The sequence below is a fragment of the Barbus barbus genome (assembly GCF_936440315.1).
Source record: "Barbus barbus genome assembly, chromosome: 7".
Lineage (NCBI taxonomy): Eukaryota > Metazoa > Chordata > Actinopteri > Cypriniformes > Cyprinidae > Barbus > Barbus barbus.
The window spans coordinates 23,523,508-23,752,974 of NC_136735.1; the positions used below are offsets into that span (position 1 = coordinate 23,523,508).

Sequence of the window (229,467 nt, forward strand, 5' to 3'; positions counted from 1 at the left end):
TATGAATCCTTTGTATTATAAATATATTAGTATAGTAAATTTTTACTGTTGCATATGGGGAAATAAGGACTTACACCAAATGTGCACTTGTGGCACACTTCAGATCGTAAGAGTATATTTTTGAAAATATCTAAGTGTATTTATAGAGAGTCCTCTTTCTGTCAGTCCTGTGTCTTGTCCCCCCTCCCCCCCTCTCGTGTCTCTATTTGGCCCTCCTCGTTCCTGTCATCATTAGTTAATCAGTCCTGAGCCCTGTGTGATTAGTCCTCACCTGTTTCTGTTGATTTCCTAGTGTTTATAAGCCCTGTGTTTCCCAGCCCCTGTGTCCGGTCTGAACGTTGTATATGTTCGTCTCTCCCCAAGCTCCTCGTCTGTCTGTGGCTCTAAATAAAGGATTATTGGAATCCCCTTGTCTCCGCGCTCCTATGTCCCGAGAGGGAACTGACACTTTCATGTCTATATTTCTTAAACTTCTGTACACTTTTTAAAAGTGCACTTTGTATGATTGTACTTCATTATAATTTTAATTATAATTAATAAATAGTGTATCATTCATTATATTTAAAGGGTTACTCCACCCCAAAATTAAACTTTTGTCATTAATCACTTACCGCCATGTTGTTCCAAACCCGTAAAAGCCTTGTTTGTCTTCGGAACACAATTTAAGATCATTTGGATGAAAACTGGGAGGTTTGTGACTGCCCCATTGACTGCCAAGTAAATAACACTGTCAAGGCCCAGAAAAGTATGAAAGATATCGTCAAAATAGTCCATCTGCCATCAGTGGTTCAATATGTATGTTATGAAGCAACGAGAATAATTTTTGTACGCAAAGAAAATAAAAATTGTGACGTTATTCAACAATTTGTCTTCTCCGCGTCACCGTAGCACCATTTTGGAGAGTATCCACTGAACGCAAACTGCGTACTCTGTTCTGTGTCAGCTGCACCACACAGACTATTTTGACGATGTCTTTCATACTTTTCTGGGCCTTGACAGTGTTATTTACTTGGCAGTCAATGGGACAGTCCCAAGCCTCCCAGATTTCATCCAAAATATCTTGAATTGTGTTACAAAGACGAAGGAAGCTTTTACAGGTTTGGAATGACATGGGGTAAGTGATTAATGACAAAATTTTCATTTTGAAATATATTTAAATACATTACATAAAAACTTAATTGGAAATGGCATTGAAGTACATATTAGTCTATCTTAAATGTCAGAACATTTTACACTTTAACCGTATTTCAAAGACAACAGAATTAAGAAATTCTGTAATGATTTGAAAGTTCTGTTGCATACTAAATAGTGTTATAACTAATCAGAATCAGAATGAGCTTTATTGGCCAAGTATGTTTACACATACAAGGCATTTGTTGTAGTGACAGAAGCTCCACAGTGCAACAGAAAGACAGTAACAGGACAGGACACAGGTAATAAAAACAAAATAACAAGAAATAGCCAATAACCAATGTACAAAGCAGCAAAAAAAAAAATACACGATATATAATATATAATATAGACAACTATGTATGTACAGGTCAAGTATGTGCAAATTAGAAATGAAAAAATAAAATAAGTGAGTGTGGTGAATGGATAATGTATTAGTTGTGTGTTCCACGTTTATTATTGAGTGTTCATGAGATGTATTGCCTGAGGGAAGAAACTGTTCCTGTGCCTGGTCGTTCTGGTGCACAGAGCTCTGTAGCGTCGACCAGATGGTAACAGTTCAAAGAGGGAGTGTGCTGGATGTGAGGGGTCCAGAGTGATTTTGCCAGCCATTTTGCTCACTCTGGATAAGTACAGTTCTTGTAGAGTGGGGAGGGTTGTACCAATAATTCACTCAGCAGTCCGGACTACCCTCCGTAGTCTTCTGAGGTCAGATTTGGTAGCTGAGCTGAACCAAACAGTTATTGAGGTGCAGAGGATGGATTCGATGATGGCGGAGTAGAACTGTTAAAGTAAGTCCTGTGGCAGGTTGAACTTCCTCAGCTGGCGAAGAAAGTACAACCTCTGCTGGGCCTTCCTGACAATGGAGTCAATGTGAATGTCCCACTTCAGGTCCTGAGAGATGGTGGTGCCCAGGAATCTGAATGACTCCACTGCAGTCACAGTGCTGTTCGTGATGGTGAGTGGGGGGGAGAGCAGGGGGGTTTCTCCTGAAGTCCACAATCATCTCCACAGTTTTGAGCGTGTTAAGCTCCAGGTTGTTGAGACTGCACCAGACAGCCAGCTCCTTAACCTCCTGTCTGTAAGCAGACTCGTCACCGTCCTGGATGAGGCCGATCGGTGTGGTGTCGTCTGCGAACTTCAGGAGCTTGACAGAGGGGTCTTTAGATGTGCAGTCGTCGGTGTAGAGGGAGAAGAGCAGTGGGGAGAGTACGCTGCCCTGAGGAGCTCCAGTGCTGATGGTTTGAGTGCTGGATGTGAATTTACCAAGCATTACTAACTGCTGTCTGTCAGGAAGCTGTTGATCCACTGGCAGACGGAGGTGGGGACGGAGAGCTGAGTTAGATTTTTTATTTTATTTTTTATAATTCTCTTTATTGAGGTTTTTTTGCATATCAAATCCAGAAAAACAAAAACACATTAACAAACAACAGACATCAGAGGACATCATTGCCATTTCCATGCTAAGCCAATCAATCAAACATTCTCACCAAAGTAATCTATGAAAGTTTGCCACATTGAATAAAATATTTCAGACTTCCCCCTCAACAAGTATTTAATTTTTTCCAATTTCAAATGAACCATTATGTCTTTCATTAAGGCTGAGTGAGCAGGGGGCATTTTCTGTTTCCAACACAAGAGAATCAATCTCCGCGCTAACAAGGTCACAAAGCAAACCATGCTATTTTGGGTGTCCGAAAGTTGTACATTGACAGGTTTCACACCAAAAAGAGCCCAGATTGGTTCTGGCTTAAGCTGTATTTTCAAAATCTTGGAAAGGGTTTGAAATATAGTGTTCCAATAGGTCGTAATGTGAGGACAATTCCAAAACATATGTGCAAGGGAGGCTGGCCCTTGTAAACATCTATCACAAGAAGGACTAATGGAAGGAAACATCTTTGACAACTTTAATTTGGATAAATGCAATCTGTGTAGCACCTTGAACTGCAAAAGACCATGTCTAATACATACAGAGGTAGAATGAACATTTCTTTGGGCTTTTGACCATTGATTGTCTGTAATAGACACCCCTAAGTCATCTTGCCAGGCTCTTTTCAAATGGTCCAGTGTAGGTGTTGTTTCTTCCTGTGATAGCACATTGTGGATTTTAGCAATTAGCCCTCTATGAAATGGATTAGACAAAAACACTGTTTCCATTGCGGAGTTTGGGGGCTGATTAGGGAAAGACGGAAATGAGCCCTTAACAAAACTTCGGATCTGTAGGTATTTGAAGAAATCTTTACTTTCCAATCTATATTTGCTCTGTAATTGTTTGAATGTGGGAAATATATTTTCAATAAATAAATCTTTTATACATTGAATACCTTTATGTTCCCACTGAAGAGATGTTATATTTAAGACTGATGGAGGAAATGTGTGGTTATTTATCAATGGGCTTAAAGCTGACATACCCCTCCATCCGTAATGCATCCTAATCTGGGACCAGATTTTAACTGAATGAGAAACTACCGGATTCTCAAGTTTTTGCTTTGAAATAGGCAGAGCTGAATAAAGTAATGCTTTTAACGAGGAGGGATAACAGCTTTCATTCTCTATCCTACTCCAATCAGTCCCTTGAGTGGACAGCCAAAACGACATTGAGCGGATATTACATGACCAGTAGTAACGTCGGAAACAGGGTAATCCCATTCCTCCCCTACAAGTTGGTTTTTGCAAGAACATTTTCTTGATTCTTGGAGTTTTTCCATTCCATATAAAATATGACATGAGGGAATCTAGTTTATTAAAAAATGCCTTGCCTATCCAAATAGGAATACATTGGAACAAGAACAGAAACTTGGGCAGAACATTCATTCTAATAATATTTATTCGACCTGCTAATGAAAGTGGTAGATTCTTCCATGTATCTATATCCTTTTTCGTTTGATCATATAATTTCAAAAAGTTGTGCTTAAAGAGGCCGTTATAATCCTGCGTAATATTTATCCCAAGATATTTAAATTCAGTTGAGATTGAAAAGGAAAAGATATTAAACACCCTAGTATTCATACGGGCTTTCAAATTAATTGGAAATAACGTACTTTTTGATAAATTCAATTTGTAACCTGATATTGCTCCAAATTCCTTCAAAATTTCCAATATCACAGGAACAGATTTAACAGGGTTTGAAATATATAGTAACAGATCGTCCGCGTATAAAGAAACTTTATGTTCCGTTTTTCCCCTTTTAATCCCAATGAACTCCTCAGTTGCCCGTAATAAAAGGGCCAGGGGTTCAATGGCTATTGCAAAAAGTAATGGCGAGAGCGGGCAGCCCTGTCTAGTCGAGCGGCTGAGAGGGAAATAAGTTGAATGCACACTGTTTGTCTGCACTGAAGCATGGGGTTGGGCATATAATCATTTTACCAAAGATATAATTTTTGGGCCAAATCCGAACTTTGACAGGGTCGAAAAGAGATAATCCCATTCGACCCTATCAAAGGCTTTTTCCGCATCCAATGAGAGTAAAATTTCAGGATGTAGATTTTTTTTATCCTGAGTGTGAATTATATTTAGTAATCTTCTAATATTAAAAAACAACTGTCTGTTTTTGATAAACCCAGTTTGGTCCTGTGAAATGATTGTCGGCAAGATTGTTTCCAGTCGTGTAGCTACAATTTTTGCAAGTATTTTATTGTCTACGTTGAGTAAGCTCACCGGTCTATAAGATGCGGGGTCTAAGGGGTCCTTGTCTTTTTTGTGAATAAGAGAGATGCTTGCATGGTAAAATGTTGGAGGTAGAGAGCCCCTATGTAAGGCTTCATTGAATACATCTAACAGCAATATTGAGATCTGCTCTTTAAAGGCTTTGTAAAATTCTGAAGTATAGCCGTCTGGACCAGGTGCTTTAGAATTTTGCATACTGTTTATAGCTTGTTCAATTTCCTGCTTTGTTATGGGTTTTTCCAGTTGTTCTAGATTTTCTAAACTAATTGTTGGAATAGACATTTTATCAAAAAACATATCTATGAGTGTGGGGTTCTTCTTGGATTCTGAAGTGTATAGTTTTTTATAAAAATATTTAAATGTATCATTTATCTCCTGTAGGTCTCTTGTAACTTGGCCTGAATCCATGCGGATTTCCGTAATCATCCTTGATGCAGTTTGTTTTTTAATTTGTTGAGCCAAAATCTTGCCCATTCTTTCCCCTTGTTCATAATATCTATGCTTTGCTTTGCTCAACATTTTAACTGTTTTTGTAGTGTATACCAATTCCAGTTCTGTCTGCAGAGCCAGCTTTTTTTTTATGTAGAATTACTGAGGGACTAGATGAATGTTGTCTATCTGTTTCTGTTATTTCTTTTTTTTAGTTGCGTTTCTCTTTCCCTTTGTTGCTTATTTTTCAGGCTTTTCCATTAAATTACTTGGCCTCTAATGAATGCCTTTAGCGCTTCCCAGAGGGTGGATTTTGTGACATCTGGAGTGTCATTAAATGATAAATACAAATTTATGTGATTTTTTATTTCTTCTATTCCTTCTTTGCTTGATAGTACGCATCAAACCTCCAGATCCTCGATGTTTGATTATATCCGAAAGTTAAATGCAGAGTTAGAGGACTATGGTCTGACAACATTAGTGTTTCATAATTACAATGTTTCGTTTGTTGAAAGAGTTTACTATCTATTAAAAAGTAATCTATTCTGGTATAAGTCTGATGAACTGGGGAGTAATAAGAATATTGCCGTGTGTTGGGGTGCAGGGTTCTCCATGGATCTATTATTTTATAAGTATTCATAAATTTCTTAACACTTTTTGCCATTTTAGTCACAGTAACCGGTCTACGTGATGACCTATCCAGGTCAGAATCAAGCACTAAATTAAAATCTCCCCCAATTATCAGTTGATGAGAGTCCATGTCAGGTATTTTTGATAACAATGAGTTTATAAATTGTTCGTCATCAACGTTGGGCGCATATACATTTACTAAAGTGATCAAATTATCGTAAAGTTTACCAGTGACAATGATGAATCTGCCTTGAGAATCCGGTATAATCTTTGAAGCGATAAACGGTATTGTTTTTTTTATTAATATTGCTGTACCCCTACTCTTTGCACCGAAGTTAGAGTGAAATATCTGTCCAATCCATTTATTGCGTAATCTGTTGTGATCCTGATTTTTCAAGTGCGTTTCTTGTAGAAAGCAAATATCCATATCTAGTTTTTTCAAATGTGCTAAAATATTACACCGCTTTATGGTTCCATTAAGCCCTTTGCAATTTCAAGTTACAAATTTGACCAAGTTGTGCGGATATGTTTTAGCCAACACGGTGTTAACCTTGGTCATATTTAATTAATGCATGGCAGTGAAAACAATCTTGTGACATCCTCTGAAGTAGAACAAAGTGTGAACATATGAACTTTTTCAACATCCCTAAACTAAACGTGCTAGGGTAAAAACAAAGAACAAAAAAGATCTTCGTAAAGATCCCTAAGTCCCTAATCCCTAAGTCCGTGGACACTTGACTTACCACTTAACTCCTAAAGTTGTATACTATATACTCCTGGGTCAGATCACTTGTAGTTGAGGCCCACTCTTATTGAATAAAAGTAAACACAAATCAAATCTAGTATAGTAATTAAATTTCGACTCCTTACACCCTTCCCCAAACGTGAAATTTAAATCAGATTGTTGTCCAATATGCATAGAAAATAGATACATAGAAAATAAATAAATAATAAACAAAACTTTAAAGGGGTAGGAGAAAAATAAAATAAAAATAAAATACAGTAAAATAAATATACGTATGCATATACCTACATACACCCACGCTTATACACACACACTCACACCTCCAGCTATTCCACCCGTCTACACATATTTTTTCTTCCCCTCCTTATCTTTTTGTTAAATCAACCTTATTCCAATATCCTCTAAACCATGTGTTATAGGCAAAAGAGAAGTGTCTTTTAATATGTTTTCCTTGGTGGCATCACACTTGTATGTTGAAAGGAATACTCAACTACCTTTAATCCTCTACTCCCTGCGCAGATGGGGCCCGAGTTTTGATAAATTTTTCAGCTGCCCCTGGGTCAGTGAACGAATGTTTGGTGTTGTCCATCGTTATGATCAATTTTGCCGGGTAGTACAGACTGTAGGGTATTCCAGCGTTGCGTAGTTTCACCTTAACCGGGTTGAAAGAAGCTCGCAGCTTGCTGACCTCTGGACTCATATCCGGAAAAATATGCACAGGTGATCCTTTGTAAAATAAGTTGCCTTTGCTCCTGGATAGTTGCAGAATCTTCTCCCTGTCGGTGTAGTAATGTAGGCGAGCTATCATCGCTCTCGGACACTCTCCTGCTCGGGGCTTAGGGGCCAGGGGCCGGATTCACGAAAATCTTCTTAAGAAATAAGTTAAGAAATTTCTTAAGATAAATTATACGAAGTTCGTAAGAATGTTCTTAAGTGCAATTCTTGAAAACTTCTTAATAAGTTCTCAAATATATTCTTAAGAACATCTTAATTTTTTTCTTAAGAAGAAAATGACAGTCTAAACTCTTTATTGTCTTTTTGCACTTCCTTACCCTAATAATCATAGTAAGCACGCACACTTTTTTTGTCGCGATTTTGACTGGCGCTCAGCTTTACATTTTTAATGCGGCATGTTTTTGAACAGCCTGTCTCAAGCCGCAGCGATCTGTTTCATTCAGTTTTGTAATGCTGTGCTGTGTTTTTGCTCTCATCCGAGTGAACGCTTCCGGTATGTGTATCCGCGTTACACAGTCATATGCGCTGCATACTGCCAAAGATTATGTCGTATTTATAAGTTAAAATAATAGCGTCCAGTTAAAGTTACCTATCTTACTCGTTTTTGTAGAGTTGCTACTGAGTTTTGAAGTTAGCAAAAAGTAGTGTCACACACAGGCTAATCATGACCGATCATTGTTTACATTATCAGTCATCGCTGTCACTTCAGAAAACTCACGCACATCGCTATTAATAGTCATACTATGTATTAGGCTATATGTAGCTAACGTTGTTGTAATGCTTAAATATAACAATTATTTTGAAATAACCCAATAAATTCATTAAATAATTCTTACTGTTTTGGATTTAAGACAAGTCTGGGGCTGTCCTAAATTTAAGAAGTTATTTACGATGATTTTTAAGAAGATTCTTTTCAAGAATTTGAATTCTTCTTCATTTTTGTCTTAAGAACAATCTTAAGAAAAAATATAAGAATATTCTTAAGAAGAATGTTTGGGAATACAAAATATTCTTAACTTTTTTCTTAAGTTAAAAAATAAGAAGAAAATGGCAGTTAAGAAGAAATTTCTTCTTAAGAATGTTTCGTGAATCCGGCCCCAGGGTTCTATGAGCTCGATCTATTAGGATTGGTGATTCAAAGTTTTCTTCGCCGAGCACTTCTGAAAAAAACTCCGCTATAAAGCGGCTTGGGTTCCCTGCTTCTATATCTTCGCTAAGTCCCACCACGCGTAGGTTTTGCCTGCGACTTCTGTTCTCCAGGTCCATGTATTTTTCTTGCAGTTTATTGTAGTCTTTCTGTAAGGTTGCGTGTGCTTTGTCCATGGCGGTTATTTTGTCCGAAACATCACAGAGAGATCTTTCCATCTCTCTCTGTGTGTCTGCCGTTTCAGTGTGGGCCCTATGCAATGTTTCTATTTTCTGTGAAAGTTCGTTTCGGAGCGTGTTGATGTCTGCTTTAGCTTCCTCCCGTAGCGATGAGATGTCATTGCGTATATCTTGATGCATAATCTCGATTTCCGCTTTAATATCATTCTTTAAATTTTCGCGGTAGGCACGTAGTTCCCTTCGAAATATTCCCACAGAGAGAGGTGTTTCTTCTTCCGCCATTACGCCTTCATCTTGTGAGCAGACCAGAGCTTCACTAGCTGGAGCAGTGTTAGCCAGGGTTTTGTCAGTTTGTGCTGCAACAGCCTTCGCAGTATCGGCTGAGGTCTTGTTAGCAGAGACATCGTTAGCCGGAGCAGTGCCAACCGGTGCGGGTGTGGCTTGTAGAGTTTTTTGTGTGTATTTCCGAGTGCCCTTCATATCAAATATTGTCTTAACTTATTTTTATAGGTGAATTGCTGACAAAGGGCGATGTTCATTGACCCAGGATATTTAAATTGTTAAGACTTTTGCGGAGCTGCCTAACTTCGCTGCTCACTCCATTCGGCCGGAAGCGGAAGTCCGAGTTAGATTATTTTGAAGGGTTTCCATGATAATGGTGTTAAAAGCAGAGCTGAAGTCCACAAACAGGATCCTCACATAAGTCCCTGGTCTGTCCAGATGCTGCAGGATGAAGTGCAGTCCCATGTTGACTGCATCATCCACAGACCTGTTTGCTCTGTAGGCAAACTGCAGGGGGTCCAGTAAGGGTCCAGTGATGTCCTTCAGATAAGCCAAAACCAGTCTTTCAAATGATTTCATGGCTACAGACGTTAGGGCCACAGGTCTGTAGTCGTTAAGTCCAGTAATTTTGGGTTTCTTTGGGACGGGGATGATGGTGGAGCATTTGAAGCATGAGGGGACTTCACACAGCTCCAGTGATCTATTGAAGATCTGTGTGAAGATGGGGGCCAGCTGATCAGCACAGATTTTTAGGCAAGCTGGTGACACACCATCTGGACCAGGTGCTTTCCTTCTTTTGTTCTTCCTGAAGACCTGGCACACATCTTCTTCACTGATTTGAATTGTAGGTGTGGGGGAGAGAGGGGTTGCTGGAGGTGTGAATGGTTGTGTGGAGGGGTGTTCTGGGCGGGTGTGGGGTGATCATTCAAAACGACAAAAGAACTCGTTTAAGTCGCCTGCCAGGTGTTGATTCTCCAGAGTGCTGGGGGATGGTGTTTTGTAGCTGGTGATGTCCTTCATTCCTCTCCACACTGAAGCAGGATCACTGGAAGAGAATTTGTTCCTGAGCTTGTCAGAATAGTTCCTCTTTGCCACTCTGATCTCCTTTTTCAGTGTGTATTAGGCCTGTTTGTACAAGACTTTATCCCCCTTTCTGTGAGCATCTTCTTTGGCCTCACGGAGCTGTCTGAGTTTGGCAGTGAACCATGGTTTGTCATTGTTGTAGAATAGATGAGTCCTGGTAGGAATGCACATGTCCTCACAGAAACTGATATAAGATGTTACAGTCTCTGTGAGCTCATCCAGATTTGCAGCAGCTTCAAAAACAGTCCAATCAGTCAGGTCGAAACAGGCTTGTAAATCCAGCTCTGTTTCGTTAGTCCATCTTTTAACAGATCTTAATACAGGCTATGCAGACTTAAGTTTCTGCCTGTAGGATGGAATAAGATGAACCAAACAGTGATCAGAGAGTCCTAAAGCTGCTCGTGGAACCAAGTGATATGCGTCCTTTATTGTTGTATAACAGTGATCCAATATATTACTGTCTCTGGTGGAACATGTGATGTGCTGTCTGTATTTTGGCAGTTCGCGGGAGAGATTTGCTTTAGTAAAGTCCCCGAGAATGACTAAAACAGAGTCTGGGTATTGTTGCTCACTCTCTGTGATCATATCAGCGAGTTTCTGTAAAGCTGTGCTCAAGTGCGCTTGCGGTGGAATGTAAACACTCACGAGAATGAACGAGCAGAACTCCCGCGGCGAATAGAACGGCTTGCAGTTAATGAAGAGCGTTTCTAGATCTGAGCAGCACATCTTCTTTAACACAGTTACATCTGTACACCACCTCTCATTGATGTAAAAGCACGTCCCGTCGCCGCGCGATTTCCCCGTTGATTCCGTGTCCCGATCTGCTCTGATCAGCTGGTAATTAGGCAGATGAATCGCGCTGTCCGGTATGTCGCCATTCAGCCAGGTTTCCGTGAAACACAGAGCAGCAGAGTTAGAAAAGTCCTTGTTTGTCCGGGAGAGCAGAAGGAGTTCGTCCGTTTTGTTGGGTCGAGCGGAGATTCGCCAGATGGATGCTAGGTAACGCCGTTCGAAATCCGTGCTGACGAAGTTTCACGAGCGCACCGGCTCTCTTTCCCCGTCTGCGCCTCCTGTAGCGTTTGACCAGAGCTACGGCTCCACCAACTACAATGTCCAGCAAAATGTCCGAAAAATCAAAAACCGGTAGAAGATTTTGTGGTATGTTCAGCAGATCATCCCTGGTAAAACTGATCTTATTTGAAAAACAAAAAACAGGAAAAACAAACAAAAACAATACGAACACTGAAGAGCAATGCACAATAGCTGCCATCAGCGGCGCCATTTTGTTCTCTTTGTACCTAATAATAGCTATGTAACTCAAAGAGTCTCTTCCTTACTACTACTTTCTAAAAAAAAAAAGTTATAAAACTGTTACTGGGGCAGTTCCCTAAGGTACAAAAGATAAAAAGTACATATTTGTAAACATTTGTATGGTATATAATAGTATCTTAAAGGTACATATTAGTACATAAAAGTACACATTAGCAATATTAGTACTTTAAGCATACATACACCCTTTGAAATGGTACTGGCCCAGATGGGGAAGAGTAGTGTCACTTTTCCCCATCTGAAATATAATAGATTAACCAATACCAAAAATGAGACACATATGTCAAACTGACCACTGCTGAAGAGCAAATTTTTGGGGTCAGGCAACCAGTGGGGAGGTAAGTTTGGGAAGGTGGGGTATTTGGCTTTGAGGAGGCCCACAAACATTTATCACAGTCATTCTGTGCACAATGGAATTCCTAGACTGACCCATGTACTCCAACCTTTAGCAGTCAGAATGCATTTCAACCAGGGCAGTGGCAGGTCAAGGCCAGCAAGCTTTTGATTTACATCCCAGCAGTCTATGGTTCAAAAGACCTGCTGGGCTGAGCAGTATGCTGGAATGTGACTGACAAGGATAATGACTGCACCGGCCCACAATGCCTAAATTAGGCAGGAAACAATCCATATGTTATGTTCTACGGAGGGTCACAGACTCCATACAGTATAGGTCAAGTTGTTCCAGTTCTCCCATGGTGACTTCAGGAACCATTTGCCAGATCCCAATTGGGACCTGGTGCAGAATGAGGAACAAGTTTCATCTTCCAAACGCATGTGGAGGCATCAGACCGCAGCTGGGCCGGGATGAATCACTTATGCAAATGCATCATAGGAGTTTTGTTTGATGTACCATGTGCAATTTCAAGCAAAAAGCTGCATTTGAAAGCAAAGGCACAGTTATCGTAAGCAATTCATGGTGTACTTGATCATTAATAGCTTCTGACTTAAACAAAAAAAGAGGGTGAAACGAGGGCTTAATTTACCACATGCTCCAGAGCCCAACTATATGGACGGGAAGTTAATTTTTTGATTGGTTACACATGCACTGTTACATAAGCATGGCTTAGCGACCCCACACAGGAACCCAGATCTTTCTTTGTTCTTCAGTAACAAACTTCATATATTTCTTGACTGAATAAGTCGATTTAGCTACAGAAACCACTGTTCAACCAATAAATCTCGTGACAGCGAACGACTTTGATCATATATGAATTTGATTTGGTTCATAAACCAGGATTCCTGCTGTAAATTAATTTTCCATTAAGCAATGGAAAATCATTTTCATACTGAATGTGAACTCAGAATATTTATCAACATAAAACTGTTAGATTTATTAATGCAGAGATGCCATGAAGTTCGGCGCATGTTTACTACATTACTCTTCATTTCTGCACACATGAACAGCTCAAATTTAGTTATGCCTGGAATCAATAAAGCTACACAAAACATTCTGTAAAAAGACTTCAGTACTAAACAGAGTGTTGGAACATGTAGTCAGCTTTGGCACACATTACCGGTGGCCAGTGAACTTTGTGCTGCTATGGGATCACGTTTCAAACACCTCAGTTACACTGTACAGTTTTTATGATGTGATACCTTGGTGCAAACAAGCCCTCAGTGGATCCACTCCACACTGAGTTTTTATTCAAGCAGTGTTACTCTGTAACTAAACTAAAGTCTAAACTTACTCATATCTAAACTAAATTATCTAAAGTCTCTTATGTCACCAGGCTGCATTTATTGGATCAAAAATGCAGTTGAAATTAAAATTATCCAAAATAGTACTGCAATTTTAAAAAGCTGTTTTCTATTTTAATATATTTTAAATTGTACATTTTTTCCAGGATCCTTTGATTCATAAAAGTTGAAAAGAACAGCGTTTATTTGAAATAGATATTTCTTTGTAACAATATGAAAGTCTTTACTGTTACTTTTGATCAATTTACTGCATCTCTGCTGAATAAAATGATTAATTTCTTTAAGTATTAAGTTTACCAACCCCAAACATCTGAATGGTAGTATTTTTAGACTATAAGGTGATTTTGTGTACTGCTGGCTCACATGTTTCAGTCATTTCTCTTTCCCTTGAGATTTGCTATGTGTTCACAGTAGTTTTTCTTTCAGGCTGATATTCTTATTTTTTTAAGTTTGTTTATGTAACATCAAAGTTGTGCCAGGACTGGAACTTTTGTTGCCTTTAAAGGCAAATAGCTGTCAATGTTGCATTTAATTGAACTAATTTCCTAGAATCTAAGTAATAAGAGCAATATATATGAGCCTAAATCAACAAATGCTTTGAATTACACTGTAATTAGAAAGTGAATTTATCCTTCATACTACCTTAACCAAGTATCTGAACGGTTAAAGCCAGATGTCTAAAAGAGAAAAAACGAAATACTTGTTTTCTTTCGGTTTACAGGTATAATTTGTATTACATGTTTTGAATAAACAGCATTGACAACTGTATAGAAAGTATAGACTGCACCTGTGCCCATCCACTTTTTCAGCAGCCTTGGTTCTGGAAGTATTTTTTCAGACTGGGATTTTTAAAACGATTCACTAAAGAGTTTAAGCCATGAACTAAGCCAGCCAGCTATGAGGTGAATTACAACTTTACAAACTTTTATTTGAAGCAGAAAAGTATTTGAAAATCAGACAAAAAGTCAAAGGTACCAGACCATGTACATACAGATTTAGTGAAGTAGTGTAAGAACAATCCCATGAAGCACTGCGAATGGCATAATTAAATTAATTAAATATTTTATATTTTATCATTATTTTTTTAAGTTGTTGACTATAGCAACAATATATTTTAAGTGTATGAAGGTGGAAAGTTAGAGGTCTTTCCAACCATGAGATATTCCCCAATATTGCCACAAGAACCATTTCACCGTTTGTATCCCTCCACTTGCAGCGTTTATCACAGCAAGTGTCATGGTGGATGACCAAACCCACTATAATTTTCGAAATAATAATGTTGTTGTGTCACGGAATGTAGTTTTAAGAGTAGTTTTTAGGCAAGAATGTAGTTCATATACTTTGTTGTTTGAGAGTGCTTATTTGAACATTTGCTTCAACATTTTTGGAGCCATTCAGCGCTCATTAACCCACCGAGAGCAGCTTTACTTCAGCCAGATCTTCTGGAATTTGCCACTGCATGGCTCTGATGTCTCTATAGTGGTTAAACATGAGATATAATTTGTTGTAGGTATATCTAACAGGTGATCTTTTGTTCTTCTTAGTATATTATTTGTTCCAGAGCAAATAGTTTTGGCTGAAGGCAGTTTCATAACGTTATATTTTTATACAACTTTGACACCGTGTCCTAACTACATCACGCGATAAAAGGTAGGCTTATCTTTTCCGAATATATTTTAAAAATGGTTTCTATTTCTGCTATGTTGCGGCTGGAACAACAACATATGACAGTTATAATCTCAGGTACAGATTATGTGCTTTATTCAGTGTTAAAAGTGTCTAATGTGAGTTTAACTATTTATAGCCATACTTGAAGCAACAACAGACAGTTTACCTCAGATCTTGAAAATAAAATAGCAAATATGTAGGCTACATGAACTCACTGTGTATGTATTCCATAACAAAAATGGTATCAGTCACTCAGTGTGTACTTTTAATAATGTTAAAAAGGCTTCATATTTATGAATTAGATTATAAACATCCATTTCGTTGTGAGAGCAGTGTGCTTACAGATATAGAGCCCACCCACACGCTTTCTGATTGGCTGTGATATTTGATTGATTCTGTCACATCACGGTGTCGCGTCGCATATAATGTCTGATGTTTATTAAATATTATTGTTGAATAACTAATATTTGACATAAATAATAGTATTATTTAATTTAAAATAGTATTCAGTATTGAGAAGCGGTCTGTGTTGATGGTGATTTGTGATCACATTGAGCCTGATGAAGACCTGAGGGTCGAAACGTTGTTGTTAATAAATTCATTTGGAGCAGGTATTTTCAGTGTGCGGACTGATTTGTGAACACAGCCATGCTGATTTAAAGCAACATTAGCTACTGGGCATTCCCTGCAAGCTCTTTTGACATGATTTACTCTCTGATTAATGGGATTTTCTGCATGACAGGTAATGTAGTTTATTACCACACATTCTTCTGTTAAAAACATGATTATTTAAAAAAATAATTTGAAATAATACAAACAGATGGCTTCATCAAAGCATAAACCATCAATTAACAATATCAGACCACAATCCAACTGTTGCGCTCTGTTTGCTTGTTTCAATTCTATGATTGGTGGAAATTTCTTGCAGGATCATAGGTAATGCAGTTTTTAGTAATTCTCTTTTAATCACAATTATTTAAAAAATAAGTTGAAATAATGTGGGCTGATGACTTCACCAAAACACACACAATAAATGAACAATCTCATAGCTCACAGGAGGTCTGCAATTAACGGTTTATAAGTTATTGCTAAAAATCCTTTCTCATTGGAATTGCTGCCTTTTTCAGCAGCATACAGAGTGTTACATCTGTTTTGTTCCAGCCTACATTCAAATTCTGGTGGTGAACATGCCCTTTTTCTGCCAAAATTATAGAAAATCAAAGGTATCGAGCAAAACCGCAACTTAATAGTGCAAATACTGCCTTGTAACATTTGTTTCCAATGGTTTGATAAGCTGAAAAGAATGATATATAATTCAGACCTAAAAATCCTCTCCAAGTCACAGTTAGAGCAAAACCACAAGATATTTGTATTGTTTTTCTTCAGTCTTTACTATGCCTTACATATGACAGCATACAGTGTACTGTTGTAGACATGGGTCAGATAACATATTTGTCATGTCATCCTACACAGATCAGAGCATAATTTTTCTTTATCAACTCAGTCCAGCATGTTCAACCCATAATTCATTTTCACAAGTCAAACCAGAACATGTCCATGACAGACAGAAAGAGGCATTTCAGTCCAGACCACTTTTTATAACTCATTCAGGATATTTCTTGGCCATTAGCAATCGATTTATTTATTTAGCCTGAATTGACTGAAATGGAAAAAGTTAACTAGGACGAAGAGTCTCATAATAAAAATGTCTGATCTTTGCACAGTTTCTGGTGTCATGTACTGTTAAAACTGTATGTAAAAGTATAATTTCTCTGTAGTTGGTAGGTATGCATTAAATACATTTCGGATTATATCGTCATTTCAATATAATGTAGTCATAACAGTTTTAGAGTTTAATAAGAGTTTATTGTGTTTTCTTTAACAACTGTAAAGCATAAAACACATCTGGCTAGCCGGGAACTGCAGTGAGACAAGCCAACTTTCAATCAGACAGTGACATCATTAACCAAATACAGATCACACACACACACAGATACAAACACAAGCTCCCGGTCACGGTTACCTTTGAAAACGGCATTCTAACACTTTTACAAATATAGTATTTATATTTTAAATATATATTCAATAACGTGTAACTATATTTGTTTTTAGGTTTATCTTTTGTGAGTTTGTTACAATATAAACTACACTGAAAAGAGGTAACCTTCAGTTGTTAGCCTACCTTACAGAGCAATTTACCTGATTTAACTTAAAACATTTTGTTGGTATAAATCAGTGTATTTAGTGTATTTGCTAAGTAATACTTTTTAAGTGAATTTTTCAGTGTAGTTCAATTAGTTTTTTATTGTTGAAAGTGTACAAAAACTGTCACTGCTCTAATAGCATGCAGACTGTTAAGTACGGCAAATTATTATATCCATTTTAATTTTTGAAAAATATATAAATGAGAAGGTTACAGTTCCGTAGAGATGTTTAATAAAGTGATATAAAAAAGTGTTTATTTTTGAAGATTCTTCATAAGGTCTACTAAGAATGTTAATGGTTTCTTTCTTGCACCAACATTTCTTTGACCCTACTTTTGGTACTGATATAAATTTTGCTCCCCATATGTGACACTCTCCATTTAAAATAAAACAGCTTTTATTAATTTATTGATATGACAAGATTCATCATCTCATTCTCGAAAGTGCTATTAATTTTTATGCGCAAAGCTTTCTTTTAATTATTGTTAAGAAAAATGAATGTTGTGCATATTGCAGTAGTCCGTATTGCCTGAAAATCTTCCCCTGCCCCTCCCCTTTAAAGTAGTGTTGTATTTAAATGAACAGGTTTGATGTGAAGTTTTTGTGATACACAAAGTTGAAATATCTACTGTTGCTCACAATTAAGGGTAATTCAGATGAGATTTGAAGCAAAATGGCACTAGGGTGACATGGAGGAGACAAATTGTTGAATAAAGCCTTTTTTTTTCTTTTGTGCAAAAAAAGTATTCTTGTAGCTTCGTAAAATTACGGTTGAACCCCTGGGCCTGTAGTAATCTAAAGATTCTAAGAATCCTTTTAGAGAGCTCCTAATTTAGCTTAAAAATTTCTAACTAGGAGTCTTAGCTTAAAAGTGATTCAGGACCAATCTGAGAGCAACTCTGAGCGAGGAAAAGACAAAAGCTTTTATCTTAGTGAGGAGGCGGGGCTGACCCCGTTGCTAGCTATGACACATTCTTTTGAAGACTGTGATTGGTTGGTTGTCAAGAAGGAAATAAAAGAGCGCTTTTAAGAGTAGGGTATATTATAAGCCTTCACTTTGAAACAAATTTCACTTTGAAAACAGGCGTATTTTTTCCTGTTTTACCGTACTCGCTCTCTCTCTCTTTCTCACACACACACACACACATACATTATATATGTATATATATATTCTTTATTTTTTATTTACCATGCTGTCATACTTTTTTGCATATTTTTAGCGTGTTTTATAGGAAATGAACATAGCCTAATAAGTGCTGTAACAGACCCAAATCATCACTGCTGCATAGTTGCATTTTTCCAGTTGCCAAATATGTTAATGTAGTGATTACATCCATTTCTGGCGCTATGGCATTTCAGCGTGGTGTCGGAGTTGTTAGCGTGTCTCTAATAAGATTGGTCACAAACATGATCCCTGCACGATCTAATGTGTAGCGTCTTATTAACTCACTGTCATGCATTGTGTGCAACACATTTCCTCTCCCACTTCAGGTTTCGTCCATTTTCTCCACTGCTAAAGACACTCTTAAGCCCCTTAAAAGTCCTCGTCCGTACTCCTAACAATTTTGGACCTTTCTGAATGACTTTTTTCTTTACTAGGATCTTTTCTTTAATTCTAAGAGGAAACACCCACATTTCTAAGAATTTTCTTAGAATTTTGTTACTAGGAGTAACTCTTAGCACTAAAATGTTTCATGAATACGGGCCCTGATGTCATATGGTTTATTTTACTGATGTCCTTGCTACATTTCTGGACCTTGATCACGTAAGGATCATTGCTGTCTATGGCAGGGTCAGGGAGCTCTCAGAATTCATCAAAAATATCTTCATTTGTGTTCCGAAGATGAACGGGTCTTACGGGTTTGGAACGACATGAGGGTGAGTAATTAATGACGGAATTTTCATTTTCTGGGTGAACTAACCATTTAATACACAGAATAGCAACTTGATTTGAGTAATATTGAGTAATATGGATTTACTTCTAACTACTGGTCGCTTTTGTTGTATAAAACGAGTAGCTAAACATACTTCAAAGTATCTTTTGTCATTTAGAAAGCCAGATATTGAATGGCACAAGTAAATGTTAACAGAATTGTTATATAATTTTTATTATTTAGATCATAGATTTAGTTAAATATACATTTTAGTCATGTTTTTAATGTTGAGATTCCTTTGACAGGTCACAGAAGTTGCAGGTGCAACACGTTCCAAAAAGCTCAAAGTTTAGTGGGTTTCAACTTTTTTGTTGGATATATGCCCGTTGTAACAGTAGCATGTTCTTCTTTAGGTTAAGGAGGAATAATATTATCTGTCAATCCAAGCTGCTTAATACTGAATATATGTCATTGATATATAAAAAAGCAGGAGTCATAATGTAGTTGTCCTTGTAAGGTCAGTAAAGTAGACATTTTTACTGCTGTCTTTTATCATTTTGGATTGGAGAGAAAGTAGTAAATAGTATGTTGAAGTATGTTGAATGTTGAATTTAAAATGATTAAATGACAAGAGAGACATTTAATATTTCATGCATGAACCCTTTATATATGTAAAAAATATATGTAAAAAAATATCTAGACAAAAACATTAAAAAAAAATTCGACTGCCCATATGTACCAAGTTGCAGCCTTCTGGCTAAAGCAAAACAACAAAGAAATTACCCAGACTCCCATAAGCCTTCATGCCACTACAAAATCATTCATCATGCCTTGTCAAAATAATCAGACAGCCACTTTAGCTCAAACACTTCAACATGCAGCAGCAGCTTGATGAAAGCAAGTTTCATTATGTGCAACATTTGACTTGCAATGATACAGAAGAGGAAAAGGGTGACCTTGTGATAGCACTTAACATGAACATTGATTACAAAACACTGGACCCAAGATTAGAGGAAAATGTCCCCAGACCAAAAGTATTTTTACAAGTTCAGTCTGGCTCACGAGTTCTAAAACTGCAATGAACCTCGACGTCTTTAACACATCTTGTCACCCATTACAACTAAATTGATGACAGTGTGGATGGTATAGCAACGTAGGCTGCATTTTTCTGTTTGTTTAAAGTGGAGTCCATTCTTAAGTTTTTGCATGTGTCTTGCATTAAAAATAACAGTAGAAAAAATGTAAAAGCCTCTTTTTTGCTTTCCAAGATGTAAAACTATCCCCTTTTCAAACATTACAACATTTTTCTTGTATCTTCCTGTCTTTCATTTGTAGGGAATCGCTTATTTTCTAAATTTCTTTGATTACAATCTTGCCTGTTATTTCATGTTCCAGAGAGCGTGCAGCATTCCTATTTATTTGATACAGCTGGTTCCACATAGATTTCTATCTTGAGAGTTTTTGCCTCCACTTCTGTTAGTTAAAGATATTTTTCTGTAAATTGCTCATACTTTCACCCTTTAAAACAATATTATCTGGAGCATAATAGATTAAAAGCTTTGTCATTATATTAGTCTGATTAATGTAGTCCTACAAACCCCAGCAGCCCCGTTTAGAGAACAAAAACAGCAAAACCTGAAACCAAAATGCAATACACTGGTAATATTTTACAATAAAATTCCATTAATAACATTGGTTAATGCTTTAATTAACATTAACTAACAATGAGCATTACATTTGGTATCATATTTATTTATCTTTATTAAAGTTTGGTAATAAAATTGGTAAAAAAAAAAAAAAAACTCTTCATTGTTAGTTCATTTTAGCTCAGGTCTGATACAGATACACCCTAAAATGTACTAGTAAATGTTGAAATTAACATTAACAAAGATGAATAAATGCTTTAGAAGTATTTTTCACTGTTAGTTCATATGAACTATGCTACTGTCATATAATATAATGTAGCTTTTGTTTAAATGCATTACAGTCATTGAAAAAAAAAATGCAGTAGGAATAAATGTACGCACATGTGTGAGACAGTAGGTGGGGGTTACAGAGTGTCTGCTTTGCCTCATGTATCACCAGGTCATTTGGCTGATGCCTGTAAACCCTTTTTGCCACCAGGCAGACTCCTATGGATGCCAGGCTTTATTTACCCACAAATACATTCTCTGGAATGCCCCGGGTCACCTTGGGTCACATGGCAGCCCCTGTAACACTCTATATGCAGTGGATGATTTTGTTGAACTTTGACATTCACTATTCCATACTATTCTATGAAAAACTTGTAAGCGCATCACCTCAGGAAACAGATATAGGAAAGGGAGAAACAGCTATGAATCCTCCATTTAAATAGAGAACTCCTCAATTTCTTTTACATTGGTCTGAGAAGTTCAAATGTTTGTGTTTTTTTTAGTTACATTTCTGATTTACCTGATTTGAGCTAATCTCAAGTAAAATCTATGTTAAAGGGTTAGTTCACCCAAAAATGAAAATTAGCCCATGTTTTACTCACCATCAAAGCATCCTAGGTGTATGACTTTCTTCTTTCAGACAAATCCAATTGGAGTTATTTTAAAAATGATCCTTGCCCATCCGAACTTTAGAATGGGAGTAGGCGGGTGTTTTTGTTCAACAGTCCAAAAGTAGTCAAATAAAAGCACGTGCATCCATAGTAAAATGTGCCTCACATGGCTCCGAGTGTGAATAAAGGCCTCCTGTAGCGAATCAATGCGCTTTTGTTAAAAAAAAAATCTCCATATTTAAAATGTTATAAATACTTTTTTCTCACTTCTGTTGACTGTCGTACGCGGAAGCCGTTACGAGTGGATGACGTAGGATGTAAGCGTAGCGCCAGTGATTAGTGTCAAACACGGAAGCGGAGAGGAGAGTCAGCAAAACAAAATGCCGATCATGAATTAGAAGCACAAAACGAGGAATTGTAAAGAAAAATGTCAGAGGATTTCGATATAAGCCAAGAGGAGACTGGTTTTTCTTTGGTAAAGTAAGGAAACTTTGCTTCCTTTGCTCCTGTAAACAAACTCTCGAGACTAGCATATCTCATCCTATGTCATCCGCCTGGAACGGCTTGCATGTATGACAGTCAGCGGAAGTGACTGAAAAGTGTTTATAAAAAGGTAGCGGCTATTTGCACTAAGTGTAAATAGCAATAGACACCATTTACACTTAGTGCAAATAGCAATAGATGCTATTTACACTCGGTGTAAATAGCAATTAGATGCTATTTACACCAAGTGCAAATAGCATATTTTTTTAGTGACAGACGCTATTTACACTGTGCAAATAGCGATGGATTCTATTTACACCAAGTGCAAATAGCATATTTTTTTAGTGACAGATGCTATTTACACTAAGTGCAAATAGCAATGGATTCTATTTACACTATGTTAAAATAGCAAGATTTTCTGCTATTTATACTACTTGTTGCAAATAGTGGCAATTATCTGCACCTCAGTATTGTAGTACATTATAAAACAGTATGCAATAATAACGTACTGAGTGTAAATTATAATTTTAATTCAAATTTATTAAATGGATGCCACCTTATTGGGACAATAAAGCCCTCCCTACACCTACCCTAACCCTACCCGATACTTTATTTTCAACTTTTTGATTATTTCCTTAATTTTTATTGGAAATAAATGCCTTTCTGATGCGATATGAGATTTGAAAAGGGAGAAAAAAAATGTTTGGCAAAAGGTGGGCTCGAACTCGGGTCGCTCGCGTCAAAAAGCGTGCACCTTACCATCTACACCACTGAAACTGATGTTGAACTAACTTCTTTTTTAATGTTGACTAACCCAATCACACGTTAGTGGGCAGAGTTAGTGTAAATAGCCTTTGCCAACAAGATGGGCTATTTGCACTTAGTGTAAATAGACACTCCGTTATAAAAAACACCCACCTACTCCCATTCTAAAGCTTGGAAGAGCAAGGATCATTTTTAATATAACTCTGATTGCATTAATCTATAAGAAGAAAGTCACCTAGGATGCCTTGAGGGTGAATAAAACATGGGCTAATTTTCCATTTTGGGTGAACTAACAATCACCCATAATTAGTCAATCAGTTTTATAGCATTTGTTATTCTAGGTTAGAGTTAATTTCCTCATATACTAATACATTTTAAACAAGTTGTGTAACATATTTAACATTAATGTGTATAAAGTATCCTGTTAAATGCACAATTTAAAAAACACAGCACTGGTTATCAGAAATTCACAGTAAAAAAAAAAAGTGACAATGTTTCAGGCATTACTGGATATAATCACCGCATATAAGTTATATAATGTTAATATACCATGCTAACTACCAACATATGCTTTTATCCATAAAACATGGCCAAAACATAATCAGGGTAACAAACATGACACTAAAATAATGCAATAAAAAAGAATCTAAATGATAGAAAATGTAACACAAAACACCCTTCAACATTAATGATGACAATCATAAGAACAAATATAATTATTTTCTATAAAATATGAATTAACAATGAACAATGGCATATTTACATATGAATATTAAACTAGATTAATAATTGCTGAAACAATTTGTTCATTGTTAGTTCAAGATGACTAATGTTAATGAATCTTAATGTAAATGTTAACAGATGTTTTGTTTTTTGTTACTTTTTTGCTGTTGATATTACTGTATGGTATTTACACACTTGCAAACTACACTCTCAGAATAATTTGAAGGGAAGCTGAAAGTATGAGTATGTATCTGTGGGCCAAGAACAAATAGCTAGGCCTGGTACTACTTCTGGACTGTGAAAACATGTCTATAAGTCACTGTTTCTTTGAATGTTTACTTAATTTCATACTTCACTAACCAATGAACAACAGTGCATACACACTTTTTTCAGTATGGGCCAGACTTTGACTTAATTTACTAAATAAATCACAAGAACCTGATGCACGGAATTATGCTCATAGGCCTGCTTTTGAATTAAAAAACAGACACTTTCACTCACACATGCAGAAAAAGTCTTCCCACATTAGTCATTCAGTCTATACTGCCATTGGTTACATGCTGACTCATTTACCTCCCAGTTCTCTGTATGTGTTGGTAAGGGGTATTTTTGAATTACAGCATGTAAGCACAGTCTGTATAACTATATGGAACTTGAGTTACATTAACACATGTGCTGTGTGATTGAATTCTTCAGCTCAAGCTGTGCAGAGCTGGGACTGACACTAACAAGCTTGTTAGGGCTGCAGCTTATTTCTCTCTAAACTGCCCTTTTCCTTCCCAGCAGGGGAGACACAGTCCACATGAGCATTAATGCCCTCTTGCTGAATCTTTAGACTTCGTCCCCAGTTAATTCCCCACATTCCCTGAACAAATAAAAGTGTTCAAGGAAATGGATTTTAAAAAGAAATAAAATCTAGTTTAAAACATGTTCCACATTATTAGAAAAGCAATATTTGCATTTATGTTGGTTTCATATGGTTTTGAAAAACTTTTATACACAGTCATGAGGGTCTTAGGGATCCTCTTTGTGATATCATTTTCTGTTTAATTCTGTTTGTTTCTGCATGTTTCTTCATTCTAGTCACACTACATGACTATGATTTGGTAGACAAAAGTTGTTGTTTTTTATATTAAACAGTGAAGACATTTTTCTAAAATATGCGCATGTACTAATTGTATTTTTGAATAAATTAATAGATCCGGACAACAAAAACAACAACAACAAATGGAGCATCATGTCAATAACCCATGTATCTTCTTCTGGTCCTTGAAAAAAGTTTTTAAGATCTCTGACATTTATAGATATCAACTTACTGTGAATCTATTTTAGAAAAGTAAAATTTGTGCTTGTGCTGTCTAGTCTACAGAATTGTATTATCGGAAATTTAATTTGTTTTACCACACAGACCGAATATTAATTTCAAAGAAATAGTTATGAGAAAAATGTGCAATCATGAAAGTATGCTTGCTGTGTGTCCTTTGGGAAACAAAATATTCACCCTGTAATAACAACTGCTGTCTGCATTTACAGTTCGTGTGAGCCAACATACTTTCCTGTTATTTGACTTTCCTATTTGAAAAGAGAAAAGTACTTTAATGTAAAGAAATAAATGTGCTGAAGAACTGAACTTAGAAGACTGAACGCTAGAAGAGGTTTAACTATCAAAGGCCCCTTGTTCCTGCCAGAGAAAACATACATCCTCTAATTATTTATGGCAGTGGCCTGACCTGTGAATATTGATTAAACAAAATGTATTAGGGAAATAGTGAGGAGCAAGGGAGAGGTGGTTGAAGAAAGAGAGGGAGAGATGGGTTAGAGAGGTACAGATGTAAGATGCTGAACTCCTGCAAGCTGGCTCTCATTTTCTCATGGGCACATTAATGAGAACCTGCTGTCAGCTATGAAGGCTGAAGGTGAAGGTTATATCTCAAAACTGGTCTGATGACAGGTTTTAACCCTGCACTGACTCTTTGGAAAAACACAAGTGACCAGGGCCTAGAAAATACATACAATTCACACTACAAAACAAAATGTCTCGGGTTACACATTTAACCACGGTTCCCTAAGGGGAACAAGACACTGGGACAAAACACTATAGAAACACATCTGCATGACCATGAAGTGTGTGTGTAATCAGACCAATGTAGGAGCAAGACTTCAAGGGCGGGGTGACATAAGTGACCAGGAAGCATAAGAGTGCATCCAGAGCAGCACATGTAAGCTTCTGATAGCCTGAAGTAGCGCTGACAGGGAAGCAGAAAGTATGGCAGAGAGACACAGCCTCTCATTCCCCTTAGGGAACCATGGTGTCATGCGCAACCTGAGTTGTTCCCCATCAGGGAACTCAAGCTGCGTCAAAACACTATGGGAACAAGAATGCCCACTGTACCAGAACGACAAAGTCTCTGTCCAGTGTGTGTCAGGCGAACACAATTCAGGATATGAGGACTTGATAACTTGGGGAGGAAGCTTGGTCTGAATTGTAGAAGTTTTAGATTAGATTAGATTAGATTAGATTCAACTTTATTTTCACTGTGCAGAGTACAAGTACAGAGCCAATGAAATGCAGTTAGCATCTAACCAGAAGTGCAAATAACAGGTTTATAAATAGATATAAAAAAATGTGTATATACATTGTTTTATGACATATAGTGCAAGTTATGAGGTAGATGGGGAGACTAGCTCAGTGCAAATGACTGTACATACGATTTAGGTTGCAAGGAAATATAAACAGAAGGTGCATTATAAAGAGAGTTATGTAAGTAGCATATGTATGGCCAATGACCTTCACGGCATCCGGAGGTAGAAATGTGCAAGGGAATGTGCAAATATCAGGAATGTGCAAATAGCAGGAAATAAAAAACATTGTGAGTGAGGAGTGCAGACAGGTTGTTGAACAGTGCAGTTTTTTTTTTTTTTTTTTTTTTTTTTAAACCATTAGGTGGTCCATCTTGGGTGTAGTGTTCAGCGCCTGAGATTGGAGTTCAGTAGGCTGACAGCTGAGGGAAAGAAACTGTTCCTGAGTCTGTTGGTGCGACAGCGAAGACTCCTATAACGTCTCCCAGATGGGAGAGGAGTGAACAGTTTGTGACTGGGGTGAGAGGAGTCTTTGATGATACTTTTCGCTCTCCTTAGGCAGCGTTTGTGGTAAATGTCTTTGATGGAGGGTAGCACGACACCAGTGGTGTATTGGGCAGTTTTCACCACCCGCTGGAGGGCTTTCTGGTCCGAAACAGTGCAGTTGCCGTACCACACTGTGATGCAGTTTGTGAGTATGCTTTCAACAGTGCAACGGTAAAAGTTCAGCAGGATGTGGGGGGACAGGTGAGCTTCCCTTAATTTCCTAAGGAAGTAAAGGCGCTGTCGTGCCTTTTTGATCAGGGTGGAGGTATTGATCAAAAGTGGGCAAATGTGTGCAGAAAGGACCAGCCTGCCACATCACAGATGTCTGTCAGGGAAGTTCCCAGAGTAAAGGCCTTGGAGGCTGCCATACCTTGTGTTGAGTATGCCCTGACCTCCAGAGGTAATAGGCGGTAGGAGGCCTCGTAGGCAAGTGTGATGGTCTTGATCACCCACCTGCTCAGCTTCTGCTTGGTGCCCAGGGAACCTTTCTTGGGTGCACCAAAACAGAACAAACAGCTGATCTGACCTAGGGCACAGGGTAGCTCTGTGGAGGTAAGCATCTAGTGCTCTTACTGGGCACAGTAAGTTCAGCCTCTCCTGGTCAGGGTCAGGGGGAGAGAAGGCCTGCAGCAATATGGGCTTTAGCATGTTGGTGGGCACCTTAGGGACATACCCATGTCTATGGTGGAGGAAGGCTCTGACCATGCCAAGGGCAAATTCCAGGCAAGAAGGTAAGACTGAGAGCATCTAAAGGTGCCCTATACTCATAAGGAAGGACAAAGCAATGTGAAAAACTGTTTTTAATGTCAGGAACTTATCTGGCATTTCCTAAAATCGTTCAAAGGGGTCATTGCACAGGCCCCATAGAACTGCAGTCCAAGTCCCACGTTGGTATTTTAGAATGCTGTGCAGACCTCAGCCTCAGAGTACCACGGAGGAAATGAGTAATGAGTGGGTCTCTTCCCAATGACTGACCACCCAGAGAGGCATGGTAAGCAGCTATAGCTGCCACATACACTTTCAGAGTGGAGGGAGATAACCCTGCGGAGAAACCCTTCTGAGCTTCCACTTCAAAGCCTACTGTTTCCTCACTGAGGGAGTATAGACTGGGGTATGGTCTCAAAAATCTCAGTGGAGAGACCGGAAGCAATGAGCTGTGCCCTCTCAGAGGCTACCCCCACAGTTTCCATGACTCCGGGTGGGGTAAAGCATGGAGCCCCCCACTGAAAGAGGAGGTACCTCCTGATAAGAATCTCCAAGGGAGAGCTGTCAACAAGCACATAATGGCCCTACAGGTCTGGAAGGAACTGTTTCAATGCACAGAAACAGCCAGCATCTCCAGGCAATTTATGTGCTACATGAGATGACCCTGGGCAGAGCGTCTACTCATGCCTGCTCTCCAGCCTGTGAGGAAGGCGTCCATTGTTACAAAATGACAAGGAACCCCCAACACCAGGCCTTGAGAAAGTAACCAAGGTTTCCTCCACATGTCTAAGGAACAAAGCCATGGCCAGGTGATCGTGTGAAGTGGGTTGCTAAGGGAAAACCCCTTGGTCTTGATCCACCACTGAAAAGGTCTCATGTACAGCAGGCCAAAAGGTATCACATTAGATGCAGCTGCCATCAGAGCTAACAGTCTCTGAAACTGTTTGACAGTGACTGACTGGCTTTCTCTCACTCTCTTTATGGCTGTGAGAATCAATTCGATATGAGCGGGAGACAGATATGCCTGCATCATTATCGAATTCCACACCACGCCAAGATATGTGGTTCTCTGAGCTGGAGAAAGCACTCTTTTCCTGCCATTCAGCCTCAACCCCAGCTCTTTCATATGGGCGAGGATGGTATCATTGATGTAATTCAGTATGCGGATGCCCTGGAGTCACCGCGGAGTCAGAGCAGCATCCACACACTTGAGAAAATTGCGGGGTGAGAGTGATAGGCCGAAGAGAAGAACCCAATATTGTTATGCTTTGCCCCCAAAAGCAAAAGTCAGGAACTTCCTGTGTTGAGGAAGGTTGAGTATGCGTCCTTCAGATTTATCATGGCAAACCAGTCCTCAAAAGAGTTTGATAACGCAGTTCAACAGACAGATCTATGATCGGACACAACCCCCCATCCTTTTTCCGAATGATGAAGCAGAACCCAGAAACTCTTGAGAGAGGAGGAGGAACACATCTATGGCCTCCTTTCTCGAAAAAGTGTCTACTTCTTGTTCCGATACCGGAGCCTGCTTGGAGCCCACTGGTTTGAGGACAACCCCGTTGAAACGGGGTGGGTGAGTACCAAACTGGATTCTCTAGCCTCTTTCTACAGTCTGCGGGACCCCTTGTGAGACATTTGGCAGAAGTTTCCACACTGCCAAACAGTCTGCTAAGGGAACTAGCTTCTCAAGTCTGGCCTCTAGGGCAGCTAGTGTAGTCAATCCAGTGCCCTGAAGCGGATGACCGACAGAGAACAACCAGGCTGACAACTCTAGTGCCCCCGCTCGAGGTGATGAGCTTTCTCGTGCAGTACCATTACCATAAACAAGGGACTGTGGCGGCGAGTCCACGATCTCATCAGTATTGAAGCTCATCACGTCAACTTCCTCACAACAGTGACACACCCAATGAGAAACCTGATGAAAGTGCTCTAGTACTTGGCGATTCTATTGTACGGAATATGAAAATAGAGACACCAGCTACCATAGTCCAAGGTTTACCAGGAGCCAGAGCACCTGACATCTTTGCAAATTTAAAAGTGCTGGCTAATGCTAAACGTAAGTTCAGTAAGATTGTTATCCACGTCGGCGCTAATGATGTTCGACTTCGCCAGTCAGAGAACACTAAAAATAATGTTAAAGAGGTGTGTGAACTTGCAAGTACGATGTCAGACACTGTAATATGCTCTGGCCTGCTCCCTGCTTACCGGGGTGACGAGAGTCATAGCAGACAGCTGTCACTCAATGGCTCAAGTGGTGCCCGCAGAATAACATAGACTTTATAGGCAATTGGACGAGTTTTTGGGGCAGACCTGACCTGAAAAGAGATGGTGTTCATCCCTCCTGGGGTGGTGCCACTCTTCTCTCTAGAAATATGGCACATAGTCTTAGAGTACGTATTTGACTAACTGGGGCCCAGGTCAGGAAGCAGACAGATTGGCTAAACCGACCGTCTGCTAGCCGCCTCATGTCACAGAAGTCAGTTAAATCTAAGCACATAGAGACTCCTTCACTTAGATATCACACTATAGAGACTGTGTCTTTTCCCCGAACTAGAAAATACAGAAAACATCCAAACCAAATTAAGAGTAACAATTTAATTAACTCCCTGTTAACTCTATTGGGGTTATACAACACGTTTCAGGACCTACTCATTGTCGAAATCATACTCTAGATTTAATACTGTCACATGGAATTGATGTTAGTGGTGTTGAAATTCAGCAGCAAAGCGATGATATCTCAGATCATTATCTAGTCTTGTGTAAACTCCATATAGCTAAAACTGTAAATTCTACTACTCCTTGTTACAAGTATGGTAGAACCATCACTTCTACCACAAAAGACTGCTTTGTAAGTAATCTTCCTGATTTATCTCAATTCCTCGGCATATCCAACAGCACAGAAAAAACTTGATGATGTAACAGAAACTATGGACTCTCTCTTTTCTAGCACTTTAGATACAGTTGCTCCTTTACGCTTAAGGAAAATCAAAGAAAACAGTCTGACTCCGTGGTATAATGAGCACACTCGCACCTTAAAGAGAGCAGCCCAGAAAATGGAGCACAGATGGAGGTAAACAAAACTAGAGGTGTTTTGTATAGCTTGGCGGGAAAGTGCCCTATCCTACAGAAAAGCATTAAAAACTGCTAGATCTGATTACTTTTAGTCTCTTCTAGAAGAAAACAAACATAACCCCCGGTATTTATTCAATACAGTCACTAAATTAACGAAAAATAAAGTACCAACAGGTGTTGGCATTTCCCAAGAGCACAGCAGTAATGATTTTATGAACTACTTTACTTCCAAGATCGATACTATCAGAGATAAAATTGTAACCATGCAGCCATCAGCTACAGTATCGCATCAGATGCACTATAGATCCCCTGAGAAAAAATTCCACTCATTCTCTACTATAGGAGAGGAAGAATTGTATAAACTTGTTAAATCATCTAAACCAACAACATGTTAGACCCTATTCCATCTAAACTACTAAAAGAGCTCCTTCCAGAAGTCATAGATCCTCTTTTGGCTATTATTAATTCATCATTGTCATTAGAATATGTCCCCAAAACCTTGGCTGTTATTAAGCTTCTCGTTAAAAACACTACAACTTGACCCCAAGGATCTAGTTAATTACAGACCAATCTCAAAGCTCCCTTTTCTGTCAAAAATACTAAAAAAGGTAGTATCCTCACAATTACATTCCTTCTTAGAGAAAAATGGTATATGTGAGGAATTCCAGTCAGCATGCATCTGACCCCTGAAAGGGAGCTGTGGATCTAGTGTGAGAGGACCGAGAAAAGGACAAATTCATCTCAGATCCCTCTGCTAAATCCACCACACTTTCATCGAACAGGGTCAGGCAAAAGCGGAGCACACGCAGCGGGAGCTGCTCACACTGGGCACAGCTACCTCCCTCAAGATCTAGCCATGTGTGCTCCGCTCCCAAACAAGCAATGCACAGATCATGTGTGTCCTCGTTTTTAATACAGCTTTGGCATGGAAGAGCATACAGCATACAGCCTGAAGCCCCACTCGCTCATTGATTTTTGTTTACACTTTGGCATTTTGATAACTTACTAACAGAGGCAAAATGACTCGCAATAATGCTTGTGTAAACACTCCACAGACACAAACAACAACATGCTACCTGCTCCAGATGTGCTCTTATGCTTCTGTGTCACTTACGTCACCCTGCCCATGATGTCTCACTCCTCCATTGGACCGATTACACATGTGCTTCACAACGTGGTCACACAGAAGTGTTCCCATAGCGTTTCGATGCAGCTTAAGTTCCCTGATGGGGAACTGGATAGTGCTAGTAATATGCACGCTAATAAGCAACTAGTTAATAGTGAGAATTGGTCCATAACCTAAAGTGTTACCCAAATTTCAAACTTATCCATCATTCTCTCTGACTGTAAAGTCTAAACCGTTTGTTTACCTGCAAAGATAACCATACATGTTTTTTAATCAAATAAAACTCTCAAATGATTCTGTCAAGCCAACATTCAAATTTGTCTTGACAAACTGTAACGGGGCGAACAAGACGTGAGACGTGCGGATCCATGTGCAAGCTTTTATTAATCGAATTAATAAATTAATTTTGATTAAGAATCGAAACACTAGAAAACACACAAGGCAAGGCAAGACTAAGACAAAAAAGAGGGTTCCATATCGCAGCTAAAACTAGGAGAGTTCTAAATGCAGAAAAACACAGAATGGCACGATAAGGCAGCTAACACCAGGGGAGTGCTATACACAGAACAATACTCAGCAGAGAGAAAGCGGAAGTCCATGGTTTATGTAGGGTGTGTGATCAGTGCAACCAGCTGTGTGATCAGTGCAATCAGCTGTGTCTTCAGTGCAATGGATGATGGGAATTGTAGTCTGAGGTGGCGTGCAACAGCTAGTGTGGTGCAAGAGTCCATGTGGTGAGCGAGTGACCTCTGGTGGTGAGTTAACGGAAGTTCATAGACTAGATTCATGACACAAACTCTGTTTTTCTACTTACAGTTTATAATGAAAAGTTAATACTATTTATTTTAATTAATTTTATTTCTACTTACATTCAAATTCCATTTGCAATAGACCCTTCACAAGGAGTTTGATTGGCAAACGATCTGACCAATTATAATGCCGAATATGCCATTTTTGTCCGACAAGTAGATTAACTTCAGTGGATTTAAACTTGAAAAATCTTTCCGCACTTAAAACAAAATACCTTCTGATGTTTATTCATGTTTATTTCATGTTAAAACAGATAAAGTGGTAGAGTGCCGCTTGAACTGAGCCTCTACAAGGATCTGTCATGACACTTTAAATAGCCATAAAACGGAATGTTTGAATTGCTTAAAAAATTACCACATTTGAAAGCTGAGACTTTGTTACATATCTAAAGTAACCTACTCTGTCTTGTCTGTATACATTGTCAGCTTCCTCTTTGCTCCGTGATGTATTTTTCACTGCATGAGAATATGATGTGTGGCGTAAGAGCGACATGGCTTGTCAGACATAGCAACTGTAACGAAGGGGGCTAACTTATTTGCTACCCTGTACCTTGTTTGTTGTTGTACCCTGTTTGCTACCTCAATTTAATTCTGACATTATCAATTCTGTTCTGAATGGCTCAAAAGTTCCGAGCAAATCTGATAATTTACCATTATTAAATGGTTTTAAAACTGCATTCATGACTTTTCACCTTGATTATTGTAAACATGATGTAATTTTGGTGATAGTTGATTTAAGAAACCCAGCAATGCTGAGGTTAAGAGCTGTTTGACACAAGTTTAAGTTGATGTTAGATTGTTTAACAGTCAAACAGTTGATGTTAAATCAGTTGATGAACTGTTTTATTCATAGCTAAGTTTTCTTACTTGCCAATAACAACTTTGGTCAGAAGAATATTTTGGGGGCTAAAATAAATGAGCAAATTTGATTGCTGAATATTTATATAGTTGATCTGATTTATTTTTAATAGTTTTTTCCCTGAGATATTTTTATGTAACTAAGCAAAAGTAAAGAGACAAATCACAATTGTCTCTCATTCCCATAAAATGAGACTATGATTGATGCAAACTTTAGAGGTAACCATCTGGTTCCTAATCAGTATAATAATTCCTCCACTCTGGCTAGACAGAATATATTGACACATACACACAACATAAACACAACAAAGGGGCAAATGGAAGACACAGATCTCCTAGAGAGCAGAACTTGTCCTATCGTCCTAGAGACCAAGGGCTATCACTTTACAGCTAGAAACAAGACTTTAAATGACTACTTCTTCCCAGCAGGATCCCAAAGATGGGAAACCCCAGCAGCTAACCTGTATTTAATGGGGGCCTCTGAACCTCTGACCTTTAGAAGCCTTAGGGGAATTTCTCCATGAGGACTTGAGGAGAAGCTGTTACCCAGTAAACCCGGTGACAAGAAAGATCTAAAGAATTCACTATGTGCCTTAACATTGCTACATAAACACTCCTTTTATATATAATGTGTTGCTTGAACACTTATGAATACAGGTTCAAAATTTTCAATGTCCCATGGTAAGCTTTTTTAGGAGGATGAGGGGTCGGAGACTGTCTTGTGATGAAAAAGCGTTTGATTGTGTGTCCCATTCAGTGGCTTAAAACTGGACCCTACAGAGTGATGAATGATGCAGGAACCAGACCCACTCCAAGGAGTTCAGTTTCACTCAACACCTCTCTCTCACTCATTCTGCCTCACATTTTCTGCATCATTCTAAAATTTTCTCACTCTCACTTTACACACATGCATACATACACATGAAAAATGTGAGGCATATTGTATAAACTTATGAACTACTTCACATATTTTGCCTTGACAGATGACGGTGAGTGTGAAAAGGGTAAATAGCATCGCTCACCAAAGAATGAATTATGCAGCTGCCAAATGAAAGCCTTACTACACTTCATAAATCCATTAATCTCTTGGAAAAATAGAATGAATATCTTACATATATTACTATAAAAATTCTTATAGTAAGTGGAGTATGTAATAGATTTATTATCGTCAACATGTAAGGAATTTAAATATGTCTATGTAAATCTTTACAAACTACATTGATTGCACTTGAGAGTAATCTTAAAAATAAAGAATTGTTATTGTTATTTATGATTCCATGAAGAACCTTTAACATCCATGAAGTATTTCCATTGCACAAAAGATTCTTTATTGTGAAAAAAATTACTCCAAGAAAAAATTAAATGGTTCTTTTAAGAAATGTTCACTGAAACATTATTTGGGGAACCCAAAATGGTTCTTCTATGCCTGGCATCACTGCAACAACACCACCCACCCCCCACCCTTTTTGAGACCTTAATTTTTTAGAGTTATTTCTTATGAACTAGAAATGAAATATTTTTCAAGTTCATTTTACTAAGTGAACTTCAAAGTTCAAGTATATTTTCCAAGTACAATTTATGTAGTAAGAATACTAAAATCAATGCTATGTGCAATGTATAGGTTTAAGCATTTCAATACTTCTTGGGACTAAATTGGCACTTTTTTAATTCATAAAAGTATACTCTTAAGTGTACCTTCAGTTTAATAGTAGTAAACCTTGAGTACACAACTGATTAAGTTCCATTTTTCTTTTGTGTTTCAATTTAAATCTATATTGTGAACTTTAAGGCATATACTCTTACTCTCTTCGTTTTACTGTTTCTCTTTTGGAACAAGCATTAAATAATATAGTCCACGGGTAAAACAAAGTCTTCTTCAAATTCTTCTCAAAGTCAAATTGTCAACTGACCCAGCAGTCAACCAATTGAATGTAAAGGCTGAAATAAAAGCCTGTAGTTTAAGGGGGAAGCAAACAGAAAGAAAGGGACGTTTTTTTGTTTGTTTGTTTTTTGCAAAATCATTAGCAGGGTTTTAAACCTGTGTAACACGTAAAACTTTTCTTTTTAAATGTTTTGGTTTTTGTTTGACCTGACAGTACAAAATGTGTCTTGATATAATATAAAAAGTAAGTGTGGGTCAAGAAACACAATTTATTTCGCCGTTGGAACGTTCTATGACCAAAAATGCTGCAACTATGTTTTAAGACACAACCTATATACAGAAAACAGCAGAAACTTCAGCAGTGGATATCTGAGCGCCTTCTCTCGCTCCGCCCAGACTTCACTATGAGAACAGGTTGGTACAGAAGAGAATTCAGTTATCCATAACTCCGCGGTGTGTTCTGATTCCTCTCAACTGAAACAATGATGCTCGCGTATATGGCGCTGCTGGTTGCGCTTTCCTTGCCTGGATATCTGGATGCGCTTCATGGATTATACGCCTTCGACCAGCCCGAGCTCTTTCAGAAAAAGAGCAACTGCAAACCCATACCTGCAAACCTGCTCCTGTGCCATGACATCGAGTACACGGACATGCGTCTGCCTAACCTCCTCGGACACGAAACCATGAACGAGGTTCTGCAACAGGCTTCCTCCTGGACCCCTCTCGTGCAGAAACAGTGTCATCCGGACACCAAGAAGTTTCTCTGCTCTCTTTTCGCACCGGTGTGTCTGGATGATCTGGACGAGCCGATTCAGCCGTGCAGGTCGCTGTGTGAGAGCGTGAAGAGCGGCTGCGCTCCAGTCATGGCCGCGTTTGGGTTCCCTTGGCCGGACATGCTGGACTGCAATCGCTTCCCTCTCGATAATGACCTGTGCATACCACCTGCTGGCGCTGATGCTTTAGTGCCAGTCACCAAGGAAGGTAGAATTGTTTTTTGTTAGTTTTTTAAGTTAACTTTTTAAGTGCATGCACACCCTTTACTTTTACTGCTATGTTGATCTTTTTGCCCAGTTCCAAGAGTGTGTGATGCCTGCAAAGAAAAGCCTGAGAATGACAATGAAATTGTGGACAGCTTGTGCAAAAATGACTTTGGTAAGGCTAAATTTTGCTTGCTTTAAACATCTAAATAATGTATGGCACCTCTGCTTTACACTCTTAAAAATAAAGATCCATTATTTATAACCAAAAAAGTATATGCAGCCTAATGTCATATAAAATCATCTTTAAAGGGGTCACCCAAAAAATGAAGATCTTTTACTCACCGTCATACTGTTCTGTATGAAGTCCTTTCTTGTGCAGAACACAAATTAATATATTTTAATGAATGTTTCAACTGTTTTTGTCTATGCGGTGAAAGTCAGTGGGGTCCAGAACAGCACTGGAACCCATCGACTTTCTTTGCGTAGGCAAAAAAAAAAAAGATTTTCATATGTGAATATGATTATGCATTTCATAAATGCATACCGGTTTAGAACAACATGGGTATAAGTAAATGATGACAGAAATGTTATTTTGGGGGGAACTATCGCTTTAAATTCCACAAAAGACTTTTGCTGGGTCCCAGTGTGCCTACTTATACTACGCCCTTAAAGTATGTACTCTTTTGGTGAAGAAAAAGTACACACTTTTAAGTGTGTAGTAGAAGAGTATTCAAGCTTTGGGACGTCGTCACACAACCGCTGTGTCGCACCTGTTGCACGCTCCCTGTCACTGTAAACTGGCCTGTCAATCATCTTGTCACAGTTAACATACTCCACATTTCATTTAATTTAACTTCCTACCGTATTAGAGAGAAAAGAAGTTGCTCATTGATCTGCCAGTCGCAGAACTCTGCTCATATCTCCTGCATAATGATGCGTTTAAAAATTAACGTTTATAAAAGTTCACATTGCTGTTGCAGATGAAATATAACACGGATAACAATAAATAAATATTTTTTACCAGGTTAAATGTTGATTATTAGTAACTCAAACCCCTTTTTATAACCCTCTCTACCTAACCGTCGATCGCGCGCATCCGCCACGTTTGTAGTTTTGCTAACACGTTTGTAGTTCTGAACCGAATCCTTCGACAAAGCGCAATGGATTGTGGGCAATTTTAGCCATTAGAGTGTGCACTGATCCACACTTCAAAAATCGACCTGAAATAGTAGACCATCCGGGGACTTTTGGCATACTCTTTTCAACATATTATGCTTTGGGACACACTTATTGTAATCTCACATACTATTTAGGGTAGATAGTATGAACATTGGGGCGCAGGGTTAATTTTCTTGTTCTTTTGAAAACAGTTTGGTGTATGGTGGCCGAGAGAGCTCAACGCGCTGCAACTTCAGTAAACACATGCAAATAGAAAAAGCAACAGCAAATCAAGAAAACATCATCAGTTTGACAGCAGGTGCTGCAAATGCTGGGGCCCGTTTCAGAAAAGAGGTTAAGTGAAAACTCTGAGTATGTTAACCCTGAAATGAGGGAAACTCTGGGTTTTCCGTTTCAAAATGGGAGGTTTGTCAAACCCAGGAAAGCAGGGTAAGTCAACTCAGAGTTCAAGTTTAAACTCCGAGTTGGTTGAACCTCCTTATTGAAACGGCCCCAGGTGGTGCAAATGCTCACAACACAAACAAATAAAGAAACACATTGCAAATGCTCACAATACAACAAAATACATTTTATTTGCAGAGCGTTTCTTTGTTTGGTTGTGTTGTGAGCATTTGCAGCGTGTGCGTTGTAAAATTGAGGAAGTTGTTTTCTTAATTTGCAGGTGTTTTTTCTATTTCCAGCGCGTTGAGCTCTCTTGGTCACTGTAGGTTTTGTGCTTTAAAGAACCCTGATCTGAAGAAGTTGTAATGTAACATCAAGAAATGTTTTAATCTTCAAAGAATCATAAAAAAACCCTGCTTAAACCAGCCTAGGCTGGTTTACTGGTCTAAGCCAGGTTAGGATTATCCTGGCCAAGATGGTGTTTAGCTGGTATATTCTGTTGATTGAAAGGTGCACCTCAAAAAACAGCCAACAGACTAAAGGTTGGTTTATGTTTTTAAGAAAACCTAGAAAAGTATAGAACCCCACTGAGTGAATCTGCAAAGAGGTGGGGAACATTTATTTTTAAGAGTATAGAAAAAGCAAAAGTTATTCATATTTTTGGTCTACCTTAAATTCAAGCAGTTGTTTATATCCATTGTCCTCAACCTTCAATTGTATTTCCACACTAGCTTTAAAGATCAAAGTCAAGGAGATCTCCTACATGAATGGCGACACCAAGATCATTCCAGAAAGCAAGAGCAAGACTGTCTACAAGCTGAATGGTGGCGTAACTGATCGTGACTTCAGGAAGATGGTGCTTTGGCTGAAAGATGGTCTTCAGTGTGTGTGTGATGAAATGAATGACATCAATGCTGCTTATCTGGTGATGGGCCAGAAGATGGATGGAAATTTGGTCATCACCTCATTGAAGCGCTGGCAGAAGGGTCAGCGGGAGTTTAAGAGAATTTCTCGTAGTATTCGCAAGCTTCAGTGCTAGGATTGTCCACTGATCAGTGCACTCAATGGTCTTGAAAATTAAGACCTGTAACAATCACATCATATGTAAATGCAAAGGTTCATTTAAAACCCTAATGTCTGCTTTTCCTGGCCAGTCAGAGCTCAGGATTGGTGGATCTGTCACTTGTAACTGCCAAAACGCACCTAACCTAGATTCAGCACAGTTACAACTTTTCATTTTCCCTCATAAGTTTTGTCAGTTAATTGCACCTGTCATTTTTACTATTCACAAAACACATTCCTCTCTTCTAACATTTTTGACTACAGAGCCTCAAAACTGCCACAGAACAATTTTATGACAGATGTTTTAACATAAAATCTTCTAGCATAAAATTAATGTATGTGGACACCCCTTCTAGTCCCTTAAAGGGGTTTTTCATTTTTCCTTTTTTCACCCAAAAATGAAAATTTGATGTTTATCTGCTTACCCCAAGGGCATGCAAGATGTAGGTGACTTTGTTTCTTCAGTATAACACAAATTAAGATTTTTAACTCAAACCGTTGCAGTCTGTCAGTCATATAATGGCAGTCAATGGGACCCACGGCTTTGAGAGACAAAAAAACATACACAGACAAAACCAAATTAAACCCTGCCACTCATGACAATACATTGAGACGCGTCAACGTGCTCTGGCATAGTAGACACATGCGTGGAAGCGATGTGTCGTGCGTATACGTTACTCATTGTTTAGATCGCTTCCGCATTTATTTAGTTTCCGGGGGGACACTGGTATAGCAAATAGGATATAGAATACAGTTTTGGAAATCATTATTATAAATTAAAGGGGAAGGGGAAGAAGAGAGATGGAAGTCTCCCTTCTAGTTATAGTTTATCTCTGTCTACCATTGAAGTTGGATGCTAACCACCAATAAACATCAAGGAAGAAGAAGAAAAAGATCGCTTCCATACATACGTCTACTATGCCAGAGCACTTTGACGCATCACGTGCCGGATGTTGTGAACGCACTCAGGACAGTTGGACATTGCGGTAGATCAGAGGTAAAAAAAAAAAAGATATAAATACTGTTCAGTTTCTTGCACAGACTGATTGCTTCGTGTCTTAAGACCTCAATGTATCGTCATGAGCTGCAGGGTTTAATTTGGTTTTGTCTGTGTATGTTTTTTTGTCTCTCAAAGCCGTGGGTCCCATTGACTGCCATTATATGACTGACAGACTGCAACGGTTTGAGTTAAAAATCTTTGTTTGTGTTCTACTGAAGAAACAAAGTCACCTACATCTTGGATGCCCTTGGGGTAAGCAGATAAACATCAAATTTTCATTTTTTTGGGTGAACTATCCCTTTAACGAGTTCTGCCATTATTTCCAGTGAAAACTATTTTAAAAATGAACTCACCCAAAAATGAGAATTCTATTGTCATTTACTCGCCCTCATGTCATTCCAAATGCACAAAACTTGTTTCAAACACAAATTAAGACATTTTTCATGAAACATGAGAGATTTCTGTCCCTCTATTGAAAGTCCACGCCACCAAAACTTTGATGCTTACAAAAGTTCATAAAGACATCGTAAAAGAAATTCATATGAGTTGAACAGTTTAATCCAAGGCTTCTAAGAGACCCAATCACTTTATATGATGAACAGATTTAATTTAGGCATTTGTTCATATAAGCATTCATCAATGCATATACATAGAGGACATAAAATATGGTAAACTAAAGATTAAATAGTCCTGCTTGATTCACAGTGACTAATAAGGTTTGTTTTTGTGTGTCACACAAGCATGCTTGAGCTTTTGCAAGAACCAATGAGATTTGTTTTTGTACATCAAGCAAGTATAGTTTAGCTTCCGTGTTTACAATGCCTTATTAACTTTTTGAAGCAGCAAAGATTTGTTTGAATGGACTTTAAATGGAACAGATCAGTCAGGTTTCATTAAACATATCTTCATTTGTGTTTCAAAGGTGAAGAAAAGTCAGATTTGTAATGACATGAATTTTAAATTTTGGGTGAACCATCCCTTTAATGTTGTATTATACAATGTCATTGTAGAGAATTCTGTGCTTTGTTTCAGGAGTTTGGGAGGGTCCTTTTCTGTTTCTGAATGGCAATGCCCCCGTAAACAAAGCAACGTTAAAATATAACTGATTTACTGAGTCTGATGTGGAAGAATTTGACCGGCCTGCCCAAAACCCAGACATGAAACCTATTGAATATCTTTATGATGACCTCTGTTGCAACAAACAAGTTAAAATCACACAATTTTCTAGAATGCCATTGTATGCCATTACATTAATTGTCCTCACAGAAATTACTGGAATAATCAGACCCATTAATTAGAAAGGGGCATCATATATTTAGGAAATATTTGCATGTGAGAAGTTGAAATGGTAGGTATGAAAAATTTCAAGGAAGTAAGATGAAATGTCATTTCATATATAGTTCCTCTATCAAATTTGGATAGGAAACATGTTTTAGCAATGCATGGTCTATGTGGATTTGAATCTGCCACAGTAAATAAGTGAGAGTGCTTGTGTGAGTAGTTTTGCTTTAAGTACTTTTATCAGCACAATGAGATAGCTGGCTCTATTCTCAATGTTTAAAAATATCCCATGTGACACTAGCCTCTGAAAGATGATCATGTATGTTTATGTGAATATTTTCATTTCTACCCAGACAATGATGAGTAGGCCAACACATTTATGGTTTCTTTAGCCCAGGGTTTTTGTCTTCTTTCTACTTGAGCCTAAATACTGCACTGTTCCTGTATTATATACTTTAAATTACAATCATCAGTTTTATATAGTATTGGTTTATTTTCTTTCTGTGTCAGTTGTATTAACAATGTTGTACTGTATGGGTCTGTGTCTTGTTTTACTCGCAAAGTTGTTTGCTGTTTTCTTTTGTTTTGGCATATGAATACCCAGTATTAGAGTACAGTCACAATCTGGTAAAACCACAGAGACATGCTTCTCTATGTGCTGCGCCGTTAGAGCAATGTTGACTTATTGAGATTTATTGTGCAGTTGGTTAGTGAAAAAATATCTCAAGATAAAATCCAAACTTTTGTGATACTCTGTAAATATTCAAATTTGTATGCTTGTACATAATTTCAAAACCTGTTCCATTTCATTTGTTCGTCACAGGAGCAATATGTTGTCATTTCATTAGTGTTAAATGCATTTATTTACACCCACCACCATGTAATGTAATTTGATCATTGATGATTTGTATCATTTTTCTTCAGCCGGCACACAATACATAATAAGTGCAAATAAATTTCAAAAGAAAATCATAGGTGGTGTCTTTTTATTCAAAACATGTCTGTTTTTAACAATATGTATTCAAAGATTGTTTGACTTTGGATTACATTATAGTTTTCTATTGCTAACAAACAGTAAACAGACTGTCAGAAGGTTGCAGGTATTTGTGGTCTTTAGTTCCCCCTAGTGGATGGCTATGAATTCAGAAATGATCAAATGCATTTATCCACCGATATTATATTAAAATTTACATTTTAACAATGATAAAATAAAAATGAAATTTAACTCAAGTCAAAGGTCAATTCAAAGCTCGTCCCTGGCCAACTGGTTTGGCAAAGAACTGGTTTGGTGTTCTTTCCCCCAGAGTGTAGGCTGCTGTAAACATACTACTCCATCTAGTGTCTGAAATTTTTCATATGCATACTTGCAATCAAAGTACTGCAGAAATTCCAATCTAAAAATAAATAATTTGATAAGAAAAATAGTAGCCTAGGCTATCAGTCTACCAAGGTGCAGCAAATGTTACATTACAATACATACATTACAGTGATTTTTATTCTATGTTTTAGAAGTATCATTGAAAAGACCAAAGAGCTTATTTTTGGAGTAAATGTCAAGCTAAAGTACCCACTGTCTCTTCTGAAGACAGGTGTATAAGAGTTTGTGCACCGAGGAAAACAAATCTTTTTGATTATTATCCTATTATTCATGATTCAAAACTATTTCCATCAATTATTTAAAATTTGTATTTGAATCGTATTTACCTTTAATTGAATTACTGCATTTAAACTTAAGCGAAAATGAAAAATGCTGCCTTGTCAACAAACTGAAACTAAATAAGTTCTAAAAAAATATATAGCTAATAAAAACGACAGAAGCACATAACTAAATAACTAAAACGTAAAAAAAAGACAACATAAATTTGTAAAAACAAGCAAATACAAAATATTAATACATAGGCTAATATAATAATAAAACAAAACAACATTGGTTTTGATTTATCTTGTTGGTTCGTGTAGTTACTGTATGATGCTGTTTTATTGTTTATCGATGTGTATTGTTGGTTTGACCACTAGGAGACAGACATGCTGTGGCTCCATTATATCTACTGACACACACGTCCTCTTCCGGGTGTGTTTGAAAAGACTTTCACTGAGCTGTGGATCAAATGATACACACAGCAACTCAAATTCAAGCCAAGACCAATTTTATGAAAAGAGCTGTGCAACAAGAAAGAGAGCGGTTGTAATCTGTGTGCAGGTGAGTGCTGCTGAACAATCAACTGTTGCTTCGGTGTTCATGTATGTGTGATGGCAGGCATGATGGCTTCAGTATGCAGGGTTGATCCTCTGCCTCCCCTGCCGCTGGGAAAAGTGACTAAAGGACATTCATTCAGGCTGTCAGAATAACAGACTGTCGATTTACTGTCTATTCTGTTCAGATCGTTTCACGCCTTAGATGAAGAGAAGAATATTGGCAAAAAATCTGAATGTCACCCACTCACAATTTTGCTATCAATTGTGTTCATGCTTAATGAAGGGCGTATCATTAATATACAAGCGGTATAGAGCGTGAAATTGCAGGCTTTTTGCGTTTTGTAACGCATTACTCGACTGAAGAGCTTCAGGCAAAGGAAGTAACTCAATCGCAACTTTGTGACGTGCGGGCTCAACAATGAGAGATTGAATTCCAGGAAGGAATAAGACAATATAATTAAACAACAAAACTTTGTTTATAAAGCCGATGGTTTTTAATATACACTTTATATTGCTTTGGCTTTGTACGTGTTGTTCCGTTGCTTAACACTGAAGAGTTAAAAAAAAAAAAAAAAAACGTTTACGTGTCCATTGATGCGAATGAACGAATCCTACTATGGGAAAGGGATAGTTTATGAATATTAATTAGGTCATGTGACTGGGCGCTCCAATGAAGAGTACAAAGCGTGACCTAAGTACAGTATTCGAAGCCTTGGCCGTAATAGCTTTCATAATTTTATTGGCCTCTAATTTTTTTTAAAGGAAAAGTGTGCTTCTTCCTGCGATTGTCTATAGCCTGCATTTTCCCTCCTTCTATTAAAATCAAATAGGCTAAATCCATAAACTTTATGAATATTTTATTCCAGTTATTGACCGATGATTAAAGTATTACAACACACAATTTCCATGTACAAGATGGTTTAACAATCTTCAAAACTAGGATGCATTTTTATTACATGCAATAAACTTAGAATTTGACATAGTGTAAATATTACTAATGAGGCAGCATAATAAAAACATTGAGTTGCTTTTGACAATTTTTGGTATTGTTATTTGCTCTATATGAAAATGTGTAGAACTCAGTAATTAAATGACATTTGAGTCTTGGTTTGTAGAAAACATATCATCGTGTGTAACTGCAGCTTTATTATACAAACCTATAATCCCATTTTCTAGGTTAACTCAACTCTTACTGATACATGAACATCATGGGAGAGTCTCTGTGTGCAAAGACATAGATTTCATTATTCATAAAGCAGCATTGTAGCTCATCATAAAAGAGTTTGGCTAGTTCTTCTCGTTTGAGTTTAGTTTGCTTTATAAGTAACTATTTCCTTATTTAACCATAAACATTTTGAATGTGAGTAGTTTAGGTGGTGTAGATCGTGTAGACTGATGTACAAAGTGCTGCAAATTTAGTGAGCTGAACCATTTATTTCCTGTATAGGCCTGAATTTGAATTCCTTTGTGTAAAGGAATGCAGGATGCAGTCTAAACTTTATACGAAGGATTGTATATGATTTTCTGTCAAACAATATTAACTAAAAGGCAGTTAAAACTAACATTCGGTCTGAAAGAATGCGCCTGTGCTGATCTACCAGCCCATTTTTTGCAAGCTCTTTCGTTGAAAATTTCAGCTGTCATTGGTTCCTTGGTTCCTGGGGATTGACTTGTAACAATTACCGTTTTTTTGTACCATGATTATTAGATGTTTGTTCCATGATGTACAGCATAATGCTAGAATCCCTTCCTGAAACTTCAGCCTCGATGGAATTGAGTGACATGCATAAACATTTACTTGAATTCAGCACAAGAAGGAAAAAATCTTGGTCAGTTGCTCACATCTATGTTTACTTTCAGGAATGTCAGAAGCTAGTTTTGACTCTGAGAAGAATGCCTCACAGGATAATCAATCGGACCCTAATGAACAGGGCCCTCAAAATACTGCTAACTCTGTGAGTCAATCAAAGGCCAGAAAAAACAGCCTGGATGAAGCACACATGACTGAAATTGACATCAGTGAGGACAAGGAAGTTGGAAACCACAATTACACTCACAGTGAGGATGATGGTGATGAAGATGAGGATTCTCAGGCCCAGAGTAAAACTAGTGGAATAATTCGGGATAATGCTGATTCTGAAACAACAAGCAGTGTGGAAACAGAAGCTGATGTGAAGGTGACAGTAATTATATAGTGAGACCTGTAGCTTGGCTTATGCTTGATCTCGCTCATACATGTTGCTGTGATTTCAGCCATTCTTTCAGATTTTTATTTTAGGTAAATATAATCTGAATCAGCCAACTTACCTGTGAATTTAAAAGAGCTAGACCCCTGCCTGAATGCTCCAGCATTGAGGCACATATCTTTCATTCTGTCTTTGTGAGGTGTCCTTTATTTATTTATTTTTAAGGTGATGGTGCATTTCTTTAGCATATTCTGGTCAATTTTGCTTGGCTGTTGCTGTTATTACTGCATTTAAATAATTAACTTTTTTGTGCTCTTTAGCTTGCTGTCTTGTTATTGCTGTGCATGAGGCACATTGCCCAATTTTTGTATACAATTACATTATATATTTTTATTTTCCACTACATTATGCCATTTATTTTTATACAGTATATAGTATAGAATTTAAATAACAACCATTTATCGGTCATCAGCCATAACATGAAAATAATTATCAATTTCTTTTCAATTCTAATTACTTATCACTAATTATCTCAACAAAGTATACCGATAATTAGCTTGACCAGTATTTTTACCAGTCTTTTAGTATATAATGTATTTTTATTTGCTGCTGCGTCACTATTTTTTTCTAGTTCGTCATTGTAGTTTTTCACAAAAATGAATTTTTTCAAGTGCAAACACACCATGTAATTACTCTGCTCATATGGAACTATATGTATACCAATAATTTAAAAATAATGCAGCCGTTTTTTACACAACAGCACACTTCTAACACTGTATTACGTTTCTTGTCAGCTGTATGCACTTTTTGTCTTAGCTTGTCTTAACTCAGTACTGCACTTTTTTCTACAGTATTAGCATGATTCAAATTGTTCTACAGCCTGTCCTGATAAGGAAGTGTTTACTTGTTGCTTTATCTTGTTAAAAGTCTTTCCTTTTCTTCTGATAACTAAGAGGTTTATTTAAGAAGCTCATCTTTCGTTTTCTTTGCGCATTTATTAGATTCATGATTATAGCTCTTCAGAATGTCTGATTAGATTGCAGTTGTTTCTGTTGGTCTCTTCGTTAATGTCTCTAAGCAACTGAACTCTAGGGAACTCTTCTGCCGGGCTTGACCGAGGCACTGTTCATCAGTGCCGCTTTAATCATCAAATCTGGTGGTGACAGACAGTGAAGCATTTGGAAGTAAGGGCTTTTAGAGTTGTGCCTGCAAAAGATAAACCTGACCGTCATTGGAGGACAAACGAACTCACTTAAAACAGAATGTGATGCCAGATCTATCCAGATTTGAATCGCAGTGAGAACCACAATAGTCACTGACCTTCTGGCATGATGGCATCAGGTGGCTTTGAAAGATTCATGCACTGTTATTGGACACTGTGTGCTGTTTTCACCGGGCCAGACAAACAAGTTGCCTGTCTTGAAGATTCAAATCACTGAGCCGCTCAGCAGAACACAAACGTAAATAGCCTTTTTTGTAGTTACATATTAAGTCTCATGCAAGGGCACTATAAAGTCATACCACCTTGAAATAAGGAATTGTTGCTTAAATTGCAGCCTGAAACCAAATAGTGACAACAAACTGCTTGTGTCTTGCTTTCATTTGCATATATAACTGAGTATAAGGGATGTAAAGCTGTAATACAGTCAATATATATATATTTGAATATCAATTTGTGAATGCTCATTTTCACCCTTTTTTACTTTTTACCTTTGCTGTTATGTTGCACTCATACTCTTAATAATTTATTAACACTGTCAACACTTATTAATTATAATCTGTAGCAGAAGCTAACTTTTTTTTGTGCAATATAGAAACAATTATCAGTCATCAGCAATAAGTAAAAAAAAAATTATTGTCAACTTATAGGTAACAGAAATGTATGTCACTGGACAGGTCTGTACAATTCTCTGAATATAACAGTAATACATTTACAGTAGAAACCTACCACACAAGAGGAGTGTATGTAAAATATGCAAATATCACTCTGTTTTGAAAGTATAACCATAAGACTGAATTAGACCACACAGGCCCATCCTTTTAACCACATGCCATCTTTTCAAAATAGGCATAAGCCAGAAATTAGTTGTTGTTGCAGTTATTTTTACCTGCTTTTTGTAATATTGATGTTCACTGTTTTATGTTATTTTGAGATGTTCCTAATTTTCCACAGTACAAAATGATGCGGATCACTGTGTCCACTCTCACTCCTGCATATGGCTCTGTGTTCATTTGTTGGCTATGGCCGCTATACTGTAGCTCCTGGTTTGAGTGATCGGTTTGTTCTCCATCTCAAACGTCTTTTTTGTGTTGTCAGTGTAAATTGAAGTCTCACTTTGGTTGTGTCATTAAAACCACCTTTGGACTTACTGTAATGCAGTAGACATTTTATTGGCATGTTTAAAGACTGTCCACAAAGCTCATCAGCAGTCTTCTTAACCATCTGGCACACAACCTTCTGATGCAAAGTCACATATGCTTTATCTTGTTAATGACTTTTCATGTGCCATCGCTCTCACATTTTACTCTTGTCATTGTAAAGGTTTAGAAGTGAGGTTTGAATTTATTTATTTTTCAATTTTTTCCTTACAATGAACCCAAAGCCTGATATTATTTATTGAATTTTTTCAGCTTGTCATTGAAAGTGGTAGGAGCTGAATTGTCGAGGTTATCTTTGGATGTCTGATTAGCTTATGTTTAATTCCACCATCCGTTACATTGTGCTGTAGTCACTAGGCTGTTTTAGCCCTTAAAGGATTATTGATGAACTTGTGATCCCTTAATTCTTTGTGTGATTTTATGTAGATGAACAAAAAAAAGTTTCAGTGTTTCTTTAAACACAATCATTTAAAATGTATCAAAATTGTTAGTTATTATTAAATATTATCATAATCATTATTACTATTTATTTCTCAGATTTCTATGCTTTTTTTATTGATGTGACAGTTTGACGACAGGAAAGGAGGGGAAGCAAGAGAGGGTGTGGTTTTGGGACAAAGTTTAAGTGTATATTTCTCTCTTTCTTAAAAAAAAAAAAAAACCCTTTCCAAACTTTTAAACAGTAATGTTTATTAAAATTTGTTTATCAGTCCCTGATAAAAAATGATCACCAGATGACAGTGTAGTTAGACTTGGCTGTTCTCCCTGTACTTTGAGTTTTTGGTTTACTAATAGTTCAATTTCCCTGTTGCTGTTAAATAATTATTCTAAAACAGCAGCAGACCTGATCCATTTCGTTTTCTATAAATGCATTTTCTTTGCTTGTGGTGCTGCAGTTAAAACTTCACAAGTCTTGACAAGCTATGGTTGTGCAAAGCTTTCTGGTGGTGGTAGCACTCTGCATCTGAACTCTCAGTTTGACAGCTTTAACATTGATTTTTCCAAGTTCTCCGAGTTATTGACATTGTGTGTGTGTGTATTGAAGGTGGCTATGGCGGAGGAGGCCCACAGAAGCCCGGCTGCTCAAATCTCAGTCACCAGAAACGGAGAAGCAGACAAGAGTCATGAGGAAGTGTTTCACAGGGTAAGACATCCTACACAGAACAAACTACCCATCATGCACTACTGTTTTTAAACTGCTCTTGCCCTGAATCGAAGTCAACTAACAATGGTGCCATTTTGAACACAGAATGTTTGGATATGAATGTTTCCAAAGTGCTGTGTGCTGATGACACACAATGACAATCGTATAAGTGTTGATGTGTCTCATGACTGTAGTTATGTTCCTAATTATTTAAAATATTTGACAGACTATGATAGATAGATAGATAGATAGATAGATAGATAGATAGATAGATAGATAAGCCAGAGTTGCTATTATTGAATATATTGTTCTATGGATTATGTTGGTTTGCCCAGCCCTACCTCCATATATCCGGGTTGCCATTTATTCTTAGCTTGACTTCTCCTTATCTCACAAAAATGTTCCAGCATCTCAACCAGCCAGTGAGCTCATGGTTTAGTTTTAAACTAAAAGGCTGTCATGTCTATAGCAACCATATATATATATATATATATATATATATATATATATATATATATATATATATATATATATATATATATATATATCTGTACTACTTTTACTGACGTAACAACTGTTTTGCAGCAACAGCAAAACTAGCTTGATTAGCTTTCTACTACTAGTTGTAGTCTTTTTAACTTTGAGGAAATTGTCTTAAGTGTGGGCTTTCTTCACATTAAACAGAAGAACTAGGCAACATAAATCCCAAGGCATCTCTAAAATGTACCTGGTTAAAGAAATGTTTCACACAAATAATTGTAAACTATGTTTAGTGCTTCTTTTAACCCTTATTATACATTCATTTGGTGTTGCCAAATGTAAAACAATGGCGCTAGAATGATAAAGTGAGTTGTTTAGCAACAGACGACCAATCATAAATTAATTAGTGCTTACTGCATTAAATATTCATGAACCTTGTACAGTCACAGAAACTATCACTCACTGTATTTAGTTTCAGTGTCTGAGGGTAAAAAAGTTTTATAGTGAAGAAGAGAGGCTGTAATTTGTTTTATACGCATCTGCATCATTTGACTTAAACACACAGGGCAGAATTACTTTGCCACATTTTCATATATAATATGCTTGGTGCCTAATATGCTTTAACCCGTGCAATTACAGAGTTTAGACAGTTTTGCCACAGAATTGAACAAATTATGCTGTTTTGAAATGAATGATTAACGGCTAAAACTAAGAGGGAAAACAGTAGAAAACATTGCATTGTTATGCAAATTGCATTGTTATGATATCTTTCTTGAATGTCATTTCATTTTTATTCATGTTTCTTGTTCTCCATGTTTTTCTTTCAAGGATGTGCCACACAATGTCTCCTCTGGACCAAACACATCACACTCCCACAATTCACCTGAAAACTATGCAATGAATGAGGGAGTGGTCCAAGTAGGGCCATATACAGGTACAACACTAAGCATGCATTGAACCTGAATATAATTTGCCTTTGTCCTTCACACAAATGAATACAATGACTCCGCATGCTACAGTTACAAACGTGTGTGCTTACATAAGATTACATACAGATTCGCAATTTGCTCAGAGACAATGGTAAAATGTTTATCATTTAAAAACACTTTCTTTCATTGTAATGAGATGAGGCTAGGGTGTTTTTTTTTTTGTCATTTAGGTTAGTAGACTAGTTGAATGGCTTCAATATCCTCTCACTATCTGGTGCATCTAATGTGAACCCACATTTGTTTGTCTGTTTCTCTTTGAGTGTGTTGTGGAGAGAGGGAGAATTTGAATTTGAAAAGAAAGGTGTTCCTGTCTCATTACAGAGTCGTCTGTGATCTTTTTTTTTTTTTTTTTTTTTTTTACATCTGCTTCCCTTTCATTATTTCATCCTCGTCTACTGTGTGAATTAATTAGGACGGAAACATGGCAACCTGTCATTAGTTAGGTGTAATTGCTGACCACCCTTTTTATTATTCCTCTATATTTCCCTTGTCACTTGTTAGCTTAGGAGACTTTGGAGCGTATTTCATCAGTTTGCTGCAGCAAACCTACTGGCAATGAAATTTATTTGAAACTTTAATTTAAAGGTTAGATTTTTCAGATTTCCCTTGTGATGTTAACACTGTGTATTTAAGACTTGTGTATTTAAACAAGCCCTGTAATAATTGGAACCTGCACGTATGTTTAATATTTTGGAGTTGAATTTATTTAATTAAAAATGCAGCAGAAACTGTAATATCGTAAAATATTAATACAATTTAAATGCAACTTATTTCTGTGATGGCAAAGCTAAATAGCAGCCATTGCTCCAGTTTTCAGTGTCACATGATCATTCAGAAATCGTTCTTATATGCTCACGTTGACAAATTAACTGCTGAACATTTTTGTGGAAACATTGATGAAAAAACAGTTCAAAACAACTGCATTTATTTGAAATATAATTTTTAGTAAGAAGTATTTACAGTCACTTTAAATAATTAAATGCATCATTCCTGAATAAAATTATTAATTTATTTAAAGTCTTACTGGCCCCAAATTTTTGAATGGTAGTGTAATTTAGGTAAACATTTTAACGTAATAGGTTTGATACTGTAGCCACACTCTGATTGACCTGCTTTTTGCATTATAATACTTTCCATAAACAACATGGGTCAAGCAATAAATACATGTTGTGTGTAGTTTTTATTTATTTTGATTTTGATGGATGGATGGACACTTCCTCTGTGGCTGTAGTTTACAAAAAAATGTCAGACTCGGTGTAAAAATCATAAAAATTCATCACTGACCATTTTTAGGGTCGCCATTCCAGGCCACCGCACCTAAAGTTTTCCCCAGTCCTGCAGCAGCCAGCCGGCTAGCTCGCAGCATCAGCGATAGTCAGGTGGAGATGCAGAAAGGTACCGCATACCGTAACAGAAGACGTCACGCATGGATCTGCATTTCTTCATCTCTTCCTTTACCAGTTTCAGACCATCATAAAGACATTGTTTTTCTAGTAGATTGCAGTGATGTCTGTTAAAATCTTCAACAGATATAAAAATTGGCATCACTTTCCACTTTTGTGTAGTTATAGCGCATTAGATTGATAGGTTGTAACTTTATGATGGTGTTCTATTAAATTCCGCCAACTCAAGGCCTGTTTTCTTCCATCTTGTTGCTTCCCTCTTTAATGATTTTGGAGTTGGGGCTCATTTATTCGTCTTGGCTGACCATCCTGTAACCTTTTGCCTTCCTGACTGATCGCAAAATATAATATTTAGATTTATCAATAATTTTTTCCCTCAGAGGACTTTGATAATGCAAAACAAAATACTGCTTTTGTTGTTTCTGCCGCCGTCTGACGTTTTAAATGAGAAAAGCATGTTTCACCTAAGCTTATCTTTAGTCTAGAGTTACTCCTGTCCATGTTTCAGTGTTATTTTAATATTATCGTTTATTTTTAGTTTTCAATTTAATTTTAGCTTAAATTTTATCGTTCTTAATATTTTTTTTTTTCTTTATTTTGGTTAGTAATTATAGTATGTCAATTTAAACATATTTCAATTAGTTTTCAAGGCATCATTTCTAAAATCCATTTAGTTTAGGTTTCCTCTAAACCTAACAAAAATATTTTTCAATAGTTTTTGTTAATGATTTATAATCAGTAGAAACAGATGTGATTTGTCAAACATAATTATCTTGGATGTTAATATCCAAGGATGCTAATAGTTGTGAGTCTTAATGAGTAATATATCACAGTCCTCTCTCATGTCAGTTAACAGATATCATTCTGTCATCAGGTGCTTTGAGAGAGCAGCAGATGGAAGGAGCAGTGGTTCTTGCTGATGACATAAAGAGTCCTGCCATAGAGAAACTGGAGCTGGTGAGGAAGTGGAGCATCAACACTTACAAAGTGAGTGATTCCTGCCATAGTGGTTATGATGGCATCTGTGTTCATTAAAAAAGGTCTCAAGCATCCATGTCTCACAAAAGTCTGGGTTTGAGGTACTTGAAATGGAACAGAGCACAATGGTGAAAAAGCGTTGTGGTGTACAAATTTAGTCTGGTTTGTGACATTTTCCAGTCATTATCCTTTTGAAAAATTTTCCCCATAATTTCATATGTTCTCAGTAATATTGCTGGCAAAAAAAGAGGCCGGGTTCTATGTATCTTCTGTGCCCATCTCAAGCTTAAATATTCCTTATTTTCATTGTTTTTTTTTCCTCTTATTATTGCCCATTTTGTTAATGTTTTTGTATGTTATACTCCTCCCCACAGTGCACTAAGCAAATTCTGTCAGAGAAGTTAGGTCGTGGCTCCCGTACAGTTGATCTGGAGCTGGAGGCGCAGATCGAGGTTCTTCGTGACAACAAACGAAAGTATGAGCATGTTATCAAGCTGGCGCAGACGCTTTGCACTCAGCTGGCGCAAATGCTGCAGACACAGAGACAGCTGGGTGACGCGTTTGCCGACCTTAGTCTCAAGACACCCGAGCTACATGTAAGTACTCTAGATTTTATACAAAATCAGAATCAGTGTTTATTTAAAATGGATATTAAGTATCTTATATGCAGTTTTCCCCACATTTCAAAGTTTTTCTCTCTTCACTTATTCTCAGAACCAATCTCAGACCATCTCAAAAATCCTACATGTTTTTTAGGTTTTAAATGGCAAAAACAATACTGTTTAAAAATAACATCAGTACACACTTTCACATGTGCTTACCGATAGCCGATTATCCAGAATGATATCTGATGATACCGATGGCGATAGTTTGATAAATCTCTCCTAACCAATGCTGTACACTATACAGGGAACCCTCTCATTTGGTTCATTACCATAATATTAAAGGTTAAAATTAATAACAAAGCAATTATAATTAACTGCTATATATTTTCAGATACCATAATTACACTCAAATAAAAATTCTAATATCTGTATACAACTCAGTTGCACATAACAATCTTCATAGATACTTGTCTTAATGCCAGATTTATTCAAACGTATATAAGTACAGTTTTTTTTACTGTTAATGCATTAGTCACGTACATTTTTTTTATGGCAAATAGTGGGGGGGGGGTGATTTTTTTTGGTCGATAACGATTATTGGTATATTTTCACTATTTAGCTTTTCTTGCGTTTAGTCAGGTTCCTTGCATATCTGCCAGCTCAGAGAAGCTAAAAACAAAACATGCAGCCAGTTCATTATGGGCTGCCTCAGTCTGGAACTGTGTCATCCAGCGAGCTGTTTCAATTTGCAGCCAGTTTCTACGTAGATAGTTAGCTATTTGAAAAAGACCACCTCCGAGTTCACAATTTCCCCTGAAAATATATTTACGCGTCTTGTGTTGATGCCCCACCAAAGAGAGGAGTAGGGTAGTAGCTAATTATCATTTAAAGAAACATGCACCGAAATGGGTCGCTATAAACAGAGCTGTTCTTGACAAGGTAAAAAGGATGTTGTTCCCAAAGTACGTTACAGACATTTTATGAAACCTAAAGAATCATATTATATTTATGGAAAATGGGCATCCAATGTCCCCATTAAAAATATTTAATGTAGCATCCATTTTTTCCCTGGCATCCTTTGGCATGTGTTACAGTAGAATATATAGATACAGTAGGTGGCCAACCAAAGTGTTTTTTACCGCCGTAGGCACCGCCGCTATGCTTGTATGCTATCAAGCATAGTAAGATGCAAAAGAGAACTTAATTCGGTACTGGCATGCTGTCTGTGAAAAAGCTCTCTGAGAACACGGGCATCCAACACATGCATGCACAGAGAAAGTCACTTCAGACAGTGAGCCAGTAGACAAAATTATGTCAAAATGCCCATTTTTGGCGAGTGGCCAAAAATGACTGGAAATTTTTGGCAGAAAATCGTATGCGTGTCAGATTTGTGCCATATGCCATCCATCACCGACTGCTCTGCTCGCTGATTAACTTTTGTCGCTTGAATAAAGATGAATCTATATGCAGTTTATGCATATACAATTAATAGTTTGTGAAGATTGTTTTAAGTTCACTTAAATTAAAAGTTGTTATATTTTTCATGCCTATTAAATGTTAAAAATAATGGCTTGCAGTTATACTGTAATATTGAATGGCTATAATAAATGGATAAAATTGAGGGGAAAATGCATTATAAGGGTTAGTTCACCCAAAAATGAAAATTACCCCACGATTTACTCACTCTCAAGCCATCCTAGGTGTATATGACTTTCTTCTTTCAGACAAATACAATCGGAGTTATATTAAAAAATGTCCTGGCTCTTCTAAGCTTTTTAATGGCAGTGAATGGTGTGAAATGATTGAGATTTTGAAGTGAAACTGCATCCATCATAAAAAAGTGCTCCACTCGGCCCAGGGGTTAATTAACGCCTTCTGAAGCGAATGGATGTGTTTGTGTTTGGACGTTGCGTAAACTCCGGTGAGAATATTGTGGTCTTGCAAGAACCAAGTTTTGTTTACAGCAAAGGAAAACCACACTGTAAAAAAAAAAAAAAGTTGGGCAAACTTAAAAGTTTAAGGCAACCAGCTTCAGCAGATTTTTGAGTTTTCTCAACTTCTTGTTTTAAGTTTATACAATAAAAAGTTGAGAAGTTTCCTAAAAAATAAGTTGAGAGAACTCAAAAATCTGCTGAAGCTGTTCGCCTTAAAATTTTAAGTTGGCCCAACTTTTTTTTTTTTTTTTTTACAGTGCAGTCTCTTGGCTTATATCGAAATCCTTCAACATTTTTCTTTACAAACCCTTGTTTTGTACATCTCATTCATGACCGGTGTTTTGTTTTGCTCTCTCCTTCTCACTGGAGCGTATGCTACATCCTACGTTATCCGCTGGAACTCCACTCTCTCGTACATGTGTACGACAATAGGCAGAAGCTAGAGATTATGCTTTATGAAGTTTTAAATATGGATATTGTCTTTCACAAATGCATCAGTTCACTTTTTATGATGGATGGATGCACTTCTTTTTATTTTGCACTTCTTCAAGATGCCATTAAACAAATTTAAAATATACCCAAATTTGTTGTTTCTACATTCATTTGGAGATTCAGTGTGAAATTACGACAGTATAAATATATTAATATGCCATTAATCACAATTAATTACAGAAAACGTGTGATTAATTCTGTAATGTTTTTAATCGATTGACAGAACTTATATATTATAGCAGCTATTTTCTTGGATATATATGAAAATAGCCATAGAGGCTGGCAGCATTAAAAAAGTTATATATAAAATAAATACAGTAATATTTCACTCTAACCAACACATGCTTTTGTGAAGACTGCCTGGCATATATGGATTTTCAGCTGTTTCAGATCTGACAAAATAACTGGATGCCTTCCATACAGTATAATTTATTCATGGACTGTTTTGGATACACTTTGACATTGATGTTTCCAGAACCACCACGAATACTAAATACTTTATGACTGGACTATAACCAGAAAGTGAATTGTTCTCTTGGGGAGTAACATTTCATTTTAACTAATTTATATGCAGAGAGGGCAGAGTCTCAATGCAGTATTTGCTGTGTTTTGCTGCCTAGCTGTTTATCTATTTCTGTGTTGTTTCAGTAGAAGCAAACATAGGTGAAAACTCTGTTTATTTGTGTGTTTTAGGAGGAATTTGGCTACAATGCTGAAACCCAAAAACTCCTGGCGAAAAATGGAGAAACTCTGTTGGGAGCTATCAACTTCTTTATCGCCAATGTTAAAACTCTAGTCGATAAAACTATAGAAGACACCTTGATCAACATTAAGCAATATGAAGCAGCAAGGTCTGAATATATCTTTACAAACCACTGTATACTACTGTTCTATTAATTTATTGAGCAAAACAATTCTCATTCTCTAAGGTCTGTGCTCTTTTGGTAGGATTGAGTATGACGCATATCGCACAGATTTAGAGGAGCTCAATCTGGGTCCAAGGGACGCCAACACACTCCCTAAGATCGAGCTGTCTCAGCAACAGTTCCAGATCCACCGTGAAAAATATGAAAAGATGCGCAATGACGTCGCGGTCAAACTCAAGTTTCTGGAGGAAAACAAGGTAGGGGAATGTATCTTATAAATAAATAATTTGTCTTTTATACTTGCATAATAAAATTAGTTAAGTTAATATGTTGATATTTGGTACTTGTTCAAACGTAATTACTGAAATGATTAGCTTTCCCAAACACTACTGTTAACAGGTTTTATAGGTTAATCTGTACCTATAGTGCTAATTGTAGCTCTTACACCCTGAAATGTCATGCAGATGTTTCTTTAATATTTCGAAAAATATTAACTTGCTTCACCTCCGAAACAACTTTAATTTTTGGCTGATCCTAACCAAACTCTTGTTTTTCAACTTTTCTTGTTCAATATCCTGCTCACTTGGAAACAATGCATCACATTACAGAAGTAAAGATGTTGCAAAGGCCCTTTCAAGTTGACTAAGATATCCTGTTGGGGAAAAAAGATGAACTCAAACTGATTGAGGCATCTTTAATGTTCAAATGATGTATAATAAACATAAACATTGCTGGTTATCGCTTGTTGTTATATACTTTATAATTGATTTCTATGACGCAGCGCTGAATTTATCAGCCATTACTCCTGTCTTCAGTGTCACATGGTCCTTCAGAAATCATTCTAATATGCTGATTTATTATCAGAGTTGAAACTGTTGTGCTGCTTAAAGTTTTTTCTGGAACCTGTGACACTTTTTTTCTTTGATTCTTTGATGAATGAAATGTTAAAAAGAACAGCATTTATTCAAAATAGCAATCTTTTCTAAAAATGTAAGTCGTTTCAATCACTTTTCATCCATTTTAAAACATCCTTGCAGAATAAAAGTGTTCATTTCTTTAAAAAATAACGAAAGAAAAAACTTACTGACCCCAAACTTTTGAATAGTAGTGGATATTCTAACACAAAATTTCTATTTAAATTGAACACTGTTCTTTTTAACTTTTTGTTTATCAAAGAATCCTGAAAAAAATTATCACAGGTCCCAAAAAATATTAAGCAGCACAGCTGTTTCCAACATTAATTAAAAATCAGAATATTAGAATTATTTCTGAAGGATCATGTGACACTGAAGACTGGAGTAATGGCTGATGAAAGTTCAGTTTTGCCTCACAGGTATATATATATAATGCAATTGGGCATGTCATTTTTCGATATTTAACAGGAACACCCAGACAAAAAGTGTAAATTAGCTGGTAAAGTGTAAATTGAGTGAATAATAATAATTCCTTTTCCTTAGGTGAAGGTGTTACACAACCAGCTGATTATCTTCCATAACGCCATCGCAGCATACTTCGCAGGCAACCAACAGCAGCTGGAACAGACCCTTAAACAGTTCCACATCAAACTAAAGTTACCAGGAGGAGAAACCCCCTCTTGGCTAGAGGAGCACTGATTGAATCAGATGGTATAATCCAGAGCAGAGGGCAGAGCACACCACTCCACAAGGAAACCAAATCCATATAAAGCAAAAATGTCTCTCTATCACTCCTTTCCCTTTTTACAACTTTCAGGACACTAAAACCTGTCAATAAATGTATGACAGGAAACCATTTTGATAAAAGAGAAATAGTTAGCTCATCTCTTTGTCCTTGCTATGTCTGACTTTACACTTTTTAAATAAATGCTTTTTTCTTTTTTCTGAGAGTTTGCACTCTCTTGCGCAACAAAAACAATCGTGTTGCTTTTGAATGAAGTTGCCAGCACTTTAATGGTAGACGGAATACAGACAAATAAACAGGAAGCAGGAAAAAATGAGGAGCCTTATGAATGTTGTACAGACTTTAAAGTAGTTCTTTGAAAAAAGATGATTCGAATTAAATTGGTCTTGGACTAAAAAGCAGTCTGACACTTAATTCTACTTAAAATTAGCCTTTTCATCTTTTTCTAGACCTCAATGGTGTCAACCTCTCCTAACCTTTTTTTATGTAACTGCATTGTTATATTGTTATCAAATTCATTGACATAAATTTCCATATTGCTGCCTTAAAGGGCATATTTATCTGAAAGGTTGGCCATTTTAGTTCAAACTTGAAGTTTTGCTATGCTGCATTACTTTCACAAAAAGGGCAGGATAATCAGAGGTTATAAACTCTCAATTTCTGGCTTTTTTGCTATAAATTTTTTAAAGTGAACCTTTTGTAGATCCCATTGAAAGGGGATGGGGCTTCATTTCTGACTTGATGTGCCTTGCTCTTTGTCAATCATCAATTTTAATCATCTTCAGTGTTGTGAATTACATATACTCTCATTACCATCCTACAGACCACAGAATGGACCAATAAACACAGCCATATTTGTAGTACGGGATAATCAAACATGCATAGACCAGCAACCTCTATTTAACTTGATATTACAATGTCTTTTTTTCCCTTTTATTTTTAAACCTTTCTTTCCATTCCATTTCTTCAATAACTAAGCCAGGAAACTATTTTTACAAAATGTAAACCAAATTAATTTGACATGAAATCTCATGTCAGCTGCCTCGGCTTTATATATGTTTGGGTTTTGTTGTTCCTTCTCTGTGTATCTCTAATTTCATTACTTTTTAAATTTCATTATTACTTTTTTTGTTTTACATGTCAGAGGAAGAAGAGCTCTTCTAAATCACCCCTCTCTTATGTGTTCAATGAGTTCAACTCCTTAAATACAGAAGTGTAACATCAAATTTGATTGTATCAACTCAGATGATGAAATAATCATGCTAACCTGGAAAAGCTTTAGATTTGGGCATTTAAAAAAGCTTCTACCATGGCAATATATACATGGGGGGGGGGGGGGGAATAAAAAATGAATGTAGAACAAATTAATATAAAAATATGGATTTATGAAAATATGGAATGTTAAGATTTATATCTTGAATACAAAATAATGGAGTTGTTTATTCTTGGAGACTCTTGAAACATCTGCACTCCTGGTTCTCCTTGTCTTGCCTCTTTTCATTTGATGTACAATAACTACCTTTAGTTCTGTCTTGGCAGCAGACAGACACCAATGTACAGTAAATGTGTGAGAACTGACTGACATGCATAGTCACATCTATATATATTTGTAATATCTTGCATTTTACTTTGGGTATAAAAGAACTTTGCTGTGTGCTGCTTTTTTGAGGATTTGTTAATAAACGATGGATCAGGTGTTTAAGGGCAGAAAAGATCTGAATGTTGAATCATGGGAGAAAATAAAACTTTTCATCCTTAAGTCGTGTGTATACCTCTTTTTATTCAAATGTATTAAATCATTTCAGTGATAAGTATTTGTATAAGTATCTGACACTTTTTCTGGTGTAATTAAAACAGTCTTTGCCTTCTAATATTGTTTCATTTGACAGGATCTATTATTACCACTTACGCTTTCTTATACAGTCAAGACATAATTCTGCCTACAGAGGGCACTGGTGCCTTTCTTACTAGTTCACTGAGCGTTTTCACAGACTTTATGCTGAGATTACATAATCACTGAGTGGTTCTAAACTTTTTGGAATCCAAGCCACAAATTGTCCAATAAAATATTTAAAGTGAACTGATATGTACCTTTAGTAGGCCTACTTCAGCTGTAGTACAAATGAACTCAAAAATATAATGGCAGTTTAATGTTGTACATCTTTATTTTCTGACGGTTTTCATGTTAATATAACTAGATTTAAATACATAATTTTAAGACTTTTCTGGGCTCCCCTGGAAGTTTGTCCAGGTCTTCTAGTGGTCCTAGTATGCTTTTTTTTATAAGCTCATTTAGTCATCATTTAATGATAGCGCTGTGAAAGTGTAGATGGATTTTAAGTGAGGGAAATGGTGCCTCAAGGACTCATATAACCTGTCAAAGACTTTATGTAACTGGTCTGAGTACAGTGTGTCCAATAGTACACATGAGAATTAATCCTCGTAGGTCTGCCCATCTCTGCATAACACCATTTTACATATGAAATCATTTAAAATATTTAATAAACTCATTGTTTAACTCTAAAACATTTGATAGGCTATATTCTATATGTATGTGCCTTGCAGAACATTTCTTCCCACAGTCGCCTTGGGGACATTAATGGATGATTTTCTTCTGAAACATTTTGCATTGAGAAGAGAGTTACGCAAATACAATATATCTGTATCTAAAAATAAATCAATAAATTCTTCACAGGAATCGAAGACCCAAATACAGGAATAGATAAAAATGATTTTCACATGAAGAAATATGAGAATGTTTGACTCTAGTGCCTAAAAGCACCTTCATTTTGTTTCCCTAAAAAGCAAAATGCATGCAAATTACTACAGCCCAGCCACTGGATTTGGAAAAAAGGTTAATGAGATTCGTGCTCAGTATTGGAAAATAGAATAAATTTCAGTCAGTGGTTCTAAAATTACCCTTAAATTACTATTTGTATCTGGACAATGCTCCATCATCTCCATGGTTGCCAAATAGACCTGCTTATGTTTAATAAACAGCCAACGACGGTGTATGTTAATATTAATATTTGTGCCTGAGTGGTATTATGTTACACTCGTCACCAGCGGGTGACACAGCCTACGTCACACTCTCGGTCGGTCCCAAAGATTCACCTGAGCAAGTCAAAGCGCGCACTGCGCATGCGCTGTAGCTCAGCACACACCACACGCGCATGCGCAGTGTGTCCTCTGGCTGTAATGCACTGCATCTTTGAGCGTCGCTGCAGCGGTGATACCGACACACACCTATCCTCGGATACACGCACCTGCCGCAACAGAAAAAAACTAGTACATCTTTCCCTTAGATTCTACACGGTAAGTTCTTTAACCCAGTTTAAATTCCACGTTTAGTTCTATAAAATACGTTTAGGTTTTTACAATTATTTCTGCTGCTGAATGATTTTGTTTCTTCTAGCAATGTCCTGTACTACACCATGCATTCATTGACCGACTAAAAGAATAATCTTAATATTATCCCTGCGATTCTCGCATGGTCGCACATAATGATATTCCCGCTTTATAGGCTATATGTGTGTGTGTGTGTGTGTGTGTGTGTGTGTGTGCGTGTGTGCGTGCGTGTGTGTGTGTGTGTGTGTGTGTGTGTGTGTGTGTGCGTGTGTGTGTGTGTGTGTGTGTGTGTGTGGATTGACAGTTGTTACTGATTCTACAATTTCGCCCATCTTTCTCCCTTGTCTTTCCTTTGGGTATAATCGACCCATTCTGTGTTTCCGTTTCATTAACACTCGAGTTTTATTTCTGTAGACTTTAGTGTGATCGCTGTCACGCAATAGGACTCATACCTAAAGATTACGCTATTAACTTACTCGTGTAACCTCTCTACTCCTCTTTAATCTGAACATGTTGTATATAGAAAATTATAGAAAACTATAGCACGGTTCCTTCTCAAAAGCCTTCCGTGCCTCCTTTATTTAACTTTATTATATTGGACCTTGGTCTGTAAACATTACATCATCTGAAATCTGTCATAGTCACATTATCCTATAAATGTGAATGCACAGGAAAACTGTAAAGTACAAATGTATGCATTTGGTGGTTTCTGCGGCTGGCCAGCTCTTTCTAATGCCCCGTAGAGACCCTTAGGGCTGTTAGTGCTGCTTTGTCACTGACCGTGATGTGCTTTATTGTAATCCTCTGAAGCCAGCTTCTTTAGTAGCCCATCCCATTTCTCATGGTGAGATGAATTGGAGACAATCCATTCAGGAGTTCTGGAACAAAGCTTAGGGAAAAGTTTCCCTCAGGGTGAGGTCAATGGGGGAGGGTGGTTGTCTGTTGTCACACTGCCACGGTAACACACCCTAAAGTGGGGGAACTCAATTGGTGCAAGCGCCCCCAAAGTACTGACCTGATAGATTACCGTGGTAACACTATCTGAGCATGATTGTGAATTTGTGGATTGTTTCAAGTTCTGACAGTGTAGCTTTTTCCTTTTTTTTGGTAAATATTAGGGGGTGTTTATTAGTTATTCCTAACTGTACAAAGAATATTGCAGTGTACATTTGTAATTAATAACAAACACAGACACATTAAAGCTCCAATTTCTATTCACAAAAAATAACAGAAATATATCTTAACAGAAAACATTACATAGTGATGTTTTAGTATTATTTATATGGTCTACTAATATAGAATATTTAATATTTTTATATTTTCAGTTTTCATTTAAGTATTAGTCATTTGTTAGTTTTTTTTAAGACTTTTATTTTAGTTTTTTAGTTTCAACTTTTATTTTATTTCAGTTAGATCCTAGTGCAACATTTCTATTTTCACATTTTTAAGTCAAACTTTCTATCTAGATTTATAATATTTCATCAGTATTTCAATCATTTATTTTATTTTGTCTTTATTTCAGTTACCAAAAAATATTTTTTAATAGTTTTAGTTAAAAACAACAACACTGTCGTCATCACAGTTCCAGTTGTTGTTTTACTTAATCTGTCACAATGCTTCTAATAAGCTCTAAAGGGACTAAATTCACCAGTAAGCATCTAGCTCTCTCATTTGCGCACACGTAAACATCAGGTGTTTGGACTTCCCCTCCCACCTGCTTTCATCATCTTGACAACCAAAGTGTGTCCTACCGTCTGTGCCACTGGCTGATTCACTTCCCTGTAGCTCAAATAGTAGAGCATGGTGCTAGCAACGCCAAGGTCATGGGTTCGATTCCCAGGGAAAGCAAGAGCTAATAGAAATGTAAAAACTGTGACTTGAATGCAATGTAAGTCGCAGCGTCTGCTAAATGCATAAATGTATAAAATGGTTTGAAAAATAGGAAAGAAATCCTATTTTGTTCTATTGCATAGCCACTCTACATTAACTGAATGTAATTTTGCTACATATCAAGATGTATTATGATGGTTTCGGTTTTCTGAGAGGTTTGATTTACACCAGTGTGCTCTCTTTGTTTGCGCATGAGGCCATTTATATTTTATTGCGGTCATTTCACTGTCTACTATTCCTAGTTGTTCCTATGGGAATTGAACCACTTAGTGGAATTTGTAGTGACTGTGGGAGACAGAAAATCTTGTTTGTGGTGGAGAACAAGACAGAGCCATGTTTTGGCTGTTGGGAGTGACTGCAATATGAGCATGTGTGAGTTTGTGTATTTTACTAGTTATCATCTTGGGTCCATTTTAGCACATGTATGTGACTAAACACTCATTCAGTTCACATTAAAGTGAAGCATGTGTAGAATTAGAATAAATGCCCACAAGCCAATATGCAGCTTCAGTGATTGACAGTGAAGGCCGGTTACATTAGTGCAGTATCTCAGTCAGTGCACTTTTCAAGCTACGTTGAGTCCTGGTCCCATGTGGACATGATTATCTTTATGGCTCAAAAATCTTTAAAGATGAACCCTCATGGGTTTCCCAGAAACTTAAAGGACACATTCAGATTTCCTTCTCGTATTGCATTTGTTCTGCCTAATGCTTTAGAATAGATCATGCTTCTGTGTGTGATGGACAGAAATTGTTGTACTTTATGAATTAGATAATCCTGGAACTTTGCTTCTTTGAGCTCTAGAATTAGTTTGTCTTCTAAAGAATTCTTGAAGATTTCCCTGAGTTCTGTTTGATTACTGTGTAGTTGCGTTCAGCGGTCTTTGTTCCTGCTTTATTTACCTTCTCTAATGGCCCTTTGTGATCAATAGAGATCACTAGCAAGCTTTCCTCCCAGCAACACTGGTTTAGTTAAAACGTCTTTACATGAATACAATTATACATACATTTATAAATTGTAACATTATTACACAGATGACTGGATGCCTTGTTTTAGTGTTATATTCTCATGAAGTTCTCTTGAATGCGTGTCCAGATGTTTTATATCTGATATCTTTATATCTTTATATCTTTGTATCTTATCTCTTCACTGTAATACCATCCTCGCACTCTGTATTTGGGTCAAGCCTCACCCTGCCCCCCAGCTGTGGTTAAATTTGGTAAGCAGAAGATTCATTATAGCCGTCAGTGGAGAAATCATTGTGCTATGAAAAACCTTTAACATGTTACATGTTACATTATTCATTTTAAGATCTTTTCCACATTTTGTGAATGAAAGCAGGAGGATGAGTAAATATCTCCATAGCTTTTGTTCAGAACACTTTGATGCAGTCAAACCAGCACGTGCACAAACAGACCAACACCTCACATATAAAATAAGAAGTTCTGTGGTGTCCTTATGAAAAGAGTCATATCAGGGCATAACAACAAAGATATTTTTGACTAGCTGTTTTTATATGCCAGAAATGCTGATAAAAATATACTATATAAATATATAATGCAAATATAAAATATTTATATTTTTCATTAAATGTCAAAGGACTAGTTCACCCAAAAATGAAAATTTGCTGAAAACGTACTTCCGTACCCCAGGCCATCAAAGAGTTTGTTTCTTCCTCAGAACAGATTTGAAAAAAAATTAGCATTACATCACTTGTTGACCAATGGCCTGAGGGTATAAGTACATTTTCAGATTTTTTTTGTTTTAAACTATTCTTTTAAGTTTTTGTTACAAAAAGTGATATTTGTAATTCACAATAATATCTGAAAATTAAGCGGCTATAGAGTAAATGAAAGCAATATTTATAAACTATTTTCTTGAAAAAAGACTACTTTTTATCAGCACAATTTACAACAATAATATTCCATTTTAAATAATTTCTGTTTTTAGAGTAGTAGATAAGTGTGGCCTCAGTTACTGACTGGTAGAGTACTTTAATGGCGTCAATGTTTTACACATACACAATATATACTACAGTGTGATTATAATGACCTAAAGGTACAGTATACAGGAAATTAAAGCAAACTGTATTTCCCCTTTGCAAGGTCTAAAATGTGACAGCTAGCACTGTAGATGATAAAAGGCCACACATTCACTATAATATTTGCTAAACAAAAAATTTAGATGGTCAGCCTTTCCTGGATGTTTCCTTCCCCTAACATAGAAAATTGCTGTATGCATTTGCCAGTTACTGAGTCACAACACAAGACTCACACACTTTCTCAGAGAGCCAGCACCTGCTGATCACGTTATGGCTGCAACAGATGATGATTCCCCTTTAATTAGACTTTTTAAATCATTAACAGCTTTAAACCATCATCATCAACCAACATCACACTTGGCAATAAATTAATGTTTGATACAGAAACGGCCTCATGATTTGAATTGTAGATGATGTCATACCGTGGGCAATGTATGGGTCAGTATGTCTGGGTCTTAAACAAAACCAGTGGCTTCTATCACTGTTCTTTTAGATCATTTAGCTTGCCAGTCTTTCCTGCGATTATGAAAGCAGCTTAATCTTCTAAAGACCCTGTGGGTGTTTGGACTTTGATATATGGCTGCCTTACAGAGACACTTGCACCAAATGCTGAATCCAAAGCACAAGCACCATTAAGACATTAATGCTTGAATCTGATGAAGTATTTCTTAATCTCTGTGTGTTTCCTCAAAGGTTCTTTGTCTTGGTGTTGTTCATTGCACCCAAATATTCCACTGAAGGTATTAGATATCCATGTGGGTTATTGCCTCAGGTCTCATTTACCAGACGTACTGGAAATAAATCTACGAGCAGAGCGTTACAAAGTGCGGTATCAATTGAAGCGGGTAACAGGCCAAGACTTTGTCTGAAGGGTTGTGGTAGGGTAGATGTACGATTGTCTGTGTTTGTGTGGGAAAACGTTTCTTTATGTGTGTGTTTGTGCATAGACAAACCCAAGGGCAAGCAAGTCTAATGTTATGTTAGTTGAAAATGAATACACTTTTGTACCTTCTCCTGCCTCTTGAGGGTCTTCTGAAGAATCACTGCCAGATATCATCTTTCAGTTCTACACTGTTGTTTACTTCGCTGGACAAAAAAGTTGTAATTTAAAGATATTGCATGTAGTAACATCTAAATGCATGTTCTTTATGTCAACAAAGCTAAATGTAAGGGGTAGATCAGATAGAAATATTGAAGTTTTACAGTGTTGAACAGAGCTTTTGAAATAGAATAAATGAGTATTATTTCTGGGAAATTTGTTTTTTAAGACCAAATTTAAGCATTTGACCTACACACCATCTTTAAGTGAGTGAGTGATCTACTTTATTAGATGATTTTGTGCTGACATCTTTTCTAAACAAAAGGACTAATCGCTAACAAACAAACAATGAGAAATTTTAGGAGATTTTCTCCTAAGGAGGATTAATTTGCTAGGCAGCCAAGCAATGTGAACAGATGTCTAATGGTCTGGGTACAGCATACCAGTGTTTATTAATTCTGTCCCATTCTTTCCAAATATGCTCAAAAATCCATCAACTATACTTAACAATGTCTGTAGCAATCAGATTTGTGACAAGGTAGATTTTAGTTCAGCTGCAGTTCTGAATTAGAAAGAGGCTTAGCTGGAAAAACAGCCTATTTTTTATAGTAAACGCAAGTATTCTACTATCTGCATCATGTAATGCGTCATAGCCATCTGAATTATTTATGTATTTTAAAATAATTCAACATGGAAACATGGACATGATTTATTGTTTTAACAATCTCAAAAAAAAAAACAATTGTGAAATTGTACCACTCCATTGAGCCATTCTCACACATTTGATGAGCTCTATGTACTGTATGTATGTTGATCAATGTTTATAAATTAATAAAAGCCTAAATTAAATCTGTATGTATAAAGTGATCATGTCTCTTCAGAACACCATTGAATTAATTTGGATTACTTTTACAATGTTTTTTTTTGTACTCTTTGATTCATTAACGTTTTGGTTGTGTAGATTTTCAATTGATGGACAAAAAACGATGAGAGAATATAAAAAATTTCTGTTCAAGATGAAGAGTTTGGAATGATATGAGGATGCATGAATGATGACATAATTTTTATTCCTGGGTGAACTATCCCGTCGTCGTTTCCTTCATCCACATTTGTCTTTCTCACGAGTGACCAATTGAATGTCTAGTGCCCTTTAGATTTGCTGGATTTGAAGTGTTTGTGTTTAATCACATTATTATAGTGTCTGATTCATCCTAAAATAATGTTGCTTTAATATTCCCTCAAATGGGTTTCCAGCATTCTGTAACGTTTGTAAATATGATGTTGGTTATAATCATGAACAGATTTGGTGCTGTGGATCTGGGTGTGTTGCTGTACACTGTAGCTGACATTGCAGCAAAGACACCACTGAGGTGAGATAGAATGTGTTACAGAGTGTTAACCCTTTACTCTCTTTTCTAGCCAACACAGTGCATGTACATTTAGGATCTTAACACACATACATATTTATTTTCCAATTTTTTGTAAAAAAATAAACAAAACAAAACAAAAACCGTTAAAACATCATACAGCATAACCCTTCTGAAGAAGATGACTTTAAAAGGAAAAATCCTACTTTTCCACCTACTTTTACATATGAATAAATTATACATAGTTGCTTGCACTTAACTCAGCTGAACCAGCACGGAAACAGAGTCTTCCTGTGACGTCAATTGTCTTTTAATAAGTAAAAACCTAGAGGATCGAATGGGACCCTGTTGCAGTATGATGAGCTCTGGTTTACAGCACTTGGTGTCTTGTATTATCTGTTTCCAGAACATCCTTTCACCCCAATCAGCTTTGTCAGTAAAAAGTAACATGTTGTACTAACACACTAACTTTGAACTTTTGTGTGTACACTGATCAATCCCTGCATTAAAGATACCTCACAAGTATCAATGCCGCAACAATGTTTTTGCTTTTTCCCTGAAATTAGACTTTTATGGCCCTCAGCCTCTCTGTGAAATACACGTTACATAACAGAATCTGTTAAGTCGGATCCAAAAGTGCTGTGGCCTCTCCCAGCAGACGGCAGTATGTCATTCCTGACAGTAGTACATAAGATAAAACCCAGTGCCATGTACTGCTGTCTCTGCTCTCTCGGTGTCTGAGATACAAAGACACCTGCATGACAAACCCTGAGCCATACTGATAATGAGCTGACCAGTGAATGCTGCTTACAAGGCCCTTGTACATTATATATCTCAAAATATTAGAAATTAAGCAAGTTATTTTTTTTTAACAGCTTTGGTTGGATGTCTTTGCCAGTTTTTATGTGAAATAGCTGCTTTTTTGCGGATTGGTTGTTGGCTGGTCTCCTTGACAACCTCACTGTACTTTGAAGGCTGTTTGATGTCGGCTGCTTTGCATATTCAAATAACATATGTGGCACGAGTGAATCACCAGTATGAAAACTATTCTAATTATGTAATTCTGCATTAAAGTTACACTTATAGTGAGTTTTAAGTCTACACAATAATTCATTCCCTTAATTTATCTTTAAAGGTGACATATGAAGATCTACATTTTCTACAGTTTAAGTGCTATAATTGGGTACCTGGAGCATTTACCAACACAGAAAACGTGAAAAAGAACAACCCAGTAAACATTTTTTAGTAAACCTTTCTCTGCATGCTTGTGACAAAACATAGAAAGGGGATCTTATTATAATATTACAGTGGAGAAGTGGATTTATTGATTTATTTACTGTATATTACGCTGCTGCCACACAGATCTAATATAAACATGCAATTTCTTTCCCATCTGTTTACCTTCACAGACATAACTGACTGTTTATGCAACCTGATCTCATGACAAAAACTTACCTGTGGAAATTTTTCTCAAAATGGGAAATAAGTAAAAAAAAGTCGTGACGTATTGTCAAGTATGGTGACCCATACTCGAAATTGGTGCTCTGCGTTTAACCCATCCAAGTGCACACACACAGCAGTGAGTAGTGAACAAATGCACACACACACACACACACCGTGAACACACACCCGGAGCAGTGGGCAGCCATGCTGCGGCGCCCGGGGAGCAATTGGGGGTTCGGTGCCTTGCTCAAGGGCACCTCAGTCGTGGTATTGAGGGTGGAGAGAGCGCTGTACATTCACTCCCCCCACCTACAATCCCTGCCGGCCGGGGACTCGAACCCGCAACCTTTGGATTAGAAGTCCGACTCTCTAACCATTAGGCCACGACTTCCCCCAACTACACATACCGCCATGCAAATTACATGACATATTGGATGTGAAATGTCCACTTAGCTGAAGATGCTGGATGCATAATATGAACAAAAGAGAATGTGACGTAAAAACACAATGCAAACATGCATCTTTCATTGCGAGTTATGTTTTGACGGGATTCGTACCCAAGGAATCCACATCCTAAGTCCAATTCCATGCCGGCTACTGAGCAAGCTTGTTATGTCTGGAAATCAAAACATATGGACCTGTAACCATAACTGTGTAGGAAAATGATTACAAGTGCTCTCTGTTTTAACGCCTGTAGTGTTAATTTGTGTTGGAAACTGCAGTGATATGGACTTGGTATGTATTTTGTGTCTTGCGAAAAAGTTCCCACGGGTACATTTTCGTCATGGGATCAGGTAATAGACTTGTGTGTATTTGACAGATTAAGACATGAAAGAGAACTTAGTTCAGGACTCGCACGCTGTGTGACAACTGCTTTCTGTGCACGTGCTTCGGATGTGTGTGCTCAGAAAACCGTATATCAGAAGTTTAAACTAATATGGTTTAAAATGCTTGATTTCAGCACGGAGCAGCAGCTCATTTGCATTTGAAGAGACATGCATGAAAATAGCATGTTTCTTCTCCCACTCAAAATAGGCATTTTTAAATTTATGTAATAAATGATCTGTGGGTTGTTTTGAGCTGAAACTTCACAGACACACTCTGGGGACATCTGAGACTTAAAGTATATGTGACCCTGGACTGGACCACAAAACCAGTCATAAGTAGCATGGGTATATTTGTAGCAATAGTCAAAAATACATTGTATGGGTCAAAATTATAAATCTTTCCTTTATGACAAAAATCATTAGAATATTAAGTAAAGATCGTGTTCCATGAAGATATTTGGTAAATTTCCGACCATAAATATATCAAAACTTAATTTTTGATTAGTAATATGCATTGCTAAGGAATTCATTTGGACAACTTTAAAGGAGATTTTCTCAATATTTAGATTTATTTGCACCCTCAGATTCCATATTTTCAAATAGTTGTATCTCGGCCAAATATTGTCATATCCTAACAAACTATACATCGATGGAAAGCTTATTGATTAAATCTCAATTTAAAAAAAAATTATACTTGTGACTGGTTTGTGGTCCAGGGTCACATATTACATTTTTTTTAAAAGGGGGCATAATAGGTCTCCTTTAATGTCTTATTGAAACTCATGTAATTTCAACTTGGCGAAAAACATTGGTGATCTGAACTATAATAAAAACACTTTTTATAATAAATTAGTATTATTATATACAGTATGAGTGTACACCATTTAGATGATTCTTCACAAAAATGCAAAAAAAATAAAAAATTCTTAATATACAACTTTTTTTAAATTCGCACCAAACTGAATGAATAACTACATGTTATGTAACTACAGTATGTTATGTAAAGGTCATTTGTGATAAGTTGCCATTTTTTTTGCCATGACGTACAAATCCCTTGGAAGTTCCCTGTGTGAGTTTTCATTAGTGAAGATTTGATTCATCTGTCAAGATCATTTTTACACATAGCAGGCTGGCCCCAATGAACAATAGCATTTGGCGTTTTCCTACTGGGCCTTTCCTTGAGTGTGCAACCACATCTCTTTTGATGTCTGTTACTTTCTCATTTCCTCTGTTTTTAGGTTCCAAGTTTCTTCGCCTGACTGAACCTCAGTAATTTTGATTTTGTATGTGTGTGTGTCTTTTGTCCTTCTTGCAGTTCCAAGGGTTTGACCTCTGACCACACCGCAGTGGGCAAAATCTTGGAAGCAACAGCTCTGCATTATGGGACTAGGTAGAAGAAGTGAAGACAAAATATGTGAGAATGTCAAAACATTGGCCTAAAGGGATTGTGAAATTATTGCTTTATTGCTAGAGCCATGAGTCAGTTGACAGTTTGGTGAAAGCATTCAATTCTAAATTCAAAGAATGATCTCCGCACATATTCTGCTAGAGGCAAGACTTATTATTTACCCAGCTGTCAGTTGTATAAGCGACTATGAGTGAGAAAGACATTGGGACTTCAACAGACACCACCTAGAATCAAGCAAAGAGGCTGTCCCAGTTTGTTAGGTGTTGTGGGAAACAGGGCAAAATTTCCCCTCACAGCCTGGCCCTCCAGGACTGGTGTAATTGCTAATGTAATGCTTGTCATGGCAAGTGTGACTGCTGTGGAGTCGTCGGCAAGCGACCGTACCACACCAGTAGTAAATCGACTGCCATTTGAACCCTCTACAACCTCCTCAAATGACCGTAGTCATGAACATGACAGCACTTCCTGCCCTCCAGCAGTACCTCCACCACCGCCTCCACCTCCTCCACCACCACCTCAAGCACCAGGCCATCCTCATGCTTCACGCAAGAAACGACGGGTACGGAGCTTCTTCTGGAAAACCATTCCTGAGGAGAAGGTTCGGGGAAAACCGAATATTTGGACTCTAGCAGTGAGACAGCAGCAGTATCAAATTGACGTGAGGACAGTGGAGGAGCTCTTCGGCCAGCAAGAGGAGGTTCGAACCCAGACAAGCAGTGAACATCCTCGTGCTGGAAGATCCAGAGGTTCATTTAAAGAGAGCAAGGGTGAGGTAAGTCAAACTAAATAGAACTGAATCATCGCTTGGAATATCTGCAGTTAATGCTTGTAAGACTTAATTTATTTTGTCTCTACATGGTAGGTGAATGTTTTGCACTCCCAGTAGTCTTGAGACTGCCTATTTCAGTTGAATTGATTTTTAAAAATGACACAACTTTTGTTAGGATTCCCCAAGACTGAATTTTAGCCAATACTGCCAGATATTAGGGATGCACCAATGTGAAAAGTCAATACCGATAAAAATCTTATTCTACAATCATGTATCAAATACAGTGAACCATTGGCATAGAGAATGATAAATATAACTTTCTCAGATATAGCAAAAAATACATTAATAAATAAATCATGGATGATTAAAAAAGCAAGCTGTAAGTGCAAGCTAAAAAAAACTTGATATTGCTTTACTATTTGCTTTGTTTATAATTTAGCTAAGATTGCTTTCCTTTCTGATATCTATCTAGTCACTTTCCCAGATACTGTGGGACATCTTTAAATTCAACATGATTTTATTAGTAATTGTAAGTATTTGATAGTATTTGTTAGTAAGTGTGGTTCTAGCACACATACATTTGTATAAGTTTGCACAGACACTGAAACATTTATTTTTAATGTATTTAGAACATATTTAACAACATATAAAGAGTAAGCATTTTCTTTGCAGTATGGGCAACTTTAGAAATCAACTGAAATCAATATAAAATAATCTTTTTAAGTTCAAACAATAATTAATGGAATGCACAGGTTGTTTTTATTGTATTTAATCTATAATTGAATGTGTTCAGATGCATCAAATTTGAATGCGTTTACCTGATTTGTTATTATAACAGTTTATAACACTTCTGCTTTTGTTATTGCAAAGAAACCTTTAGGTTCAACATAGTTGTGAAAAAATATATAACAGTAAAATGTTATAATATAAAAAAAATTATAAAGGTTTTTTTTTTACATTTCAAAAGCTGTGCATACATACTGTAAAAGCTTTTATATTTTAGTTGCTGTAAATATTTCCAAATTGTTCGTTTCAGTTTATATCCAGTGTGAACATCATATACAAATACCTAACAAACAAAGTGGTTTATTTGATAAAATTGTTATTTGCATATATTGTATGCTAACAATTGCCTATAAATGTACAATGCATGTACCTATCACATACGAAACATTTACTATCATGTACAAAACATCTTTTTCGTTAGCTTATAAGAAGGATTATTAGGTGTGTGCAACTCTGTTTTCCAACTCAACATAAAGCAAACATGTCCCTATTACCCAAAACATATGCTCCCGTGAGCTCGTCGTTTTGTGTCTAAGCGACCAGCTGTGTTTTTGTGTTGTTTTGTGTGGTTGCTGCTGGTCTGAGTAGCTTTGTAATTATCCACGAAGGCACCAAGTGTACCTGTGCAGATCTAATGAAGCTATGTATTGTTTGTCTGAGGTGGCATGGACCATGCATGTGGTCTCGTTTGTAATTTCAGACACCGCCCAGCTACTCCTTTGAGTTTGTGAAGTGGCACAAATGACACGTATCGATGGGTCACACATGGGTCACGTAAATGTGTGTGCTAGAGAGAGAGTGACAGATTGTGTGTCTGTTTAGTTGTCACTAAAATGGCTATGTTAAGTTAGTTAGTTAATAATCCCACGGGCACAAAGTCACTACCACCAAGGGTTTCCTGATGCTGATGTTAATGAGAAAAACAACTACTGTATAGCATCGTGTTATTTTAATGGATAGTTCAGCCAAAAACTACAATTCTGTCATCAATTACTCACCTTCATGTTGTTTCAAACCCATAAGACTTTCTTCCATCTTCGAAACACAAATGAAGATGGTTTTAATGAAACTTGAGAGATTTCTGACCATCCATGTAAAGTCCATTGCTCCAAAAACTCAGATGCTTCAAAAAGTTCATAAAGACACTGTTAAAGTAAACCATATGAATATAAAAGTTTCATACAAGTCTTCTGAAGAAACATTGTTTTAGTGAAGTGACATTCAGCCAAGTATGGTGACCCATACTCGGAATTCGTGCTCTGCATTTAACCCATCCAACGTGCACACACACACAGCAGTGAACACACACACACCGTGAACATACACCCGGAGCAGTGGGCAGCCATTTATGATGCGGCGCCCGGGGAGCAGTTGGGGGTTCGGTGCCTTGCTCAAGGGCACCTCAGTCATGGTATTGAGGGTGGGGAGAGCGCTGGACATTCACTCCCCCCACCTACAATTCCTGCCGGCCGGGGACTCGAACCCGCAACCTTTGGATTACAAGTCCGACTCTAACCATTAGGCCACGACTTCCCATGAATGATGAACCATGTATTATATGATGAACCAATATAATCTAGGCTTTAATTCACAGATAAACATCATTGCTTGACACATGAGAACCAGTAAGGTTTGTCCTTCAATGTCAAGCAGGTACACATGGGCATAAATTTCAGGGGGGGGCACAAATAATACAGCCAAAATTGTACTATGGGGACTACTTATTTGGCATTTTGGTGCACTTAAAAACTGATCTTATGTTTGTTCTTCTTTTCTCTGTCATTTTATCTGCACAGCGACACAAAGCGATAGTTGTTTAAATACGAATTAGTTTCATGGGTTCAACACGCGGCCATTTTATAATTGTTAAGTTATCTTGCGTCCTCCACATAGTATTTTAGGTTTCGTCTGGGACAAAGAATATCTATTCTGGGTAGCTGGTAGCTGGGTAGTAACTGATTACTTGTAATCTGGATTACGTAATCAGATTCCAAAAATCTATGTAATTAGAGTAAATTACATTTTAAAATACTTGTAATCAGTTACTACAGTTACTTTTTTATTGATTACATGTTATTCACACAATAGCAATAAATTATTCATCATTTATTGATTTTCTGACTTTTTTATCTTTTAAATTTTCCTTTCTAAAATAGTCTACCGCTTATATACACTCAGAATTAAAATTTCGTGGCATAGTCTGAGAAAAATATTTTACACACTGTTTTACACCGTTTTTGTGGTGACATTTCCACGCCCCTAAACATGATGCGGCACGAAACGAAACATGATTGGTTGCGTTACCTGTCAGTCATATGACCTCTTGAGCGGGCCTTGGCCATTCAAAGCAGCCAAAGTTCCCAGACCTTCAGCCATCAATCTGAAGGTCTGGCTACACGAGACTATTATTGTGGCGACATTTCCACGCCCCGAAACGTGACTCTGAATGAAACGAACTGTGATTGGTTGTCGGTCAAACGGCCTCGTGGGTGGGCCTTGGCCGATGAAAGCTGCCATGGATTCCATACCTTCAGCCGTCAGTCTGAAGGTTTGGCTACGCAAGACTAACAATATTACGGTATTAAACTAAACAAGCTAATATTATTATTGCCAAAATAGCGGACTCATGAAAAAATACATCATACATCTTTTTTTTTTTTTTTCACTAATTTATTAATGACTCGGCATCATCTGTCTTAAAGAGAAAAGAATCACTTCATCCAATGAATAAAATAGCCTAGACAGCCTGCTTACTGCAGTTCCATAACTACTGAAGAACTTTGTAGGTGAGGTAGAGGGGGAAAGCAGGCAGTGGACTAAAGCGCTGTGAGGCAAGGGAGGGGGGACTCAAAACGTTTCTAAGCTTAATACTTTTTTAGTCCCATTTGTGTTTGTTTACCACTACTGCTAAATACTTACACAGTTCTTTTACCTATATATCATTATACAATACACAATGTGGTTTTTAATTATATTTTAGGGGGGGACAACCCTCAGTCCCCCCCCCACACACAATTTACATATGCAAACATCATACGTTTCATCAAACATTTGAATTGTGAGCATTTTGGGGAAATTACATTTCAGTGGAGGGACAAAAATTTCTCAGGGTTTATTACAAATATCTTCATTGTGTTTTGAATATGGATGATGGATGTTTTATGGATTTGGAACAATATGAGGGTGGATTTGGAACCGATGATGACTGAATTTTCACTGTTGGGTGAGCTATCCCTTTAAGATTAATTTTAGATAAAAATTCATAACATTTCTAGAAAAAATATATATATTCTAAAAAGACAGAAAGATATTCATTCCTATTTAATTTAGTTGCATTGATGTGCAGCAAATTTGTAAAGCACTTTATATTAATCTAAGAAACTGTCTGTTTTTCTGATACATTTTATTATGATGTATATTTCTTTTGTAAGTTGTTCACTTTCATGTTGCATTCCAGTCTCGTCCAGTTACTCTCAAAGCTATTATATTTGCAATAATAGTTTAAATTTAAATATGCTCCTCATCTAAATCTGTAGATATGTTGTCATCCTCTTTTCATTTTTGGTTACACAGTGTCACTCTGCTCAATTTGTATAGTAACTTGCAGAAGCCAAAAAATGTTTGGAAAAGCACATGTGACAACAAAGTCAACCATGGAGCTCTTTGTGTTCATAGTGTGCACCAAAAACTGAACTCTGAGACACTGAAAATATTATATTTTGGAGTGCAACTGTTCTAAAATTCTGACCTTTTTGGTCTTGTTACAGTGTAATTATACCTTTAAGTACTGAATAAATCAACTTTCTATAGAACAATGTATTTAATATAGAGTTTGGGTTAGGATTAGGGTTTGGTTTAGGGTTAATTAGGGTTACTTATATGTAAATATGCTAAATTACTGTTGTTGTTATTATAGTAAATCTATGTAACATGTAAAGAGGTTAACCTCATTTTTCTTTTAAGTCAAGTCACCTTTATTTATATAGCGCTTTTAACAATACAGATTGCGTTAAAGCACTTAACAGTATCAAATTGGAGGATAGAGTGTATTGAGAAAAAAACCTTGGGAGAAACCAGGCTCAGTCGGGGGGGCAGTTCTCCTCTGGCCAGGAGATTATTGTTTATTTAATGTTTAATTAAAATTTTAAATGTATAAATTATTATATTTCTATTTTTATATTGTTGCAATAATAGTATTATGTAGTTAGGTATTTTATTATATTTTTAGTTATGTTGTTTTATTTTAGTTTTATTGCTTTTGCCTATAGTAATCTTGCAACATCAGAGATACCAGTTTTATTTATTTAGAAGCTGCATTCAAATCAACACGCCACAAAAACCCGAAGGTTAAAAATTTGAATGGAATTACGTCTCTGTCAGAACACACACAGTCTGTCCTTTGTGTATCTTTCCATCTATTTTAATTTCCATCTCTATTCCTCTGTTTTCCCAGATCAGCATCTTGGACTCCAAGAGAGGAATGAACATTGGAATCTTCCTCAAACAGTTCAAGAAGTAAGTTTCTCAGTGTCATCATCTGTAAAAACCTATATGTGTGCATGTGCTCCAGCACAGAAATAAGATCTGGTGGTCAAGGGAAATCCGATACTCTTGTGTAAAGATCAATAGCTTTCAGGTTCTGATTAATTCTTGGAAGTTCACATGAGGATCTCGTATACATTCACTGTGACAAGTACAGATAAACAAAGACACAAGGGGTATGTTGTTGGTGCTACAGAAAAAAGCACAAAACAATAAAAGTTTACGTCAGACCTGTTGCAATGTAACATGGGCAAGCGAAGGTAGATGTGTCCTGTGTAAACAGGATTTTTGTTTATTTTTGAACAGGTTTTTCAACATCCTCCAAGGCAGCTTGACTATAAATGATTATGCAAAAAGACAATGCTTTCTTCTGTGATCAGTTAGTTATATCGTATTTATGTTAGTCTTGGATGTTTGTGTGTAATCTGTGTATGTGATGGTCATGTATAGTAGAGCTGATCAAAGTCACATTCAATTTGCTGAGTCACTCATGCAGGAGACAATGCTACATTTAGTCCCAGACTTTCAGAACGCAAATTACAAATGCACTGAAAAAAACAGCAATGCACTTATCACGTTTGTATCGAAATGTTCAAACATTTTTGACTCATTATTCGTATTTGAATGAGTCATTGTTTAGAGACATAATCATTTAGTGTTTTATTAAGAGAAATAATCACTAAAACCTGTAACAAAACAGCTAAAATGCACTCAATGTAGATTTCTGGGGGACAGTACACAGCATGTGGACACTTTTGGCAACCAATACATCAATAGTTAAATGGTTCATTGTGTTTGCATGTATGTGTGTATATTTCAAAATCTGTATCCCTTTATTTTAAAGAGTCTTTAAAGGGATAGTTCACCCAAAAATGAAAATTCTGTCCTCAATTATTCACCCTCACGTCATTCCAAGCCTCATGCCGTTGAAGATGTTGGTTACCATACAGTAATTGACAGTAGCCATTTTCCAAACTATGAATGTTAATGGCTACCGTCAACTGTATGGTTAACAGAAGAAAGACGGCCATACAGGTTTGGAACAACTTGAGGGTGAGTAAATGATTACAGAATTTTCATTTTCAAAATGCAGTGTAAGATAAATTCCCCTTGACCATAAGATTTCACTAAATATCTCAACACAACAGTTCAGATAAATCTTTTTATCTGAACATCATTTGTGAGATTTTGAGGTTAAATTATCTTTTTTTCAATCACTAGATAATAGTGATCTATGAATATGTATTATACATGTTTTATGCAGATATTAAACATTTTCATGTCTGTTTGGTAATGGGGATTTGTGGACACCGTAATTCATTTAGATTTGTACATAACATAATGAACTACTAAGTAGTTTAATTATTCCTTATAATCTATAGGCCAATTAACTAATATAAATAAATTTTTGCTATTATGATATACCTTCCTTAAAAATACAAACTTATATATAGTTCATAGAGCTAGTGTAATTGTTATTGTGTAGTGTAATATACCCCTAACCTTACCTTATGCAAAATTTTATATAAGTACATAGTAATTAAAGACTCCTAATATGAAGTGGGATCCAAAATAACCTGCATTATATAAGTATATACATAACACACATCCTTGTGACGGTAAAGATTTGTTTTTTCCTATCTTTCTTTGGATCATACACTGAAGTAACCTACAAGTGTTCATCTCATGTATTGTCTGAGCTGACCGGTTACATGGATCAGGCAAAAACTGATTGTCTGGTTTATACTTCTGTTTTTCTTTCTCAGGTCCAATCATGCAATAGTAGAAGACATTCGTCTGGGCAACAGTAAGCAATATGGAGCTGAACCATTGAAAGAACTTCTCAAACTTCTGCCTGAAGCAGAGGAGGTGAGAATTCTGAACCCACACCATATTTGCTATTAACATCTGCCTTATTACAAATGCACATCAGTCAGAGATGCATATAGCCACATCGCCTTTGTTGTGTATTTGCTGCATTAATGCATAATGTGTCCCAGACAACATCAAAAGACGCTCATATAACAAATGATCATTACATTAAAGTAATGTTTCGATATGCAGTGGCATACTGATGTGCTAAGTGATGTATGTGGTCACAAAACCAGACCCTCTCCTCAGTGAAATGCAATCGCCAAGAGGTTTCTGGAGATGCGTTGCTAATGCCAGGTGTACCAGGGCCGAGTGTTATTTCAGTATTATTTATATAATATTTTAGTATTTATTAACATTTTGAATTAGTTTTCAGTTTTCATTTTAAATTTAGTTTACATTTTAGTAATTTTGTTGTTTATTTTGTTTTGTTTTTAATGTAATATTTATAATTTATTTCAGCTTTTTCAATTAACAAAAACTTATTTTACTTTTAGTTAACATTAAAAACACTGCCAAGACATCATTTATAAGGAATGTGGAATGTTCTGTTAGTACTTTATTTTGGCAAATAGTGCATGTACTTGGCACTATCTATAATCTTTAATCAGATGAATGGGCCTGTGTTGAGGTATAAATTAGGGAGGCACCAACTTTAAAAATCTGGTGGTTACACTTTATTTTAAGGTGTCCTTGTTACAGTGTAATTATACAAGTTATTAGTAATATTAATTAACTACATGTACTTACTATAGGGTCAGGGTTAGGACAAGTGTTTAGCATTAGTTGCATGTAATTATGCATGCAACTTGTTACGAATCTGCCCAGTACCAATGCTAATAATTATTTGTGTTATACAACCTGAATTACGGAAATGTTGGGACGTTTTTTTAAATTTGAATAAAATGAAAACTAAAAGAATTTCAAATCACATGAGCCAATATTTTATTCACAATAGAACATAGAGAACATAACAAATGTTTAACCTGAGAAATTTTACACTTTTATCCACTAAATGAGCTCATTTCAAATTTGATGCCTGCTACAGGTCTAAAAAAAGTTGGCACGGGGGCAACAAAGGGTTGAAAATACAAGAAATTTTGAAAAGATTCACCTGGGAGAACATCTAACAGCAAATTAAGTTAATTGACATCAGGTCTGTAACATGATTAGCTATAAAGGGATGTCTAAGAGAGGCAGAGTGTGTCAGAAGTAAAGATGGGCAGAGGCTCTCCAATCTGTGAAAGAGTGCGTAAAAAGATTGTGGAATACTTTAAAAGCAATGTTCCTCAACATCAAATAGCAAAGGTTTTGCAAATCTCATCATCTACAGTACATTTACATTTATTCATTTAGCTGATGCTTTTATCCAAAGCGACTTACAATTGCTATATATGTCAGAGGTCGCACGCCTCTGGAGCAACTAGGGGTTAAGTGTCTTGCTCAGGGACACATTGGTGTCTCACAGTGGATTCGAACCCGGGTCTCTCACACCAAAGGCATGTGTCTTATCCACTGCGCCATCACCACCCTATAATACATACAGTGCATAACATCATCAAAAGATTCAGAGAAACTGGAGAAATCTGTGCGTAAGGGACAAGGCCAAAGAACTTTGTTGGATGCCCGTGGTTTTCGGGCCCTCAGACTGCATCACTCATCGGCATGATTCTGTCATTGACATTACTAAATGGGCCCAGGAATGCTTCCAGAAACCACTGTCGGTAAACACATTCCACCGTGCCATCTGCAGCTGCCAACAATCATGCAAAAAGGAAGCCATATGTGAACATGATCCAGAAACGCTGTCATGTCCTGTGGACCAAGGCTCATTTAAATTGGACTGTTTCAAAGTGGAAAAGTGGTCTATGGTCAGACGAGTCCAAATTTGACATACTTGTTGGAAATCACAGACGCCGTGTCCTCCGGGCTAAAGAGGAGGGAGAGCTTCCAGTGTGTTATCAGCGTTCAGTTCAAAAGCCAGCATCTCTGATGGTATGGGGTGCATATGTGCATACAGTGTGGGCAGCTTGCATGTTTTGGAAGGCACTATGAATGCTGAAAGGTATATAAAGGTTTTAGAGCAACATATGCTCCCCTCCAGGCGACGTCTATTTCAGGGAAGGCCTTGTGTATTTCAGCAGGACAATGCAAAACCACATACTGCAGCTATTGCCTTTGTAGTAGACATGACTTTGTAGTAGAAGAGTCTGGGTGCTGAATTGGCCTGCCTGCAGTCCAGATCTTTCACCTATAGAGAACATCTGGCGCATCATTAAATGAAAAATACGTCAAAGATGACCACAAACTCTTCAGCAGCTGGAAACCTATATCATGCAGAATGGAACCAAATTCCAACACCAAAACTCCAGAAACTCATAACCTCAATGCCCAGACATCTTCAAACTGTTCTGAAAAGAAGAGGAGATGCTACACCATGGTAAACATGCCCCCGTCCCAAATATTTTGAGATCTATAGCAGGCATCAAATTTGAAATGAGCTCATTTTGTGCATAAAATTGTAAAATTTCTCAGTTTAAACATTTGTTATGTTATCTATGTTCTATTGTGAACAAAATATTGGCTCGTGTGATATGAAATTCTTTTAGTTTTCATTTTATTCAAATTAAAAAAACATCCCAACATTTCCGGAATTCAGGTTGTATACAGAAATTGATGTATTTCAGAAATTAAAATGTATACTAGATTCATTTCATTTACTTGAGGGGGCCCAACATAACTAACTCATTATTAACTACCCATACGCTAACATCAACTAATGGCTTGTTAAAGCTGATTTTGACATGACTTTACTTGAGGGGGCCCACCATAACTAACTCATTATTAACTACCCATACACTAACATCAACTAATGGCTTGTTAACGCTGATTTTGACATGACTTTACTTGAGGGGGCCCAATCATAATGAATTCACTGTTAACTACTTACTGAACTCAGCTCATGATTTGTGTTATACTTTCTATCAAACACACATGTACTAACACAGTGAGTATTCAAGGTTATTTTGACATGACTTTACTTGAGAGGGCCCAACATAACTAACTCATTATTAACTACCCATACGCTAACATCAACTAATGGCTTGTTAAAGCTGATTTTGACATGACTTTACTTGAGGGGGCCCAACATAACTAACTCATTATTAACTACCCATACACTAACATCAACTAATGGCTTGTTAAAGTTGATTTTGACATGACTTTACTTGAGGGGGCCCAACATAACTAACTCATTATTAACTACCCATACGCTAACATCAACTAATGGCTTGTTAAAGCTGATTTTGACATGACTTTACTTGAGGGGGCCCAACATAACTAACTCATTATTAACTACCCATACACTAACATCATCTAATGGCTTGTTAAAGTTGATTTTGACATGACTTTACTTGAGGGGGCCCAACATAACTAACTCATTAACTACCCATACACTAACATCAACTAATGGCTTGTTAAAGCTGATTTTGACATGACTTTACTTGAGGGGGCCCAATCATAATGAATTCACTGTTAACTACTTACTGAACTCAGCTCATGATTTGTGTTATACTTTCTATCAAACACACATGTACTAACACAGTGAGTATTCAGCCCGGTTAAGAGATGCTGTGTGGATTTTCAAGAAGTCAGAGAGCGGAGGTTTAGGATCATCACGGCTGTGTCTGGATGGAGAGTGAACTCTTTCCAGTTTGAGCATTTCTTTAGGAATTGTTCTACAAATGTTCTTTGTGGGATTTTTTATCTGTGTATAAGACACAATAGAGTGAGTTTAAAGGGAAAGAGATGAACATAAAACAGACAACATCAGTCATTAGTGTATTTAGTATTTTCTACACTTGATGAGGAGGATCAACTAATCCTTTGCCAACCCAATAATGTTTATGACAAAGCTGAAGATGTCACATGCTCAAATTATGATAGTATTAAATTATTTAAATTAATTTCTAAGTCAGAGTATTTCCTATTCCTTCTTAAAGAGGCTGTTTGATTTAGTTTACCCATAAATGTTAATTATTGCATTAACTATCAAACATGTACTAACTTGTACTGTAGTTAAAGCTGCCGTTATTCATGCACGAATCTGTATGACTCCAGTCGTAGTTAAGGATAGTTCATAATTAGTTAACTCCCTTAATAATCATTACTGTGTTGAATTAAGTATTAATTTAGACATTAGTACATGATTATTAATGTACCCTTTTTGTAAACTGTTACCACTAACATTAAGTGTTAGATGACAATAAAGGTCTCTATATTTAAAAAATTACATCTACAATGAATCAACTGATAAATTAAAAATGGTATAAATACATTGGACATCCCTAGTACATATGCTTTATTTTGGATTTAAATCACATATATTCACTAGGTGAAGAGATTGAAGGAATTCAAAGGAGACCCAAATAAGCTGACACTGGTTGATTCCTTCATGTTCCTGCTGATTCAAGTGCCATGGTAAGAGACGCACAAGATCTCTCTTATCAATGAAATACAAATGTAAGATTTCATAATACACAAAATGCAGGTCAATTAATATTGTTCACTTTTAAAGCTTTGATGTCCGTATTGAGGCTATGATACTTCAGGAAGAGTTCCTTCCATCCTGTGCAGTCATGAGTCGTGAGATTAACATTGTGCATCAGGCTACTGAAGGTAAGAACATATTCAATTCTGACGTTTATATCATATTTTTAAGGGGGGGGGTTCTATTAATCTAGAGTAATAATTGTTATTTTTTTCAGCTAAGCAGGCAAAACATTTTGATATTCATGCCTTTTATTTTGACTTCTGTGGAACATACAGTACTGTAGGTTACTAGAGAAAAAAACTAGTCATCTCATGCCTGCACTGTCGTACACAAACTCATCATCCCCTGTAATTCATTCCTGGTTTTCCGCTAATTTTCTTAAACTTAACAATTCCAAAACAGAAGTCCTTCTCATAGGTACCCCATCCATTCTCTCCAAATACAAATGCTCTTCAATAGTCATTAATAACTTATCTGTTTTTCCTTCCCCTCAAGTTAAGAGCCTGGGCGTCATCCTCGATAGTACATTATCTTTTCGGTCACATATCAATACTATCACTCGATCTGCATATTTTCACTTACGTAATATCTCTCGTCTTCGTCCTTCACTCACCCCCCACACCACTGCTATCCTCGTGCACTCCCTCGTCACCTCCCGGATTGATTATTGCAATTCGCTTCTCTATGGTCTTCCTAATAAATCCCTCCAGAAACTGCAGCTCCTTCAAAACTCTGCAGCACGGATCATAACTCAGACTCCGAACTTTTTCCATATCACTTCTACTTTACAACAACTCCACTGGCTCCCCATAAAACAAAGAATTAACTTTAAAATACTCCTCATTACATTTAAAGCACTTCATAGTCTGGCCCCTTCTTATATCTCGGATCTTCTTCATATTGTTATTCCAGCTCGCACTCTTCGTTCTTCCTCTACTCTTCAGCTTTCTGTTCCACCCGTTAAACTTGTGACCATGGGCCGCAGAGCATTTGGTTGCGCTGCTCCCCAGCTCTGGAATTCCCTCCCCCCAGATCTCCGTGCCATAGACTCTCTTCCGTTGTTCAAATCTAGACTCAAGACTTATCTGTTTCGTTTGTCTTACATCGATTAGTCATGTACTTACCTTGTCATGTTGCACCTTGTTTTAACGGTTACCTGCTCTGACGTTTTAAGTGTATTTTGTTCGTTGATTTGTACAGTGTCCTTGGGTGTCCTGAAAGGCGCTTTCAAATAAAATGTATTATTATTATTATTATTAATTTGATGCACTATTCCACTACTTTTAAAAGATCTGCTGTCAAGTATGGACTGATAAACAGTAAAGTGAACTTTTAGCAGGATTCAATTCTTGTTGAGTGCATTTTGCTGAGTGACGTACTTTCACTCAGCTGTGCCTGTACTAGCCTCAGAAACCATTGGCTCATGACCTTTCAACACCTCAACACTACTGAAACGTAAAGATTTGGCACTCCATTAATCATTACATTGATGCTGGGAGCCTTTAGCAAAACTCAAATTGAGTTTCATTAATCTTGCATTAACTGATCCTATCAGTCTATTTTGATCTACACTTTTTTCTCATTTAAATGTGGCTTCAAGTGTTCAGATTTCCCTTAAATGTTTTAGTCTGTAGACTGCAGGAAGGATAGTAATAGCATTTAGAGTGTTGTGTAATTTAACAAATGGCCTGTGATTATTCAGTTTCTATCGATTATTCCACAGAACTAATGACTTGTGAAGAGCTCCATGCCATTCTACATTTGGTTCTCCAAGCAGGAAATATCATGAATGCAGTAAGTCTTTTTATCTATTTGTCTTTCCAGTGTTCCTTACCCTTTACCCCTCATCTTCCCCCTTTTTTTGTGGACATTTCCCTCAAACCTCTTTTCACTTTTGTTCTTTCCTATCAACTACTCCTCCAAAACATTCCCTGATGTTTTTAAATCAGGAAGGGTTGATGGCTTTTACAGCATTGACCAGACATTGACTGATGTTCTGTGTTCATAGGGTGGCTATGCAGGCAATGCTGTGGGCTTCAAACTGTCTTCACTACTTTCTCTGGCTGACACAAAGGCCAACAAGCCTGGCATGAACCTGCTCCATTTTGTGGCACTAGTAAGTGGGACAGAACACTATAGTTTTCTCCAGATTTAATGATCCATTTTTGTAAATGTTTTAAGAAAAAAAACATTGTAATAACACCTGCATTTTGTTTTAACTGCTTTGACTTGGATTTTTCTTTAACTTTTACCACAAAGGAAGCGCAGAAAAAGGATGAGGCCCTTTTGAAGTTCCCAGAGAAGCTAACGTATATTCAGAGTGCAGCCAGGTAATAACAGTATTAGTTTCTGATGCATATTGCAAACAAAATTGAAAGGTAACTTCTCTCAATAATAATCATTCCATTATTTTTATGAAACTTTAGAACAACTTAAATGGAGTTTTAGTAATACTGTATTAACTATTATTATGACTACAGCAGTGTCACACCAAACTACCAAACAACTATTTTGATTGAAGTTTTGGCTTTTTCTTAGAAATGTAGTCATTATGTACTCAAACTTTCTATGAGCCCTGCCTCAGTCTTTCTCTGACTCATATTTTTATTGTTGTAGAATTTCAGTAGAAAATATAGAAGGAGAGTTTTCCTCTCTGTATGTCAAAACGCGTTCCTTGGAACAGAAGATTCAGGATGACGTTGAGCTGCAAAAGCAGCTAGATCCATTTTTGCAGGTAAATGGACCATTCCCTCACTTAGAATTCCATAGTAGAGTATGCACTGTAAAAAAAAACAGTTGGGCAAACTTAAATGTTTAAGGCAACCAGCTTCAGCAGATTGTTCAGTTTTCTCAGCTTCTTGTTTTAAGTTTATGCAACAAAAAGTTGAGAAAATTTCCTAAATAAAAATAGGCTTTGAACTTTTAAGTTGGCTCAACTTTTTTTTTTTAGTGTGGTTTTGTCTTTTTTTTCTTCTTTTTTTTTGTATTTCTACTGTCTATACTAGCTATGGTTTAATGAAATTTTTTAAGTCAATAAGAATGCTTTCTTCTTATGTGTTAGAGCTCTACACAGACCCTGCAGGACCTTAAACATCGCAGGCTGGACCTGCGCAAAGAGGGTAATGCCCTCATTGACTTCTTCTGTGAAGACAAAGACACCTTCAAACTGGATGAGTGCTTTAGAATTTTCCAAGATTTCTGCCTAAAGTTCAAAAAAGCTGTAAAGGTAAATATCACATGACTAACATGCAAAAGTAAAAAAAAAAAAAATACATTAAACATTTTTTTATATAAAATAATTAAGCCGCCCTATTTAGTAAATTTGGCCCTAAGGCATTTATGAATCATGCTACAGATCATATATCTGTGAACACAAACTCCTAGAGTGATCTCTTATCCACTCTTCTGCAGGACAACCAGGACAGGGAACTAAAGGAGGAAGCTAGACAGCGTCGCTTACAGGAACTGGAGGAGAGACGGTGTGCCTGGGGTGCAGCCAATACTGAAGCAGGTGGTTTTGGTCGCAGCAGCAGTGAAAATGATGTTGACATCCTTACCAAAGAAGGCCTGCTGGACTTCCTGCTTCAATCAAGACCTCAAAGCCCCCACAGTCCTTTGGGGCGCTCAGCTAGTGCCCGCCGTTACCATCACACAGAGCTGTTATCTGGGTCTTCAGCAAGTGACTATACAAAATTCAGCAGCCTGCCACATTCAAGCAGGAACCATCAACTAAAGACCATGCCATGGCTTGTCTTACAGGATGAGAATAGAGAGCTGGGTCCACAGAGTCAGGTTTGCCAAGAGAAGCTGGTAACTTCACCAAGGGCTGAGACTGAACCCATCAGTCCTTTAGCTAGATACTCAAGTTTTGGCTATAACATGAACAATGATCCCTACAATAATAATAACTACACTTCTCTCTCTGAAGGTGGAGTTACACCTCAATTAAGTAACGCAAATTATGTCTTTCAGGGGACATCTGGTCAAAGTGTTGGGCACATGAGTGTTTCTGTGGAGAAACACAAACTAGTTACTGGCCTTCAACCCTTTGAGATAACCAGCCAGATCAATAATAACAGTCATGTTTCTGTGGACAACCAGCATGAAGTGTTTGTAACAGATCTGGAGAGGGAAGAAGACTCTCCTAAAGCATTTGTCCTTGATACACCCCCATCTAGCAGGAGTTCTGAGGAACCAGAAAAAGTATGGAATGACAAAAGGATCTCATCCCAGAGGAAGGAAGCAGACACAAGTACCTTTTCCTCAACAACTTGTGACACCCCATTGCCCCTGGATCCCTCTGTGTCCAGTAAGAAACCTGTGTTGTATGTCATGGACTGCACTGAAACCGATTGTTCCATTGTGTTAGATTGTTCTGAGATTGAGAGTTCTCCTATCATAAAAGAAAGATCTGAATTTAACCCAAAGTCACAGGATGCCAACTTTCCAAGAGTTATTCAGGACACCAGTTCCCTTTCCTCCAATTTTGAGTCCACCGATTGTCACTTTGTGTCCACGTCAAGTGATGAACCGCTTGCCGGAAGGGTCAATCAAGCATGTCCAGAATCAGTCAGTCCATCTGTAACTACTGAAGAAGCAGAGACAGATAGCTGTGACACAGCTGAAGGGCGAAGAGTTGGCGAGAAAGCAGTCCAGACCGGTAGCCCCAAAACAACACTTGTCAAGACCAAGACAACATCCAAAGTAATTGCTCATGCCAGCCGTCCGACAAGAACCCTCACAGCAACTGAGACTCAGAACATGCGCAAGGTGGTGCCCATTACAAGGCAGAATCGCTCTAGTAGCAGCATGAAGAAAGTCGAAAAACCTCTTGGACATGAGAACACTGAACCCAGACGTCCACTTCGTGACCAAAGCATGCCAGCCAGGAAAGGCGAGAGGCAAGGTAGACCTGTGCGACATTCAAGCCTCCCTCCAGAGGATCCCAGGGCACAACGAGGAGCGACACCAAGCAGCTCTCGGTGGGCAAGGGACTTGACTCAACACAGACCCTCCATCAAGAAAACGAATCCTAAACCTGTTCGTAACATTTCAAAACCAGCACCAGAGGAAAAGATGTGTCGTTCTACAATGCGTGCCTTGGCCCAAACTCAGGCCCAAGAAACCTCAGAAGTAGGTACACCTGACAGTCCAAATAACACCCTGAAAAGTTCTTCGCCTTTGCCTAGCTTTGCTCGCAACACTGTGGCATCTTCTTCCAGATCTAAAAAAGACATGACCTCACCAGCTGTAACAGGGACACCATCAAAGAGCGTAGCCAGAGCTAGCTCTCAGAGATTGCCTGGTGGTAGAACGGACTCTGTCAGTAGCGGAACTTTGCCTAGGAGCGAGGATAAACTAGGGGGGTCTATTAGGAGGGTTCAGAGTGTAAGGGCTTCTAGTCGAAGCACTGACACACCTCCCCCACAGTCTGGACGAGAGCACTCCCTTAAAAGTAGCAGTTTCTCGGAAAGATCCACACAGATTAGAGACTCCATCTCGAGCAGGACCAACAAACCCACATGGAAGTAGAGTGGGCATATTACACTGTGGCTCTAAACCAACGTTCAACGTGAATGATCAAAATTTTCTGCATATACTGAAATTACTAAAGAGGCACAAAAGCCTCATAAATTCTTCTGAATGTATCTACAGCCTTTAAAATGTAGCTGAAGTTGTGTCGCTGGATTCTCAGTAAGAGCTTCAAGAATAACATGAGCTACTGTCACCATTTGACAGCACATTTAGTAGCACTTCCACATCCACACAAGGATGGTTTTGATGGCCTTTTTTACATAAAGCTGACACATTATCCACTGTCACAGAAAACACATCAATCGCAAATTGTAATAGTGTTAGATTAACCCTATATTTTATAATCTATATTAATTCTACAAAGATCTTGTGAGCTGTTCTTACAAATTGCTGAGAACAAATAAAATAGAAGACAATTTGTCATATATACATATGCTTGCTTTGTCATTTTATATAATGTGTAGTAAATGTAGTACTGTTTACTAGGGTAATATTTCCATTAAAACAGCTTCATGAACACTCAAAGATTCATCTACATTTAACATGTGCATGATGACAAATCAAGCTGAAGACTGTTTGATGATTATGTCGATGAATGTCATCCAAATACACCTTAGTGTAGCTGATGCAATGAGTACTACAGCTAGTAGTTCGAAGATGCCTCGCCAGTGATGTTTTTGGATATGTTCAAAATCTTTGCTGCCGAGTTGCTTGTTTTCAATTTGCCTTTTATGCAGGGTACATGCTGCTGTACACTGTCTTGCTGCTGACACTGTATTTGTGACTTTTCTGTGAATATACTGCTAGTTCTTTCTTTTTAAAGCCATACTGTTAACCAGGAGTGGCAAAACCTGGTTCTAGAGGAAAGGCTCAGACTTTTGAGAAAGCACATACACTGTATGCATCAAATATTCTCACAGTATCTGCTTGAAATTAAGTTGACAGGTAGTCAACAAAAGTATGTTGCTCAAAACTAACAAATCAGTGTTAGAAGAAGTGGCAACACTTTACAATAAGGTTCTAAACATTAATTCAGTAGTTCACATGAAATAACAATGAACAATATTTTACCTAATTAACATTAATGTATTATGAATAAACATTAATTAACGATGAACAATAGTATATTAATAAATCAACATGAACCTACTGTAGTTTAATACACACAATAAAAATTGTTGTTCATTGTTAGTTTTAGATACCTATTGCATTAACTAATTAGAACTAGAAAGAGAACTAAATGCATTAACAAACTGTGAAGTGTTACTGGTTAAACATAATTTAGTGGTGATTAATACAGTGGTAAAAGATGTGCAATATGAAGTATTTGGAGCACAGGAAGGCCTTTTACATGCTTTCCCCTTCTATATGTGAGTCTACTCCTTCTCGAGCACCCACTATGCTGGTGAGGGAGTGAATAATTGATATTCTCAAAATAAAATGGATGAGTTTGAAAAAATAATAATTATAAATACAAATACAAAAAAAAAAGTATGAATAGAATCAGAATCAGAATTAGCTTTATTGGCCAAGTATGTTTACACATACGAGGAATTTGTTTTAGTGACAGATTTGATAAATAGGTAAACAATGATAGACTGTTGTCAGCTGATGAAATCAATACTGATGTCACACTATGACAACAAAAAAATCCTTATTTCTACCTCTAGAATCATATTTGCCACCTCTGGTTCTTACTATACATTCTGATGGATCACTCATCAAGTGAATCATTGGCTTTTCACAAAGTTCTGCAGGTGTACCTCAGTTACAATGTACAATGCCTTTTTTTGTGTGTGTGTTTGTAGAAAGGTATATGTATTGACATACTGTATCTGTATATTTAGCGCTGATTGGTTAACATGCTTTAGAATGCATCCATGGCAACATGGTCTAGTCTGACACAATGGAATCCTTGTTCCAGCTGTAGATAGTTTAAACTAAAAAAAAAACTAGCAAAATTTGGAGCAAAATCATTTTAAGCTATAACTTTGAAATGAAACCTTATGTGCATTCGTCCAGTCAGACATTTGGGCATATATGTCAATGTGTTGTACCTTTATTGATATTGCTTGAATTTTCTATTTTGAATGTTATTTCTGAGCCCTGTTCTCTGTGGTTGTAGAATTACAATCAATATAAGCTAATCAATAAAATACATGTGAAAATATATTATGAATATTTCAATTCGCTGATTGTGAATTAGGCTACAGTGATGTGTTTTGTGGGAAAAAAAATTATTATTATTTAGCTATGGAGTGCTTATTTATTTAGCTAGCCATGGTTTGTTTTTGACAATGGTCACTTTTTTAAGAGTTGAACCACACCTAGTGTTTAGTTGTGTGGGTGTGTGAGAAAGAAAAAGAAGTCGTGGCCTGATTGTTAGAGAGTCGGACTTGTAATCCAAAGGTTGCGGGTTCAAGTCTCGGGCCGGCAGAGATTGTAGGTGGGGGGAGTGAATGTCCAGCACTCTCTCCACCCTCAATACAACGACTGAGGTGCCCTTGAGCAAGGCACTGAACCCCCAACTGCTCCCCCGGGCGCCACAGCATAAATGGCTGCCCACTGGACTGTGCGTGTGCGCATGCATGTTGGATGGGTTAAATGCAGAGCACAAATTCCGAGTATGGGTCACCATACTTGGCCGTATGTCACTTCACTTTCACTTTTTTTCACTTTCAAAAGAGAGACATGCAAATCAAGCATAGTAATACAAACAAAAAGAAAGAACCTCAGAATCACCCAGATAACAGCAAAAGATCGGGCAGAACAAAAATATCACCCTTTTCATATCCTCTTCTTTACACTTTACCAGCACTAAAGATCAGCACACCACTGTAGATCAGGGCAAACACTCTTTTTGTGAAACTTTGTTTTAAACGTTTCCTCTACTAGAATGCCACCTGCTGGTCATTCTTTGGAGAAGCATAAAAAGTTCTGGTTAATGCTGGCTTTTCCCACCGCCTGACTTTTATGGTGGTCTCTCTTTTGGCTCTTAAGTTGCCATAGTAATGGTGTTCCAGTAGAGAACTATTTACCCTTAAAGGCACTTTCATTTGTACTACTCTAAATATCAAACTACAGCTTAACTAAGTGAAAACACCTCTTTCCATAGCTCTTAAAGAGAGTTCACCTTAAAAAAAACATTGAAGAAATATTGTGTGTGTGTGTGTGTGTGTGTGTGAACTATTCCTTTCATGTATTTATTTACATGTAATATTTGTTTAAACGACATAGCATTGAACACATTATACACATTTTCCTGTAGCCTACTGAAAAGTTTTTAAAGTGGAATTACACTTTTAAGGGAAAGGAAAGGACGTGTGGCCAAGTATGGTATCCCATACTCAGAATTTGTGCTCTGCATTTTACCCATTCAAGTGCAATCACAACAGTGCACATATATACACAGACATATACACACACAGACAGCAGTGGGCAGCCATTTTTGCTCTGGTACACGGGGAGCAGTTGGGGGACCGGTGCCTCTCACCTCAGTTGTGGTATTGAGGGTGGAAGAGAGCACCTACAATCCCTGCCAGTACAAGACTCAAACCTGCAACCTTAGGGTTACAAGTCCAACTCTCTAAGCATTAGGCCACGACTGCCTAATGACTGATGCCTTTTGCAGGTCATCAGGGGTCTTATCAAATAAGTAAACCATTACAAGAATAATTTATACATTAATTTGTAGATAATTTTTGTGAATAATGATATGTTGAATATTATGTTTGAAACACTACATGCCGATAGCCTTGTGAGCTGTGCACAGACATATATATATATCCAGTCTCGCTGACCTTTCCCGATCCCGCCCCCCTCTCTCTCCCACTCGCTTCCTGTCAAATCTCCACTGTCCTATCATGAAATACACAAAAATGCCAACAAAAAAACAACAACAACATGTAATCATTGTGCGCTTGACCCTGAACAAATATACAAAGGTTAATGTTAGATATTCTACACTGAATTTGTGTCTAAATATGACTATATTCCTTGTGCTTGTAGGACAGCAACTAGCTTCCTGCACAGTTAGCTAACAATCTTGATGAATGCTTTTCAGAGATCACAATTACTCGATTTGTGATGGGAATCCGTGAGCATGTTCCTATAGCAATGCCAGGGTCATGGCATCATTACACCTCCTGACAAAGGAAGGTGCAATCTTAACACCTAATGAATGCAGAGAAGATCTTAAGAAAAACAAATGTTACAAGAAAGAAATAACCCTCAATAAAACAAAGAGACAAGTTTAATTCAAGAAACCAGTACAAGATGAAAATACTGAGTCCTTCGACAGTGATCTAAAGAGAATAGCTTAAAGTTAGTTGACAGAAGAGTTAATATGCAATACACAAGACTATTATGTACAAGACACTAAGTTGGCTGTTACCAAAACCAAGATGATAAACCCTCAGGCAACTACTAATGCAGTACAATTATCATCACAGCTTAAGATCTGAACAAAACTACTTCCAGTCCACAAATAGCTGTAGAAATTTTGAAAACAGCTAAAGGAAGATAAGTGTCCAGCCTAAAGCAGAAATAACAGACATTTGATCAGAGATAAATATAAAAGTTGCACCACTAAATTGAGTTTGAACGTTGACTTGAAGTGTACCAGTCCTCCAGTAGCATCAAGAACTGTTATGTTTATATTGTGGAAACTGATAGGTTTGTAGATGCTTTCCTCTCATGGCTTAGCAAGAAGATGGATGTGTCATGCTGCACATAAACAAAACTCCAGCTGTGGTGAAAGCTGACCCTGGAGCAAAATGTAATGTAAAATGAGGCAGTCAAACAAGTTTACTAATACCAAACAAGCAAGCAAAAGAGGTATATTAACTTTGTTGCTTATGGTGGAGACAGAATTCAAATTAACTGCATCATTAATGAAAGCCGTGGAACTTCAGAGCATGATGATTTGAAAAAAAGTTCTCAGCTCAGTGGTATTAAGTCTAGGCCACATCTTTATTATTGAAGGCCTAAAAGCTGATCCCTCCAACCATCTCAAAAAATCAAGTTTAAAATAATGTTCTTAGAAAAGTATTGCCTTTATATTGGTTTAATATTTTTTTAAAACAAATTTTCATGAATTTAATGACGTTCCAAAACGACACGTTGGAAGGTCTGGATGAATATGAAAGAAACAAACCTTCTATCACAGGACAGATAGAAGAGACACAATTTAAAGTGAATTTTGATTTCATGAAATATGTCAGTAACTGAGAATATCTTGTATCCTGGCAGTACTGATTATATTCTTTCAAAACATTCTGCAAACATGAAAGGTCTCATCTATGATTTATTTATATTCTCTTCCCAGCTCACAAAGAACTGAATAATTCAAGTCTTACATGAAGCATTTCAGTGGGAGTGCTCAGCAAGATGACACATTCACCTTGAGTGCTGTGTGCAGTGCGAATATAGTTATTCTCTCGACAAGACCATTATAATTCTGCGCAAAAAGGACTCTTTAGACTGCTGGATATCTAAATAGAAAAAGTAAGTTTTAAACATTTCTAATGCATGCCATGCTCACGTAATCATTAAAAAGACAGGTAAAAATGTTGCTGTCACAGATGTCATACATCACATCATTACACTGCAGCTTTTACCGTGAGCTGTGGATTGAATTTGAGGTTGTCTTTGGCATATTGTACTTATTTTATATTGAACAGTACACATTAATGTTTGTGCAAGCAGAACTACAAAAAATCCTTGTATAGCCAAGAGTAATTGCATGGCTTCATGTTAAATGAGTTAGTGCTTCTCTGATATAATTTGTTTATTATAATAAGTGTTGTTAAATGAAAGAAGGACACTGTGAGCTCTCATTCTGGTTTTAAATGGTTTATTTACTATTGACTTTTGAGTATTGTGATGAATGTCAATGTCATTGTGCCAATACATTAAATGACAGACCTTTATTTTATTCTCATTAAAGCAACAAGATTGGTCCAAGATGATTTTATTTTGGCCATGCATGGGGTGAGAAAATGCCCCATGAAACTAGTTAGCAGCTTTCTTTATAAATAGGGAATGCCACATGCAAGTATGTACAGTTGAACTCAAAAGTTTGCATGCACCTTTCAGAATCTGCAAAATGTTGATTATTTTACCAAAATAAGAGGGATCATACAAAATGCATGCTATTGTTTATTTAGTACTGACCTGAATGAGATATTTCACATAAAAGATGTTTACATATAGTCCACAAGAGAAAATAGTTGAATTTATAAAAATTACCCCGTTCAAAAGTTTAAATACGCTTGATTCTTAATACTGTGTTGTTACCTGAAAGATCCACAGCTGTAATTTTTTTTGTTTAGTGATAGTTGTTCATGAGTCTTGCTTTTCCTGAATAGTTAAACTGCCTGCTGTTCTTCAGAAAAATCCTTCAGGTCCCACAAATTCTTTGGTTCCCTGTCGATACTACAGTCGTACTGCGTCGCTAGGCTGGGCCTCGCCGTCCACATTTGCCAGGTTCTATAGCTTGGATGTCCCGGCCTTACAGGCTAAGGTTCTCTCTGCTTAGATGGCACACACCTGTCTTAAAGCGGTCCCCTCAGGCATTGCCTGATTCTCCAAGAACGCTCTTGGCCCCATTCCTGGTGCTGAGGCTGTACTTATGACCGTTGAAACGATTTCTAGGCTGGACTGACCTCTGAAGAGTTCGGTCCTCATGCCTCCTGCAGGATGCTTCCTGCTCATAATTGGTCCCTCTGAGCCTTACTGCTCAAGGCCAGTTTTATGGTTGTCGTTTCTCTTCATGGCATGGCGGGATTGTATTTGTTCCCCATAGCGTCTAGCGACGCAGTACGAGTGTAGTATCGACAGGGAACGTACTCGGTTACTAACGTAACCTCAGTTCCCTTAGATACGGGAACGAGTACTGCGTACTATGCCATGCCCTGCAGCTGCACGACTCAGGTCGTCGCTTCAGTTGAATTGGCCTGTTTTCCTATGGCGAAGCGCCCGCTTATATAGCCAGATGACCCCGCCCCTTCTGGCGGGTTCTGGCGGGCTTTGCCGCCATAGGCTCGTGCAGTACCACTGACGAGCCATTGGTTAGTTTTTTATTACTGCACGAACCAATGGCCATGCAGTCACACTGCGTGATTGAAAAAGTCTTCAGTCCTCGGAGAAAAAGGAGTTTTTCCCCATAGCGTCTAGCGACGCAGTACTCGTTCCCGTATCCAAGGGAACCGAGGTTACGTTAGTAACCGAGTACGTTTTCCAGCATTTTTGTGTATTTGAACCCTTTCCAACAATGACTGTATGATTTTGAGATCCATCTTTTTACATTGAGGACAACTGAGGGACTCATATGCAACTATTACAGAAGGTTCAAACGCTCACTGATGCTCCAGAAGGAAAAAACATGCATTAAGAGCCAGGGGGTGAAAACTTTTTGAATTTGAAGATCAGGGTAAATTTAACTTATTTTGTCTTCTGGGAAACATTCAGATGTCTTCTGTAGCTTCTGAAGGGCTGTACTAAATGAGGAAAAAATATGATACTTAGGCAAATTAAGAAAAATTCTGTTCAAAAGTTTTCACCCTCCAGCTCTTAATGCATCATTATTTTGGTAAAATAATCAACATTTTGCAGATTCTGCAAGGTGCATGTAAACTTTTGACTTCAACTGTATGTACTGTATGTATGTAGGCTATGTATGCATTTACTTTCAGTGTTATGTGTATAAACCCATACATGTGGGCCAATTATTGTCTTGAATGTTTGTCTGGCTTTAGTGTTTGCCTTAAATGGTTTCCATGGGAAGGAAGGCCAGTTATATATATTTTTGATTCAGTGTTTAATTCAGAGTGTAAAATAATTGTAATACATTAACATTCTTTATAAATTACATCCAGCTTGGTTTAAATATTGCCTAATAACTGAGAGACTAAAAATAACTGGTAAAGTAAAAGCCACATCAGGTTCTGGTTTAATATTGAATGAACAGAAAGAGCTTTTCCTGTTCCTGTTAGACCTCTGTCAAACTAGGTCTACTGCTTCTGTACAGCTAGAGACATGCTGTATATTCTCAAAATACTGGATAAAGTTCTAAAAGGAACACAAAAAGGCCTTCCTCTTGTTTGTAACATTTTTGTTTACTGACAGAATTAGCCATAACTATTATGTCTATTATGGAGTACGGTCAGTGTTTATCAATAGTCTGACACTAAGTTCAGAATTTTTGCTGTATTTTTTTAAGAAACATAAATAATGGTATATGAGTAACAAACCCTGTTATGTTCTATCTTTATAGTAATTTACAGTATGAGCGATTTTTATATCTTTTATGGTTTTAGGAAGAAAAGTCTCAGTGCATGGTATAGAACAAAGCTCGTCTGTTTTTTTTCAGCCTGTCTATTGATGCCAGGGCAGATTTCCTCTAATTGTCCTCATGTCTCACACACTGATTTATCTTTGTATCAGTACGTGTTTTTTTTATTGCCCTAGTTCACTTGTACTCAAACTGGAAAATATTACAACTGGACAAAGACATCATATTTAATAGAGGCACAAAGCATTACCAAAGATTATTAGGTAAAACAAGTGAATACATACACGGTATTACACAAATAATAGGGAGTAAATATTAATCTTTAAACTGTATTTAAAAGCATCCAGTGATGGAGAGGTCATAATGTTTAAACAAACTGTTCCAGAGCTACAGAAAAAATGTGTTTAAATGTTTTTATAGAAGTGCAAATACAAAGTAAACTCTTCAAATAATTATATTAACAAATCAAAAGGGTACACAAAATTTGTGTTTTTGTACACTGATTACATATAAAACGTCTTTCTGGTGTACAAAAACAAAAAGATGTTGATTGGTGCACTAAATCATATATGTGTACAAATGATAATATAGGAATACTGCAGTGTAAAAATATTACACTAAACAAACTGTCATTTTACTGAAGACTTTACAAAATGTGCTTCTGAGCTGGTGTCAGGTTACAAGCAGTGTGCTGTCTGTATGATTATTTATATATTTACAGATTTGCAGACAAGGGATTGTTTTATTTATACCACAACACTAAATATGTGTGATGTTATAGAAATATTATACTATACATTATCTTCAAAGGATATTGTAAAATTGTCTCTGTTTTAAATGGACAGCACTGTGGCGGCTGGTGAAAAATATTTTAGGTGGGGCTGTTTGTGCGGGGGAGTCTGGGGGCTCCTCCCCCATAAAAAATTTAAATTTCATAGATGTGATTTCCTGCATTCTGGTGCATTTTAGGCCACCCATGTCCCTTGCTTATACCAATAAAATAACTCAAACCAGTCAATACCAATGGTCTAAAAAGACAATATTATTTGAACTGCCATGTAGAAATCAACAGTTTCACAGGTAATGATAATGAACAAGTTGCATGTTTATTATGCTCCGTGTCCAGATAGAAAAAGTGCAAACGCATAACGATAAATTATTATAGGAAATACAACAATCTAGTTCTTTAATCAATCCCCAGCTGTAGACTACATATCTTTAAAGTTCACTGTAGACAAATTGGATAATGGATAACAGTCTGTGTTGATACTAGAGAAAGAGAGAAGGCTCTCAAAGAAAGGGTGGGACAACATTCTTGAAGAACACCAAGTATGAGAAGAGAAATTATTTTAACATTTTAACTAGTATGAAACAGTAATCCAGCTCAGAACTTCGAAACAAAAAAAAGCAAAGCAAACATACAGTTACATTCCTATTGAGATCACTATTTTAATGGCAAATGTGTGTGAAACGTGGTGTGTGACTGTGAGTGAGAGAGAGAGACTGAGTGAGTAAGAGAATGACAGCATAAAAATGAATACGCTATATTCACTCAAAATTGTGGCAACAGATTACAAGCAATATTATTAAATACATTTAACAAATTAGAATTGAGTAATAATTAATCTAATTAATTCCTTAAAAGTTAACCATTTAAAATGAGTAAAATTTACAAAAAATGTTTTTAAACAAAAATATCTGAATTAAGAATTCTTTCTTTTTTTTTATTTACATTAATGCTACTCGACGTCGCCAGCGCTGCCATACTGCACTCGCACTCCTCTGAGGTAAATGTCCCGCGCAGCATGTGCACTGCTCTAATCTTGGTACTACGGGCGATATTTTCAGAGCCCCCAAACCACAAAATACGACGACGATGATTGGCAAAATATAAACTTTTTTGCGTAGCAACAGGGGAACCATTGGCTTAAATTCCAGCACTGTAGGGCTGAGCGAACTGGAGCCCAGGGAAGACAGCCTATTGGCTACTACTACACCAACATGAAGTGAATGCACATATCATTCTGGAGAGTTCTAAACACATTCTAAAGTAAAACCATTAATAGCATGTCATTAACACAGATCATTTTTCAAAATGACAGATTATTAAAAATTTCTTATTATTAAATAAAAAAATAAATAAAAATAAAAAACTGGCAGGGAGGTCGGCGCCCCAGCGCCCTCTATGGACGAGCCGCTGCAAACAGGTACATGGCAAACAGGTTTTCAACATTATATATATATATATATATATATATATATATATATATATATATATATATATATATATTCATTAAATTAACATTTAATGATCTGTAAGCATTTTACATATTTCTCTGTAAATTAGTTAAATAAAATTATTATTATATTATTATTATTTTTTTTTATTATGCAAACATTAAGACAAATACAACACGTACATAACAAATAGAACATTTACAGGAAGAACAAAGCAAAACAAAACAACACGTCTTGTAAAGTTTCCCTTTCAAAGATAAATAGGTGCATAAAGACGAACAGCTAATAAAAACTTTAAAAAAAAAAAATTATACATCATTGGTATTACCAAAACAATCATCATAATATTTCAAAAATCTATCACTTTTCTTGTTCTTAATCAACCTAAGAGATTTAAGGAAAGCATCAATTTCAATTAAGAAATGTGGAAAAGAAGGCATCGATTTAGCAAATTTTTGTAATGAATAAACAATTTCCCAAACAAAATAAAAACATTAACTATGTAATTCACTAGCATACTAGTTTTCCCTTTATAGTAACAAATGAAAAAGACTGGAAGAATCAAGGTGTTTACCCATATAAAATAGTAAACTATTCCAAAAGAGTCTTTATACACTGAAAAAATAAATGAATCCTCAATTCCACAAAATGAGCATGAATTGTCAACATCCATATATTTTGCCAAAGTATCGTTTACAGGATATATTTTATGAAGGATCTTGAAATGAACTTTTATTTTATTTGAAATGCAGTACTTGTGAGGTAACAACCAGGCGTCTTTCCAGTCTATTGACTCAATAAGAGAAGCCCAGTCAAATTTATCTCTAGGAACATTATATTTTTTTTCGGTAGAATTTGTCGAATATGCTTATTACATTTTTTGTTAAAAATACTAATTCCATTTAATGGCAAATCAGATTCTTTGGTGTCACTCTTACTATAACCTAAATGGCATTTTATAAGTTGAATTAAACCAGAAGGAATTGCTTTTAGGACAGCATTGTATTCTTTAAACGGTAAGGGGAAATTATGAGCTGACATAAATTGCTCATAAGTCAAAAAGTTACCAGATATATCAAAAATGGAAAAAATCCCAATTATATTCTTGTTAAACCATGAAGAGAGAAAAATAGATTTTTTCCTAATCATTATATCTGAGTTATTTCATAAGAATGTTTTATGAGGTGAAAAATTGTGGGAATAACACAATTTCCAAGAGAGAAGAACCTGCCGATGATATTTGGACAGTGCAACTGGTAACCTATTAGGTAAGTAGTTACATTTTAATATAAAAGGAAGGCCACCAATTTTCATAAAAATATGATTTGGAATAAAAAACCATATAGAATTGGGACTTATTAAACATTTTTTAATCCAATTTAATGTTAAATGTTTTAGAAGTGTAGAAGCTAATTAGGACAGAGCTGTTAATATCGCTATAAAACATTTCAATAACATTAACAAAAAAATCACCAAAACCAAATAGCTTGAGAGTCTGCAAAAGAAATTCGTTTTCAAGGGTGTCAAAAACTTTGTAAAAGTCTAGGAAAAGAATCATAGCTTTAGAATGTACAGAATCTGCATGATCTAAAAGATCTAAAACAAGTCTTATATTGTTACTGATGTGCCTGCCTTTTACAAAACCTGATTGTGTCTCAGCAACCAACATGTTAAGTTTGATCTTCAGTCTATTGGCAAATATTAAGGATAACATTTTGTAATCAACAGTTAGGAGAGTAATTGGACGCCAATTATCGATTAAAAGAGTGTCTTTATCTGGTTTGGGAATAAGGCAGATAATACCTTATTTCATTGATGTTGTCATGTCTTTAAGATCAATACATTCATTATACATATAAAGTAATGGGTGCTTAATTAATTCCCAAAAGTTTTACCTTTCTTCATAGAATGAAGTGCAACTTGAATTTCCTCAATGGTCAAGTTAGAATCACAGAAGGCTTTAAATTCATTATCAATAACTGGAACATAACCTTGTACCTTCTTTATGAAATGATCACAATTATGTTTATCAAATGTAGAAGTATAAATACTTGTATAAAAGTTTGCAACAAAATTCGAAATCAAATTAGTATCTGTGCATTTGACCCCATTTATGTTAAGAGCAGTCAAAGAATTTCTTTTGCAGTTCCTTTTCTCCAATGCAAAAAAAATAACTTGAATTTACCTCTCCCTCCTCCAGCCATTTAGCTCTAGACCTAACAAAAGCACCTTCGGCAATGTCTAAATAAGCATGATTCATTTATAAGTGTAATTCTTTTAATTCTAGCTCCTCTTCTTGAGATAAATTAGCCGCCATTAAAGAATTTATTCTTTTCATTTGTTCAGTCATCTTTTTACTTCTAAAGGTTTTCAATTCTTTACTTCTCTTTATAGCTATTTTATATCCATTATGAGATTTATCATAAAATATATCCTTGGTTAAATTTTTAATATGGTCATTGAACACGTCATCATTTAAGAGAAGATTATTAAATTTCCAATAACCTCGTAGCTTTGGATTCTCATTGTTACAACCTCATTTTAAGATTATTTGTTTATGATCAGAGAGAGGGGGAAACGAATGAGATACATCTTTTACATATTGAAGTTAAATAAAATTATTGTCAGTGCAGTCAGTAGGTGATCCTGTTACAAGTGAGGCTCCCATACTGCCTCTCTTGCACCACCAGAGGGAGCCTTCACCTGAATATTGACTGTTTTGATTCAGACTTCAATTCCCATCAGCCTTCATACCTGGGACTGACTGCACTTACACCTGCATCCAATTAGACACTCACACATACACCCATTTAAGCACTGCTCACTCACACTCTCATTGCAAAGTCTTGATTTGCTATGGTTGTCAGTTCTGAGCGGTCTTTTATGGATTACCTTCTCTGTGTCTGATCCTCGCTGCCTGCCAACTGGACTGTGATTGTTTATCTGCCTGCCCCAACCTCATGCCAGTTCTCTGGACTGTGAATTCTCTGCCTCTTCTGTGTTGCTGCCTCTGTACTATGTCAATCGTTGTGATAAATCTGCAGATGGATCCTCACCCCTCTAACTCATCGTTACAGATCCACTGCGGTGACCCCTATTTGGGACAAGCCAATAGAAGATGAATATTGTCAATGCACCATAGTTCTACAAATGAACTGGTTCTATTTGTTTTATGTTTAGTTATTCAGCCATTGAATCTGATGGAAACTGATAAGAAAAAAAACATTAGACTCAAAAGATTTCTATATTAGTTTTACAGCCTTCATGTGTCAGATGAAATGACTGATAGTTCAGAATTTGTTGTTAGCCTTGCATCAGAAACTCATGAAACTAAGCATGTTTTCTCATAATGACTTTTTCTTCATAAATACAAAGTTTTGAGAAGTTAGGAACTATAGGACTATATATTGTCCATATAGACAGCATATAGGAAAATTAGTTCTAATGCAAAATGTCAAGCAAATGTCAGACTGAATCTGCTAAACAATGTAATGGATCAAAATGTTTTGGCAGCATGGTCTAGTGCTGACGTGCAAGTTTGGTGAAGATCTAAGAATCACTGAGTAAACTTCACACATGGTTCCAGAGTTTTTATCACAAAATTAAAATTGCTGACTTTCACAATATACACATACTCATTTTAACATGATGTATCCATTTTTGTTATCTGTTTTTATCATTATAGACCATTCAGATTTGCTGTTATTAGTATGCTGAAATTTGATTGACTAATGGCAGTTATTTTTGTTGATTTGCAGAATTGATTTTTGAGGTTTGTTTAACACTTGGCCTGAAGAAGATATCCATTATTTTAATTTCCCTGATGAAACTTTCAGAGTTATGACCGGTTTATATTGTCATATTGTCAGTGTGTTTCAAGTTTCATTTTTCATTTAAAATTTGGACATTGCATTGAGCAGATTAGTCAAATTAGTCAAAATGGCCAGTGCCAGACCATTTAATTGGCTTATATCTTCACAATGCGTTGATAAAGCTCAAATATTTTGATAACCATTTGTCATAAGGCTCTCAGGATGATGAATGTCAAGTTTTGTACAAATCGAAAAGCCTAGGAGGAGAATGGAAAAATTTCAAAAGTGTGGCAAATATGTACAAATACAATAGTGTTTCAGTACCTTCTGTAAATAGAATTTATGTATACAAAGCGCTTTTAATTATGTTTGTGAATTCCTGAAAGTAAAATGCTTGATGAAGAGGTGTCTTCAGCTGTTTCTTGAAGGTAGCGATGCAATAAAGTAGCAATCTCAGCAGACTGGATGGATGGAAGCGAATAAAGTTTGTGGAAGGTGACTTTGTACTTTGTTGTGATAGGACCACCAGGCGGCACTCGTTCACTGACTGTAGACGTTATCTGAATATATAGTAGATCTGTAGAAGTGTACTGAAGTAGGAGGGCACTGTTCCAGTGACAGTCCTGAAGGCCAACGACAAAGCCTTGAATGTGATTTGGGAAGATACATTTAGCCAGTGGACTGAGACTAAAACATGGACCCTTTTTGGTTGACTGAAGATCAGAGGCACAGCCGTGTCCTAGATCATCTCATGTCTACCTGACCAGTGAAGTTACCCTGTTGGCTTAGAGCAGTGGTTTTCAAACCTGTCCTGCAAACACCCCTGCCCTGCACATTTTGTATGTCTCCCTTGTCAGACACACCCAATTCAGGTCTTGCGGTCTCTACTAATGAGCTCATGAGTTGAATCAGGTGTGTCTGATAAGGGAGACATACAAAATGTGCAGGGCAGGGGTGCTTGTAGGACGGATTTGAAAACCCTCATTTACCACTGTGGGGACTCAAACAGTGGCATATAGATGAAGAGTGTCAAGCATAGAAAAAAACACAGAAGACCAGTATGAGAAATACAGTGATTTCCTATTGTGTTCAAGTGAAAAACGTTCTGATTTTAGATTGTAAGAAACATTTGAGTAAGCTTGCATTGTTCATTTAATGTTGTCACATGACTCACATTTACCATAGTAGGGACTCAAACAGTGACGTGTACAGTAAATGAAGGGAGTCAAGTACAGAAAGAAAAAGAAGAGGAGTATCAGGAATACAGTGATTTTACGGTGTATTAAAAAAGGCTTTCTGATTTGATATTGTAAGAAACATTTGTCCCTGGTTTCACAGACAAGCTTAAGCCTAGTCCTAGACTAAAATGTAAGTCTTAGCTGTTTCAACTGAAATGAACTTGCACTGACTGATCTTAAAATATATCAGTGCCTTTGTTTTGTCTCAAGATGCACAACAGTAATGTTTTTTTAATTTATGTTTATAAAAATTACTTAAATGTCCTAATTGAACTATGGCCTAATCCTGGCTTAGTCTAAGCCCTGTCTGTGAAACCGGGCCCATGTTTACTAAAATTACCTTGTTAATGTTTTCACATGACCCACATTACCATATTAGGGGCTCAAACAGAAACCTGTAGATGAAGAGGGTCAAGCATAAAAAAAAACAGTGATTTTATGGTGTAATCACATGTAACTCATTTTATAAATCTTATTTTATTTTGTAAGAAACATATGGGTTATTGAACTTTCCTTGTTAATTTAACGTTCTCTCATGACCCATATCTACCATAGTAGGGGCTCAGATGAAGAGATTCGAGCATAGAAAGAAACATATGACCAATATCAGTGATATTATGGGGTCTTCAAACAAAGCTTTCTGATTTTATACTATAAGTAGCATTTGGGCAATTAAACTTCCTTTTTTCATTTAAAGGGATACTCCACCCCAAAATGAAAATTTTGTCATTAATCACTTACCCCCATGTCATTCCAAACCCGTAACTTCGTTCGTCTTCGGAACACAATTTAAGATATTTTGGATGAAAACCGGGAGGTTTGTGTCACAGTATCCGAAATACAGTGATTTTATGTTGTAATCAAATGAAACATCTGATTCTATATTGAAATAATATTGATTTTAGATTGTAAGAAACATTTGGGTTATCGAACTCACCTTGTTAATTTAATGTTGTCACATGACCCACATTTACCATAGTAGGGACATTGACTATGTCCTCCATAATTGACATGTAGATGAAGAGAGTCAAGCATAGAAAAAACATAGAAGACCAGAATCAGAAATACAATGGTTTTATGTTGTATTCAAATGAAACATCTGATTATATATTGAAAGAAACATGTTGTCATGTAATGTAGGCTAATGTTACTTGACCCACATTTACCAAATGTTGGAGCTCAAACAGTAAGAGTCATGCACAGAATTAAACAATCCTGTATAATCTGAACATAAATTAATGATTATTTTTTGTAAGGTGAAAAAAAATACATTCATAGGAAGTATTCGTTTGTCCAAGTCGAGCACAAGAACTAAAGCCTACACTTTCTGTGTTCCAATGCTTGACGTTTTAACAGTAATAGAATGTTTAGATGCATGGCTTTCTTCTTTCAGTAACATTGAAGTGTTACTGGTTTGGCATTTAAATGCTGTAACTCCTTAGCATCAGAAATTTATGAAACTGTTTTTTAATACAATTATTGCATACCAAATGTTGTGCACATCAGACAAACGGCCTAGGATCAACCACTCCTCCCACTCATTAAAAACAAAACAAAAACATGCGATTTGAGGGCATTTTTAAATAACTTTGCATTTGCAATGCTTTGATAAACCAAAGTTCTTTTGATAATTTTTTGATGACTTATTCCAACAGTTTGTACTCTCATGACCAATGTGTGTGTTGTGTGTGTGCTGTTGGTGTGTGGGTGTGTGTGTTCCAGTCTCCCTCAATGACCCAGTCTGACCCATCCAATCTCAGTGGTCCCAGGGGGAGTCAGCTCATTTCGGCATGATAGTCCTCTGGGACTTTGGAATCAAGCCAGCTAAGCATTTCTGCAGTTTAAAAGCTGTATATCTCAGACGTGACACCGTCAGCCTAGGTAAAGGTAGCATTTGGATGTTGATGTGAAGATAAATGTTTAGATCAAAGCATATTAAATTGCCATGTTTAATCATTCAACATATTTTTCAGTAGGTTAACAAGCATTTCCTGATTTAAAGATTTAAGACTGCCCCCAATAAAGGTACATTGGTTTTTTTTTCTCTCGCTTTACAGTCTCTGAATATAGAATACAAATTTGTAACCTAAATAAATATGATTAAGTAGGAATACACGTGCATACACATACTGTACTCAACCTGAACTACAGTAACTCTGAAATCCTCTCATCTGTTGCGTGGTTAAATGAGTTTAACCACACACCTCACAATCCAGTTCCCTTCTCCCGCCCTAATTTAAAATACTCCCTTGCGATTGGCCACAGACCGCGGCTAGTCAAGGTAACCACGCCCTTGCAGTCATTCAAGCCTTCCTATTGGCCACTTTCTACGGCTCCTCCCTTTGGCTTTTGACAGAAGCTGACGGCACAGTGAGTTTTGTTATCCGTGACTATCGTTTCATCAAGAGAAAAATGAGTGGACAGGCTGACGGTTTTATTTGGTGGAATTAATCGGCTTGAGCAGGAGTGCAGACATGGAGATCACGTAAGTATTTTCAGCAATAGAGAGAGAACAGAAGGCGCAGAGAAAGAGTAATCAGCTCTCTGCCATGACAGGGACATGTGCATTTATATACTCACTGTGGCTGTGAGTTTTTGACAATATTTTAATAAATTATGATGCATGCAACAGGCTTCTTGAACTTTGTGTGGCACAAAAGATAATTTTTCATTGATCTATCTATCTATGATAACATATAAACATAGGCTACATGATAATGGTACTTTTATTAGGCCTAGAGCACAAATACATTTTTGATATTTAAAATAATTTTCAGGGACTTTATGATCAAAATATGTTATTATTAGAACCCGCTTTAGACATTCTACTAACTATAAGTAACTTTGTAACAACATGCCAACTAATTCTCATTAATTTGCAACTACATGTCTGTTAGGGTAGGATTAGGGTTAGTAGTATAAGTTGCCATGTACTTGCAAAGTTACTTACTGTTAGTAGAATGTCTAAAGTGGACTATCAAAATAAAGTGTTATATTTTTTATATTTTATATCCCCATATATTTTACTGAATCTCAACTAGTGTGTTCAGATGCTTCAGGTCACCTTAATTCGCCTGTAGCCTACTAACATTTTCAAAAATCTTTGTGCAAATTTCCATTTATGACTATTTAGTATAGCAGTAAATGTATTCTGAAAATGTTAGATCATATAATTCCTAATGTAAATATTTACATTAGGAATTATATGATCTAACGTTTTCAGAATCCATCAACATTGATCAAAACACGAGCCATTTTCTTTTGTGGTAATTCATTGTAACGTGACAGCTCTGCTCCCTTCCTGCATGTCTGGAAAGAGTTTATCAACACTTGCAGACTGTGCACTGACGCCTGTTCAAGGAAAATACGCCACTCTGATATAAGACGACGTGTGTGTGTGTGTGTGTGTGTGTGTGTGTGTGTGAGAAAGAGAGTTGTTTACTTTTTGACAGTTAGACAAGACCTTAGTGGTGATCCTTTCTCCCCTATTGTAATTCACTCAGAGGTTGCAACTTTAATTATCACTATAATGTATATAATCAGTTGAAGATGCTGCCACACACACACACACACACACACACACAGTTGTAATAACAGCTTTCTTTAAAGCTGCGATACTTTCAAGCCAGCAGTTTTCTGAATTAACACATAATTTTAGACAAGCATTGTGTAGTACTACTTGTCTTAAGCAAAATGACTTAAGTAAAATGTGAAAGGAAATGCAGATTATAAACAAGATCAGTTTAACTTCTTGGGCCATAGATCACACACTCAAGCAGATAGGCCTTCTCAGGAAGCTGATTGGCCCAGTGTCCTGGTTTGCATACAGGAAGGCAGTGGCTCATGATATTGTTAGTGGCACTAAAGACAGAATGTTTTCTATAATTTTAACACTGAAAGGAATCATTAACCCCAATTTTTTTAATCACAATTATGTATCCTCTATGCTGTGCACAACCCGTGTGATTTTTTATAATTTTTTTATTAAACATGAAAGGAGAAATTTGGTAAAATGTCCTCGCTGTTCTTTTTCAAACCACTTAAAGTGGTTGGTGTTTTAAAATACTAGGTCCAAAAAAGGACCATAAAAGTAGGCATAATGTTTTGTGTGGGAAAAGAATGATATTTAAGTTATAATAAATCTGCTACAAACTGTCAGTAAAGTTCTGTTCTCCCAAGTGTCATGATTTAAATTGACACTTGAGCGATAACTATGATTCATGGTTTCACTATAATTAATTTTAGTATGTAGAGTATTAAAAATTAGTAATTTTGGACAAAATGTAGACTTATCAATCAATCTGAAATCAGACATGCAGGTTGTATTATTAGTACAGTATTGCAGTATTTTATTGGTAACTCAATCTCATCTACAGTTACTTATACTCAATGGCTGAATACAGCATAAATCAATATTGAATTGGCATATGGTGAAATTGACAGATATGCAGTGCATCTGTGTCTACCCTCTGTCCTCATGCTGCAATCATAGACTCAAAGGCTGTGGATAAACAGATTTGATTTGCATTATTATTCTGTTGCTGATGCTGATGCTGATGCTTCTGTGCTATATAGTCACACACTTTTTCTGGTTCTTAAAAATATGAATTTGGCTAACCTGAATTGAATAAGCAAAGTTGCCATTCCTCTAGTAAAGTTATGGCAGGACGAATGAGCATTTACTATGTTTTACTATTGCTTTGTGGTTTCTCCCTGTGTCTAGTGTTGGATGTCGCACGTGCCCTGGCAGTGTGTGTGTGTGTGTGTGTGTGTGTGAGTCTGGGTTAAAGCCCTGATGAGATGATTAGTGCTGGTGAAAGTGGTGGAGGAGGGGCTGTGTAAAGAGTCAACCCTGTGTGACATGGATTGTGATGGGCTGTGAATGTATGGCAAAGGTCACATTTACATTTTCATTTCATCTGCAGTTGCAAATACTCCAGCGGTGTGGCAAATATTACATAGCCGTTCAATTATTTAAGAGCTCGTAAAAGCTTCAGACTTATAGTTACTAGTGATTCACAACAATTTTTTTTAACGGAAACACAAAAAACAAAGTTAAAGTTTTTTATTTATTCAAAAAGAAAGTTTTTTTTAATATTCAGTTAATTAATCAAATTTATGTAATAATCAACGCTCAAAGTACAATGATTTGTACAAACATTGTTGATAAGGCAGTTTTTATATCAACCTTTTAATAATAGATTTATGTTACTACTCCAGTTTGTTGTTATACAGTATAAACATGTAGCATGTAAACGTGTTTTCATGACAGATTTATCCAAACATACATTAAATAGCAGGTTAATAATATAATTTATTTAGCAAAAATGCTCTTCTCTATAGTTCCGGCTCCTGACAACTATTGGAATAAACCAGAAATTGCCGTTTTAGCTGAAAATGTTTGAATGCCAAAATGTCGGTGCATTGCTAATACCTAGAATCTACTTACAAGGCTTTTGGGAGATCCGGCTCTGTTCAGTTCAGAGATTTGTTAGTGAACAGTTACATTTAAATTGTTTAGTACATACGCACACATTTCTTAATAGTAGGCTCAAAGCACTTTACTGTTTTTATATTTACAGTTTTATGTTTAAGGTACATTATAGTGAATCACTCAATAAATGGAGAAGCAAGAAACTAAAAGCACCTGAGTATTTCTCTTGAACTTGGAAATTGAGCTGTTTTGATTTCTTTTTATCTTTCAGGTTCTGACACACAAACGCACAACATCAGTCACTTGTCAATGTTATTTTATGCTAATTATGGAGATTTTACTGTGCAGGAAGTGCTGTTGTTGCCTGGTTACAGAAAGCTGGCATTAATCTCCCTCCCCCTCTAATGTGGTATGCTGTGATTTTTTTAAGAGGGATGATGTAATATCAGATCTTAAATGTAATATATATACAAATGTATATTCATTTAACATCATGTAGGATGTGAACAGTGTCTCACTGTTTTCACTTTTTCATAAGATGTACTGTACATGAACTGAAAAAAGTGTATATTGTTCATTCTTACTGTGACATATTTCATTTTACAACATATTCTTATAGCACAACTAAATTGAGAGTTGACCTTTTTCCTGACTGATGCAACAGTCACTGCCCTCTTCCACCCCATTTCTGTCAGAAGCTTCAGGTCTGCCTCTTTGACCTCTCTGATGAGCCTCTACATAAAGTCATTGATTGGTTTCTCTCCCATGCAGTCTATCCTGCTTTATGCTGATAAACTGCTAATGCTCACAAAACACTTTTTACTGTTCATACAGTATATGGTAAACTGTATTGATTAGACTTCAAAATGAATTATTTGGTTTTGAACATGTAGTTTAGATGTTGAAAGTCTATATTTTTGTAGTTTCTCGTAGCCAGACCTTCAGACTGATGGCAGAAGGTCTGACAAACTTGGCCACTTTGAATGGTCAAGGTGACTTTTGAAAATCTAGCATTTAGTTGATCCTGATAAGTGTTCACTATCAGTTGTCAGTTGTAAACACGACAGCTTTGTTTTCAATGAAGGGGTTTGGTGCCACGGCATCTTTGTTTCCAGGCGGAAAGTTAAAGAACGCGACACACACGTCTCCTGGAAATTCTGTAGAGTAAAGCCAATCAGATGATGACTTCCAAATTCCAAAGTGTTACCTGTAAAGTGTGATGTATGCATCAGACGTTCAGCCAACGGTCCATGGGCAAGACGTCTGACGCTGAAACTAGTATTTATGTATTCTAATTATTGACTAGCCATTAAAGTCATCATTAAAGTTATTATTTATTATTTATTTTGAAAACAAAAACGTTTTTGAACCTTTTGATTACCTAATTGTTAGGATGTTAGAACTATGAGTTTTGAAAATGTGCCACTTAATCATGAAAAAAAAAAGTAAATCTACATTGAAATTAAAAGAGACCTTTCAGTTGATAGTTTTAGTGTATAATAGGCCTATATTATCTTCAAGAGCTGGCGAATGTATGGTAAATGCTATTGTATTGGTTGTTTAGGAAGATCAGTAAGAGCCATATGTTTGAAACAAACATACATTTATCCTAAATACCTGAAGTAAAGCATCTTTAACAATGTAATACCTGATTTCATACATGTACAAGTATTTTTACTTAAAACTCTACCCTACATTAAGCTAAAAGGTTTTGTTGTTTGGACTGATGTGGTCAGGGTCTTGGTCATCACCCTGGTCACTGGTCAGTACGGCTGTGTGAAGCTATTGTGGTCAACTGCCAACGCGGGTCATACACAAAACAGCTGAGCTCAGTGTCTGGAAAGCCCTGTGGTGGGCTGGACTGTTTAGAACAACATCATAGCAGAGCTGAACTGGATGTTTGGCAGTAGTGCTTTTCTAGCTGTATGCTGAAGAATACTATAGGATTTCTCTGTAGAAATGAGAGTGAGTAAACCCAACCATATAAATTCTGTTTAGAGCAATGCACATTATAATGTGTAATATAGTACTGTCTTATATTGATGTGTCATGATTGTTTTTGCTTTATGAAGGTTTATGTTTTTATGTTAAAGTGTCTATCAGTTATGCAAGCACTCAATGTGTGTATATACAGAATAGACTTAAAGGAGTCATATGATGTTGCTAAAAAGAACATTATTTTGTGTATTTGGTGTAATGCAATGTGTTTATGTGGTTTAAGGTTCAAAAAACACATTATTTTCCACATACTGTACATTATTGTTGCTCCTCTATGCTCTGCCTTTCTGAAACGCGTCGATTTTTACAAAGCTCATCATTCTGAGAAGCGAGGTGTGCTCTGATTGGCCAGCTATCCAGTGCGTTGTGATTGGCCAAATACCTCAAGCGTGTGACGAAAATGTTACACCCCTTACGTATTGTGATGCCGTGTCCCAGCGCGACGAGACAAAAACAATAAAAAACATTATAAACGAGGCATTTGTTGCATCCAGTGGGGACATAATTACTGATTATAATGACTTATATCTTTTTAAAAGATATAAACATTACCATGTCTGCATTTGTGATCAGAGAAATGACAAACAACAAGCTGCACTGCTCAAAATTCGCGTTTGATTAGTCAGTGGCAAATTTTTTAAATATGAAAACATACTTACAGGCTGTGAGTTATAAGCGCCAGACTGTCCTTGCAAAGTTGGAATTGTCCCACTTTATAGAAACAGTCTTTGTGCAAGCCAGCATTTTAGGCTACTCTCCCATGTTCAGGAAATAGTCCTCTGTAAAATGCACTGCACACACTCTAATATTTGGGTTGAACTGTTCTGGAACAGTGTTGTAAATACAGCTTAACCACTGATTTCTAGTTGTGTCCTCTTTTGGAAGCCCAAACAAAGTACTTTCACTTTCACAACAAAACATAGCGTCTCCAGGACATGGTGCCAGCGGCAGCAACAATACTGTAGTGAGAATAAAAATCACACCCTCTTTCTTTGCATATACATTTGGGCAGTGTTATGCAAATCTTCCCACACAGTGACGTAGACATGTGGGGGTGTGTTTAAATGCGCCGTTTTAGTAGGGCGTGGACAAGTCTTTTATAAAGAATATCTCACTCCAGATCCTTCAGAATACCAGCTCCATGTTGGTGATTTTTCTCTTCAGTTCACCCCACTCATTTTCTATAGGATTCCGGTCACAGGACTGGGACAGCCATGGCAGAAGCTTCATTTTGTAATCAGTGACACATTTTTGTGTTGATTTTGATGTTTGTTTTGGATCATTGTCTTGATGGAAGATCCAACCACGGCACATTATAAGATTTCTAACAGAGGGAGTCAGGTTTAGATTGTTTATCTGTTGGTGTTTGATAGAATCCATGATGCCATGCATCTGAACAAGATGTCCAGGATCTCCGGCAGAAAAACAGGCCCACAATATTAAAGATCCAGCAGTATATTTTAGGGCTGTGTATTGGCAAGAATCTGGCGATACGATACGTATCACGATACAGGGGTTGCGATACGATATATTGCGATACTGTAAGCAAGGCGATATATTGGGATGTTTCTTATTTTAGGAATAGGATATATTTTTAGGAAAGCTGTCATTAAGAGCACACCACAATATGCTAACCTTAGCAATAAATAAATAAATAAATAAAAATAGTTTAACCAGAACACACTGGGATCTGCATTTGCAATAATCAGTCTCTATAACATTCCCTATAACATTCAACATTATTGAACCACTTTTTGTGCAGTATGAGTCAAGGGGGAAAATTAAAGTGCTTGCAGGATTCTTTAGTTAAATGTATGTATAAAATGTATTTTATAAAAAAGACCATATATATTTTTAGACCCTGCTTTAAAGGTTCACAGTTTAAGTTAACAATTGTAATATACAATGTCATAACATTTTGATCTGAACAAAAAATTACATCTGCTTAGTATTAATGAAAAATAAAGTGCTTGCAGGATTTCTAAAGAAAACAAAACAATTGTAAAACAATAAAATAAATACAGATGTTGAACATTCTCAGAACCTTTCAACTAGGATTTCACAGTTTTTTCAGTTTGTATTTATGTTCCGTGTGGAATCTCAGAGACCTCATCTGCACAAAACGCACCCAACATGAGAGAAAAGCTGCAGCTGCGCAGCGACACTACCGCCAGCTGCGCCCTGCAGATGGCGCTCGCGCCGCGGTCCCGGGACAGACATTCCCACAAAAGCCCAAATGACGCCGCACTTCAGCTTTGTACACCGAAACAAGAACTGGAACAATTCTTTCATCCTCCATTACTGGCAGCGAACTATATTAATGCTAACATTAGTGGCGTGCTCTAATGGTAGTATATCGCTGTTTAAATTCAGAGATGAAGACCGCTTTCTAGCGGTCGGGATATGAACTCAAAACGAAACATATACTGCCGTGAATCCTGTAGGATTTTTTTATTTTTTTAAATATCCATATTCCGTTTTTGAGAATCGATACAGTATCGCCAAACAAAATATCACGATACTCACGTGTATCGATATTTTCTTACACCCCTAGTATATTTAAACATGGGGTACTTTTTATCCCCGTTTGTACCTAACGCTTCTGGTGAGTTTGCTGCCAGAAAGCTCTTTTTTATGTTTCATCTGACCATAGAAGCCAGTCCCATTTATAGTTCCAGTTGTGTCTGACAACTGAATATGATAGAGATTGTTTTTGGATGAGCGAGGAGAATTTTTCTTGAAACCCATTTGAACAACGTGGTGATGTAGGGGCTGTTTGATATATATATATATATATATATATATATATATATACACACACACACATTTTTTTTTAGGATTTCTGACCCCAAGACTTAACTAATCTCTTCAATTCTCCAGCTGTGATCCTTGGAGAGTCTTTGGCCACTCAAACTCTCCTCCTCAGCGTGCATTAGGACAATATAGACACACATCCTCTTCCAGGCAGATCTGTAACATCCTTAGTTGATTGAAGCCTCTTAATTATTGCCCTGACGGTGGAAATGGGGATTTTCAATGCTTTTCTTACAGCCACTTTCTATTTTGTGAAGCTCAACAATCTTGTTCTGTACATCAGAACTATATTCTTTTGTTTTACTCCCTTGTGATTGGTGATTAAGGGAATTTGGCCTCCTCATATTTATAATCCTGTGGAACAGGAAGTCATCATGGCTGGACAATTTCATGTTCATAATCACCCTGGTGTGCTAAAAAAATGTAAATATGAATAGGAATATACTGCAGAGCAGGGGCGGACTGGGGCCAAAAAGTGGCCCTGTACTTTTTGGCACAGAGCGGCCCACCAGACCCGGTCCGCAACACACCGCATCACAGCATAAATGACTGGTATACTTCTTCACATTATAATTGGTCTTTCCTGGTGTATATGGCAAATAGTAAATCATTTTTAAGGGGGCAGTTTAATATCACTAAAGTTAAATACCTATATTATCAGTCCATATGAAACAATGCTTTGGTATCGTCTAAGACTTGAATAGTGCAGAATGCGGACTGTTTTTATGGTGCCTTTCTGTTGGTCATATACAGTATTTGTCCCTTTGCAGGAGCTTGACATCTATCATTTTAAGGAATAGAGCTCCAGTTGTGGAAAAGAGTATACAAATTATTTTGATAATGAAAAAATACAGTAAACAGTACTGTGAAATATATAATGTTACAATTTAAAATAGCTGTCTTTTATGAGAATATATAGTAAAATATAATTGATTGCTGTGATCAAAGCTGAATTTTCAGCATCATTACTCCAGTCTTCAGTGTCACATGATCCTTCAGAAATCATTCTAATATGCTGATTTGCTGCTCAAGAAACATTTCTGATTATTATGAATGTTGAAAACTATTGTGTTGCTTCATATTTTTGGTGGAAAATGTGATACCATTCAGTCTTGTAAGATAAAAAAAATATAGAAATATATATTTTTCTTCAACAAGGTTGCATTAAATTGATTTAAGTGACAGTAAAGATATTTACACTTATTACGAAGTACTTATATTTCAAATAAATGCTGTTCTTTAACTGAGAACCATTAATAAAATTATTGGTTATTGGTATTTTATTATACCAATAATAAAAAACATTATTAAGAATTGATCACAAATAATAACTGATAATAATTAAGCAGCAAATTAATAGAAAACCACTATTTTAAGTGTAATATTTCATAATATTATTGTTTTTACTGTACTTTTGCTCTAATAAATGCAATATTCTTTCAAATGAATAAATAAATAAAAAGCCTTAATTATTTCAAACTTTTAACCATATAAAATAATGCATGTCAATTAATTATTAAAAGAAATTTTATGAGGCTTATAATATAAATCACTTTCCTATGCACAGCACTCGAAAGCTACAGTCTTAAGATTTACAATGTTCTAAATTAAGATTGAGAATGATTTTCATAGATTTTTAAACATTTTCTTAGACAGGTGAATTCACGGAAAGAAAGCCTATATAGAGATATTACATTAACTCTTATCTCATGTCTGCTGAAAACTGCTATTATAACTGCTATTATAATAACTACTATTATTATGTAGGCTACATTGTGACGAATAACGTAAATGGCATTGAAAACTGAGAAATTAGAAAGGCCAGTAGTAGTTTGCATTCCTGAAAATGAATGTCTTTCGTTTAATTTTTTTTATTTTTTATTTTATCGTAAACGGTTGGCAAATATTGCTAAATTGTCTCGTCACGTTTAGCTGCTTACTTACCTCAGTTTGCATTCAAGTCGCGGTGAAAACCGGAAAAACTCCCGGTGCTCCAGATGGCCAGTCCGCCACTGCTGCAGAGATATTTTACTCACAAGAATGTCTAGGGGTGCCAATAATGGTAGCTAACATGCACTGGGGTACAAACATTTATTTCATAATGTGAGTTTCTCCCACTTTGATTGATTTACTTCAATGAATGTTTAGAATTTTGTGAATTTTTTGAAAGAAAGATCAAAAAGATAAAGGATGCAGATTTATTTTCACAGCCACCTTTGCTCATATTTACCAAGGGTGCCAGTATTAGTGAGCAGCACTATATAGACTTTTATTCACATATAAATATGAAATATGGCAAACGGAAGCTCATGCGCGATTGATGCTCAAGGCCAGTGTTTCCGTGTTTACCATATTTGATGAGCTTTATGTATGCTCCTTGATAACATTTACATATCTTCAATCAGGTCTTGATCAGATTTCTCAATTATTAACCAAATTCATATTCCTAAGGCTTCTATGCTTTAGAGTGTAAATGTTTTTGTAGTTTAGTTTGTGCATGTGTGTGTGTTCAGCCTCACAGCATCCCTCTCACATTTCTGACTGCCTTACTGTGAGTCAGCACTAATAATGCATGCTGACAAAAGCAGCCGTATCTCATTGGCTTGTGCTTTCTCATGCCCCCCCCCCCCCCCCCCCCTCTCTCTCTTTCTCTCAGACTTTGCTTCTGCATCATTGTTGAGTTTAATCTCCTAATGCCTTATTGGCTGAGAACTGGTCCCAGCATCTGCACCTTCATCTCTTCTAAGACTCAGAATTACATCACAATCCCACAATGCTTTGCAAGGGAGCTGCAGTGAGTTAGCATTTAGGGAGAGAGAGAGCTGATGAATGAAAAAAGGGAGGGAAGAAAAGTGAATGTTTACATGGTGAATTTATGAATGACGTCGAGAGTGAACGAAACAAAGGTGTGGCCTGATTAAAGATCCAGAGAGAGCGAGAGACCAGTAATCTCCTTCCTCATGTGCTAGTTTGAGATGAGCTGTCATCTCTTTGCTGGCTTAGCGGTGCTCAGATAGCTTTCCTGCTCAGTGCAAACGGAAACACAGCATTGCTGGGTATCAACATGTGGGATGGTGCCTTGAGAAGCGCTGCTTGATGGTAGGTTTTAGTGGAACTCTTTCTGATATACACTGCGGATGCTCCGTTGATTCTCTCACAGTGCTGCTGGTAACATTTTGTCACAGCAGATAATACTCAATGTTTTGGCACTTTTATGTTTGATACAGTAATGCTTTATTACCGTATTGCTAATTTTATTGCTAATTTGTTAAAAAAATGTTCACACACTGTATCTCGATATATGATATATATCTGTTCTTTAAAAACCAACTACATTATATTGTGGCTTCTGGTGCTGTTAGTCTGGTGTGTAATGTTAGTCTTTTTGGGGTCTTTAGGGGTAAATTACTGTTATTAATCAGTCTAATAGTAAAATCAGATGTCTTCATAATTCATTCTTTGATGTGACAGAGAAATTGTGCACCAGGCTTGCTTATATAAATATTATGTAACAGAACCAAGCTGGGATGGCATGCGGAAAATGACAGGGGAATTTGTTTTAGAGTCTGACTGGAATATCTGCAATATAGTCTGGAATATATATCTACAATGGTAAATGACTGGTAAACAATATAATGGTAAAGACAGAAATATCAGTTGTGGTGGGAATTAGGAATGAAACATACATAGAGTTAAGAGTCCACACCGTTGTTGCCTTGAAAGGGAACTCCTGATGTCAATTTAGTACAAAATAATTACATGTGTGTGCAGTTTACTTAATTATATATTTATTTATTTATCAAAAATAACATTCAGCTGCTGTCAATCCATGAACCTCATTACTTTACATTGCTAAAAATGTTAAGTAGTTAAGTTACATATTTAAAAATGATGTAACATCAGTCATTTGTGAAAATGTCTTAATATTTTGATTTCAACAATCAATAAATTGTACACCCATGAATTAATTAGCTATTTTTTTGTGTGTGTGTTTAGCATATGGACAGATATAGTGTATCTAGTAAGGTTTTTTTGTATAACACTTCTTTTCTTAAAAATAATTTAGCAACACAAGTTCAAAAAATATTCTTATTTGCTAATATCTCACATTTCTTCAAAATCTCACGTGTTCCCTCTCAAACCCACAGCCTTGTATTTCTTTCCTTTCAGCCTTGTCATCTCAGTTCTGCGTTTTTCAGATTTTTTTCCCATCTGTGCTATTTTTTAATTGTTGGTATACGAATGCGAAACAGATATTTTTGCCAAATGCCCCGTGTCTCATTGTTTTTTCAGCATCTTCCACCATGAGCTCTGCCATTTGACACCATGTCAAATTAAGAAATCATTGAAAAAGGGCATCAAATCAGTGTCAGTTCTAAAACAATGGACAAATGAGATCTGTCTGGAAGCATATATACATACACAAGCATGTTAGAATATGTTATCATATTGTCATATTAGCAGCAGTGTATGGGAGTTAACTCACTTCCGTTGCATTCCGTCTAGCAGCTGATTTTAATTTAAGAACTTGTCCTGTGTGAACGCCCCCTTATGCTCTGGTTCAGATGTTCACGGCCTCCTTCCATCTCTCAGTGTTGCTATGGTGATATTGTATCAGTGAAGCTCTTTTCCAGCAGAACGAGGGGGTGGATGATGCCCTTGAGGGATCCACTTCAGCACTGTGGCTGTGTCCTGCTTCTTTCCATCTTACTGATCTACAGTATTTGTGACATGCCCTACATTTCAAGCTAATCTGTAGTTCCTTTGAATCAAATCTCAGATGGCAGTTTGTAGATGTTTTCTCATAAATTGCTCTCCCTAGCCATTTTTTTCAGCTGATTTTCAGGTGTAATATATACAGTTGTATGATATGTACAGTAGCATAGTCAGGAACATCACAGATGCTCTCACAACTTACTCTTATCATCAGTTCTTCTGATTATCAATGATGCGCTACTTCCTCTCTATTTCGTCATGGCAACTGGGCGTATCAGGTTTATAAATAATAAATAGGCGTTGTTGATGTATAAATGTGTTCATGCGTTAAAGTGCATTCATCTGTCTCATGTCAGAAATTTACAGAAGTACAGAACAAGCTATTTGCAGTTTAGTTTCAGCTGAGGAGAATTATCTTTATAAGGTATATTTACATAGTACAAAACTATTTTAGTATTATATACTGTTATATAATTATATATCAGATTAGTTTTTATGCTTTCAGTTTTTTATTTGGATTTCAGTTTACGTTTTAGTCATTTTTACTTTTATATTTTTTATTAAATATTTATGTAGGTTTAATTAATGTTTATTTCCTTTGTAGTTTTAGTGATTTTAGTACAGTTATGTTTATATTTAAGCTTTTCGTTTAATATTTATATTTTTATTTCAGATTAGTTTAATTACTGAAACAATTTTAATTGTAATGCTTTTAATTTTAGTTAATAGTAACAACACTGGTATAGAGCAGTGCCTTTCGGTACCATGCACAATTTAGTATTGGAATGAGTAATTATGTAGAAATAATTTACAAGGACAAGACACTCACACAGTAGCTATGCTTAAAAGAACAGTGCTACTGATAAGAAGAAGAGTTTATGATCGAGATCATCAACAGTGCTGGAGGCAGAGCAAAATAAAAGGAAAAGCACAAAGAAAAGAAAGAGGATTGATCTACTCCCCACAGGAAATGATAGCAATTACAGAACAAATGGGTTTGAGTGAAACCATGCTGGTACTGTGGTAACCTGAAGCATTTTAATCTTATAGCATGAAGTCTCAATTTTCCTCACCGCTGAGAATGGACTGGATGAGACAGGCTGTCTGTTTGTCATTAAAAATCCAATTTTCCAACTTATTTTTATCACTGTATTTGTGTTCATGATAAGGATAAGTGTTGTTCCAAACCTGTATGAAATTCTTTTTTTTCTGTTGATCACAAAAGAAGATATTTTGAAGAATGTTGATTACATATATTTGGTTCATTTTTAACATTTATTCGACGCACCTACTATTCGTGTGTGCTAAGTACTATATATTATTGAAGAATGTTGGTGACCAAACGATTGCTGGTAGCCATTGACTTCCATAGTATTTTTCCCCACAATATCTTCTCGTGTTCAACAGAAGAAAGAAGTTTGGAACAACTTGAGGGTGAATAAATGATCAAAGAGTTTTCATTCATTTAATGTGACTGAATTTGTTTGTGAAAGGGTTTTTTTTTCTCAGTGCGCACGGTTACGATCTAACCACAATAAGAGTATGTTGCTTTGCTAGACTTGAAGAGGTTTCCCAATATGTAAGAGATTTAAGTATCACTTTAAAAGTATTACCAGACTATCTTTTCCGGTCTGTTACATGGATATTGTCCAGAAGCCTGTATTTAGAGTTTGACTTTCACTGAGCACTTTGTGGTCAGTGGATCGACCCACAGATGCATGATTCTGCTCTGCTCAGCACTGAAGACATCTGGACTGCTCTTCTGCTTGTCTTTCTGCACTGTGTGCATTAAAACAGACAGCTTTTAAATACCTAGTGAAATATTTACTGCTATGGCTGTACGGTATCTGTTCTGAAAACATTTTGTGCTCTCTCCGCAAAGTAGATAAAAATGGATATTTGCAAAACTGGTGATAGGTTGTTACAGTACACTGGCAACAACATTGCTTGGTTAACAAAGCAATTTTCTTAAAGGGTCCTTAAAATACAGCTGTGAAAAAAAATCCCATTTAGATTACCCTTGCCATAAGGTTCACTTAAAGTTAAAGGGGTCATATGATGCTTTTTTAAAGATTATTATTTTGTGTATTTGGTGTAACAGAATATGTTGACAAGCTTTATTGTTCAAAAAACACATTATTTTTCAAATACTGTACATTATTGTAGGTCTTCTATGCCCCGCCACTCTCAAACGCTTCGATTTCTACAAAGTCCCTCCTTCCGACAAGTACAGTCTGCTCTGATTGGCCAACTGGCACAGTGCATTGTGATTGGCCGAACACCACAAGCCGCGTCGGAAATGTAACGCCCCTTTCCATAATCGCAAGCTTTAGCTTTCAAAATTATAGTAAAGACAGTAAATAATGTCCTTAGTTTTACCATCACAGTGATGAAGCTCATATGTGTTTGCACACAAGACTGTGTGACCGTTTCTCCCTCTCTCACACACACACACACACACACACACAAACGATGCTGCTCTGTGATTCTCTCTCACACACACACACACACACAACGCACAAAATTCTGCATTTAAACAGTCAATAGCAAATACTTAAACTAATAACAAAACACATTCAGCTGATTCAGAAGCACCAGATTGTCATAGCAAAGTCAGAATGACCTCCTCTCCTAGGTTCACGAAACAGTCGTCCATAAAATGCGTTGTGATAACATCTGGGTTGTGCTGTTCTATTGTAAGTAATCTTAATGATTCCTAAATGCATCTACTTTCGTAAGGCCAAATAAAGTGCTTTTGCTTTCACATAGAAGCACACAGCATCTCCCTGACATGGCTGCTTCAAATCAAACCTCAAAATGAACAGGCTCTATTAATTTTTCATACTTCACAGTATAAAATTGCATTAAAAAAAAAAAAAAAATATATATATATATATATATATATATATTATATATATATATTAATAATAATAATCTTCACAAAAAGAAAATGTGTTTGAATTTTGAAACCAAAATATAAGCTAAATGTAGTTAAATATAGGATATTGACAAACTATGGTTTCATGACTATTCAACATCCACCATTAGGCTTCTGACAACTCAGATACATTTTTATATATAAAAAAATCCCTAAAAGATGGAGTTACAATAGTTTGCAAGAGCATGGTTATAAACACAATGAGACCTTAAAAGCAGACTAGTGTGATGACGTTTAATGTCCCTAACAACCTCTGTAGTCCCATTTAAGTACTTGTTAGCAAACGGCTTTTTCAAGAAAAGCAAAAGCTTAAAAAATTAAGTATTACTGATATGCGGTAAAATAAACTGTGAAAGTGTTTGCTTGTGATAACCACAGATCATATTTCAAGCATTTAACCAAAGATGGATTCAAAAACCCATTCACTTCAAGGCGATGGAAGCAGAAGTGCTAAAACCCTTTTCAGGCTTTTGGCTTACAAAAATAATGTCATCCCTTTAGCACTCTATTATCTTCTTATGCTGTTCTTCTGAGTCATGGCTGATGTTTTACCCTTTAGATTACAGACATAAGCATGCTTTAATTATTAATCTGCCTTGTAATGGTTAAAAACTCAAGATTTCATGAGAACTGGGATTCCAGTGTTGTGACGTGATATCTACTGCTGCCTCTAGCGCCTTTTTAATGCAGTGTATTTTCACATGAAAGAAACGGCTACACCTTGTGGGCCTTCCTAGGAAGAACATCTCATCTAATTTTATTTATTTTTTCAGCTATTTGTATTAACTCCAGTATCCTCTCCACAGGGTCCGGGCTGAAGGAGTGTGGGAGGTCTTTGACAGAGTGTTAGGATGGCAACTGAAGCTTCTACCCTCCCAAGTCCTGTGGTGCGTCAGATCGACAAACAGTTCCTGATTTGCAGCATCTGTCTGGATCGCTACAATAATCCCAAGGTCCTTCCCTGCCTTCATACCTTCTGTGAAAGGTGCATTATTTTTGATACTACATTATATTGCTCACTTTATTTTATTGCTCAGATTATTTATTATTTGTTAGTAAACCTGAGTGCAAATGACATTATTACATTAACCTTTGCATTATTGTAAGGGTGATTTTACTCATTAGATAGCTTCGTAATAGGCAGAGCACAACTTAAAGGGATAGTTTACCCAAAATAAAAATTCACCTTATTCACCAAACTATATGACTTTCCTATATGCACCTTCAGAGGATCACAAAAAATGTCCATACAAAGAATTTCAATGGAATCCAGTGTTGTTGTGGACCTCACTGACTTTCAATGTGTAGACCAGTGCTTCCCAAACCTGTCCTGGAGGCCCCCCTGCGCTGCACCTTTTGTATGTCTCCCGTATCTAACACACCTGATTCCACTCATCAACTCGTTAGTAGAGACTGCAAGAACTAAATTGGGTGTGTCTGTTTAGGGAGACTGTTGTAACAAAACTGCAGAATTATTTTACCATTATAAAGTAGCCCATGCAAAGTCGTCTTTTTTAATTGCAGTAGAGCTTTAAGTTGAGTGGTTTGTGACTATACTGAAATCATTAAAAGTCATTGTTATCTTTGAAGAGCCAACAATATTAAAAATGAACATGAGCTCAAAACTGACAGATTTGTTTATGCAAAATGCTGGCGGAAGCACTACAGTATATTACTTCAAAAGTGCATCTCACCTTATCACACAGCATTTATCCCATTACACTTCCTCTCATTGGCCATTAATGAATGATTAGAAGTCATTATTGCTGACACTTGATGGCAATCAGACTTGTCCATAAAAGAGAAACAAGCAAGAAGGCAGACATTAAAACAGGAAATAACAGAAAAACAAATAGTCCTAGGATGTACTGAAACAAATACATGGACAATAATGAAAGATACTGTAAGCATTTTCTATATTAAAAGATGATGAACCTGTTCATGCTGTGCAAAGTATGCATAATTGTAAGGTTTATTACTATTATTAAATTAATTTGTCTTCTTACAGTATAAGTGTACATTTACCTTACTTTAGTATGACAACAAATTAGATCTAAAATATTTCCAAAAGTATTTTAAGTGTTTATATTATTTACTCAGTCAGGCTGTTTTGTTTGAACAGCCCTAACATATTTATTTTGCCCCATGTTACAATCATCCTTTTAGTTTGCAATGTCACCAAACTTCTATGATCCAGTCAATTCCCAATGGACCACATCAATTCCTGCCCTGCATTTTTTTTCCTGCTTGGTTTCCATTTTGCTCAGATATACAGTTTGTCACAATGGAGAACAAAAGTTGGTCACAATGTCTGTTTTTGACAGCCCAATGTTTGATTTATCACAGAAACACTTAGTACACAAATTAATATGTATTTATTTTGTTGTGACAGCCAGGCACTACCACCAGAGTTGTTTTTTCAGTAGCCTGTTCCGGTTTCTCCAGGTGTCTGCAGAACTACATTCCCGCCCACAGTCTGACTCTGTCTTGCCCCGTGTGCCGTCAGACCTCCATCCTGCCGGAGAAGGGTGTGGCGGCACTTCAGAGTAATTTCTTCATCACCAACCTGATGGAGGTGCTAAAGAGGAGCCCAGACACTAACCTCAGTGAGGACTGCACTGATGCTATCAACGGAGTGGCCACTGGACAACCACTCTCCTGTCCCAATCATGGAGGAAATGTAAGAATTACACAGCAGCACAGCATAAAAAAACTTTCAAAAATCTGTAGTGTACAGACACTGCATGGTACTGTATGTTAGAAGTATTTTCCTCCAGGCAAGTAGCATTCTGTCCCGTTTTTGCAAAGGGAGAACATAATAAAATAATTTATAAGGGCATTCATATTCAGCGTGATATTCTGTTCCCCCTTTCTTGTCATCAGGTAATGGAGTTCTATTGTCCACCATGTGAGACAGCCATGTGTGAGGAGTGTACTAGCGCCGAACATGCAGAACACGCCACCGTCCCGCTCAAGGATGTTCTAGAACAGCACAAAGCCTCGCTACAGGAGCAGCTTGACGCTGTCGAAAACAGGCATGTAACATACGCTCATGTACACATTGCTATAGAATTTAAATTTGTTGTTTTATGTTTAAGCAGCTAAATGTCTCATTAAAAATAGGGCTGATTATGCAGAATGAAGAAAAGCAAATGAATACACTGTAACTCCTGGAATTTACTCCTGTGAATTAGTCATTGCACCATTAAACACCAAATATGCCAGACAGCAAGGTGACATTGATACGATATTGAGCTTTCATCCAAGCCATCACCTTGGTTGAGGTTGATATTTCAATATTTAAAGTATCAACATTGGAAGTTTGATGAAAACTGACAGCACACATGGGTGGAGACAGGGATATTGAACAAACATTGATTTGTTGTTGAAAATATATCTCTGCGGAATTATAGTGGCTGCTGTTACCCAATATGTGGGGCATTTTCAAACATAATAGACATTTTCAACTGCATTACCTGATTTGTTCTAATCACCCATTGTAGTCTAAAATTTTTACTGATTAAGAAACACCCATTTTTGTTTTGCATATGCACTTCTCAGTAGTCAAACTGATATTTCCTCATTAAAGAGAAAACAGATGCAGACAATGTACATGCCTCTTAGAAAGCAGATATTAAGTAGATAAGTTCACAGTGGGGTTGTAGCCAAACTCTGCAGGACAGAAGCCCTCCAGGTGCAGAACTGGACACACCTGTTTTATAGTTTTGATTTCTTTACTATAATTCTACTATGTGGGAAATAGAAGTAATATAAATGACAAAGAAAGAATGGATTTGTCCAAATGTTGGAAGTGACTGGAAGTGTACTAAAAATGAAATAAAAGTAACAAACATTTTTTTTTTAAGACTGCCAGAAATCGACTCCGCACTGGAGGTTTTGTCTGATATTCTGCAGCAACTGAGCAATCAGAAGAATTCTATAGAAGAAGTGATTCATGCAACTTTTGAGGAGCTTCAGAAGACCCTAAACGTACGCAAAAGTGTTCTGCTGATGGAGCTGGAGGTCAACTATGGACTCAAACAGAAGGCTAGTACACTTATCTATATGCTATAACTTTTGTAATGTTGTTTTTGTTAGACACCAGGCTGTTCCCTCAAATATTTGGCAAGATATTCAGGATTTTGTTTTGTTTTCAACATTAGCCTTAATTCTACACATTGTCAGATTATTTATTTGGTTATAGTATCAACAGACTCATATTTAACTACCCCTAAACGTTGCATAAAATCTAGTGAATTGTGAGTGGCTGTTTTATATGCCTGCCTCTTCCTGTCTAATTGGGCAGTTCTTGACTGGAACAAATTGCAAAGCAGACCAGACTTTATTTCCTGTACTGTTATTTTACACTTATCCGTCTTGGCTCCTCCGGTATCATTCGCACTGTTTTGCTGTAGTGAATGATTAAACCAATTAATAACTAGCACATGCTTCTGTGAGGGTCTGACATCAGTCCTGGCAGCTGGCAGTGGGAATGATTCATTGAGAGAACCAGATCAACTACAAAATCGCCTGAGCCCTTAAACACAAAGTAAACAAAGGCAGCACAGCTAGACGCTCATACATAGTTTGAGGCTTTGTAATGGAAGAGGACTGCGATAAACAAGTTGAGGTGAGGTAGGATTCTGAATTCAGTTTTCTTTATGGAGTTTTGTTTGAATCAAACTGTTTGTCAACTTTTTTCTCATCTGATGTTTTTATGATGGTTTTGGTTAATGATTGAACACCAAATGTAAGCTGTTATTTGTGTGTGAATGTGTGAAGTGGATTTATCAAAGCCTGTCAAAGCGTTTAGTGCATTTGGTCCTTAACTAATGTCACTGTCATTTTGTGATGACTGATGTATCAGACCCCTTTTTTCTATGATAGATATCAATTCAGTAGATTCAGTAAATGAAGACCTGAGTGTGCATGTCAGGAATTGTTGTTCATTTAGGGCTGACTGTTATGTTGTCCAGTACATTCTTTGAGCTCTGATTAACTTGCATACAGTGGGGTCCACTAGTTCAAATATATATATATATATATATATATATATATATATATATATATATATATATATATATATATATAATATGCTGCAGTTTCTGTAAATGTTTATTCATGTATGTTTATGAATATATGACTTATGTATCACTGCAGGTGTTGCAAGCCCAGCTAGAGTCGTTGCTGCAGGGGCAGGAGAGCATTCGCAGCAGCTGCAGTTTCACAGAGCAGGCTCTTAATCACGGCTCGGAAGCTGAAGTCCTGTTGGTCAAGAAGCAGATGAGTGAGCGTCTTGATGAGCTGGCAAGTCAGGAGCTCCCACTTCGGCCAGAGGAGAACAGCCAGCTGGACTTCTTGGTGGAGACCGACGGTCTTCGCAAATCCATCCACAACCTTGGTGCTATAATAACCACCAATGCTGTTGCTGCAGAAACTGTTGCGACCGGTGAAGGCCTGAGGCATTGTATTGTAGGGCAGCCTACTTCTGTGACTATAACAACAAAGGACAGAGATGGCGGACTGTGCCGGACAGGAAATGCTCTGCTAATAGCTGATCTTTCTGCCTCTGATGGCACAGTAGTGGGGAAAGGTGAAGTCACGGATCATAAAAACGGCACTTATGAATTTGTATACACGGTCCCGTGTGAGGGCCGCTTCACGCTCTTGCTAAAGCTCTATGATCAGCATATTAGGGGCAGCCCGTTCAGCATACGTGCCAGCAAATTGACAGACATCTCCCTGACTGCAGACGGAGGCAAGAAACGTCTCAAATCCCCAGGAAGTAGCCATGTGAAACAGCGCGCTATCAAGCGGCCCGCCAGCATGTACAGCACGGGCAAACGGAAAGAAAACCCAATTGAAGATGACCTCATGTTCCGAATCGGTATGATGAACACACATCTCTTTCGTAACACCTAATCAAAAAAAAAACCTAATACCTAAATTTAACCACTACCTTACTAACTGTTAATAAGCAGCAGATTAGGAGTATATTGAAGCAAAAATCATAGTTAATGGTTTTTTAATAGCGAGAATTGAACCTTATAGTTTATATTTGTATATGTGTGTAAGTAAAATATAAATATATAAAACATGTATATGTATTTTTTTTGTCTCAAAGGAACTAAAGGCAGAAATAAGGGTGAATTCACTAATCTGCAGGGAGTTGCTGCTGCTTCTATTGGCAAGGTCCTGATAGCGGATAGTAATAATCAGTGTGTTCAGGTAATAAATGCTGCACCTGTTTAATCACATTATAAATCCATTCTTATTGCCTATTGAATTTAGATGAAACATTTGTAAGAAAAGAAAATATTTTATTTATAGATATTTTCAAATGATGGACAATTTAAAAGTCGTTTTGGAGTGAGGGGCCGAACACCAGGACAACTTCAGCGGCCAACTGGTGTTGCTGTGCACCCTAATGGTGACATCATCATTGCTGACTATGATAACAAATGGGTCAGCATTTTCTCCAGTGATGGGAAGTTTAAGGTATCTGCGTCTGCAAGTTTTATGTTTATGCTGCTAGAATTTATGGCAAATAATTTTTTTGAATAAATAAACATATAAAAGGAAAATTCTTTCAGTACACTGAATTTTTTTTACTTTTTTTTTTCTCTTTCTGTTCTCTGTGTGTTTTTACAGACTAAAATTGGCGCAGGGAAGCTCATGGGTCCTAAGGGTGTAGCGGTTGATAGAAATGGCCACATCATTGTGGTTGACAATAAATCCTGCTGCGTCTTCATTTTCCAGCCCAATGGAAAACTTGTATCCAAGTTTGGCAACCGAGGCAACAGTGACAAGCAGTTTGCAGGTACTTACATGGGTTACAAACTGGCACTTATGCAGTCCTCAATGTTATGCGGTCCATAAACACAGTTCCAAATCTCTTCCGGCTCACCTTTTGTGCTTTTTTGCGAACTCTAATCTTGCCTTTCTATTTTTGGTGCTGGTCAGAGGTTTGCATCTTGCTGTGTAGCATCTGTAATTCTGTGTCAAAGTCTCCTGACAACAGTAGATTGTCAGAGCATCACCCCAGCTTTCTGGAAGTTGTTGGGGATTTTACAGACACATCTTTTAGGGTTAATTTTCACAGTTTTTATGATTTGTCTGTCATCAACTACTGTTGTTTTCTCAGCCGGTCGGGTAGTTGTTGGTTGCTGGTGGTTTCCAAACTCTTGATTTCTCCATGCCCTTTGTTTTTGCTATAGCTCTAATTGGCTTCCTCTTTTCTTTTAGCATCCAAATTGCTTGCTTTTCTCTCAAAGTCAGCTCCCTCATCTTCATCCTGGTTTGTGTGTCATCATCGCATGCAAGATTCAGAATACAGAAGTAATGGATATAACTGATACGACACATTCCCTGCTTTTAATATCTGAAGAATTAATGCAACAGCTGATCACTTAGAAAGACCTGTGAGGCAACTGTTCCAATACTTATGCTCACATCAGATAGGGGGATGAAAAAAAAGTGCTGAACTTCTTAGCTGGTAAAACATCTGTTGAATCACCCAATAATAAAACGTGACATTCTGTAGTTTTGTCTCCCATTCATCTTACCTGATTCAACAAAATACAAACAACCAAAAACATTTGTGAGCATGTTAACATCAGGAGCATCTATATATATATAGGTTTTATAGACTCACGCATACTTTGTACTATCGCAAACAAAAAAAGATATGTTTTCTATATGACTTACTTCATTTGAAAGTAGACACTTCAGGCTTTCTATAGAGATAGCTCCCATGTTTCTGTGTTGAGTATTTGCTGAGTTACACTTAATTTTAGTGACACGTTACTAAAAGCAGATCGCGGAGATGGAGAACACAGAGAGCGCACCCTGTTGGTTTTCTTTTTTTCCCCAAAACCAGAAAGTTTTGTTGTAATCGTGAGTGTACACAAAAAAAAAACAAAATAGACACTTAACAGTTTCGATTCATGTATAACACTTATTTGTGTATTTTTACACAACAGAGTATTTTTAGTGTCTTTTGCACTTATCTTATCACTTATCGATACAGCCGGCCCCAGAGGGTTAATCATATTTGTAAATGTCTTGACTCCACAGCCAACAGAGCAATTTTGTCTTTACTGTTCCAATACTTTTGGAGGGCACTGTATAAATATTTGATGCATATTGTGTGCATTTCACACAGAGGATTTATAATTTATTTAAACAAAAACCCAGGAAAATTAGCAAGCTATCTTGATATTCTCTTTTCCTATGTAGAAAGTAAACAGTAAGGCTATGGTTTATTCAAAATATGTTGGATATTGACAAAATATCTTCTGTACATTTTAGCTTTAACAAGGTTTTCCCAAGAAATAAGCAAGAATATCCTCGATAATTCATATTTTTTTCAGACATGAATGTCCTCCATGACTCCTGCTCTTTCCGACAGCAAAGCACTTGAATTGATAAAATCATAATTAGACTTCAGAAATGTGAAGCACATGAAAGCAGCATTAATCTAACAACCACATGATTTTCAAATTGCTTTATCTGTCTGTTCATGCAGTATCTAAAACCATTAGTCAGTTTTTCAACTGAAAGGCAAAGCCACATTTCATAAATGTCATATTTGTCATAATGTGACGAGGGCTTTAGGATATCAAATGCTGAATGTTCAACTCTTTATCTCTCCTTTTCTTAGGTCCACACTTTGCCGCAGTGAATCAAAATAATGAAATCATTGTGACCGATTTTCATAATCATTCTGTAAAGGTAAAATACCTATTCTAATATATTGCCACGTTATATTCCTCAAAGGTCATGTCCTGTCTAAATTATGTTAGTCACTTTTAGCCACAATTGTGGTTCCTTTTTGAATAACAGTTTGCTCATATCTGTTCAAAGTTCATCAAAAACAAAAGTCTTTTTAAATACTGATGAGTTAACACGTGTCATCAAATTGCAGGTGTTCAGTCCGGAGGGTGAGTTCCTACTGAAGTTTGGGTCAAATGGCGAAGGAAATGGGCAGTTTAATGCACCAACAGGTGTGGCAGTAGATGCCAATGGCAATATTATAGTGGCTGACTGGGGCAACAGCCGGATACAGGTAATACAGGCGTAGATTAATTAAATGTTTAACAATGTGGTCACATGTCAGATAAAGGTTTAACATCTTCATATCATCACACTTTTCTGTGGGACTCCAGGTTTTTGACAGTAGTGGATCCTTCCTGTCCTATATCAACACCTCCGCAGACCCTCTGTATGGCCCACAAGGACTGGCTCTGACCTCAGACGGCCACATTGTGGTGGCAGACTCTGGGAACCATTGTTTTAAAGTATACCGTTATCTTCAATAGCACTCTCATCTCTAAAAATAAATACTTGCACTTATTCCTTAAAGCTGCCGCCCTTGTGCCAAATGGGACCCTCCATATTGCATTGAAGTTGTGTTGTTGTGGCTTCATTTGTGACCCTCACCTTGGACAGAAGAACAGACTCTGTACCGTCACCGTGGTTCTTTGGTTTTGCAGTATAAAGGAATAGCTCATCCAAAACTATCAATTCTGTCATTTAGCCTCAGGTTGTTTCAAACCAATATGAATTTCTTTCTTCTGTGGAATGTAAAAGGGAATTTTTTTGAAGAATATCCTGGCCGTTCTTGTAAATTATGCAATTAAAGTGTCTTGTAATCATAAACAATTTCCAAGCCATACAAAGACATTGTGGGAGGAAAAGATCAATCTTCCTGACTGCTTTAACTCTTAAATCTAACATTTTGCCATTCATTATATTGTTATCTTAGAGTGTCAGAGAAAAGGAAGAAAAACTATGTAAATATATTATTTAGCATATAAAATAGTTTAAAAATAATTAATTGCTTTAATTTTTTATGCAAATTAATACACATCTTTTCCATTTACTTTTATTAAAAAAGAAATCACCTTTTGTGCTCCATGGAGGAAAGTCAGAGTGATCTGGAACAACATGAGGCCGAGTAAATGACGACAGAAATGTAATTCTTGGTTGAACGTTATGCAGTTCTTCACCTTTGAATGAAAAACTGCTACACATTAGGGAAAACATTCATGTTTCTACTCCTGTATGTTGAAAAACCGGAATGTTCAGATGATTAAAAGGGGAACTCTTCAAAGCATCGGCATGTATAATAAGAATGCAAGTAATGTGATTCCAAACTACTATTGAATTTATATAGCTGCACAACAACCCCCAAAACAAATCTAACTATGGTGGGCTAGTATCAATAATATTTGGCCTGAGTTTAAAAGTGATGTCAGGAATATTCATAAAATATGCAACAATATATGTGCTTCTTTGCTATTGACTGTGATGTGCACAACTGTGGTTGGTACAATGCTCTTATAATGCAATTAAGTCTCTTGAATCACCCATATTATGCAACAAACATCACTTGATATGCTTTTTCGATTGTAAACAAAATTTCCTTTTTTAATATCATTTCTCTAAACTATAAAAGTTCATGTGTTGTTCAGAGAAACATTACATGCTCAAATCACCAGATGCACTTTGTGATTTAGCAACATAAAAAATATGTATAGTGCTCTTATTAATAATAGCTCCCTGGTTAAACGTTTACCAGAAAACAAGCATTATTATAATTACTGATCTTCATGTGTTGTGTTGTGGACAAACCATGTTGCGTGTTCATATTCATAATGCTTAAAAAACTGAAAAAGTGCCCAGGGTTCTTTTCAAGTGTATTTATGGCACACAGATAAATCTTCCTTTATGTCAGTTCTCCTGTACAGTTCAATTGTCATACACAGGGAACTATTGCTGCTTGTTTGCACAAAATACACAATATATAACATGTACATTCCAAAATGTATTTCTCCCCTTTATATCCACAAACCTGCTTTTGTAGCATTAAAGCTTCCATTTTACTCCTTTGTTGTATTACCACATGAAAGGACATGCAACCAATAACGCTTTTACATTTGTAGATCTTAATGCCACATTCAGGTGACCTGTGTTATATCATTTTTTGCACAGCTCATAAATAAACTGGATACTTGGATATATTCTAGTCATTAATTGACTAAACAGAGACCTATAGAATGATGGTGTAATTAATTTTATGAGGATGTGTAATTTTTTCTGCATTGTACTTTTATAACTATGAAAGCAATCTAGACTTTCAGATGGAAACTTAAAGACAAACCCTTGAAGCTTATCTACTTGAAATACAGTAAAATGATCTACTGTTTTACTGAGTCAGTTTGATAACCTACAGTTGACTATAGGCCTTAATTTCCAGTCAAGAACACCTTCTCCTGAGCCATTCATCAATTCACGATTCATTTCAGGTCCATGTTTCGATTTGCTTAAAACTGCAAAAATTAATAGAAGGGACATGAAGGCAGGGTCCATTTTTATAGTGAATGGATCTCAAGTTTAAAATAACGGAAAAAAAAAGTATTTAAAATTTATTTATAACATGTGAATGGTTTAGAAAATTTTAAGATCATTTACATTTCAAATATTCTGTTTTGCTCATGTTTTGTCAAGGATGTACACTCTTAAAAATAAAGGTGCTTAAAAGGATCTTCACAGCGATGCCATAGAAGAACCATTTTTGGTTCCACAAAGAACCATTCAGTCAAAGGTTCTTTAAAGAACCATCTCTTTCTTACCTTTTTATAATCTGAAGAACCTTCTTTCACCACAAAGAACCTTTTGTGAAACAGAAAGGTTCTTCAGATGTTAAAGGTCCTTTATGGAACCATTTAAACAAAAAAAGCGCCTTTATTTTCAAGAGTGTATTTAATTTTTTTTTCACTAGCATGTTATAGTATTTAAACCACTGACAAAGCAAACCTAAAGAAATTCACAACACAAAATCAAGTACAAAACTCTTTTTTTTAATTTCCAATGGTCAAACTTGCAAAACATCTAGAAAAATATACAACAAAATGCTGAACCTTACCACAACATCAAACATAAAAGAAAGAATAATATTCACATTTTCCCCCATCAGAGATAAAAGCACATTCTGTTTTTCCTTATTATTCAAAACAAAAGCACCGTTCGCTCACATATCCCCACAGTAGCCTGAATCGTTGGAGAGCTGAGAGTTGGAGCTCCGGTTTGAAGAGGAGTTCCATATGTCCAAATTCATGTGTGGTCCAAAGGGATTGAAGCTGGAGTATTGTTTTCCCGGGCAGGCGCCACCTGGTTCGCGGCTGAAGGATGCGACTGGTGAGATGGGTGTGTGGGGTGAGACCGGCACGGAACGCTCTGGGTGGAAGTGGCTCTGGCAAGGATCGCTCTGAGGTGTCCAGATAGAGCCAAATAGACTGGACATGGGTGACAGACTTCTGGTTCCTGAAAAGTATGGCTGGAAAAAAAAAAGATGAGGGAAAAATTGCTTTAAGTAAAAGTAAAAAGTCGTAAAAGTCGTGACGTATTGTCAAGTATGGTGACCCATACTCGAAATTGGTGCTCTGCGTTTAACCCATCCAAGTGCACACACACAGCAGTGAGTAGTGAACAAATGCACGCACACACACACACACCGTGAACACACACCTGGAGCAGTGGGCAGCCATGCTGCAGCGCCCGGGGAGCAATTGGGGGTTCGGTGCCTTGCTCAAGGGCACCTCAGTCGTGGTATTGAGGGTGGAGAGAGCGCTGTACATTCACTCCCCCCACCTACAATCCCTGCCGGCCGGGGACTCGAACCCGCAACCTTTCGATTACGAGTCCGACTCTCTAACCATTAGGCCACGACTTAATATTCCAACCATCAACTTCTCAGTGAAGACAAACTACACACATTTTATGAGGCTGGAAAATGAACAGTGTGTTTGTAAGGAGCTCAGAATAATACGGTCCAAATAATTTTTAAACCAAGATGCCAGTGTAAACTGTTTTTCTGCATTTGTTTGCAATTTGTGGGTTTTAATAGTTCAAGTATCTGCTACTCTTTATATTGCACACTTAATTGTAATGTACTAGTTTAAACGTTAACACGAGACTCCAACTCTTACAACTGCATTACAACAGTGTTCTCAGAAATATTGATTTTGAGATACATATTGATTCAAAATATTTAAAACACTTCACACATTTCCTGCAGTTTCAATGCACTACAGCACCCAAACTCTGGAATAATCTACCTAACACTGTTCGGGAGGCAGACACACTGTTAGTTCAAATCTAGATTAAAGACATTTCTTTAACCTGGCTTACATATAACACACTAATACACTTCTATTATTCAAATCCGTTAAAGGATTGTTAGGCTGCATTAATTAGATCAACCGGAACCGGGAACACTCCCCATAACACATGATGTACTCGTTACATCGTAAGAAGAATGGCATCTACACTAATATTTGTCTGTTTCTTTCTTATTCTGTTTCTCAGTCCGTGTCCGAATCAGATGGTGGATCGGCGCCGGGAGATGATGTCTGCGGCCCTGATCGTCGGCGGAGGCCGGGACACCTGGGTGAGGCCCGGGGACATATCCCGAGTGAAGACCTCGACTTAAAAACAATAGAACTAAATAACTAAAAATATAATAAAATACCTAACTACACAATACTATTTTTGTTAGAAATTGCAACAATATAAAAATAGAAATAATACATTTATACATTTAAAATTTTAATTAAAACAATAAATAAACAATAATCTCCTGGTCAGGAGAACTGGCCCCCCGACTGAGCCTGGTTTCTCCCAAGGTTTTTTTCTCCATTCTGTCACAGAGGGAGTTTTGGTTCCTTGCTGCTGTCTCCTCTGGCTTGCTCAGTTGGGTACACTTGATTTCTAGAGATTATCGCCAATTTGATTTCACAGATACTATTTAAACTAAACTGAGCTAGACAATGACATCTCTGAATTCAATAATGAAATGCCTTTATCTGAAAATTGAATGTTTAATCTTATTATTATACATTACTGACACTCTATCCTCCAATCTGATACTGTTAAGTGCTTAGACACAATCTGTATTGTTAAAAGCGCTTTATAAATAAAGGTGGCTTGACACTGTTGTCAGCTATGCTTTCTCCCCAAGTCTTCTCTCCAACAGTGAGGCCATAATGTGCATATTTTTATTAGATACATATATAAACCTTTGTGCTGTATGTTTTAGAGTCAGCTCATGACCCAGTGTTTTCAGCTCGGTTCATAGTGAATGCAGCAAACTCCATCTCTGAATGTGCTGCGAGTTTAACATAGAGTTTCACATTCACACAATTTCCAGCATTTTTTGTGGACAGAAGATTTCACTACATTTGTAGGAACTGTCTGTAAACAAACAAAGGTCTCTTTCTAAGTTTCCGCCAAAATAAAAGCCAAATAAGTAATAAACAATAAAATAAATTAATAAATCTAATATATTGTTTACTGTAAAATTGTAAAATATTGTTTACTGCAGTGTAAAGTACAATAATTACTATACTAATATATAGTATTTTACAGTGCAGTTGTAGTACAAAAATTTTTGACTAAGAAATAATATATTAAAATATGTATTTTATATATGTATTTTTTTTTTACTTTTTTGCACTTTGGAAATATTTGCTGCTCTCACTTTTCTTTTAAATTATTTTATATTTTACCTTTGCTTTTTTTTTTTTTTTTTTTTACAAACGCTGACAAGAATTCCAATGTACCTGTACTATAATGTACCTGTGCAAATGGCAATAAACTCTAAACTAGTAACATTAATATATTATATTACTGTCATTAGTATTAGTATTATTATTTAACCCCCTGTGAGCTATCGTAATCTCTGTTACAGTTTCAGTTAACAAGAAATTATTTTGCTTACAGTTATTAAGTACATTATTTTAGATACTGTTTAAATTGTGTACCCTTAATTGTAGCATTTCTCTGTGTCATCAAAAATTGTATCAAAACAAGATACTACAGGTACAGGTTTTTTGGGGATTTAGAGTGATAAACTTGTAAAATGTCAATAAAAGTAATATATGCCTAATTTGCATATTTGTAAACAACATTTCAGAAAAACTTGTAATGCATAAAATGCCAGCAAATCTTAATGTAATCGATCAACTGGGGAAGTATGGTGATATCTATTACTTAAATTTATTATTCTATCACCTGGGGTGTCTTGCCTCAAATATCAATACTTTAAGGTAACTCTGTTCCCTTATGATTTTAAGAAAGTGCTTGACAAAAACAAACACTCATGTAATTCTCACCTTGCTGCCCACACAACTGCCAGTGTCCCATGTGGAGTTCATGTCTTGGGTTCCATTCTCACCCCACACTGGCTGATGGCTGTGAGTCACGGTTTGGCTTTGATGGCATGAGAATGCATTTTGGTAATTGCCATTACCTTCACAGAAAAAACAAAACGAAAACATCCTTTAGTTACTATGTAGTACAGTGATATATTTTACTCCGAGCTTTCCTGTAGCTGAAATAGTAGAGCATGGCGCTAGCAACGCCAAGGTCATGGGTTCGATTCCCAGGGAAAGCAAGAGCTGATAAAAATGTTAAAACTGTAACTTGAATGCAATGTAAGTCGCTTTGGATAAAAGCGTCTGCTAAATGCATAAATGTCCTCGAGACAGAAAACTCCTCACCTGTTGGCATGTAGTTGGTCTGGTCACTATAGGGATACTGACCGGCACATTGGCTGTTCATGTTGTTCCAAGGGAAGCTTCACAGTAATGACACATAAGAATTTTAAATCTGATTGTGCATGGACACATAATATGAAATCAAAGACGAAATAGTATATAATAAAAATAACTAAAAGCCTATGAGACCTACTTTTCATATCCAGATGAGGGACTCTGTGGGACGAACGGGAGGGATTCGGTCATGTTGTACCTAAATTCATTGGTCAGAGGAACTGAGGCCGGTGACCACGTCTCCTCGATCACATTAGAGCCGATTATGTCTGGTGAAACCAAAATGCATAAATCCCATAAATAAAACATATGATCGTGCATCTTAACTGTGATTCTCTTTTTAAGTGTTCAAGTTCAAGTTTATTTGTATAGCGCTTTTTACGATACAAATCGTTGTAAAGCAGCTCTACAGGAAATTAAGTTTCCACAATATATTTATATATTGCAGAACCTTAATATATATATATATATTTTAAAAAAAGTGTTACGTGTGAAGGTCCCTCACCAATGTTTTTGTCCACACCTGCAGCTACATCAGCGAAGGTGTGAGAGAGTGCAGGGGCGGGACAGACTTCTGAACTTTGGCATGGTTCCCTGACATATAGATTGTTCATGCTGTGGACAAATGCATTTATATATCATCAATCACTTTCAGAATTCTTAAGTCAAATTAATAAAAAACTAAAAAACAAAGGATTAGTTCACTTCCAGAATAAAAAATTCCTGATAATTAACTCACCACCACGCCATCCAGGATGTTTATGTCTTTCTTCATTCCTAAAGAAATTAAGGTGTTTGAGGAAAACAGGATTTTTCTCCATATATTGGACTCCAATGGGAGCCAACGGGTTGAAGGTCCAAATTGCAGTTTCAATGCAGCTTCAAAGGGCTCTACACAATCTCAGCAGAGGAACAACAGTCTTATCTAGCAAAAGGATCGGTCATTTTCTTACAAAAAAAATAAATAAAATAGAAATGTATATACTTTTTAAGCACATATGCTTGTCTTGCACTAGCTCGACTTCACAAATCACGTAATCATGTTGGAAAGGTCACGTGTGACGAAGGCAGAAGTATCAACCCAGTGTTTACAAAGCAAACATGCAAAGAAAGTCAAACGATATTTACAAAACAAGCTAAAACAACGATGTCGAACTATTTTGAAGTTGGAGTAGAAAATGAGATGGAGTTTTTGCCCTACTCTACAGAGTACAGTCAAGGATGCGCATCGCAGAGCTGGTGCAAGATGAGCATTTGTGGTTAAAGTATATATATTTTTATTTTATTTTTTTAGAAAATGACCAATCGTTTTGCTAGATAAGACACTTATTCCTCAGTTTGGATCGTGTAGAGCCCTTTGTAGCTGCACTGAAACTGAAATTTGGACCCTCAACTTATTGGCTCCCAATGAAGTCCACTATATGGAGAAAAATCCTTGAATATTTTCCTCAAAAACTTAAATTTCTTTACGACTGAAGAAAGAAAGACATGACACGAGGGTAGTAAATTATGAGGAATTTTTTATTCTGGAAGTGAACTAATCCTTTGAGAAAATCTGGTCATTTTACCTTTGAGTTTTGTGGGTGTAGTTCATGTTCATGTAACATTCCCGATCTTTTGGATATGGGTTGTACTGTATGTTCTCTCCTAAAAAAAAAAATAAAAAAAAAAATAAAAAAAAGGTTTAAAATACTATTTTATTTAATTTGTTCTGGAAACTGCAGTGGGTAAAAGTGTCCGTTTTCTTTTCAGCTCAATTAAAGTGTGTAGCAATCTCTTACTCCTGTAGGGATTTCTGTTTGGGTCCTTTTCTCCCTCTATGCTGCTGGCACTGCTCCAGCTGCCCCAGGACCCTCGGCTGGCTCTCACACTGCCCGATGAACTGCTTGAATCAGAGCCCGACTCCCAGTGCAGACGTCGCTCTGGACATTTACGCCTAGGTCTGCTCAAACACGTGCCTGTGTTTGTATAAAAGGAAACTGTTTTTACAAAACTGACAGGGAGAGTAGATCAGCTGAGGATACAACCGGTCAAAGTTTGGAATAATTATGATTTTCTTCTTTTGTAATTTGTAATGCAATTTATTTTTCTGATAGTAAAACTGAATTTTAAGCAGCTATTACTCCTGTCTTTAGTGTCACATGATCCTTCAGAAATCATTCTAATATGCTTAATATTTCTGATTATGATGAATGCTGAAAACAGTTGTGCTGCTTAATATTTTATTGAAACTAGGATACACTAGTTTGGGGTCAGTAAGATTTATTGTAAAAAAAACAAAAACAAATGTACTTTTATTCAGCAAAGACACATTAAACTAATCAAAACTGTCAAAGTTTTAAGTAAAGACACTTAAAATGTTACAAAAGATATCTAATTCACACTGATTTCTGACGGTTCATGTGACACTAAAGACTGAAGTGATGGCTGCTGAAAATTCAACTTTGCCATCACAGGAATAAATAACATTTTGAAATAGAAAACAATAAACATACAATTCATATGGCAGGAAAAAATAACATGAGAGAAATGGTTTAATCAAATGCTCATGGATATAAGACGTCCCTCCTCATCCAAATTAAATGTACTTTGAAATGTGTTTTATGTTGTCTTCAACAACTGAACTGACAGTACGATATTCAGGGACACTGCTATGATGATATGCACACATACAGTGGTGAGACACAGGAACAGCTGGAAATCACTTCCTCACCACTGTGTTTGAGAGGGCTGTCTGGGTTGGCTCCTGCTTTAGGTAGTTCAGGTTTCGTGTTGCGGGTTCTAGCAGCATTACGTTGAAATTCTCTCTCACTCTCAGTTACCATGACAACGATGTTTTCAGGAAGCCTGTTGGATTACCAGAATGAAAATTACATTTAAAAAAAATTATGTGTGTGTGTAAGTATGCATGTATATATGTACATACACACACATATACGCATGCATGTATGCATGTATGCGTATATGTATGCATGTATGCGTATATGTATGCATGTATGCGTATATGTATGCATGTATGCGTATATGTATGCATGTATATATATATATATATATATATATATATATATATATATATATATATATATATATATATATATATATATACACATATACATATATATACACACACACCTAAATGATTATTAGGAACACCATACTAATACTGTGTTTGACCCCCTTTCGTCTTCAGAACTGCCTTAATTCTACGTGGCATTGATTCAACAAGGTGCTGAAAGCATTCTTTAGAAATGTTGGCCCATATTGATAGGATAGCATCTTGCAGTTGATGGAGATTTGTGGGATGCACATCCAGGGCACGAAGCTCCCGTTCCACCACATCCCAAAGATGCTCTATTGGGTTGAGATCTGGTGACTGTGGGGGCCATTTTAGTACAGTGAACTCATTGTCATGTTCAAGAAACCAATTTGAAATGATTCGAGCTTTGTGACGTGGTGCATTATCCAGCTGGAAGTAGCCATCAGAGGATGGGTACATGGTGGTCATAAAGGGATGGACATGGTCAGAAACAATACTCAGGTAGGCCGTGGCATTTAAACGATGCCCAATTGGCACTAAGGGGCCTAAAGTGTGCCAAGAAAACATCCCCCACACCATTACACCACCACCACCAGCCTGCACAGTGGTAACAAGGCATGATGGATCCATGTTCTCATACTGTTTACGCCAAATTCTGACTCTACCATCTGAATGTCTCAACAGAAATCGAGACTCATCAGACCAGGCAACATTTTTCCAGTCTTCAACCGTCCAATTTTGGTGAGCTCGTGCAAATTGTAGCCTCTTTTTCCTATTTGTAGTGGAGATGAGTGGTACCCGGTGGGGTCTTCTGCTGTTGTAGCCCATCCGCCTTAAGGTTGTGCGTGTTGTGGCTTCACAAATGCTTTGCTGTATACCTCGGTTGTAACGAGTGGTTATTTCAGTCAAAGTTGCTCTTCTATCAGCTTGAATCAGTCGGCCCATTCTCCTCTGACCTCTAGCATCAACGAGGCATTTTCGCCCACAGGACTGCCGCATACTGGATGTTTTTCCCTTTTCACACCATTCTTTGTAAACCCTAGAAATGGTTGTGCGTGAAAATCCCAGTAACTGAGAAGATTGTGAAATACTCAGACCGGCCCGTCTGGCACCAACAACCATGCCACGCTCAAAATTGCTTAAATCACCTTTCTTTCCCATTCTGAGATTCAGTTTGGAGTTCAGGAGATTGTCTTGACCAGGACCACACCCCTAAATGCATTGAAGCAACTGCCATGTGATTGGTTGATTAGATAATCGCATTAATGAGAAATTGAACAGGTGTTCCTAATAATCCTTTAGGTGAGTGTGTATATACACACACATATATAGAGGGAGAGAGAGAGAGAAAGAAAGAGTAATATTAACAATAATAAAATGTCATATGTTTGTATATTGTATATTGAATTTTTAAATTGTATTTATACATCTTATTAATGTCTGTTGTATTTAAGTATTTTGCCATATCTTCACAGGCTATTTCATGGCAGATGCAGATTCAACATTCAATAAATACAAACAATACACTAAATTCAAACATTTAATAAAATTCAACTTAGAATAAAACAAATGATGTATACTTAACAAAACGATTCTTAAACTGTACTTAAATATGTTTAACAGTAAGGTGAGTGCAAAAATATTGGCATTTTAGTAGTTCTTATTTATAACATATTGCCTCAAAGCTCTTTTATTTATTTTGATAGGACAGTATAGCAGTGACGAGAAGCAAAGTGGGAGAGGGAGAGAGAGAGAGAGAGAGAGAGAGAGGAGGGGCAGGATCAGGAAAGGTCCACGAGCCAGAACTGAAACTTTTATTTTTTTGTATGTTGTATTTTTTTCAGTAATCATACATTTAAAATTCACCTTATTCATATGCATAAATCTGATCTGAATTAAATTGTGATTTATATACTGTAGTTAATAACTTATTTTAAAATGAGAAAAATCCAAATCATGAGATGTTAAAATAGTGTATTTGTTACTAATATATATATATATATATATATATATATATATATATATATATATATATATATATATATATATATATATATATATATATATATATATATATATATATATACACACACACACACACATATATAGATATATATATACATATATACACACACACAAGCTGTGTTACAATTACAGTTAAAGCAATCAAAGTGTGGCCATGCTTTTTAGCGTAAATAAACTGCTTTTGAACTGAATCAAAATCCAGTGAATCATGGATCAAGTCAATTTGCTGTTAGTTCACACTCCTACACTAACATCTGAAGGTTTAAATCTAAACTGTGCAGATACGTACCCAGGAATGAGCTCAGCTGCCTTCCTGCGACTCCTGCCTGTGTTTTTCTTTGCTTTGGTGTTGGTGGCTGACACTCCAAGTTCTGCATCTTTCTCTGGTCTCTTCTTCTGATTGCTGCCTCTTTCTGTCTTCTGAGTGAGGGGCACAAACAATTCATTTGTCTTAGAAAGAACCTCAACACTGAGAATCTTTTGTTAAAATATTCAAAAAGAGGCAGATTTTAGCAGTGTTAAAAAAAAGTAATCTTCTTATGTCGTATAATAGCTCTTACCTCTTCATCTACATTATCCCTTTTTTCTGCATTATTTTCTCTTTTACACTCCTTGTTTTCCATTCCAGACTGAGGGACTCTGCTTACTGGGATGTTTTCTGGTAATCCAGGAAGTGTTTCCATAGGAAACATATCAGCTGGCAATGCCTCGTCCTCTCTGGATTCTCTAAAGTGCTCTTTCTTCTCAGCTGGGAGAAGGTTTTCATCTAATATGTCATTGTTATTGTTGTTATTACAAACTTCTGGGTCAAGCTCAAATGTGCGATCTCCATCTTCATCGGTGGGAGGACTGCAAAAGTCTGAGGAAGCAGGAACACTAGCAGTTGCAGCGCTGTTTTTATATCTACTGTATAGGAACGACACCTTAGTTTGCTTCTTTGGAGGTTGGGATGAACCTCCAGAAGTTTTCTTGGATGAGGACTGTGACCGAATTGTCCCATTGGCCACGGCTGGAGATCCTCTCCCTTTGCCTTTGTCAGAGGGATGGCTTGTGTCAGTGTAGTTCTTACAACTCCCTTTTCCTCTACTAAAGAAAAAAAAGAACAACAAGTAATTAAAACTGGATCTAACTCACATAGTTGGCTATAATATACAGCCAACTAGTATCAAGCAAAAATAAATAAATAATTAAACAACTGTAATATATTGCAATAGCAATTTGAACTGCCATGATTCTTCAAAACATCACATTTCACTGCTGCTTAGATTTCCAGGTTTAAAATCACACAGAAACACATTAACAAGCAATGTCTTAATAATAATAATAATAATAATATTCATATAATAAACAAAATTATTTCATATATTAATTGAATATTAGATATTTTATAGTATTAGTAGTATAAATAATAACAATTAGATTTGATTCATTATTAATAAACCTTTCAAATATAGCCCATGATGTAAACCTGTCCAAAAAAAAAAAAACGCTTTTAAAAATTAAGCTATGTTAAAAAAAAAAAACATAACACAACAACCCAAACTCAAAGAACCAGAGTAGTATGGAGGAGCACTGTCAACCAAATTAATCTAAGACACTGAAATATGTGTATGATTCCCTAGTGTGATAAAGAGTGATGCTGTCTCACCTGACACCATTTGAGGAGATGTGGTTGACACTACTATTTTCACGAGGTACAGAGTTGTGGTTGCTACGTGGACTTGGTGTGGAGAACTCGCTTAGAATGTGCTGAGCTTGATGGAAAGCCATCAGACACACACCGGCTAGAGAGGAACTGCAGAGAGAACAGGTTTTATATTAATGCATAGAATACATTTACATGCACAGGGTAACATTTTGTGGGTTTAAGTATGTATATGGACTGCTAACCAGGTGAAGACCAGTGTGATGACCCAGAAGGACTCCTCCCAGCTGGGTCCTGGTACCACTTGAGCACACAGGGGCAGCATGTGGTGAGGAAGAGTCACATTGAGGGTGAAGTGGAAAAGGGAGCCACGTTCTGTCACTAGGGTCAAGTCTCTGATCACCCATGAAGATGTGAAGTCTGGAGTAAATCTAGAGAGATGCAGAGAGATCAGTTGAGGTGAGAAGAAAATAAAAAGAGGGGGAAAAAAAAGATGTGGAATATGGTGTAATATAGGAATAGACCATGGAATTAATCATACAGTCCACCCAAAAATGAAAATTCTGTCAGTATATTTAAATTGCAAAACATTTTTAGTTCAGTAGAATTCACAGCTATTTTTCTTAAATGGCCGTCAATAGAACCAGATAATGTAGATATATCCCAGTAGGGGCAGGCATTAGAAAACATAGGCAACATTTCCACCCTAAAGTCACTAAACAAAGGGATGGAATAAGATCTGCACTTTGCTTAAAATACTGATATTGAATAGTATGCACAGTAGTGTAAACAGCTGAAAATCAGCAGCCACGTGCATTAACACTCTTAAGACTTACGCAATTGTGATTTCTGAGGACGAGTTGTAGTCCACTCTGAAAGATCTGCAGTGTTGCACCTCAAAGCCATAACCTTGGCATTTATATCCATTAATGTTCATGGATACTACAGTCAATGGCAACTCGCCTGCATTCTCCACTTTAAAGCTTTTCTGGATGGCAAACAAGGGCTTACTTGATCTTAAACCTGTGAAAAGACAACAAAGAGTAAAAAAAAATGCAGTAACATTTTTGTAATAATAATAATTTAAATAACAAATCACTAACGATCACTATAATGCTTAAGGGATCGTTAGTTAATACATATTCAAATGTATTACCTAAATGTACTCTACAATTGATTTTAACAGATGTTATACAATGATTAAAAGCTTTTGTTAATGCACATTTTTGCTGCTATTGAGGTGTGATACCCCACAGTCAGGGACAATTTTGGTAGCATGGGTAGCTTTAAAGGTTGGTTAAGGGGTCAGAAGTGTACAGGGGTTAATTTGATTACTATAAGGGAGCACGCTTCAATCTGTTAATATTACATTGTTTTGATAAATAAATGAAGTTCTCTTGAAAAACTGATTTGTTTTCTCCCATTGATGTATGATTCAAGGAATATCCTATTGGGTGCATAAGGAATATCCATGTTTAGCACCCACATTACAATTTGTTTGTCGTCTTTAGCAAGCATTTAGCTAAACTTAACTAACCACCCTTTACACAAATGTTGTTCTTGCAGCTAACAGTCCAATGCCCATAAAGTAAAGATACTAAATGAATAGTAAACGTTTATAAACATTATAAATGATGAATAGTCTCAACTTTAGATTGGGTACTGCAAAAACCTTAACAAATTATTAATAAATTATATGTAAACATGCATAAATAAGGTGAATTCAGGTCATTTGGGACACATATTGCCAGATAACTTCTCATAAAAGTACTAAATGTTTAGTAAACTTTTATAAACATTTACAAATGATGAATAGTCTTTAAATTGGATACTGCAAAAACATGAACAAATAATTAAATGATTTGTTAAGATGTGAAAATAGTAGAAGTCAACACAACAAACAGACCAATTATACAACCTTTACAAAATGTGATTATGAGTTAATGAATATTGTTAACATGAAAAGTTGGTAAAGTGCTTAAAATTACTAAGCTATTTTTTTAACATGTCAACGTAAAAAAGAGCAGCAGGTAATATAAGAAAATGAAGTTTAATGAGCATTCAAAAGTACATTAACAAACAAGCTTTTAATCATTGCTTAATTTGTCAGAATTTGTAGATTTTTAAAAACTGCATGGTTGTGAGAACTTAGTTTAATGACATAAGCTTTAACTAATGATTTTAAGCATTATGTTTTTTAAAGATTTATTAATGAAACTTTTAATCACTGTAAACCATCTGTCAAAATCATTCCATGATCAAGTACATGATCATATTAACTGAAAGTTTAATGACATTCATAAAAATTTAAATTTACATTGAATAACGATCTGTTAATCATAAGGTAATGTTTCATAAGTTCCTTAGTAAACATTAACAAGCACATTATCTCATATTTCTAGGTATGTGAATATTTAACAAGTGATCTGTTAAGCACGTATAATTGTATGCATTTAATTGGTTTTTGTTAATTAATCTTGTATGGCCATGTATAACCATAATATAATATGGTTTGAAATTTCACAGGCAAAAGACGTGAATGTGTTGTTAAAATATTAAAGTCGTGACGTATTGTCAAGTATGGTGACCCATACTCGAAATTGGTGCTCTGCGTTTAACCCATCCAAGTGCACACACACAGCAGTGAGTAGTGAACAAATGCACACACACACACACACACCGTGAACACACACCCGGAGCAGTGGGCAGCCATGCTGCAGCGCCCGGGGAGCAATTGGGGGTTCGGTGCCTTGCTCAAGGGCACCTCAGTCGTGGTATTGAGGGTGGAGAGAGCGCTGGACATTCCCTCCCCCCACCTACAATTCCTGCCGGCCGGGGGCTCGAACTCGCAACCTTTCGATTACGAGTCCGACTCTCTAACCATTAGGCCACGACTTCCCCTATTAACTTAAATCTCAAAGGGTACTTCAAATAGATATTTTAGATCAAGAGTGTAATTCAATGTAACTGAATTCCTTACAAAAACAAACAAATAAAAACCATAAGACCAATTAATTTGAGAACAATCACTACTTCTACCACCACTAGTGTATTTTCAACAAACTCTGAGTTATGACAGGAGAAGCTCAGCTCACCATCTCTGCACTCCATAAGGGTTGACTGGGGCACATTGAAGCGCAGCGAGGCTGCAGGCCCGGGGAGCTTCCCTCCTACTCTCAGGAGCTCCTTTGCCCCAAATCCTTTAACCAGAACCATGTCAAACACAGTCAGGTTGTTCCTGTTCACAAACAGACACAGCCACAATTATTGTGTGCTAACAACAAGTATAGAAACTCATAGCAACACTGAGAAAACAACAACAACAAGCACAACAAGGAAAGCCGCGGTCAATAGTGTAATGCAACTATTTGCACAGAAGTCACTTTCAGACCAACCAGCATTCTGTGACAGCACCTTAGACCAAAACATTGTGTAATTGTTAAAGTGAAAAAAAAGCAAATGTCAAAATGTTGCATCATGTCATTACATCATACATACAAAGTTCCTACTATAAATGCCCACGACATTTCCTATAGTATGTGCTTAGCGGATGGGGATCACTAACACTCAAATTGTGAAACAATTATGAAACTTTTAAATAAAAAAACTTCCTGATAATTTCATTTTTTTTCATGACCATGCATTGCAGTACTGTCCATAGCACCATCCCAATAAAGCAAATCTTTTTTACCCTTAATCTGTTAAATGTATAATTAAAAGCTCAATGTTAGGTTAATGGGGATTATGGTGGAGCGTTTGAAGCATGAGGCGACTTCACACAGCTCCAGTGATCTGTTGAAGATCTGTGTGAAGATGGGGGCCAGCTGGTCAGCACAGGATTTCAGACAGGCTGGTGTCACACTGTCTGGGCCTGGTGCCTTCCTTCTCTTGTTCTTTTTGAAGACCTGGCGCACGTCATCTTCTCTTATCTGCAGTTCAGGTGTGGGGGAGAGGGGGGTTGCAGGAGGTGTGAATGGTGTTTTTTCAAACCTGCAGTAGAACTCATTAAGATCGTCTGCCAGTTGTTGATTCTCCACAGTGCTGGGGGATGGTGTCTTGTAATTGGTGATGTCTTTCAGACCTTTCTACACTGAAGCCGTGTCACTGGAAGAGAATTGGATCCTTAGCTTTTCGGAATAATTCCTCTTTGCCACTCTGATCTTCTTTTCCAGTGTGTATTTGGCCTGTTTGGACAAGACTTTATCCCCTTTTCTGTAAGCATCTTCTTTGGCCTGACGGAGCTGTCTGAGTTTTGCAGTGAACCACAGTTGGTCATTGTTATAAGTTAGATGAGTCCTGGTAGGAATGCACATATCCTCACAGAAACTGATACAAGATGCAGCAGCTTCAAAAACACTCCAATCAGTAAGGTCAAGACAGACTTGTAAAACCCGCTCTGTCTCATTAGTCCATCTCTTCACAGTCCTTAATACAGGTTTAACAGATTTAAGTTTCTGCCTGTAGGTTGGAATAAGATGAACCAAACAGTGATCAGAGAGTCCTAAAGCTGCTCGTGGAACCGAGTGATATGCGTCCTTTATCGCTGTGTAACAGTGATCCAATATATTACGGTCTCTGGTGGGACATGTGATGTGCTGTCTGTATTTTGGCAGTTCACAGGAGAGATTTGCTTTATTAAGAGCTCCGCTGAATACTATGTTCAGCAAAACATCCAAATAATCAAAAACCGGTTGTAGATTTTGTGGAGTGTTCTGCCGAATGTTCAGCAGTTCTTCCCTGGTGAAACTGATCGTGTTAGACAAACAAAAAACAGGAAAATCGAACAAAAACACTAAAACAACTGGAGAGCCAAGCACAATGGCTGCCATGCTTGATGAGCTTCGGAACACAAATTTACTCACCCTCATGTCGGTCCAAATCTGAAAGACCTTCGTTCATCTTCGGAACACAAATTAAAACGCTGATTATGTTGATTACGTTCTGGTATACTGTCCAAAATGGTGGAAGACGGCAACTCAGGGAGATTTGTTGAATAAATTAATTTTACTATTGTTATTTTTGCGCACAAAAAGTATTCTCGTAGATTCGTAGAATTACAGTTGACCTCCTGATGTCACATGGACTATTTTACCGATGTCCTTGCTACGTTTCTGTGCCTTGATTGTGGTAATATCCTTGCTGTCTATGGAGGGTCAGAGAGCTCTCAGATTCCATCAATAATATCTTAATTTGTGTTCCAAAGATGAACAAAGGTCTTACAGGTTTGGAACGGCATGAGGGTGAGTAATTAATGACAGAATTTTCATTTTTGGGTGAACCATCCCTTTAATACCTCAGTTACAACTCATTTGGGCAGAGCAGTACCTGATGAGGAGCAGCGAGGTAACATGCTTGTGTTCTGTGGGATGGTACACCACAGAAACCGTCCTTGACTCCCACGGCTGAAGAAGGAATCTCAACACACTGCCTCTCTCACTTTCCTGTTTGCAAAAACATGAGTACATTATAACCAGAGTTACCACATGTCACATTAACTACCCAAGATATACTCAATGTGCTTAACAAGGCTATTCAAAGATCATGACCTCACCTTATGATTAGTAGCCAATACAAGAAACGCTGTTGTAGTGATATTCACAGACAGTGGGCTAATATTAAACCTAGAAACAGATACATACATAATATGATTTCAGATGTTATTTCTCATTAACAATGTTGTTACTGCTAACTAACAGCACTAAAAAAGAAAGAAATGCCTTGGGAACTAACAGAAACAAAATAAGCTGAAAATGCTATTAAAATGACTAAAGCCCCCCAAAAATGTGTGTAATTTATGTGTAAATACATGTCTTATTTACATGTACTAAATATTCAATTTAATGTGGTTTATATTTTATTTTGTAATGAAAGTTTTTGGCAGAACAGAATTTAGGCCATATGAGTGTGTGTTTACAGTATGTACCATTTGGTCAACATGTCGAGGGCTTCAAGCGGAACTGGGTATGAGGAGAGGGTTCGGATCTCCACAGACACCACTGAACCCGTTGGGTTTTTCAGAGTGAAATTCTTCACCTGGATTAGTGATTTACATTTATAGTTCAAACAATGATAAAAATTCCATGCAATACATCATAAGGTGGTATGTTTGCTTGACATTTGAAGATTCTTACTAAAGATGCTCCTTTTGCTCTTTTATTAGTGTTTGGCATACCTTACTATCATTAACAGGTGTGGCCCCAAAATCCAGAGGTGAAGAGTGGTTTGCAGGAAGTCTGGGCCACCTGAATAAAACACACACCCAAGAGAAAAAAGATGATTGAATGCATATATGTTTAAAAAGCATTCAAAATGAGTAGCCTATTTGTCCCACATGTTTGTTTCTACATTCAAGCACGTTTACCTGCAAGAAAGCTCTTTGCTACAGTGCCAACGGCTACAGAGTGAAGACGCCAGAATGCTGTCCACTCTCCAGAGAGATGAGGAGGATTCTGGGAGAAGGGACTGCTGCCACTCAACACGTCCTACAAGTTCATACACATACAAAATGCAAAAACTAGGTGAAAAAAAAAAATTCTAAAACTTCACAACATTTAAAGTTATAATGAAAAATATATTCATAAAAATGAATTAAAGTATTAATAAAAACTACAATAGAATCTGGACAAAAGTAAACTTAATTAAACTGCTTGCAATGCTTTCCCACAGACCAGGAACATTTTAAAATTGTGATTTCTAGACCTGAATTAATCAAGCAAATTAAAAAAACCTTGCATTCCCATGGACTATTTATGCCAAGCTCTAAAATCATTTATTGGGTAGAAGCTGTGAATAACTTTAATTTTTTATCCTTTATCCTTAATCCTGATGGACTGGAAGTGTCATGTAAATTCAGTGGGTAAAAAGTGTGGGAATCTTGCGGAACATCGTCAAATGTAATCATTTTGACTAATTTTTTATATTAATTATTAGGGATTTTTTTCATTTACAGAAACTAAATTAAAACAAGTTTTCAAAACAAACTTTGAATATTGTTTAGGACAATGGTGGACCTTGGAGTCAAAAAGGTTGATATCCACTGGTCTACAAAAACACTTATGTGTGTCCAGGTGTGTTTGTCTCACCTGATCTGGACAAACGGAGAGGACAGAGCCGTTCACACTCCTCAGAAGACTCAAACATAACACCTCCCTGTTGAGGAAAAAAAAATTCAGTGAATTCTGTCTATGCAGTAAAGAATTAATTTCATCTATCATTAGGTTTCCATCAACACAGCAAGAGGATGTGAACCTCATCTCTTATTTAAAAGTTTTGGTTAAACTTTACTTGAAGGGGTGTGCGTAAGACTGACATGACACCTTCATAATCATGACATGTCATGAATATGAAGGTTTTTTATGCATGTTTATGACAACTGTCATTAAGTGTCATTTGCTCAGTTATGTAATTTTGTCCTAAGTCATGTCAGTCTTATGCACACCCCTTCAAGTAAAATTTTACCAAAACTTGTATGCTGATGTAGTCAAGATTTACCTTTGAGGCAGAAGAATACGTTTGGAGGTGAAGCTCCACTGGAACCCCTATAGTGGTTGTCAGGGTAACTGTGGTTTTGAGGTTTGTGGGTAAAGATTTGCTGAGTAGCTGAAGAGACAGAAGCTTCCAGCTACCAGGGCTCACCTCCAGGAATTTTGTCAAATTTACAACCTATAAATTGGGAAAATTTACATCTTAGTAAAGCTATAAAAACTGTATAGTTCAAACTAATATAGGCTACTATTTTTGTGAACTGTACTTTTAAAAGCAATTCTATTACTTAATTTTATTGTGTATTTTAAGTACTACGTTGACTAAGCAAAAAAACAAAATACAGTCATTAACCCACCAACTACTCATTATCTCAGTATCAAAGCAGGAAAAAAATCCACATTCTTTATTTAGTCGCCAAGTGTCCTGCAATCCATACACCTGTTCTAAAATCATGTGGTCACTGGACATTCAAGTCTCTTTTGTTCAGGTAAACATTACCTTGAAGAGTTTATGCTGGGAAAGGGAGATGTTAGTGATTCTGAAGGTGATGGGGAAGGGGTTGGACAGCCAGAGCTCAACATGCTCTAAGCCCCTCTGCTTCTGTCTGAGCTGAACTAAAGAACTCAGCTCAGAGCTGGACCATCTGAAACAGAGAGGAACAACTTTGTAAAAACAAGGCTAAATATTTGGTAGCACTTTATTTTACAGTCCCGTTCCTCATCTACATAATATGCATTTATTGTAGTAATTACAATAACTAGGTAATAACTAGGTACTAACCCTGAACCTACCCCTACCCCATGTAGTTACCTTATATTGCCAGTACTTTCTTCTTTAAGTACATTGTAAGTACATGTAATTACACGTACTGTAAAATAAAGTGCAACCAAATATTTAGTAGAACTGCATCAAAAATCATGAAAAACAGCATTTACTTTATATCCTAATTATAAAGAGTTGAAGGAAGTATACTACCATTCACTTACACAAGTTTATAATGTGTAAGATTTTCAAATGTTTTAGAAAATACTTATTAATCATTAGAGGCTAAAAATATTAAAAAATGCAAGGTTACATTGATTAAAATACGGTAAAAAAAGCAATTTTGTAAAATATTACAATTTAAAATAACTGTGGTCCCACTTTGTATTAGGTGACCTTAACTGTACTTACATTTAAATGAATTTGATACAATACACTTATTGTGTACATACCTATATCTAGTTACATCTGTAGTTAATTTCAGTAATTACATTTATAATTACACTGTTGACCCATCCCTTACACCTTAACCCACCCTTAAACCAACCCATACCACCAAACCTGTCCCTAACCTTACCCATATCCCACCTCAATAACAGCAAAAGTGTTTTGCAATACAATATGAACACAATAAGTACATTGTACTTATTTTTTGATGTAAGTACATAGTAATTAAGGCCACCTAATATAAAGTGTGACCATAACTGTTTTCTATTTTAATATAAAAAAAATAAAAAAAATTACTTCTGTGTTGGCAAATCTGAATTTTCAGCAGTCTTCAGTGTTCCAGTATTCACTGATTTAAAACATCCTTGCGTATTGCTTATTAATTTCCTTTAAAAACAATAGTACTGACCTCAAACGTTTGAACAGTAGTGTATTTATGCATTTATTAATGATACCATATTTAAAATTTGCAAAACAATATTTTACAATGTTTTTATTACGTAACATTTGAAAAAAGTTATTTTTGGCCTATTGTGCATTTGCTGTCCAATGGTGATTTAAATTGATTTAAAACCAGATAATGTTAATAATAGAAGCATTATGGTAATTTGCAGTAAATACACTCTTAAAACAGAAATCATTACCTGTGTGTGCTTTTTAGCAGTGGATATAAATTCACTGTTCTGTTTGCTAAAATCTGCAGGCCAATCTGACTTGGACACCTTTGACTTTTAGCTGACAAAGAGCCTACAAACAAAAAAGTCAAAGACAATGAATTGAACACGGCTAACATCATAGCATGTCCAGTATGAACAATCAGAATATACATGAGAATTTTAGGCTACTGACGTCTACAGAAGAGTGAAGCCACTTGAGTGAAATTAGTAGCGGAAGGCTTGAGCAGCACTTCAGTGAGTTCTACACTGCTGTCTGTTCTTGACAAGAGTTGGATCTCCTAAAAAAGACAAGTCATGTCATGCAGCATGAGCCACATGTTCATAAACCATATCAGTTTACATGCATAATTAACCTCATTAGAATCGGTGCTGTTCTGTGAGCACATACCTTAACAAAGAGCTTTTTAACCCCTGAGTTCAACATGAACACTCCTATTCTGGGATCTGCTGGAATAAAAAATACATAATTATGAAATATAATTTATAAAATGGGTCCATACTACACATAACTTAAAAAAAAAAAAAAGACTGCACAGTAGGAAAGCCACAAGGTGGTGCTATGACACCAGGAAAGTTATTTGTTGGGCGTTGGTGGCCAAGCAGTAAAAAGTTTCAAATCCAGGAAGGTGCAACTCACGAACTAAGAAGTTATGGTTCCCTTCTATCTCATTATCGGTGTATGAATGACACTTTAGCCCAGGACATTTCAGAGTGGAATTTTCCTTAAATTAACACGCTGTTGGGTTAATTCTCTAAAATCATTCACCAATCATTCTGTAATTTATACTAAATTATTAAAAATGACTAAATTAATCAAATTATTTTTATTCATTCATACCTGAGTGATTAAGCAATTATGCATCAGATACAAAGAGCATCTTATTAGAGTAAAAACACTTTAACAAGGAAGTGAAATGGAGTCTATGCTCATTATCTGAATGTTTATTGAAAAGTTCAAGTAGGCTGATGGTTTTGAAAGCAGAGATGAAATCTATGACAAGATGTCCCCAGGTGATATAATTATTTGTCTGTGGTATAGTTGAAATAACTGACTCAGATTATTCAATACTGAAAATTAATTAAAAACTCAAGGTGCTTTGAGTCACATTACTACACCAAGAGTGTGCATTCATTTTCAGTGGCATGTTTCTAAAACTAAACTAAAAAGCGTATTTCCAATTACAATAATGAAACGGACATAAGTACAGAGCAGGGGTGTAAAACTGCAGAGTTTAGATGCAACCCTAATTAAACACACCTGATCCAGCTATTCAAGTCCTTCAGGCTTATTTGAAAACTACATGTTTTGTGTGCTGGAGCAGGGTTGGAACTAAACTCTGCAGGGCTGTGGCCCTCGAGGAGCTGAGTTTGACACCCCTGTAGTAGAGTTTAATAACACTAACATAAAAAAAAAAACAATCATATCCATTCAAGCATTTCAACTTTTTAGTTTTTTTTTTTTAAAGTCTTATCCTCACCAAGACTGCATTTATTATTTTTTTAATACTGTACAGCAATATTGTTAGATTGTTTATAGTCAATCAGTATTTAGTTTTCCAATTTTATATATTTTTAAACTGTAATGCAATCCTGTGATGGCAAAGCTGGTGTCTTTGATGTCACATGATCCTTTAGAAATCATCCTAATATGCTAATTTGGAGCTCAAGAAATATTCCTTCTTAAATCTTAACGTTGAAAACAGTTTTAAAAGAACAGCATTTATACGAATTTAAAATATTCTGTAACATTTTTAGATTGTCTTAAAGAATAAAAAAATAATTGATTTGGGTGCAGTGTAAACAAAGACTTGTAGGCCTGTTTGCTTTTAAAAAGTGAAAGTGAAAGTGACGTGACATACGGCCAAGTATGGTGACCCATACTCGGAATGTGTGCTCTGCATTTATCCCATCCAACATGCACACACACAGCAGTGAACACACTCACCGTGAACACACACCCAGAGCAGTGGGCAGCCATTTATGCTGCGGTGCCCGGGGAGCAGTTGGGGGTTCGGTGCCTTGCTCAAGGGCACCTCAGTCGTGGTTTTGAGGGTGGAGAGAGCGCTGGACATTCACTCCCCCCACCTACAATCCCTGCCGGCCCGAGACTCAAACCCACAACCTTTGGATTACGATTCCGAATCTCTAACCATTAGGCCACGACTTCCCCGTATATAGATTGTAAAAAAAGATGGACGACGTGTCTCCGCTTCCTTCCATTATACAAAAGTGAAGCCAAAACATCTCAGTATGGCCGCTGCCATCTTGGGTAAATTAAGTCATTTGGAGCCCGAGTCTGCGCAGTAGAGATTTGTTTGGAGCCAGAGTCTTCGCAGTAGAGTCGTGAGGTGGAGCCGCGGAATCAAACTCCTGCCCAAACTCCCGCAGCACAGACTCAATCAACCACGCCCCCTGAACTTCTCATTTGACTCCCCGAAGCAGGCTTGTTAAAATAAGGTAAATACAACAACTAACGACATAAATTTAAAAACACACAATAAAATACTATATATTGAAAAAGAGTAGTGAGGTAGGCTATTTTAAAAATTATTTAAAAATTAACAAGTAGTGTACCACAATGTGTGGGACAGCAAAATCAACGATCTTTAGTTAATTCAGGCTAGTTGGTTAATAAAAAAAATTAATAAAAAAAGTTAACATCATACAGTTTTTACTGCTAAACAACCCATTTTGTCAGTGTGAAATAACACAGAAATCGAAAATTATTAGTTGGCTATATCTTCAAATCTCCTCTCGAAGCTCCGACAGTCCGCTCAGATAAGCTGTCAATCACAGCTGTCAATCATAACGACACGCCCCGTTTTTATAGCATCAAATTACTAGCTAAAATCAAACTTATCACAAAAACGAACAATTGAACATATATCAGCGTGATAACTACCTTAAATGACCAAAATCATCTTTTGGAAAATTATATTGGAAGTGTAATTAATTTTTTTGTTATGACTCAAGTCCCATTCCTTTACATGGAGAGGGCGGGGTTTATCACCCGTACTGCAGCCAGCCACCAGGGGGCCCGCAGCTTCACTTTTCACAACATGTGAGAGACACTTGATCTCGCCTAGGGCCCCACGAACCCATGAGTGCAATCCAGGAGCCCAAACAAAAAAGTGTGAGTGGAAACGTGTTAAAACAGAATCATACCAATCTCACTTGGGGAGTGTGAAAACACGATGGACACAGCGGACACACAACAAACTGCCCAGTGATACCATAAATTTGCACAAACTGAAAAATGTTTTTTGGTGTGTGTTGTATGAAAATCTTAGGAAAACAAACAAATGCTCATAAGGTCAAAATAAAGTCAAAGATCACCGGGAAAAAATAAATAAAAGCCAATAAATAAAGCCAGCAAAATGCTTACAAAAATTCACAAATATTGCTAGGAGGATATGAATCAAAATCATGTCATGCATTTCTTGTATCTGCAGAAAAAAAACTAATGAGTTTATAATCTAAAAGTGTGAAGAACTAGATGTGCAAAAAAAAATAGTCACTTAAAAATATGGAAAAATTTACAAATGGACATACAGACAGCATCTGGTGGTGGGAGGACCAGCAGCACCACAATATTCTCAAGCACGTATGGCTTGAGTTTGTCCAAGTGGGTTGGCCTTTCCCCTCTTTCAGAAAGACTGATCTGAAGTGCAATTCTGCCTTCCTCGGATACTAAACACCAACCCTGTGAGGAAAGAGAGAGAAACGTAAAGACACAATTAATTGACACGCTAGACACCTGTCAACACAAATCACAGGAATGCAAAGCATTCCAACTAAACAAGGCATGCCATGTCCCAACATTCAATCACCAAATAACTTGTAAATCAATGCTAGATGATTATATGTGCAAGCTTAATTTTAAAAGAATTAGATGTTGGTGTGCATGGTATCATAACGCCGGAGTAGTGTAAACGATAGGCGTATCTGTAGCAAAAGTTATGCGTTTTAAAACGAAGACGCACTAGTGTAAACAGGGCCTAAGTAGGAAAGCATTTTTTGCAGTGCACCATTCAAGGATAAACACCTTTATGGGGCTGTTTACACCTGGTCACTTCATGCCTTTTTTCTGATCGGATAGCTATCTGATCCTGAAAAGACCAGGTGTAAATGCCCTCCGAAATGCATTCGAGACGGATGTAAATCCTATCGCTCAAACCACTTCAGGAGGTGGTCTGGGCCGCATTGCAGACAAAACTGGACAAGTGTAAATGCATCTGGTTGTTGAAACCACATATTCAAAAATATTAAAACCCAAAATATTAAAATAATAAATCTGTTAGAGCGTTTTATAGGCTATATGGTAATGTTATATAGTCAGATATGACAGCGCTAATGCAACAAGCATCACCGCGGATGAGTAGCTGAGTAGCTCCAGCAAGCCGACGTGCAAACTGCCAAGTAGGGCTCGCTGCAGTCCACAACATCCAGGGGGCGTGGTTGGATCCACATCTAGGGGGTGGAGATTGGTAGGTTTAGGGGTGGAGATGGGGTGGGTTTAGGGATCAGGGGGTGGAGATGGGTAGGTTTAGGTATATGTAAGGTTGGAGGAGTTGGATCTGGATCCAACCACGCCCCCTGGATCTTCTACAAACTGCCGCGAATGAAACTCAAAGTAAGTCACGGACGGTCAACACACAAAATCATCTTCATTAAAAGTAGTGAGACTAACCTATCTTTCCAGTGCTGATGTCGCGCTCTCTCTTGTTTTTGCGGTCTCTGATATTGAAATGATCTGATAACGAATAAAACGCAGCACATATCTATTGCTTTCATTGATGTGAACTATCATTAGGTAAATTTGCATATAGCGCGGGAATTAAAGAACGGATTTATATCAGTTTTGCGAAGACACATTTATGTGGCCAAATGGAAACGTTTTAACAAATCAGATAGATATCCGATCAGATAAAATGCATGAAGTGACCAGGTGTAAACAGCCCCTATATGATTAAAACACATTTGAGGAGCAACTACAGTCTACAATCAACAAGGATTGTTGTTACGATGTTACATGAACTTAGTCAGGGGAAATAAACTGTAAAATCCACTGTAAATCTTCATTTCAGCACTTGAATCTTTGAAGCAGCTGACGGGCTAAACGCGAAGTGGTTCTCCGTCTTGAAACAGGCTGTTACAGGCTGACACTAGCTATGGCTTAGCGCTGCCTGACTTGAGCCGAGTGATACTAATATTAGGCCTACTGTACATTAAACGGTATGCTTTACTTGTAGGTCGAACAGTTGTAGTTCTCCCACATTTCCACAGCCATTAGGAAGTACCTACAGTTCCTCATATGCAGAAGTAGAAGTAGTGGTAAAATAATTTCTCAAGGCCTGTTCACACAAACATGAATGTTTGGAATGAAAATTTGGCACAATTTCATTATACTGTTTGTCTGTTCAAACCAATTAAAAAATAAACAGGCTGCAGGAAAATGTAAATTCACTCTCTGAGGTGGCGCTTATAAAAAAGCAGAAATATAACAGTTTTCTGGGACACAAAGTGCTGCACAACCTTCAGTTTCTGACACCTGCTTGTCCTGGAGAAGAAATGAAGTCAAACCAAATTTACATGCTTTCATATTGTAAATTTTTTGTATATGCTGCAGTGTTTATAAAACACCAACTACAGGAGTACAGATATAAGAGAGCCGGCTCCAAAATCTCTCTCTACTATTCACTGACTCTTTGCAAAACAGTTACCAAACTGTAGTTTTATGTAACAGCAGCAGGTCTGGGCATGTGACCATAAGCGTAAATCATATAGCTTGGCTAGTTTTCTTCATATAAATGAGAACATATCTCCCTAAAAAAACTGCTGTATTTATGACATGCAAATGTTTGTTTCAATCTGAACAGATGCATTCAAATTAACAGCTATTCATTCAACTTAAAATGTTTATCGCACCCAGTTTTCATCCTGAATATTAGTCTTTGTGTGAACAGGCTTTAACACAGTTCCTGAAACTGGGATTACATCTTACCTGGGGCTGATTGTAGAACATTTTTGGTAAACTGCAGTCAAGCAGCAGACCTAAAATTGTTACATTAGAAGCATCTTCCTGCAGGAGTAAAAGAGAAAGACCATTCAAATTCATTAGCTCAGAAGCTTTCTTCAGACCAAATTAAACGATAACAACAATACATCTAATTAACATTATTAAGCAGCCAATTTTTATTTTTTTTGTGAGGCAGTTTCAATAGTGAACAAAGAAAGTGTTTTAATGATTCTAAGGCAGCAAATGCACCTTCAAAGGCCCAGTGCAGCTTTTTTGTTCATGCTTTATGTGTTCTCCATTAAATATGTTAACTTTCATTTCCTCTACCTCTTCTGGCAACATGAATAATTCAATACCTTCAAAACCATCAGTCACTAAGATGGGCCCCTTTAAAAGACAGGTAGTCATCTCCATCTACAAAAGTGAACTGAATTTACACTCTAAAGTTAAAAAAAGTGATTTTTGCACAGATTATTTCAATAAATGTTCTTAAATGGAGATCTAAATGCAGGTGTGTATGTGATTGTATATGTGAACAATAACAAACCCATCACTGTTGTGTCCTTGAGAAAGGCACTCAAAAATGAAAATTTTTAAAAATCACTTACTCACCTTCATGCCATTCCAAACCTGTATGACTTTCACAAGATGAGGGGCAGCATGTTCACATTTTTTTTTCCACATAATCAAAGTATATGTTAGCTAGGGGCTGTCAAGCTCAAAATAAGACAACAAATCTCTAATAAAACTTAAAAGTAGTATACTGTAGATGCATCTTGGAGATTCTGCTGCAATTTTTTTGTGTTCCAAGAATGAGAAATTCATACGGGTTTGGAAAGACATGAGAATAAATAAATGACGACAGAACAAACTAAATTTGAACACTTAATAGCCTTATCCCCTTAAAAAGTTAAACACAACAGCATGTCCATGGTGAAAAATGAGGCACTGCAATATAACAGCGAATCAGTGGGAAATGTCAGAAGAACCCGTTTTTATTGAGCACCCTTCTTCCTAGAGCAGCAAGATTTCAGCAGTTGTTAGGTGAAACATCCCTTACTGTTATGAAGTCTGTACAATCTTTAAAAGTCAGATGTACAGCACTTAGCCAAATTATAAGTGAATAGCAGGGTCAAGTCATCTCTCCTCAAAAATGTATGTGATAATTATCTGGTCATGCTCACTTTTAGCTAATAAGGTAGAACCAACACAGCGTCACGCCACATATAACCAACTTAAATTTATCTCAAATTAGTCATTGTGAAGGTACAGGCTTGAATACATTCACACATGCTCCTGTATTGTCAGATATAGACAAAATAATTTTTTTGGGAGTACCACTTGTGTGATGGCAACAGGGGGGGGTATATATACATATATATATATACTCATATTTTGTGAGGAACTGCTGTGAGGCATGGACTCTTTTTAGGTCTGCTGCTCTCTCTCTCCCTGTCAGTGTCCTCATCTGATGTCATGTTTTTTTTTAGATGCAAGGCATGAACACACACACACACACTTTTCTGTCACCGAGCACATAACTTTACTCTACTTTGCCAACTTAAATGCCTGGTGAATAGGCAAACTAGCTTGAAAATGATGTAGTGTTAGGATAACGTTATTCATGTTAGATATTTACCAAAGGTCTGCACTCAGTCACATACGACAGCTGCACGATTCTGGATAAATTGAGAATCACATTTGTTTTTGGTCTCAAACAGAGATCACGATCCTCCCACGAAACAAAATAATGTGTGACAAACTATTATTGCTGCAGTCTATTTAAAAGTGTTTAATTTGAACTAATTATTAAACATTTAAATTAAAATGTATTTATAATATATAACTCTCTAACCATTAGGCCACGACTTCCCCACAATATATTTAGTTCATATTAAAATTATGAAAAAGTTGTTTGAATGAATGATTTAATGTCTCATTTGTTTCTTTACCGGATGAATCAGTGTTTTTAAACGAATCTCTTGATTCAATCACAAATATATTTAAGTCACTTTTCTGCACCTAGTGGCGAAACAATGCAATCGACACAAACGTTATTTGAAGCGATCGCTACCATAAACATCAGTGTTTATATCTGAACTATTAACTTATGAATGACTGTAATACAGCAATAATACTGTGTAGTTGAAAAGACTGTTTGTGAAGCTGTTACCCAAACATGGTAACTCTCTGCTCTGTCAGCAGCTGAACACAGATGTGAATGTTCCGGTAAGACTTTTTTAAAGGTTTATTAGACACGGGCGAAGCTCTAGTGCAAATATATCAGCATTTATCCAAGTACGCGCACTTTTTGGACTAAAAGCCCTAATATTAGGACGCTGTTCAGTGAGTGCAGCTATATGAACACAAATAAACCGCAGCAGATCTGACTGAATATGAATGAGTGTTTTTACTCTGTTCACAGTTCATCTTGAATATCAATGCGATCACGTCGACTCCAGAGGATTAAGTTAAGTCATATCAATATTTTAACTTTCCACATCCACCCCAACCCATTTACCTTAGTTGTAAGTACCGTGTGTACTGTCCTCTTTTAAGAAATCAGACAGCGGGAGTAAAAAAGGTACGAGACCGAGCAGGATTTTGTTTTGCTGTCTATTTGTAGTCTCTTTTTAATGATAGGTCTACGCATTTGTCAATCATCCCACCTGCTAGATGGGAATGAACCCAGCGCTCTGATTGGTCGAAGTGCTCTTTCATTGCTGTTGCTTGATTGGTTTGTGCTGCACAAAGGCGTCACCAGGTTTTTGCGTAGTTTAAAGTGACAAATCGTACCTGCGTACTTTGAGGTCAAAATGCGTGCCCGCTACGCAAAATGCGTACAGGTTGGCAGGTCTGGACCAGTCTGTTGGATCTTAGAGGAACAGCCATTTATATTCAGTAATCACTCAGCACAAGAGCCAGTGAACTTGCAGTTGCTTCATCCAAACTTGCTTTGAATGTGGCCGCTACAACAGAAGCTCATCTATATTTAAACTTGTTTATGAGAGCCGAGACCCTGTAGAACTCCTATATGAGATAAAACAAACCATCAACACTGAGAAGAAATATACAGTGGTCTTGTGATGCAGATATCTATTGTGAAGATTATAAGACAGGTAAACAGCAATGCTTATAGTAATATGTACATGAAATAACTGCCAATATCAGGCATATTGTCTTGGAACTAAACTTAAATGTGATGAATTAACTGCAAAATCGATAATTTTATATTCATCATTTTATTTATTAAAAGCTCTGATGTTAATGAAGTTTTTATATTTCTGTTTGTTTGTTTAATAGAATAAAAAAAGCAAAACCAAAATGGCTCCAACTATCCTGTTGAGTACAAGGACCCCTGCTGACTGTATTAGATCCCAGTAGTCTAAGGGATCATTCAAACAGAGGTTTAGAGATACTTTAAAAAAGTTCTAAGGTGCAAGACGCTGTCTAGCGAATGTTTACAGAGTTAAACAGTTGAAAAGCAGCGCAGTGGACACAAAAATGTGTTGTCAACAGCCCCCATGGCTGTCATTTTTGCTTTCTGTGCAGGCCTTAAGAATAATGTCAACAAAAACAAGACTTTAGCTACATAGGTGTCTCACAGCATGGCTGTTTTGGTATTTTATTGAAGTCAGTGTAAAGGCATTTGAGATAACTGTTTCTAAACACATTATAAATATTAGAACTGTAACGCTGAAAACACGTTATAATGACTGTGAACATGTAGTACTGAATTGTGGAGTTAGACCGTTTAACAGTTTTTCACCATTTCTGTGTTCAGGATTTTTTGGGTGGGCCTGAAGTCATGTCTCAACCACGACAGCAATTGACCTACCGGTAAGCCCCTCCCCTCAAACACAGATGAGCCAATAGCAGTCGAGTATCAGTTGCACAGGGAGCGGAACTCGGATACCTTTAGGTTTCAGCACCATAGAGAAACATCGGAAGATCCAAAGCTTTCATCGGTTTGGTGGTGTTTATGCTACAAAAATGGCAAACCGATGTGCCTGGGGTACTCGTAACACTGATTCCAGGTATCCCGAGTGCATAGGCAATAGAATTTATTTTATTACATTTCCTAAACCCAAACAAAACAGAGCATAACTGTCCCTAAGCATTTAACCCCAATCCCAATGAAGACGAAAACGATCATTTTCTGGTTGTCATACTCATTAAGTTACAATTTTCATCTGCTCAAGCAGAACGTTAATGTCATCTTGTGCTTTAGCAAGGTATCTCGAGTCAATCCTAACGTGCAAACCTAAAAATATTAACTGTTCTCACATCATGTAGAGTGTAGGTCAAACTCTTACCCTGATGTACATGAACAGTGTTGATCTGAGATGTTGTCTTTGCAATCGTAAGGACCGAAACATGACACTTCTCCTGTTTGCACCGTGATCTGTATTTTTACATATATATTTTGAAATATTTTATATATCCCTCCATGTCATATTTAAGTCCCACTTAAATGATGGTCCTTCCGTGTCCAAAATTTATCAAAAAACATCGTGGGACAAGGTTTTCACACTGACAGCCGTCATTGTAAGACAGTAGCAACTCCGTTTGTTACAGTACCTAAGTGGGGCGGGGCTTACCGATAGGGCAATTGGAGAGCAGACGATTCTTTATGCTTTTGAATTGCACTTGCAGTACTTTGATGTCATACACCAATCGGTTTACACAGTGCTGATGCATCTTGAACAAGCCTATTTTTAAAAGCCATCGGAGATCATGTAAATTAACAACATTAACACAACAATTAATGGTTGACAATAGATCAACGCTCTCCTTCTGTAACAGATAACAAGTTATTGCGGTCACATGTTGGTGACGTAGAGGGTTCTGCTCCCTGCCAGTGGAAACGTGAGCCGATTCTGAACGAGTGCCATTTTTGGCCGAGCACTGGTTCCAGCTCTGGCACCAGCCCCAGTGGAAAAGCGATAAATCACGCACTGGAGCCACTGAGCACAGCCCCTCCCCTAATATTATAAAAACTAGAGCGCATTAGCATCAGTGGTTCGTCCGCTCAATAGCGATTTACTGTCATTACAATTAGCTAGCTGTACCTTCATTATGTCAATGCATATTACCTGGTTGCGATAATTTACAAAACATCTCGGTCTCCATATTAAAATTTATTTGTATTTGACAGTTGAGGGAGGCAGCAGCTTTCCCACGAGTGGGCGTGGTTTCAGTCCCAACAGCACCAACAACGGACAGGCCACCAGCGTTTGAAAGCAAAGAATACTGCTTCTTTTTTCAAGATTTTAATAACGTTTTATTTACTTGGTGTTTTTTTAATCATTCAAATTTGGCAGGGTGGTTAATAACACATTTTTCTGTGGCGTTTCAAACTTGGAACACACATTTAATATTGCTTTACACAGCCTCTAATGTATGATGTCCTCTGTGTGTGTGTGTGTGTGTGTGTGTGTGTTTGTGCCAATGGCTATGACAGTAATAGGAGACAGAAGCACTCAGCTGTTGCTGGACCTCATGTGTCATCCAGCACAAAGAATAGTAAACAAAAAAGAACATCTGCATGTTTAAACACACAACTAAGCAAAGAGCATATCCACATGCAATACACATACCTGAGTTTGTGTTATATTAATGCTCTGTATGTGGGGAAATATCAGAACGCTATCTTTTCTATGGACGTCCTTGACTGATCCCCCCTGGACACCAACCCCAAAAACCTGGCAGAGCGAGAGAGATACAAAGCACATTTCAAAGACTGTTTTCAACATTGATAATAATAAATCTTACTTGAGCAATAAATCAGAATATTAGAATGATTTCTGAAGGATCATGAGACACTGAAAACTGGAGTAATGACTGCTGAAAATTGAGCTTTGCCATCACAGAAATAAATGACATTTTAAAATACATAGTAAATATATAGATAAAATTGTACACTATTACTGTTTTTACTGTATTTTTGATCAAGTGAATGCAGCTTTTGTACCGAACTAAAACAACTTTTGAAAAGTAACGCGATAAACAAATGAAAAAAAATTAGTAGGCGTTTCTAAACTTTGGACTGGTAGTGTAGACAAAGACTTTGATTCCTCATACATGAAGTAGTTTGATACAGTGGTGTTACAGCTTTTATCAGGTCACCAGAAACTTACTCACAATGAAAACATGACAACAGAAGAGAACATACTTTACATGACCTAAATACTAATATATACGCCAACGTAGATTGCTTTGGTGATTAAAGTGAATTTGTTTGATGACAGTCATACAGTATCACACTATTGCAAAAGATTCTTTACAATTTAAGCTCGTTACTCATCACCATGTACTGTAATATACATAACTGCCCTACATTTCCAGAAAGACGCAGTGTGACTGATTCAGTTAACAATAGTTAAACAACTGAAAGAACGTTGTTATGAACAAAGCAAACAAAAAACACATCAATTTTGCCAGGCCGAGCTCTGGTCATGAATATTAAATTTGTCTTGTAATATGTAATTTGGTTGAGTTAAATGATTGCTGACTGTTGGAATACCATTTACCATCGTCATTTTATGCAACCGGCTACAACTGCTTTTGTACTGCTGCCAAGCTAAATAAACCACTTTTAAATATGAATCTCTCCCACATGTCCCCTTAGTATGCCCCTGAAAAAAGTCTCTATGAAATCTCTTAAGTAAAAGAATGACTGTGTAATAGTATAATTCTATAAAACTTGCCTGGTATGATATCACCCCATGGGTTGATGTGTTAATAAATAAAGAGATTTCTTCATTGCCCTCCACTGTGGGGAGGAAAATGATTTTAAAAGATGTTCTCCCTCTGGGTGGAATCACCTGTAAAGCAAAAAAAAAATATATGCAAGAAACTGAATGACGCGGAACGCTGGATTACATTAATATGGGACAATGAGAGTGATTAAACTGATGTAGAGGAACAGAGAAAGCAGCCCAAATGGGAAACGAGGTGCATACTTACCCTTCTGTGGAAGGAAGGCATGTGAAAATGTCTGCTGGATGTAAACGCAGAGAGCAGAGAGACTGGGAGCTCTGGGCTGGGGTTGTGGATATATACGGTTTCAGCTCTTGGCAGCCCCACCGGCCTGCAGAATGACAGAGCAAAATACAGCATTGCAGACTCCAAAAATCATTTTCATCAGAATGTTTTTGTTAAAGCATGTCACTGTGAATGCAACCACTGTGAAACGGAAAAACTCATCTAAATGACTGATATGTCAGGGAATGTTATGGTTTTATGAACATTCGTTGCCTTGAAACATAACCGTACTCAAATGGAGATTATTTATTTCAGTCTCGACTAAAAACGCAGACTTTCAAAGTGCACACATCCCCAAAGCATGACAATAAGAACAGATCACAATGTTACAACACTTGAGCAAAGATGAAAGTAAATGTCACTCAAAGCCACATACGTCTATTAAAAAACTTGAGATGGCCTTTCAAAGCTGATTCTAACCACAGAAAGCTTAGCAGCTCAGATCTTTATTTTATGATGTTCCTGTAGTCAAAAGTCAGCTTTGAAAGAGGTGCCTAAAAATATCAGCATGTAAAACACGGCAGCCAATAAAAACGTCTGCAGATCCTTTGCACTATTTAAACCAATACTGAATCTCAAGTGATCATATGTGACCGACTAGGCACACTAAAACTTGACACTGCTAATGGACAGACTAACTTTATTAACTTGTCAACTTCCGTCATCAGTACTTTTATTATCTGGTCTCTTGATAAATTGCTCTTGCATTTGGCAATTTTCTAAAGAATAGCACTCCAACAACTGTATGGATAATTACTCAACTTTTAAAACACTAGCTGAATTCACACCATGACGCATTTACAGTAATTCTCAGATGACAACGTGTGACGTTCTACTCAGAGCTGTCCACGTCATCGGACGTGGCACCTAAGCAGCACCAAAAATGAATGCAGTCACATTGTCCAAGTTGTAGCACTCAGAACATTCCCAGCTTGCAAGTAATTATGTTCTGAGAGCATGTGAATAAGATAGTGTTGCCATAGAAATGCATAATTTGAGTTATTCTCAGTAGAATGTCACATGTTGTCATTTATGGTAAAAAACAATTGACTTATACAAATAATACAATTTAACTTAAAATACTGATGCACTGAACTTTTGGCAACCAAAAATATTCAACCAAAACAGAGTCTATTTAATGCATACAACGATAAACATTAAGCAAAAATGATGCTACATTATTTTAGATTTTTGGCTAAAAGAAAAGTAGAATTTTGTTTTTGGCATTTCTGTAAAAAAATTATTTTGGTGCATCACAGAAAATATAACTTTAGTTCAATTTAAAATTTAACAATGGCATTACTTAGAAATATTATGGCATAAATAATAATAATAATAATATTAAAAATAACAACAACAATTACTATCATTATTAATAATGTAGGATATAATATTAATGAAAATAAACATACTGTAACAAATACAAATAAATAAAAATTAAGATTTTTTTTTTTTACATGATCATTTAGTTTATTGAATCAAAAAGAAGAACTTAAGAACTGAAACTCTTAAAAAATAGATGTGGATTGGTTATTAGTCATAAAAAGGCAGAACTGGGCAATCTCTTGTTTGCAAAAGGGTCCCAAATTTGAAAGCAGAAGTAAAATAAAAATTATGCAACACTGCCCAAGCAATGTCATTCCAGGTCTAAGCTGTGGTCTCTCTATATGTGTCCCAGTGGAAGCAGCGATGGGAAAATGAGGGTTGTGTGTGTTTAAGACAGATAATAACATGTGGATGGCGGTGCAGAAGCGCTGAAGAAATTAGCTGCCAGACGCCGGTTTCTTTCTCGCTCCTGCAGAAAGGTTAAGCACTAGTGTGTGTTGCATAGGGCTGGGTATCGAGTTCGATACTTTTTAGGCACCGACCGAATTGCCTCGATACCACCGAGTATCGAAAAACGTCTTGTCGTTCGGTACCAAATTTCGATACCTAAGTGGTTAATCTCATCACCGTCAGTGAGCCAATAATCCTGCAGCACTAGGTGTGTTTGCTAGAAGCGGCGCGGCGCTGATAGATCAGTGTTTGACCTCCGCGAGAGCGTTTCGAAAGCGTACGGAGCAGTCCGCTCTTTAAATCGCGCGGTTTGTTTATTACACACAGACTGAAGCTCGCGTGACCCTCGCGGTCATTTCAGCGTCTGCCGCCTCACTAAATGAGGACATAAATACATGAACAACATCTGCTCTGAAAGTCACTTCGTGAGCATTTTACCGTTTGATTTGAGTAAAACTAGCGTCATATCATATACACACAGAACTGTAAAAGGTATTCCAGGCAACCCGTCAAAATAACAACACAAAATAAAAGTTCGGATTAACTTGGAAAACACTGCGGCAGAAATAAATTCATATTGTTCAGCGGACAGTACATACTGCTACTATTAAAATTATTAAAACTTTTTTTTTTTTTTTTGTAATGATCACACAACAGTTATTCCATGTTTTAAATTTTAATAGTAAGCCCCCTTTGTTTGCCAAAATAAATAAACTTTGATTTTCAATAATTTAAAGATAAATTAAATTAATGTTTTATGTCTTCATTTGAAAACCAGATACAGAACACAGAATTTCTGAGGAAAAATAAAACATTTCATAAGGCTATTTTAAGAATAAATTTAAATAAACTAAGTTGTTTTTATGCATTCAAATAATTAGACATACTACACCAGAATTTAATAATAATAAAACATATGGTGAAAGAAAATAAAACACCCACTTATGAAAGTGGATGAAGATTTAAAATTTCTTGAAGTCTTTAACAACCTAGAAATTATGATTCTGTCTGAGCTACGTGTTTTAAAATGAACACGCACTAATGTAAACGTAGCCTAACAGATGTGCAAACTGAAAACTTTTTGAACTTTATTAAAATTATTTATGTATTGTGTTGGATATATTTAGTTCCTTTGTGCAGTGGCTCAGGAGACGAGTATAAGTCTGTATAAATATCAACAAGCTAAAAAAAATTGTTTTTTGAGATAATGTAATCTTATTAAAACTGATTTCATAAAACTGGTATCGAAAAAAGTATCGTTCAGGAACCGGTATCGAACTCAAGGTATCGGTATCGAAAATTTTTGAACGATACCCAGCCCTAGTGTTGCATCACTGCAGGAACATGTATCAGGAAAAACAAGGTGTAGACTATTACCTACCTGTGCATACATGTACAGAGAAACATTATGCAATACACACTGTGTATCTAGAGCACCTCGTTTCAAAATATTTGTTTAAAAAAAATTTAAAGGAAACTATTAAAAAGAAAAAAAAAATAGCAATTATTTGGTTTAGCAACAATGGCTAATCTTTAGGCTTTATTTCTGTGGAAATGGTTTATAAGATCATATTCAATATTTATGTTGGTAATAAGATATTTTAAAAAATATAATATGCATATTATATTATAATGTGTAAAAGATCAAACAGCAACATTTCTAACACTATTATGGCTTTGAAATCCATTTAGCCAATATTGCTTTTTTCTTTATTTGCATATGTAGCCTTCAGGTATTCCTGAGGTAACTACTTTCATGCTGTAATGTCTGGATTGTGTTACTGATTAAATATTGAAGTACACTTTTTCACTCACATTTACAATGTTTTCATTGTACTTGAAAACCAAATAATCATGAACCAAATGGATCCTCTGTTAGTAAAGATTTACAGCCCTAGTAAACATATAAAGCTGTCATGTTTTCAAAGCCTGTTCATAAATACTTCATATATATCGGATATTTGGGATTTTTTAATTATCATCATCATCAGACGATAAGTTTTTCTGTTAGAAGTGGGACTTTTATCTTGACAGTGCCTGAGCACACAGAGCTCCCATTATCTGTCTTCATTAGTTTACTGACTCTGTTCACCAGCTCTAATAATAAACATATACAAAATTAGTATAGCTACTACCAATAATATTCAGCAAACATGAATTATATTATTTAAACAAAGCTTTGAATATCTAATAAACTTTCCATTTCACAAATATATGGAACTGTTTAAGCTACTGGTTATATAACAAATTATGACTTGTGCTACACATAGGATTTCAAATAATTATAGCTTATTTAAACCATAAATTTAACATCTCATATTATAATGACTGCACACACCTTCTCTGTTTGACTACTTATGATTGACATGTATGCACACGCTCTAAGTATTTCAAGTTTAACAACAACACAAACAGTTACATACACACTTCATGTTAGGACGAGCCTTCTGCAAAACCGAAATGTTCGGATAATAAAAACAGAACAGTAAAAGTTAAATTACGTCCTGGCAAAAGTGATAGCTTGACAAAGGTCAATTGCTGGCAATTTAAACTCTTTGCATTAGAAAATGCAAATGCTTCTTTTCATATGTGCCGTGACTGCACTTTCTTATTTAAGGTGTGTGTTTACTTTTACTCCATTTATGCCCTGACGAAATACCTTTCAAAAGCATTGAACAGCACCAGCACTCTGCCAAAGCACTTGATGCAGCAACGATCGCATGAAATGACATGCCCCTGACCTTCTTCGAAGCTTTAACACAGAAATAACATTTTCATTCCTGTGAAATGATTTTACTAACGAAGACAAAACCTAAAAAAAAAAGCAGTTTTAGTTTTTAAATAAATCACTATTTTCATTAATAATTATCATAAATGTTATCTATTAGTTGTAGCAGCTCTAAATCACACCAAGAAAACCATCTGGCTCAGTGTCCAAATAAAAGGTCACAAGCACCAGTAATGCTCCCTCCAGCTGGGACTATCAGCATTGGAACAGACATCACAACTTTCCAACTCGTTATTTCTTAAGGTCAAACTGAAAGCAGTTCAGTCCATTCCAAACTCTGCCAGTTCTTTCTTCCATCAGAAGAAAAGAAACTCAGCCATATTTGGTCATCCTGTCTGCAAAGGAAGCCTACACTTTTAAAACTGAACAGACCTTGGAATACCATTTTGGTTTCATGAGCAACATCTGTGGCAACAACTGACAAACCTTCAGTTTATAAATATAAAAATTATACATGTTTATAGCAATGCACTTACAATGGATGCCTAGCCAAGTGCTATAAACTACATGACCGTCAAATGATGTTTAGTTTTGAAAGTTAACTTTTTTCTAAAATTATTTTCAGTTATAGCCAATATTTCTAAACATCATATTAGCTGAACATAACAGCTTAAAATTCTTTGTATTATATAAATCTGTTCAAACTCAAAAGATGCCTTTAAGTCAGGTCTGGATAAATATAAATGAATATTCACATGTTCAAAACGCATTATTTTCCTGCAACAAAGTAACACAACATGGCTTGAACACCCCTTGCCACCCTTTCACATCTGTTTCTCCGTTTCACTCCACTCACAGGGTAAATCTCATATAAAGATTATATGCTGTTTATTGCTACATACATCACATGCTCTACAAAAAGGCAATTTACAGCAATGCTGCTGCACACGTACACACACAAAACAAAATGCACCTTTTCGTCAAAATGAAAATTTGGTGAGTAAGTACTAATAAATAAACAACACAAAAAATACATCCACATTTGAACATGAACACGTACATGTCATTGTTTATATCATGTGACTACTTTTAAATATATTAGTATGGTTTGAAAAGAAATGACTATAATGGCAATATAAGATCATATATACACATATATTTGAGGGTGTAATGTATAAAATATATAACACTTACTGTGGCCCGAAATCCAGTGTGGGCGGCTGAAACAGGAGCTGTCTCCCACTCTCCTGCACATAAAATGAGGAGCTGAGGAGAAAAGAGAGAAATACATGTGAACGTCAGGCAGATTGACGCTTTTTACAAGAAAAAGTGCTTTAAAAATACTGAGGTAAGAGAATCAAAACCACCAGAGAGGTTTTGCTCCTCTCTGGGGAAGAAAGGAAACTTTTTATGATGTGCTGGATAGTGTATACACATGAACAAATCAAAACATATGACTACTGTGTAGTATTATGCAACGAAGCACTTAACTCCATACTCCATTTGAGTTAACTGAAGATCTCAGGATGTAAAATCCTGATTTAAATCTGCATTAAAAACTAATTTTGTTGTTCTGTGCCTGGACTTTGCCCTGAGATAACATTTCACTGGTTTGAAAAGGCAAAAGGGAACTGACTATCACACAATGTCATCTTTTCACATGCATGAATGTTAATAAACCACAAACAGAGCAAGTTTGTTGGCAGTCTTTAGGGAATGACTTCATTGTTCTTGAGAGACAAACGTCTGCATAATACACTTAAGATACATGAGAATATCATCTGATTTTATAGGAACATTAGAAACAAACTGAGAGCTAAATGAACTTCCATCTATTATGAAGTGAACTCCACAAAAACGCCAAACTAAGCTATAAGTAAGGCTGCAAAATTCAGACACAGAAACCATGTAACAAACAAACACAACCAAACATAAGAAGTGAGCAAAATAGTAACAAGAAACTAAAACAGGAAGTTAAAGTGGGCAGCAGGGCAAAGCAGACCAAATCATAAACACCTCATGTTATACTCTAGTAATGCTTAATAAACTGCTTGTTTCTCTGAAAACACCAACTGAAAAAGGGAAACTGTGCAAAAAAGGGACTATTAACATGTTCTAAGAAGTTTTCTTGTTGAATTTTGAGATGAATGAGCTAAATGGGTTTTGGTACCGTGAGATCATAAACTTGACCTTGTTTTCAGTTCAATGAAAAGCATTTTCCAATTATTTGCAATGTACATTCTTAAAATCCCAACACTGATCTTCTACTCTGTGCTTAATTTCAGAGGCTGTGTGAAAATACATTTGAAAATATTGCATCACGTAACTGCATCATGCTTTCAAATATAGAAGTTTCAGTTAATAGTTTATAAGTTTCAGAAATAGTACAAAATTAGAAGTTTTTCCTGTATCAGTATTCCCCCACAGCAGAATCTTGAGCACAATGGCAAAAGAAATCATATTTTATCTGAGTTATGATTGTAAGCCTGCATTATATTTTGAATATTGAACAACATGAAATCCAGTGAAGTGTGATTTGCAAACACTCTGTATGACTCGAATGATCTGATTCCTTTGAATGAATCAAAAACACACATGCAAGCAGTGTAGTCCAATTCCTGAAATGAATGACATCCGAGTTGGTTCTTTGAATGAATCCTTCAAAAAGACGAATTACCCAAATTCATCTAAATCAAAACCAATTAAAATAAAAGAATCAAAAGATTTTGTGAATTGGCACTGCAGTTAAATTCTCAATGTGTGTGCATATGCAGGGTTGAAAACAGGATATTACCAACACATCTCTCATACTTGGAATAAACAAGTCTCCAACTCATAACACAAAGAAGTCTCGCAACGTGTCTACACTGGATGCGAGCGGCATGGTGCAACATGACAAAAATACTATGGAACCCATTATAATCAGTTATCTTGTTTACACTGGATGCAGCACAGTGTGACACAACGACACATCAGCAAACTGATAACTCCTATTTATGACAAACTGAAACAAAGTTCAAATCATTTGCAACAGTCGCTTCTTGCATCAAGTGTAGACAGCCTCACTGTGTGTGCACGTCTAAAGCGAACAATTTTTCACGCGAGTAGATTGCATACAAAGTGCAATGCAAAGATGCGAATAGGCACAAATTTGCGCTGGACAACGCGGATGATGCAAATTAGGCAACGCAATTGCCTCGAATGTGCGATATACGCCTCAATCGTGTCTTCTGCACATTTTAAAAATTTCAACGAGTGGAAAATTCGCATGACGCGTTATCGTTCAAGCAAATCAGCAAAGAGCTTATTGACTAAGAGTGTGACGATAAATCAATTCTGCGGTTTTCTGAATGCATCGCGATTCTCTCCGGAATCGATTCTGAGCTTAGTTTTTAACAGCATATGGTCTTTTAACTGTTCAAACAACTCTGCTAAAAACTATGGGTGATCGGGCTCTCTCTTCATTGGCTCCTAAATTCCCTGCCCTCTGAGATTAGGAATGCAGAATCCCTCAGTGTTTTTAAATCGTCCCTTAAAATGTACTTTTTTAGGGTAGCTTTTATGTGACTTAAGTGATTACTTTCTTTTATTATATTGGCTTTCTATTGTTTGGTTAGTCTTTTATTATCATATGGCAGTGCGTGCTTTAGAAACAGCCATACTCTGCTCACTTCCAGTTCCTTACACACACACACACACACACCACCACTTGAATCTAAAATAATCATTCATAAAGTTCTTACAGGTTGAAGCAAATTACAAGAGTGTTCACAGTGGGCGTCATAAAAGCTGAGATGCAAGTACATTTAACCATTTACATTGCCAAACGCACAAATGCTCTTCTTCGTGAGCATTTGAGCATGCAGTTAAAAACTAGCATAGAGTGCCATCTGCTGTTAAAAACTAAGCTCAGAATCGATTCCTGAGAATCACGATGTATTCGGAAAAAATAAAATTGAAAGAAAAATGTAAAAAATTAAAAAAAAACGCAGAATTGATTTATCGGTCGCACCCCTATTATTGACATCTGATTGTATCAGAAAATGAAGGAGAGCATTACGCAATGTATATAGAGCGATAACACAATGCAAATATTCACTTCGCTTTTGGTGTGCACACACCATCAAGCTGTTGCAGCACATCTGACGCATCATGTGTAGACACAATGTCAGTTCATTACATTGTAACCAGCTGAAATGTATGCGACAACTCACTTTTTTATTAATAAAATGCCAACCCCCTAATTATTGCTTAATTATTTATTAGGGGAATATTCCATCCAAAACTACACACCATCTCTTCTGCCTCCAACAGTCATACGCACATTCATGACTTCAAAGCTTGGTGTAAATCAGCATGTTGTGAAGTGTGATGTAAGTGCAATGTGAAAGTTGTAAGAAAAGTGCATCACTTCTCATGTGAGTTTTAGAACACATTTACTCCACGCTTCATCACATGAACCTACATATGACAGTTGGTCATACGCTTAAAAAGTTTAAACAATTAGTATTTCTCTCTCCCATACCTATCATTTCACTTCAGACAACATTCATCAAACAGGGTTGTATGGACTACGTCAACTTTTAGGGCTCCACCCACTTGCCTTATATGGACTCACAAAGATGGATTAATTAAATAAAGACATGACGAATCTTGGACGAAATGCAAATGTAATTTTGTACTGAATATGCCATTACTGGTCAAAAACCGAAGCTCTTAGGGGGTTCCAGCGAGTGGAAGAGACCACCAATTGAGTCGTGGGGGAATCCTTCCCCTCCAAACACTGTCAGTGGCTTGTCCAGGCTTTCAACAGCTAGGACCTCTGACATGAAGACACATATCAGTGGCCTTCATAACCGATTACCAACAGAAAGAGGAGAGCTCAAGGTATTTATCACTTCTGTAACAGTTCCAGGAAAGAACATATGAAACAAACCAATAATACTTCCATGAATACCTCTAAGCCTCAGAGAACATGTTTATAGCTTTGAACAGCTTTCAAAATTCTCCATAAAAGGAAAACGAACAAAGTAGATTGAACATAGAGAAACTGAAAGAGCATCAAATATGGCTTTCTGACTTTCAAAAAGAAGAAGAAAAAAATCATAAGAAATAAAATGGTAACAGGTTTCTGTCTGGCCATTATCACACTGGAAAAACAAGTTATTCGTGTTGTTAAACTTCATGGCAGTCACCCCAATCTAAATTCTGGACTACACAGAATTCAAGTCCCTCAGTTAGCTATCACTGAGCGAGTTTATAAAAAGACATGAGGTAGAGCTGATACCGGGACCAAAAGTTCAACAGATAACTATGCTATCAAATGGCTGCCGGTGGGTGGGGAGCACAGCTAAAGAGGTTCCAGAACATCCAATGATTCTGTCAAAAAATGATAACAAAAGCTCAATTAAACCCTTAACGTACAGTATGCCTAGAGGTAAAACAAAATATGTGTACTGGCTCCAAGGGTTAATAAAGAATCAGGGAATAGCATGGCGGCTGTCTTTCACCTGTATTGGTGTGAGTGGGAGCAATGTCTGGAGAACGCTGAATCACTGCATGAACATCAGATTACAATATCAACTATCAAGTTAAAAATCAAGGCACCTGTGGGTATATATTGTAAGGGGAAGTCGTGGCCTAATGGTTAGAGAGTCAGACTCGTAATCCAAAGGTTGCGGGTTCGAGTCTCGGGCCGGCAGGGATTGTAGGTGGGGGGAGTGAATGTCCAGCGCTCTCTCCACCCTCAATACCACGACTGAGGTGCCCTTGAGCAAGGCACCGAACCCCCAACTGCTCCCTGGGCGCTGCAGCGTGTGTGTTCACGGTGTGTGTGTTCACTGCTGTGTGTGTGTGCACGTTGGATGGGCTAAATGCAGAGCACGAATTCCGAGTATGGGTCACCATACTTGGCAGTATATCACTTCACTTCACTTCATATCCCATCTGTGGTGAAACAGGAACTACAGAGTAAGAGTTTCAGGTGAGCTTATTTTTTTAGTTCTGTGTAAATTAAATGCACTTTGTTATTGGTCACGCCACTCTGTTATGGGTGGGAACTGAGAACTGGTTATTATAATAGTTCCAAATAACACATTAACTGTTCTCGCTAAATTTGAATGAGAGTGCAACCAATTAAGTATGAACTTACTCTTTTAGTGAATCAAACACTTATTTAAAAAATTTACAACTTTGTTGCATTTAAGCTTTCAAGACTTCAGTTGGTGTGGTTACTGACTGGTTGTTTATATGACAACATATAGTTAAGATACAAAAACACTATCATTCAAAAGTTTGTGTAAGATGTTTTAAATGTTTCAAAAGAAGTCTTTTACTTATCAAGGCTGCATTTTAGTCAAAAAATACAATAAAAACAGTACAGCATTATTACAATTTAAAAACCCTGTTTTCTAATTAATCAGAAATGTAATTTATTCAAAGCTAGCCATTACTCCATTCTTCGGTGTCAATTAATCCTATAGAAATCATTATACATTTTTGGACGTGGTGAGAGAATACATTTATTATCATCAATGCTGAAAACAGTTGTGCAGTGTAATATTTTTATGTAAACTGTACTTATATGTGACCCTGGACCACAAAACCAGTCATAAGGGTCAATTTTTCGAAATTGAAATTTATACATGATCTGAAAGCTGAATAAATAAGCTTTCCATTGATGTATGGTTTGTTAGGATCGGACAACATTTGGCCAAGATACAACTATTTGAAAATCTGGAATCTGAGGGTACAAAAAATTCTAAATATTGAGAAAAGCACCTTTAAATTTGTCCAAATGAAGTTCTTAGCAATGCATATTACATATCAAAAATTAAGTTTTGATATATTAACAGTAGGAAATTTACAAAATGTCGGTCACACTTTAGAATAGGGAACACTTATTCACTATTAACTATGACTTTTCCCTCAAATTCTTAATTTGCTGCTTATTAATAGTTATTAAGGTAGTTGTTAAGTTTAGGTATTGGGTAGGATTAGGGATGTAGAATAAGGTCATGTAGAATAAGGCATTAATATGTGCTTAATTAGCACTAAGACATGGCTAATATTCTAGTAATATGCATGCTAATAAGCAACTAATAGATGTAACAGTAAAATAAAGTGTTACATGGAACATGATCTTTACTTAATGTCCTAATGATTATTGGTATAAAAGAAAAATCAATAATTTTGACCCATACAATGTATTTTTTGGCTATTGCTATAAATATACCCCAGCAACTTAAGACTGGTTTGGTGCTCCAGGGTCACTTTTTTTTTTTCTCACATTCACTACAGTTAAAACGTATATGAAATATTACCACACTTTAGTAGTTATCAATTTCCAGTGTAAAAAAAAAAAATCAGGTTTACAGCCTCTCTTTAAAGCTAACCATTGACATTTCTCACACTATGCATCACTTTGCTAGCAGTAGCATCACTTCCCATCACAGAAGAAAAAAATACTGCTGTTTGAAATAGGGTGTTCATTTCCTGTGTGTACCGAAACAGGAAGTTGTAGGTCATTTGAATAATGCAGGGTTTAGGGGTGTAGAAATGACACTTAGTAGCTGATCTGAGTTCAGCTTCATGTTTCAATGTTTAAGCCATTTGTACTGTACAGCAGTGTGCATATTATGGCCTGCTTGTGGAGTCTGATGATGAGCAGAGAGAGGAGCCAACAGCCTCACCACATTCAAAGAGTATGCAAAAAAAGAAAAAAACATGAAGTAGTATATTCAAATACTCAGAAATCAATGTCAATGTTACCCAATTCATTATTCACCCAAACCTATAAATTTCTTTCATTTGCAAAACACAAAATAGGATATTTTGAAGAACATGGGTAATCAAACAGTTGATGGTTCCCAAATTATTTTGTCATGTTCAAAATATCCTGTTCTGTGTTCAGCAGGTAAAGAAAAAATGTATACAGGGTTGGAACTAGTGATCGACCGATATTGATTTTTTATAACCGATACCGATACCAATTATTTGTATGTCTATGTGCCCGATAACCGATATGCAGAACCGATATTTATTTACTGTTATAGAGTAAATAAATTACTGCGTGAAGTAAGTCCATACTTCACTTTGGTTTTTCCTCCTTTCAGTCATCTTAACAAAAAATGTTTTGAGAATTAGCAGTCTTTCATGCAGGGCTCTAGACTCATTGTTCCCACTGATCTCACTTTTGCGCACGAGCACATAATTTGGTTGCAATTTGTTTTTTGTTTTTGCTACAACATTTGATTAATCAATGCATGCTGATGAACTTTTATCATAGTTTATAGTTATATGGTAACGAAAGTGTTCAACATTCAACTCGTTCTTTTTCATGTGTATTATTTGTGATTTAAATTTTCTGAACAGGAATTCTTTTTTCGTGCGCTTTTTACTTTCAAATTTGCGATCTTGGTGTCACATTTTACAAGAAAAGATCATTGTCTGTTTTGCTTATATCTATACACCTTTAACTTTTTAAGACTAAAACAAAAGATGGATTCATTGTTATTCTTAATTAAAAAGCGCAACAACAATAAAACAGTACATTGACAATGACAAACTCTTACATAACATTTATCAACAAAAACGAATAAGACGAGGCATGGCATAGGACACACCACATGCTGTACTATATACCTAGTATATTACAGAATGTTTAGCAAACTCCGAGGAAGCAAATAAATATTAATATATATTTTTTTTAAATTAAGGAAAGCCTCCATAGCATAATGTGAGGTAAACCGCAAAGATAACAAGCTTCTCAAAACGAAAACAAAAAGAAAAGTAAAACTAAACTGGCTGTAGCTGACAGGACTTACATGTTTTTTCTACAAGAATACCACCATGTTCACCTTCTCTGGTTTAAGAAGCGTCTTTTACATTAGTTTGAAAACAAAATCCTCCGTTGCGCTCCGTCCGCGACGCGCACCTTCGCGCTCGTGCTGACGCGCCGAGTATAAACCAGGCTCTACCCACGAAGCGCTCGCGCTGAAAACACCTCTCTTCACGTGATCAGTGAAATCTGACTCCTGCTATAATGTGCTGCGGCTGGCAGCGCGCGCTGTATGAAGCAGACGCTTTGGAGCAGCGCAGACCTGGCACTCGTACAAATGCGACCACGTCAAATTTTAACTCGCAAAAAATTACCATTTTGGTCGCAGTCTAGAGCCCTGTCATGTTAAATTTAATCTTCGTATTACAACAATAAAAAACATTTTATTTATAAAAAGCTTTAGCAGCAACACTAATATTAGCAGTAAGCAAAATGAACATGTTTATGCCTTTACACAGAACTATAGGCTACTCAAACTGCGATCGATCGCGGAGATAATAAATAATTAATTTCCATTGTTGTATTAATTTAGATGTTTATAAACGAAATAATGGTTATACAGTAAGTGTTAATACAATTTTAGGGTGCTTCAAAAAAGTGAATCTTGTTAAAAGTTACATGCGGTGGCCGTGCTGAGCATTTCTTGAGCATCAACCGCTGAGTGAACTGCAATATGAAAGCGGCTTCACGAGACTAATGATGAGCATATAGACAACAGAGAGAGAATTACATTCAATGCTTTTCTTTCCAACATGCAATCATTCATGGCTGTATTATTTAATTCATGCAAAGTTACGTCTTTATTGAGAGAGGACTTGACGGATTATCTACGTGACTCCGACTTCACGAGACTAATAGACCACAGAGAGAATTAAATTCAGCGCTTTTATTTCCACCATGTGCTAATTCATGGCTGTGTTATTTCAGGCAAAGTTATAGCCTATCTTTATAGGGACAGGGCTTGACAGAGTATCTTATTTATCATATTTCTTAGAGCCAAGTTGCATTTAAACTATATATCAGGCATTTATGTAATCCATTAATTTGTGCATTAATGCCTGTAATATTAAATAGTTTACTAACTACAGCAAATCAAGTACCTGCATGCCGTTGCTGTCTCGTCTCCCCTCAGATGCCCTGCAATTGCGATCCTGCGCGCAATTCTGAAAACGTCCACAAGATGGCGGTGTTTATCGGGGAATCCGATATTACAAAACCGATATTCGATTATGCAAAAATGCTTAAATATCGGGAAAAATATCGGTAAATCGATATATCGGTCGATCTCTAGTTGGAACAACTCGAGAGTGACTAAATGGTAACAATTTTAATATTTTGGTTGAACTATCCCTTTAAGCAGAAAGAAAAACGCAGTTCAATCAACACTGTATTCTGAACATCCTTCTTGTTTTGGATGCTTTGCAAGTAAAATGTCTGTTCAAATGGATTCTTAACTTTTCTCTTGATGCTTCAGCAGTGTGTTTTTGGTTATTCATTGCCCCGTGAAGAGCAGACATGAGGTGCCTGCTGGTATTTTTGTATACACTGTTGTTCGAGGTGCAACTGTGAGTGTCTTCAAGGAATATTCTGTGGTAGAAGCACCTTAAGCGCTACTGACAGCATGTGATTACTCCAGAAAACTATTTCAGCAGTTTGTGAAAACAATACCTCACCTTTGTGTCAATTATTGAGGCTTTAAGAATAAAATTGTGGTAAAACCTGAGAAGTTAACACTTCCTATCCTGCATTGCACAATACAGAAGGAAAAATATTACAGTAACACTTTAGAATAGGGAACGCTTATTTACTATTAACTACGACTTTTCCCTCAATAAATTGCTAATTTGCTGTATATTAATAGTAAGGTAGTTGTTAAGTTTAGGTATTGGGTAGGATTAGGGATGTAGAATAAAGTCATGTAGAATAAGTAGAGGTGTAACGATATCACAAACCGAACGATCACGATACACCACCCACGATACGAATCGCGGAACTCTCGTCGCGTACCGCGGTACTCACGCCCCCTGCTGCCCATTGTTGAGGTTAATGGCACTTATCTCTAACTAACTATTAATTTAAACTAATTTTTCTTTGCTTACATTTGATTAAATTGTATTAGTAACGACTAAGAGCTTTTTAAATTTTGTTCTAAATATTATATTCTAAAGTTACTGTTTTCCAAGTGCATGTCATTTCACGTGACTTGGGAGTGAGCGTCACACTCGGTTGCTAGTATATGCAGGATGGCTGCTTCGCATAGTACTGAAATTGCAGATCCCCCGGACACATTTAAGTCTCCTGTGTGGGAACACTTTGGTTTTCCAGTGGAGTACAGGAATGGAATTCGTGTCGTAGACAAAGCGCACACAATCTGTCGTAACCGTTTCACAAAACTCTCTTATATGACAGGAAACACATCTCATGGTGCGTTCACACCAGACGCGAATGAAGCGTTAGGCGCGAGTGATTTACATGTTAAGACAATGCAAAGACGCGATTAGACATCCTGCGGCGCGATTCGTGCGAATGAGGCGACCGCATTTCAGTCGGAATATGCTGCATGATGGTGTCTTTGAAAAAGAACTTAAAACTTCATTGAACTTCCAAATGTTTCTTAGAGTGGACAAGCCAGTGTTTATTTTTGACTAGAGTACATTGGAGTTTATTTATTTCATTTTAGTTTACTTCAGGTAAGCTGGCTGCACTAAAGAGACAAATGTTTATTTCTGACTAGTCTACATTGGAGGTATTTATTTCATTTTTGTTTACTCCGGTATGCTGACTGCACTAAAAATGTGAAGCCAAAGTTAATAAAAGAAAAAGTTAAGTCAAGTTATTGTTATTATTGAGTTAAGTGAATCTATTGTTCCTTAGCATTGCTGGTAAGATGACATGAACCCTACCCCCACAGCAAACCAAACCGGACCGGACCGAGGCTCCAAAACCATGAACCGAACCGAACCGTGCCACTGGTGTATCTTTACACCCCTAAGAATAAGGCATTGATATGTGCTTAATTACCACTAATAAATAGCTAATATTCTAGTAATATGCATGCTAATATGCAATTACTTAAGAGACCCTAAAATAAAGTGTTACCAATATTACTATGCATTACAGACATGTACAGTTATATTATAATACTGTTATTGTAATTAAAAAATACATCCAAAAGTTATGTCCTATTTAAGATCCAATGTAGAAATACATGTTAAACAATCTATATTTCATTATATATTATTTAGTTTAGATTCCTATGCATTATATACACATTAAATTATTTGTAATTATTTTATACAACAACATTCAAATAAGTGTTGTAACCTATATTTGTATAGAGGTTAATCTTTGTCCCATCTCACCATAAAAATATCTTCAAAATAAATCTTGGTTTTGTTGCTTTTTTAAGATGCAAGCAAAACCATTCATCAGTAAATTTATACTATATCCATCAATAAATTTATTGACATTTTGCCACCATTTTTTATTTACTCTGACCTTGGAGGTTTGTCAGTCTCAACAATTTCAAGGGAAGCAATACATTTTAACCAAAATTCAGCAAATATAAGACCGCATTCCACCAATCAAATAACAGATGGCAAAATCCAAAGACGATTAGATGAACAAAATAAAAATGATCAGCTCTGTTTTCAATAGATCTAATTTAGATTTAGCACGGCTTTGTGACAGGTGACCACGGTTACTGGTTACTACACAACAGTTGGTCACATGACAGGAGCAATAAACACACAAGCAATAAATGTGTTGCCATTAATTGGCGTCAACGTGACGCATCGTGGTTGCCAAAAACATAGAAACACAATCATCCTTCTACAATTCAACTAAGAAAATAAGAAAAGCACAATAAGCACATGGTGAAGAATGGCAAATTTGTTTTGACATTTTTTGTTGTTCTTTTTCCAGTGAAATATTCATCCACAATAACACAAGTACACTGCCCTAAATATTAGTGTGCAAGATCTAGAAGAAACATTGTGGAATGTTTTGGGCTTAATGGAATGTCGTTGATGCCAGAGCTGAAGCTATTTGTGGTGTTGGCAGAGGGCAGGGGAAGAGATGAGAGGGCGTAGCACAGCAGGAGGTGTGAAAATTAGCACTAGCGACCACAGAGAGAGAGAACTGCAGAACATGCTATACAGTATGGCTCTCTTTAAATTGCCACTTCAGGAAGCTATTATGCCACATTCACAGATGAGAGTTCACTCAGTGTCAGTGAGACAGATAATTGACAGACTTTGTTGCATGTTGTTGCAAAAAAATAAAAAAAATAATAATTGGTGTAGGATATTCTTGGAAACAATTTTCACTCAAACTGCTATTAAATGTCACGAATAAATTCAAAATATGGCCAGTAACAATGAATTAAGTGTACAATTGTGAAGTAAAAAGACTGAACTGACAAACTGTACTCTGTCCCCAGTACATTAAGGAACTTACAATGCAAGCAAACGGGGCCAGATTTTGGAGGGTTTCAAGTTTTGACAGATCTTTTCCTCCATATTGTGACGTACATCCAAGTGTAGAAGAGTTTTGGAAAAAAATAAAAAAAATTAAAACATAGTACAGAGACTTGGTTCCACATGGAAGTTTTTTGTTGGATTTTGTGATATGGACCCAAAAATGGAGCCCAGAATCTGTCATTTTATGACATTTTGATTAACCATCACAAAGTCAAGAAAAAAAAAAAAAAATGTATGCACGGATTAAATGTTAGGCCACAATAAATCATAAGATTTTTATTTCATGTCAACTTTAAAAGCAGAAATGTTAAGCTTAGAAAAGTTATACTAACATTGGTTCTTCTGTTGCATATTATTTGATTATATTGCATATTTATTCTCTTGTAGGTGTAGGTGTTTGTTGTTGCAACCATGATCAAAGTCAGATATTGTGATTCCGAGGGTTTAGGGAGGAGCTACTGTAGGTAGGCATGATACAACAACACTAGTATAAAAAATATTCCTGGACATATTTCAAATCAAGTTCTTCTAAGTTCCCCATCAGGCTCCTACATCTCCGGATGTGCATGAGTAACCAACTGAGGTTGTTTATTTTTATTGTTAATTGCTTTTTTTTTTATGCATATCACTCATGACTTTTTATTTCTTTCTTTAGATTCATTGGCTGAGAGTCCTCATAAAACCCTTTCACTACATTTAAAAATTAACAATACAGGCCATGAAGTGCAGTCACAATCACTTCCCCCAACCATGAAAGTTTTATGCAATAAAGAACAAATGTTCTCACATGAGCTGGCCTTTACTTGTGTGATAAACATGGTGAAACATCCTGAAAGCACTGCAAGTGCTAAAATGTTCTAAGATTTGAAATACTGGACAGACAGTGTAAATGCAATCGAGAAAGATCTACAATTAGGCAAGTGTATGTTTCAGTTATATTACACTAAAATGAAAACAACAAAACATCTAACGTCTCTACTTCAGTGTGAACGTACACTCAAAAATACTACAAATCATGATGTTGATCTTTTCACTTGAATCCAAAAACTGATTTAAATATTTAGATGACTTGCAAAACGTTGCTTCCTGAAATTCTCTGACAAAACTGCTTACATTTTTGTATTAATCTGTAAAATTTTGTAAGGAGATAAAACCATCCATAAATAATTTACTAAATCTATAGCTACTCAAATCTGTGTCCCCTCTATAGACCTCAGACAACTGCATAACACTCTTTGTAACATTCTCTTTGCTCTGCATGCTGTAAGACAGTCAATAATCTCCAACACACGACAGATGCCATCACAGCCACCCTGCCACTAGACGCACAAACACAAGGCCAAAGTTCAAAGAGCAAACTCTGAACACCAGCAGTATTAGTAATAGCATTACACACTCTTCCAACAGTGGACCACAAACACATGCATTTAGAATTTTTACTTAAAAACATAAGAAAAATTATGAATATGGTCCATTCCAGGTGTTCATTACGATGCAAGCAAAAATAATAATAATGCAATAATTTCTCAGGCCCTTGTGTCCTGCATGCACCCTAGTTCATCATCCCATCTTTGCACATTCAGTTGCTTAACACTGCATTACTGCTATCGTAAGTCCAAAGCCCTGACAAGCTCAATGCCTGCTGACGTTAAAACCCCATGAGCCATCATTAGCCTCCACATGACCTCTATGTTTATGGTGTACATGTTTTTGGTTTTGGACAGATCAATGTAAATGATTTAGAAACAGAGTTTAAATCTACAGCCATTTTTTTTCTAATCCACAAGCAGCGTGGTCAAAGGATTCTGGCTTTCATTTCTCTATTCAGGAGCCCAAGACAACCCACACTGTTGCTGTTCTATACTCTCCTGCAAAAGACAGATATACCGTGCTTTCATGAATTCACCAAAAGCGTGCTACATGTATAGCATGAGCATTTTGTTGCTCTCCAGGAACTGTACACAACAGAAAACAGCCTGCAGAATTCAAATATTATTTATTAACTTAAACACAGTGAATTGGGGATGTGTTGATTAACAGCATTATCTGGTTAGCCAAAATATTTAAAGTTTCCAATAAGTGTGAGTCTGTTGAACAAATTAAAAACTGTTTAAATACTCATAATTCCATACAATTTCCCTATACCTGCAAAGACAGTTGAAAATGTGATCCACATATTAAATATATTGTATAAACAAATATATAATACATTTTGCCAAAATAAGAGTGATCAAACAAAATGCATGTTATTGTTTATTTAGTACTGACCTGAATAAAATATTTCACATAAAAGATGTTTACATATAGTCCACAAGAGAAAATAGTTGAATTTATAAAAATGACCCCGTTCAAAAGTTTACATCCCCTTGATTCTTATTACTGTGTTCTTACCTGAATGATCCACAGATGTTTGTTTAGTGATAGTTGTTCATGAGTCCCTTGTTTGTCCTGAACAGTTAAACTGCCTGCTGTTCTTCAGAAAAATCCTTCAGGTCCCACAAATTCTTTGGTTTTCCAGCATTTTTGTGTATTTGAACCCTTTCCAACAATGACTGTATGATTTTGAGATCCATCTTTTCACACTGAGGACAACTGAGGGACTCATATGCAACTATTACAGAAGGTTCAAACACTCACTGATGCTCCAGAAGGAAAAAACATGCATTAAGAGCCAGGGGGTGAAAACTTTTTGAATTTGCAGATCAGGGTAAATTTAACTTATTTTGACTTCTGGGAAACATTCAGATGTCTTCTGTAGCCTCTGAAGGGCTGTACTAAATGAAGAAAAAATATGATACTTAGGCAAAATAAGAAAAATGTACACATTCTGTTCAAAAGTTTTCATCCCCTGGCACTTAATGCATGTTTTTCTGTCTTTTCTCTTGTGGACTATATGGAAACATCCTTTATGTGAAATATCTTATTCAGGTCGGTACCAAATAAACAATAACATGCATTTTGAATGATCCCTCTTATTTTGTTAAAATAATTAACGTTTTGCAAATTCTGAAAGGGGGGTGTAAACTTTTGAGCTCAACTATAACTACATGAGTAGTATGACAGGTTGCTTGACAGATTTTACCCAAATTTGGTCATATCTGCTCATTCAAAAACTCACTTTGGACCAATCAGAGTGAAGGTGTCATCTATGCTTCCTTGTTTTAAAGCCTACAGTCACCCTTCATTTAAAGGTGCAATGTTTCCATATAAAATGGAGCAAAAAATGATTTAAAAATAATGCATAATGGAGTCTGACACAAAACATTATTTTTTAAGATGGCATTATTTTCTACATTGAATGTTTTATATTAACTCAACATGGATGCAACTACTCTTTGTGTTTATACAGGAAGTGGGTCTTGTTGATGCTGCTGCGTTAAAAGCAGCCATTGTGCTTGGTGATAGTGTCTGATTAAGACAACCACAGAGCATGCTGCTACCCGGAGTCAAAACAATGAAAAGATAATGTGAACTATGAAACATCTGCTACGGGCAGATAGCAGAATGAGATTTAGAGAGTTAGTGATGGGTCGTACTGAGAGGATGTGGCAGAGACAATGAAGAGGGGAAAACGAAGAGAAAGTAAGAAAGTTCCAGTTACTAAGAGAGTGTGAACAAAATTTGCATGCAAAACCACAGATTATTTTTTTTTTGAATATGATAAAACAAATATTTCACAGTTTATGGTGACAATAACTCTCTCAACTGGCTTTGCTCAAAAGTCCACATTTCATTTTTTTCATGCATTTACCAATTAAAGAAGTCAACATTCTTCTCCTGCTAATTTCAAACAACCAATATTTGAATCGCTCATCTGCTCTAACAGCTTTTAGTGACACAGTCAAATTGCCAAGTAAGTGAATGAAACTAATCGTCAACACTAGTCAAACTTCTGGCCATTTTTTTATGTAAATAGAATATTGCATTAAAAAAAATGTTAAATAGAAACATCAAGATGCAAATACAATTTCTAAAATGCATAGCCTACTGGGCAAAATGTATACACTCGTTTGAGGTGGACCTTTTTTTTATTTTGTAAGAAGATATTTGCATGAACTACAATGCAAACCAAAAAATACATTCCTAGATTTGCATCAAAAAGCCTTGTCACATGAGAGAATAATTTGCTATTATTACCTCCCAGAATTATCCGATATGCTATTGCTTAGTATGAAGTATTGAACTTAATATTAATTATTTTTAGGAGTGGTGGATATCATTAGTTTGTATACTCTGATGAAGGACTTTAAGCAGAAACACAAGGGTATTTTAACATTAAAAAAGTTCCCTTCACCACAAATACTGGTGGAGCCCTCTTCATGACATGCTACTGCTCCCAGATATAAGAAGGAATAAGTCTCTAAAGTACTCTACTAACTTTAAAAAATGTAGTTTTATCTGGTCTAGTAGTGTATATTAGTTAAAGATAACTACATTTCCTGATGTGTGTAGTGTGTCCTAGAGGACGTACAAGCAAAATAAATAAATATATAAACTGATAGTTCCTCACTTACACAGTGGTGGCAGTCAAGACAAATATCTTATATTTCTGGCATATGTTTTGCCAATCACTATTTTATATTCAAGCTTTTAGAGACCAAACAATATACGTAACACAGATTGATCTTTGAACTTTCCCAGTTGCCACAACTTTTCTATTTTGTGTCAATTTCTGTAAAAGTGAGAATGTAGTAGACACGAGACTTGAGATGAAAAAATAAAAGTCAGTTACACTTTAATTCGATAGTCCACTTTAGACATTCTACTAACTATAAGTAACTTTGTAACGACATATCAACTAATTCTCATTAATTTGCAACTACATGTCTACTAACTCTCAGTAGGGTAAGTTTAGGGTTAGCAGAATAAGTTGACATATACTTGCAAAAATTCTCATAGTCAGTATGTTGGATGTTGTGGACCCATCAAAATAAAATGTTAGAAGATATTAAGCAGACAGTCTACTACTCTACTACTAATGACTTCTAGTTGACATGTAGCTGCAAAGTTACTTACTGTTAGTAGAATGTTTAAAGTGGACTATTGAAAAAGTGTAACCAAAAAGTCAACTTGCATACTTGCATAAAAACCGTTAACTTTGTGTATAAGGCAAACCACAGCAATAATAGACCAAACACTCATAAAACTGGCAAATGAAATCCCTTGAGCTTCGGTAATGTTTGGCAATTAGTTTTTTTGCATCTGCTCCAACTCTATCTCATATCTTGTGTTTTCTTCTGAAACACGCCTGTAAACCATGTGCCGCCTTGCAGGCTTGTGATAAAACTGGTATTTTTCCATACAAACAAAATGCCAATGAGTTCAAAGCTACGCTCTTATTCATATCTTGCTATTGAAATGTAGTTAATAAAACAATGGATGTTGATCTTAGGTCATGCCAGTCACATGAATGCAAATGTAGAGTAAACAGAAAGCTGGTGTCCTCAGGAGGCCTAGTTTTCCCATGCACTGTCGAAACAAACCTGCCTTGCCCTGCCTTCAGATAAACGTTTAGAGGATGTACACAATGTAGACCACCGAAAATTATATGAGATAATAAAGAGGTAAAACTTTTACGTTTGATAATTTAGTAAACTGTTTGGCTAACCACACCTTAATAAATGTCACTAAATAAAAACTGCAAATATTCCAGGAAAGTCTCAAAGGGATTGTGGTTTTAAGAAAAATTCTCACCTCTCGTCTCGAGGAACATTCTCACTGTGCTGTTCCTCTGCCTGAGTGAAGAAAAAAAAAAAGATTCAGTTGGTAACAGCATATTACATGGGTACAGTGTGTGTGTATATAAGCAATATTTATACATTTTATCCAGCAAGGATGCATTAAACTGATCAATCATGGTTTCCTAGGAAAGAAAGAAAGAAAAAGCATAGACTAAACACTCAAAATAAGTGTAGTCTTTAGCAAATCAGCATATTAGATTGATTTCTGAAAAACCATATGCCACTGTGGACTGTAATGGCTGCTGAAAACTGATTACATTTTAAAGTATATAAAAAAGAAAAATATATTTTCAATTGAAATATTACAACAAAATTTCACAAATTACAGACTCTTCAGGAGCATTAAAAAGAAAGTGTTCTAACCTCAAACTTAATGTAAACATGAGTAAAATAAATGTAAGTAATATGTAAGAAATGTATGCATTACGTTCCTTCATTTAACACTGTACTTTAAAGTGTTATCTAAAAAAATTAAAAAATAAATAAAAACTCGAAACAGAAACCTGTAAATTCAGAGTTCAAGTAGTTGACCTGACCTTGTTTTTAATGCAACAGTAGTGAAAGGGGACACGGTGCCGTTTCGACACATAACCATGCTATTCCATAAACTGCCTGTAGTACATTATAGGCAATTTACTGAAATAGCCATCTTACTGAGAGCCTTGAAAACCACGATTACCTGATGAGTGTCTATGCGCGCTGTTAAAAACAGCGTTTCCATAGGAACTATAGCCCTCCAGGCACACAATGGATGTATATGGAGGCCACTTGGCTGCCTGCCTGTTAAGTACACATTTTTCAATGATTGGATGAATATGCAGACCTACTGACAAGGTGTTTCAATTAGAGTCTTCCTCAAACTAGAAAGTATTCAGTGAATCTGCAGATTTTCAGTGTAGTACTTACAAGCACTATTAGAATTCATTGAGTAAATGCGGCACCCATCCATCATCGGGTGAGGGAGGTTCTCTTTGGAATGCTGCAGGTCTACTCAATCTACTAAGCGTGAAAATTCTGAAACTGAAGCTGTAGAACTAGTAGAACGTGACGACACAGAAGAACTCATCCTCAACATCCACCACGCGCTGCCATCAGCTCCCACGTCTCTCACACACGAGCGCGACTTTAGCACTATATTTAGCAACTTTCAGACCCTTTTAGTGGCTTTTTTCCATAGAATATACAAACTGACAAACCTAGCGACTTTTCTGGATAAACCTTATGGTTCAGTTGGAAGATGTCGCCAGTAGGGATAGGAAGATTCCCCGATTCGCTCGGTGCATCGGCAAAAAAAGTTAACGATACAAGGTTTAAAAAGTGTGCATCGGATACAAGTTGGCATTTATTTCGCGATGCATCGTTTCTAACATAATTTCATCAGTAAAAACCGATTTATATATAATTACTAGTGGATGTATAAAGTTATAAAGTACAATGTAAGTTCACACAATCTAACTAATTTGTGCACGTTTATTCTTAAGCAGCCCTTAATGTCGATCATGGATCAAATCGATCCACCATGGCAAACAGCGAATATATTTGTGCTGTTTAATGCATTTGAGACGTTTTGTTTTCCTCAGTGCATAAGTGACATGTCACGAGTATTTTTTTCATCTGTAAATGTAAGAAAGGCATGCAAATATATCCATTTTGCTGTCAGGAGTGGGCTTACGCGAGTGGACGAGTCGAATAGGAGTCAAATATGCATTTTATGATAGCAGTAACTGTAAAGGGACTATTGTAATGTCTAAAAATGTATGCTAATACAGTCCGAATTACTATGCTCAGATGAGTTAATGTGTGGTTCTTATAGCAGTTAAAATGTAGTTTTAATTTAGTGATTTTAACTTTTAGTTTAGTGATTGTCAATGTTTAAAAGAGCAATGTTAGACTGTAATGCTCTAATGCTATCTGTTCTAACTATAAAAGGTACAGCTGTTATAAAGCCAGAGAGAAAGGCTACATGGCTATTATAGTATGTGAGAGAGTCAGTGGTAATATCACTGCTTTCTTATTGGTGAGTGTTAGAGGAGCTCAGCTTAGCCTGACAGTTTGCATACACTGAACCAGGTTAGCTTTCCAGCAGAAGTAGCCACAGTGACTGAGGTTGATCTTTGTTAAATTTGCTTTATGGAACCAAATCATTTGACAGTGAGTCAGACTAACTGACATAATCCTGGCCTATTTGGTAAACTTGTTTTATGAAACAGGCCTCGAGGCGTTAGAAAAGCGATCATATTTTTTCCATTGCATCGAATCGCACTGCATCGTAATAGGGGTGAATAGTATCGCATCACTAGCTGCTTCATATGTATCGTATGGTTGACTATGCATCGAGATGCGCATCGCATCGGCCTCAGTTATGGAGATGCACATCCCTAGTCGCCAGTGCTCTCCCGGCGCAGTGTCGCCTCTCTCTGCGTCTGTTCTGTGCAGTGAGCAGCAGAGAAGAAGCAGTGCATTCAGCTGTATTTAGTCACTATTTAGTGTGGAATTTTTCTACAATATTCGCTTATCATGACAGTAAAAGAGGGCATTCTAAGTCAATCTCTCAGTCAGTAGAAAATGTGGTTAACACCCGGTCATGCAAACTGGTATAATTTTGAAAAATACCGTGATATAAATTTTTGGTCATACCGCCCAGCACTAGTTTGACCTCAAATTTTATAAGTCCAGATTATTCATGAATGAGCAAACCATATCTATCTCATTTAACACATTAGTAATAAAAGGTCATGCTGGGAGGAAAAAAACACCAAGGCATTATTAAATGTAAATACAACTTATTTTAAAAATAAAATAAAGCACATATAATCAGCCCAACAATATTTTAGAAAAAGAATATTATTTTATATGCTATTAATAACATGAACGTCAGCTGATACAGAGCATAGGGGATATAAAGTTGCCCTATAATTGAAATTTAGAATGATTCAGTTATACTGTAAAGTAGTGTTACCCACTTTCTTATGACTTCCCTGTACCATAGCTTTGCACTTATGTAATGAACCATATCAACACATTCAATAGAGTTCAAAAACTCAAATCTGATGGTGTATTTTTTTTTATTTTACTCAATTCCCATGCTGCATTACACACACAACTGGCCTGGCTATTCTATCACCACCACAGCACACATACAACCACGATTTGTAAAGTGTTATTTTAGTATCACTGAGGTACTATTATAGCTTTTATTAATATTTAGATTTGTTTTACATTTTGTTTGAAAGTTTTAGTAATTTTGCTGTTTTTTTTATTCATTATTTTTAATATTATTTTATCAAGTTAAACTAAATGAAAATGAGAGACGTTGCCTTGGAAACTGGTTAAAAAAAAAAAAAAAAAAGGAGTGAGTCAATTCCCATGCTACATTTCTTCTTTTTTTTTTAAATGTGTCAAGCAATGGTTCAGTTTCAGTATGACATTTCCATCTGGAATAAAACATGCTTACTAGTACTACATATAAATACAAGTACAGATTGATGCAATAAGATTTTACCACCTCCATTACTGTCGAAGCCCCTTTAAACAAATGGAGAACTGTAAATGGAATTTTCCATCCCTTTGATTTTGGCCATTCTCAAGCCATAAGACAGGTCTCTTGCGTAACTGTTAACCCCAAAAGTGGAAAGTTGTCTGTCAACCTCTGAAGCAACAACAGTTTCTGTGCATGTTTGTGCGGCATTAGCTTCCTGCCCCAAAGGAAACATGAAAAAAAAATTCTTTATCAAATTTTAATCAGTCTCGTGTACCTGATCATAAGCAACAAAAACATCCACTACCACAAAAAAGCACTCCTTTGTAACTGTCCCAGGTGTTGGTTTTAAATAGCATCATGTTTTCTATAGACCTAAGAGCAATATGTTCATTCAATTCATATTTAATCATATAATATATACACTACCTTCTCTGCATAGCAACCCTTCTGTAGATGTTATGTATTTATTTTATTAGTATGTGTCTCACTATTATATTACTACATCTCTTGAGAACTTACTGAGCATTGTAAAGATAGATTCCTTGTGTGTGAGATCATACTTGGCAATAAAGCTCTTTGTAATAACTTTCTGTGGACCACAAACTAGTGTTATTTTAGTACTGTTACAGCTTTTATTAATATTTGAAATAGTTTTTTAGTTTTAGTTTTTTTGTGTGTGTGTCTATATAGCTTAGTTTAAGGTTACTTCAGTTTTATTAGTTTTAAATGAAAATGAGAAATGTAAAAAAAAACAAAAAAAAAACAAAAAAAGACTTTAGATTTATTTATTTAATTTTTATTTATGTATTTTCTCCCAATTAACTTATTTTATTTAATATAATGCAATTATATAATAACATAATATGGTATATATTATGATTTTGGTTTTCGTTAACTATAATAAATCTGTCTCAAGCTCACATATGGCTTGCAATTAGACTTATTCACAGACAAAACATTAAGTGTGACCCTGGAGCACAAAACCAGTCTTAAGTCGCTGGGGTATATTTGTAACAATAGCCAAAAATACATTGTATGGGTCAAAATTATTGATTTTTCTTTTATGCCAAAATTCTTTAGGATATTAAGTAGAGATCATGTTCCATGAAGATATTTTGTACATTTCCTACCATAAATATATCAAAACTTCATTTTTGATATGTAATATGCATAGCTAAGAACTTCATTTCGACAACTTAAAAGGCGATTTTCTCAATATTTTGCTTTTTTTGCACACTCAGGACCCTTAGGACTGGTTTTGTGGTCCGTAGTCACAAATATAACATTCCATGAGGTCAAACAAAGGTCATGACAATGCAACAGAAAAGCAGCAAAGACTCAAAGGGGTAGTTCACCAAACAAAATGAAAAGACTAAGTTAAGCAGGACTGGCTCTCAAGCCACCATTCATTTTTTACTGCATCTTTTTAACATACCATGCAAGTGAATGGTAAGAGGAATTCTTTCTGCCTAACATCTCTTATTATATTCAAAAGATTTGTTATGTTTGGAACATAACGATTTTCATTATTGGTTGTAATTACAATGGAAGTCAATGGTCACCAAAACTCTCCGGTTACAACCAATCTTTAAAATGTCTTTTTTTTTTTATGGCAGAAAGGAAGTCAAATATGACAATTTTCATTATTGAGTGAACTGTACTAATAAGAATTCCTATTTAACCATCACCAAAATGAGAATACCTAGCAATCACAAAATAGTTTTCTTAATGCTTTGAGAGATTTGAAAATTGTATTTTGATCCTTAAAAAACATGTTAAAAAGAATGTATTGGAATATATATTGTTTAACCCACTTTTTGGGCACTTACTTAATTGCAAGCAATTATACAAACTTCAAAACATGCAATGAGGTAATCGGCTATTCGGTATTAGGTCCATTCAGGATCCCAGAGTCCTACAGGAAGATGCGTCCTGTTCCCGCCTCCACATGGAAACACGTTTCAGCAAGCTAGACAAACACTCGCCCTGGCCATGTAAGAACTGCATAAACCAACACCTTTTAAATGATACCTAAATATCCAAATGAAAGAAAGACCTTATTTTGATTTTTGCCACCTTTGCAGCCGTAACAATAGCACACTGCACCACGTCTCGCACGTGCTCTTGGCTCTCAATGAAGTGAAGCTGAACGGTAATAAAAACGTCCAGCTCAAGACTTTATGTTTTTATTATCTCACATACCTGCGATGGCATGAAGAAGTCTGCGTCCTCAGCCTGCCAAACTTCAACCACGCTGGACATCTGAGTCAGAGCTTCAAGAGGAAAGAATGACATAAACATATAGAAAATCATGCGGGCAGATCAATCCCTGTCTCTACACAAAAACACAGGAAATCCGAAAATAACCCTATAGTGCTCGGTTTATCTCGCATGCGTTAACTAATATATTTGCAGTAGTTGAACAGCAAGCAGCAGATGAGCTGGGGTGGATGACAAAGGCGTGAAACTGAACGGACAGGCTATTTTAGTCCAGAGCTCACACCATGTCAACAATCAAAATACACGCAGCTGGAAACGCATTTAAATGTGCATTAATGCTGTTTTAAACTCTGCGACCATCGGACAGACGCTTAGTTCCCAAAGACTGCACTGAATATAACAGCTGTATGAAGCTATATGAGCTTTGTAGCATATTGCATTGACAGGAAATCGAACAAAACCAATAACTTGGCCAAAAAAGCGTAAGCGTAAATCCTTATGCAGATAAACAGACGGGTGAAAACCCGCGAGAAATAGGTCAGATTTCGGGTAGTTTCAACGATTATTGTGCCCTTTTAGCACAACGAGTGCACTCGAATACTTGTCAAATCAGCCCTCGGCAGTTCCTCCGACATTTTCGCACTCGCGTTGCATTCGTGGACTAAATAAATAAGACGAATCTGTCCCCCGCACCTTGAAACTGAGCTCCTCCGTGTTGAATATACGGCAATAACAGCTGTAGGAGTCGCAGAAGGACATTAATCCATGTTTTTCTATGTGTGAAGTCCCTTTGGCTCGCCATGCTGGCTGTATTGAGCTCCCTGGCAGGCTTCACTTCTTTCTCTTTCTCTCTCACACCCTCCCTCCTCCTCCTCCTCCTCCTCCCTCTCTCTCTCTCTCTCTCTCTCTCTCTCTCTGCAGTACCTAGTGCGCCTACTAGAGTCAGACGCAAGCGACGCAACAATATACAACTGTACTGCTAGCGTTGTGTTTTGTCGTCTATAGTGGGGTTGTAGATGGAGAGAGATAATCCACTCATACATTTAAGGCTACACTCACAACACTGGCATATTTCAGTAATAGGTATACACAAATAAATGGAACCTCTAAACTACCCTGTATTTTTTTCTCAATGGAAAAGTCTATGAACTAAATATTTTATTAAAATACTCAAGAAGACTATCTTTAAGGGCCTTGGGTTTGAGCTATATTTAAATGTACTTTATTATTGACTAATAGAACTTGTTTTAAATTAACCTTCAAAATTTCTAATTATATTTGGGAAAGAATGAACAAACAAAAATATATCAAAAACTATCTTTTCAGCACTTAAACTCACATGTACATATATTTTTAGGCATTACTCATGAAATGCACAGAAACAGTGATGCTTTTTTTTTTTTTTTTTAAACACCCACTCCGCTAACACTTAAACACTAAAGGCACATTATGCACCTTGGAAATATTGTTCACTTTAAATATGCTCATTAATAAAACTTATTCAGGAACTACTTGTATATCACTGTTGCAACAGACAAAAGCATTATTTCAACTTAAACTAAAGCTATCTAAAAATAAAAATAAAAGGTTTTATTTTTTCATGTTTAAGGGCAGTTAATGATGTTGCAAATCTATAGGACATTACAGTTAAATAAGACAGTATTATTTTGCAGGACAAAATGCTTCATTACAAACTGTGCTTGATAACTGTACATTTATTAAATCATATTATACAAAGCAACCAACCATTTTCATATTTACAAGATACACAACATGTGCACTGTGAAAAATGGGTGCTAATGAAAAAAAAAAGCAAACTCAAAAAAAAAAAAAAAAAAATTATGCATCTGAAATGACCTGAACATCTGAAAAGACTTCAGCTTCATAACACATTACTATTTCATACAGAAACATGTGTCCTTGTCACAGAATTTTGTTACACAAACAATTTTACCTTCTTTAAAACAAACTAACCTGTGATTAATTTCTTTGAATTGACCTTTGACGTACACCTCAATTTATCATCCCAGCAGCATCTGCGAGGCTTAGTTTCTCTATCAACAGGTGTCCAAACAGTCAGTTTGGTTATAGGGTGCATCTCTGAGCAGCCAAGGGTTAACACAACACCTTCTCCGCTTACACACCAGGAGCGTTTTTACCCAGAGAAATCAATCTTAAAGTTTTCCTTGGACTAGACAAGGTTAAAATTTCAAGGGTGGGGCACTGCTGACAATGTACACCACGCTCTTCACAAGTCAGTCACAGCTGTGTCTTGAACATTCAGAACTAATAACAAAACAGAAATCCAACTGATGTAAGACAATAAAGCTTATTGATTGTGCAGAGTTGAACAGATCAAACTATCATAAGAGGCTGTGAATTTTTGGTCAGTTAATATAGTCAAATTCCTCTGGTATTCCGAAAGCTTTATCCAAGCTGTTGTTCTCGAAGCCAAACTTCTTCTTTGCCCAGGATTTGATTGAAAAAACATTATCTGGAAAAGAATGAATGTGAAACATGACACACACATATGATGCAAAAATGAATTCAGACGAAAACTACTCAACTCAGAAATGCCATTTATAATTGTGCAGACAGAAACAGTTAAGTATAAAAATAAATAGAAGAGGCATTGCTTTTGCTTTCACTACACATATTTTGCATCTCTTTCAATAAGATACACATTTTTACAGAAATTAACATGTTGAATTTAAAAATTCTTTTTTTTCTACTTTATTTCTGTGTCCCAGCTGATAGCTTACTATGGCATGGCATGACACCATGGTATGTGCACAGGTTTGGCTCAACATTTTGAAAATGTCTTTACAAATATAGGTTAACTTGTTGAAAATTGGCTTGAAGGCATTTGAAACTGCTCTCACTAAGGCTCATAAATTTGCTAAATCATATATTGCATTAAATCTACTGATATTATCAGGTTTGTGTGAACGTTTGGTTTACGGGAAAGGTACCGTAAATCATCATTCCCTTATCCAAACCATTCCATCTATGAGATCACTCAGTAATACAGTGAAACCTACATGGGTTTGCGCTTGCCTAGTCTAGAGCGTACGTTGTGTTTGACTCTTGGCTGAAATCTGATCTGTTAAATGTAAACAGACCATTAAAACCTTGCCATTTAGCATGTCTGCTGTGTTCCCAAACATGCCTGCACCAAAAGTTTTCATACACTGCTCATCTGAGACCACTTTTGTAGTGCAAGTGGTGTGCATGTTTGTGTCTGCCGCATTCCAAAAACCAAGGGCTTGCACTGCACTGCCTGAGTCAAGAGTTATAAAAACATGCAAGTTAATTTTACTCCGCCGCAAACAAAAAAACTTTTTTTTTTCATTGATAAGAACTTCATTTGGACAACTTTAAAGACGATTTTCTCAGTATTTTGATTTTTTCGCACCCTCATAAATCTCAACTTCGAAAAATTGACCGTTATGACTGGTTTTGTGGTTCAGGGTCACATATTATTTGATTGGACGAATGTAAGCCTAGAATATAGGGATGGGACAAAAAAATCAAAATCGATTTGTTTTATACCAGAATAGATATTAATTCATATTAAATACATTATTTTAGTCCTTGCTTATATACTAGGCAGAGGAAAATTACCTCTTATTTCAGCAGACGGCGATGTGTTTCTCAACTGGTGAAAAAATGGGTCGTGGAGTGTATGGCCAAAGAAACGACATCAAAAACAAAAAACTTAATTCTTAATGTTTTTCTGATGCGAGACTTTTATTTTAAAAGACGTGCATGAAAGCAGTTGACACTTCTGTCAAATGCAGTTTAAGTAAAGAGTGCCTGCGAAAAACGCGCTGTCCCGATTCAGTACCTGCGGTCAGATGAGATGTTGGCAGGCTTAATGTCAGTGTCATTATTCTATCGTTATTTCTGTAACTTGTTACGAAATAAAAAGTCTCTCACCTCAGAAAAACAAACTATCCTGTCCTGCCAGATACCGTGTTTGTAGCGCGCATTCTTCTATTGTTCGTAGCGGCGCCACACTGCATATCGCTTCACTAAAGCACAGAAAATATGAACGAGCAACACGTGAAATAAAAGTACAGTATCGACAAATCATATAACTGTACTGCGTGTGTTAGCTGGGAAGGATTTGCATGAAGGTATGATATTCATTCTATTCAGGAGCAGTTTCCACATTTCATTAACAGTTCATGTTAGTATTGTATATTCACCATGGTAACTGTTGTTTCCATAACCCAAAAATACCATGTTATTTTCACTTTGTATATGTTTAAATGACTGTGGTGGCTCAAACTAACTTAATTGTATTAATAAAAGCTAGTTTGGGACTGCTATTTAAATAGCCTTACCTTTATAGGCTGTTTATTCAGTATTAATCATATTCTTAACAGTCTTAATTTTTGTGAAATAAATTTGCTTTTTTTTTTTTTTTTTTACAAATTTTATTTATATATATATATATATATATATATATATATATATATATATATATATATATATATATATATACACACACACTGTATATAATATGGTAAGGGGGTCACGGCTTATATGTTTTATTTAATGCAGTATTTAAAAGAATGGCTTTCGAGTAAAGTTTGATGTTAAAGAAAGCTTTCACAAACTCTTCATTTTATTTTATTAATGAAACTAGTTTGATGGGCACTTTATTTCAAAAGGCACTATTTAAAAAAGTAATTTTCTATTGGACTTTTTGTGGCTGTTTGTTTATGTTTACTGAAAACTGAAATAAAACAGGAAAAATTATTGCTAATAAGTGGTTTTTTTCCTGTATATTAAGTGTATCATTTACCTTTTTCCCATGGTCTAGAGTTAAAAACAAAAAATAAAAATCGCAACATAGCAATATCGAATCGCAATACTTGTAGAAGCGAAATTCTTTAAAAAAATTAAAAATTCGCAATGCATATATCGGCACCCAAGTATCGTGATAGTATCGAATCGGGAGGTAGGTGTATCAACTCATCCCTACTAGAATATGAAATCTTCTAAAGATCTAAGATCAGCCTGGACTGATATTGGCCTGATCTGACAAAACTGGATTGTCAGGATTGTCTGTGGCCTACATTTCAGAATCTTTTGTGGGTGCATCATATGACACGATCAAAGAAAATAATTGGTTTGGAATTTGTTGAGGTGTGAGGCATGCAAACGACTTACCTGTCCACCTCGACACGGCCTCTTTTGCTGTAATGTTGGCCTTACCTAGAAAAAGGATGAATATTTTAGCAAGACCATACATATCAGGTTAACACAACCAAATATTAATATTTTTTAGGAGCCTGTGACACTTTATCTATTTATCCTTGCTGAATAAAAGTAAAAATAAAAAAAGAAAGAAAACATTTACTGACCCCAAAGTTTTGAACAGTAGTGTATATTGTAACGCAGCATTTCTATTTTAATTGAACACTGTACTTTAACTTTTTATCAAAAAATCCTTATCAATCCAACATTGATAATAAATCAGCATATTAGAATGATTTCTGAATGATCATGGGACACTGAAGCTTTGCATCACAGGAATAAATTACATTTTAAAACATATTCAAATAGCAAACTTTTATTTTAAATTGCAATAACATTTCACAAAATTCTGTATTTTTGATCAAATAAATGCAGCCTTGAGCATAAGACACTTCATAAAAAAAAAAACATTAAAAATCTTACCGATTTCAAACTTTTGAACCGCACTGTACATTCATTAAAAAATTACTTTATAAACTCCATCTAATTTTAGTTGATGAAAATAGTTTAGTAAATTAAAAAAATGTTAATAACCATGGAACGATGTTAATAACCACAACGATGTTAATAACCATGGAAACGTGGAAACCACAGTCTGTGAAAAGGGTCTATTGTCTGTTATGTAGTGTGTTGTTCCAGAAACAGTTTATTCACAATATGACTTGAATATTCTGACAAGCGTGTAAATTCAAGTTCACCTGTGCATTTGCATCATTTTGTGCAGAAGTTGTGATATTACGCTCAGCTTTTGTATTTGCCTGAATAATCTTATTCATTTCAAGTTAAACGCTCCAGTCAACAGGTGTTCGTTCGCTCTTTAGCTTCAGCTCGTATACAATAACTAAGATTAGTTTATATGAAACAATCATATTCTTTCTAGAAAAAAACAGACCTTTCTGCAACATGGTTTACTTAATTTTTAGTTATTTCAACATGCTCTTTTGTCTCATCTTAATGATCATAAACAAAATAAAAAGAAAAGTTATTTTGTTGTCAAGACTGGCACACTGACAACATCTTGACTTGGACTTAACTTTGCAGATCCTATGTATTTGTAAAACCGAACCACTCAAAGCCCCACATACGTCACGCTAGCTAGTCTCTGTTCCATAAAGTCCACAGATTTTCTTCTAAGACAGTTAGCTGACCCACTCTGATATATAATCAATCATACTGAATGTGCTGCCCAGACCACTTCAATTTCAGAGCTAGATTAACAAAATCTCAAAAGTCATTCAAAGGCTTTGGATCAAATCCAACCTGGAAAAAGGCAGATCAATCTGTAATCTTAATGACTTGTGTTCTCTCAGTGCATACTGACTTGACTGGAGCAGATGCATGACACTGCAGAGCTCCAGGGCAATAGAACAGGTCAGGTGGTGAATGGAAATCATTTTGGGAAGTGCTTAAATAAAGGGCTCTCCAAAAACACAAATCTGGGGAAAGAATGAACCTTTCCACAGACAAAAACACTTGGTAGGGGACCAACAATAAGTTCCATTCTTGAAAAAAAATAATAATACCATAATCAACCCATCCATTTAAAATTCTAAAAAAGTACATACTTCTGCAATGTGGGCAGAATATAATACTCTGAATGGATTTTCACACTTGAAACCCTGGGTACCATATTCCATTTTTCCCCTCAAACGCTGAAACTGTTGACCGTTTATGCAACACAGTGTTTCCGTTGCTGTCCAAAGCATGTGAATATGTGGCACACGGCTGTGAGTTTGTTGCTAGGCATCTAGGCGTAACATTCTAACATTGCATCATTTCCCACCGCATAAGTTTGGCACCATAATGGAGGGTTAACACCGCACCCAGTTAAAAAAGCAGTGCTAATCCAGCTTCTAAACGTTCCTCTACACGGGGTTAAAAACAGGGTTAAGTATGATGATAACCCAGAGTTAAGCACAGTGTGAAAAGCCTCTGACAGTGTTTCCTGCATTATTATTCAGCTGAACTGCATCAATGCTATTGAATATTAGCAGTAAAAAATACAGCAACCAGTGTTGACTCTTCAGAGCCAGTTTATTGCTGTGAATCCGAAACAAGTGTAACCAGTCCAGACCTATTCCCAAACTAATAAATCTTATGAGCCAGGTTATTTTAGTAAATCAAAACCATACAGCACAACCAGTTCGGTTAAATTATCAACCTAATGACTCTTATGAGCTAGTTCATTTTAGTGAATCAAAAACATACTAAGCATAGTTGGTTTTTCAACTTAGTATCTCTAAAAGTTATTTTAATGAATGAAAATCATACAGTGCAGTGAGTGCACCAAGTCTATTTGATTGATTGAGCATCGAAGTGACCTCATGCATTTTCTTTTTTTAAAGTACTAAATGTAGTTTAGGATTTATAATCTGAATATAATACTTATTCAGTGAAAGGCACTGATAAATTAGCTTTTATTAGCACATCCACAAAGTGTGAATACATGTTCAAGACCCCAGAGGCAATCAGGGTTAAGTGTACCACTCAAGGCACAATATCAGCAGCCCTCTGGTACTGACTCAACTTCCCATGGGTATCCCAACTGGGACTCATACCAGCAGCAACCCTGTAATAACTGGCATTGAGCCCTCACGCACTAAAGCAGAAAAAAAATAAAACCTTCAAGATAAATTAGGTTTCTCTTGAATACACAGGACTGTGAAGTCTCTTTTCCAATGCAGTTATTTTTTTAAAATAAAAAATCATGTTCATATTTTCAGTTATATTTTTATTTTGTGATAATGTCTGACTGAACATTCTCAGCTTAAAATATGGTTACTTTGCAAATAAATAAATACATGGACATTAAATATTGATGAGTTTTGAATTACTGAACATCTGTGAGAAAAAAAAAAAAAACAATGTCCAGAGACAGTGAACAAAATCTCAGCCTTGAATAACAATCGGCCTGAGTGGTGTTTATTTTGTGTTAATGACTACTTATTATGAAACTTATTTTGAATGATAAAATTATTTAATTATTTAAATGAACTGACATATTAAGTATATTAGAATTATTTGCATAATTATAAAGACTGTGGAGAGACAGAACATGGGCACAGGTACACTATTGCTAAAAAGTTTGCAATCAGTATTTTTTTATTAATATTTTATTCAGTAAGACAGCACTAAATTGATATGACGTTCGAGACTTGTTACAAGAATGCTCCATTTCAAATAAATGCCGTTTTTTTGGATTCAGGAATCCTAAAAAAAACAAAACAAAAACAACATTATTTTAAACATTGCTAATAATAAATATTTCTTCAGCACCAAATCAGCATATTTGAATGCTTTCAAAAAGATCATGTGAGAATGAAGATTGGAGTAATGATGCTAAAATTTCAGCCTTGCTCTCACAGGAATAAATCACATTTTAAAAAATATTCCAGTAGAAAACAGCCATTTTAAATGGCAATATTTCACAATACTGCTCTGTATTTTTATACTTGGTATGAGTTTAAAAGGCTTCTTTCAAAAACATTTTAAAAAATCTTACTGACCCCAGACTTTTTGATGGTAGTGTATAGCAATATAGGAGCCGTTTCCTGCAGTTATACAGTCCTGTCCTTGACTGCAACAATTATTCATTCAAATTTGACCCCTAAATGCTGCAAATGACCAATCAGAATCAAGAATTCCACCGAACTGTCAAATAAGGTAAGTGGGGCTTAGCCATTACGAACACACCAAGACACAAGAGAAATCTCCTTTCAATGTTACTAGCACCAGTGCACAAATTCTAAATGGGGATCACAATATATATACAAATGTTTTGTCTGTTGACTCAGAATTGTGCAAGAATGGTGCTCTGTGCTTTTCTGTTAAACACATTTCAGAACATAGTACCCCAGGGAGATGCAATAGTTCAGACCGTCTGTAAGCCAATTCTAAAAGTGATTAAAAAAACAGACATAACAAATCCCGAGAGGCAGAAAAAGCATCAAGTATTTCAGCAGGGACTACTGACATTTAAACTGGAGGGGTTGTTAGAGAAACGGAGCTGCAGGGATGGGGTGATGAACGAGGTGGATGATATAAAGAGAGGTTACAAATGTTATTTTCTCTCAAGAGACGCGAGTCATTATCTCCACCAGCGCCTGAGAGAGATGATTATTCACGGCTGATCGCAGAACTGTCTGGAGAGGATCACAGAACATTCAGAGCTGAACTTGGCTGGAAATGTGCAATAGGTCAGGAATATGATCGCCAAAGTCTTTTGGATATCGGCAACGCATACAAACAACAACTCTCACCGTCGGCTACTGAGAAGCTACGAGGCCTTTGTTTACTGCTGGAGCCGGACCTAGAGACCGCGACCTCGCCTACTGACGCTACCCGCACAAGGCAACGTCGCAAGCGGTGTGAGAGAGGACGGAAGCGTGGTAAGCGCGGAGGTATATGAGCTAGGCTAAGAGCTAACCCCACAAGACCGGCTCTTCCAACACTCATGCTCTCAAACGTTCGCTCTCTGGAAAACAAACTGGACTTAATTCAACTCAGTCGGTCTACACAGCATGAGGCAAGGGATTGTTGTGTGTTTGTTTTCACCGAAACATGGCTAAACGACAACATCCCGGACTCCGCCATTCAGCAGCACAGACTAACCAGCTTCCGAGCGGATAGAGATTCATCACTGTCTGGTAAGACCCGCGGAGGTATATCAACAAAGACTGGTGTAACAATGCTGCGGTATTATCAAAACACTGTTCATCACTGTTCACAACAGTAAAGAACGCTTACCAGGCTGTACCCCGCCCCCACCTCGGGTACTCAGACCACATCACTGTTATGCTAATCCCAGCATATAGACCACTTCTCAAACTCGCCAAACCGGTTCAAAAGCAGATCACTGTATGGCCAGACAATGCCACCTCAGCACTACATGACTGCTTTCAGTGCACAGACTGGAACATGTTTAAAGAGGCAGCCACCTACAACAACCACAGACCTGCATGAGTCAACTAAAACTGTGACTGCTTACATCAAAAAGTGCACTGATGATGTAACAGTCACCAAGACCATCACCACACGTGCAAACCAGAAGCCATGGATGACAGCAGAGGTTCGTGGGCTACTAAAGACCAGAGATGAAGCATTCAGATCAGGAGATGAAGCAGCCCTCAAAACAGCAAGAGCCAATCTGTCCTGTGGCATCAAAAAAGCAAAACGGTCATATGCCCAAAAAAAATCAACAACCACTTCACAGACAGCAGAGACACACAGAGCCTGTGGCAAGCCATTCAGACCATCACTGACTACAAGTCCCCGCCACAGGCCTGTGATGAGGACACATCCCTCCCCGATGCACTCAACCACTTTTATTCACGGTTTGAAATGCAGAATGACACACCTGCACAAAAACTGCCCACACCTCCCAACGACCGGGCGCTCTGTCTATCTCCAGCCGACGTAAGGGAGACCCTATCTTGGATTAACCCACGCAAGGCTGTGGGTCCTGACAACATACCTGGCCGTGTTCTGAGAGACTGTGCTGCACAGCTGACAGATGTGCTTACAGATATCTTCAACACCTCGCTGAGCCAGGCAGTCGTCCCCACATGTCTCAAATCCACAACAATCATACCGGTACCAAAGAAATCACCTGTGTCCTGTCTCAATGACTACCGTCCCATAGCACTGACTCCAATCATGATGAAGTGCTTTGAGAGGTTAGTCATGCACAACATCAAAACCAGCCTCCCCAACACACTCGACCTGCTCTACGGACGATGCAATTTCCTCCACCCTCCACCTGGCTCTTACCCACCTAGACAATAAAGACTCCTATGTTAGAATGCTGTTCATTGACTTCAGCTCGGCATTCAACACAATCCCACAACAGCTCATAAATAAACTAAACCTGCTGGGCCTTAACGATGAAACGCACTACAGAGAGGAAGTGGCACAGCTGGCTGAATGGTGTGGCACTAACAATCTGTCCCTCAATGTGGAGAAGACAAAGGAGGTTGTGTTGGACTTCAGAAGAAACTCCATTGACCACCACCCACTGACCATCGACAGATCGAATGTGGAGAGAGTCAGCAGCACTAAATTCCTGGGGGTGCACATCACAGAGGATCTCACCTGGACCACCAACACCATGTCACTCTCCAAAAAGGCACAACAGCACCTACACTTTCTCCGCCGGCTGAAAAGAACAAGTCTCCCTCCACCCATCCTCACCACATTCTACAGAGGCACCATTGAGAGTGTGCTGACCAGCCGCATCACTGTCTGGTACGGGAACTGCAGTGCTGCTGACCGCAAGACCCTCCAGCGGACAGTGACCACAGCTGCAAAGATCATCGGTGCCCCTCTCCCCTCCATCCTGGACATTTTCCTTACACGATGCTCCAGCAAAACCAACAGCATCGTGAAGGACTCCACCCATCCCTCCCACAGTCTCTTCCAGCTCCTACCATCAGGAAGACGGTACCGGAGCATCAGAACCCGCTCCGCCAGACTGCTCAACAGCTTTTTCCCCCAGGCTGTGAGAGCCCTGAACTCAAACACCCCCCCAACCTTACCACACTAAAGAAAACACTGTATGGAACTTTTTTTTTTGTGCAATTCGAAGTGTGCTACACACAGGTGAGTGGGCCTGTACAAACCACCTGTAGTAACACACTCTCCTCTATGTGCACTAGACACTTTACACACACTGCTGCGTGTACACAATCCCACAAAACACTCAGCAATATATGTATGTTTACATGCTCAGGCACTACAAATCATCCTGCGCTGTTCCCCAACCAGCTGCTTTGTGAAGCATTCGTATAGTTTATATTTTTTCATCTTCTATTTCTTTGTTTGTATAGGGTAAATATTTATGTGAAGCATTCGTATAGTTTGTATTTTTTATTCTTTTAGTTTGTATAGGGTAAATACTTATAGTATACTCATAGTTAAATCTGTCAGTAGGTTAGTTGTGTATAGGTGTATAGTGTTTTTTACTTCATTGTTGTATGTCTGTATTTATGTAGCACCGTGGTCCTGTGAGGCACGACATTTCGTTCCACTGTATGTCCCCACATGTAACGGAATGACAATAAAGCTCTACTTGACTTGACTTGATATTATAACAAGGCATTGAAAGTTTGTGTAGAACTTTAGCTGCATGTTACAAGGAACTTACAGTTTGTTTTTTTTAAATCAAATGTATAGACATTTTAAGACCTGAAATTTAATACCACAATTAATACCATATGTTCATACAGAACAAACTCATACAATGTCAAAACAAGTCACGTATCCCAGACTCTTTGACTTGATGAATCCGTGCCAAAGCCTGTTTAATCAAGGACGTCATACTTTTCAGCAAAACGAGTTTAAAATACTCGACACATACTTCAGTATACCAGTGTACTGAAAATGGTTTATGTTCTAATACATAAATGCATACAAATTAGTTGTTGACTTAGAAAATATTTTTTTGATACACTAAAGCACTGTCACTAGTCATCAAAACACCACTTCTGTACAAATTTACCACCTTCAACAGCGAATTTCAAAACAATCACTGTAAGGCTTCAGACTTGCTGTGAGCAATGTTTCCCTTATTATGCAGAATTATGTAAACAGAGTTGCTGATACTTTATTGTGTGCTACTTGCTCCCAGGTATCTTGTCAGAATAGTGCTTGTAGATGATTGCTTTACAAAAATTCACAGCAGAAAATATGCAAAACAGAGGATCTTTGCAATGGAAAAACTAAATGCAATCCTAACGGGTTCTTATTATTAATTTGTGCAGTATAGACAACTCCGTGATAGAAGGTAGACAAGCACAGATCATGCTTTTAGGAGAACTAACCAGACCCGTGCTGATGTTTTTTAGACATTATGATAAAATTGTGAAATCAATTTAAGATTGATAACACTAAGAAACATCAGAATTTCCTCTTTTAAGACAAGGCAGAGTGAGCATGGAGAAATTGATAAAAACTAGGGATGCATCGATCCGATACTCAGGATCGGTATCTGCTCCGATACTGGAATTTCTGAAATCCGATATTGTGCGTATACTATTGTGTTATTGTTAAGCCCCACGAAAGCACAACAACATTATAAAGCACCATAAAGTCAAAGTCCAAGTGTTCTGAAGCCATTCCATAGTTTAATGTGAGGTACAGATGAATATTTAAGTCGTTAAATTCAAGTTCAGGTAAATTCTTCTCTCCGCTGCTTCTGTCTGTCTTCCTCCGTTCAGCATTCAAACTGTGTCATGTTCGGTTAAGACAGTCAAGACGATGAAACTCTCTTCAAGAGCGCTCAATAACTGAGATTTAAAACTGTTAAACGAAAAGGATCAATAAACTATGTACATATTTAATAAGCTACGCACCAATATCTCTTTCCTTTGTGCTTTGAACTTCTCTATGCGGAGCTGCGTGCTGTGACTCCGTGCTGCTTCAAGCGCATCATTCTGCGCACGGGAAGCCATAAGCGCTTTGTGCCACTTTCTATTGGAGCTTTTCGTTTCATAATGCTTTTGCGCAATGAAAGATTATTTATAGCGTTTCTTGTTCTGTCCTATCAAGGCTATTAATAATCTAATGTATAGGACAGTAATGGAGGCAGCAACATATATGATATATATGACAGATGGGACTCCTCTATCATATGTCGCTGCCTTCATTGTGCTATACATTTAAAAGAAATGTCTTTTAATTTTGTAGTTTATATTTATAAATAAATATATTTACTTGTTTTCATTAATGTATTTTACAACAATATAAAGAGCAATGTGTAACATTTTACCAGATATAGTCCTTCGCATATTCACTTTTATTTCTTCCCCACTAAATAATGTTATCACTAAATGTTTAGATTTGATAAAATTGTGCACTCATGATTTTTCTAGAATAAATTTTGCTGCTAAATTATCCACTAACCTAATTTATAATAATATTTTTGTCATAGATTATGAATGGGCCTGTTTACACCTGGTCATTTCATGCGTTTTCGCTGATCGGATATCTATCTGATTTGTTAAAATGTTTCAATTTACACATAGCCACAAAGTCACAAAACAGATATAAATCCGATCTTCAATTCCTGCGCTATATTTAAATGTAATGAAATTCACGTCAACGAAATCAAAAGATAAGCGCTGCATTTTATTAATTATCAGCCCATTTCAAGATCAAAGACCACAATAGGAGAGCACGTGGCATCAGCACTGGAAAGATAAGTTTGTCTTATACTTTTAATGAAGAGTATTGTGTTGATCGTCTGCGTCTTAGTTTCAGTTTCATTCGCGGCAGTTTGCGTGTCTGCTTGCTGAAGAGATACTCAGCTACTCGTCCGCGGCGATGTGTGTTGCATTAGCGCATTCATATCTGACTATAATGTCATATAGCCTATAACACGGTCTCACACGTTTATTTATTTTTTTGACATTTTGGGACAAGTAAAATTTACATATGTGGTTTCAACAACCAGATGCGTTTACACATGTCCAGTTTCATTTGGAATGCGGCCCAGACCACCTCCTGAAGTGGTTTGAGCGATAGGATTTATATTACAAAACACGTGAAGTGACCAGGTGTAAACAGCCCCTATATATTTTTTCATGTTATTTTTCATTAAAATGAAATTATCTAATAGATTGTGTTTAACACACAAAAGAGTGACACAGAAGTATAGAAATTCTACATTGATTTAAAAAAAAATTTAAAAACTGCGCTGCTATCGGATTGGAATTGGTCGATACTCAGAATTTTCTGGATCGGATCGGATCTGAAAAAATGGTATCGTTGCATCCCTAATAAAAAGGAAGTACAAAGTAACCAACAATGTACTTTGTAATCATCAAATTCAAGCCCTTTTGACCAGCTGAAACTAATTTTACATACAGTACACACTTCAGATGATCTAACCGCTTAATTCACTAATGTGTTGCAAAGTTCATGGAATTAAATATATATTAAATATTCAAAGGCTTTTTGAAATTATATAAACGTGTATATACTGAACGCCAGTTGTATATGAAAAATACTAATAACAGAAAGGGAAAGGCTATACTTTTTAATTTACTTCCTAATAATTTATTAGCCAAAACTGTTATCCAGACAGTAAACTCATGAAGAGTTTGTGTCCATCTGCGCACATGCGCTACCTTTTTTAAAACTACAAAAAATTAAAAAAAGAAATAAAAAGCAATCAGTTAGCCTATTGAAAAACTCAACCACCCTCATCCAACTCTACATGTAATCTTGAGAAGAAAAATAAAATAAAATGTGATGTTGGTTTTAGGATCCCTGGGGACAGCATACAGCTTAAAGCAAACCACTCTGAAACAAGCCAGCTATTTTAAACTGCATGTAAGCACGCAGTACTGAGAATCAACATTTTTGTGCAAACTCCATCTGGAGGGTAAAATGTGAACTACTTAGTTCCTCTATACTGATTTTCAGTGTTATGTTAGCATTATTTATATGCAATTATAGTTTTGCTCATATTTTATATTTTCAGTTTTCATTTTAATTTCAGTTTAATTTTGTTGTGCTTTTTATTTTAACAATTTTATTTTTATTTTAGTTTAAATTTCGGTTAGTAGATTTACGCACACAAATCTGTGTGGTTTACTCACGTATCTCTTCCACCACCTCTGGATCACATTCTTTGTACTTCTCCAGTTCAGCCTTTAGTTGATCTCTCTGATGTTTCAATGCTGTGAGCTCCTTCAGGAGATTCTCTCTCTCCTCCTAAATACACACAAAAGCACTGGTCAGACAGAGCTCACAGACATTAGAGCTGTACAGTAACGTAGTTCAGAGAGACAGAAGTGAACACACACATTAACTTCACGTCCCACTTTGGCTTTGTCAACTGCTTGTTGAAGGGCTTTTTTGCGTTGATTCCCATCCTCATGCTACACAGAAAAGAAAAAAAAAGGAAATCAATACATTTATCCAAAGTCTCTTGTCTCTTCCTCAGAACAGAAATATTTAACCATCAATGGAATGGTTTTAAAGCATTCACTATAAAAAAAAAAAAGTTTGTAAAAACCCATTCATTGGTTTACTATAAGTTACCTTAATATGGCAAAAAACTGTAAATGGTTCAACATCACATTATCACATTACTCGCCCTCAGGCCAAAGAAGATGTAGATGAATTTGTTTCTTTATCATGGGTGCCAAAGGAAAAAGCAACATTATAGAAAGAGGACTTGTAATTCAGCCGGAAGCAACGGTTTGAAGTAAAAAACAAACAAACAAAAAAAACATCTTAAATGTTTAATACATAATTCATTTTTGAATTTACTATTCATTTAAAAGAAATACAGTTAAATACATTGTAGCATATGTAGACATCAATTTGCCATCTCATAAAACCTGAAACACTGCCACCTTATTTTTTTTAAGGTTAATCTCTGGCAACCAAAGCTGCCTTTTTTCACGATAAATCTAACAGTTGTATTTTACAAGTCAACTATCAGAAATGCAGTGTCAGATACCAAAAAGAGATGCCCTCACTTGACTCTCCAGTTCCTCTAATCTGCGTTTACGGGCGTGCAGGGCTTTACTGGGAAATGCCCAGTAATAGTTGGAGGTGCCCACCCTCTCAGTGTCCACCATGTTATCATCCACCAGACTCTGCAACACCTCTTTCACTGACATGGGAGCTGAAAAAAAGAATGAACAAATTCTCCAGTAAGCATTATGTCAGTGAACATATCTTCAAAACTCAATGTGCGAGAAAACTTGCACTTTCAGGCCAATGTTGCAGTGTAACTTGTATGTGCATTTTTACACCTTGCAAAAACAAGCATTTGGTTGTTTGTGGTGTTTAGATATTGCAAAATATTGTCACAAGACAAAATGGATCAAACAGATGATGCTTTGTCGAAATCTGCTTTGCGTCATATGACTGTACAAAAATAAAATATGGCTGTATGATTTCTCACTTCTCACTGTTCTTTATTGTTATGGAAAAAAGAGGTTAAGACTGACAACTGAAGATTAGTGGGCAGGTTGTCGCAAATATGTAGCTTATGCAGCACGCAGAAGCCTCTACTCCATTGACATCCATTTAAAAACTGTTTCTTGCCTCCTTGCCAATGCCCTACTGTTTGTACGCTTTTTTAAACCCTGGATGCTTGTCTTAAAAGGGCTCTGAGATGTATGTGCCATTTATGTTTTTTTAAATGCTATGCCAGTTTATTTCTTTATTATTATTATTATTTCATCCAACATGACAAACATTTCAGCATCATAATTAGATGCATATAAAGCTCTAGGGCAGAACTTTTCTGAATTTCAGGTCAGCAGGCCTGCTTTCCTGGCTATTTATACAACTAGGTTAGTCATATTGGCGTCTGGAAATCCTCCACTTTCAATAAAATCAAACATGCAAGGATCAGTTTTCTGATGATTACCATTACATATGTTCTATAAAAAAATGTGCAGGGTCACTTAGAGCTCCCTCTATCTGGGACATGGACGTATCAGTGTCAGGAGCATAAACTAAAAATCACTACAAGTTGATAAAACTTACTGATTCCTTTGGATTTGGGGGCAATTTTTTCTATGTCTTTCAGCTGAAACACATCTTTCTGGAAGGAGAAAAATAATCTTAATTAATCTTATGTCCCAAAGTTTGAGATAATATCAAACTACTAGAGAACTCTGTCAGACATGGACACAATCACATAAGCTAAATGGATAAGAAGAAGAATCTCAAAACATGCATACTTACAGTTTCAAAAAATATTTCCATCATACGACTTCTTTTCTCTTCCAAGCTAAGTCCTTTCTTTTTAGACTGTGGAGTGTAAAAGATAAACCCAAATAAATAACATAAAACTAATTCAGCTGTCATTATTAAATAGTCGTGGTGTTTTTATATTTTATTATCCCTTCAGTATCACACATTTCAGAAAAAAAGTGGAACTAGTGGTAAAAAATTCTCGGCTATATTCTTTGAGACTGTTTGTTTCAATGGGCTGGTTCAAAAAATGATGTAGCTCAAATCTATGGAGGACCGCACATCAAAAATGTAATTAATTAATGTAATAGGAAAATAAATAAATGATTTGGTAAAACAAATGCAATTCATTTTTAATCAAATTTAGTCCTGAATTAATTTCTTTATTATTTTCTTTGTTTATGCTTTAATTTTCTTTTTTTATTTATATTTATTTATTTAGACATGTGTTTATTTTTATTTCCACATGCATTTATTCTCACATTTAAACATTGCCACACTTATTTATTTCAACTTTTGTTTATTATATTATTTATTTTTACATTTCTGTCCCTTGTATGATAATTAGACTGCTTCATACCAAAATTCAAATATTTTAAGAAGACTTTCAGGGTGACTGACTTTAATATTATCTGATTTTATTGCCTGTCATAAACACGACTGTGTCAATAAAAGGTTGCAAAAGTTGTAAACACATTTTATTTTATTTTATTACCTCATGCTGTTGTCAGAACACAGAAGTAATGTTTTTTTTTTTAAACGCATTGAAAGTTGATTATATATTTATTCTATATTAAGTATTGAATTATGGTTTGAGGACAGGGGTTTATAGATGTAGATCATGTTGATAAATTAATTTAAAATTAAATTAAGGACATTCTAGTGATCTGAATACTCAGTCACCATCTCATTTTCAGTAACATTAGTGGCTTTTGAACTAATTGATTCTTTTCATTTAATAATGTGGTAAACTTTTGTCCACAGCCCCGTTAACATTCGTCGTTACGTACTCGCTATTCTGGCTGTAAGTTAATAAAAATATTTTTGACCAATTTAGAGGCGAGTGTTACAGATCTCAGCACCATCTAGAATTATTCAACCTGTTTTACACATTTCTGCAAACCTTAGTGTAGTTATTTTATACAAGCGACATTCTCTAAAAACAGTCATAAAGGTAATAGAATAATTAAATACAGAGATCATGTTCTCACCATGTTTGACGCTTCCAGTCGAGCTTGAGTTTGGCGCGAGATGCGGAGGAAATGTCACTGCGCATGCGCGGCACTTTACTTCTTCTCTGATTTTAGGACGTGGCAGATTCGCAAAAATTGAACTTTAGTTTGGCGTAGTACTGAAAATATTCAATTATACTTTAGTTTGAGGTCTACCAGTAAGAGTAGTAAAAGTGGAACAAATAGAAATCCCCCTAAAGTATTTAAAGAATTAGCTCCTCTACCTTTGCACAGTTTTAGAGGAGGTTGTAGAGAACTATGCTGATGTTATACCGCCCCCCCTGATACAGGCTAGCACAAAACAGATGAAGTTATTTTCACAGAATGTGTGTATATTTAAAAATCCCACTATGGTAAGAGCTTCTGAAAATTCATGACTCAATCCTTTGCCATATGTTACTTGTAAGGCGATATATAGCCTAATTTTTTACATATACATTCTCTAAAAGATATAGAATCCCCATAGTAAAATTTGTTCACAAGTTCATTTCATTTATAGAAACAAAAACAACATATAGGGTGAATTTGGGTAATATGGGACACTTTTAGACTTTTCTGAAATCCCTAAAATGTTTTCTAACCACACCAAAAGAAAGAATGTAGATATTATACCCAGAAGAGACATGCCACACCTATTAGTCACTAATAATTAGTGTTTTTGTGCCAAAAAAACAAAAATTCTGCCTCAATTTGATAATCTGGGACAGGTCACTTTGTAATCTGGGACATATGTATTAGGCCTAAAAAAAGCCTATATTGACCATACTTTATGCATGCCAAAAAAGTATCCCCAATAGACCTCTTCATTCTACTCTCATTCCATTGGTTTAGCTTCTTCGTATTTCTCTCATTTCCCTCTCTCTCTCTCTCTCTCTCTCTCTTTCTCGCTCTTTCTGTTGCCATCTCTTTACCTGACGCTGTGGTGCCATAGTATTCTGTAATACATTTAATTGAGTTAATTAAAGGCCATGGATATTTTCATATGTTAGCTGACTGTGTGTGTGTGTGTGTGTGTGTGTGGGTATGGGTGTGCGTGCATGTTTGTGTATGTGTGCGTTTGTGTACAGAACATTGTCAACTGGTCTGGGCACAGATCCCCCTCCTGCTCAGTGATTTGAACCGTTGTATATACTAAACTAACTGGGAATTTGGGAAATTAAATTAATGGTTTACTTCATCCTGAGACCTTTGCTTGCTTTTAGAATACGTTTTCCAGATTCCATCTCTGTAGCATCTCTCTAGCTAGCTGGTTTAGCTAGCTGCTAGCTACTGTGAACTTATGCTAATGTTATCACCTCCAGCATTAACACCCATTTCTCATTATGGCGTATATTGGCCCTTGTCATTAGATTTATAAAATCCCTAAATACATATTTCCCCCATTTGAAGACTGTCCCAGATTACCCAAAGCATGCTGTCCCACATTCTCAATTATATTTGACAATGTGGGAAAACAAAAAAATAGTTTGAAAGAAAAAAAACTAAACCACATTTTCAACACTTTAATACATATTTTGATGCTTGAATAGATCACAAACATAATTTGACAACAGTTAGGAACATTGTCTTATTTATGACAGATTTATGTCCTTAACATTAATCTAGTCAGAATCGTTCTTCTTGATTGAGAAGTGCCCTGCCCCTTTCTGTGGAATCACCCCCATGAAGTCATCCATGCTAAAATTATAGTTAAAGTCATGTTGACTAAGCTTTGTTAGAACAGGAAATAAACACACTGGAGATTACCCCAGATTACTCAATGTCCCAGATTGTCTGAATTCACCCTACACAACAAATCGGTATGTTTATATATGCTTTTTACTTTTTTTTTTTTTTTTTAAATACATGTCTGTCAGTTTACTTTGGTAATATCATCATGTCAGGTTTTAGGATAGATATGCATGACATACTGTATATAACCAATAAACATACATATTTTGTTCCATTTACAAATAGGTGTCTCTCTTTTTTGCCTCATTTGACAAAATATTTCATATATGGACATTTAATATAGGCCTACAAATATTGCATTTGCATATGGGGTTATTTAATTATTGTTTGCAATATTTTCAGTACTGTTATCAAAACCTGGGACCATTTTTAAATATAAATATAATTTGATGCTGTGATTTTTGTGACTTTGCTATTTTCTTGCAGTAAACATTAAATATTTTAGACACATTAGACACAATTTTACATTAGATAATAGTTTATCAAACATTTCTAATATTTCTCTTCTATGTATTTATATACTCCCCTTGTGAAAGGTGTATTTAATCTTATTTAGATAGGTAAATTTTGTCTATTTATAATGATCAGATATTTGTGCCATCATGGGCCTGACAGCATGCAAAAATCTCTATTCATACGCCACAACATAGTGACAAAGTTATTTTTGTATTAACATTTTTAAGAGCTGTGAAAGTACATAACTGTTTTGACTGTGACAGCTGTAGCAGTGTACACACTCAAACACTTTACAGTCTCTTCCTACTTCAGCCTGTTTAAAGTCTTTGAGTTTAAAGCTGCCTCTGTTTACTCAGCTCTTTTTGCACTTCTCTTTTTTTCCTCTGGTTTTTGGTTAGGTCACATACCATATATGCAGGAATGTGTTTTCACAGCTAACTGAGGAACAGCTTGGCTTGTGGTAACAAGCTCACTGCTTGATTGCATCACATCCGAGGGAGAGAACGAGAGGGTGGTGTGTTTTTTTTCGTAGGTAGGTGAATCAGGTCTGAAAGAGGAAGCAGGATGTCATGAAGGCGTGTTAACCACAAGTCACTATGCAATGAGTCTGTGTCTCTGTCTACCCATAGAGTGGGCCAACGCTTCCACCGAGGACTCTGGGAAATGAATCTTATACTATTCCTGCTTTTGGCATTGACAGCTAGCTGGACTGGACTTGGTAGGTGCTCACGGTAGTAGATCATTTTTTTTAACTTTATGTAGAATCCTATCTCTCTCTCTTTCCCGTTTCCTGCATTCATCTAAAGAAACTCTCCTCTGTCATGTCTGCTCTCTTCGTCATGGTCCTTAGAAATCATTTTAGACTGTAACTGGCCCCTAGGCAACACAACAGTTGCGGAGTCGCGTGGAATTGGATGTGTGCATTTAGAACACATTCAAATGACCTGTCTTATCTTTTTACCACAATGATGAAAGTTAAAGACAGGATGGTCATATTACATTATAACTAGTTCTTTGACTCATTTTGTTGCTTTTGGTTTCAAGCAAAACACAAAAAAGCTCGTCTTTGTTGACGAACAAAGATAATGTCGACTCAGGACGAATGTATCTTTCTCTTGGTTTATGCCAATAATTTCCTTGTAAGTGATTGTTACTTTCCTTCTTTTTACCTCATACTTCTCTTACAGCTGAATATGAATTTTGATGTTCATTATTATGTTATAAAAATTATGTTTTAGATAAGATGTTGAGTAACACTTTACAGAGACTTACAGTCAATTTAAATATGTTGAATTAATTTATAAATTAAAGTAAGATGATTTTGGTAGCATTTCACACAGAGGTTCTATGTGTTAACATTAGTTTATTCAATAGCTATAACATGAAATAAACAACACTTTTACAGCATCTTGTTTAATGTTAAGCTGCTCTAACATATTTTTAACAAACATGAATTAACAATGTATATTATTCTACATATATAAATCACACTGTAAAAAGTGATAAGTTGACTTAACTTAAAATTGAGGAAACCTGTTGCCTTAAAATTAAGTAAATAATAAAAAAATAAAAAACATTTAAGTGAATTTGACAATTAATTTAGATGACATCTTTCTTCTGAAGTGAAACAGGCCTCAGCTAAACCTCCGTATAAAAATCTAGATGAAAGTTCTTTTTTAAAGTCAGTTCTTAAATGTGTAAAGTAATTTAGTTGCATGTCATTACAGTTCAATGTGAAGACAACGAAGAAACAGAGCAGGAGATTGCCCCTAAAGACTCACGTGAGTATCTGCTTTAGTACACCTAACTTTTATTTGATGTGATGTAAACGTCAGACAGTGGCTTTAGTCCTGAATGACTCATGTTCCAAGCACTGACTACCTTGTGGTCATAATTTAAGTTTGAAGCAATATTTTGTACATTATGTCTGTCACAGTTTTTGTTGATTTCAAGAAACAGCATATATGCACTCACTTCCACTCATGAATCTGATCTGTTTATACATTTAACAGTATTAGTTACTTCTGAAGCAGAAGGTGAAGAAGAAAACTCAGGTATGTATTGGTGGTTAGAAATTAGTAGATGCTGGGTAATATATCGAATATTAGTGATATTATCATGATAACAGAATAATCTATATAAAATACAGAATACTGTTGAAAATTAAGTTTAATATATATGCAATTTCACTGAAAAAATAGCCAAGAAGTGCTTATGTGTTCAAGCAACTAGTTCCCCTCTGAAAGAGCAGAAACATAGTGTCATGCCACAGAGCATCTCCTAAACCAGAAACTATTGTTAGACTTTTTAGCTAAAAACCAAACAGTGTAAAACATAGAGTGTGAACTACATTGCTCTAAACAAGTTGTAAGAATGTATTTTTATACCCATTTTGCTCTCTTTTTTTCATTTACATTAATATTAATTTAATGTAAATGGTCACTCGGTCTACATTTTTAGGTGTTTTTGTACAAAACATCATGAATGTGCTTAGAATGAATCATTCTATTATTATTATTATTATTATTTTTAAATGGGGAAAAATATAACCACCTGTTTAAATGATTCTAAAGCAAATGCAAATATGTCAACATATATCTCAACTATCATCAAAATTTGAAAAGATGTTGAGAGATGTAATTTTAGGTATATCGCCTAGCCCTAGATATATTATAATTTTCTTGTACTAAAACTATTTCAAACTTTTGAGTCCGTTTTTTTTTTTTAATTAATAATTTTATTAATCAAGAATGCATTCAATTGATCAAAAGTGACAGTAAAGACATTTATAATGTACAAAAGGTTTCTTTATTATTATTTATTTAACATAAATGCTTTCAAAGGTAATCAAAGAATGAAAAAAAAAACCTGAAATAAATGTTTCAGCAGCCCAACACTGATAATAATAAGAAATATTTCTTAAGCATCAAATCAGAGTGATTTCTGAAGGATCAAGCGACACTGAATACTGGAGTAATGGCTACTGAAAATTCAGCTTTGCTATCACAGGAATAAATTTAATTTTGAATGTATCAAAGTAGAAAAAAGTTATATTATTGTAATAATACTTAACAATATTACTGTTTTTACTGATCAAATAAATTCATCCTTGCTGAGCATAAGAGCGTTCCTTTAATAACACTTTACTTTCATGTGGATGTGTAATTGACTTGTGTTATATTCCCCTGAATTATGAAGTAATGCTTTTTCTGGATTGCGAGTGGTTAATATAACCGTGACAGTAATATTAAACATTATATTAGTCTTTCTGTTAACTTTTTATTCTCTACTACTACCCTACTAAACCAATTATTAAAATATCTAAGCAAATAATTTTTTCTATCCCCTATTAAAGTACTATTACATATAAAAGAAACAGTTGCAGTTTAGATTTATTTGTAATGATCTTTTCCCATATTGTTCTAAAACAGTATGTATTAAATTTTAAGTAAGGTTAAAACTTCAACTTTATTAACCTTATATAAAAATAAAAAAATTAAAAGAACATTAAAAAACTCATTTACAGAGATACAAATGTATACAATGTTTTGATTACAAATTGACTTGTTTATTTATTGCTTTAAAGAGAATCGGGGGGGTGGTGCAAGCTCTGGAGATGGAAGGATCCAGGGTATGTATTGCCCTTTTCAGATGTTTGACATCAATCTGAAATAAGCATTTTAAACTTTATCTGATCAACTTTTACTGTGATTTCTAGTTTACTTAAATCTTGTGCAATTGCAGATTTAGACTCCCCACCAAACAGTGACTCAAACACTGAACAAACAGTAATAAATGAGGAAACAAAGCCAACTACTGAGGCAAATACAGACGCAGACACAGAGGATCTCAACCCAGTCATGATCATCATATCTCTAGTTCTCACACTGGTCATCATCGCTGTGATCATGTGTGTAGTCATGATCTATCGCAGGTGGAGCATAAACGTTGCTGGTATGTTGCATTCAATCTAATAGACTTTACACTCTTAAAGATAAAGGTGCTTCACGATGCCGTAGAAGAACCTTTTTGCCTAAATGGTTCCATAAAGAACCTTTAACATCTGAAGAACCTTTCTGTTTCACAAAAGATTCTTTGTGGTGAAAGAAGTTTCTTCAGATTATAAAAAGATAAGGAAGAGATGTTTCTTTAAAGAACCTTTGACTGAATGGTTCTTTGTGGAACCAAAAATGGTTCTTCTATGGCATCGCTGTGAAGAACCTTTTAAAGCACCTTTATTTTTAAGAGTGTACAGACTCAGAATAACCAGCCAATACATCAGTTTACACATTTATCTAAAGACACAAATATTTACACTTCCTGGGAACTATCCAGATAAATAAAACCTGAAGGTGGATGTGATAATGTTATGTTAGAAAAAATCTGAGAAGATGCAAAATAGAAACTCTGTTTAAACCTACTGCGCAGCATTTGTAAATCACAACTAAAAAGGCGCACACTTAAAAATGACCATTTTAGTTTTTGTATCCATCACTCTGAGACTAAAAATGTGTTTCTTCCCTTTCTCCTTACATTGTTTACAGTTTCCTGTTAGTTCCTTTGAAGGCAACTCAAACTGAAATCTTATAAATGAAGGAAAACACTGTGTAATGAGAAATGTTTAGCATGTTTTCTTACTCTTTTTTTTTCAGGAGACACAAAAGAAGATCCTTATCTGGATCATGAAGACCATGAAAAGGTGCCAATGTAGGTACAAATTTTTAAAAGCATATTGTGTTACTAATATTATGTATAATGTGTGACATGTGCTGGCTGCATTTTAGTAGTTTAGTTAAGATTTTGCTTAGTTCCTTTTAGCGATTATGTGGCTAACCTGGATGTACAAAATGCTTGTGTGTGTATCACATGTGGAAGACACATTCAACCCGCAATGGATGTTTTCAGACCTTGCAACATACAACCAGAAAAAAGTAGTGTAAAAAAAAATGTATTGGCTATATACGTTTAAACATTAAGATTGCAATACTAGTCTTTGGATGTTAATTAATTTAAGACCATATTCTCATTTTTTATTTTCAAAAATTTAGCATTTCAATTTTGATATATTCCAATAATAATTTAGTTGTGCTTTCCAGTCATATTTCCATTTGCATTTTTTTTAGCAATTTATTTAGTAATTTTTTTTTTAATGCGGTGAAAAAGTCATGTTTCAACATCCACAATCCTTGTACCGAATATTTCAAAACTTGCTGGAAATTTACTCACCACATCCATTTACTCAGGCCAAGATGTAGATGAGATAATAAAAATAATTTGGGAAAATGTTGCATTACATCACTTGCTCACCGTTTGATCCTCTGCAGTGAATGGGTGCCGTCAGAATGAGAGTCCAAACAGGTGATAAAAACATCACAATAATCCACAACTCTTAACTAATCCTCATAACTCCTCAATTAACATCTTCTGATGTGAAAAGAGTTTGTAAGAACCAAATCCATCATTGAGGCGTACCAGTCCATAATCCGTAATAACATTTACTCCAATGAAAATATTTGTTGCATATACATATTGGTTTGGACTGTTTTAGCTTGTAAATGGTGTTTGTGGTGATCTGTGCAGATTTTTCTCTTTATTCAGACAAGACGACTTTTTCACTGGGGAAATCAATATCACGAATAGAGGACTTGTATTTTAGCCAGATGTTAAAAAACATCTTAATGATGAGTCGTGTAGATTACCTGTGCATTATTGTAATGCTTATATTAGCTGTTTGAACTCATTCTGACGGCACCCATTCACTGCAGAGGAGCTATTTGTGAGAAAGTGATGTAATGTTAAATCTCTCCAATTCTGATGAATAAACAAACCCTTCTACTTTTTAATGGCTTGAGAATGAGAACATTTTCATTTCTGGGTGAACTATTTATTTAAGACCACACAATCTTTTTAATGGCTGTTGTGCTTTGGCAGTTCAGACTGTTCATATATATTTGGTAATGCAATAAATGATGTTCCACAAATCTGCATATTGTTAGTTGGTTCCTCTTTAAACAGGAAAGTTTGCCACAGTAGACAAAAATATCTTCCACCTCATAATAAACTGCCCACATAAACACAATCCTTACAGGTATGCTTTGAATAATTACTCACAGCATAATCAGTAATTATTGCACTTAATTCTTTATTTTCTTAACATCCAGTTTAATATAACTGCATGTTTTATTTACTTTTTCTTTGTTAATGCATCTGTTCAAAATGTGCTTTTAATGAATGAATAATGTGAAAATACACATGAACTGAAATGCATATGTTGGTCCTTTTTTTGTTCCCAGGCCCATGTTTGAGGATGATATCCCATCAGTGATGGAGCTGGAAATGGAAGACCTAGAAAATTGGATGGCAAAAGGTAACCACTAAAACGTTTATTAGTAATGTTCTGACTCTGAGTGACGGTTCATATCTGGGCCTTGGTGTGTCTCAGATATTGCATATTTACAGTGATTAATCCAAACCACAGGTGCTGGAAAGAATGACAGTCTGGTTTAAAATGTACGTGCTGAGCTCAAAATATTTAGGCCTAAATAAATTTAAGATTTAGATACTTAAATTGCATATCCATCCATTTGGATTACATAGTGTTAAATGTAAACAAACTTATAAACTTAATCTGATGCATATTTGCCATTTATACATAAATGACACACAAACAGGTCAGATTTCTGTACTCAAAATGTATTCAAATTGCTTAGAAACAGCATAAATCTGTTCATTGTGGATTTATTTTTATTTTTTTTCTGGTAATGAAGTTGGCTAAAATGGCTAGCGGTGGAACAAACATTTATTGATGTATTATAACAAATTTTACCTGTCTCAGACTGACAAATATGCATAAAATGAAGTTAAAATTAGTTTATGTTAAAGCTGTTTAATCCAAATGGATAAACATTTTATATGCAAATCAAAAAAATCTTTCATTTAGACCTAAAAATGTACATATATTTGCTCTCATTGCAACATTAGGCTGTTACATTTACGTACTTCAGTTTAAGTTCATTCAGTAAAGTTTGTTCTTTGACCAGCAGGGGAAGCCATTGCACTAAAAACATTGAAATGCTCAAAGAAACTGCCTCAGTTTATTTGAGCATTTGCTCATTGCTCATTAAGCTGCTTTTTAAAAAACTTATTCACACTTTAACCACCTTTTTTCACCAGAACTTCAACCTTAAGGTTCAAAACATCCTTCGTGTAAACTATATTTGCATTCTGTGTTTGTAGGTTTGATGTTACTTGCACTGTGAGCAGTGCTGTGAAAGTGTGTAAAGCGCTGTGTAAATGTATGATCTATTTCTATTAGATAAGAGAAAAAGATGTGGAAGATATTTTAACATAAAGAATCTGTATCTTTTCATCATTTGTTTGCAGATGGAGGCAAGAAAGTGGACACTGGCCAAATATAATGAATAGCTTTTCAGTAAGTACACTAGACTTATTATTCTCTCCTTTTATGCAAGATGTAGTCCAAACCTGGGAAGGCTACACAATTTTTAGAACAAAGTCGGAGCGTGTTCACAGTACAGTATTGGCTTGGACAGCTGTCTAGCGGTTAGTAACAGGAAAGTCATTGTACTAGCTTGCAAATATTTAATTTTCAGGACAGATCTGTAACAGATGTTGTGCATTTCTTGATTATTTACATTCACACATCATATTTCACTGCACTTCAGGCTGAATTCAGATCATTTCAGATTGTGTTCAAGTAATGGAAAAGAGTCGTACACATAAATAGTTGTACTAACATTGCAAAAGTGTACAGTAAATACACAGAGCAACCGTTGGGTTCCCATCAGTAACATGAAACTTTGCTGTTTCTCTTGGGAGTTGTGGAGGGTTAGACATTTGTAAAATAAAGGGGTCTGCAGCACTGGGCATGGTAACACTGTGCCCATTTGTATGGGGAACACACACATATGAATCACTGAGCAGTGGAGCAAGACAAGGCACGAAGATATGTGTTCGTATGTGTCACACCCTGTAATGTAATGTGTAAGGTATCATTTCCTGGAACTGTGAAATGACATAAGGTTACCTCTTACTTTACTTTCCAGTGGAATGCCCCTCAGAGTCTAGTCAACAGCTATTGTACACATCAGCTTTCCCTGTGCATACTTTTCCTGCTTATAATGGCTGCACAGTTTGGTCAAAATGCCATTTGTTCATTTTGTCATGCAGAACTTTTTTTTGAATGATGATATGATAAACATTTAATATTTCATATTGCTGCTTCTAAGATATCCAGTAAAAAAAAAAAGAACAAAAAATCATGCAATCATATTGAAACCGGATGTGCAAAAACTATAAACGCAAATGCCACTGCTGCCAGTAGAAATAGTTATTACTTTTTTACATTTCAAAACGTGAACAGAGTTTAAAAGTAAATGTGTCAGGACATTATAAGTGAACTCAGAGAACTATTCCACTTAAGTTGTGATAGGGTCTCAGTCCATATTGACACTGTTTTTGGAACTCAATCAGTGTGAATATAATAATAATAGCATTGAAAGATTTGAGGTTGATAAGATTTTTTAATATATTTTTTTGAAGAAGTCTCTTATGCTCAATTTATTTTAGGCTGCATTTGTTTAATCAAAATAGAGTAAAAACAGTAATATTGTTAAGTATTACAATTTAAAATAACTGCTTTCTATTTGAATATATTTTAATATGTAATTTATTCCTGTGATGGCAAAGCCGAATCTTCAAAGTCACTTGATCTTAAAATTTTGTGATTTTATGATTTGGCACTCAAGAAACACTGCTTACTATTATCAGTGTAAAAATAATAAAAAAGCTGCTTAATATTTCTTTGGAAACCATAATAACATTTTCCAGGATTCTTTGATGAATAGAAAGATAGGAAGCTCAAATGTGTTCATTCTACAACAAAAAGAAAAAAAATATATATAATGTAAATACCTTGTATTCTGTATAATAGAATTATCTAGAAATCGATAATGAATATTTAATACAATTAATTAAATCCTATTGAGAAATTTCACGGTCATCCCTACTCCTTTTTTGTTAAGATTTGTTTTCTGGCATTTTCGCATTTATTGTATTTAGACAGGAAGTGGGAGAGAGAGAGAGGGGGATGGGAACAGGAAAGGTATATCGGCACAAATGATCCCAACTACATTTTGAAGAAAAATGGCACTCTTTGTTTTTTGGATACTTAAACCACTGCGAGTCAAGACGTGAATACACTTTAAAGTAATGCACTGGCCCTTGTCAAGTGACTAGATTGTCAAATAGTTTTGAAGTGGCAGTCTAATAGAATAATAAACTACTGCATTGTCTGTTGACCTCCACATAATCAGCACAGAGTCGCGAACAGCTCTTACACAAACACCCAATGACATCCACTTGCTTACTAATGCAGATACAAACACATACTATGTCATTCTGTCAAGTTTGTTTTGATGAGGCTGCGTACGAGGAACAGAATAGCTATGACTGCTGACTTCTGACCCCCCCGGTCTGCTCTGCCAGCAGTGACATCTGGTAGTCATTACAGCAGACATGCATGGAAGCGCGGCTCAGACCAGGCCAGAGATGAGGAGGGCCTCTTTTTTCCCCTCTTGCGTGCTCTCTGTCCCGCTCTCCCTGGGAACACCAGAGGGTCAGAGTCCACAAGCCAGGAATGTAAGCTTACGTCATGCAGACTGTGTTTTTCCCAGGATCGGATTGGTATCAGGCGCTATGGGGGAGCAGGCTTCACAATGGCTAGGTGATGTCAAGGATGACAAATTAATGTTTATATAAACATAAACGGAGAATATCTGAGGCCACATCAGCACAGGAGTAAGGGCACGGCTCTGAATTGAAACTAATCTGATTTGGAAGCAGAAATTCTTTGCAGCAGTTATTGGAATATAACAGCTTGTTGCAGACTACAAATGCACAAAGGTCAATTATAGATTAGTTCACAAATGTCCACAGCAACTTGTCAGTGTACACTCAAAAATATCATAACAATAAATAACCATCTTTATAAAATATGAGTACATCATACATTTTAGAGTGCAGTCTGGCACATATTTGAATGAATCGATTTTGTTTTACAGGTACCGGCTGTGGACCTTGTGCTTTTCCATGTGTCCTCATATCTTTGCACAGTGTACATGTTGTGGTATACTTAGGTACATGTAATTCAGATACTTATAAGAAGACATTTGCTAATGCTTTTACATTATGTTTCATAATGATATAACTTTATATAAAAACATATTTGTAATAAACACTGCTGTGTAAAGACCATTGCCGTTTGGATGAAAAAGAACAAACAAAAATAAGCAGATGCATATTTTTCTGTCTGTTGCACTGAACAGGATACAACAGCTCTACTGGAAGTCAATGTGGTCTTCTGTGTACTTTTGATATTGATATTTTCACCACTTTTTCAGTACAACAAAAAAATGAACCATGTTGTTTCTTTATAATGTAATAATCATTCTTGTCTTTATCTAAATGCAAGGACTGCCACAGAACTTCAAAAATAAGAAGCATTTCATCATTCCATTTAAATTATAAAAACATGAACATTTCAACCGATGTAAATATTATTGCATAAGTTGTATTATCTTATCATTGCAAGTTTTTGTTTACAATTTATAATGAAACCACCAATACATTTCCTGCTATGTACTGGGTTTTTTATATTAAAAGAGGAACTGTTGTTATCATTGCTCTTGTGTGAGTGCATGTTTGTTGTTTTGAAAGATGTATCTTATGCTCATCAAAACTGCATTTATTTGGTCAAAAATACAGTATACAGTGAAATATTATTACAGTTTAAAATAACTGTTTTCTATTTCAAAATGCAATTTACTTCTGTGATGGTCAAGCTAAATTTTCAGCAGCCATTACTGTGTCATGTGATCCTTTAGAATTCATTCTGATTTGGTGATTTGCAATATGCTGATTTGTTGATCAAGTAACATTTTTTGAAAACAGCTGTGGTGCTTAATATTTTTGTGCAAGCTGTGATACATTTTTCGGGATTCTTTAATGGATAG

The 229,467-nt window shown here is 36.4% G+C and overlaps 7 protein-coding genes across 14 annotated transcripts; 5 read left to right on the forward strand and 2 right to left on the reverse strand.

The window, feature by feature from the left end:
* Window positions 1-35,048: 35,048 nt before the first annotated feature.
* LOC306873069 (secreted frizzled-related protein 2-like) lies at window positions 35,049-41,755 on the forward strand. 2 transcript variants are annotated; one of them, XR_013784453.1, is made up of 4 exons: window positions 35,049-35,893; window positions 35,984-36,064; window positions 38,184-38,882; window positions 39,775-41,755. XR_013784453.1 is itself a non-coding variant. In XM_079422079.1 (3 exons), the coding sequence occupies exons 1-3, from the start codon at window positions 35,395-35,397 to the stop codon at window positions 38,489-38,491; spliced, it is 888 nt and encodes a 295-aa protein (XP_079278205.1). In that variant the 5' UTR covers window positions 35,049-35,394; the 3' UTR covers window positions 38,492-41,755. The 2 variants fall into 2 exon arrangements, 1 of the variants encoding a protein (XP_079278205.1); XM_079422079.1 differs by having other exon boundaries at window positions 38,184-41,755.
* A 1,061-nt stretch (window positions 41,756-42,816) lies between these two features.
* Window positions 42,817-59,440, forward strand: LOC306873064 (arfaptin-1-like). 4 transcript variants are annotated; one of them, XM_079422070.1, is made up of 10 exons: window positions 42,817-42,995; window positions 44,852-45,168; window positions 48,602-48,700; window positions 50,009-50,114; window positions 51,463-51,564; window positions 52,447-52,559; window positions 52,925-53,146; window positions 56,275-56,432; window positions 56,530-56,704; window positions 57,905-59,440. In XM_079422070.1, the coding sequence occupies exons 2-10, from the start codon at window positions 44,854-44,856 to the stop codon at window positions 58,058-58,060; spliced, it is 1,446 nt and encodes a 481-aa protein (XP_079278196.1). In that variant the 5' UTR covers window positions 42,817-42,995; window positions 44,852-44,853; the 3' UTR covers window positions 58,061-59,440. The 4 variants fall into 4 exon arrangements, with proteins under 4 accessions (XP_079278196.1, XP_079278197.1, XP_079278198.1 ...); XM_079422071.1 differs by lacking the exon at window positions 51,463-51,564; XM_079422072.1 differs by lacking the exon at window positions 44,852-45,168 and having other exon boundaries at window positions 42,823-42,995.
* Window positions 59,441-61,319: 1,879 nt separating this feature from the next.
* On the forward strand, window positions 61,320-91,689 carry LOC306873057 (FH2 domain-containing protein 1-like). Its single transcript, XM_079422061.1, has 12 exons — window positions 61,320-61,421; window positions 71,377-72,241; window positions 77,478-77,539; window positions 79,333-79,435; window positions 83,832-83,917; window positions 84,015-84,115; window positions 85,714-85,784; window positions 85,999-86,106; window positions 86,250-86,320; window positions 86,607-86,724; window positions 87,052-87,216; window positions 87,402-91,689. The coding sequence occupies exons 2-12, from the start codon at window positions 71,801-71,803 to the stop codon at window positions 89,520-89,522; spliced, it is 3,447 nt and encodes a 1,148-aa protein (XP_079278187.1). The 5' UTR covers window positions 61,320-61,421; window positions 71,377-71,800; the 3' UTR covers window positions 89,523-91,689.
* A 15,761-nt stretch (window positions 91,690-107,450) lies between these two features.
* On the forward strand, window positions 107,451-134,049 carry LOC306872072 (tripartite motif-containing protein 2-like). Of its 2 annotated transcripts, none has more exons than XM_079420423.1 (12): window positions 107,451-107,591; window positions 123,813-123,991; window positions 125,452-125,686; window positions 125,890-126,041; window positions 126,873-127,053; window positions 128,167-128,893; window positions 129,131-129,234; window positions 129,337-129,504; window positions 129,658-129,826; window positions 131,669-131,739; window positions 131,933-132,073; window positions 132,174-134,027. In XM_079420423.1, exons 2-12 carry the CDS (start codon window positions 123,858-123,860, stop codon window positions 132,324-132,326), a joined length of 2,235 nt encoding a protein of 744 aa, XP_079276549.1. In that variant the 5' UTR covers window positions 107,451-107,591; window positions 123,813-123,857; the 3' UTR covers window positions 132,327-134,027. The 2 variants fall into 2 exon arrangements, with proteins under 2 accessions (XP_079276549.1, XP_079276550.1); XM_079420424.1 differs by lacking the exon at window positions 107,451-107,591 and adding an exon at window positions 118,125-118,451 and having other exon boundaries at window positions 132,174-134,049.
* A 736-nt stretch (window positions 134,050-134,785) lies between these two features.
* LOC306872071 (transmembrane protein 131-like) lies at window positions 134,786-197,962 on the reverse strand. 2 transcript variants are annotated; one of them, XM_079420422.1, is made up of 34 exons: window positions 197,724-197,962; window positions 197,013-197,083; window positions 191,283-191,323; window positions 173,463-173,534; window positions 167,687-167,810; window positions 167,428-167,544; window positions 166,318-166,422; window positions 160,703-160,780; window positions 158,251-158,401; window positions 155,087-155,142; window positions 154,871-154,976; window positions 154,666-154,768; window positions 153,311-153,455; window positions 152,819-152,989; window positions 152,410-152,476; window positions 151,689-151,809; window positions 151,500-151,569; window positions 151,251-151,360; window positions 150,879-150,948; window positions 150,653-150,768; window positions 148,423-148,565; window positions 146,164-146,350; window positions 145,573-145,758; window positions 145,331-145,477; window positions 144,243-144,768; window positions 143,972-144,102; window positions 141,334-141,467; window positions 140,402-140,578; window positions 140,189-140,267; window positions 139,126-139,235; window positions 138,760-138,889; window positions 138,570-138,646; window positions 138,183-138,319; window positions 134,786-135,346 (listed from the first exon to the last, which is right to left on the reverse strand). In XM_079420422.1, exons 1-34 carry the CDS (start codon window positions 197,830-197,832, stop codon window positions 135,041-135,043), a joined length of 4,473 nt encoding a protein of 1,490 aa, XP_079276548.1. In that variant the 5' UTR covers window positions 197,833-197,962; the 3' UTR covers window positions 134,786-135,040. The 2 variants fall into 2 exon arrangements, with proteins under 2 accessions (XP_079276548.1, XP_079276547.1); XM_079420421.1 differs by having other exon boundaries at window positions 155,087-155,145.
* A 639-nt stretch (window positions 197,963-198,601) lies between these two features.
* On the reverse strand, window positions 198,602-216,492 carry LOC306873341 (meiotic nuclear division protein 1 homolog). 2 transcript variants are annotated; one of them, XR_013784485.1, is made up of 9 exons: window positions 216,227-216,262; window positions 215,007-215,072; window positions 214,806-214,863; window positions 213,785-213,933; window positions 213,104-213,178; window positions 212,897-213,011; window positions 202,212-202,256; window positions 200,970-201,064; window positions 198,729-199,524 (listed from the first exon to the last, which is right to left on the reverse strand). XR_013784485.1 is itself a non-coding variant. In XM_079422576.1 (8 exons), the coding sequence occupies exons 1-8, from the start codon at window positions 216,227-216,229 to the stop codon at window positions 199,418-199,420; spliced, it is 618 nt and encodes a 205-aa protein (XP_079278702.1). In that variant the 5' UTR covers window positions 216,230-216,492; the 3' UTR covers window positions 198,602-199,417. The 2 variants fall into 2 exon arrangements, 1 of the variants encoding a protein (XP_079278702.1); XM_079422576.1 differs by lacking the exon at window positions 200,970-201,064 and having other exon boundaries at window positions 198,602-199,524; window positions 216,227-216,492.
* Window positions 216,493-218,918: 2,426 nt separating this feature from the next.
* LOC306873207 (uncharacterized protein) lies at window positions 218,919-229,136 on the forward strand. Its single transcript, XM_079422319.1, has 9 exons — window positions 218,919-219,152; window positions 220,162-220,215; window positions 220,447-220,488; window positions 222,021-222,065; window positions 222,179-222,388; window positions 223,087-223,141; window positions 224,728-224,801; window positions 225,818-225,866; window positions 228,517-229,136. Exons 1-8 carry the CDS (start codon window positions 219,098-219,100, stop codon window positions 225,850-225,852), a joined length of 570 nt encoding a protein of 189 aa, XP_079278445.1. The 5' UTR covers window positions 218,919-219,097; the 3' UTR covers window positions 225,853-225,866; window positions 228,517-229,136.
* The last annotated feature ends 331 nt before the right edge of the window (window positions 229,137-229,467 follow it).

Excerpts from the sequence above, each read along its gene's own strand:
- LOC306873069 (XM_079422079.1), top strand. The coding sequence starts at position 35,395 with ATGATGCTCGCGTATATGGCGCTGCTGGTTGCGCTTTCCTTGCCTGGA. Across the intron at positions 35,894-35,983 it reads AGTGCCAGTCACCAAGGAAG|TTCCAAGAGTGTGTGATGCC; the intron begins GTAGAATTGTTT and ends CTTTTTGCCCAG. Across the intron at positions 36,065-38,183 it reads CTTGTGCAAAAATGACTTTG|CTTTAAAGATCAAAGTCAAG; the intron begins GTAAGGCTAAAT and ends TTTCCACACTAG.
- LOC306873064 (XM_079422070.1), top strand. The coding sequence starts at position 44,854 with ATGTCAGAAGCTAGTTTTGACTCTGAGAAGAATGCCTCACAGGATAAT. Across the intron at positions 50,115-51,462 it reads CCAAGTAGGGCCATATACAG|GGTCGCCATTCCAGGCCACC; the intron begins GTACAACACTAA and ends GACCATTTTTAG. Across the intron at positions 53,147-56,274 it reads TCAAGACACCCGAGCTACAT|GAGGAATTTGGCTACAATGC; the intron begins GTAAGTACTCTA and ends TGTGTGTTTTAG.
- LOC306873057 (XM_079422061.1), top strand. The coding sequence starts at position 71,801 with ATGCTTGTCATGGCAAGTGTGACTGCTGTGGAGTCGTCGGCAAGCGAC. Across the intron at positions 79,436-83,831 it reads TTCTGCCTGAAGCAGAGGAG|GTGAAGAGATTGAAGGAATT; the intron begins GTGAGAATTCTG and ends TATATTCACTAG. Across the intron at positions 86,725-87,051 it reads AGCTAGATCCATTTTTGCAG|AGCTCTACACAGACCCTGCA; the intron begins GTAAATGGACCA and ends CTTATGTGTTAG.
- LOC306872072 (XM_079420423.1), top strand. The coding sequence starts at position 123,858 with ATGGCAACTGAAGCTTCTACCCTCCCAAGTCCTGTGGTGCGTCAGATC. Across the intron at positions 126,042-126,872 it reads CTTGACGCTGTCGAAAACAG|ACTGCCAGAAATCGACTCCG; the intron begins GCATGTAACATA and ends TTTTTTTTTAAG. Across the intron at positions 129,505-129,657 it reads CCAGTGATGGGAAGTTTAAG|ACTAAAATTGGCGCAGGGAA; the intron begins GTATCTGCGTCT and ends GTGTTTTTACAG.
- LOC306872071 (XM_079420421.1), bottom strand. The coding sequence starts at position 197,832 with ATGGCGAGCCAAAGGGACTTCACACATAGAAAAACATGGATTAATGTC. Across the intron at positions 152,990-153,310 it reads CCCAGCATAAACTCTTCAAG|GTTGTAAATTTGACAAAATT; the intron begins GTAATGTTTACC and ends CCCAATTTATAG. Across the intron at positions 151,361-151,499 it reads CACCTGTTAATGATAGTAAG|GTGAAGAATTTCACTCTGAA; the intron begins GTATGCCAAACA and ends TCACTAATCCAG.
- LOC306873341 (XM_079422576.1), bottom strand. Across the intron at positions 213,179-213,784 it reads TAGAGGAACTGGAGAGTCAA|CATGAGGATGGGAATCAACG; the intron begins GTGAGGGCATCT and ends TTTTCTGTGTAG. Across the intron at positions 202,257-212,896 it reads AGAGGTGGTGGAAGAGATAC|GTAAGGCCAACATTACAGCA; the intron begins GTGAGTAAACCA and ends TCCTTTTTCTAG.
- LOC306873207 (XM_079422319.1), top strand. The coding sequence starts at position 219,098 with ATGAATCTTATACTATTCCTGCTTTTGGCATTGACAGCTAGCTGGACT. Across the intron at positions 219,153-220,161 it reads AGCTAGCTGGACTGGACTTG|TTCAATGTGAAGACAACGAA; the intron begins GTAGGTGCTCAC and ends ATGTCATTACAG. Across the intron at positions 223,142-224,727 it reads GACCATGAAAAGGTGCCAAT|GCCCATGTTTGAGGATGATA; the intron begins GTAGGTACAAAT and ends TTTTGTTCCCAG.